General features: G+C 49.2%; 2 protein-coding genes across 3 annotated transcripts; both read right to left on the bottom strand.

Annotated features, from left to right (window-relative positions):
- Positions 1–49,257: 49,257 nt before the first annotated feature.
- On the bottom strand, positions 49,258–239,027 carry TMEM198 (transmembrane protein 198). Of its 2 annotated transcripts, none has more exons than XM_069227202.1 (5): positions 237,646–239,027; positions 173,670–173,913; positions 105,896–106,471; positions 64,132–64,346; positions 49,258–53,737 (listed from the first exon to the last, which is right to left on the bottom strand). In XM_069227202.1, exons 2-5 carry the CDS (start codon positions 173,830–173,832, stop codon positions 53,591–53,593), a joined length of 1,101 nt encoding a protein of 366 aa, XP_069083303.1. In that variant the 5' UTR covers positions 173,833–173,913; positions 237,646–239,027; the 3' UTR covers positions 49,258–53,590. The 2 variants fall into 2 exon arrangements, with proteins under 2 accessions (XP_069083303.1, XP_069083302.1); XM_069227201.1 differs by having other exon boundaries at positions 49,264–53,737; positions 64,114–64,346.
- On the bottom strand, positions 229,677–232,109 carry LOC138286365 (uncharacterized PE-PGRS family protein PE_PGRS34-like). Its single transcript, XM_069226525.1, has one exon. The coding sequence runs from the start codon at positions 232,107–232,109 to the stop codon at positions 229,677–229,679; it is 2,433 nt and encodes an 810-aa protein (XP_069082626.1).
- Positions 239,028–288,358: the final 49,331 nt, after the last annotated feature.

The following is a 288,358-nucleotide window of genomic DNA, read 5'->3' as shown; positions in this document are numbered from 1 at the left end:
CTATGTTTTCAGTATGGTTGTTATGTGTCACTGGGATCCTGCTAGTCAGGACCCCAGTGCTCATAGGTTTGTGGCCTATATGTATGTGTCACTGGGACCCTGTCACACAGGGCCCCAGTGCTCATAGGTGTGCATGTATATGTTCCCTGTGTGGTGCCTAACTGTCTCACTGAGGCTCTGCTAACCAGAACCTCAGTGGTTATGCTCTCTCATTACTTTCAAATTGTCACTAACAGGCTAGTGACCAATTTTACCAATTTACATTGGCTTACTGGAACACCCTTATAATTCCCTAGTATATGGTACTAAGGTACCCAGGGTATTGGGGTTCCAGGAGATCCCTATGGGCTGCAGCATTTCTTTTGCCACCCATAGGGAGCTCTGACAATTCTTACACAGGCCTGCCACTGCAGCCTGAGTGAAATAACGTCCACGTTATTTCACAGCCATTTTACACTGCACTTAAGTAACTTATAAGTCACCTATATGTCTAACCTTTACCTGGTAAAGGTTAGGTGCAAAGTTACTTAGTGTGTGGGCACCCTGGCACTAGCCAAGGTGCCCCCACATTGTTCAGAGCCACTTCACTGAACTTTGTGAGTGCGGGGACACCATTACACGCGTGCACTACATATAGGTCACTACCTATATGTAGCTTCACAATGGTAACTCCGAATATGGCCATGTAACATGTCTATGATCATGGAATTGCCCCCTCTATGCCATCCTGGCATAGTTGGCACAATCCCATGATCCCAGTGGTCTGTAGCACAGACCCTGGTACTGCCAAACTGCCCTTCCTGGGGTTTCACTGCAGCTGCTGCTGCTGCCAACCCCTCAGACAGGCAGCTGCCCTCCTGGGGTCCAGCCAGGCCTGGCCCAGGATGGCAGAACAAAGAACTTCCTCTGAGAGAGGGTGTGACACCCTCTCCCTTTGGAAAATGGTGTGAAGGCAGGGGAGGAGTAGCCTCCCCCAGCCTCTGGAAATGCTTTGTTGGGCACAGAGGTGCCCAATTCTGCATAAGCCAGTCTACACCGGTTCAGGGACCCCTTAGCCCCTGCTCTGGCGCGAAACTGGACAAAGGAAAGGGGAGTGACCACTCCCCTGACCTGCACCTCCCCTGGGAGGTGTCCAGAGCTCCTCCAGTGTGCTCCAGACCTCTGCCATCTTGGAAACAGAGGTGCTGCTGGCACACTGGACTGCTCTGAGTGGCCAGTGCCACCAGGTGACGTCAGAGACTCCTGCTGATAGGCTCCTTCAGGTGTTAGTAGCCTTTCCTCTCTCCTAGGTAGCCAAACCCTCTTTTCTGGCTATTTAGGGTCTCTGTCTCTGGGGAAACTTTAGATAACGAATGCATGAGCTCAGCCGAGTTCCTCTGCATCTCCCTCTTCACCTTCTGATAAGGAATCGACCGCTGACCGCGCTGGAAGCCTGCAAACCTGCAACATAGTAGCAAAGACGACTACTGCAACTCTGTAACGCTGATCCTGCCGCCTTCTCGACTGTTTTCCTGCTTGTGCATGCTGTGGGAGTAGTCTGCCTCCTCTCTGCACCAGAAGCTCCGAAGAAATCTCCCGTGGGTCGACGGAATCTTCCCCCTGCAACCGCAGGTACCAAAAAGCTGCATTTCCGGTCCCTTGGGTCTCCTCTCAGCACGACGAGCGAGGTCCCTCGAATCCAGCGACACCGTCCAAGTGACCGCCACAGTCCAGTGACTCTTCAGCCCAAGTTTGGTGGAGGTAAGTCCTTGCCTCACCTCGCTGGGCTGCATTGCTGGGAACCGCGACTTTGCAAGCTACTCCGGCCCCTGTGCACTTCCGGCGGAAATCCTTCGTGCACAGCCAAGCCTGGGTCCACGGCACTCTAACCTGCATTGCACGACTTTCTAAGTTGGTCTCCGGCGACGTGGGACTCCTTTGTGCAACTTCGGCGAGCACCGTTTCACGCATCCTCGTAGTGCCTGTTTCTGGCACTTTTCCGGGTGCTACCTGCTTCAGTGAGGGCTCTTTGTCTTGCTCGATGTCCCCTCTCTCTGCAGGTCCAATTTGCGACCTCCTGGTCCCTCCTGGGCCCCAGCAGCGTCCAAAAACGCCAAACGCACGATTTGCGTGTAGCAAGGCTTGTTGGCGTCCATTCGGCGGGAAAACACTTCTGCACGACTCTCCAAGGCGTGGGGGATCCATCCTCCAAAGGGGAAGTCTCTAGCCCTTGTCATTCCTGCAGTATTCACAGTTCTTCAGCCTAGTAAGAGCTTCTTTGCACCAACCGCTGGCATTTCTTGGGCATCTGCCCATCTCCGAGCTGCTTGTGACTTTTGGACTTGGTCCCCTTGTTCCACAGGTAACCTCAGTCAGTAATCCATCGTTGTTGCATTGCTGATTTGTGTTTTCCTTGCATTTTCCCTCTAACACGACTATTTTGTCCTTAGGGGAACTTTGGTGCACTTTGCACTCACTTTTCAGGGTCTTGGGGAGGGTTATTTTTCTAAATCTCACTATTTTCTAATAGTCCCAGCGACCCTCTACAAGGTCACATAGGTTTGGGGTCCATTCGTGGTTCACATTCCACTTTTGGAGTATATGGTTTGTGTTGCCCCTATCCCTATGTTTCCCCATTGCATCCTATTGTAACTATACATTGTTTGCACTGTTTTCTAAGACTATACTGCATATTTTTGCTATTGTGTATATATATCTTGTGTATATTTCCTATCCTCTCACTGAGGGTACACTCTAAGATACTTTGGCATATTGTCATAAAAATAAAGTACCTTTATTTTTAGTATAACTGTGTATTGTGTTTTCTTATGATATTGTGCATATGACACTAAGTGGTACTGTAGTAGCTTCACACGTCTCCTAGTTCAGCCTAAGCTGCTCTGCTAAGCTACCATTATCTATCAGCCTAAGCTGCTAGACACCCTATACACTAATAAGGGATAACTGGGCCTGGTGCAAGGTGCAAGTACCCCTTGGTACTCACTACAAGCCAGTCCAGCCTCCTACACCCTCCGCCTCCACCCCATTCCACATCAGAGAGGGAACCCTCCGACTCCACCCCATTCCACATCAGAGAGGGAACTCTCCGCCTCTACCCCATTCCACGTCAGATAGGGAACTCTCCGACTGTACCCCATTCCACATCAGAGAGGGAACCCTCCGACTCTACCCCATTCCACATCAGAGGGGGAACCCTCCGACTCTACCCCATTCCACATCAGAGAGGGAACCCTCCGCCTCTACCCCATTCCACATCAGAGAGGGAACTCTCCATTCCACATCAGAGAGGGAACCCTCCGCCTCCACCCCATTCCACATCAGAGAGGGAACCCTCCGACTCTACCCCATTCCACATCAGAGAGGGAACTCTCCGCCTCTACCCCATTCCACATCAGAGAGGGAACTCTCCGACTCTACCCCATTCCACATCAGAGAGGGAACCCTCCGACTCTACCCCATTCCACATCAGAGAGGGAACTCTCCGACTCTACCCCATTCCACATCAGAGAGGGAACCCTCCGCCTCTACCCCATTCCACATCAGAGAGGGAACTCTCCATTCCACATCAGAGAGGGAACTCTCCGACTCTACCCCATTCCACATCAGAGGGGGAACTCTCCATTCCACATCAGAGAAGGAACCCTCCGACTCCACCCCATTCCACATCAGAGAGGGAACTCTCCGCCTCCAGCCCATTCCACATCAGAGAGGGAACCCTCCGACTCTACCCCATTCCACATCAGAGAGGGAACCCTCCGACTCCACCCCATTCCACATCAGAGAGGGAACTCTCCGCCTCTACCCCATTCCACATCAGAGAGGGAACTCTCCGCCTCCACCCCATTCCACATCAGAGAGGGAACCCTCCGCCTCCACCCCATTCCACATCAGAGAGGGAACCCTCCGACTCTACCCCATTCCACATCAGAGAGGGAACTCTCCGCCTCTACCCCATTCCACATCAGAGAGGGAACTCTCACACTCTACCCCATTCAACATCAGAGAGGGAACCCTCCGACTCTACCCCATTCCACATCAGAGAGGGAACTCTCCGACTCTACCCCATTCCACATCAGAGAGGGAACCCTCCGCCTCTACCCCATTCCACATCAGAGAGGGAACTCTCCATTCCACATCAGAGAGGGAACTCTCCGACTCTACCCCATTCCACATCAGAGGGGGAACTCTCCATTCCACATCAGAGAAGGAACCCTCCGACTCCACCCCATTCCACATCAGAGAGGGAACTCTCCGCCTCTACCCCATTCCACATCAGAGAGGGAACTCTCCGCCTCTACCCCATTCCACATCAGAGAGGGAACTCTCCGCCTCTACCCCATTCCACATCAGAGAGGGAACCCTCCGTCTCTACCCCATTCCACATCAGAGGGGGAACCCTCCGACTCTACCCCATTCCACATCAGAGAGGGAACCCTCCGACTCTACCCCATTCCACATCAGAGAGGGAACCCTCCGCCTCTACCCCATTCCACATCAGAGAGGGAACTCTCCATTCCACATCAGAGAGGGAACCCTCCGCCTCTACCCCATTCCACATCAGAGAGGGAACTCTCCATTCCACATCAGAGAGGGAACTCTCCGCCTCTACCCCATTCCACATCAGAGAGGGAACCCTCCGACTCTACCCCATTCCACATCAGAGAGGGAACCCTCCGACTCTACCCCATTCCACATCAGAGAGGGAACCCTCCGCCTCTACCCCATTCCACATCAGAGAGGGAACTCTCCATTCCACATCAGAGAGGGAACTCTCCGACTCTACCCCATTCCACATCAGAGAGGGAACCCTCCGACTCTACCCCATTCCACATCAGAGAGGGAACCCTCCGACTCTACCCCATTCCACATCAGAGGGGGAACCCTCCGACTCTACCCCATTCCACATCAGAGAGGGAACTCTCCATTCCACATCAGAGAGGGAACCCTCCGACTCTACCCCATTCCACATCAGAGAGGGAACCCTCCGCCTCCACCCCATTCCACATCAGAGAGGGAACCCTCCGCCTCCACCCCATTCCACATCAGAGAGGGAACTCTCCGCCTCTACCCCATTCCACATCAGAGAGGGAACTCTCCGACTCCACCCCATTCCACATCAGAGGGGGAACCCTCCGACTCTACCCCATTCCACATCAGAGGGGGAACCCTCCGACTCTACCCCATTCCACATCAGAGAGGGAACCCTCCGCCTCCACCCCATTCCACATCAGAGAGGGAACTCTCCGAGAACTCTCCGACTCCACCCCATTCCACATCAGAGAGGGAACCCTCCGACTCTACCCCATTCCACATCAGAGAGGGAACTCTCCGCCTCTACCCCATTCCACATCAGAGAGGGAACTCTCTGACTCCACCCCATTCCACATCAGAGAGGGAACTCTCCGACTCCACCCCATTCCACATCAGAGAGGGAACTCTCCGACTCTACCCCATTCCACATCAGAGGGGGAACCCTCCGACACTACCCCATTCCACATCAGAGGGGGAACCCTCCGACTCTACCCCATTCCACATCAGAGAGGGAACCCTCCGCCTCCACCCCATTCCACATCAGAGAGGGAACTCTCCATTCCACATCAGAGAGGGAACTCTCCGACTCCACCCCATTCCACATCAGAGAGGGAACCCTCCGACTCTACCCCATTCCACATCAGAGAGGGAACTCTCCGACTCTACCCCATTCCACATCAGAGAGGGAACCCTCCGACTCTACCCCATTCCACATCAGAGAGGGAACCCTCCGCCTCCACCCCATTCCACATCAGAGAGGGAACTCTCCATTCCACATCAGAGAGGGAACTCTCCGACTCCACCCCATTCCACATCAGAGAGGGAACTCTCCGACTCTACCCCATTCCACATCAGAGAGGGAACTCTCCGACTCTACCCCATTCCACATCAGAGAGGGAACCCTCCGACTCTACCCCATTCCACATCAGAGAGGGAACCCTCCGACTCTACCCCATTCCACATCAGAGAGGGAACTCTCCGACTCCACCCCATTCCACATCAGAGAGGGAACTCTCCGACTCTACCCCATTCCACATCAGAGGGGGAACCCTCCGACTCTACCCCATTCCACATCAGAGAGGGAACCCTCCGCCTCCACCCCATTCCACATCAGAGAGGGAACTCTCCATTCCACATCAGAGAGGGAACTCTCCGACTCTACCCCATTCCACATCAGAGAGGGAACTCTCCGACTCTACCCCATTCCACATCAGAGAGGGAACCCTCCGACTCTACCCCATTCCACATCAGAGAGGGAACCCTCCGACTCTACCCCATTCCACATCAGAGAGGGAACCCTCCGACTCCACCCCATTCCACATCAGAGAGGGAACTCTCCGACTCTACCCCATTCCACATCAGAGAGGGAACTCTCCGACTCCACCCCATTCCACATCAGAGAGGGAACTCTCCGCCTCTACCCCATTCCACATCAGAGAGGGAACTCTCCGCCTCTACCCCACTCCACATCAGAGAGGGAACTCTCCGCCTCTACCCCATTCCACATCAGAGAGAGAACCCTCCGACTCCACCCCATTCCACATCAGAGAGGGAACTCTCCGCCTCTACCCCATTCCACATCAGAGAGGGAACTCTCCGCCTCTACCCCACTCCACATCAGAGAGGGAACTCTCCGCCTCTACCCCACTCCACATCAGAGAGGGAACTCTCCGACTCTACCCCATTCCACATCAGAGAGGGAACCCTCCGACTCTACCCCATTCCACATCAGAGGGGGAACCCTCCGACTCTACCCCATTCCACATCAGAGAGGGAACTCTCCGACTCCACCCCATTCCACATCAGAGAGGGAACTCTCCGACTCCACCCCATTCCACATCAGAGAGGGAACCCTCCGACTCTACCCCATTCCACATCAGAGAGGGAACTCTCCGACTCTACCCCATTCCACATCAGAGAGGGAACTCTCCATTCCACATCAGAGAGGGAACTCTCCGCCTCTACCCCATTCCACATCAGAGAGGGAACCCTCCGACTCTACCCCATTCCACATCAGAGAGGGAACCCTCCGACTCTACCCCATTCCACATCAGAGAGGGAACCCTCCGCCTGTACCCCATTCCACATCAGAGAGGGAACCCTCCGCCTCTACCCCATTCCACATCAGAGAGGGAACCCTCCGACTCTACCCCATTCCACATCAGAGAGGGAACTCTCCGCCTCTACCCCATTCCACATCAGAAAGGGAACCCTCCGCCTCTACCCCATTCCACATCAGAGAGGGAACGCTCCGACTCTACCCCATTCCACATCAGAGAGGGAACCCTCCGACTCTACCCCATTCCACATCAGAGAGGGAACCCTCCGACTCTACCCCATTCCACATCAGAGAGGGAACTCTCCATTCCACATCAGAGAGGGAACTCTCCGACTCCACCCCATTCCACATCAGAGAGGGAACCCTCCGCCTCCACCCCATTCCACATCAGAGAGGGAACTCTCCTTTCCACATCAGAGAGGGAACTCTCCGACTCCACCCCATTCCACATCAGAGAGGGAACCCTCCGACTCTACCCCATTCCACATCAGAGAGGGAACTCTCCGACTCTACCCCATTCCACATCAGAGAGGGAACCCTCCGCCTCCACCCCATTCCACATCAGAGAGGGAACTCTCCGACTCCACCCCATTCCACATCAGAGGGGGAACCCTCCGACTCTACCCCATTCCACATCAGAGGGGGAACCCTCCGACTCTACCCCATCCCACATCAGAGAGGGAACCCTCCGCCTCCACCCCATTCCACATCAGAGAGGGAACTCTCCGAGAACTCTCCGACTCCAACCCATTCCACATCAGAGAGGGAACCCTCCGACTCTACCCCATTCCACATCAGAGAGGGAACTCTCCGCCTCTACCCCATTCCACATCAGAGAGGGAACTCTCCGACTCCACCCCATTCCACATCAGAGAGGGAACTCTCCGACTCCACCCCATTCCACATCAGAGAGGGAACTCTCCGACTCTACCCGATTCCACATCAGAGGGGGAACCCTCCGACTCTACCCCATTCCACATCAGAGGGGGAACCCTCCGACTCTACCCCATTCCACATCAGAGAGGGAACCCTCCGCCTCCACCCCATTCCACATCAGAGAGGGAACTCTCCATTCCACATCAGAGAGGGAACTCTCCGACTCCACCCCATTCCACATCAGAGAGGGAACCCTCCGACTCTACCCCATTCCACATCAGAGAGGGAACTCTCCGACTCTACCCCATTCCACATCAGAGAGGGAACCCTCCGACTCTACCCCATTCCACATCAGAGAGGGAACCCTCCGCCTCCACCCCATTCCACATCAGAGAGGGAACTCTCCATTCCACATCAGAGAGGGAACTCTCCGACTCCACCCCATTCCACATCAGAGAGGGAACCCTCCGACTCTACCCCATTCCACATCAGAGAGGGAACTCTCCGCCTCTACCCCATTCCACATCAGAGAGGGAACTCTCCATTCCACATCAGAGAGGGAACTCTCCGACTCTACCCCATTCCACATCAGAGAGGGAACTCTCCGACTCTACCCCATTCCACATCAGAGAGGGAACTCTCCGACTCTACCCCATTCCACATCAGAGAGGGAACCCTCCGACTCTACCCCATTCCACATCAGAGAGGGAACCCTCCGACTCTACCCCATTCCACATCAGAGAGGGAACCCTCCGCCTCCACCCCATTCCACATCAGAGAGGGAACCCTCCGCCTCCACCCCATTCCACATCAGAGAGGGAACTCTCCGCCTCTACCCCATTCCACATTAACTACGCAGACTACATCACCTCCCCCCTTTCAACAAACAATTTAGCAGGCAATTTTGAGATCCTTTTTGTGACAACAGAACCCTGTGGAAGGAAATGAGTGGTGTTATTAGCATTCAAATCATTGCTACAAGAAACGTTCTCTGGTACAGATGATCTAGGATCTGTCGCAACAAGACACTCATTTGGTATAGGGACAGTCTCGGAAATAATTGAATCATCTTTAGGTGTAACACACGTTCTGTCATAAATTTCCTTCTGTTCATCAGAAATGTGCACAAGGCTTCCCTTATTCCACCGCCCCTTACCAGTCAGTAACACAGCACTGTTAGTGATTCTCTCAATCCTAAAGGGGGAAGAGAACTGAGACATCCCTTTACTGACCTTGTAAGGTTTCTTTATAAGAACCCATTGTCCTACAACAAAATGTTTCTCACGTGCATGTTTATGGGAGTCAAAATAATGTTTCTGCTGAGCCTGTTTCATCCGCACTCTTTCCTGAACAGATGGTTGGACGATTGGGGACACAGCACTCGGTACACACACTCTCCTCTGTGCCTCTCGCTCTCTTTCTACGACACACACACACCCCACTTCCCTCACACACACTGGCAGAAAGTCCTGCATTCCTGGACTTACGCATCACCCGCCAGTCTGTGGCTCACGAGTCACCTGAAGTGTGTGGCATCAAAGCCTAGCGCTCTGCGGGGGTTATTCCACAGAAGTACACACCCCCTCTAGCCGCTATCACCGGGGCGTGCAACCGAGCGCCTAGTCCCCAGGCCTGTGGACTCAGTTACTGCCCTCCTGGGCCTCATTCAGTGCTTTGTAGGGACAGGCCAGGGGTGAACTCTCGTGCACCCCTCTCCCTCTACGCACAGTCTCCTCCCAGGGGTCCTGCCACCTTCTGAGGCCACTCTCAGGTGAACCCCAAACCTTCTTCCTCGTTACAGTAATGAGCCATCCATGACTGGGCACCTGGCTCCTGCCGAGAAGGGTTGCTTAGCAACTGAGCCAGGTCCGCTGTACCATAACCGCATCCGGTAACCATGGCGACGGAGTGCCAGTCAGGCTCACTAGTAAGACCCCGCCCCGGCCTGGGTTACTGGACCGCCCTTTGTTATGGGTGTGTAAGGAGCTTTGCAGGTGGCACCCGGGGGGCGGGGACAGGCATGACACACCCCTGTGAGTGTAAAGCTCTGTGTGAAGTCACATCCAGGCGAAGGGAGGGCAGATCACAGGGCCTGTATTTTTAGCGAGCATCCCTTAACATGCATGCATGCCGGTGTGGTGCCTCGAGTCAGTACATGTATGTGCGACACGTGTGCTGTGCATGGACGCGGATTGGCTGCAGTACAATAGGTGAGGGTTGTGCAGGGTGGAAGTTGGGAGCACTTTGAGATAAAAATGAAGGGGCAGATTTAAGGAAAGTGTTGCTGCACCCATTGCAGCGCCACGCCCCTTGGGCCCCCCCTACCGCCACCATGTGTGCGCTGTATTTAAAATACTGCGCACCATGGCGCAGGGGAGGGGGCAATAGCGTCAGAAGTTCTGACACTGTTGATGTCCTGTTCAGGAGTAGCACCAAAATGTGGGCGCCAACCCTGAACAGTCCATAGAGGGCCATTGTGACCAACGGGGTGCCCACTTTTAACGCCTGCCCTGAGCAGGCGTTAAAAATGCTGAAAAAAGGGACAGATTTAAGAGCCCTGGCGCCTCCTTGTGCCACATGAGCATCATTTTTTTTTTTACGCTAATGTGGCCCAACAAGGCCAAAATCGCCACACAAAATGTACAAAGTGGCTCAATGCATGCATTGTGGTACTTTGTAAACCTGTGTGCTACATTATGCCTGCGCCAGGCATAATGTATGCAAAGGGGGGCATTCTCCTGTTACGGGGTCGATCCCCTGTTAGGGGAGTCATTTTTTTCAGCACTTTTAACGCCTGCTCAGAGCGTCAATATTTTTTACTTTAATCCCTCAAAGCTCGGAACTAGCATCAAAGACTATGATGCTAGTTCCCTAACCACTGCCATGGTGGCCCGTATCTTAGATACGGCGCACACATAGTGGGGCAAAGGGGCACAAGAAAAGTGGTGCTGCCACTGTTCTTAAATCAGGCCCAAAATCTTTTAGATTTCTTTGCATCACTTTTTCGGACCCCTAACAGGGGAACACCCCCCTTGCATACATTATGTCTGGCACAGGCATAATGTGGCGCAAGGGGTTACAAAGTGGTGCAATGCAAGCATTGCACCACTTTGTAAATCTGGCGTGGTACTTTTGGTCTCGTTGGGCCACGTTAGCATTAAAAAATGGCGCTAATGTGGCAGAAGGAGGCGCTAGGCCTCTCTAATCTGGACCACTGCTCTCAAAGCCCTCTGAATGTGGATAAAAAACATAATTTGGCTGCCCTCGTAAAGCCTAAACCCTGAACAGGAAAGGCTCTGTCATGTCTTCTGCGTGTTTCACTCATGTTGCTGCAGACGCGCGTGCACTGTGCAGCTGTGTGTGTTTAGGCTGCTTCTCAGAGTTCTGGGGCGGTACCTTTGGGAGAACTCTTGGGATTTGAGTTGTCTGGAAAGGAGAGGAAGTTGTGCCTGCTAGTGCTTGTAGCCTGCTGTTGTTTTGGGGAATAAAACGTACTCTTCAAACTCCCCCCGGGTGGGGTTCCTAACATCCCTTCCAGAGGCTCTCTGACATTGTGCGTCTGGTTCAGGGGGCTCTGCAGGGATCCTTCAAGGGCTCTCAGTTAGGACATAGGGTGGGCCTGAAGCTGAAAACATGCTCTCACCTGAGCCGGCGGTGCATAATAAAAGGTGCGCACTTTTTATTTCCAGAAGTGTATAAATAGATTTGTTTTCTTCCTTTTGTTTCAGATTCGTTTAGAAGGCGCATGCTAAGAGAAACACACTGTCTAGAGGAAATGCTGATGGCTGCAAGAGCAGAAGAATGAGCAGATCGCCAACCTGCTGACATGGAAGCAGAAACACCACACCATGAATTGGCACTGACCGAGAAAAACAAGCACAAGCATAAAAGATAGAGGTAGGTCGACGTCTTCAAAGAAAACAAAGCTATGTTTTCCAATGTGAGTTTTTGTTTCTTCATGAAGGCAAATGTCCAGCAATTGGACAAATTTGAAAAGGTTGTGGGAAAGAGAACCACTTCATGACTGTGTGCCGAACTAAAGAAAACTCAAGTGCATCACAACAGCAAGAGAAATTGGCTGTGAGAAGTATCCAGAAGCATTTGCGTCACACCCCTAAAACCATAAAGCAAAATCAGTTCCAACAAGTAGAAACCAGGCAATATCATTCATCATCAAGCTCATCGTACAAAGGTTCTTAAACGTAACTATCGAAGATGGATGTGCCCTGAGGATGTCTACTAAAAGAATGGTGTACACATGCGGGGTTGGCTACCTATAAAGAAGATCACAGTTCAAAGAAAGCCTCTGTGCTCAATTTGAGATCACAAATTGTTTCCCATCATTGTTCCATGGCCTGGAAAAACTCAAGAAAATGAAAGTACAGCTTCATATCAATGAAGACTTTTACCCTTTTGCTCAGCGACACTGCACAGTTGCTTTTCATCTACAAGAGGCTGTACAGAGAGAGTTGAAAGCCCTCTTAAAACATGACATCACCGCACACTGCACAGGCCCCAGGCCAAGGGTTTTACCAATAGTAGTAGGACCAGAAAGGGACAGTAGTGGAGTGTTGGGCATTTGTGTTGATATGCACCAAGCAAACAAAGCCATTGAGAGGGAGAGACCCTGGTCGCCACATAGCGGATATGATCATGCAACTGAATGGAGCCAAAGTGTTTCCTTTCCTTGACCCGAAAAAAGGATACCATCAACTTGAGCTGGAAGAAAACTGCAAGTACATTACTACCTTTTCAACTCATGTTGGTTTGTTTAGATATAAGAGACTGAGGGTCAAATTCGAATGCTCAGAGAATGCATGGCCTATGCCAGTTGAAGCCTGTCTGATACAGAATGTGCTTACGCTCAGACGGAGGAAGAAAGTATGGCTGAAGCATATCTCAACTTTATTGTGAAATCCAGCACACCAGTGGCTCTGCTGGAGGAACAAATCATTGCTGAAACCAATGCAGATAAAGACATGATCATAATCAAAGAAATTATTACCGCACAATCATGGAGACGTACCCACCCCCTTGCCGAAGATTTCAAATTCCAAAAGTTAAAAAATGTACAGGATTAGTCAACAGTCACCCAAGAACATGTAATCCTACAAGGCTTGATAATTGCCATACCTGGAAGCCTTGGAAAGCGAGTCATCAAGCTGGCCCATGAAGGACATTCTGGTGTTGTAGCCAGCAAACAGCATCAAGAGATCGAGTTTGTTTCCCTCTGCTTGATGAACAAGTCACAAAGGAGCAGAAGGCATGCCACATTTACAATTGTTTGTTCCCCAAGGTGACACACCACCCAGAGGCAATGTCTGATCTTCCTGCCCATGCCTGGGAAAGAATTGCAGTTGACTTCTTTGGGCCTTTATGGAATGGACACCAACTCATGGTAGTCGTAGACAAACATTCACGTTTTCCTTTGGTGGAAGACTTATCTTCGACAAACCAAGATAAAGTCATAGAACGGCTTGATGACGTCTTTGCAACGTGAGGAATCCCCAAAATCCTCAAATCTGATAATGGCCCGCACTTTAACAGTAAAGAGTTTGAAGAATTTCTCGTCCGACTCGTCATCAAACAGCAAAAGAGTACACCCCTCTGGCCCCAAGCCAATGGTGTAGTTGAACGATTCATGGCCACCATGAAGAGGGTCATTCAGTGAGCATCCATGCAGTGACTCGATCAGAACCAAGTCATGTGTCAGGACCTTCAAGCCTATCGACCTAATCCTCACTCCACAACTGGTGAGAGTCCACCCACCCTGCTATTTGGGAGAGCCATCATAACAAAACTAGCTCAATGGCCCCCGGTTTGATCGGTGAACGTTGACAAGATTTGAGACACTGCCACCGCCACAAATGAAAACATGAGCAGATTAGCGTCACCATGTGTAGGAAACAGTTTTTGACAAAGGAGACTAGGTATTGGTTAAGCAGAAGCAAAGACAGAAAACGGACACTGCTTTTGCTGTTGATCGTTTACAGGTTGTGGTGTACAAAGGACATATGGTGACAGCACATCATCCTGGACAATCCATCACTCAGGACACCTCACATTTCAAACACGTACCACAACACTTGTCAAGTCCTGAAACCGTACAGGAAGCGACCTCACCAGTAGATCCAGCTCAAGCACCTGAGCCTATGCCGCTGTTGCCTCATCAAGGTGGACCTCAATCATCTCGGATCACCGAAGCCAACAGACAAGTGAAGGCACTTTGCCAACTATTCAAGGAAATGCATTTTTGGTGGTCTGCCACCTTTTAACCCCATAAGTGCGGACATCGGCCACTGGCCGACGCCCGCACTACCTCCCTGGTGCGGGTCACGACCAGTGGCCGACACCAGGGAGGGGGTTAAAAATCCTCCGGTGCAATGGAGGATTCTTTATTTTTTTCCCCCGTTGGAGACCCGGAACAACTTCCGCGTCTCCCTCCCGCCGGCACGCTGACGTCAAATCTTTTCCCCACCGGAGCAGAAGCAGATCAGGTACGTGTCCTCTTCTACTCCGGTGGGTAAAAAAAGGCCAAAACGGCCTCCCCAGATGCCAGGGAGGCATTGAGACTCTCCCCTTTCCATCAATGCCTCCCTGGCACCGTTTGCTGGCCATGGATCGCAGCACAGCTGCAATCCATGGCCAGGAAACGCCCCTAGACACCAGGGATCTTCTTTGGGGGGGTCGGCCCCCTTATAAAAGGGCCGCCTCCCCCCGTGGGGGCATTATTGTTTAAATATAACTGTATTGGAGGGCGGTCGCGCCCCACAGATTAAAAAAAAAAAGAAAAAAGAAATAAATAAATAAAAACAAAATGGCGGTGTTGGCCCTCCAAACACGGGCTGACCCCTGGGGGTGAAAAAAAGAATCTAGTTTTCCCTGGGGGGGCCCGATCGCCCGACCAGGGAAAGCTAGATTCTATTTTAAAAAAAAAAAAATGAAATTGTTGGTGGTCAGCCATTAGGGTGACCCTCTATGGGGCCATTTTTCTTTTTATACATGAGTGCATTGCCAAGGGAAAGCACACATGTATGAAAAAAAAAAGTTATGTAGAGTTAGAGCCTTGCTTTCTCTTTCTCTCTCTCTCTCTCTCTCTCTCTATATATATATATATATATATATTTTCTTTTGTGTGTTGTTTTCCGGGAGCCACAATTGCCCCCCCCCCCAGGGAAACCACACATATACATAAAAGTCATATAAATTGGTTAAAAGATTGTTGCACAGCGCATTCCACTGCCGGTGCTCGGTGATGGAGGAGAGCAACCTCAGAAATATTTTTTTAACAAGAATCTCACCACACTCCACGAGGTTCAAATTTACATGTTTTAGTGCAAGTATAAACAATGAAAGAAAAGAGGGACTCATTTACCGTGATCAAGACTCCTTGAGAGTCGAAACGCGTAGGTGGCTGTTGCTTGCAATAAAACATGTCAATTTGAACCTCGTGGAGTGCGGTGAGATTCTTGTTCACAAAATATATATATATATATATATATACATGCATGTATGTCTTTTCTGTAGTGGCAGTTGCTATAAAGTAGCGCAGATGGTTTATTGGCCTGCTGCAAAGGATATGCATTTATATGTATTTAGCTGAGTGGATTAGTAAAGGCAAGCGTTACCTGCGCTTTAAAACAAATGTTATGCCAGGGGGACTATGGAGATATGAGCGGCACTTTTGCTGGGTGGTACTGAGGGAATTAGAAGAGGAGGTAATGGGAGGCAGAGCACCAAAAATGACTGTCGCACTGGGTGCCACCAGCGCTGAAGGCTGTGATGATGGGTATGTGGTAAGGTGAAGTAATACATTCTTTTTTGTTTTTTTCAGTGTTTTCAGAGAATCTGCAGAATTGGAGAAGAAGTGAAGGTAAGGTGATGACATTTCCTATTGTACACAACAAACATACCCACAAGCAAGTTTGTGACTATCTGCCTTCTACGTAGGCTAGTAATTTAGAGGGACAGTTTAGCCAGTAGCAGAGATGGCGTCTCGTTGGATGACTGCTGATCAAGCCCTAGCTCGGGTTATGGAGGACAGTTCTGATGTAGGCTCAGAGACTGAGACAGCAGACACTGAGACAGCATCTGAGGGAGAGGACAATGGGGCAGATTCTGGGAGTGATTTTTCAGTCAGCGGAGTCCCATCCGACGACACCTCTTCCAGTGAGTCTGAAGGAGACAATGACGACATCCGTGCTGTCCCTTTGCAAGCACATTCTGGGCAGCGGTACCACATTGGGTTAGCCGAACCCAGAGAGCACGTGCTTGCTGCCGCAAGCACAGAGAGAGTGCTCTCTTGGCAGCCCCCCTGTTTAGTTCAGCCCCAAATTCCACCTTTTACTGGTGACGCTGGATGTAAAGTCGATACAGCTAACTTTTTGACAGTCAACTACATACATCTATTTTTGGATGTTGACTTCCTTCAGAAAATTGTGCAGAAAACAAATTTGTGTGCAGACCAATTTCTTAGGGAGCGCGGAGGCACTCTAGGGCCCCGTTCTAGGGCACGCCAGTGGACTCCCACTTCCGTGGCGGAGTTGAAGATATTTTTGGGCCTTACGCTCAAAATGGGGTTAGTGCAGAAACCCACCTTGCAGTCCTACTGGACGACTCGCACGGTTTGGGTAACTCCCATTGTCGCACCATACATGAGCAGAGATAGTTTTTTGCTACTGCAGCGCATGCTGCATTTCAATGAGAATTCTGATGCATTGCCCCGGGACATTCCAGACCATGACAGGTTGTTCAAAATTCGGCCTCTCGTGGAACATTTGTCTGCCAGGTTTCCAGAGATCTATACTCCTGGAAATAATATAGCAGTCGATGAGTCCTTAATCCTGTACAAAGGACTGCTGCTTTTCAGACAGTACATTGCGAGCAAAAGAGCTCGCTATGGCATAAAGCTGTACATGCTGTGTGAGAGCTCTTCTGGCTATGTGTACAGCCTGAGAGTGTATACAGGGAAGGATTCTACCCTAAACCCTGTAGGTTGCCCTCCCACGTTAGGGGTCACAGGTAAGATTGTATGGAAACTTGTCCAGCCACTTCTTTACAAAGGTTATAACCTTTATGTGGACAATTTCTACACAGGAGTAGAGCTGTTCAGTGAGCTCTACAAAGCTGGCACTGTGGCCTGCAGTACAGTTCGTTTGTAACCGCAAAGGATTCCCACAGGAGCTTGTTTGCAAGAAGCTCCAGAAATCAGAGAGTACTTGTTGGACCTGGCTTTTTGACAGGGTCATCCCAAAATTTGTTGCCTCCTTCCTCCTATTTTTTTCTGACCTGTTGTTGTTTGCTTTTGAACTCTGGGCACTTTTACCACTGCTAACCAGTGCTAAAGTGCATATGCTCTCTGTGTAAATTGTACTATTTATTGGTTTATCCCTGATTGGCTAGTTAATTTACTTGTAAGTCCCTAGTAGAGTGCACTATATGTGTCTAGGGCCTGTATATTGAATGCTACTAGTGGGCATGCAGCACTGGTTGTGCCACCCACTTCAGTAGCCCCTTAACCTTGTCTCAGGCCTACCATTGCAAGGCCTGTGTGTGGAGTTTCACTGCCACTTCAACTTGGCATCTAAAAATACTTGCCAAGCCTAGAACTCCCCTTTTTCTACATATAAGTCATCCCTAATGTGTGCCCTAGGTAACCCATAGAGCAGGGTGCTGTGTGGGTAAAAGGCAGGACATGTACCTGTGTAGTTACATGTCCTGGTAGTGTAAAACTCCTAAATTCGTTTTTACACTACTGTGAGGCCTGCTCCCTTCATAGGCTGACATTGGGGCTGCCCTCATACATTGTTGAAGTGGCAGCTGCTGATCTGAAAGGAGCAGGAAGGTCATATTTAGTATGGCCAGAATGGTAATACAAAATCCTGCTGACTGGTGAAGTCGGATTTAATATTACTATTCTAGAAATGCCACTTTTAGAAAGTGAGCATTTCTTTGCACTTAAATCTTTCTGTGCCTTTCAATCCACGTCTGGCTAGGTTTAGTTGACAGCTCCTTGTGCATTCACTCAGACACACCCCAAACACAGGGTACTCAGCCTCACTTACATACATCTGAATTTTGAATGGGTCTTCTTGGGCTGGGAGGGTGGAGGGCCTGCCTTCACACAAAGGACTGCCACACCCCCTACTGGGACCCTGGCAGACAGGATTGAACTGAAATGGGGACCTGGTGCATTTCTTAGCCACTCTTTGAAGGCACAATTTAGTATAAAACAGGGCCTCTGCCCTACCTCATCAGACACTTGCTGGAGAAGGAACCTGAACCAGAAACTACATCCTGCCAAGAAGAACTGCCTAGCTGCTTAAAGGACTCACCTGTCTGCTTTCTACAACGGACTGCTGCCTTGCTGTTGGCCTGCTGCCTTGCTGAACTCTTTTCTGGCTGTAAAAGTGCTCTCCAAGGGCTTGGATAGAGCTTGCCTCCTGTTCCCTGTAGTCTCAGGACCAAAAAGACTTCTTTTTTTCATTTGGACTCTTCGTGCGCCGAAAATTTCGACGCACAGCTTGCTCCGCTGCGAGACAATCGCCGCACACCGATGTTGATCGATCCAACGCCTTCGGGGCGACCGGAACTTCGACGCACGGCCTCGCAAGGACACCGCCCAATTTCCAGAGGGGAAATCGCGCGACGCCTGCCGTGAGAACGAAACTTCGACGCACAGCCTCGCGGAACGACGCGCAGCCGGAAAACAAGCCGAAGAATCCACGCACAGACCCCGGGACATCTGGTAAACCCTCAGAAAGAGACTGTTTGCGCGCCGGAAAACGATGCACGACTTCCCCGCGTGAAAAATAACGACGCAAGTCCGTGTGTGCAGAGGAGAAATCGACGCACACACCATTTTTCCACGTATCTCTTCTTCTGCGGCCCTTTGCAGAGATTTTCCACTCCAAACCAGGTACTTTGTGATTGAAAGAGACTTTGTTTGCTTTTTAAAGACTTAAGACACTTCATATCACTTTTTAGTGATATCTTTACAAATTCATATTGCATCTTTGATCATTTTGACCTTCAAATACCCAGATAAATATAATATATTTTTCCAAACACTGTGTGGTGTATTTTTGTGGTGCTATATTATGTTATTGTATGATTTATTGCACAAATGCTTTACACATTTCCTTCTAAGTTAAGCCTGACTGCTCATGCCAAGCTACCAGAGGGTGGGCACAGGATAATTTTGGATTGTGTGTGACTTACCCTGACTAGAGTGAGGGTTCTTGCTTGGATAGAGGGTAACCTGACTGCCAACCAAAAACCCAATTTCTAACATTGGTGATCAGCGGTGAGGATAGGACTTGTGTTTGTGCAGTGACATACAGTAGCTAAGTATTTCACTACCTACCCACAGTTGAAGGTCAACTTGATTTTTCATCTTTTTGCTTTTGGTTCTCTGATGTCCTCCTGGATATATTATTGATATTTTGGACTTTGGATTTTGGTTTTTGCCTGTGATACCTTATCAGATTGAGAATGGGTACCTACCGTGTGTCATACGTTGTGCCTACTGAATCCCTCACTAAGGCTGACCTAAGGAGGCTTTGCAGAAAATGGGGACTTCCTATATCAAGAAGATCCACTAAGATGGAACTGCTAGATATCTACATAACCTGGGGGGAAGAAAGATGGGCAGAGGAAGAGGCAGCAAAAAACCAAATGACTAAGTACTCCTCAGATGAGAGGAGGACTGCTCAGATGAGGAGGAAGACTACTCAGATGAGGAAAGAGAACCAGTGAGAGATGAATATCTCCTAGCTCGAGAGCGGTCGCTGGTGGAGCTAGATGACTTTCTTGAAAGAGCTGAGGCAGCAAGCGCCTTAGCCCTGGAAAAAGAAAGGATTGCAGCTCAAGAGCTTAGCTGTGAAGAGCTGAAACTGGAGGCCGGAAGGGCTGAGTCCAGTTTAGATGGTGGCAGCAAAAATCTTGCATCCAGTACTGCTGAAGAAGGGCACAAGCCCAGAGATGTGGTGCCCAACTTGAAGAAGGGAGTTGACACACCCCAGGCGGTTCAAGGGTATGAGGTAGTTCCCGTTATGCACAGGGTCCCTGAGAAGGATTGGGGAACTGGCACAGGGAGTCATATTCCTACTGGGGGGAGGGACACTTTACTGGCTCTAGAAGAGAGTGACAGGGAAAAGGGTTCCCCCCTGGTGGACGTCCTGGATATAGAGTGTGGAGACATCACAGAAGAGTATGGGTTGAGTGTCAGGGACAGTCAGATACTGTCTCGCCAGTTTCAGGAGGGTAATGTAGAGTGCTTTTTCAAGGCTGAGTCACTGGATGGTTGGGTGAAGGGTACCTTGGTTAATACATGTGAAGGGCAGAGTGATGTAATTGCTGGAGAGCATATGTCTGGTCCTTATTTTCCAGAGCTACGCCAAAACCAGGTGGAGTGTGAGTTCTCTGACCCCAGGGAGCTTACAATGGAGGCAGACTTCTGGGTGAATACCAGAGAGTCTGAAGAGGCATTTGGGGGTGCTCCTGAAGGGAGTGGTCTAGGTGTTTCCCAACCAAGTGAGGTGGGAGAGGATTGTGGTGTCCCAGGTAGGTCCCACGTCCTAGAGGGTTCCATGAGGGAACGCCGGGAGGGAAGCCTAGCCTGTACCGTAGGGCCACTTGTTGAGGGAGGCCCACAGTGTCAGAAGAACTTGGTGGGTGACTGTAGCCAGCATCCCACCAGTTCCGGTGTCTGTCAGTACCACTCCTAGTGAGGGGGTGGAGAAGTCCAGACAGAGGGTTGAGAGGGGGTTGCGTACCCCAGTGGAGGTCCTGGAGAGTCAGGGGTCAGCTCTGAAAGCAGAGCCCCCCAGGAATGACCCAGGTTAAACCGTTTCTGGTTTGGGGGAGATCAAGACTCTGCCGGATGGGCTAGAGGTCGGGAGACCTGCGCCAACCAGACTCTTGGGTGGCCCTTGGGGACAGTGTGTCCCTTGTGGGGGGTGAGTATGCCCCCCAGGAAGTCCTGGCATGCCAGGTAATGGTTCAACCTCAGGGTGGTGACTCTGGGTTGGATGGCCAGGTTCAGAGGTTAAACCCTGACCTGGCAGGGGGTAGGTGTGCCCCCCAGAAAGTCCTGGTGTGCCAGGCAATTGTCCAACCTCAGGGTGGTGACTCTGAGTTGGATGGCCAGGTTCAGAGGTTAAACTCTGACCTGGTGGGGGGTAGGCGTGCCCCCCATAAAGTCCTGGCTTGCCAGGCAGTGATCCAGTCTGAGGGTACAGACCCTGGGCTGGAAGACCAGGTTCAAGGTGTCCCCCCGGACCTGGAGGGAGGGGCTACTGATAACAGTGCCCCTACCATGTTGTCTTCTGAGGAGGCCACTCCTAGTTGGAGGGTGCTGGACCCCAGAAGGGAGGGCAGGGGGAGGGAAGCCTCACCCCGGGCCCTAGTCCAACCTGAAGGTACAGACCCCAGGCTGGAGGACCAGTTGCAGGTTAACAGACCTGCACTGGTGGAGGAATGGTACAGGGCGACTTCTATAAGCACCCTGACCATGTTGGACTCTGGGGGTACCGCTCCAGGAGGGAGGGTACAGAGCCCCAGAGGGGAGGACCAGGTTCAGGATGTCATCCCTGACCTGGTAGAAGGGAGAGTGGTTAAAGGGTGTCCAGCACCTGGGGCTACTGCCCCCCACTCTCCACAGCCACAATGGTGGGAGAGCTTTGAGAGGCCTGGGGCCTGGCTCTCATCCCTGACAGCTGTCAGTAACCACTGTGGCTTGCTCTCCGGGTGGACAGAGTTATCCCTGGGGAGGGGACAAGTGTCATCAGACACTTGCTGGAGAAGGGACCTGAACCAGAAACTACATCCTGCCAAGAAGAACTGCCTGGCTGCTTAAAGGGCTCACTTGTCTGCTTTCTACAAAGGACTGCTGCCTTGCTGTTGGCCTGCTGCCTTGCTGAACTCTTGTCTGGCTGTAAAAGTGCTCTCCAAGGGCTTGGATAGAGCTTGCTCCTGCTCCCTGAAGTCTCAGGATCAAAAAGACTTCTCCTTTTCATTTGGACTCTTCATGCGCCGAAAATTTCGATGCACAGCTTGCTCTACGGTGATAAAATCGTCGCACACCGACGCTGATCGGCGCGACGCCTTTGGGGCGACCGGAACTTCGACGCACGGCCTCACAAGGACATAGCCGCCTGACTTCCAGAGGGGAAATCGACGCGACACCTGCCGTGAGAACGAAACTTCGACGCACAGCCTCGCGGAACGACGCTCAGCCGGAAAACAAGCCGAAGAATCCACGCACAGACCCCGGGACATTTGGTAATCCTGCGACCCACAGAAAGAGACTGTCCACGGGCCGGAAAACGACGCACGACTTCCCCGCGTGAAAAATAACGACACAAGTTATGTTATGTTATGTTATGTTATAATGGTTTATATAGCGCCTAACTGCCCAGCGGCCTCGTAGCGCTTGTACTGCCATGGCGGTGACATACTGTTTATGTTTATACAGGAGATCTAAAAAAAAATAAATAGCCAAGTCTTCAGATCCTTCCTAAACGACATCTCTTGAGGGTTTGCTCTCATTTTGAGAGGGAGATTATTCCAAAGCAAAGCACCTTGGTATGCTAGTGATCTTCCTCCCCATCTGGCTTTCCTCGCTATTGGGACTATGGCCAGATTAGCTGAGGAGGATCTAAGTGGCCTGGCTGGAATATAGACCTGTGCCAATGTTTTCAGCATTTCAGGCCCATTATCAAATATGGATCTATGAATGTGACAAAGGGTCTTGAACTGAATCCTTTCTGCTACAGGGAGCCAGTGTAGAGAAGCGATTCCTGTCCGTATCGAGTGCTGTCTAGGAATGTTTAGCAGCAGACGAGCCGCTGCATTTTGTACCCTTTGTAATCTTTGAATCACATATCTCGGTGAACCTATAAACAAGGCATTGCCATAGTCAATCCGAGAGCCTATCAGTGCCTGAATAACCATTCTTCTGGCTGAAAACGGTAAAATAGTTAAAACCTTCCTCAAGGTCCTTAGCAGAGCATATGCAGTTCCTGCTATTCTATTCGCATGTTGGGCCATTGAGAGGAGAGGGTCCAACCATACCCCTAAGCTTTTAATAAGACATTTAGGGGGCGGGAGGGTAGGCACCCCTCTCAGTAGGCTGGAATTGATTAAGGGCATTTTATTTCCAAAAAACATAACTTCAGTTTTGTCGTGGTTGAGCTTTAATTTGCTTTCAGACATCCAGGATGCAACTGCTTTCAGACAAGGACCTAGTGATGTGCCCATGTCTGGGCGGGCATTGGAAAAGGAGACTATCAGTTGCGTATCGTCTGCATATGATACCAGGTTCAATCCGAATGGTTCAACTATTCCTGCTAGTGGCCGCATATAGACGTTAAAAAGTAATGGACTTAGAGCCGAACCCTGAGGAAGACCACAACTACTGAAGGTGCTCTTGGAGATATACTCTCTCTCGAGTACCTGAAAGGACCTCCCATGTAGAAATGAGTAAATCCATTCTAGTGCGACTCCGGCAATTCCACATCCTCGCAGTCTGTCTATGAGGATGTTTAGGTCAACTGTATCGAATGCCGCACTCAGGTCAAGGAGGATAATAGCGGTTTCAATACCTTTATCCATCCTCTTCCTTGCTTCTTCTGTGATGGCAACCAGTGCGGTTTCTGTGCCATGTTTAGGTCTAAAACCCATCTGGGTAGGATGTATAAGTTTATTTTCTTCCAGAAGCGTAGATAACTGAGAAAGTACGCAAGTTTGGCAATTAGAGGCAGTAATGAGATTGGTCTATAGTTGCTTAGTGTCTTAGGATTTAGATTAGTTTTTTTTAAGAGTGGCTTGACAACGCCCTGTTTCGAGTGATCAGGTACAGTGCCGGCACTTAGTGAGGGGCAGGATCTAGTGGGGAGCCCGATTTCGTTGAGCTCAGTAAATTAATAACTCTGTCCAAACTAATGGGTGTAAAGTTTGTGAGGAGAGTTGCCTCCCCGACCTCTTGGTTCATCATCCCCTGATCTTTACTAGGGAAGTTAGGGAAGGCTAGATAAATGTTCTGGATTTTACTTAGAAAGAAACTAGCCAGATCTTCTACATGTTGTTGAGGAGAGTCCCTAATTTCTGCTTCCTCCCTTGGATGAATAAGATCTTTTAGGGCATTAAATATCTCCTTGGGTGAATTAGCTGCTGCTTCAATTTTTCCTGAGTAATAAGTCGCCTGAGTTTTTTAAATTTCTAAATGATATTCTCGGATCATATTCTTGTAGTCCCTTTTCATGGATTCATCTTGGGTGCATCTCCATCTCCTCTCTTGCTTCCTACACTCTCTTTTCTTCTCGAGTAGGCGTGCATTATACCATGGAGCCGACTTCTTTCGATGGATGTTTTTAGACGAGGAGAGAGGTATAGTCTCCTCTAGGCTACCCTCTATCCATTTATTAACAGAGTGCGAAAATTCTGTTACATTGTTTATATTTATACTTCCTGGTCTATTTTTCTCCAGTGCGGTAATGAACTCTGTAGTTTTTAATTTATGCCATTTCCTTCTGCGAGGGAGTGCCCCCATGTGAGTGATCTTATAGTAAGTGATGTGCAGTTCCAGCTCTAGAAGGAAGTGATCCGACCATGCTAGCGGGCATGAAGATAGAAATTTTATACTTGGAACATTAGAGAATACCAGATCAAGTGTATGTCCCTTAATATGAGTAGGTCCTTGAATGAGTTGTGTTAGGTCACAAGCATTCATGTCTGCTATCAACATCTTAGTGGAAGCATTATCTATATTTTCCGCATGTAGATTAAAGTCTCCCAACACTAATTTGGTGTATATTAGTTGTGAAATGTTTTCTGCCAGTGACATCATAAAATCTCCCATGGGACCTGGTGGACGGTAAATCAAAACACCAGATAGGGTGTAATGAGGGTTCACGTTGATGGAGAAAGACATACTTTCGCAGTCTTTAATTAGAGTGGGTGCGGTGTTGATCTTACACGTGTCTCTATAGATGACTGCAATACCACCCCCTCTACTAGGTCTGTCCACTCTGCTGATCTTATAGCCTGTGGGAAGAGCCATCACAACATCTGGGGCAGAGCTTTCATCCAGCCAGGTTTCTGTCAGAAATAAGGCCAGAGGTTTAATTTGTTCAACTAGAAGGTGAATATCCATTATATGAGCTCCTAATGAGCGACAATTAACCAAGAAAATGGAGAGTTTATCAGAGTTCTCAGCTTGTTGATAATCTGTGTGCATTTTGAAGGACATGCACACGAGGGGCATCTAAATTTGCCAATATATGGGTCTAAGCTTTTAATACACAGCGCATGAGATTTATTGTTAAGGAGGAGTAATTCATCTTTGGAGTAAGTGATAGCTACCTTTTCTGTAGAAACTCGGGCATAATTTCTTGGCTCTTGGCTCGATCAGGCGCGGACGGGCGCAGACAGGCTTGCCTTTGGCGTGCCTTCGGCGCGCCCGCTGCGCGCATCCGCTGCGCGCCGCGATCATGGTGTGAATAAATAGCTCTCTAGCAGTAAAAAGCTAGAGTGCTAACCCCCAAAATGGCGGCGGCTTTCCGCTCTGTATCGAGAGTGGACTGTGCTATTTTCCTGGTTTTCCCAGTAATTTTATGTAAGCTATTACTTGTAGGACTAGGTCGCCTTAAAATACGATCAGTGTGCTAATATATCTCTTTACCAGACGAATTCTGAGCAGATATCTAAAAAACGAATTTCTTTACATTAAAATCGAGCGTCTAACTCCTTCAAGTGCAAAGTGCAGAGCGTAATAAAAGTTCAATTTCAGTACATCAAATTCATTGTTTAACAATTTACATTAAAACTCAACCAAACAGTATCTCGCCGTTTTAGCCAAGTGTAGGTAAGGCACAGGGAGACTCTGCCTACCTTCCACCTACAAGTCCGTGTGTGCAGGGGAGAAATCGACGCACACACCATTTTCCCACGTATCTCTTCTTCTTTGGCCATTTGACCATCCAAACCAGGTACTTTGTGCTTGAAAGAGACTTTGGGGGTGATTCAGACCTTGGCGGACGGCGGAGGCCGTCCGCCAAGGTTCCGCCGCCGAATGACCGCGGCGGCCATTCAGACATTTCCGCTGGGCCGGCGGGCGCTCTCCAAAAGAGCGCCCGCCGGCCCAGCAGAAATGCCCCTGCAACGAGGACGCCGGCTCAGAATTGAGCCGGCGTAGTTGCAGGGGTGCGACGGGTGCAGTTGCACCCGTCGCGTATTTCAGTGTCTGCAAAGCAGACACTGAAATACTTTGCGGGGGCCCCTGCAGTGCCCATGCCATTGGCCTGGGCACTGCAGGGGCCCCCAGGGGCCCCGCGGCACCCCCTACCGCCATCCTGTTCAGGATGGCGATAGGGGGTGTCTGAATCCCCATGGCGGCGGAGCGCGCTCCGCCGCCATGGAGGATTCATTGGGGCAGCGGTAAACCGGCGGGAGACCGCCGGTTTACCCTTTCTGACCGCGGCTGAACCGCCGCGGTCAGAATGCCCTCGGGAGCACCGCCAGCCTGTTGGCGGTGCTCCCGTGGTCGGTGACCCTGGGGGTCACCGGCCGCCAGGGTCAGAATGACCCCCTTTGTTTGCTTTTTAAAGACCTAAGACACTTCATATCACTTTTTAGTGATATCTTTACAAATTTATATTGCATCTTTTATCGTTTTGACCTCCAAATACCCAGATAAATATTATAGATTTTTCCAAACACTGTGTGGTGTATTTTTGTGGTGCTATATTATATGTTATTGTATGATTTATTGCACAAATGCTTTACACATTGCCTTCTAAGTTAAGCCTGACTGCTCGTGCCAAGCTACCAGAGGGTGGGCACAGGATAATTTTGAATTGTGTGTGACTTACCCTGACTAGAGTGAGGGTTCTTGCTTGGACAGAGTGTAACCTGACTGCCAACCAAAAACCCAATTTCTAACAGTACTGCATTGCGTTCTAACGAACTGCTCGCAGTCAAGTTCTTAGATAGGCGTGATGTATACGTGCTCACTACAATTCATGATGAGAGCACTTCCCCTATCACTTCTTGGGGTCAGATGGGCAAAGTTTACAAGCCCACCTGTATACTTGATTACGATAAGTACATGGGCAGAGTGGACAAGAACGACCAGGTTCTTCAACCATACAATGCATGTTGTAAAACTCACACTTGGTACAAGAAACTGTTTACCCACCTGATTCAGATGGCAACATATAATGCGTATGTTGTTTACCCTCACACAACCAGAGGAAGACTCATGACTTTCCTTGATTTCCAGTTGTCTGTAGTTGAAACCTCACTGCTGTTACAGAAGCAGCAGCAGCCTCCACCTCATATGTTCTGGAGGGTGTGGCAAGGCTGCAGGAGCGACACTTTGCTGATCGCATTCCTAAAACACCCAAAAAGGATCGCCCATGTCGTCGATGTAAAATGTGCTCAAAGCATGGAAAGCGGCAGGAGAGTCGGTATTACTGTCCCCAGTGTCCATCACAACCAGGACTATGTATCCCTACTTGCTTTACATTGTATCATACTAAAGCAAAGTTCTGGGAAATCGACAGAGGTTGAGCTGCTGTTGGGTAATCCTTTCAGTGGCAGTGCATGGACACCGAACGTCCATGGGCCACTGCTTCGTTAGGCAAGGAGCCACAGAATTTTACTTCATCTACTTCATCATGGACTTCCTTTTGGACTGCTTGAGAGCTAAATCCACCGTCAGAACGTGGTCGGTATTCTGTTCAATTAACATGCATTATATACCCCCTACTGCATATACTAGTGGACAGAAGATATGCCACATTGTCACAGAGTACCCTTTCTTCACCAGCATGTCTACCCTACTTTCAACTGTAGATATGCTCTGTCAGTTTGAGGAATCACTTTGTACAGCATACTTGGAAACCCCCAACTTGCATCCACAAACTAGTATAGGTTCACTTGCCAATTATACAGGATTAGCCAGGACTCTGATGAGAACAGAGACATGAATGGGTAAGGAAAGCTTATGGCAGGTGTGCCTTCACAGGGTTATTGCACAGGTAGAAGGCAGATAGTAAAGGTACTACAGATGTACATCATCTACACCTATGGATTCAAACCCATTGGTGCCATCCCAGCACTGAAGGAGAATGACTTGTATAGGTCATTGTTTGACCTGCTTTTTATGTTCATCCTCCATCAGAACTTAGTAGATGTTCAGTTTGCTGTATAAGTGCATTACAGTCACATCATGGCACATAATGTTGGCTGGGACATATGCTACGTTCTCATGGACTCCCCTGTGCACCAAACACTACCCCTTTTCATAGCCTATGATCTTCTCTTTAGGGAACATCATGAGAAATCCCCAGCATGTCTCCCTTAGCTTCAAAGGTAGATATGCTCACTCAGTTCGAGGAATCGCTTTGTACGGCATACTCGGACACCCCCAACTTGCATCCAAAAACCGGAAGGAGTTGGACTTAGCACAGAGAGTGCGTTAAAGGTGCATGAAAAACATGTCTTCCTGAGCCTCAGGTGGCTGTCACAGGAGTCATTAGTAAAGGTTTGTTACGCATGCATTTGGTTAAGGAAGAAGGATGCAGTTACTTGACAGGTGGTAAAATGTAGTCAAACTTATTCCGTTCTGTGGCGTGTGAATGTGATGGGCCCTTGTCTGACAGCGGTAAGTTAATGTGAGTGCAGTGATTGGTTGGATTGGGTCCGTGGCTGGCAATATGAAAGGTTGTTTGTTGTGCGTGAATGGCGTGTGAATGGACCATAAAGAGGTTGGTGCCTGGACGCGGCTTTATGGCCCACCTTCAGAAGGCTTGGTTTCAATATTCAGATACTTTGATATGGTATTCATGCTTTGAAACCATAATTTCTGGAGGTGATAAAACCAACCAGTGTGAGTGGTGGGTTAACTTTAACAAACTAGTACCAGGGGAGTCCAAGGTTTCAGGACTTGCGTGGCTCTCACCAGTTTTCCTTCACCCAGAGTCCCCTTGAAATCACAAAATGTGCTTAAAAAACACATTTGCCTTGCATTCCAATGAGCAGAAGTCCAGGGATCTGCAGGGAGCCACAAGTTCCACTAAGTCTCCAGCAAAAAACTGCCTCACTTTAGTGAGTGGGCAAGTGACCACAACAGGGAAGTACCCACAACGGATTGTGGAGACATTAAAATCACCTACCACAAAACAGCCTCGTTTTTTAAGATAGTCACATAACTATTTGGTCCTGGGCTCGGCAGCCATATAGGGAAACCTACCAAACGCAGACATTTCTGAAAACTAGACACCCAAGGCAGCACATGTAAATGTGGCATGTTTGGATTTAACAAAGTTTTCTTACCCAGAATACCCTGCAAAAGTGAAACGTTGATTAAAACCACTATTTTTCCTTTCTTTTTTATCACAGAAACTACAGGAATGTGTAGGGATCCTCAAAATTCCTACCACCCAGTGTTTCCCCACTTGTCCTGATAAAAACACAACCCCGCTTGTGTGCCTGCGCCTAGTGCCTGCTTCAGGAATGAATCACTCCAGGGTTAACAGTAGCCCTCATGCAAGGACTACCATTGATCCTTGTGTGATCCATTCCTGACGCGGGCACTAGGCCTACCCACACAAGTGAGGTACCATTTTTATCAAGACACTTGGGGGAACACTGGGTGGAAGGAAATGTGTGGCTCCTCTCAGATTCCGGGACTCTCTGTCACCGAAATGTGAGGAAAAGGTGTTTTTTAGCCAAATTTTGAGGTTTGCAAAGGATTCTGGGTAACAGAACAAAAGCACCTCTGGTTTTTTTGAGAAAATGTGATATGTCCACTTTGTGTTTTGGGGCATTTCCTGTTGTGGGCACTAGACCTACCCACACAAGTGAGGTACCATTTTTATCAGGACACTTGGGGGAACGCTTGGTGGAAGGAAATTTGTGGCTCCTCTCAGATTCCAGAACTCTGTGTAAGGATAAGTCTTCAAACGTAGTTTGTTTCCACCTTTCCTTTATTTCACGTTATATGCGCAGCATCTCCAGCATAGCAAAGTACAGCACCACCATCACAGCACTTCCTCTTCCTCTCCTTCTCCTTTTCTCACTCCCAGCCTCCTCTCTCCCATTCTAGAATCTCATCATGTCTACAACATTCTAGTATTAAACCATCAACATTACATGACCATCTCTACACTTCTCCCCCCTATACAATACACAACGCATAACAAAACAAAGAGAATATAAACAAGCTTAAATACATATATACTAAAGGTATAACCAATACTTAGGAAACATTACACTCTGGTGATCAACGATGAATTTTGCACACACTTCCCATACTCCAGGAAGAACCATCCTCCAAAACTACCACATTTCGTTTGACTTCCTTCACCAGTTGAGGAGCAGAATACTTGCTATCCCCCTTCACCAGCACTCCACTTTTCCTTGTCACCACCCAATCCCCTTTATCTATGTGAGTATATTTCACCCTCATCCTTTTGTTATATTGTTGGATATTTTTCCTTGGCATCACTTCTACATTTTTTTTTATTGCGATCAGCCATAATCCCTTTAAGACTTTGTTCAATATTATTATTATAAATATTAATTAAATATATAATGTCTCAAATTCTTCTTTTTTTTTTTTTTAGTCTTCCCTCAATAAAGTATTCAACCTTTAATAAGTCTTTCCTCCAGTATATTCAATCTCTTATAATATGTTAGTCCTTCTTCACTTTCTATTTTCCCTTTTTTTTTCCTTTTGATGTTTATAATCGGAGATCAACCTTCCGACATCAACTGCACACGTAAGTCCTTTGTCGTGTTTATTATTTATTGTCAATTTATTATCAATGCTCGCGGCATGTTTATATCGTTTTAAAAGCGCCGGCCGCAATAACTTTCCTTTCGCGCTGTGAGCGCATGCTGGTTAGCGCTCGCGGCAAGTTTTCTTTTGAATAGTGCTAGCCGCAAGAACTACAGGATTTCCTTTGCGTGCCGTGAGCGCACGCTTCTTACAATTTATTAACGGGGCAGCTGGTTTCTTTCGCGTGCCGTGTGCGCATGCTGCTTACACTTTGTTAACAGTGGCAGCTCTGCTCGCGGTTGCCGCGCGCCCCAGACGTCCGTTAGAGACGCGCTAACACTCCGTTGGGATCGCGTTAATAGCGATCGTATTTCATTAAAATTACTGTTATAAACTGCAGTATACAGCGTCACTTTAGGCTATAGTCATTTAGTGCAGCTTGTTAATTATATTAGTCCTACAGAAATATTTAAAGTTCAAAACAAGTTTGTAGAGATTTCTTTGCTCACCAGATCCAACAAAGAATGATGATAGCAGGTTTTTTAGTAGTCTTCACATTTCTTTTTTTTGTTTTTCTCCTTTTTTCCCTCCTTTAATTGATCAATAGTTGAATTGTTGATTTGATCCAGGAGTGGAGATGCTCAAACCGTCTCCTGCACGGTATGGGTCCTCGTCGCCAATGTAAGGATAAGTCTTCAAACGTAGTTTGTTTCCACCTTTCCTTTATTTCACGTTTTATGCGCATCACCAGCATAGCAAAGTACAGCACCACCATCACAGCACTTCCTCTTCCTCTCCTTCTCCTTTTCTCACTCCCAGCCTCCTCTCTCCCATTCTAGAATCTCATCATGTCTACAACATTCTAGTATTAACCCATCAACATTACATTACATGACCATCTCTACACTCTGTCACCGAAATGTGAGGAAAAAGTGTTTTTTTAGCCACATTTTGAGGTTTGCAAAGGATTCTGGGAAACAGAACCTGGTGATAGCCACACAAGTCACCCCATCTTGGATTCCCCTAGGTCTCTAGTTTGTGTTTTGGGGCATTTCCTGTCACATCACTAGGCCTACCCACACAAGTGAGGTACCATTTTTATCGGGACACTTGGGGGAATGCTGGGTGGAAGGAAATTTGTGGCTCCTCTCAGATTCCAGAACTCTCTGTCACCGAAATGTGATGAAAAAGTGTTTTTTTAGCCAAATGTTGAGGTTTGCAAAGGATTCTGGGTAACAGAACCTGGTGAGAGCCCCAAGAGTCAACCCATCCTGGATTCCCCTAGGTCTCTAGTTTTAAAAAATGCACAGGTTTGGTAGGTTTCCCTAGGTGCCGGCTGAGCTAGAGGCCAAAATCCACAGGTAGGCACTTTGCAAAAAACACCTCTGTTTTCTTTGGGAAAATGTGATGTGTCCATGTTGTGTTTTGGGGCACTTCCTGTCGCAGGTGCTAGGCCTACCCACACAAGTGAGGTACCATTTTTATCGGGAGACTTGGGGGAACATAAAATAGCAAAACAAGTGTTATGCCCCTTGTCTTTCTCTACATTTTTTCCTTCCAAATATAAGAGAGTGTGTAAAAAAGACATCTATTTGAGAAATGCCCTGTAATTAACATGCTAGTATGGGCACCCCGGAATTCAGAGATGTGCAAATAACCACTGCTCCTCAACACCTTATCTTGAGCCCATTTTGGAAATACAAAGGTTTTCTTGATACCTATTTTTCACTCTTTATATTTCAGCAAATGAATTGCTGTATACCCAGTATAGAATGAAAACCCACTGCAGGGTGCAGCTCATTTATTGGCTCTAGGTACCTAGGGTTCTTGATGAACCTACAAGCCCTATATATCCCCGCTACCAGCAGAGTCCAGCAGACATAACTGTATATTGCTTTCAAAAATCTGACATCGCAGGGAAAAGTTACAGAGTAAAACATAAAGAAAAATGGCTGTTGTTTTCAGCTCAATTTCAATATTTTTTTATTTCAGCTGTTATTTTCTGTAGGAAAACCTTGTAGGATCTACACAAATGAACCTTTGCTGAATTCAGAATGTTGTGTATTTTTCAAAAATAGTTAGCTTTCCGGGATCCAGCATTGGTTTCATACCCATTTCTGTCACTAACTGGAAGGAGGAAGAAAGCACAAAAAATAGTAAAAATGGGGTATGTCTCAAAAAAATGCCAAAATTGTGTTGAAAAATGTGGTTTTCTGATTCAAGTCTGCCTTTTCCTGAAAGCTGGGAAGCTGGTGGTTTTAGCACTGCAAACCCTTTGTTGATGCCATTTTCAGGGCAAAAACTACAAGCCTTCTTCGGCAGCCCTTTTTTCCAATTGTTTTGAAAAAAACAAAATTTTTGCTCTATTTTGGCTAATTTCTTGGTCTCCTCCAGGGGAAACCACAAACTCTGGGTAACTTTAGAATCCCTAGGATGTTGGAAAAAAGGATACAAATTTGGCATGGAAAGCTTACGTGGACAAAAAGTTATGAAGGCCTAAGCGCGAACTACTCCAAATAGGCAAAAAAAGGGCTCAGCACTGGGGTGGGGGGGGGGGGGGTGAATGGCCCAGCAGCTAAGAGGTTAATGTAACAAATGGTGAGATGTAATGTATTGATGCTATGCGCACTAGTCTCCTTGTGGTTTCTGTGCACCCACTTGCCAGGCCTAAACCTTCCCTTTTACTACAAATAAGTCACCCCTAAAGTAGGCCCTGGGGAAACCCCATGGGCAGGGTGCAGTGTATTTAAAAGGTAGGGCATGCACTGGTGTGTCTTACATTTCCTGATAGTAAAATACTGATAAATTCATTTTTTACTATTGTAAGGCCTATCTCTCCCGCAGGGTAACATGGGGATTGCCTTGAAATAGCTTTTAAGTGCAGCTTCCCATTGGGAGCAAATCGACGTATGGAGTTTGGGGTCTCTGAACTCACAATTTAAAAATACATCTTTTAGTAAAGTTGGTTTTTAGATTGTAAATTTGAAAATGCCACTTTTGAAAAGTGGGCATTTTCTTGCTTAACCATTCTGTGTCTCTGCTTGGCTGATGAATCCATGTCTGGGTCAGACTGACAGTTGGGTTGTTTGTGAATTAATTCTAGACAGTAACACAAAGGGAGCTGAGGTGTGTCCTGCATATCCTGATGGGTCTACCTAGGCTACAGTGGGAGAAAAGTGACATCTGCACTTGAAAGGGCTGTGTCCACCCTCACACAATACAAACTCCAACTCCCTGGAGTGTGGCTGGGGCAGAGCAAGGAAGAGGCAGGGTCTTGTGCACTACAAATACTTTCCTATGAAGTTTGCCTACTTCAAAGGCAGAAATCAGTATAAGTATTAGACTGCTGAACCCACAACTTTAGAACACTTCTGGATCAAGAGGAACCTCTGCCAAGCAGAAGAGTTGTGAGGGGGAGAACTGCCCCTTTGCTGTGTTTGCTTTGCTGGGCTGACCTGCAGTTGCTGCTTCTGCTTTAGAGAGGACAAAGACTGGACTTTGCTGTGTATCCTGATTCTGAAGATTGTCCAAGTGCTTGGACTGAGCTTGCCTCCTTTTAAGAAGTCACAGGCACATCAAATACTTCACCTGCCAGCACCTGGGCTCTCTTGTTGAGACCCTGCCTTGCCAAGTGGTGCTACATCCAGTCCCTGGCACCTAAAAGGAGAAGCTGGCAGGACCTGAGTAAAATCCATGCACTGGATCCAAGCAGTAGAAAAATGTACGCAGTGCCTGCAATGCTGCAGAAAAATCTATGCAACACCGGTGAAACTGGTGCATCGCCAGCTCAGCGCAGATTCATAGTTGCCGTGCCTCCATATTTTCCATGCATCATCCTGGGTGTCAAATCTTCAACATCAGCGCTTGGACGCAAGTCTGCTTGTCCGGAAATCAATGTATCCTTTCCCTGTGAGGAAAGAATCAACGTACCGGCCTCACTTGAAAGTAAGGAACAGACGCATCGCTTGCTTTTCCGACACACACTCGCCCCTGCTGCTTTATTTTTGACCCATACCGGGTACTTTGTGCTAAAACAACACATCCATTGATTCTTATGGATTAAAACTCTTTTGTTACTTTAAAATTTGATATCTTTACTTGTGTATGTTGGAATTTTGTCATTTTGGTCTTGTTTGATTTAGATAAATATTGGCTATTTTTCTAAACTGGTGTGGAGTCCTTTTGTGGTGTTTTCACTGTGTTACTGTATGTGTTTGTGCAAATACTTTACAAATTGCCTCTGAGATAAGCCTGACTGCTTGTGCCAAGCTACCAAAGGGGGTGAGCAGGGGTTATCTGAGCTGTGTATCTCCCTTACCCTGACTAGAAGGAGAGTCCCAACTTGGACAGAGTGTAAACTGACTACAAACAAGAGACCCCTTTTCTAACATTAGGGATGAGTGGTGAGTATAGAACTTGTATTTGTACTTGACATACAGTGGTTGGTGTACACTACTGTCTTATTGCAAACCATTACACAACCACATATGGGCTTTCTCTTGGATTTTTGCTTTCTATTTTATCCTTTGTGGGATCTCTCTGCCTTTTAAAACTTTGCCCTTTGTTGAGCCTTATCCACAAACATGTCTCAGTCTAGGGAGCCATCAGCAGTTGCTACAAATGTGGTGTTTGAGCTGGAGAAGTTGGAGGATTACACAGTAGCCTAGCTCAAGCAGTTTTGCAAGGAGTTCAAGTGTCCAATCAAAAGATCCACCAGGGAGGAGGAGCTGCAAAAGGCGCTGAGGGCCTGATTGGCTGCAAAAGAGGCCGTGGAGCACACTGCAGAGGAGAATGGCGCTGAGGGTGAGGAGGTGCAGAGCATACATGAAGTTTTGATGGATAACCAGGACCTGCCTGGAGGGAGGGTGTAGGAAAGTACCATCTTGCCTAGCATGTTACCCCCATTTTTTACTTGTGTGTCAGTTTGTTATTGCCTGTCTCACTGGGATCCTACTAGTCAGGAGCCCAGTACTCATGGTTGTGGCCTGAATGTGTTCCCTGTGTGGTGCCTAACTGTATCACTGAGGCTCTGCCAACCAGAACCTCAGTGCTTATGCTCTCTCTGCTTTTAAAATTGACACTGCAGGCTAGTGACCATTTTTACCAATTCTGATTGGCACACTGGAACACCATTAAAATTCCCTAGTATATGGTACCTAGGTATGCAGGGTATTGGGGTTCCAGGAGATCCCTAGGGGCTGCAGCATTTCTTTTGGCACCCATAGGGAGCTCAGACAATTCTTACACAGGCCTGCCACTGCAGCCTGAGTGAAATAACGTCCACGTTATTTCACAGCCATTTTACACTGCACTTAAGTAACTTATAAGTCACCTATATGTCTAACCCTCAATTGGTGAAGATTAGGTGCAAAGTTACTAAGTGTGAGGGCACCCTGGCACTAGCAAAGGTGCCCCCACATTATTCAGGGCAATTTCCCTGGACTTTGTGAGTGCGGGGACACAATTACACGCGTGCACTACATATAGGTCAATACCTATATGTAGCTTCACAATGGGAACTCCGAATATGGCCATGTAACATGTCTATGATCATTGAATTGTCCCCCCATGCCAAATCTGGTATTGGGGGGACAATTCCATGCATCCCCGGGTCTCTAGCATAGAACCCGGGTACTGCCAAACGAACTCTCTGGGGTTTTCCAGGCATCTGCTGCCAACCCTCAGACAGGTTTCTGAGCCCCTGGGGTCTGGGCAGCCCAGTCCCAGGAAGGCAGAACAAAGGATTTCCTCTGAGAGAGGGTGTTACACCCTCTCCCTTTGGAAATAGCTGTGAAGGGCCTGAGAGGAGTAGCCTCCCCAGCCTCTGTACATGCTTTGAAGGGCACAGATGGTGCCCTCCTTGCATAACCCAGTCTACACCAGTTCAGGGATCCCCCAGCCCCTGCTCTGGAATGAATCTGGACAAAAGAAAGGGGAGCGACCACTCCCCTGTACATCACCACCCCAGGGGTGGTGCCCAGAGCTCCTCTAGTGTTTCCCAGAACTCAACCATCTTGACTGCAGAGGTGTGAGGGCACAATGGAGGCCTCTGAGTGGCCAGTGCCAGCGGTGACGTCAGAGACCCCTCCTGATAGGTGCTTACCTGACTAGGTGGGCAATCCTCCTCTGAGGGCTATTTAGGGTCTCTCCTGTGGGTTTCTCATCAGATAACGTATGCAAGAGCTCACCAGAGTTTCTCTGCATCTCCCTCTTCGACTTCTGCCAAGGATCGACCGCTGACTGCTCCAGCATGCCTGCAAAACTGCAACAAAGTAGCAAGAAGACTACCAGCAACATTGTAGTGCCTAATCATGCCGGCTTTCTCGACTGTTTCTTTGTGATGCATGCTCTGGGGGCTGTCTGCCTTCACCCTGCACTGGAAGCCAAGAAGAAATCTCCTGTGGGTCGAAGGACTCTTCCCCTTGCTACCGCAGGCCCCAAATATCTGCTTCACCGGTCCTCTGGGTCCCCTCTCAGCGTGCCGAGCGTGGTCCCTGGAACACAGGACCTGGATCCAAGTGACCCCGACAGTCCAGTGGTCCATCTGTCCAAACTTGGTGTAGGTAAGTCCTTGCTTCCCCACGCCAGACAGTAATCCTGTGTACTGCGTGAACTGCAGCTGCTAGGGCTTCTGTGCACTTTTGCAAGGAATCCTTCGTGCACAGCCCAGGTCCCCAGCACTCCGTCCTGCATTGCTCAACTCGCTGAGTTGACCGCCGGCTTCATTGGACTCTCCTTTGTAGTGTTGAGACGACCCCCATGCTCAGTTCCCTTGAACCCATGTTCAAGTGCTTCTGCGGGTGCTGCCTGCTTCTGTGTGGGCTCTCTGTGTAGCTGAGCGCCCCCTCTGTCTCCTGGTCCAAGTGGCGACCTCCTGGTCCTTCCTGGGCCCGGGCAGCACCCTTTTTCTTCAACTGCGACCTATGCAGCTAACAAGGCTTGTTTGCGGTCTTTCTGCGTGGAAACAACTCTGCATCCTCCAGCACGCCGTGGGACATCTTCTGAGCAAAGGAGAAGTTCCTGGCACCTTCCGTTGTTGCAGAATCTTCCGCTTCTTCCACCCAGAGGCAGCCATTTTGCACCTTCATCCGGGGTTTAGTGGGCTCCTGCCCCCCCGGACACTTTTGGGACTCTTGGACTTGGTCACCTTCCTTTACAGGTCCTCAGGTCCAGGAATCCGTCTTCAGTGCTTTGTAGTCAGTTGTGGTCTTTGCAGAATCTCCTATCACGGCTTTAGTGTGTTTTTGGGGAAGTAGGGTAACTTTACTCCTACTTTTCAGGGTCTTGGGGTAGGGTATCTTGGACACCCTTAGTGCTTTCTTACACTCCCAGAGACCCTCTACATACTGCACTAGACCTGGGGTCCCTAAGTGGTTCGCATTCCACTTTCTTAGTATATGGTTTGTGTTGCCCCTAGGCCTATTGCATCCTATTGTATTCTACAGTGTTTGCACTATTTTTCTGTTTACTTACCTGATTTTGGTTTGTGTGTATATGTTGTGTATTTTACTTACATCCTAAGGGAGTATATCCTCTGAGATATTTCTGACACATTGTCACTAAAATAAAGTACCTTTATTTCTAGTAACGCTGAGTATTGTGCTTTGCATGTCTCCTAGTTCAGCCTAAGCTGCTCTGCTATATATACCTCTATCAGCCTATGCTGCTAGAACACTATTAACCTACTAATAAGGGATAACTGGACCTGGCACAAGGTGTAAGTACCATCAGGTACCCACTATAAGCCAGGCCAGCCTCCTACAGAGGGCCTCCAGGGCGGGCAGCAGTATTTCTTCTAAAGATCTGACCCTAGCCGCATAAACCGGCTGCTCTCTGACTATGCACTAATCCATTTCCCTCTTCCATTCAGCCACTGAAGGAGGGGATTGTGCCTTCTGGTGGAGCGCAACATCCCTCTTGGCCAGGGTGAGACCCATCCAAAGAATTGACATGCCACACCGAACCAGTTCCATGTCATCTGTGATATGGAAGAAGATAAACTTCAGGCCACACAATATCAGCTGGCCCAGGACGTGCCACATGAAGTTCAGAACCCCCTATCAAAACAGGTGAAGGCTGGTGCACCCTCTTGTGGTGCGCAATAAGTCCCCAATGTCACCTTGACACTGCAAGCACGGGGACGACGCAATCACCCCCATTAAGCAGAGCCTGTGACGTGTAAGATATGTCTCCTGTAAATAATTCAGCTGCATAAGACCCAGCCACAAAGAAGTTGCTGCGCTCCTAGGGGAGCCATGAGCCTCTATCCAGTCAGAGAAGGCCCCTAGGTCCTGTTCCCAGGCAGAGCGCAGCTTCACAAACCAGTCGAGTGTGTTCCAGACCAAGGAGCGATAGACCTGTGAGACTTTGCCATGAAGAACTTGGCCTAGGTTATGTGGGCAATCGCATTAAGCTAGCGCCTCAATTATTGTGGCTGGCTGTATGGGGGAGCATACATACTAAAGGGTATATTTACAAGAAAGTGGCACATTAGCTCTGATGTGCCACTTTTCTTGCACCACCCTGCACTCCCCTAACGTCACCATGGTAGAATTGTATTTACTATGCAGCACATCAGCACGATAGCATGATCATAAATTATGACGCTATTTTGGCGCTTTGCTGGATTAGTGTCATAAATTATGGCGCTAGTCCAGCAAAGCACAGGGAGGCCCATAGGTTATTATAAGAGCGTCATTTTAATGCAAGCCTGAGCAGGCATTAAAAATGATGGAAAAATGGTGCAGAGAAATCTTGTAAATTCCACTGCACCATTTTATCGGGCCTCCCTGCGTGGGAATGCCCCTCTTGCGTACATTATACCTGACACAGGTATAACGTGGCGCAAGGGGTTGCAAAGTGGCGCAATGCATGCATTGCACAAATTAGTAAATATGGTGCATGGTGGGGCCTCCTTAACGTAAAACAAAATGGCGCTGGGGCGGTGCAAGGAGGCGCAAGGGGCTTGTAAATATGCCCCTAAGTTCCACAGGGATGTGATCTCTGGCTGTCTGTCGTGTGGCTTGCCATAAGATTACCTGGCTAAGTTATATTAAGGCCACTGCAGACTGGCTAGGTCGGCCAGAGTTGTTTACCTCCACACACAAGCTGCAGAAGGAAGAGACCAGATGGACCACAAGTGTTTTTTTGATACTAATATCTGCAGGTAGAGAGGCGAGGGAATAAAGCAGGCCCACTGTGAGACAATACATCTTGTACAAGACCTGTTCTGGTGTTGAACGCTATGTTCTGCAGGCTGACAATGTTTGGGTGGGGGACACTTTTAACTTGGTTTACAATGGTTTCTATTAGGAGTACCCTCTGTTTCCCCTTAGGACAGTTTGATATGAGTGGCATTTTTGAAGGCCCATGTGATAATTCTTCTCTACAAACCTTGATGCACTTTATGCTTTTCTGCATTATTATGCACCCTTCAGAGGTAGATACCTGCTACCTCTTCTTAGCTCTCTTGGGGTCTAGCAATCTAGGCCTGCTTTTTATTATTTGTGTATGGTTGCTGAGAGTGATGTGGGGTTTGCTGTTGGGGCTTTTTTTAAAAACATGCTCTACGTTGGCGTGGAAATGTAAAATTTTAAATCTGTGTTGTGCCTGGTTATTGGGGTGAAAGTCCCTGGTTCTCTATTTATGTGACAAGTATAACATTCTGGAACAGCCAGTATGTTTCCTGGTGTGGAAGTCCTGTGTGACAAGCTTCCTGACAAGTGCTCAACAGGATGATAGCGTGTTGCATACCAGTGGAATACTGCACCTTGCAGGGTTGCTGGGGTCCGGTACCCTTGCCACCACGGATGAACACCAGCCCAAGGAGCAGGCCTCTGCACCACTGATGGCTGTCACCGGATGGTGACACTATGATGACACAGCTGCACTACAGACATGTATGGATCAGCCCTAGTGAGGAGCCTCTCACTAGCACTCTCTGGTAAATACATGAAGTCTGTTGTCTTTGCACCAGTAATCCACTTGACTTCATGTCAGGTGTCAGGTACACACATGGGTACTAGGGTAACATGGGAGGTGGAGGACCCAAGATAGAGCCCTGCTTATATGTTTGTAGCTCCTAAAGTTGAAGGGTGCTTCATAGGGTTAGTGGGAGTAAGAGAAGGTGGTATCTGTGTTCTGCTCCTTAGATGTACCTTTCACTATGGCATTCTTTGTGAAGCTAATTGCAGTGGCTTGAATTTATCAGGTGGGAAAAATGCTTTGATTCATTGGGCCAAAAATCAGCCAGTCCAACCTCTGACCTACCAGAGTGAGACCTGAATAATGACTGTGGCCTGGAAGCAAGGTCAAGGGGCGCATCTGTCACAGAAGGAAGCAGACTGCTGGCACATGCCCGCATCCTGTGCACTGTGTGGTGAAACACAAATGGTCCAAGTCGAATGCATAACATGAGAGTGATATTTTCACCTAATGATGGTTGCCAAGGAATCGTGGTATACTGAATACAAAATGTACACTGCTGTGATTTGTTTGTCCCAAACAACTGGGGCTGAAGTCGGATCTGACTGGATCATTTCTTTGGGCCAGCTGCCCCAGGAATGGATTTAAGCTGCGCTCAGCACACCAAGGGTCATACCGACAAGCCCCATGTGCCACAAGAGCGTCACATTTTATGACGCTCCAGCAGCGCAGAGTGCAGACTCATATCTACGTGGCCACGCAAAGCCACTTTGTGTGGCTTTTCATGGCCTCGTAGATATGGTGTAACCCAATGCACCGCAAGTCGCAGCATTGCCTTAATCTGCGTCAGGGAGGTGTTCCATGGGTTTTGCACAGCGAACATGGGAATGCATCAAAACCGTATGTCCCCTCAGGGGAAGCATAACAAGAGAAATATCTCTATTTCTTCTCGTATTTTCTGTTGCCAAGTGTGTTGCATTCTTCAGCAAACATAAAAGGGGAAAACACCTCCATGGATTGGTTTTGTGCAGGGAGGTAAGTGCCCTTCCTGCACAAAAACAATCCTGCACGCAACGAGGCACCCTTGCACCAGGGTGCAAAGGTGCTTGATGTGGCACTTGGCAGCCATAAGGGTGCCAGCACAAGGGGAGAGGACAGAAATGCATCGCATTTTGTAAATACAGTGCATTTCTGCCCTTTTCCTGTGGCGCAGGGCAAAGCAGCAAGGTCACCTGCTTCACTGCCCTGCTCCAGTCCCTAGTAAATATGCCCCCCCCAGTGTTCACCAGCTTCTTCCAGGAGCTCTGCAGACTCGTGCAGAAAAAAGGAGCTTGTGAACCGATGCTTACACTGACCTTCAGTGCAGCCCCTAGCCCTTGTGAGCCTCGTCCTGTGACTGTGGAGTGAGAAACTTTCCACCAATAACGATCATCTGAGTCCTGTGTTCCTGTACCCTGCAACCTGCTTCTCCTCTACTCCCTAAGGACAGCTAGGACTCCTGAATGTTCCCCTGTCTGCTTGTGCCACCATGTACCAGCAGCCAAGACTTGTCCCCCTAGTGCCGACACAGCTATGGGTTCTAGGGACACTAAAACAGACTATTGGTTTCAAACTCTGCACCACTGTAACAAGCAGAAGCAATGTTTGCTGACAATGTGGCACCTACCCCTTTAGTTCTACCCCCTGTTTCAAATGTGTACGTTTTCCCACGCAACACCCATGGAGTTTGACACATTCACAGATTTACAAAATCATGCAAAACTGGGGCAGCACCAAAACCTTACGCATCCTCAGAGCAGGCGTAACAAGAATGTTTTGTATTTCTCCTTGTTTTTTCCTCTTTGGATGTGTGCTACATTCTGCAGCATACAAGGAAAGAGGAAAACACCTCTCTGAATTTTTTTTCCTGCATAAAATAAATCCTGCATGCAACGTAGACACTCTTGCACCATAGTGCAAGGGTGCTTGCATTGGCGCTAGGCAGCCAATTGTGTGCCAGCGCTTTGAGAAAGAACAGGATTGCTCTGTATTTCATAAATATAGTGTACTCCTGCCCTTTCACATTGGTGTAGGGAGGGGCAACGCAGCAAGAAGACTTGCAGTGCTGCCCCATGCCAATTCCCCATAAATAAATCCCCCAAAGACATACATTTCTGCACAGCACCTCACATGACAAGGCAATAAGGCACATTTTTTCTGCATCACCATAAAATAATGTTGACAAAAATTGGGTGAAGAATTGAAATAAATAACCTTTAATGAGCAATAACCTGGAAAAATGTTCATTCTTTTACATCTCTTCAAAGTTTGGCACAATAAAAAAACTCTTCAAAACGCCCACCTGAAGCTCCCGGACTTTTGTCTGCTTCTAGACTCTGCCGTTCCCTTCACAATAATAAATACTACACATGCCCATAAGACTCACACTTCACAAACAGGACATCACATTCAGCTACCTCCTTCCCAGCCACCTACTGCGGCATGTGTGATGTTAGTACAGAAACTGGGCACCCTTCGGTAGTCCTCACTTGTGTCGATCGATGCATTTACAGCATCGTTACAGCTAGAGCTGCCACATCATCCTCCACAACCATCTGGTGCTCTTACACTGCACGCAACTATCAAACATCACACCCAACACATTCACATCACATTCAAAACATACACGTCCACCTTAGCTAGGGTTTGTAGATTATCCTCCCACTCAGTACACCTACAACTTGGCCAACACTCCTACATCATCCACCCCACCTGGAGCTCTTAGCTACAGGCAACTTTTGTACACCATATTCAACAATCTAACAACATAGTCAACACTTACACCATCCAACACAGCAAGGAATTTTAGACTATCCTTACAGCCATCACTCCACCTTGGTCATCACTCCTACACAATCCAACACACTTGGAGCTCTTTTCCCACAGGCAACTCTTGTACACTACACCCAACACTCTTTCACCACACTCAGCACTTACACCATCTACCACAGCCAGGGCTGTTAGACTATGCATACAGCGAGCATTTGTACAGCATTCATCACAGCCTTCACTCCTATTTCGTCGACCACACATGGAGCTCGTACCCCTGGGCAACTCTTGTACACCACACCCAAAACTCTTACACCAATTTCAGCACTTACTCTACCACAACCAGGGCTTTCCATACAGCATCCATCACTGCATTCACTACTACATCATTCAGCACAACTGGGGTTCTTACCCACAGGCACCTCTTGCACACCATACCCAACATTCTTACACTACACTCAAAACTTTCATCATCCACCCCTCCCAGGGATTTAACACTATTGTTACTGCTAGTGCTTCTAAACTGACCAGCAAGGCCGTTACTGCTACATCATCAACCACACCTGAAGCTCTGACTCCACACACAGCTCTTGTACACCTCACACAACATGCTTACACCACACTCACCACTTATACAACCCACCACCATCAGAGACCTTGGACTGTGCCTACAGCCATACAGCCAGCTCTCCTACACCCCCCACCACATCTGGTGCTCTTACACCATGTTCAACACTCTTACACCACACCAAACACCTATGGCATCCACTAATGTAAAAGCTTTTTAGACAATCCTTACAGTCACAGATATCACTTCAGCATCCTCCACCACACTTGGTGGTCTACACCGCGGGCAGTTATTGTATTCCTCACCTGCCACTCTTACAACGCAATGAAAGCTTACACCATCTGGAGGTCATTTGAGACTAGCCTTATAAGCAGAGCTCTACAAAGTCCACCACAGCTTGCACAGCTGTACTATCCACCCTGCTCTTACTCCACACCCAATACCTAAACCATCCATTACCACAAGCACAACCATTTTTATAACTCGTGCTACAACACTACACGCTTTTAACCTTCCACCCTTCATCATACCTGCACAATTTGGTACACCCAGTGCTCTCGTACCATCCTACAGCAGCACTGCTACACCATTCCCTCATGCTGTGCTCCTACACATCCATGCAGCTGCCACTCTTAGACCATGCCCACGGTCAGCACCACAAAACCATCTGTACAGCAGTCAGTGCTCTACACCATGTAGCTAGCTCTTCAACACCTTGCACATGGTCAGCATGTCTACACCAGCACTGTCACAATGTCTTCACAGTCAGCAACTCTAAGTCACACATACAACCTGCTCTGCTATACCATACACATGGTCATATCTTGTACTCTATGTATTCAGCCAGCATCCCTACACTATCCGCGCACTCAGCACTCCATCATCCACTGTGTGCATTCTCCTTCTCCATGCCTGAAGTCAGTGCCTTTACACAATGCTCACATTCAGTGCACTGACACTACCATACGGATTGAGTAAATCAACACAATTCATGTGGCCAACATTTCATTAGCATGCTTACACCCCCTATTTTATCATCAAAACCAGTGCTCCAACTCTACGCTTCTACATAACGATCAACACAAGTGCTCGTACATCGCGCTCCAGCACCTGGCTTCTACACAGTGTTTGCACTCAGTGCTGCTGCACCATCCCCCAGAGTGACTATCCCTATATCAGCATCCGAACTGTAGTCCTCGCACCAGTCCCATAGCCATCACCTTGCACCTCCCACACGGCTTGGACCTCCACACCATCCCCAATGCCAGTACTTCCATACCACCCCACAATCAATGCTTCCACACCACCCCCACAGTCAGTGCTTCCACACCTTACACCACCCACACAGCCTGGACCTCAACACCATTCCCACTGCAGTGCTTCCACACCACCTCACAATCAATGCTTCCACACCACCCCCAGTCAGTACTCCCACACCACCCCCACAGTCACTGCTCCCACACTACCCACACTGTCAGTGCTTCCACACCACCCCCACAGTCAGTGATTCCACAGTACCCCACCTTCAGTGATTCCACCCCACACTCAGTGCTTCCACACCACCCCCAGTCAGTGCTTCCACACCATGCCACAGTCAGTGCTCCCACACTACCCCAGTCAGTGCTCCCATACCACCCCACAGTCAGTGCTCCCACACCATGCCATAGTGAGTGCTCCCACACCACCCCTGCAGTCAGTGCTTCTACACCACCCCCACAGACAGTGCTCCCACGTCATGCCACAGGCAGTCCTCCCACACCACCCCCACAGTCAGTGCTTCCATACCACCCCACAATCAATGCTTCCACACCACACCCACAGTCAGTGCTCCCACACAACCCCCCACAGTCAGTGCTCCCACACCATGCCACAGTCAGTGCTCCCACATCACCCCCAGTCAGTGCTTCCACACTCCCCACAGCCAGGACCTCTACACCAACCTACAGCCAGTGCTCCCACAACATCACACAGATGATACTTCCTCACCACCCCCATAGCCAGAACTACCACACTACCCTACAGACAGTGCTTCCACAACCTCCCTACAGTGCTTACTTCCACACTGCAATGTACAGCACAAGATAAAATAAGGCCCTGTTATACAGAGTAGCCACAAGACTGTGTATGTGTGTTAGGACAGCAAGGTGTTTGTGTAAATTTTGGGGTCAGACACGCATTGGGCTGGGAGGGGGTACAATTCCCGGTTCCTCTTTGCCAGCAGTGTCTTGCTTCTATCTCTGAAGTCAATATTCTGTTTGAGTTCACAGATTCCAGGCTGCCTGGGACATGTCTGTGGCTGGAGGGAGGGAGCAAAGCTTTGAGTCGTACTGGTGGCCCAAACTAGGAAGGGGTAAGTTTATGCACCACTGTGGAAAAGGGGCCAATTTGGGGTGTATGATTATGTATGGTAGTGGGCACCCTGCATTGTAACTCACATTCAGCAATAAATACCATCCATTCAGGTGGCTGTAGATAGTGGACTGTCTATGGCCATGATATGGCATGTTCAGTCGCCAGAAGTGATAAGGAAACTGGGGGTCTGTCTGTGCCAAATACAACCATATACATCACTGTAACCTACACACAGCCGTCATATGGCTTAGAGGAGTGACTGTTGGCCATTTCCATCCACCATCAGCTAGAGATCACCATGTTGGGTTCAAGGCATCCCCCAACTCCATTCCAACAGGAAGGTGGTGAAGGGGCACTTCCTGTTCGACTGTCAACATGAATGTGACACTCTACCAAGGTAAGCATTGTTTGACTGGGGTACATTGGGGTACAGGCCACATCTTCAGCCACCCCCACCCACCTGAAGTCTGTTCCAAGAGACATTGCTGAACTGGTTGTCACAGGGCCACATTAAAAACCAAAGCTAGCCTTGGTAACAATGCTTAGACCAGCCCCACATTGGAAGCCCAACCTTGCACAGGAAAAAGTTGATAGCGGTCCGTTGTCCAGAACAACAGTCAAGACATAGAGGCCAGTAGTGCACTCTACAAGACCCTTTTTCAAATATATTGGCTAAAATCCTTAGGGCTACCTGATAGTTCTGGAGAGGAATTAGTGAAGACGTGCAACATTTTTAGAGTGTTCAACAGCGCAGGGACACATTATTTCTCCACAGCAGAAAATCATGCGTGTGCTGATAAGAATACTGAAACCTTACCAAAATAACGTTATTTGACATTTTTCCTTTCATTGCTCCCTTCCTTCAAACTAGACATTTTAAAATTGCACAGGCCATCGATCCAAATGCCTACAGGACTGCCAAACATATACAGGATTGTGTTGGCCGAAATTCCATAAAACTTGGCCCCAGGACACACTGTCCATACACAACAAGGCACAGAAAACATAGCTTTCCAAATATTGTAGGGCTGGAGTTAGGGCAGGTAAGGATCCTGCCATACAAGGTTTAGCAGTTAAGTGGTGTCTCAAAGAGTAAAAAAGTGAGGTTACACTCCCCACGCCTGAACTTACAGGGTGTCACACTTGTAACATTGCCTTCTCCTGATAGGGTGGCCACATATCTATCAGGGCACTCGCAGCACTGCTCTGCAGGACTGCCACACTTTAATCTGGCCCACACCAGGGCGGGGCTGCCATGCTTTTAATGGAGCAGAAAGAACATTGCTATGCAGGAAGCAGATAGGTATTGGGCTAACAGTTTGTTTTCAGAGTTAGGTAGACATTGTTTTCTTTTCTGTATTTTGAAGCTCCTCTAAATCTGTCTTGATAGCCCTACAGTGTCACCTAAGTAAGAATTTATGAACTGTTTGTTTGTGGTGTTTTGCAGTTATTGTGTTGTTCTAACTCACAGCCATGTCTACAGAACAGAGGAAGAGTAGATCTTTACATCTCTGGACTCTCAAGAGTTGCTTGTTTTGGGGACTTGGTGTCTGCATAACGGCTGTAAGGGTGCAGCCCTCCATTGGGTCGAGGTGTTGTGTCAGTGCAGTCTGTCTTTATAACAGAGAAGTCAATGGCATGGGTGTTTATCTGTGCATTCACAAGTCTTAAAGGGTAATAATGAAGCCGACTCAGGTGTTCGGTAATGTGAGAGTGCTACCATGGCTCTCTCCATAGAAAATGGAAGATCATTCTATCACAGTCACTGAGCGGAACAATGGAAGATCTTCCTGAAATGGTAGGATACGGGAAAGAAAGGGGGACCCTCCACAACAGCCTGCTGGGCAATAAACTGGAAGGCCATTCTAACATGGCTGCTCGTGGTAGACTATGTGTAATTCATCCTAGGCAGCCCTCTTCTAGCTTCCTTCACACATGGCTGCTTGTGGGGGGAGACGGTGGATCCTTCAGACTTGGCTGCTTGTTGTGGGGGAGAAGGCAGGATCCTGCCAACATGGCTGCTTGTAGTGGCGGAGAACCCAGATCCTTCCAACATGGCTGCTTGTGGGAGGAGACAGAGGATCTTTCAAACATGGCTGCTTGTGGGGGAAGACAGAGGATCTTTCCAACATGGCTGCTTGTGGGGGGAGACAGAGGATCCTTCCAACATGGCTGCTTGTGGGGGGCAACAGAGGGCCCTTGTAGCATGGCTGCTTGTTGTGGTGGGGAAGGCAGGATCCTTCCAACATGGCTGCTTGTGGGGGAGATGGAGGATCATTCCAACATGGCTGCTTGTGGGAGGAGATGGAGGATCATTCCAACATGGCTGCTTGTTGGGGGAGGGATGAAGGATCTTTCCAACATGGCTGGCTGCTTGTGCGTGAAACGGAGAAGCCTTCCAACGTGGCTGCTTGTTGGGGGGTGGGGAAAAGACGCAGGATTCTTCTAACATGGCTGCTTGAGGGGGATGGAGGATCCTTCCAACATGATTCTTGTTGGCAGGACAACAGACGAGCGTTGCAACATGGCTACTTGTGGCAAGAGAAGCCGCTTTGTGAAAGAGCAGGGAGAATCCTTCCAACACGGCAACTGAATGGGAACAGCACAGGGTCCTTTCAACATGGGTGCTCACAGGGAAGAATAAAGTGTCCTCCTAACGCAGCTGCTTGTGGGAGGAGAATGGACTATCCTTCAAAGATGGCTGCTCCTGGAGAAGAACAAGGAGTCCTTCTATCATGGCAGAGGATGGGAAGAGAATGAAGGATTCTTCTTCTAATATGGCTGTGCTTGAGGAAGAAAAAGTGCTCCGATTTGAGACAATTGTAACAGAGTATCCTGAATTTTTTTTAATTTGCCTGCAGTTGGTACTTGGTGGACAATTAGTGCGATGTCAGTCAGCAGATGGGCGAGATACCCTGAAAAGATGAAGATTTTATCTGAACAGAAACCATTTTCCCTTTTTTTGACCTGTGTGTATAAGGCTTATCAGATCTGCCTCGTGAGGCAAAAACAGGAAGAAATTTGACTTATGATCATGCTAGTCACATGACTGCACTCTTACAAAGGGTTACATACTTCACCACGTAATTGAAAGAAGTCACAGGAATACATTATTTGTGGTTGTCACGCGAATGCAGAATTGTGGGTCATTACATGCCTGCCTTCATTGGCTGAGGTGTTGCCATGTTTTGTAGTCAGAGAGGCTAGTGTAGTTTGCAACCGCGGGAAGGAAGAGGGGGTTTTCCACCAGCTGGCCCCTCTGGGCATTTTTGGGCACACTTTGCCTATTTTTCTTGTAACATGATCTTGAGTGGGCACATCACTCTATTGTGAACCACTGGCTCTGAGGCAGGGCTTGGTATGAGACAACATTAGACTTTCCTGCCATTTTTGCAAAAGTAGGGGTATGACAAGGGTGTTCCCAAGGTACTCCACATAACTGTATTCTCCACTGAAGGCACACCCTACCTATACATCTAACTTCCTGCCGAGTTCCTGCCCTCCTGGAAGTGCCCAGAGACAGCAGAAATCCATGGGGAGGACATGCTTTGGAGCATATCTGGGACTCCTGAGACAATGGGAGAGCAATGTGATTCAGTCCTGGACAGTCCTTTGCCTAGAGCCTGCTGCTTGGGGTTTCAGTGCATTGTAAGCTAGAGTCTAGACCTGGGACATCCAAGAGATGATATTTAAGAGCCACACTTGTCAATATTAGGATTGCCATGTGCAAATCTTACATGACATCTCTTAGATCCAAAACGGAGAGGTTGGACCTTTTACAAGGGTGGAGCTGTGGCTCAAGACAAACTTCTTGGCTCTTCTCTCAGACATTTCTTAAGTTATATGATCTTCCTGAGAGAAACTGGCCTCTTACCTCCAGTACATCTGGGAGAAGATGTTCCCTTCCTACTGCCTGGGAAGTCCTCTTCCTGAAAGTATAAACCTCCCTGAAACAGGTAATGCAGCTGATACTTCACTGGGCCTTTAAGAGGGGTGGGGTCAGACGTCTGCACTTCCTGTCATGGTTACATGGACTAACAGGACTTGTGTTTCCTGTAGCTAAGGTGCTTTGCTATGATCCTCCTCACTCCCTGAAGGTCTGCTGAGGCAGCGGTGCTCTGAGTCTGTGCCGTCTCTTTTGTATTATTTTATGTGCATGCAAGGTTTCTTGGTCACAGGTTTGTTGGACCTCATGTCTACGGCCTGTTGTGTGAGCCCAAAAGTGTATACTGATGCAGGTTTTATCTTTAAAACACAATGGGCTTTCCAGGCAAGCGTTTTGCCTAGGAGTGTTACAATCAGAATGGGAATGGAAGGTAGCTTGTGTCAACGAGTACTGGGCAACCCTTACCACCGGGACAAGGAATAAGAGGCCAGAGATACTCAGCCGCTGCTCAGCTGAGGAAAATGGAGCCTGAGATATCCCACCCTCAGTCGACATGACCACCTCATTCTGTCACCTGCTCACAGCTCATGCAAGTGCACAAAAAGGCACTTTCCATCTCTCTCTCTCTCTATCTATCTCTCACTCTCTTGCTCTCTCTCCCATTCTTTCAAGTCCTTTGAGGATTTTGGGGGAACAGCAAAATGTTTGAAGACACCTCTTGGCAGCAAGACATGCATTTTCTGGGGATAGGTTACAGCAATCGTAGCTCACTTTCTTGACCACACAGTACAAAAAGACAACATCTTTAAAAAAACACAACCCACCCAGCTCTTCAAAAAGTGCTTCTTACTGGCCCAGGCAGTGTCTAAGCACTAACAAAATACAATTCAGTTAACTGAGGCACAGGGGATAGAGTGACCTGCAGAAGATCGCACGGGATCTGCTGACCCGAAGGCCAGGGCCTTTTACCAATCTCTTCCCTCCCAATGGTTTGGGACATCACCTAGTCCTGGTGTGCAGGCACAATGCTCCTCATACATCAACCCACCCATGGAGCAATGCAACCTGTGGCATGCTAAAGTTTGGTTCCCTGAGCTTCTCAGGAGAATTTCAAGCTATTGGTGGTGTCTCCCTTAACACTCAACCCTGTTCAATGCCTGGATCTCAAAGGGAACAAAGCAGATATTTCAGACTGAGCATCAAGATGAGGGAGAGCACGTAAGTCATAAAAGGCTATCCTGCCCATCTGTGTCCTGTTTCTCCTAGGTACCCACAACGGTGGCTACTGTATCTTCCCTCCCCAAACCAAACCCAACGGAGACCATTCCTGGAGACATCATCATCCATAACCTCACTCTGGCTAGCCATTGAGATATCTCCATTTAAAGTTCAACTTCTGACCATTCCTGGAGATGACCCCTTCTGAGGTCCCACTACTGCCAACGCCTTGAAATATGTCCAACCATTTTCCATCACTTGAGCAGAGCTGTAAAGATCTCCATTCAATGTCCAACTCCTGATAAGGACTGGAGCGTTTCCCATCCAGACCCCAGCTTCTTCTCAACTATTGAGATATTTCAAACAAAAGCCCAAATGTTCATCATCCCTCAAGATATCTCCACCCTCAGGCCCTGTCCATTACGAGGCTTTGAGATATCTACATACAAAGTTCGACTCCTGACCAGCAGTGGATACATCTCCAATCAGTGTCCAACTGGTGACCAGCCCAGGAGAGATCTCCATGGAGAGTGCCTGTGGCAGCCAGTTCCACCACACAAAGATTCACCAACACTGACAATCACTGTACATCCTCCCAGACATGGTCCATCTAATGTTCAGCTCTGGTGATCTCTCAAGACTACATCTCCACCCCTGTAAATAGTCTAAATGAGAACATGTCATTGGTTAGCCCTGTCACTTTCTTCAACCATGATCCTGTCTTTGCTGTCCTCTAGAAATCTGTCCATAAATGATACAACTGTTGGGTTAGTTTTGGTACAATCTTCACATCAGATCCCAAGAGTAATTGGCTTGGTGAACTCTGTAGATTAGACGTAATAATTGATTAGTTTTAGAGTTCTCACTCAACAGGATCACATGTAATATTTGTGCAGATCTGATATCCTCTCCCTTTAGAACCCACTAATCCTGCCCCTTCTAAATATCTCCAAATAAGATACCATCATTGCAGTTATTGTGATCTGTTTCCATCATTGCACATCCCTAGTGATCCCAACACAATGCAGCACAGGAGATCTTTCCACAATGGATCCCATCTCTGCATTGTCTCGGGCATGTTCCCATCGCTGTGCAGCATACACGATCTTTCCACAATGGATCCGATCTCTGCATAGTCTCAGGCAGGTTCCCATCGCTGAGCAAGACGTGAGGTCTTTCCACAATGGATCCGATCTCTGCATAGTCTCAGGCAGGTTCCCATCGCTGAGCAAGACGTGAGGTCTTTCCACAATGGATCCGATCTCTGCATAGTCTCAGACAGGTTCCCATCGCTGTGCAGCATGTGTGGTTTTTCCACAATGCATCCCATCTTTTCACAGCCCTCATGATTTTCTCAGTCAGATTCCCAACATCGTGCAGAGCAGGAGATCTTTCTGCATAGGATGACACGATGGCTCGGCCATGAGAATCCCACCAGTCAGCATTGAACAACATAATTTCCCATTCCTGGTGACATAGTATGCATTTGTTAGTCAGCTTCTGAAATTCCACCAGAGAGGACTCCATCTCTCCTCACTGATGGTAATCTCCCAGAGATAATGGCATAATTGCTCAGCCGAAGTAATCTGTCCAGAAGAATCCCACCGTTGCTGTGCCCTGGTTATGGCTCCAGGTCTAATCTTAACATAGCTTGGCTTTAGTCATGTCATCAGAGAGCATACCAATGCTGATGGACTATAGCTCGGATTCTGGTCAGCCCTCTTCTGCTCTTCAGACATGATCTCGCTGTCAACCCAGCCCTGTGCCTGGCTCCTGACATACTTCCAGCATTGCTCATCCCTGGGTCTGTCTTCAGACAGTATCTCATTGTTGCTCTGTTACAACCCTCTCTCCAGGCATGATTCCATTTTTGCATGGCCCTGTTCTTCTCTTAATACAAGGTATCATTTTTTACTGTTGTGACACTGCCGCATCTCCAGGCACCTTCTCCTGCCGGGCTAGACCATGCTCTGGTTCAGCCAAGCTCCTTGCATTAGCCATCCCTGACATGCTGTTCTTCTGCAAGGATGTCCACGGGGAAAGGCTCTGTCCATACATCCAGGTCCAGTACTTCTCCTTGGGTTATACCCGGACGGCGGGGCCAGAGCCTGCAGTCAGTGGGACAGTGGAACCGCAGTCGTAGTCCAGATCTACCACCGCATGGGTCCCAGCGATCACGCCACTCATCGATGGGCCTGTCTGACGCTCACGGAAGTGCTGGATGTAGCTCTAGGAAAGACAACAAAAAAAGACATGTGAGGCCCACAAATCTGAAAAGGTATTACCCCCACCCCACCACCCACCCACCACCCTGCATCCTTCCTCCATCTAAGTAAACCTCGTCGTCTGAACCTATTGACCCAGCTTACAACCTGCTGTTCCCTCACAGGGTCGATCTCTCTAGTTGGTCCTCTCCACAGTTCATTCCTTGTCTGATGTATTATTTTACATTACAGATCCCTCTGGTGGAGTTTCTTTCTGTCCATTCCATCTCTGATTTAATGGCCTGCCAGGCTCATTTCTTGTCTAGGTCTAAAATTCAGTAGTTGACTTCCTCTGATTCATGATATCACTAGAGTCTGATTTTTACCCTCCCTGGATCACTGCCTCCTTCGTTTATTACATCACTTGGTGATTGCATCACAGTTCATTTGCTCTAGTTAAGTTCCTCTCTGGTGCATTACTTGTCTAACCTGCTCTCTTCCTCTTCCATTCTGTTTTTGACTTGATATGTACCTAGGCAGCCCATTCCTGGATTCTTTCCCACTGATTCATTTTCTCCCTTGTTCTTTTCCTCTCTAGGCGAGACCATGTCTAGTTTATTTTATCTACATCACTCTTTCACTGCTGCATTCCCTTTCTCATTCATTCCATTTCAGGTTCTTTATTTCTCTGCTTCATGCCCTCTGTTCTTAATGTATTCCCTCGTTGTGTGGTTCCATTGTTGCTACATTCTCGGTCTGATTCATCCCAACTGTGGTACTTGTGGTGCCTCTGGTTTGAAGTTTCTTTAGATCCTCCACTTCATAGTTCAATTCTACTCTGCGTAATTCTCCTTCTCATTCATTCACTCTAGTTTTATGCCCTTCTATTTATTTGCTGCCTATTTAGTTACTTTTCTAGATCATTTCCATGGGAAGGATTCATATTTGGAACCAAACTTCTACTTCCCTTGGCTTTATTCTGTGGAGTTTACTTGGTCAGTGGCTCACAGTCCCTGGCCACAAGATAGGCCTGGTGGCTAAGGCTAGGCATGCCCCTCTTGAAGATGATGGGAAGATGCACATCTTCAGGTTTGGCCTCTGGGCCATCTATGTTGATTCTCTGCACCTGCAAACGACACGAGCAATGTATCAAGGGAGGGTCCTTAGCATCCCATAGAAGCAAGGATCGGATGTCTGGTCTTCAAAACTCCATTAGATGCAAGTGTAACCTGACAGACCTGGTCCCATGAGGAAATAGCATCATTGGGTCCTCAAGATGTCAGGATGTCTTTACCAGACCTGCCATCTTGAGGAAATCTAATCACTGGGTCCTCAAGAATTAAGGATGTCTTTTACAGGCCTGGCATCTTGAGGAAATCTTATCACTGGGTCCTCAAGAAGTTAGGATGTCCTTTATTGAGATGGGAACAACAGCAGGTCTGGTAAGATTACTCCGACATTGTAACAAAAGACTCTCTTCCAGATCAGACTATCCAAAACCTTACTACACCATTTGCAGGATCTGCAAAACCGGTGGGAATATCTATCTGCAATTCCACTTTGGCTTTGTGCTCCATTATGAAAAGTAGGCCTTATAATAAGATAGAGGAAAGTCAATAATTTGTGGTACCCACCCTTCATTGTCATCAACCACTTGATTGGCTTGTGATCTGTCTGGAAGAGGAACTTTGTACCCAAAAGGTAAGGTTGGAGCATCTTCAGGGCCCACCTATCACAAAGTATTCTTTTTCAATGGTCATCCAGTTCTGCTCCTTAGGAAGTAGCCTTTGGCTGATACAGGCCACTGGATGCTCTCTACCCCTCTTTTTAAGTTGAGCCAGTACTGCTCCAACTCCCCTATCTGAGGTACCTGTGCATTGCAGGGCTGACCATATACAGGATCCTTCAACAGAGGTGCATTACATACCACTGTCTTCAGGTTTTTGAAAGCAGTCTGACACTCTGCAATCCAAATCCCTTTCCAAGGGTGGTTCTTGGATGGTAAGATTGTCTGGGACACCACAATGGTCTATAGTTGACCACAAAGTTTACCTGCTATCCAGTGAGTCTTAAGAAGGCTCTCACTTGAGTCTGGGTGATGGAAACCTCCCACTCCATCAAAGACTAGACCTTGGCGTCCAACATTCGGATCTTCCCATTGCATTCCCGATGCCCTGGGTAAACTACAGAAGACTGGACCTTGTGGCACTTGGTTACCTAATGGTCAGTTTCACTCCCTGTATCATGACCAACACCTGCTCTAGGTGCCTCTGGTGTCTTCCCACACAATGCTAAAGATGAATGTCAACGAGTAGGTCATGCAGAACTGTTCCTGCCCTGACAGCAAAAATTAATGTAGTCTTTTCCTTGAGAATAGGTGCTTAAGCAATCTGCCATTAACTATTGGTCAGATCAAAGGAACTCAAGTAGTGAGCAGTACCCAGCCAGTTAACTAAGTCATTAGTCCTAGGAATCCATATTGGTCACTTAAATGAGGACCTGGTAGTCACAAAAATGCAAGTCTATGGATCCTTGCCTGGACATCGATAATACTGTCCAGTGATACCCAATGACTACAGGAATGCTTAATCATCAAGTCTACCATCTTGGCATCCTCTGCTTTGCAAACCTCCTGGAATGAGTCAGATATCCTGTAAACCATGCTCTTCACTGGCAAGCTCTCCCCCAGGGCTCCATCATGCACACTGGCATGTGTCAACCCTAGAGTCAGCAAAAAGATAGGGGAAAATCGTCCTAGCATCTCTCGAGACTCTCTTTGCTACTCAGTAGGTAGGGGGCAAGTTGTACCCCTACGAAGAACCATCCTTCTCATTACTGTTCAATTGGTCAAGACTCACTGTCTTCCTTGACCTCTTCTGTAACTGCCGAAATGCTTACTGTGAAACTTCTTCGGAAGAATGGCCTAAGCCAGTTCAGATGGAATAACATTTATGCTCCCTTATGGTAGCTGTGTCCAGCATGTAGCATTCCTCTGCAACCTTGTATGGCATGCACCACTTATCCTCCAAAGCTACAAATAAATTTCAGTGCCAACACCCTCTTACCCTCATGGGTCGTAGGTCTTATGTTCTGACTTACCACTCGACTGGAAAGTAGGACAGGTTCAACAGAACCTCACTGTGTCGCTGCACAACCCTGGCCTGCAGAATAAAGAGACCGACCTATCCAGGATCTGCTTTATACCCAAGTGTCCTACTAAGGGCACCCTGTGGTCCTTGGACTACAGGACATTCCTCCATATGAATTAAAAGCTTGTTATTGGTTCCTGGCAGAGGATGCACAGGCATACAATATAACAGTCCATCTTCCCAGCGCTTCTTCCAAGCATCCCTTGCTAACCTCCTGGGCCTCTTTTGCAAGTCCCACAAGGGTGGAGCATGCAACTTGTGCCTGCTGGGATTCCTTCCTGGTAGGTCCTCCCGTAACGCACAAACCCAATAGCCCTGGCAGTGACCCAGATGCCAATACCTGGTTTGCTTTGGGTAACTCATCCGCTCCTTCTTCTGGAGCTGGGACAATAGCTGCACATTCAGTGCCTTCTCAAAGAGTCTGTCCTGATCACTGGTCCTTGCAAATATGGAATTGGCCCAATCTCTTCCTGAGAGTTACATGCAGCCTGGGACCTGTTTAACACAGCTGTCGTCATCTAAGCAATGTAGGTTTCTGGTCCTTGTTAAAATAGGGACAATCAAAGTCTTCCCCAAGCGACATCCAGCACCATGCTTCAGTCACACCCTTCATTTGTAACTAATTTTGGGCAATCAGGTACTCTATGCCTATCAAGCCTGTGCCATTGACATGTCCTCTCAACGATAGTCCTGTAAGCACCTGTATCCCTGGAAGGAGCATTCTTCTCATTATTGCTAGCTAATAAAACAAAGTGGTATTTTCATAGATGTACTTAGAAGCATCTGGGTCCTCTTCCCAAGTGTCCATCGCTACCAGATTGAGTGTCACAGGTCCTCTTTGGTCCGTTCACCATGAGCCACTTGCAGGTTTAGTGTCACAGGTCCTCTTGGGTGCATTCACCATGAGCCAACAAACATGTATCATAATCATGGATGCATCGGTACAGGGTCTTTCACCTCCAAGTCTCTCAGGGCATGCCCCTCCTTGTGACATCTACAACAAGTAATTACTTGGGTTTGGAAGAATCTTCCTGTCCTCCCTTATCTTTCTGTACTTGACAGGTAAACAAATCCCCTTTTGGTATGCTCCCCTGGATGCGTTGGCATTGACCTGACCCTTCCCCTACAGTGTGGAACCAGTTTTTTTTACGAGTGGTTGCCTCCCATTAGCTTAGATCCATACAGCTCCAGGCATTTAGTTATGCTGTTAGCCAGCCAGCCAACACTGCAAGGTTCTTGGATTCCTTTTCTTTTGTCTGACATGTATTCCTTGAGTTACTCTCATCCTTGAGTTGCTCTGTTATTCTTAATTGGTTGAAAACATTAGATCTCATCCCTCTCACCTGCTCATCACACCACAGTGTCTTCTGCCTTGCTTTCTTTGAATGTCTGACGATACTGAGCTGACTACAGCCTTAGCTGTCTGGTCAGAGCTCCCTTCCTTCGCTCCACTCTAAGTTCAACTAATGACTTATAGGTATCCAAAAAATGACTGATGTCCTTCTATGGGCAAGCAACTCATTAAAGTGCCCCCAGTAAACACTTCATTCCAAGACTGTGCTCCGCAAGTGATCTTAAAATCACAAACCATTCCAGAATATCCTGGTCTTCCACATACAGGTGCATAAGCATGCCTGGAACCGTGGCACACCTACAGAGTTGAAGGTCGAGACGCTGTTTCAGATAAAGCTGTCTTCGCTGTCACCTGGAGATTTTCCTTCTCTAAGAGTACTCTCTCTCTTTCTAATTCTCTCCCTTTCTCGTTTCACTTTCCCTTCTTTTCTCCTCTCAGGTCCAACCCATCTGTCTCTTCCACATCCTTTCCTCTTGTCCTGTCAAGCTAATCTCAACATCTCCATCTCAAAGTCTCTGACCTAGGCTCCTGTAGTCTTGGCTTTCTGGAGAGCCAAGAGCAGGTTGGGGATTTCAGACGACCCTCTCAAGAACTAACTCCTGGAGTTGGTGACAGCTATAACCTTGAAATCAGGCGGAATGTGATGCAAATGTGTGAGCATGTTTGGGTGTGCCTCGGAGAAACCTCTGCTAAGCAGCTAAGACAGCACTTTGCTTCCCTGAGTTCCCATTACAGTTTCTTCTCTCCTGACTTATCCAGTTTCTCTAAATGGCCTCTAACTCATAAGGACCCCTCTGTTCTTGTCCCTGGGACTCCTACACCCTTTCAACATAGATCCCTCAACTAATCTAAAGACAGAGGGTGCGATTCACAAAGAGTGTTCCGCACACGTGACGATCTCTGCACTACGGTTTCTCATTGTGGGGATCCCGCCACGAGTGCAGAGGCTCTTGGTGAATTTGGCCCAGAGTGTCGAGGCCTACCTCAGCCACCCTTGTGTCTCTCATGTTACTGTGCAGGTTGTAAGGTGTGCAACTTGGAACTGGCTGTTGCAGATAATCTCACTACTTTCTGCCAATTATCAGGCCCCATTCAGAGGGCCATGGGGGAAGCAGGGGCTACTGCGCCTTAGCTGTGGGGCTCGGTCCATCCTACTATAGCTCTGCACACAGCATGTGGCTTCCAGTGCTAGTGATGGGGGGCAGTCACAGGTTTCTCAGAGAGTAACATGGGGGTGCTAAAGCACAGAACTCAACAATCACACAGCAGCCCAATAACTGATCGTCCAGTGCTTTAATTTTACCACCACATATGCAGGTTCTGATGGTCTATCAGTATTTTAATTTGATAACTTGTTTTATTCTCTTTTCTGCTTTCTTTGTATCTTAATCTGCTCTTTTCCTATTCATGTTTGTTTTCTGTTTCTATCCTCTTTCTTTTAATGTGTATGGTCACTTTTTGTATGTCTCTGGATTCTCTTGTGCTCTCTTTTTTATTCCATTTTGTTCTCTCTTCATAGTTTCCTTGCTTTTCTCTTTTATTCTTATTTGTACTATTTTGTCATTGCTATGTAGACATATGTTTGCTCCCTCTTTGTATTCTCTAGTGCTCTGTTGGCTTTAGGATTGAGTGCTTATGAGTAATACATTATTTCCTTACATTCCTTCTTTTTGTTTACCACCTCTTGTTTCTTTCCTTCATTTGCCTCTTTGCATTCAGATATATTCTTTGGTATCTTCTGTTGATTCTCCGCCTCCAAGCCTGGCTCCACTCAGTCTTACCTCCTAGCCATGTTTGCCTGGCACCGCAGACCCTTCCCTTACCCAGTTCTTCGTTACTTGCTGTCTTCCACTTCTAGATGAATATACACCAGTGGATCATCCTTGGGCAGAATACTTTATAGCGGAAAAGCACAAATGTTGGGCAGAGTACTCGATGAGACAGAATAGTGGCAGAGTGCTCTGTGGGAACAGTGGACAGTATTTGGACACAAAGTGCCCAAAAGAAGCACAAAAAATGGCAAAATGAATGTAGTGGTGTAGAACATGGGCTGTGCACTCTCCTGCCATCTATGTTTTGGATACTTTCGCTTTTTTTCTTTTAAGAAGTGCTTTATGTTTTGAGGTGATGACTTCTTAAAACCCACAACACACTAGGACACAGATTCCACCGTAGACTGTGGTTTCCCCATAAATGGGTAAGTGAATATGTAAAAATACAAAGCATTGTAAGTCTGTGTACTGTAAGGGCATTACTGCAGATCTCTGCAAATGTGCTTCAGCCACCTCACAACATGATCTCCATTGGATCCCTGTGTATGAAAACATTAATGTGGGTCTTGTCTCAGCTTGGATAGCTTTTGTACTGCGGTAGTGCCAGGGGGTCCCCTTATCGCCTAACTCTGGGATCCACAGACAAACTTGTCTTTTGTTAACAAACTCTTGCCACCTTAGAAATGGGGCATGCAGGTTTTCACTGACAGTAAAAAACATTTGAGGACCTAGGAGCAGCCTTTTGGCTTCCTTTAAGATTTGCATAGATTCTTGTGGAAGCTGCAAATATCCAAACTCTAAGAGCTCAGGTGGCAAATTGCTAGACTGAGGGATTCAAGAGTGAGGTGGGGAAGTTGACACTGATGCTGAGTGACCAAATCCAGACGTAAGGCACGTTCTTGATGAAAGTGTTTGGACATTTCCAAAAGCAGTGTGTACTATGGATGACCTGCCCACTCTGGAGTGATACGAATACGTGTCAATGGGGCATGCCTTATGATCAGTGAGAAAAGGGCAGAGAGTGATCAGTGGGAGGTGAGGCAGGGACTGGTCAACAGGAGCAGAGAGGAGAATGACGGAGCAGAGAGGAGAGTAATCAATGGGAGCAGGGACAGAGAGTTACCGGGGCAGAAATGGTCAGTGCAAGCGGGGGCAGAGAGTGCTCAATGGGAGCAGAAAGTGATCAACTGGAGCAGGGGCAAAGAGTGACCAATGAGAGCAGAGAGTGATCAATGGGAGCAGAGAGTGATCAATGGGAACAGAGAGTGATCAATGGGAGCAGGGACAGAGAGTGGTCAATGGGAGCAGAGAGTGATCAATGGGAGCAGAGTGTGGTCAGTGGGAGCATAGAGTGATCAATGGGAGCAGAGTGATCAATGGGAGCAGAGTGATCAATGGGAGCAGAGAGTGATCAATGGGAACAGAGAGTGATCAATGGGAACAGAGAGTGATCAATGGGAGCAGGGACAGAGAGTGGTCAATGGGAGCAGAGAGTGATCAATGGAAGCAGAGAGTGATCAATGGGAGCAGAGAGTGATCAATGGGAGCAGAGAGTGATCAATGGTAGCAGAGAGTGATCAATGGGGGCAGAGAGTGATCAATGGGGGCAGAGAGTGATCAATGGGAGCACAGAGTGATCAATGGGAGCAGGGACAGAGAGTGGTCAATGGGAGCAGAGAGTGATCAATGGGAGCAGAGAGTGATCAATGGGAGCAGAGAGTGATCAATGGGAGCAGAGAGTGGTCAGTGGGAGCATAGAGTGATCAATGGGAGCAGAGTGATCAATGGGAGCACGGAGTGATCAATGGAAGCAGAGAGTGATCAATGGGAGCAGAGAGTGATCAATGGGAGCAGAGAGTGATCAATGGGAGCAGAGAGTGATCAATGGGAACAGAGAGTGATCAATGGGAGCACAGAGTGATCAATGGGAGCAGGGACAGAGAGTGGTCAATGGTAGCAGAGAGTGATCAATGAGACCAGAGAGTGATCAATGGGAGCAGAGAGTGGTCAATGGGAGCATAGAGTGATCAATGGGAGCAGAGTGATCAATGGGAGCACGGAGTGATCAATGGGAGCACAGAGTGATCAATGGGAGCAGAGAGTGATCAATGGGAACAGACTGATCAATGGGAGCAGAGAGTGATCAATGGGAGCAGGGACAGAGAGAGGTCAATGGGAGCAGAGAGTGATCAATGGGAGCAGAGAGTGATCAATGGGAGCAGAGAGTGATCAATGAGAGCAGAGAGTGGTCAGTGGGAGCATAGAGTGATCAATGGGAGCAGAGTGATCAATGGGAGCAGAGTGATCAATGGGAGCACGGAGTGATCAATGGGAACAGAGAGTGATCAATGGGAGCAGATAGTGATCAATGGGAGCAGAGAGTGATTAATGGGAGCAGGGACAGAGAGTGGTCAATGGGAGCAGGGGCATGGGCTGATCAGTGGGGGCAGGGAGTGACCAACGGGAGTAAGGGCAGACAGTGATAAATGGGAGCTGAGAGTGATCAACTGAAGCAGGGCAGCTACTGTTCTGTAGCAGCAATGAATAGTATAAAGCGCTGTGATGGATAAAGGGCAGAATTTGGTGCAGTTGCTGTACACAAGCAGAGGGTACTGTAAGAAATGCTCATCAGGAGCAGGGGTAGGGCAGTAAGTTCTCTATGGGGACAAGCTGCAGCACAGACCAGTCTTGGGAACAGGTTGCAGAGTGCTGCCATCACATTTAGGGCAGAGACTGCTCTTGGAAGAGCAGGGATAGCTCAGTGGGAACAATGGGCAGAGTTAGGGCAGTGACCAATGGGACTGCTCTAATGGGGCAGAGAGCGGACTGGAGTGCTGGTGTGGACAGATCTTACACTAAGTATGCGCTCTGCCCCTGAAGCCTTGGGGCGGGTTCAGTGTCTGTACTGCCCTATGCTTCAGGAGCTGGAAAACAGTTTGAAGGGCAGTGTCTCTAACCTCAGGCCAAGAAACCAGGTCGAATGTCTCTTTGTTTCACCTAAATGTGAGGGGCAGGGTCTTTTAGACCGTCAGGGACAGATCAAATATCTCTTTCTTTCCTCACAGTGTAAGGGACAGGGCCTCACCCTCAAGGCATAAGAGACAGGTTGAATGTCTCTGCCATCTCAGTGTGAGAGGCAGTGTCTCACTCTGTCTGTGTGAGGGTCTGGTGGAATGTCTCTTTCTTTCAGCTAAGTGTGAGGGGTAGTGCCTCACCTTGACGGTGTGCGAGGGATAGGTTGAATGTATATTTCTTTCATCTCAGTGTGAGGGGAAGTGCCTCACCCTAAAGGTGTGAGGAACAAGCCAAATGTATCTTTCTTTCATCCCTGTGTAAGGGCAGTGCCTTGCCTTCACTGTGTGAGGGACAGTTTGAATGTTTCTTTCTTTCTGCTTTGGTGAGGAGGGGCGTCTCACTTTGATGGAAAGAGGGTCAGGTTGAATATCTCATTTTTTCATCTCTGTGTGAGGGCAGTGTCGCAAACATAGACTGTGAGAGACAGTAAGAATGTCTCCTTCACAGACCACTGGTGAGAGTTGGAAGGCTGCGGCTTCATCCTCGCTTTACTGTAATTATCCAGGAAAGACTCAGACACTCAGGGGCAGATTTGTTAACATTGTTAGCCAAAGTTGCTGCAGTGCGTTGCTTGAAAGGGAGAGCAGAACAGTGACATTTCTACAAACATTGGGCATTTATTTCCTTTCTCTGCACTGGCACATTCATGCTGCCTTGAGCCAATGCACACACCCTTGGCCATAGTGCAAACTTGTGTCAACGCACACTCCCTTGCACCATTATGCAATAATGCGTGTTGACTGAAGTCAAGTGTCCCTTTGATGGAGTCAGAGGATGGTGTTTGAGTGCAGGGACTTCACCGTTGCCGTTAAAGGAAAGGATGAAGACGTGTCCTTCTCATGGGGTCAGAGGTTGGGACATAGATCTGCTCTCTGGTCTGAAGTACAACCTGTAAAATTACCCAGTCTATGATCTAGCTGGACACAGTGATAGTTGGACATCTAAAGACAAGTTCTACATAGTGTGAGGCAGCAAAGACAGTTCAGATGTTCTATCTACAGAGCAGAGGAAACATAAGACCAGCACAGTGGTGCCGTGGAAGGATCTGTACCCTGCAAACAGGACTCACAGGGGAGAGCACGTCCCCGTCGAAACGCCGAACAGGTGTGGGCTTCCTGCGGTAGGCCGGCTCTGGATGGTACGGTGCCTTGTGTGGATGGGGATGCGGGTGAGGGTGTGGGTGGGGATGTGGCTTCTTCTTCTTCTTCTTCTTCTTCTCCTTCCGCTCCTCGCGCTGCTTTATACGCATCAGCTGCACTCGCCGCTGTTGGCGGCTTATAATCACTGCAAAGGAACAGAGAGTCACTATCAATAAATGCACCAACAGATAACTACAATCAGCAGAGAAGGCAAACCAGCAGGCCATTTAATTCTATACTTCCAGCATCTGGAACACCATCCCAGTCGCCATCAGGATCGCCCCAACGTTGCTCCAGTTTAGTAAAGAGTTGAAGATGCACCTCTTAAAAGAACACTACATTTTGAACACTACTTTGACCATGTACAGTTCTCTGGCGCCTTTTGGCCAGGTTTGCACTATGAAAATACCATATTTTTGCATAGATTACTATGCATTAACTGTCCACAACCCAGCTTCCTCTCCTATCACTCATTAGGTTCATGCTTGTCTTTGACCATGTACCCTGCTCTGCTGCCTTTTTTTGGTTGGTTTCCACTACACATACACTACAAACATATGTACATACATATATAAAGCTTTCACAGCATGCACTCTGGAGGCACCTAGAAACAAAGGGTTCAACGTACAGTCGTAAACACAAACTTCACAGAGATTTCTGGGCTTCTCAGCACTATGAGCACTATGGGGATATCCAGCAAGCTGTTCTCCAAAGCACAAGAAGTAGCCCCTGAAAGCAAAGTAACCAGCACACAGGGCCCAGTAACACAAGTCATACTTTGTATCACAATACATTTGTACATTGTAAAGTTCTGTATCTTTAGGAAAGAGAATGACAATACAGTAAGTTGAAAAGCAGGGGTAGTGTCATGATTGGGTGTGTGCAGACGCAGAAGGGGGCCACAAGGATACTTCAGGAGTTAGTGTAATCACTGCAGGCTGCACAGTTTGGTAGAATTGCTAATGTAAGCGCTGCAGGGAGAGTAATTTTTTCACCGAAAGCACAGCTGCATGCTCCTCTTCTGCAGATGGGCCACGATACCCAACCTGGAGCTGTATGCAAGAGACTTTTCACTGGAAAAACACAAGGCACATGCATTTGCCTCTATGCACTGCCTGTCGTATTTCAGATGAAACAAACGTATTGTGCTCCAGCCCATAATACATGAACCTTAGCTTCACCATGGTGAAAACAGAGGCATGAATGTTAAACACACTGTATGTATTTAGTAATGTTGATGTTGTGTAAACTGCTGGTTGTCACCTTGCAGTCTTTGGGGCACTGTAGTTTGACAAGTGAAAAAGCCAAAGAGTAGAATAATGGTGCAAGCGGTGGGAGGGAGAACCATCATCCAGGATTCTTTGGCCAGTATCCTGTAGAGTGGCTTCAGAAGGATGATTGTTAAACACCTCTAAGACGTCTAGTACTTGTACCTCATGTGCTGTGTGTAACAGAGGGAGTGACATTCTGGTTCCACCAATAACCTTCTTTCAAGAATGGGGAACTTGCAGTTGGATTTGAAATGAATGTAGCTACTGGCAGGATGCTTTTTCTAGGATGGCACGAGGCTGTGTTTATCGAGAAGGTATCCACTTTAAAAGCAGTAGTTGAAGCTACTGAACTCTTACTCAATGCTAAGGAAAATCCCACAGACTTTGGTTGTTATCAGTCTTCTGCAGAGTAAAGATTAGAATTCGAGCCCCTAGAACCTGGAAGACCCTGGGAGAGTTGGCCACAGCAGCCAGCTAGGGTACTCTGTAAGCCCTTAGGATAGGAAGCAAGATGACGGGAGGGTGGGTGTAGGAGGGCAGAGTGCGTAAGGACACACTGTGCTGTAAAACGGGATTTTAAACTCCAGATGAACCCCAATTTAGATAAAACTATTTTAGCTACTGCAGACCATCATCCTAAACTGAGGAAAATCATACAGGGTTAGAGATTATCTTCATAGATAATCTTGATAGATACTTGAGGAGAGCTGCCTGGGAGGGAGAAAGAATTTAGGGCCAGATTTAAGAACTGTGGTGCTGCACCGAGTGCAGCACCACTTTTCTTGTGCCTGTTAGCACACCCCTAACACCACCACATGTACGCTGTATCTAAGATTAGGGAAGTTAGGGAACTAGTGTCAGAATTTTGGATGCTAGTTCAGAGTTTTGCAGGATTAGCGTCAAAAATGTTGACGCTAATCCTGCAAAGCCCATTGAGGCCCACTGTAAATAATGGTGTGCCTCCTTTTCACGCCTGCTCTGAGGAGGTGTTAAAAGTGCTGAAATAAATGGTACAAAGAAATCTCTTAGATTTCTTTGCACCATTTTTTCAGCCCCCTCACAGGGGAATGATCCCTTTGCATACATTATGCCAGACGCAGGCATAACATAGTGTAAAGGGTTAGAAAGTGGAGCAGTGCATGCATTGCGCCACTTTGTAAATTTGGCGCAGCGATTTTGGCCTCGTTGGGCCACATTAGTGTAAAAATAAAATTACGCTAATGTGGCACAAGAGGAGCTAGGGGCTCTTAAATCCGCCCCTTAATGTCTATTCCCTTAAGCACTGTCATTACTCAAGTACTTGGGGGCACTGTACATAGACCAAATGCAGGCTGGACATCATTTATGACTCATCTGAAGCCCTCATATGCTTCATACCAGCAGAAGACTCCAATCCTGGACTCGCTTGAAAACCTACACTTGTTTCCAAGGACCACAGATCCGAGATGGAACTGCTAAGAATTTGTGTGGATCCGGTAACCACTGTGAAATGCTGTCACTGGTACTAGCCCTGCTATTTCTCAGCACTGGATTCTCTCTTCCAGGACGTGAATGGAGTTACAGACACTTTCGACTAGCCTCATGCAGCCCAGTTCTGCGACCATGCTCTGGGCTTGATGCTGCCAGGACTGCTTGTGAGCTGCCATTGCCTGAATCTCCTTGGTCATGCATTGTTTGAATCCTATGTGCCTGAACTCATTACCTGCTTGCTGATCTAGTCGTGGCTTTCTTCTGCCAGAGCCTGGCTCTTGTCCCAGCGCAGCCTGCTGCAGGATTCTCCAGCCAGTATTGCATTTTGCTTTACTCTATTTTCTGCCCTTAGTCTGCAGTCAGTGCAGCCCCTGTGCTTCTCCATCCCTGATGTGCTCCTGGTTTGTTACTTCTGTTCCTGCTCACATTTCTCTTCGCTTCCTGTCTCGCATCCCTCTTTTTGATCCTGTTGTCCCTCTGGTTATTCTTTGTGTTTCTGTCTCCAGTCTCCACGGTTTCGCTGCTCATGACTTGTGCTTCCCCTTTTTCAGTGTCTGATCTCTTTTCAGTCCATGTCTGGTGCCTGTTACTGCTCCTGTTACCCTTGTGTCTGTCTTATTTGTTCTCCTGTTTTTCCTTGATGCCTTGCTCTTCCTCTTATGCTCCTGGTTCTAGACTCTGTTCTTGTGCTCCATTGAGTCTCTAGTGTCTCCCTTCTCTCTTGTTATTCCTCTGCTTGTTTTTTGTTTTTTATTTACAGATGCCCCCCCCGATGCTCACATTGTTCTACTCTAGGGCTCTTACTGCTTGGTAAGTGTGCTGTTCTCCTTTTTTGCAGGGTTTGGCTCTTGGTCTCTAGGAGGCAATCTTTGCTCTTTCCTTTGTCTTGTGTTACATGTAGTCTTAAGCGCCTTAATTATGATAGGGTAATATTAATATTTTCTTATGCAGTGGTTCCCAACCTTTTGACTCTGTAGACCCCCCACTTTATCATTACTGGAACTCGGGGACCCTCACTGAATCATTATTGGAATCGGGGGAACCCCCACTGACTCATTGATGGAAGCCGGGTACCCCCACTGAATCATTATTGGAATCTGGGGAGCCCCCACTGATTCATTGCTGGAAGCCGGGTACCCCCACGAATCATTATTGGAATCCAGGGAACCCCCCCTGATTCATTGCTGGAAGCCAAGTACCCTCACCGAATCATTATTGGAATCTGGGGAACCCCCACTGACTCATTGCTGGAAGCCGGGTACCCCCTACTGAATCATTATTGGAATCCGGAGAACCCCCACTGATTCATTGCTGGAAGCCGGTACCCAGGCCTAAACATTGTTGATGATTTGAAACGCTAAACATTACACAAAAAATACAGAAGCAAGCATTCATCAAACACATACACAAATCATAACACATTTTATTTAATTTGCAAACAAATATAAATAAAAAAACAAAACTTTTAATTTCTAATAATAAGGTTGGAGCTTTTCTAAATGTAATTGAAGCCACACATCTATATTATATTTGATGCACCTGCATTGCTCTCATGCATAAATCTGAGGATACCAATTAAATTTTAGCTTCCAATTGCAAATTCCTTGACATTTACAGTACGTTTACAATTTTTCGACTGTACATTTAGCCACTTTATTTATAAAGACTTCATTAATCTGTTAATATTATTTAATTTTCTAAGCCGTCGAGAACCCCCTGAGAAGGCTTCATGGACCCACAGGAGTCCACAGACCACAGGTTGCAAACCACTTTTCTAATGAATTTCCAGTGTGTTTCTAGATGGACATATAGGGGCTTGTCTCAGGTATGAAAGTACAATCTTTGTTTCTTCCTTCTGGTCCAGATATAGATACACGTCTGCGGCCTTCTTTCTCTGGGGTTTGCATTGCAGGGTGACTGTCTGTAAGAATAATCTGCTCTGATAAGTTCTAAGTCTCCCGTGTGCAACAACCCTAGAAGTACCGAGTGAGTCTGTCCAGTCGTTGCTTTCTTTCCCTCTTTTACACAATAGAGATGCCTTGCCTTCCATGTCCTGTTTCTTCCCTTACCTTGTGCATCTCACTGCTGCTCATCTGTGCCTGTTCACCAGCTCTCTGCTCTGTATCTGACCCTTCATGACCTTACGGGCGCTCCTCCCTTAGCCTCCTAACACACTGGCCACCTTTTGATGGTGCAAGCACTGACATCATTGGCTGTCTCCTCAGAAGGACATGATTGGATGATGTCCGACCACTCCTTAATCTCATTAGGGTTACAATTAGATCCTTGCATCGTCATCCCTCCATGAACAGATGTAGATAAAGTTGTTTCTTGAGATTTTGTTTTGGGAGACTTTATTAATAAGAACTAGTTACTTTTTTCGAGGAGGTCTTAGATCTACCCGGATACTTATAAAGCCTGTTTAAGAGGCTCCTATATGTCTGCAGGTATAACTGAAAAGCTCTTTAAAAACTTACATTCTGGCTCTTAAGAATGAGCCTAAGATCTTCAAGGCTAATCTGTAGCAGCCGACGGACAGGAGACTAGTCTCTAGCAGCCAACGGACAGGAGGCTAGTCTCTAGCAGCCGGCAGGCAAGAAGCTGGCCTCTATCAGCCGACAGGCAGGAGGCTAGTCTCTATCAGCCAATGAACAGCAGCTACCACACAGGAGGGTAGTTTCTAGTAGCTGATGGGCAGGAGGCTAGTCTCTAGCAGCCGACGGGCTTGAGGATTGTCTGCAGCAGCCGACAGGCAGGAAGATAGTCTCTATCAGCCGATGAAAAGTAGCTGCCACACAGGAAGGTAGTCTCTAGCAGCTGATGGATAGGAGGCTAGTCTCTAGCAGCCGACGGACAGGAGGCTAGTCTCTAGCAGCCGACGGACAGGAGGCTAGTCTCTAGCAGCCGGCAGGCAAGAAGCTAGTCTCTATCACCTGACAGGCCAGAGGCTAGTCTCTATCAGCTGATGAACAGCAGCTACCACACAGGAGGGTAGTCTCTAGCAGCTGACGGGCAGGAGGATTGTCTCTAGCAGCCAACAGGCAGGAAGCTTGTCTCTATCAGCCGATGAACAGCAGCTGCCACACAGGAGGGTAGTCTCTAGCAGCTGATGGACAGGAGGCTAGTCTCTAGCAGCCGACAGGCAGGAGGATTGTCTCTAGCAGCTGACAGGCAGGAAGCTAGTCTCTAGTACCCGACAGACAGGAGGCTAGTCTCTAGCAGCTGCTGGACAGGAGGCTAGTCTCTATCAGTCGCCACACAGGAGGGTAGTCTCTAGCAGCCGATGGACAGGAGGCTAGTCTCTAGCAGCTGACAGGCAGGAGGCTAGTCTCTACCAGCCGACAGGCAGGAGGATAGTCTCTATCAGCCGACCGACAGGAGGTTAGTCTCAAGGAGCTGATGGACAAGAGGATAGTCTCTAGCGACTGATGGACAGGAGGCTAGTTTCTAGCAGCTGACAGGCAGGAGGCTAGTCTCAATCAGCTCACAGACAGGAGGCAAGTCCCTAGCAGCCGATGGACAATAGGCTACTGTCTAGCAGCCGATGGACAGGAGGATAGTCTCTAGCAGCTAGCACACAGAAGGCTAGTCTCCAGCAGCTGATGGACAGGAGGTTAGTCCCTATCAGCCAATGGACAGGCCGCTAGTCTTTAGCAGCCGACAGGCAGGAGGCTAGCCTCTATCAGCCGATGGAAAGTAGGCTAGTTTCTATCGGCTTGACAGACATGAGGCTAATCTCGAGCGGCCGACAGACAAAGGCTAGTCTCTAGCAGCTGACGGACAGGAGACTAGTCTCTAGCAACTGATTGATAGGAGGCTAGTCTCTAGCAGCTGACAGACAGGAGGCTAGTCTCTAGCAGCTGATGGACGGGAGCATAGTATGTAGCGGCTGGCACACAGGAGGCTAGTCTTTATCAGCCAAGCAGCCGACAGGCAGGAGGCTAGTCTCTATCAGCCGACCGACAGGAGGCTAGTCTCTAGGAGCTGATGAACAGGAGGATAGTCTCTAGCGACTGATGGACAGGAGGCTAGTTTCTAGCAGCTGACAGGCAGGAGGCTAGTCTCAGTCAGCCCACAGATAGGAGGCAAGTCCCTAGCAGCTGATGGACAATAGGCTACTGTCTAGCAGCCGATGGACAGGAGGATAGCCTCTAGCAGCTAGCACACAGGAGGCTAGTCTCTAGCAGCTGATGGACAGGAGGCTAGTCTCTAGCAGCCGACAAACAGGCTGCTAGTCTCTAGCAGCCGACAGGCAGGAGGCTAGTCTCTAGCAGCCGATGGACAGGAGACTAGCAACCGATGGACAGGAGTATAGTCTCTAGCAGCTGATGGACAGGAGGATAGTCTGTAGCAGCCGATGGACAGGAGGCTAGTCTCTAGCAGCTGACAGGCAGGACGCTAGTCTCTAGCAGCTGATGGACAGGAGACTAGTTTCTAGCAGCCGATTGACAGGAGACTAGTCTCTAGCAGCCGATGGACAGGAGGCTAGTCTCTAGCAGCAGATGGACAGGAGATTAGTCTCTAGCAGCCCATGGACAGGAGGCTAGTCTCTAGCAGCTGATGGACAGGAGGATAGTCTGTAGCAGCTGGCGGACAGGAGGCTAGTCTCTATCAGCCGATGGACAGGCTGCTAGTCTCTAGCAGCCGACAGGCAGGAGGATAGTCTCTAGTAGCCGATGGACAGGAGGCTAGTTTTTATCAGCCGGCAGACCCAATGCTAGTCTCTATCAGCTGACAGACAGGAGGCTAGTCTCTAGCAGCCAATGGACAGGAGGCTTGTCTCTAACAGCCGATGGACAGGAGGCTAGTCTCTAGCAGCTGACAGGCAGGAGGCTAGTCTCTAGCAGACCAGAGACAGGAGACTAGTCTACAGCAGCCAGCAGACAGGAGGCTAGTCTCTAGCAGAGGATAGACAGGAGGATAGTCTTTAGAAGCCGAAAGACAGGAGGATAGTCTCTATCAGTCGATGGACAGGCCGCTAGTCTCTAGCAGCCGACAGGTAGGAGGCTAGTCTTTAGCAGCCGATGGACAGGAGGCTAGTTTCTGTCAGCTGACAGACATGATGCTAGTCTCTATCAGCAAACAGACAGGAGGCTAGTCTCTTGCAGCCGATGGACAGGAGGCTAGAATGTTGCAGTCAATAGACAGAAGGCTAGTCTCTAGCAGCCGATGGACAGGAGGCTAGTCTGTTGCAGTCAATAGACAGGAGGATAGTCTCTAGCAGCCAGCAGACAGGAGGCTAGTCTCTAGCAGGGGATAGACAGGAAGCTAGTCTCTAGAAGCCGATAGACAGGACAATAGTCTCTAGCAGCCAATACACAAGCTCTAGCCTCTAGCAGCCGTTAGAGAGAAGGAAGCTAAGCAGATTGCTAAGAACCAAGCTCACCTAGTGAAACTATTTGATCATTCTCTTGGTAATTTTTTTTAGATAAACAACTTTTTATTGTTTTAACAGAGCAAATGCAGGACATTTCACACAAAATATACAACGAGTTCCACTTCCATAGTTTCTTGACCATCGACAGGGAGACATCTTGATAACTAGACAGCTTTGCAGACCTTTACCCAGGGGCGAGAAACATCTCCACAGCCTACCCCAATGTTCCCAACCACCACCCCCATACCCTTCCATGTTTCCGAGGACAGCCCCTCACTTCATACACCAGCTTTTCTTGCCCCTCACACCAGTCCACACCCTTTCTCCATTGTTGGAACGACGGGCCCACAGAGGAATTCCAGGCTGCTGCAATATCTCTCCTTGCTACCAGCAGGACTGTACCGGCGAGCACACGCCTCACTCGCGCACCTCCCATTTCTTCCATGACACCCAGCAAGATAAACTTTGCGGACATCTGCACCTACATCTCAAGCACTCGGCTTAATTCCCCAACTACCCTGCCCCAATACACCTGAAGCACTGGACAGGTCCAGACCATATGTAAGAAGTCCGCCGGCTCATCAGCACATCTTGGACATTGAGCCGTGGAGCGCAAACCCGCCCGGCGCAGCCTGAGTGGTGTCAAATAGGCTCTGTGTAGGTAGTAGAATTGCACTGTACGAAGTCTTGCTGATATCGCCAGCTCCCTAGGTGCCATCAGGGCCTCCATCCATTCCACTTCATCCAGAACCCCCACCTCCGATTCCCATCTGCTTCTCAGTGAGCTCAGGTTGCCTGGAGTATTGTTAACTAACATTTTGAAAACCTGGGAAACACCTTTCCCTCCCAAGTTCCCCATAAGCAGCTTGGCTTCAAGCGGGCTGAATTTTGGCAGAGAGCCTGTAATCGGCAAATGCTCTTGCAAGGCATGTCGCAGCTGTAGGTATTTAAAGAACTGCGCTTGGGTCAACTGGAAGTCCGTCTGCAGCTCCTGAAATGATTTCAGTGCATTACCCTTCCAAACGTCCCCCACCAGCGATATACCCAGCAGATCCCACCCCACGAACACCTCCAGAGCTGCTGACTCTCGCAGCCACGTCCCCTTCCATAATGGGGTTTGATGGGTGATTACCGAATTCCATCGGGTGTGCCGCAGCGCGCCACGCCACGCCAGGAAGACCACCCGGGTTACCGCTGCCATGTACCGGGGGAGGGGTGCACCATATAGCGCATCCAGAATGGTCGGGAATCCCAATATCTCCAATTCCACCCGATATGCCGGGTCTGCCCATCCCCCGTTAAACCAGTCATAGATCACCAGCAGCTGGGTCGCCAGATAATATAGATAAGGACCTGAGGCACCCAAGCCACCATCATATACTCCTCTCCGACAGTGTTGTGCCGCTACTCGATGTCTGGCGCCCTTCCATATAAACAATGTGGTGGCGCTCTCTAATGCTCTAAACCAAGAGCGCGGGATCGTAAAGGGGAAGTTCTGAAATACATGGAGGAGCCTAGGCAAGACCAACATCTTGTACAGGGCCACACAGCCCATCACATTTAACGGCAATGCCTGCCACCTCTGAAGGTCCGTCTTTACATGAACCAAGTGCGGGTCTAAAGTTTTGGCCCAAGTCAACTCTGGCAGGAGGGTCACCCAAACACCCAGATATTTAAAGCTGAGCCTGCGCAAGGGTATCATATCTTGCCAATCAAAGCAGTTGCGCGTGAGAGCCAGAAGGACCAACACCGACTCGGTGGGGTTCATTGTGAGGCCCGACATTTGCCCATAGCGGCGTAACAGGTGGAGACTTCTTTGGCCCGATATGCTAGGCTCCGCCATGTAGAGCAGCACATCGTCAGCATACAAGCTATCCTGTCTTTCCGGGAGGGCCCCCAGCGCCATCCGGGATAAATCGGATCCACCCAGATCATCTGAGCCAGCGGCTCAATCGCCAAGGTGAAGAAAAGGGGGGACAGAGGGCAAGCCTGCCGCGTGCCCCGTCGAACCTCAACCCTGAGGATAAAACCCCATTTACCCGCACTCGTGCGGAGGGGTTAACATACAGCGCTCGCACCAGATGGCAGAACCTCGGTCCGAAACCGGCCCTTCGAAGCACTGAAAACAGAAACCCCCAATCCACTGAATCAAATGCTTTTTCAAAATCTATAAACAGAAGAGCGAGGTCTTGGGGCAGTAGATGGCGCTCGGCCAAAGCCACGTGCAGTTGGCGGATACAGTGACGGGTGCTACGAGCTGCCATAAATCCACATTGGTCGGAGTGTACTAGCTGCGGCAAGACGTTCTTAAGACGAGCCGCAATATTCGTAGCATAAATCTTAACCTCACTATTAATCAGCGATATCGGCCTATAATCTGCACATTGGAATGAAAGGGGATGGGTTTTGGGGAGCACCACAATAGTGGCCACATCCAGTTCCTCCGGGAAGGATCCCCGCTGCTCCACCTCTGTAAAAAGTGCTAGAAGGTGCAGCACCAAGTCTTCTCTAAACGCTTTATAGTACTCTGCGGGGAAACCATCGGGACCCAGTGTTTTCTCCATCCCCAGTGCAGAAATAGCCACTCCAATTTCCTCAGCACCAATTGGCTCATCCAGTATCTGTGCCTCTACTCTCGGCAGCCGCGGAAGGGGAACATCATCTAGCAGTCAGTCAACTTCGTCCGTCCCCATCAGCGCCGACGCCCGATACAATGCCTGATAGTACAGAGCTAAGGCTTCTGCTATGTCCACATGATTCGCTACCCAGCACCCCCGTCCATCATCTATTTTGGGAATGATCCTAGAGGACCGATGGTGAGAAACCAGCCAGTACAGCAGTTTCCCAGTTTTATCCCTCCAACCATAAATCCTTGCAGTAGTAGCCCCAAATAGGTGCTTTGCGGCCTCCAAAGACTGAGCTCGGATTTCCTTGCGCACTAACAGGAGCTGACGAGCCACTCCTTCAGTGGGGCTCGTATCATACTCTTGTTCAAGTCTCAGCAGCTGCAGTTCCAGCCGCTCAATACTACGCGCCCTCGAATGTCCCCTCTCTCGCACCAGACTCCTGGCTGCAACCTGCATCACCGCCTTACCCGCCGCCCACAGAGTTCCAGCCAAGGCCACAGATCTCTCGTTCATTGTGAAGTAGTTGCGCTGTGCCTTCCTCAGCTGCTCAGTATATTCCCTGCCCTGTAGATACCACGCATTCAGCCGCCACATTGGGCGGGTCACCGACCGGTCCTGGCCCACGATAAACCGAAGGGGGGCATGGTCAGAGATCCCACGAGCTAGGATTTCAATATGAGAAAGGGAGGTGCAGTCCGTACTCGCCAAGAGCACCAAGTCAATTCTAGAGTGAGAACAGTGGGCGACTGAGGTGCGAGTATATTGCTGCCGTCTTGGATGCCACACCCGCCACGCGTCACAAAGTCCCGCTGCTGAAAGCCACCCCATGAGCCCCGCCGCCGCTGTGTGCCTGCAGGCGGAGAGCGGACCCGCCACATCCATGGCCGGGTCGGGCCGCATTAAAATCTCCTCCCAGCATTGTGAGTCCCGGGGTAATTCCAGAAGCAGCTCAGTCAGGTCCCTAAGAGTCACCCGCACCACTGCCGGGGGGACGTAGGCACTGACCACATTAATTGTAACACCCTCCACCTTTCCTGTGATGGCCACATAACGCTCCTGCCGATCTTTCAAAACCTGTACGCTTGCCATGGGAAATGAGCGATTCAATAGAATTGCCATGCCTTGAGATCCACGTGTAAACCCCGCATGATATACTCTATCAAATCCCTTGCGGGCCAAAAAGGGTAACCCGCGAGGTGCATCTCCTGCAGCAGGAGCACATCTGGGTGGTAGCGGTGCACAAAGATAATTACCGCTGTGCGCTTAATTTATCTAAAAGACCGTTAACGTTCCACGATATAACCTGTGTGGGTCCCATTAAAATTATTGTTGCCAGATGCTATAGGGCCGGAACGTGCTATTTTGCGGTCTAAAGCTCCCTCCCTGTACCTCTCTCTGCCTGCAGCCTGAACACCCCTGCTCCGTCAAGCGATTCATTGTCACTCTTATCCTGCACATTTGCTAACACATACGAACAAACTGATGTAACAGAATACATCAACACACACCCTGGAACAAAACCCCAGCCTCCCATCCCCCCAACTCCCCATCCACCCCATACTTCCCCCCAGAAGCATCTATCGCCTGTGTGAAACACGTCCCTCTCAAACATAGTGAGGTATGCCATAAACTATTTGAGCAGTGGTGGACCCCTCCATTTCTTCGGATCAAAGAAATATACAATTAAGTAACACTTGATCATAAGCAAGATTATCTCTCAGCAAACAATTAGCACCCTCTCAGGTTCAATTATCTGCTGAAATAGTTACAGCACTGGACTGCGGGACAAGTCCAACCCACTTAGAGACTCCGCCAGGGCCCGCGCCGCTCCGGACGGCTCCGTGCCTCTCCTGAAGCCAACAACAACCAATGTGTTTCCGCTGGTGTGAGTGGGGCCCCCCGGGGGACCCCGAGCGGGAGTTCCGACACTCCCTAAACCGCCTTGAGTGCGTGCGGCGGCCAGACAACTGGTTCTGCTGTTGGCTCAACTGTACTGCGTGCCTCTCTGGTCCTGTACCCTCGCCTCCATGACCAAGGGGGACTTCCTTTGTCAGCCAAGTTCACGCCGCAACCGGCTGTTGAAAGAAGTATGTTTTGTTGCCATATACCACACGGAGTTTCGCTGGGAACAGGAGACGATATGAGATGTCCATTGCCCTCAGTTTCTGCTTTACCTCAGCAAAGGAGCGGCGTACTTGTTGCACATCCCTGGTGTCCCATTACACATGAGTTCCCCTTAGGTGCGCGCCTCCTGAAGCACTGCATCACGGTCCTTATAGTTGAAGAGACGAAGTATCACCGGCCTCGGAGGGGACCCCAGCGGAAGCTTCAACTGTTTATCAGAATAAGTCACTGATTTAGAGTTTGGTGAAAAGGTATTCCATCGCAAAAGCGAAGGCGTACCCTCTCCATGTCACCAAAATGAACTTCTGTCCATCTCTTTTAGAGTCGGGCAAAGCTGAAGTATATCAGCTGTGGAGACAACGTCTCCACAGATGACATACACATCTGACTGCTTGACAGAGCAAGGGCCAATGTAAGTTTGCCCATTTGGTCACCCGCCTGATTTAGAGTGGTTGGTGAAATTGCCAGTTTTCATTGCCCATCACCACCAGGTAAAACGTGGCAGTAATGGGTAGGTAAAACTTGCAAAATGACCCCGGCACCATGGGAGACAACTGCCAAGGTGCGATGGTCATTAGTTTTTTTTTTTTTCCAAAAACAAAATGCTGCTATGGGATTTCGGTTTTGAAAATTAAAAGCAGTGGTAAAAGTTTGACAGACGCTACTATCATGTTGATGGGGCAGCCGTCAAACGCTTAGCGCACTGATAGGGACCCCTGTGATGGTATTTCTAGTCAATGTACGAGATGTCCACTGGCCGGTGAACATCTCTAGATCTGAGGGACTGGTACTCCATCCGGAAGAGTGAGTGTTTATTCTTGTCTGTCGCTCTAAGGATAGAAGGAGTGGTGAGGATGGTCAGAAAGCCACAGACATGGCCACCGACTCATGAGGGACTAGGCAGCTAATAAACCAAAGTAAACTGAATATATGAGGCATGTAGTTTAGGTTTGGAAAACGTTCTGCCTGACTCTGAAATGTTTTCTTTCTGAAGCTGCTGCACTGACCTAATGAACCGTGACTGGTCAGATACATCCTGAAGGTGTTTGAGCAATGCTGGCTTTTTTCAGTGCCTGCGGAGTTGGGGTTCACTGCATGAACCAGTTTATGGTATTGCCTTCTGACATCTGGGGCATTACAGCTCTTACATGTTCACTCATTTAAGAATCACGAGGTTTGAAACTGTTATGGTTAAGGGAATCTGTGCACATTCATCACACTACCTCACTGGACTTCAGACACAACCTGGCCGGTGGCAGCAGATTTTACGCCTGCATACCAACAGATACACACAGGCAGGTCTGCATGATCTCACTCTGTTTCACTTTATTGTTGCTGTATTCCTTCCCAGCGCCTGCTGCACAATCTGACAGGCTGTGATCTTCATCTCACACTTCAAGAAACTTCTCACCCCCTTTTTAACAATCTTCTATCATTTTCTTGGATATTACCTCTGTTATTATTATTAATAAATTCAGGCCCAGTTATTAAAAAAGCATTGCATACAAAAAGGAAGTTTAAAAAGATGCAAAAATTCAAGTAAAAACTGCTCATGGGACCCCATGAGTTATCAAAAGAATTTGTTAAAAGTGAGACCTTACACGCTGAAAAGGTTTTTAGGTTAAAAAGTACCAGCAAAGGTATTAGGGTAATAAGACACTGTGGGGTGATACCGCCGCCCGCCTCGCGGGAACCACCATATGGCCGCTCCGCGGTCGAAAGACTGCGGAGGCCATTCAGGCTTTCCCGCTGGGCTGGCGGGCGACCACCAGGAGGCCGCCCGCCCGCCCAGCGGGAAACCCCAACCCACGAGGAAGCCGGCTCATAATGGAGCCGGCGGAGTGGGTATGTGCAACGGGTGCAGTTTGCACCCGTCGCGTATTTCAGTGTCTGCATTGCAGACACTGAAATACACAGTGGGGCCCTCTTATGGGGGCCCCTGCAGTGCCCATGCCATTGGCATGAGCACTGCAGGGGCCCCCAGGGGCCCCGCGGCACCCCCTACCGCCATCCTGTTCCTGGCGGGAGACCCGCCAGGAACAGGATGGCGGTAGGGGGTGTCAGAATCCCCATGGCGGCGGAGCGCGCTCCGCCGCCATGGAGGATTCCCCCGAGCAGCGGAAAGTCGCCGGGAGACCGCCGACTTTCCGCTTCTGACCGCGGCTGAACCGCTGCGGTCAGAATGCTCGTGGGAGCACCGCCAGCCTGTTGGCGGTGCTCCCGTGGTCGGTGGCGAATGACCCCCTGTGTGAAGCCTATGAGGCCACCTGTACAGAGGTGGTTACCTCTAATAGAATACTTTTTCTGAGTCCTTATTATTTTGACAAATATTCTTATTGTCTCTTAGAGGTGAGAAAATGGTGACACTCCATGATCTGAGGGTTTCTTTTCGATTGACTCTTGTTCTTACAGAATATTTATTTCAGAAAATATTGCTGCTTCACTATGCTGGTATCACACCCAGGAAGGTTGGCGCAGACGATGGAGGACAGACAGAGAATGACACACAAAGGTTCCTCTTGTGTGTGCAGGAAATAAGTGAACCAAGTACCTCTTGGGGAGGTCGTTTGTTGAGATGCTCACTTCTGGGATGTTATTTAGACGATTCTCCAGCAGAGGGCGGTCCTCTTGTGCTTTGCCACTGTCCAGTGTGCCGGCTGGTATGTAGGGTGGCAACCAAGGACCTCCTCATCGGTTTGTCTTGGACAAGGTTCCGTATGGTGCCCTAGCTGTAGTTCAGGATAGTCCACTCTGCTTCTACAGTTTGCCTCCAGGTGTTCCTTGGCCTGCCTCTCTTCCGATTGCCTTCTGGGGTCCAGTTGAGAGCTGCTCTTGTGAGCAAACATTTTGTTATGGTGGAAAGGCCACGCCTGGCACTGAAAAAACAGACAAGACCACATGTAGGAAGTGTTTCAAACTCTTCTGCTGGGCATTAGTAGTTTTAGTATGAATAATTAGACCAATTTTGGCACTGGCGTATTGCTGCCACCTAACGTACCCTAAAACAAGGTTGATGTGGTGTATGGCTCCTGCATAGTGCCTGGAGACACCAGAATAACTTTGGGCCGCTGTTGAGAGCTCGTTTTGGATATATATATATCATTTTGCACATTTTTACCAGCCATCTTTTGAGGAGCAGCTATATTCTTCCAGTCATTGCTGATGCTGGCAGCCATCTTGGTGAGGAACAGCTGTATTCTGCCTGCCATCCTAGTCATTGCTGATGCTGCCTGCCCTCTTGGTGAGGAATACGTGTATTTTTCCTAGTCATTGCTGATGCTGGCTGTTATCTTGGTGAGGCACAGATGTATTATGCTCATCATTGCTGATGCTGGCAGCCATCTTGGTGAGGGACAGCTGTATTTCTCCTAGTCATTGCTGATGCTGGCTGCCATTTTGGTGAGGGACAGCTGTATTCTGCCAGTCATTGCCGGGATATCCGTCACGTTTGTTACAGAGTAACTCATCTGCTAAACTCTAAATCTGGCCCTAGGAGAGGGAATGGCTGCTGGAGACTTCTGTTCATCTCCTGTAGCATTTAGTGCTATATTCTTAGCCCAAAATGCATACTCTGGTATATTTTAGATGCTAGGGTGCATTTTGCACTAAGACAATAGTTCTAAATGCCGGATTACATTTCTCACACAATTACATATAATTCTGAGTAATCTTGCGGCAATTATGAGTAATGATGTTAAAGAGAATTACACCAGTTACGCCCACCCCTAGTTACAATGTGTTTCTCTGAATGCGAAGGGCCTCCATTTTCAGATAAAAATTCTGCTATATGTCAAGTTCCTTCTTGGAGAAAAAACAGACTTTGGGCCTGATTCAGATGTTGGCGGACAAGTTACCCCATCACAACATTGATGGATATCCCGTTTGCTGAAACCTAATCCCATTATATCCTATGGAATTTAGATTTCGGCAGATGGGATATCTGTCACCATTGTGATGGAGGAACTTGGGCAGACTCAGGCCCATTGTGTGTCTTGAGGACACACCCTTAACTCCAAGAGATCAAACCGGGATACAAAATAATCTCTATCCTGAGACAACTGACTACTCAGCACTTTGATATTACAGGAGATAAAGATGCAGAGTTTAGAATAATAGAAGGCATATTGGAAGACTCCAGGGTACTGGTCTACATCACTGTAGACTGTGGTCCGGGACCCCTGGGGGTCCGCAAAGCCTCCTCAGCGGTTCCGAGATTGCTTAGAAAATTGAACAATATTAACAGATTAGGTCCCCAGCTTTCAGTAATGATTCACTGGGGGGTCCCGGATTGCAATAAGGATTCACTGGGGATCCCCAGACTCCAGTAATGATAATGTCGGGGTCCACAGAAGTCAAAAGGTTGGGAAACACTGGTCTACAGACTTACCAGCATACAAAACACCTTTCTATCGGACTCTTACTATGCCTTTCTGATTCTGAGGAGGGCATCTCTAGTCTTACAGAAGATATCAACTTGGCATGAGATGCAACATGGAACAGATCGAGAACGGGAAAGAGGCACATTAACACCTCCTCTAAAAGACTCACAAAATCCCTAGCTTCCTTAAGTCTGAGACATGTATGCCAGGACCTATATGATTAGGATAGGATTGCACATTTTGTTGCATTCTTGCAGGTCTTTCTGAAGGAGTGATCACCTCTTCATAGGCAATGCCTTGCCCGCTCCCACCACCCCCTCTCATCCCCACCAGTTCAGCAAAGGCAGATTGGTTTGATCTCCAACCATGTACTCCTATTGGTGCAGATAGACTTGGGTCAAAACCTGAACAAACTAAAGAAATGGTGTCTACAACACTAATTTCTCAGAGACTGTTTAGCAGGAAGTGCTGTACCATATTAAAGAGGACCTTCAACCTAACAAGGGAAGTGAATTGTTCCAGGAAGTTTGGGATGCATTCAAAGCAGTGATGAGAGGAAAGTTCACTTCAATGATGGCAGGACTCCATAAGACATGCTCTATGGAGGCACACACTTTGGAGTCAGAACTCAAGAGTTCTGAGTAGGGATTCCAACTATCTCTTTCCCTTAGCGCTTATGGAAAATGGCAGGTTTTAAGGCAGAACTCTCCGTCCTTCATTTTAGGAGCGAGCGATAAAGTGGAAACAGGCCTAGCGTGGCAGCTCAGCGAAAAAGGAGACAGAGCATATAAGAAAAATACCACATCAGGGACAAAAGTTTACCAAGAGAAGGAACATTTAGAAGAATTAAGAATGTTTTATGCTAACCCATACTTGGCAGAAGTGTACCTGACATTCCAACGCTCTCCAGTTCCAAGGCAGATTTCCTGGAGACCTCATGATACCTCGGCCTCAATACAACATACACCATGGGGCCCAACGGTTTTATGGGAAACTTTTATAAAACTTTTGCACCTCAGATGATCAATATATTTTATTTAGCCATATAGTAGAAATGGAAATGCTATCGCCGTGTCAGAACGAAGGCGAAGTGGCAGTAAAGCTCAACCCTGGAAAAAATCCCATGTTCTGCTTTTTATGTAGGCCAATAACACTCCTTAAGACTGATGCAACAACAGAGTGAATGATCCAGGCCTCTAGGCTCAAACACTTAGGCGGTCATTCCGACCGCCGCCCGCCATGCGGTTACCGCCGAATGACCGCACCGTGGTCAAAAAACCGTGGCGGTCATTCCAAATTTCCCGCTGGGCCGGTGGGCGACCGCCAAAAGGCCATCCGCCGCAGCCAGAATAGCCCAGGAAGCACCGCCAGCCTGTTGGCGGTGCTTCAGCCGCCCTCCGCCATGGCGGTCATGGACCGCCAGGGTCAGAATGACCCCCTTAGTGCTGGGACTGCTGCATCTAGACCAATCTGGTTTTGTTAAAAATAGGGCAATGATAACATCAAGAAGAGTGGTTCATCAGGTCGGAAAGTTCAGGAGAAAAAGATATAGATAGTTCTTATGCCTTTAAATGCAGAGAAGGCCTTCGAGCGGATGGACTGGTTGATCCTGGAATTAGTGATGAAGGGACGTGGCTCAGGCCTAGGTTCCTTAATATGCTCATTGTAGAAAAGTACCATCTTGCCTGGCATGTTACCCCCATTTTTACTGTAAGTATGTTTGTTTTTGCCTGTGTCACTGGGATCCTGCTAGCCAGGACCCCAGTGCTCATAAAGTATGCCCTGTTTGTGTTCCCTGTGTGGTGCCAAACTGTATCACTGAGGCTCTGCTAATCAGAACCCCAGTGTTTATGCTCTCTCTGCTTTTAAATTTGTCACTGCAGGCTAGTGACTAATTTTACCAATTGTGATTGGCACACTGGAACACCCTTATAATTCCCTAGTATATGGTACCTAGGTACCCAGGGTTCCAGGAGATCCCTGTGGGCTGCAGCATTTCATTTGCCACCAATAGGGAGCTCAGACAATTCTTACACAGGACTGTCACTGCAGCCTGAGTGAAATAACGTCCACGTTATTTCACAGCCATTTTACACTACACTAAAGTAACTTATAAGTCACCTATATGTCTAACCTTCACTTAGTGAAGGTTAGGTGCAAAGTTACTTAGTGTGAGGGCACCCTGGCACTAGCCAAGGTGCCCCCACATTGTTCAGGGCGATTTCCCCAGACTTTGTGAGTGCAGGGACACCATCACACTCGTACACTACATATAGGTCAATACCTATATGTAGCGTTACCATGGTAACTCCGAACATGGCCATGTAACGTGTCTAGGATCATGGAATTGTCACCCCAATACCATTCTGGTATTGGGGAGACAATTCCATGCAACCCCGGGGCTCCAGCATAGAGCCCGGGTACTGCCAAACTAACTTTCCGGGGTTTTCTCTGCAGCTACCGCTGCTGCCAACCCTCAGACAGGTTTCTGCCCCCCTGGAGCCTGGGCAGCCCAGTCCCAGGAAGGCAGAACAAAGGATTTCCTCTGAGAGAGGGTGTTACACCCTCCCTCTTTGGAAAAAGGTGTGAAGGGCCTGAGAGGAGTAGCCTCTCCAGGCTTCTGGAAATGCTTTGAAGGGCACAGATGGTGCCCTTCTGGCATAAGCCAGTCTACACCAGTTCAGAGATCCCCCCAGCCCTGCTCTGGCGCGAAACTGGACAAAGGAAAGGGGAGTGACCACTCCCCTGACCAGCACCTCCCAGGGGAGGTGCCCAGAGCTCCTCCAGTGTGTCCCAGACCTCTGCGATCTTGGATGCAGAGGTGTGAGGGCACAATGGACACCTCTGAGTGGCCAGTGCTAACAGGTGACGTGAGAGACCCCTCCTGATAGGTGCTTACCTTTCTCTGTAGCCAATCCTGCTCTGAGGGCTATTTAGGGTCTCTCCTGTGGGTATCTCATCAGATAACGAATGCAAGAGCTCACAAGAGTTCCTCTGCACTTCCCTCTTCGACTTCTGCCAAGGATCGACCGCTGACTGCTCCAGGATGCCTGTAAAACCGCAACAAAGTAGCAAGGAGACTACCAGCAACATTGTAGCGCCTCATCCTGCCGGCTTTCTCGACTGTTTCCTGGTGGTGCATGCTCTGAGGGCTGTCTGCCTTCACCCTGTACTGGAAGCCAAGAAGAAATCTCCCGTGGGTCAACGGAAACTTCCCCCTGCCAACGCAGGCACCAAACTTCTGCATCACCGGTTGTCTGGGTCCCCTCTCATCTTGAAGAGCGTGGTCCCTGGAACACAGGAGCTGGATCCAAGTGTCCCCGACAGTCCAGTGGCCCTTCTGTCCAAATTTGGTGGAGGTAAGTCTTTGCCTCCCCACGCCAGACAGTAATCCTGTGTGCTGCGTGAACTGCAGCTGCTAGGGCTTCTGTGCACTTTTGCAAGACTTCCTCCATGCACAGCCAAGCCCATATCCCCAGCACTCCGTCCTGCATTACCTAACTCGCTCCGTTGGACTACACTTTGTGGGACTCCCTTTTGTTGTGCTGAGTCGACTGTCATGCTCAGATCTTCTGAATGCCTGTTCAGGTGCTTCTGTGGGTGCTGCCTGCTTCTGCGTGGGCTCTCCATGTTGCTGAGCACCCCGTCTATCTCCTCCTCCAATGGGTGACCTCCTGGTCCTTCCTGGGCCCTGGCAGCACCCAAAACCTTTAACCGCAACTCTTGCAGCTAGCAAGGCTTGTTTGCAGTCTTTCTGCATGGAAACAACTCTGCATCCTCCAGCACACCGTGGGACATCTTCTGACCAAAGAAGAAGTTCCTGGCACCTTCTGTTTTTGCAGAATCTTTGGCTTCTTCCATCCGGAGGCAGCCCTTTTGCACCTTCATCCGGGGTTTAGTGGGCTCCTGCCCCCCCTGGACAGTTGCGTGACTCTTGGACTTGGTCCCCTTCCTTTACAGGTCCTCAGGTTCAGGAATCCGTCTTCAGTGCTTTGCAGTCAGTTGTTGTCTTTGCAGAATCCCCTATCTCGACTTTACTGTCTTTCTGGGGTAGTAGGGTAACTTTACTCCTACTTTTCAGGGTCTTGGGGTGGGGTACCTTGGACACCCTTAGTGTTTTCTCACACTCCCAGCGACTCTCTACGCACTACACTAGGCCTGGGGTCCATTTGTGGTTCGCATTCCACTTCTGGAGTATATGGTTTGTGTTGCCCCTAGGCCTATTGTCTCCTATTGCATTCTATTGTGTTCTACAGTGTTTGCACTACTTTTCTAACTGTTTACTTACCTGATTTTGGTTTGTGTGTATATTTTGTGTAGGTTACTTACCTCCTAAGGGAGTATATCCTCTGAGATACTTTTGGCATATTGTCACTAAAATAAAGTACCTTTATTTTTTGTAACTGAGTATTGTGTTTCTTATGATAGAGTGCTATATGATATAAGTGGTATAGTAGGAGCTTTGCATGTCTCCTAGTTCAGCCTAAGCTGCTTTGCCATAGCTACCTTCTATCAGCCTAAGCTGCTAGAACACTACTAATGTACTAATAAGGGATAACTGGACCTGGCGCAGGGTGGAAGTACCACAAGGTACCCACTATAAGCCAGGCCAGCTTCCTACACTCATGGCTTAGAGTCAAAATCCCACAGCTGGGATGCATCACTCTTGCTCCTCTCTTCTCCTTGCCTTTCCCCTGTTTATTGTGTGCCTTCTCCTTCCTTTTCCCTCACTCTCACTGCTTTCTCCTTGCTTTTCCTCCGTTTGTTTGTGCCTTCTTCTCGCTTTTTCCTCATTTTCCCTGGTTTCTCCTTGCTTTTCTCCCTGTTTTTCATATGCATTTTCCTTCCTTTTCCCCTTGTTTTCACTAGTTTCTCCTTGCTTTTTCCCCCGTTTTTCTGTGTGCGTTCTCCTTGCTTTGCCCTTGTTTTCACTTCTTTCTCTTTGCTTTTCCCCCCATTTTTGTGCAGCCTCCCCATGCAACTCTGGACCATCACTTTACTTCCATTATTCTGAAGGGCCCTCCAGTCCTAGCTGTTAAAACAAGCCTCTGGGACCTGCAAACACCTGGATACCCTGTCGAGTGATTAGCTGCACTTTACTAATCCTGAGTGATTGATTGAGTTTTGAGCCACGAGCATGCCACAGATGTCAGTCCTGTATGTCCACTGCCTACCATTTGATCCTGACACGGTTAATTGATCCTATTGGAGACACTTGTCTCCTCGCCCTGGGGAACACAGTTAGATCTCTTCTAACACTTAGTAAATAACCACAAAGTTTCTGGAATCCTTGCATGTTGTAAAATAAAGATGGGTAAATCTGAAATGGTACTCCTCGCACTCTCTGAAGAGACTTGGATCAGCCTAAAGGGGCAACGCCAAATCCAATTGGCTTCAAACTATAACATATTCCTAGGGGTTAACATAATTTTAGGCCTGATTTAGATTGTGGCGGACGGTTACTGTGTCACAACGGAGTTACCTGTCTGGGGAAATGTAAACCAGGCTCTTTGTAGCAAGTCTGTAGAGAACCAGCTATCCTCCTCATCTTACGGACACCTGCACCGATCTGAGGGCCTGGGCCTGTCTCTGTGTTTCTCAGATCCATAGGGTTGGTGCAGTAAAAATGCATGTGCGTCCCATGGTTTCATATCTCTTCCAGGCCTTGCTGGTGAGGATAGAGCCCTCCTGCCTCACATCCCTCTAACAATCGCTGTTGCATATGGAGGGGTCAGTGCCAACACATTTCAGTGATACTCCTGCAACATAACAATATGCGGGAGGGAGCGGCGGTTAAGAATTTTAAATTAATTTTGCAAATCTGAAAGAGTGAAAATCTGACCACATATGGAAAGAGCTGTGATTGGTGGAACCCCGTGGGACATCATCTGATTACCAAAGGCACTAAGGACCTGATTATGGCGGATGGGGTTACTCCACCACACACGCGACGGATATCCTGTGCGGCATATTACGTTCTCTATACACTATAACGGGATCGTAATATAGCAGACGTTTGTGACGGAGTGACCCATCCGCGAAACTCTAAATCAGGTGCTAAGACCTCCCACAGCTTTTCTTGGCACTCCAGCTCATAGTACCCAAGCAGATGCTTGCTCCTTCCCCATGCCCCCTTACGCCCCGGCGCACTCTACCTCGCGCTCACCCCTCACTCCATCACGGCGCAGCGAGAGTTATGGAGGGCATTTTTATAAAAGGCAACTTAAAGCCTTTACACTGTGGAGCACATTTACAAGCAAGTGGTGCATCTGTCCCGATGCGCCACTTTCCTTGCGTCACCCGTGCCCCACCTAACGACATCATGGTTGCGCCATGTTTAAAATATGGCGCACCATGGAGGTCGCTAGGACAAAAGCATCAAGATTTTTGATGCTACTCTGGTGCTTTGCTGCACTAGGGTCAAAATGTTTGATGCTAGGGAGGCGAAGCACAGGGAGGCCCTTTCATTACAATGGCTGCATCATTTTAACGCCGGCTCTGAGCAGGCATTAAAAATGATTTTAAAAATGTCTCAGTGATATGTTGCAAATTTCACTGCACCATTCTTTCGGGCCTCCCTGTGCCAGAACGCCCCCCTGCATACATTATACCTGGCTTAGGCATAATGTGGGGCAAGCGGTAACAAAGTGCTGCAATGCAAGCATTGCGCCAATTTGTAAACATGGTGCCGGAGAAAGGCTTCCTTAACGCCGCCTTAGCGTAAAAATAGATTATGCTAGGGAGGCACATGGGGCTTGTAGATATGCTCCTGTGTGTATTAGAAGTTGGTCTTCATGACTCTGAGGGCCTTCACTATACCCCGGTGTACCATTTGTTGCCCCACATGAAAGGAAGCAGTAACATGACCAGGAAGGGGTTTTGACATTTTTATTCAACAACTAAGCGTGCCCTATCTAAACTAGGTTATCTGCGACTGCCTGCATTGAGAAATCTCGCTGGGAGGTGGTGATTTTCCTCTCCCGCACTCACCAACTTAACCTTTTGCAGTGGCACATGTGTATCTGGAATATACAGGCTGTACAAAAGATTCCTGTCAATGTAGAGAGTATGTGAAATGCAATGCTGGTGGGAAACCATTGCTGAATAATTCATCACTAGCCACCCATTCTTGGCTTTGATGCCATGCCGGTCGAGCACTAGCCATTATGACTCAATTCGCTTGTGGTTTCCTTCCCTAGTAACACAGAAGTAGTGTAACTGGAAGGGTGGATCATATTCCGATTTGACTCCTGATAGTGGTGGTTAATGGTTTTGTGATTTGTATAAGCTACTTAGCTTGATCTGCAGTAGGGGGCAGAGAGTTCTTTGGGGGGGAGACGGTGGCAAGTTCCCACTGTTCTCCTATTTTGTCGAAGTGACATAACTGTGAAATTGGAAGCACTCATATGCCATTGCCAGTGCTGTCACCAATGATGTCATTTCAGATGTTGCATTCAAGTTATCAATGATGTCATAGAACATGTCAGGAATGATGTTATAAGGGAGGTAATTAGCCGTGCATGGTGAGGGCACGAGTTATGGTTGAGATAACCATAACAGGTGAATTTTAGGCTTCATTATTCGAGTTTAAAATAGTATGTTTTAACTGAGGTTTCCACTGAACTGTAATGTCCCTTAAACCTTTGTATTTTTCAGTGAATTTCTCATGTTTTTTAATATATAGTAAGATATTGTTACAATTCCTAACTATAACATCACTTTACTCTTTGCTTTTTCAGTGAATTTCTCTTTTTTTAACTTAAAGTAAGATGTTCATCGCCGTGTGTCAGCACATAGCCAAAGGCCGTGCAGGAGTGAGACTGGGTGTCCAACCTACACCCAGCGTGGGCATGCATGCCTCAGTATTTGATGTAAAAATATATAAGGGTGCCATGTTAAGTAAGGAAGACCTACTGACTTTGTCAAAGGGGCAGAACACCAAAATATAAAAAGCAGGCCTGTTGACTTTATCAATGCCTCAGCATATTAACATAAATAGCGATGGCTATTGTATTTGTCAAATTGTCACCAATAATTTAAAATCAAATGTAAATTTGATAAATTCACCGATTTCAATGTTTAATAAAAGTGATTGTCATTAAATGTTTCAATAAAGCCTTTGATTTTTTCAAAACTTTTTTCAGACCTCGAAATGGAGCCCTAGAACACACCACAAGGCACTGGCTGCACGCCAGCTGAAGAGCATAGAGCTCCAGCTCTGAGTGCTGTGAACAAATATGTTAGGCTCTCCTGGGGTCACGGATTCAATGACCCAGGAGAACTGATTTGTTTTAGTGTTGCTGGTTAGTGCTGCACTCCCTACAGCCCCTCACAACTTTCAAAAATGGTCAGGATTAAACAATATACTTTTAATAAGCCCTCTGGCATTATGGGGTGCTTGTTTTAGAACAGTTTATAATACCTTTTTAGGTGCCAAGGTGCCTACCCAGGGCACCTACACTTTAAAAAAACGTTTTATAAGTTGTGGGATGAGGGGGGGAGCGTCCATACCGGGTGCCAGCATGAACCAGAATATTTTTATTTTTTTTAGAGTGGGTGCCCTAGTGCCCACTTGGGCACCCATACCTGGGGAAATCTTTAGTGGGTTGTTAGGGAAGCCCCAAGGCCTTTACAAGCTTCCCACCAGCACCCACATTGGGTCCCGGTGAGAGCCGACCTGTTTTTAAAAGTGGGTGCCGGGTGCCCACCTGAAGCTCATACGACTTCCTAAATCACTGGGGGCACGAGGGGAGCCCAAATGCCCCTGCAGTCCCTACCTGCTCCCCAGCCATCACTCTTTGTGGTTCTGGCCAGTGCTTTATTTTCATGTTGCTGTCATCCATTAAAAGGAAGGGGTAGGCCTGCCTGCAGGGGTTATGCTGAGAGGCTGAATTTGAAGTTAAAATCTGCACGGCCAGGTACTGGTGGCAGACCCGCAGCTCTGTGCACCCTGTCACTGTAGTGGACGGCATTTAAACTACAGGCACTGGTACACTTTGTATTATGTACTAATGAATGATAGGCACATTAAATATGCCAAGTAGGAATATCCCATTTTTACCATGTTGAAAGGAGGTGCACACGCACTTTATCACTGGTTAGGTCCCAGAGTTCCACTGCCAACAGAAATATAGGGGTCAGCAAAAGGCAAAGAACCCAAAAAAGGTCAATTTTCTATAATCAGGACTGTTGTTTAGCAAATGTGGCGCCATGCTGCAGCTCCACATGTCTCATGATGTGGTACAGAAAGTAAACTCTGAACCCTCGTGAAGAATCTCTGCTTTCTGCAGCATGAGGTCTTGCAAAATTAGATGGCTTCTATCTGCCAAACTAAATAAAAATACATACACACCGCAATCCATCTCGCTCAATCGAGTATTAAAGAGCTTTCTTCCTAACTGCATTTTTGTGAACCGCAGATCTCTGTAAGTGCTGCTAATGTCTGCATTCCAGTCAATGCTCTTCTCGCTTCCAGCTTAACGGAGACAGCTGTGAGCCGGAGCCTGCAGGGTGAGCAAGAATGCTGACTTCAGTGAGAAGGTCTCAAAACCGCAAGATAATTCAGTGCACTAATGCATCTACTGCAGGAGTCTTTGTGTAGCTCAAAGGGAGCAGGTTAGAATCCCACAGGGTCCACTCAGACTTTCATCTTCATGAGGCCGATTAAGTGAGTCCCACTGGGTATGTGATCATAATAACATCTATTACTATTGGCTGGAAATGCTTTTGGTTGCCCAGTGGCTGTATAAGTCTAGGCTTGTGAAGGTGTACTTACATGTCTGTGCCTCCATGGAACACTCTGGATCTTTGCTACTGAGTTGCAGGGCACTGATAGGGAACTGAATATCACCAGAAGATGTCAGGACTATAGACAGCATGTGAATCTCAGGTATGTTCATGCTGCAAACTTACAAATGTCCATGGCAGGTGTTTGATCTCACATTTGTGCAGGAGATGCACCAGATTAAACAATTTGATGCTAAGCTCCAAAGATACAGCAAGCTGAGGCAATATTGTCTCCAAATGGGTGGAAACGCGTGAGTTGCTCAGCTCGTATCATAACAAGACCCAGGATGGAAGGGCTTTTCCATGAACATCTTACAGGTTCAGTCTAGTTCAGTCTAGGAACAGGGACAGGGGCCCCAGGTTGTGGTAAAGTATTAAAATAGCATGAAGCTAGAAGTCCGGGCAGCTTTGCTTCAGTAAAGCAGGCTGATGCTGGCCACCAAGACCATGCTTCTTGCCCTGCTCTCCAGTGCTCTCTAGTGCACAGTCTCTTGTGCTTTCTAAAGGTCCAGCCTTGTGTGCTCTCCTGTGGCCCAGTATCTTCTGCTCTCCTGTGGCCAGTATCTTGTGCTCTGCTGTGGCCCAGTCTCCGTGTTCTCCAGTGTCCCAGTCTTGTGTTCCCTCCTGTAGCAGTCTCTTCTGCTCTCCTGTGGCCCAGTCTCTTGTACTCTTCTGTGGGCCAGTCACTTGTGTTCTCCTGTGGCCCAGTCTATGTGCCCTCCAGTGGATCCCTGTGCTCTCCTGTGCCCCAGTATCTTCAGCTCTCCAGTGGCCGAGTCTCTTGTGCTATCCTGTGCCTCAGTATCTTCTGCTCTCCTGTGGCCCAGTCTCCTGTGCTCTCCAGTTCCCCAATCTCTGTGCTTCCCAGTGGCCCAGTATCTTGTACTCTACTGTGGCCCAGTCTCTTCTGCTCTTGTGTCCTCCTGTGGCCCAGTCACTTCTATTCTCCTGTGGCCCAGTCTCTGTGCTCTCCAGTGGCCCAGTATCTTGTGCACTCTTGTGGCCCAGTCCCTGTGCTCTCCAGTGGCCCAGTCTCTGGTGCTCTCCAGTGGCCCAGTCTCTGGTGCTCTCCAGTGGCCCAGTCTCTGGTGCTCCCCTGTGGCCCAGCCTCTGTGCTCTCCAGTGGCCCAGTCTCTTGTGCTCTCCAGTAGCCCGGTCTTGTGTTCCCTCCTGTAGCCCAGTCTCTTGTGCTCTCCAGTGCCCCAGTCTCTGTGCTTTCCAGTGGCCCAGTCTCTTGTGCTCTCCAGTGGCCCAGTCTTGTGTTCCCTCCTGTATCCCAGTCTCTGTGCTCTCCTGTGGCCCAGTCTCTGTGCCCTCCTGTAGCCCAGTCTCTTCTGCTCTTGTGTCCTCCTGTGGCCCAGTCACTTCTGTTCTCCTGTGGCCCAGTCTCTGTGCTCTCCAGTTACCCAGTCTCTCTGCTCTCCAGTGGCCCAGTGTCTTGTGCACTCTTGTGGCCCAGTCCCTGTGCTCTCCAGTGGCCCAGTCTCTGGTGCTCTCCAGTGGCCCAGTCTCTGGTGCTCTCCAGTGGCCCAGTCTCTGGTGCTCTCCAGTAGCCCGGTCTTGTGTTCCCTCCTGTAACCCAGTGTCTTGTGCTCTCCAGTGCCCCAGTCTCTTGTGCTCTCCAGTGCCCCAGTCTCTGTGCTTTCCAGTGGCCCAGTCTCTTGTGCTCTCCAGTGGCCCAGTCTTGTGTTCCCTCCTGTGGCCCAGTCTCTGTGCTCTCCTGTGGCCCAGTCTCTGTGCTCTCCTGTGGCCCAGTCTCTGTGCTCTCCTGTGGCCCAGTCTCTGTGCTCTCTTGTGGCCCAGTCTCTGTGCTCTCTTGTGGGCCAGTCTTGTGTTCGCTCCTGTAGCCCAGTCTCTTGTGCTCTCCTGTGGCCCAGTCTCTTCTGCTCTTGTGTCCTCCTGTGGCCCAATCACTTCTGTTCTCCTGTGGCCCAGTCTCTGTGCTCTCCAGTTACCCAGTCTCTGTGCTCTCCAGTGGCCCAGTATCTTGTGCACTCTTGTGGCCCAGTCTCTGGTGCTCTCCAGTGGCCCAGTCTCTGGTGCTCTCCAGTGGCCAAGTCTTTGTGCTCTCCAGTGGCCCAGTCTCTTGTGCTCTCCAGTGGCCCAGTCTCTTGTGCTCTCCAGTAGCCCGGTCTTGTGTTCCCTCCTGTAGCCCAGTCTCTTGTGCTCTCCAGTGCCCCAGTCTCTGTGCTTTCCAGTGGCCCAGTCTCTTGTGCTCTCCAGTGGCCCAGTCTTGTGTTCCCTCCTGTATCCCAGTCTCTGTGCTCGCCTGTGGCCCAGTCTCTTGTGCTCTCCAGTGGCCCAGTCTTGTGTTCCCTCCTGTATCCCAGTCTCTGTGCTCTCCTGTGGCCCAGTCTCTGTGCTCTCCTGTGGCCCAGTCTCTGTGCTCTCCTGTGGCCCAGTCTCTGTGCTTTCCAGTGGCCCAGTATCTTGTACTCTCCTGTTGCCCAGTCTCTTCTGCTCTTGTGTCCTCATGTGGCCCAGTCACTTCTGTTCTCCTGAGGCCCAGTCTCTGTGCTCTCCAGTGGCCTAGTATCTTGTGCACTCTTGTGGCCCAGTCCCTGTGCTCTCCAGTGGCCCAGTCTCTGGTGCTCTCCAGTGGCCCATTCTCTGGTGCTCTCCTGTGGCCCAGTCTCTTGTGTTCTCTTGTGATCTAGTATCTGTGCTCTCCTGTGGTCCAGTCTTGTGTTCCCTCCTGTAGACCAGTCTCTGTGTTCCCTCCTGTAGCCCAGTCTCTTGTGCTCTCCAGTGCCTTAGTCTCTTGTGCTCTCCTGTGACTCAGTCTTGTTTTTTCTCCTGTAGCCCAGTCTCTTGTGCTCTCCAGTGGCCCAGTCTCTGTGTTCTCCTGTGGCCCAGTCACTTGTACTCGCCAGGGGCACAGTATCATATGCTCTCCAGTGGGCCAGTCTCTTGTGCTCTCCTGTGATCCAAGCTCTGTGCTCTCCGGTGGCCCAGTCTTGTGTTCCCTCCTGTAGCCCAGTCTCTTGTGCTCTCCAGTGCACCAGTCTCTGTGCTCTCTGGTGGCCCAGTCTCTGTGGTCTCCAGTGCACCAGTCTCTGTGCTCTCTGGTGGCCCAGTCTCTGTGCTCTCCAGTGCACCAGTCTCTGTGCTCTCCAGTGCACCAGTCTCTGTGCTCTCCGGTGCACCAGTCTCTGTGCTCTCCGGTGCACCAGTCTCTGTGCTCTCCGGTGGCCCAGTCTCTGTGCTCTCCGGTGGCCCAGTCTCTGTGCTCTCCGGTGCACCAGTCTCTGTGCTCTCCGGTGCACCAGTCTCTGTGCTCTCCGGTGCACCAGTCTCTGTGCTCTCCGGTGCACCAGTCTCTGTGCTCTCCGGTGCACCAGTCTCTGTGCTCTCCGGTGCACCAGTCTCTGTGCTCTCCGGTGCACCAGTCTCTGTGCTCTCCGGTGCACCAGTCTCTGTGCTCTCCGGTGCACCAGTCTCTGTGCTCTCCGGTGCACCAGTCTCTGTGCTCTCCAGTGCACCAGTCCCTGTGCTCTCCAGTGCACCAGTCTCTGTGCTCTCCAGTGCACCAGTCTCTGTGCTCTCCAGTGCACCAATCTCTGTGCTCTCTGGTGGCCCAATCTTTTGGGTAGGGGTGAGAGGAACTTGCTGAGTTTTAACCGGCAGAATTGAGCGGAGTCACATAAAAGTTAGCGAGATCCCATAGAGCTCATTGAATGGATGGAGAGTGTGCACATGGCACTGCACGTTAGCGCCAGTGGCGCGAGCAGCCTTGCAGAATCATTGAGAACTGCATCATGCAGCGCGCAGGAGGCTGCGGCTGTTCAAGCTGGTTTTGTTGCCATTTGAGTAGAACATCTACATTGAGCACTGAAAGATGCACTTTGAGATGTTATTTCAGATCACTCCATAAGTTGTTTACATTTCTCCTATAGGTCTTTAAGGGACCAGGGTTAGGGCCAGGTGCAGGTTTGTCTCTGCGGGGCAGGCGATGAAGATGCTGGTGGAGAGCTTCGGCCCTGCATAGGCTTAGCTTTAGGTCACTAGCATTTGTCTAGTCAGTGATTCCATCAAGGCTGTTGGAGAGGAGGCCAACACTCTACTGCATTACCCCGACCATAGGAAACAGGTAAACTAGAGTCTCCAGCTCTCAAGCACCTCTAAAGACCTCTTCAAGAAGACATTACTAGTGCTACTGACAGCAGGAACCCCTGGGGAACCCCGCTGCACCCCTGAGAGACAAAGGCTTTCAGTTCCACTCGCTGATTCACGTAAGAAGACCTGAACCAACCAGGTGTGGCCTGACTGACTCTGGCACAATGCTTAATTTGAGCCAGTGGTTTCCAGTGCAGGGGCATTTATATGCCATCACCGGCTCTAGGGACAGTGCACCACATGGTGGTGCTGTCTGCCTAATTTTGAGACGAGCCCAACTGGGTTTAATAAGTCAATATACATTAAAGAAGAACATAACGTGCCACTTGCACCATTATTATAGGCTTGGATGGCCTAGAATATGCTGACTTGTCACTCCTAGGACTGAGATGGTTAGTCGTGCAATGGTACTGCTGTTCGCAATTCTGTCAGAGGCAGTGGATGGTGCAGGCTGCAGTGGCCTCGTGAGAAGGGTCCTGCCACTTACTTTTTATTTTACAAATTGAGCACTGCTCTGGTATATGCTGACAATGGAAGGAACCAAAGGTAGTCCTCTATGCTGCTGAAGGTCACAGATGGACCATGCTGAGCATCGCTAAGGCTCATTCGCCTGCCTTGGCATCAGCATGCCTGGTGAAAAGAAATGCTTGTCGTGTGATCACAATGCTCTTCTCGTGAGTGACAGAGAGTTTCCAATGACCCTTGAAGGTAAGCGCTTGAAGTAGTATTCATGCAGGCAGAGACAATCTCACTTAGTAGACAACAGTCCATCATCTCCCCAGCACTAGGAAGGTTTTACAGGGTTTGTCATCTGATTGATTTCAAGGATGTGTGCCCACTTCTTTCAATGAAACAGCAGTTCATCTTTCAGGGACTGTGGCCTGGCTTATGAGCCCTTTTGGGGCCTCCTCCACTCATCCCACCTTCAAGCGCAGTGGTTGTTGACTAGCCCTTTTTTTCCTGATGAAGAAATGGTTATTAAAGTCTCACATTCCTTGAATGAAGAAGTTCAGGTGACATGAACGCACACAGGATCAGAAAAATTCATAGATAATCAGGAAATGTTTCCCGGGCTGATGTTGGGCAGATTTTTTTGCTAACCCTAAACAGGCTTTCTTTCCATTGACAAAGGCTTGTTTGTAATCGGAAAGGGGTTCTTTGATAGAAGGAAGTTCTTCATTCAGACTGAGTCTCTTTCATTTCTCTACACACTGTCCTCATCAGCGTTAAGGAAGCAGAACATTTGGACATCACCTTTTAGCACACTTCAGGTCAGTCTCATCACAGAAAGATACTCCAGTCAATTGAAATTCCTGGAAAAGTCCATCACAGCTGTTAGCGGCAGGACAATGTCACAAAGCACAGCTTTCATCAACAGGCTCCGATTTTCTCTGAGATCTTCCCACTTAGTAATTGATGTCACTCAGAAAGTGGCGGGAGATAAAAGATTTTTTCCAGGTGTAATCTCACAAGTTCACGCACATTAAATTACACCCTATGTCCACATGGCCCCTTCACATATAGCCATCAAGGTTGTGGAGTGTACCCACAGTAGTGCTACGAATGCACGAGCAAGAAGATTTTGGACCTGATCCCAAAGCACGTACTCTAGTTCTCTCATGGCCTGGTTGTTAAAGACGGATGGACCAGCTCATCATTTCAGTGTCGATGATAGAATTAGCTTCTAGCTGGACCTGTACATGGCCAAGCCTAGGTAGTGCAGACCTCAGCTTCTTTTCATGCCTTTGAGTGACTGGTGCCATAGAAACTGGCATCAGAAGAGCCACTCCTGCTTAGTGAGCACTGGAATAATAACAACAGTCTCATTCACGAAAGCTCCTACCAGAGATCGCATCTGCTTCCTCCATCAATGTTGAGGCATTGTTGGCAACGCTATCTTTTCTACCAGGGATAGTCGGCATCCTGCATTAATGGTGTATAGTTGGCCCACACAACAGCTTCTACCAGAAATCACATCTGAATCCTACATCAACGGTGAGGCATTGTTGGCGGCACTATCTTCTCTACCAGCGATAGTTGCCATCCTGCATCAATGGTGTATTGTTGGCCCACACTACTGCCTCTACCAGAAATCACGTCTGAATCCTACATCAATGGTGTAGCATTGTTGGCGACACTATCTTCTATACCAGCGATAGTCGGCATCCTGCATTAATGGTGTATAGTTGGCCCACACTACTGCCTCTACCAGAAATCACGTCTGAATCCTACATCAATGGTGAGGCATTGTTGGCGACACTATCTTTTCTATCAGAGATAGTCGGCATCCTGCATTAATGGTGTATTGTTGGCCCACACTACTGCTTCTACAAGAAATCTCGTCTGAATCCTACATCAGCGGTGAGGCATTGTTGGCGACACTATCTTTTCTACCAGCGATAGTCGGCATCCTGCATTAATGGTGTATTGTTGGCCCACACTACTGCTTCTACAAGAAATCTTGTCTGAATCCTACATCAATGGTGAGGTATTGTTGGCGACACTATCTTTTCTACCAGCGATAGTCGGCATCCTGCATCAGCGGTGTATTGTTGGCCCACACTACTGCTTCTACCAGAAATCTTGTCTGAATCGTACATCAACGGTGAGGCATTGTTGGAGACACTATCTTTTCTACCAGCGATAGTCGGCATCCTGCATCAACGGTGTACTGTTGGCCCACACTACAGCTTCTACAAGAAATCTTGCCTGAAACCTACATCAATGGTGAGGTATTGTTGGCGACACTATCTTTTCTACCAGCGATAGTCGGCATCCTGCATCAGCGGTGTATTGTTGGCCCACACTACTGCTTCTACCAGAAATCTTGTCTTAATCGTACATCAATGGTGAGGTATTGTTGGCGACACTATCTTTTCTACCAGGGATAGTCGGCATCCTGCATTAATGGTGTATAGTTGGCCCACACTACAGCTTCTACCAGAAATCACGTCTGAATCCTACATCAAAGGTGAGGCATTGTTGGCAACACTATCTTTTTTACCAGCGATAGTCGGCACCCTGCATCAATGGTGTATTGTTGGCCCACACTACTGCCTCTACCAGAAACCACATCTGAATCCTACATCAATGGTGAGGTATTGTTGGCGACACTATCTTTTCTACCAGGGATAGTCGGCATCCTGCATCAACGGTGTATTGTTGGCCCACACTATTGCTTCTACCAGAAATTGCATCTGAATCCTACGTCAATGGTGTAGCATTGTTGGCAACACTATCTTTTCTACCAGCGATAGTTGGCATCCTGCATCAACGGTGTATCGTTGGCCCACACTACAGCTTCTACCAGAAATCTCGTCTGAATCCTACATCAACCGTGAGACATTGTATGGGCAAAACTATCTTTTCTACTATCGTATTGTTGGCCCACACTACAGCTTCTACCAGAAATCACATCTGAATCCTACATCAACGGTGAGGCATTGTTGGCGACACTACCTTTTCTACCAGCGATAGTCGGAATCCTGCATCAACGGTGTATTGTTGGCCCACTCTACTGCTTCTACCAGAAATCTCATCTGAATCCTACATCAATGGTGTAGCATTGTTGCCGACACTATCTTTCCTACCAGCGATAGTCGGCATCCTGAATCAGTGGTGTATTGTTGGCCCACACTACAGCTTCTACCGGAAATTGCGTCTGAATCCTACATCAATGGTGAGGTATTGTTGGCCCACACTATTTGTACCAGGACATAGTCGGCCACTAGACATTGGGAGGCAGAGTCCCCGAAGGACAATGTTCTTATTATATATGGAGCCTGTCCCGTGTTGTCCCAAACACTGATTGCATCAGTCCGTCAAAGAAAGTTAATCATCTTGCTCATCTGTTATCTGGAACCTGGTTAACTATAACACCATTACCCACATTCCCAGGCCTTGCACCCTGTGGTTAATCCCTGCAACGTCTTCTAAAGTACAACTGACAGAGGTGTCATGAGCATGGAGTCTGCTGTGGAAGGCAGGGATGATCCTGTTGAACCACTGTCATTCCTTAATTCCTCACTGATAAGTGGTCGTTTAACTCTTAAACTGGTTGTGGGCCTGAAGGGCTGTGGTCATTCTCATTTCATTGAAGTTGGCAGCAGTCTGGACTCTGAAGCCATCTGTGTCAAGGGACCATGACTCAATATCTCTCCGGGTTTACTTTTTAGCCTCATGGTGTGAAAAGTCTAAATTATTGTTGAATTTACTGCCTGCTGTATTGATAAAGCAGCAGGCATCGTGGGGACGTTTGGTACCAATTATACAGATTTACAGATGGATAGTTGTCAATAAAAGGTTTGTTTTACCAACAGGTAGACTATTACACATATTTACAGAGTTGATGGGCTAACTGTTCACAAGTGTGACCATATACATGTGGTACACTACTAAACCCACTGAAGAGCCACAGTCGAGCCCACATACAAGAAAAATCGGTCAGGGAGAGGAGGAACCCGATAATGAAGCAATCCGCCTACTTGGGGTGAGGGGTACTGCCAATTTTTAATTAAATCTTTGAGAGGGGACATCAAGAAAGGGCATTTTAAATACTGAATATTGGCTATCCCTGCCCCAGGATACCTAAACCCACGTAATGCTGTCCAAACTATGCCCTAGGTATCTTGTGTGAGGTAAATATCAGAAGGGAAGATATCCTGGGCAAATGAATTATCAGCCTCTCAGTACCCCATGGGGAGAATTCAGTCATCCTATGTGGGTGCTGCGAACGTACCCCAAAAGTAGGAGACATCACCAGGACCACCCCACAAACACATAAATGTCAATTTTGTGAAAGACTCCCATCTGTTGACGCCATTGACACTAGTCACCCTAGGGTGGGCAGCCAGCTAATCACCATGAAGGCAGACAGCCAGCCAATCACCATGAGGGCAGACAGCCAGCCAATAACAGTCAAGGCAACCAGCCAATCACCATGAGGATGGCCAGCCAGCCAATCACTATAAGGGCGGCCAGCCAGCCAGTCACCACCAGGGCAGCCAGCAAATCACCATGAGAGAGGCTGGCCACCCAATTACCATGAGGGCGGCCAGCCAATCACGATGAGGGAAAAGGTGGCAAACCCAGAGATCACACCATCAACAGGTCACCCGCCTTCCACTCCTTCCTTATGATGGGACAGGGGGACGCCACAGAGAAGCTTCTGCTCTTTTATGAGTCTTCTCGGATGTGCAGGTGCTGCCCTTTCTCTAAATCAGTAATTTGGGGCCTGGTGAGCCATGGTGTGGTCATAACGCACTCAATGTTTTTTGCAGACTGCTTGGAGACTCCCACATTTATTTAATATTGCGCTGTGACGGATATACAATATAGTTGTGTAAAATGCCCATTTAGTGGGATTAGCAGAATCCTACCTCATTAACATTAATGAGGCAGAATGTCCTTTTCCAAATCCCATAGAATGCCTGGATGGACGTCTGGGAGGAACAGCATCCTCACCTCCATGTCTGCATTAACAGTCGCAAACGTCTTTGCTTCTGGGACTGGGTTGGCATGCAAGAAAAAGAAACGGCATGCTGCAGGGAGGGCAGGTGGGGAGGTGGCTGGGGGATGGAGGGGGGCTCTCTGCTCCCTCCGGTGCTCACCACTGTCATCCGAAAGCTGTCTTTCACCTACACCTGTCATTTGGAAAACCCTTGCCGCCTGATATGAGCAGTCGGAATCTCATGCATGCTTTGAGACCACTAGGGGGTGCCAACCAATCGCAAGGAGAGCGGGACGGTACGATCACAAAGACTGAGGGCCTGATTTAGATTTCGGAAGGCAGGTTACTCAGTCACAACAGTGACAGATAATCTGTCCCCCGAAATGTAAATCCAATAGGAAATAATGGGATTTATATTTTGGCAGACGGAGTAACCCGTCCACCCACAATCTTAATGAGGCCCTTAGATTTTGTGACTCGCAGGCTTTTCAACTTAACACATTTATTCCTTAGTTCTTAGTGCAGAAATTCATCAAATATATATTTTTTTTAACTTCAGAAAGTTACTGTATCATACCACCAGGAGGCAGTATTACGCAAACTCGGAATCTACAACAGACTATGGGCCTGATTTAGAGTTTGGAGGACGCGTTCCTCCACCACAAATGTGACGGCTATCCCGTCCGCCGTATTACGATTTCTATAGGATATAGTGGGATCATAATGATAATAATAATAGATGGGATTTCTGTCACGTTTGTGACCGAGTAACCTCATCCGCCAAACTGTAAATCATGCCCTATGGCAGTGTTTCCCAATCTGTGGGCCGCCAGCCCATTTTTGATGGGTCGTGAAAGTCTGAGCAATAAATAAAGATGCTTTTAAATTCTGTGTTTATGTTTTACATTGGTGCTTCAAACACAAAGGTTAAACAGGCTACATGACTCTGACAAACTGATGCTTATGGGATTGGTGTTTACATTCCTTTCTCCTACTGCAAAGGGAGAGCAGTTTTAAAGGTGACGTGAAAATCTTGCTGGAGGATGGGAAAGTGCGGTTGTGTTTTTGCAACACACAACAAAATGTAGGTACCTTTAAATGAATTGTATTTATTTGGCAATTAGGAAAAGCAAACATGAAGCACATTTTCTTGTGTAATCCTGAAGTTTGCTGAAAACAGATTTTAATAGGACCAGAACAAATCAACACACTTTAATGGTGATGCACAAATGATAAGTATTCATAGGAACCTGGGGCCAGATGTATCAAAGCTCTTTGCATTCGCAAACGGTGTGAATGCCCGTTTGCGAATGCAAAATGCCATTTTAGAATGTTTGAAATACATTCTGAACGCAATTTTAAGGAATCGCTAAAAAATAGCGATTCCTTAAAATTGTGACCCTGTTTAGAGAGTCGCAAATTGCAACTCTCCAAATAAGAAATCATAAATAAGGATTCCTTATTTGCGATTTTTAAGCAAATGTAAGAAGCAATTCCTAAATGCGATTTGGGCATTTAGGAATCGCTATTACCACCAGGTTGAACCTGGTGGTAAAAATGTGCAAATTTTAAAAATGCATTTTAAATGCATTTTTAAAATTTACATGTAAAGCACACATGCCCTTTTGGCATGTGTGCACCTTACATGTTCCCAAAAATTATTTTGGGGTGCAGCAGAGGGGGCCTTAGGCCCCAGCACCCTGGGGTTTTCAATTTCCAAAACTGCGATTTCTGGTTAAGAAATCGCAATTTTGGAAATGCAAAAAATTCAGATATATGGGCCTACAGGCCCATAGGTGCGAATGGGGACAGTATCGCGATTTGCGATTCGGTAATAGCATTTGCGATTTTTACGAAATCGTTATTACCGATTCGCAAATCTGATACATAGCATTTTGCGAATCAGAAATAGCGATTTCTTTCAAATCGCTATTTCCGACTCGCAAAAGACCTCCTTGATACATTTGGCCCCTGATTTCCTCCGATTATCACTTATGTGCTATATAGTTTCTATCTGTAAAAATGTATGTCTGCAAAGTTAGTGGCCTTTTCAATGGAAAATGTGCTGTTTGTAAATGATGGTGCACTACCACATGATGCTTTAGTTACATTCACAAATCGCCCGCCTCGTGTTCATTAAAGGTAGCTCGGTCACAAAAGTCTGTTGTTCTAAAAAGTGGGTCATAGTTGTAAAAGGTTTGGAAACCACTGGACTAAGGGCCTGATTTGGAGTTTTGTGGATGGGTTGCTCTCTGACAAACGTTACGGAACGTATTACGAGTCCATTATATATATACTGTCACTCTTGTAATAAGGTGGACGGGATATTCGTCTCGTTGTGATGGAATAACCCGTCTGCCAGACTCTAAATCAGCCCCAACTCCCCTATCCTTGCACCATGACGAAGGGGCCTTAAGTTCTGGTCCCAGCATAGATCACCGCTAGCACAGGGATAGGAATTCTGGAGGAGGGTCATTACTGCATCTCCCTGGTAAATGTTGGGAAAAGAAACCTTCCGTCATTTAGAATGGAAAACTCAGATATATTCATCACTAGATGACTTAGGCGCCCGTTTTCACGTCTAATTCCATATCTTAGGAGTGTCACATTTACTGCTACTAGTAAAACGCAGCAAATTGGGGTATGTGAATTTGTCAGGACTGGTAAATACCTCACTCCATATTCCAGCCTACTCACCACTAGAGCTTCTGCATGATTTCCAGGCAGTGCCTAATTTGTAAGACTGAGGGCCTGATTTATAGCTTGGCGGATGGGTCAGTCCGCGGTGACAGATATCCCATCTGCCAAAATATAAATCCCATAGGATATATAATGGAATTTATATTTTGGCGTACAGAATATCCGTCATTGTTGCGGCAGAGTAACCCGTCCGCCAATGTCTAAATCAGGGACTGAGTGTGGGTATCCAAAGCTCTACTCAGAAGCTGTGACTGGTGCTATTACATGTCAGACGCGGAACGCCAAGGTTGTGTAACCTAGAACCCACCTAGGGCCTCTTTAATCCACCACCACTCCCTGCCCCCTTATCTCACTTCTGCAGGTTCCTACCTCTTCCCTTTCTAACAGTTTTTCTGTCTTTTTCGTTCTCCTTTGTGGTTTCTCTCTCGGGCAATGCCCGATGAGCTAAATTAAGTGCCGCTCCCCAAAAATAAGTGCCGGTGGGTCCTACCGGCAAGCAGCGGCTCAAACTAAGCACTGTTTCTAGGTCTGCAATGTGCACTGCCCGCCTTCTGCCCTCTTAAGTGGAAGTACCACCATTTTACCACTTTCATCAAGTGAGTATATCACCCTTACATTCTAATTTGGGGTGTGTGAAATGGCTTAAATTGTTCTCACAAACATATACTTTTATAGCAAAATGTAGTTTGCTGGTATCTCACGTGAATTTTTTTAAGTGAGTGCCAGTCTCGATTTAACTACCGGTAAATGCACAACACAGACTTCTAAAAGGGCTGTAACAAGAAATTTAGGATAAAGACAGGTGTTTTCTAATAGATGGCTTTGCCAGTATAGTAATTAGAACTGAAAATAATTCTGGCGCGTGCAGGGAACCAGTGGAGTGAGCTCATCACCGACACCTTATGACCATGTTTGGAACAGCCCAAGACACAGTGGGCTGCTGCATTTTGCACTAACTGGAGGTACTGGGCCAATTTGGCGGAGGAGGCGAGATAAACTGAGGTTGCATAATGCAATCTTGAGGATCTGAAGCTGGAAAACAGATGCTTCATGGCTTGATAATCCAAGGAAAAGGTATATGAAGGAAAATATCTAAACTTCTTACCACATTTACAGGGGTAGGGCTTGGGCCATGGTTGCCAACAGATATCATTCCCCTCTTCAGTTCCCCTTGGTAATGAAAGGGTCTTTGTTCCAGAGGAGCTGAGGGTCAGACCATAGGCGGGCATGCACCACCGCATGATTGCCAGACAGCTGCCCAACCTCTCTTGGTTGTGGCATAGAGATGAGGACTTTTGGGTACAAGGGAAGGTGAAAATAATGTGCATATCATCAATGTCCATACAAAAACAAGTGCCCTGCTGATGGAGTAAGTCTGCCAGGGAGCACAGGGACAGATTGAACAGTAGGAGAGACTGCGTAGAACTCTGTGGTCTAGAACCTTGTGGCCTAGGAACCTGTGGTCTAGAACCCTGTGGTCTAGAAACTGTGGTGCAGAACTGTGTGGTTCTATAAACCTCTGGTGTAGAACCTGTGATGCAAAAGCTAGTGGTCTAGAATTTTGTGATGCAGAACCCTGTGGTGCAGAACCATGTGGTGCAGCTTAATGACCTTGCTTTTGACATGAAAGAGGAAAGTGGTGCAGTGTGTGCTCAGTTGGTTTATTATGGTTGTGCTTCTTCACATTGGGATTTACCTTCAGTTGGGAGTATTTTCTACCTATACCACCTCGGTGTAGCCCTATGTTTCAGTGTGGAAGTGTCACCCAAGATGCTGCTCTGACTGTAGCATGCTAACCTCCAGTCAGTGTGTGAGCATCCACCATTAGATATCTCAGTCCATTGGTCCTACCTTCATTGTGTGAGTATCCCCCATTAGAAGTCTCAATCCACCGCTCCTACCTTCAGTGTGTAAGTATCCACCATTAGAAGTCTCAGTCTATCGCTCCTACCTTCAGTGTGTGAGTATCCACCATTAGAAGTCTCAGTCTATCATTCCTATCTTCAGTGTTCTATTATCCCTCATTAGAAGTCTGAATCCATCACTCCTCCCTTCAGTGTGACAGTATCCACCATTAGAAGTCTCAGTCCATCACTTCACCCTTAAGTGTGTGAGTATCCACCATTAGATAACTCAGTCCATCGCTCCTACCTTCAGTGTGTAAGTATCTGTCATTAGAAGTCTCAGTCCATCTGTCCTACCTTCAGTGTGTAAGTATCCCCCATTAGAAGTCTTCGTCTATAGCCCTTATCTTCGGTGTATTAGTATACCTCATTAGAAGTTTCAGTCCATTGCTCCTACCTTCAGTGTGTGAGTATCCACCATTAGAAGTCTCAGTTTATAGCCCTTATCTTCGGTGTATTAGTATCCCCCGTTAGAAGTCTATTGCTCTTACCTTCAGTGTGGGAGTATCCCTCTGCAGTGACCTTCCATTGCACCAGCACGCCCAGGATGCTCAGGACCGGCCAGATGCCGAGGATGACCCAACTGTACCAGCATATAGTCTGCGGCGGTGCCACCTTCATACGGTCGTAGACATACTGGACGAGGAGGAAGAGCTCGATGAAGTAGTCCACTGTGACGGTCATGATGGCGCTTCCAAAAACCGCTGTGGACAGCGTGGTAAAGAACCGCTGCCACTGCAGTGTCAAGACCGCAAAGAGCATCCCTACCCCTAGCAGCAGCCCGATGGGAATCCAGACGGTGGGGGGGTGGTAGAACTGCTCCATGATGATCAAGGTTGCCACGGCAATCAGTAGCCCCAACAAGAGTCCCACCATGAAGAGCCCCACACTGCGCACCAGCATAGTGACCAGGCCACACAGAATCCCAATGCCCAAGCCAATGCCTACGCTGGCCTCGACGCTCAGCTGCGTGTCCAAGACGCGCTCTTTGTAGCAAAGCATGAAGATGATGATGGAGCCGAACATGAGCCCCGTGAGGAACATCACAGCCTTGAAGCAGCGGTAACCTAGAGGAGAGGACGAGAAGGGAGACATGAGTGGGGTGAGCATGAACAACTCAATCCTCAGCTGTTTCTGTGTTATTATTGGGGATCTGTTCTTTATGTGGTGCCTCAACTCTCCTTTTCCCTGACTCTCAACCTCCCCCCCTTCTGGAATGAAGCAGTAATGTGTGGAGTGTCCTTTAACCAAAGGACTAAGGGCCTTATTTAGAACTTGGCAGACGAATTACTTGTCCCAATGGTGACGGATATTCTGTCCCCCGAAATATGAATCCCATAGGATATAATTGAGTATTACCAGCACAACTGATCCAGTAAACCTTTATGCCATGTAGTGCATGGGGGCATCAGACTACAACCGAAGTATAAAAAAGGAGTACAAAAGTGAAAGTTAAACATATTAGGGTAGCAACTGATCAATATCTCACGTAACAATGATAAGCTATTGGCAGCGGCCAAAGTTTCCCACCCAGCATCCGCCTCCATTAGACTCGCCCAGATCATCACATTCAGTGACAGTCCAGCGGTGCCACGCACACTGCGTTCCAAGCCTCGTTTTCGAGGCTACACACTAAAGTAAGGACAAGTGCACGTCGGAACGTCATCACTAAACAACAAACATTTTTACCTAATTTGTTGGAACTTTCACATCAGTTGTTTGTTGTAAACACACAAACCAAAAGACTCACATCATTGTCACTTTCTGCTTTCACTACTCATTGGTGTTTTTTTCATTTTGTGCACTGGTAACACACTTCGTGCACAGACGTGGATGATAATTGGACAATGCTACTTGGTGAATAATCAGAATAAATGTGTTATCCACATATATATCAAAAGGGTGGTCGCATGTTGCAACATGAATGTTGTCATTGAATGCATAGAGTGATTTCTTCACTGGGATGTGTCTGTGAATTATATCAATGAGAACCATTTAGGTTCTCGATAAGGGGGTTGTTTGGCACAGGATGGGAACCCAGGGCTAGAATCAGGTCCTGAGATTACCTGTACTGGGACACGTGCCTCTGGATGTGGACCCTGGTGTAGATCACCATCCTGAGCTTCCCTGTAAAGGGGCGTGTGACGCATGATGGGGACCCTGGGGTACATTCAAGGTCCTGAGTTTCCCTGTAACGGGGCGCGTGCCTCTGGATGTGGACCCTGGGGTAGATTCACGTCCTAAGGATCCCTGTAAAGGGCCCTGTGACACATGATGGGGACCCAGGGGTACATTCAAGGTCCTGAGGTTCAGGTATTGAGGTTCCCTAAAAGGGGGCGTGTACATCAGAATGGGGTCCCTGGGGTACATTCAAGGTCCTGAGGTTCGCTATATGGGCTGCGTGCCTAAGGATGGGAACCTTGGAGTAGATTCAGGTCCTGAAGTACAGTGTACTGGGGTGCATGCCACATGATGGGGAACTTGGGGCAAATGGGTCCTGTGGTTCCCTATAACGGGGCACGTGCCTCAGGATAGGGACCCTGGTGTAAATTCAGGATCTGAGGTTACCTGTAATGGGGCATGTGCCTCCATATGGGCACTCTGGGGAAGATTCAGGTCCTGAGGTACAGTTTAATGGGGCACGTGGCTCAGGATGGGGACCCTGGGGTACATTCAGGTCCTGAGGTTCCATGTAATGGGATGTGTGCCTCAGGATGGGGACCCTGGCGTACATTCAGGTCCTGACATTCCCTGTGATAGGGCATGTGCCTCTGGATGGGGACCCTGGGGTACCTTCCAGTCCTGTGGTTCCCCGTAAAGGGGCGCGTGGCTCTGGGGGGGACCCTGGGGTACATTCTAGTCCTGTGGTTCCCTGTGATGGAGCGCGTGCCTCTGCATGGGGACCCTGGGATACATTCAGGTCCTGAGGTCCCCTGTGATGGGGTGAGTGCCTCACCGGGGTGCGTGACTCAGGATGGGGACCTTGGGGCAGACGCATCCTGAGGGACTGTGTAACAGGGCACATGCCTCAGGATGGGGACCCTGGGGTACATTCAGGGCCTGAGGTTCCCTGTAACGGGGCGCGTGCCTCTGGACGGGGACGCTGGGGTACATTCAGGTCCTGGTTTTGGCTGTCCTCTCCCCATGTCTCTCTGACACTGAGGCTAGTGGTCAGCCCAGTGCCGGTGGCCTGCACGCAGCCTGCCCATTGTTCCAGCGGGGACAGGGCAGTCTATGGTGGTCTGGAAATAAAGCAGCTTCCTGTCCTGCTTGTTTCTCTTTCTCCGCCACAGGGGCTTGGCAGTCTTTGGTGACTCCAAGTACTGGAGGCCACTGAGAACGAACCTGGCTCTTGAGGCGAAGAGGTGAGGCATGCAAGGAGGTCAGGGAGTGGACCTCTTCTGTCACCTCATAAACTTTTGCTATACATGCTACAGCAGAGCCCACAGCATGGTTCCTCACAGTCCCTAGGCCCAGAGCCTCACAGCAGGGGGCATCCTCACAGAAAATACACCCCCGCCCTCCTACAAAGTGGACAAGCTGTTCGACCAATCGGAAGTGCCCACTTTCTACCTTACCACACCTCACCCCTGCAGGACCAATCAGGCACAGTGAGGTGGGATACTGACCAATCCAGCCTCTTGCTCTTCCCTATATAGGCACAACCACTGGAGGAGACAGCAGAACAGGTCTGGAGCGTCACAGTGACGTGACGTCTGGCTTCTCTTCACTAACAGGAAGTGACCAAGGAGTTAAAAGGGGAGGCTGGGAAAAGGCACAACAAGGGAAAGGGGAGAGGCGATAGTGGAGAGGAGTCAGGGATGTCAGGTACATCTTAAGGATTTAAGGGGCCCTGGGCCAAACGGATTTTGGGGTCCCCTGTTTAGAACAGCTTTATTTATGATCCATTTTCATCTCTTTCACGCCCTCTTTGGCCAGGTCACTGACACTGCACAGGCACCCTCGTCCAAATCCTAAATGTGTTTACATCTATTATTCAGGGGTAGTAACTTGTGTTTTCAGTATTGTGCAGCAGAACACTGATATTACTGCAAACAATCTCTGTGACACCCTCATAAGTCAGGTCCTGTTATGATCTAAAATAAACTTTTTTATGGATGTTGCATGAAACATAAACACAACATTTCTCTGCAAAATGTCTGTAATGGACTCTTCACACATCACCCACCTTAAGAATAAATCACAGGAGAATGGTATTAAAACAATGTGTTTAAGAATTACTGAAAGCCCCCAGGGGAAGTCTCTCTGCAGAACAGAGATGGCTCTATCAGGGGCCCCCTAAAAGGCTAGGGGCCGGGCCACAGCCCACATTGCCCTTGCCTTAAAAGGTCTCTGAAAACAGTGACAACGGAGGAAGGCAGGGTTGAAAAGGAACCTCTAGGAGTGAGATAAAGAGGCAGGCAGTGTCTGATGGTGGATGAAAGAGACATGAGATGGAATAAAAACTACACAGCCTTGGTACTCAGCACCCCAACCTTTGATAGCGCCAGCCGAGGGCTTCTGAGCAAAGCCTTGGACCCCGGCACTTCTTCCTGACCATGGGCACCTGCAGAAGGCTCTTCAAGTCTTGTGACATTCAGCACCACTCCTGGTCCAGCCCCGGGCTCCTGTGCACACGCAGGGAGGAGGTGACTCATGCTAGGGCTGCACGAGTCATCACTAAAGGAACAGCTTTCAAATGTGTGACAACACCACGAAGATGCTAATGTTGGCAGGGATGTCTCGGAGTGTGAAGAGGGCCCCCGCTGAAAACAATCTTATGTCGTCTTAAAGGGGGAGTCCATCAAGGCGCATTTGTTACGCATGAAAATGGCACTCACAGCACCCGGGACTCACACTGACACGAGGCAGACAGACCTAAGTGCCCAGTGAGGGGTGGTGGGGGGGGAGGGGTGCTCTAAGACCAGCAGGGCCCCACCATCCAAGTCCAAAGCTGGGGTGTGCACACAAGCCTTACTTTAGAGACATGAAGGCAGCGATGGCCTGTTTTTTTAACAGGAAGGAGTGAGGTCGGGACACAAACGCACACTCACGCTCATGCATTCACACATGCACACGCATCCATTCCCAACACTCACTCATGAATATTTATGCATGCATGCACTCACCAAACATTAAAAATAAAATCATACTTCTCTGTGCAGCTCTGCCCCAGAGATACCAGAAGGGTTGAGACTGCTGCCTTCCCTCACTGACGTTGAGGAAAGGCAGCAGACCCAAGCCTCAAAGGTCCCTTGAGGGTTGGGACTGCTGCCTTCCCTCACTGGTTTAGTCAGTCAATGAGGGAAGGCAGCGGTCTGTAATTCGTCACTGAGTGGGATGGGGTCAGTGAGACTGCTGACACCTCCTCACTCTGTGACAATGTGTCAGTAATTGACACTTGGCCTGGGCACTTCGGGAATAAGACTGAAGTGCTCAGGTCTGAGACAATCAGTGACACTATCCCTCATCACGAAGGTGAAGGCCTCAAGGCACTTTGACAGGCTGCAGAGGTCACACACATGGAGCTGTGACATCTTCAGCCTGCTAAGTTCACCTCAGGCAGCCAAGCCCCTATGCATTTAGCACCTGCTTGCTCAGCCTGACAGACACTCTTCATGGTGGCCAAAATGTGAGGGGGCGTCAGGACGGGACGCGGCTGCAGTATAAAGGGGCTCCCCAGGATGGCAGCTTACCTGTACCTCAGGAGCTGCAGGGACTTGCATTACCCCCAGGACACTGATTACAGCAGCAGATCTCTGATCTGTGCTTACAGGCCCAGAATGCTATGCCCCAGAGATCTGAACCATGTCATGTTCAGGCCTGAAAGGCTGGAGCTGCACCTGAGCCCCCCCAGACACGCAGCTAGTATTTTGTTTCTCTTTTCACTCCGAGGGTGTGAGCTGCCCTCGGGAGGTGGCACTACAACTTTAGACCCCCAGAGGGCAGGGGTGGAAAGAGGTGGCAAGGTCTTCAAATGCCTGAAGGGTTAATGACACCTCCTTCCTGCTGCCCTTTTGATTTTCTTGACCTCCCTCTATCCTCTCTCTCTTCCTCGCTATATCTCTTATTTCATTCACCATTGTGTCTCTTCCGCTCCTGTAATTTTCTCTTCCCTCGTCTGCCTCATATCTCTGTTCGTCTTTCAACATTTCCTTTTCTATTTCACCTGTTTTCCTCTCTCTCTATGTTGTCTCTTTCTCATGTGTCTCTTTAACACTTATCTCTCTCTCTTTTGAAGCTCACCACTCTCTTGTCTGTATTTCTGTAATTTTCTCGTATTCTTTTCCGCTGGTGATGTTTTCCTTCATGGCTGTCTTTCACTCCCGTTTAATGCAGTGTTTCTCGCTCATCCTCTGTTTCTCACACACACTTAGCGGTTCCTTTGTAACTTTTCTTTGTCTCACTCACACACACACGTTGTTCAGTCTCTGGTGTCCTGCCCATTTGAGGTCGCAGCCTACTGGACAGCACAGCTGTCTGGTATGCGAAATAAATCTTGGGTAGTTTCGGAAAGTTGACCTGGGAATGCATTCTGCCTGTTGTTTGCCATTGGCTTTATGGTTTGTAACTCGTGCTTTCTTGCTTTCCATTTAGCGGCTTAGGTTCTCCAGGTTCACTTCCTTCCTCCACATGCCAAAGCCTTATTTACCAGTATCCTTCTAAGAGCTCCCTTTCTGCAAACAGGCCTGTAAATGTTGTTCTTATCTCATCACGTTTGCTGTGCCTTCAAAGATGGGAGTCAAATGTCAAGCTGTGTCTTTGAGGGAGCGTGGCGTTTGCTTTCAGCTGACTTCAAATGAGAGTGTTTATCAGGAATAAGAATGCAGAAATGGACAGGCAAATTTAAAAAAAATGTTTTAACTTGTAAATACTACTTTTAATGACCAAACCCACCTGGATAATGGTATTTAAAACTAGGGAAGTGGCAATGATTTTATTTCATTGAAGAAAAGCGCTTTCACATTTATATATTTATGATTTTGTAGTCCTCTGCTCACTTCCTCCATGCCTGGGTCCATCACTACCAGAGTAACTGAGACAGGACCACAGGCTGATCCGTCCCAGGACATACAGGGGCATATTTAGAAGCCCCTTGTGCCGTCGGTGTGTCGTTTTTTGTGGTGCACTGGTGGCACACAGTGCAGACACATATTTACGAGGTCATGCAAAGCCACTTTGCATGGATTTAAATGGTCTCATAGATATGGTGTAAGGCAATGTAGTGCAAGTCACAGCGCTGCCCTACAATGCGTCAGGGAGGAGCTCCAAGGGCGTTGCTGTGGGCGTTCCTAGGCAACACCCGTGGATTTTGAAGCATTGCCAGGTTTACAGAGATCTGTAAACCTGTGGATGCTTGCAAACTGTACACCTCCCCGGGGGGGGGGGGGGGCAATGAGGAGAAATATATTTATTCCTCGTTGTTTCCTCTTTCTAGCTGTGCTGCGTTCTGCAGCGCATAAAGAGGCTACAGCCCCTCAGGATTGTTTTTGTGCAGGAAGGTGCCCGCTGGGGCTAGGCAGCAATGTGTGCACCAGCTTAGGGGGAAAGGACAGAAATGCAGAAATGTAAATAGAGTGCATTTCTGCCCTTTCGCACTGGCGTCGGGCAGAGCAGCTAAAATACGTGCGGCGCTGCCCTATGCCAACTTCTTGAAAATCTGCCCCACAGACTAAGAATTAATGCATCAAATGGTTGTAAGAAGGGAGCAGTCCTGGGTACCAAGAAGTGGTCTCGAGCCCCTCGAGATACCACTCGACACACCTCATACTGCAGTGTAACTGAGCTGCATGCACAGTGCTTCATTCATGGGGGGGGTGCTGCCTCGTGCGGGGGCTACCGAAGACCCCTGGCGGCTGGAAAGCTTTGAGGGTGGTGGTGAGTAATACTCAATATCAAATTCCAGAAAGAGAGCCCAACCTCGCCTCAGACGGTTCGGGGAGTTCCATCCCCTCCCCAAAACCTTGAAATAAATGCGGTCCAATCGTGCATATTAAAGAAAACAAATTCACATAAAATAGACTCTGAAAGGGCACTCATTAGAGACTCAGGTACTTTCAAGGAGTGCTGTGCCATTGAGCCTGACGCTCCCTGGGAGCTGACCTCATGACTTATCAAAATGTGCAGTGCGTGCCCCGCATACGTCAATCATTGCCCCACTGTGCCAGGGCCTGCATCTTGTCACGGGTGCCCCCATGTGAATGGGTGATCACTAATATAAAAAGTTATATACAAGATGCTAGTGCCAGAATTTTGCAGCTGATGCCAACCACATGCCATAGGTGACCCATATGTCAACAGTCACCTTAAGAATGTCTCGACCAGGTCATGGTTGCCTGCCCATCACCCCTTGCCCTCCCTAATGCAAAGATTAGGTCTGGAATGCCAACAAGCATTTTGGCATGGTTGTCCAATACGCCAGAATTACCTCGGGTGTGCCACCATCAGTATTTTGCAATAGGTGGCTTTTATTCCAACAATTTCTTCTAGTATGCCAATGTTAATAGTTTGTAATGTGTACCCCATATGCCAAGAATTCCATCCCATATGCCAGCACCAGAATATTGCCATAGGTGGCTCTTATGCCAAAAATTACCTCAACCATGCAAGTGTTGACATTTCGCCCAGATGCCCTTTATGCCAAGAATTACCTCCACAATGCCAGCATAGTACCAAGACTTAGCTCCAATGTGACAGCATTCTGCCATGGGTGTCTCTTATGTAAACAATACCGCCTGGTGAACCAGTGCCAGCCTTTTTCCACAGGTGCCTCATATGCCAGGGTGTAATTTGCCAACTCTGGCATTCAGATTAGCAAGAGTAACACCCACAGCCACATATTCACTCATGTTCATTTACTTTCACTAACTCACATTCATACTAACTCATGTTCACTCGCTCCCTCATGATCATTCAGTTTCACTTACTCACTCTCACTATCACTGCACTCACACTCACTGCAACTCGCTTTTACTCTCACTCACTGTCTTACAGACTCACTCTGTCTAATTTATTTTCACTCTGACTCACTTGTTCTAACTCAGTTTAACTCACTATCATTCTCACTCCCTTCCTAACCACTCACTCACATTCACTTTCACTCTTGCATGCTCTCACTATTGCTCACTTACATTCAGTAACTCACACTCTCATACTCTCTCCCTCACAGTCATTCATTCTCATTCGCTCATGGACTCACTGTCACTCTCACTCACTAGTGTTCACTCTTACATTCTCAGTCTCACTCTCACTTTTTCTCACTAACACTGACTCATTGATTCTCATTCACACGTTAACGCTTTCACCATCATTCTTACTCATTTTCTAGTTATCCACCTCACTCACTTTCACTCACATACACAGGCACACACACACTAACACACACATACTCACACAGCCACACACACACACACAGCCACACACACACTCACACAGCCACACACACACTCACACAGCGCCACACACACTCACTCACTCACACAGCCACGCCCTCTCTCACGCATGAAGCATACATCATTTCCCAGCTTGTTTCTGACTTAGCTTCCAGTGCCTGCCCCACCCGCCTTATCTCCTTAGTTAATTGTGCCTGGACCCTGCAGCAGGCGCGAGCTTCTTCCCGCCCTTGCACTGAAGCGGGAAACTAAAACATTAGGCACTTTTCACTGCACAGGACTCAGCTTTCCCTTCTCCCCTTTTCAGCTCCCCCTCTCCCATGAGTCAGTACAGCTCCTGATCCCGCCCCTTCCTGTGACAGAGTGAAGTGACAGGATGATTGATTGATAGCCACAGGCACTACAACGCTTGGGTTTAAAGCGCCCTTGACAATCTGTGGCGCTTCTATGCGCGTGCGCAGCTGTCCGTCAGATGGAGAGCCTGCTTTAGACTGCTGCTTCACCCTGGCACTCAGGGCCAGGGCTGCTGTGACACTAGTAGTGAATATTAGGGTAATGCCCACTGTTGGTGGAATGAAGCACGGACAGGAGGAGAGGGTCTTGAAGCACAGGATGGCCTCCTACGTCTGCTGAATGCCAGTGCTGCCCACTCTGGATGCCACCCGAACCCCGGCCTCACTCTCGGAGGCTCTGTTCATCCCCGCGCCCTCCCTTTGCTGCTGTGTGCCCATCTGTCCCTTCCTCCTCGGGGCCCCTTTTCTTCCCTTCTCTCGTGCTCTGATGATGGGTCCAGATCCTCGGACACGAGCGCTGATCCCACCGCGGGCACAGGTGGAGCGCCGGGCATACAAGCATGAGACAGCAGGATGCGCTCTAGTGGGGCGTCACACGCGCCGCCCCTCTCTCGTGCGCCCATCGCTCCCCCCCGCACTTTATAGATCTTCCCCGTCCACTGACTTCTGAACTATGTCTCTCCAAATGAACCCGCACTCGCACTTGGGTTGCAAGCCCTGGCCTGCGCAGGAGCACACGTCTCTAGATTTCAATTAAATTTTACTTATCCTTGAATGCATAAAAGCGGCCATATCATCACAATATTTCATAGTACAGACGGTTCAGTATTGGCAGATCCCAAATATCAACGTCATGCTCTAGTTACCGTTCCCGAGCTCATTAGCCGTTGTATTGGAGCCCAGATCTTCACCCCCTTTATCGAGCAGGCTTGCACTGACAGCCACGGAAACTAATCCCCAGAGTAATCGAGCCAACCTTTGATGATCAGTTGGGGGATCAGGTTTTAACCAATCAGGTATAACACAGCTGAGCATCACAGGCACAGCAAAAAATACACAGCTTTGGTATTGACCCGGATTCTCTGCGTCATCAATCGCTAATAATACAGGTTGGGTGTTAAACATCTCTTCTGAGCCAAAGGGCTTCCAGAAAGTTGGACATTTCGGTTCTAAGTACTTCAAGTTTATCCCAACTGAGAGCACATGACACAAGTCTGCACTCCTGCTGCTACAGCGCCCCCACTTGGCTATCTTAGCAGGGGTGTGATATGGATTAAATAACACCGTATAGTGCTGCGCAGGTGACCCATGATTTAGGCTGCTACGAACAAGGTTCATTAGAGCCTGCCTGTTGGCTCCGGGCCTCTGCATGAATCCACAAGGAGCTGACAAGACGGCAGATGCTGCAGTCCATCCAGCCCCAAAGCAGCTCCATCCCTGGAGCCCTCTCCCCACAGGGGCTCTCCCTACGAGCTTTCACCCAAGAATCTCTAAACTGAAGATATTTAAAAAGAATCCCCTTTGTCAAGAAAAAATCATCTTCCAATTCTCCAAAGGATCTAATTTGTCTATCAGTAAAAAAAAATCACCTATTTCCTGAGCTCCACCTTGTGCCCATTTTCTACAATAATTATCTCGAAAATTATTTGGGAGTATTGCAGCATTCCACAGCGGTGTATAATGATTATAATGTCCAATTCCTAATTTGCGCTGACTTGCAACCATAACTTGAACGCAGCATTTATTATTTTTAATTTAACTGTTTTTAAATAACTTTGTTCTACTGTTCTCAAGAAAGAAGCGTGACCTGCATTGCCCCAGGTCAAACTATAAGTTGTCGGGCGGACTTCCCCTGGCACTTTACCAGCGGCATCGGGTATTGTAATGTTTGCACGAATTGTGGGGTCGCAGCTCAAGAATAATATCTGGCACAATTAGGCACAGTCCGTCCACCCCTTTCCCTTGGTAACACGAAATACTTAAAAGTCCTCTGAGCCTTAGCAAATGACCATATAAAACTACTGGATATCTCCTCCTTATGTTCACTTTGTTCAAATTCCATTGGAATAGTCCTAAAAAAACAATACCCTGGGAGGAGGAGCCTCTTGATAACAGTGCATCGGAGGAGGAGCCTCTTGATAACATTGCATCGGAGGAGGAGCCTCTTGATAACAGTGCATCGGAGGAGGAGCCTCTTGATAACAGTGCATCGGAGGAGGAGCCTCTTGATAACAGTGCATCGGAGGAGGAGCCTCTTAATAACAGTGCATCGGAGGAGGAGCCTCTTGATAACAGTGCATCGGAGGAGGAGCCTCTTGATAACAGTGCATCGGAGGAGGAGCCTCTTGATAACAGTGCATCGGAGGAGGAGCCTCTTGATAACAGTGCATCGGAGGAGGAGCCTCTTGATAACAGTGCATCGGAGGAGGAGCCTCTTAATAACAGTGCATCGGAGGAGGAGCCTCTTGATAACAGTGCATCGGAGGAGGAGCCTCTTAATAGTGCATCGGAGGAGGAGCCTCTTGATAACAGTGCATCGGAGGAGGAGGCTCTTGATAACAGTGCATCGGAGGAGGAGGCTCTTGATAACAGTGCATCGGAGGAGGAGCCTCTTGATAACAGTGCATCGGAGGAGGAGGCTCTTGATAACAGTGCATCGGAGGAGGAGCCTCTTGATAACAGTGCATCGTAGGAGGAGCCTCTTGATAACAGTGCATCGTAGGAGGAGCCTCTTGATAACAGTGCATCGGAGGAGGAGCCTCTTGATAACAGTGCATCGGAGGAGGAGGCTCTTGATAACAGTGCATCGGAGGAGGAGCCTCTTGATAACATTGCATCGGAGGAGGAGCCTCTTGATAACAGTGCATCGGAGGAGGAGGCTCTTGATAACAGTGCATCGGAGGAGGAGCCTCTTGATAACATTGCATCGGAGGAGGAGCCTCTTGATAACAGTGCATCATAGGAGGAGCCTCTTGATAACATTGCATCGGAGGAGGAGCCTCTTGATAACAGTGCATCGTCCTACAATTGAAGGTGTAGATTGTTCATACTCTGCAGTTCCCTCTTAGTACTGGCTAACACCGGAGCCAAGTTCCTTTCAACTATGCGGTCCATTCCCAGGTATCCTAACCCCCAGGTACTGCATTTGATCAGTCCTCTGCTCACCCTCCAGGCATACCATTTATTTAGCCGGGTTCTGACACTAATTCCTATTTAGGAGATATCCTAACAGCTTTCCGAATCTTTTAGTTTCCTTCTCAACTTCCATTAGGGCAGTCTCAAGATTTGATGTTCCTAACGCAATATCGTCCGCACAGGCTAGTATCTTAGTGCTAAGTCAACACATTTCTATTGGCACGATGAATTTTTTGATTAATAACATTCATATTAGTGGATCAATATATTGAGCAAAGAGCAGGGGTGAATAGATTCTGATTCTATCCCCACAGTTTGAAGTCTTGCAGTAGGATTCTTATATAAAGTCTGGATAACACCAATAAAACTAGGGCCTATATTGTGCCACCTAAGCGCCGCCCATAAACATTCCCAATTCACCCGATCAAAAGCTTTTCAGCTTTTTCAAGTAAGATCCGGACATGGGAGCCCTGGCGACTTCCATCCTATCAAATAGCATTATTGCCCGTCTGACATGATCAGGAGATCCCCTTAACCTGTGCTGCCGGGAAACCAATTTACTTATCACCATGATCAATCAAGAGGCAAGAACCATCACATAGAGGTTAGCATCCCCATCAATTAGGGAAATAGGCCTACAAGACCCTGGTTTAGTTCAGTCCTTCTCTTTTTTTCATGAAGGCAATAATATTCGCTGTCACCCAAGATGCCGGGGCCTGGGATCCACCCTGAACACCCTTAAACAGATCAAAAAGCTCCCCCCTTAATTCCTGATAAAACAACTTATAAAGTTCCAAAGGAATTCCGTACCTACAGCCTTCCCAGTAGCCAACGAACCCAGAGCTGCCACAATGTCGCCCAAGGCACTGGAGCGTTGAGCTGCTCCCTTTCACCATCATCCAGCTGTCCTCCTGGGACACAGCCCATGCATCGGTTTATACCATTATCCACGGGGTTAGCCGCCTGCTGATAGGAATGAGTATAAAAGTCTCTAAACACCCTAAGTATAGCTGGCTTTCCCTTTCCTAGCTGTCCATGTGTATCCTGGACTTCTTCAATATTACCATGAGCTATCTCCTGCCTTGTTCTAAGAGTAATCATTTGCCAACCTTTTTGTTAAATTTGTAGCACTCCTGACGGTGTGCCTGGAACTTGCCCGCTACCTTCTCCAAGTAAGATTGGGTGATTCTAGCCATCCCTGCCGAGATTTTATCAAGTGTCTCGCGTAAGAGTATATGTTCTCTGGCTGTCTTCGCTAAGATTCCAGTAGTACCAACTCTTCCCTGGCAGCTCTCATGTGCTGGGATTGCACTCTTTCCTTATTTAAAAAAAACGTAAAGCCTCTTCGCTTATTCCTGCCTTAAGGGATTCCCAGATGATGTTACTGGGGCACTCCCTCTGCTGATTTCCAGAAAAGCTGGTATCCATTCCTTCATGTGTTGAACAAACCCTGGTCCGACAATAACCCGCTATCAAATGACCATGTCATGGCCTGTGGTTCTTTGCTCAAGGCTCTAGTTTCTACCACTAAAGGGTTATGATCTGACATGATTCTCAGGTGTTTTTCAATCTTTGATCCCTCGCACAATTCATGACACAAACAAATAATGTAACCTAATATGCTTCTTAAGGGGCCGACAAAAAAGTGTACCCCAGATCATGAACCAATTTAATAGGAGAGTCTGCACCCCCCGAAAAACTTTGAGCTTTCTTTCATCATACCAACCAAGGTGCTGAATGGATACATTACAATTAATGTGAATATTCAGGTCACCACATACAAAAATTGGCATTGCCTCAATATTAATAAAATCAATGATTACTGGATCATCAAAATTGGACCCATAAATTGAGCATAATGTGACCTTACACTCACCTACTAAACACTCTAGCAGAATCCAATGACCGAATTCATCAGTGGACTTCCGGGTCAGTTCTACCATTTTATTACGGCCACTACAGCTGCCCCTCTAGTAGCAGTCCCAAGCGTAGTATATGCCAATAGTTGATAACCAGAAAACGCCCAGAAATGTTTCTTGGAGCTTATAACGTGTGTTTCCTGCATGCATTTAACACCTGTGATTTTAAGCCTTCTGCCACAAATCGACTTTTATTACTGTTGTTTAATCCACAATTGTTTAATGTAGCAACACACAAACTGCTTATTCGTGCCATATATCTTTTATAAACACCACCAACCCAAAAGTAAGATCTGTTCTGCATTGCCGTTCAATTCAAATTCACCATATTTTGACCTTTTCTTGTGCGCCCCCGGTCTTTCCCCACCCCACACCCTCTGTCCCGCTCAAACCCCAACCCCATTTCTTTCTCTGAGGCCTAAGAAAACCCTCAACCCCCCAAACCCACACAGCCCTCAGCCACTCCCCCCCCAGCAAACACTGGTCCCACTTGTGGGCATTTAGTCATTAGCTAGAGGGCAACTTCTTACCCCACCTCAGAACGTCACCCGCTCCTATTAAGGTGTCTTCATCCTTACATTGCCTCCTTAAGGCAGCTTTTCCAAGGACTCTTTAGCCTTAATTTCAGAAGTAAAAGGACGCACAATGCCTATAATCTAATAATCTTGCCTCTGTGCTGACTAAATGACAGGGCAGATAGGTCTGATGGAATGGTTGTGTGTCCAATGAAAACACATTTATTTTGAAAACTTTATTTTTTTTACACTCATTTTCTCTAAAAAGTGTTCCTTTCTTTCATGGGATTTGGCACTCACCTGTTCTTTGAGTTTCAGCATATGGTATTTAGAGTTCATCCCGATTTAAGGGAAGCCTCTTGTCTCTTTCCAAATTGTTAATACTAGTTTGGATAACAAAGTCCCTAGTCTCAAGAAATTGTTTTATTGGTCTCATCAGGATGTTTCTTATCCATAGTCAGCTGAACAGTGATCTCAATATTGGTTTCTAATGTCTGTGCTTATTTCAGTAAATTGTAGGATAGTCGTTTGGCTGTATTAGTAATCAGTGTGAGTCAGTCACAGATGTAGGATATTAATCACCCATCTTTCCCAAAGAACTTGTCCTGCAGGAAAGGTCTGGTTTGTGATGAGCCCCTGAGGTGCTACACTGCTCATCAGATACTCAGTCATTACTGCTCCATGGAGTTCTGTCCTGACCCCTGGGCCAAGATTTTCATTGCATCTTAAGGAAGACCCATGTGCGCACGTCTTTATTTTGTGAATAGGGGTGGCTCCGTTGCAATGGCAAGAAGCGTCACCCCCCCCTGGCTAAGCCAGGAGATGAAAGATAAAATGATATTTCATTATCGTTTTATCTTCCATCTGCTGGCTGAGGCAGCAGTGTGTTCAGGGTTGGGCGCAGCTGGGCCGTGGGAGGGGGAGGAGGAGAGAGTGCACTAAGTGCACATGTGTGTTTGGCTGGCTGTCTCAGACTAGCCAAACATACATGCGCACTTGGGTTTCTCCAACCCGGCTGTATGCACAGCTGGGCTGGAGAAACAGCACAGCGCCAGGCTTGTGTCTGAGCAGCACTCCGGGCCCCTCAGACCAATCCTGATGCTGCTTACATGCTAGGTTTAGCATGTAGGCAGGGCCAGGACTGCTGGGAAGCCTGTGCTGGTGTCCCAGCGAATGACCACAAGAAGACCAGAGGAGCAAAGTGGCAGGAGGCGGTGGTGGCGATGACTGAAAAAAGGTACATTTTTTTTTATTAATAGATATTGTTTTATTCATCCCCCCGTCCCCTCCACTACCCTGTCCCTCCCTTTGAGATTTGTGGCAGCTGCCACTGTTTGTGAACAGAAAAGACTGCTGTAAGATAAGTAGTGAATAAATACCCTGTCTTTATACAGGTATAAGGCATCCAAACAGCACTCACTTCTTCAACAAAAAAAGCAATAAACCACCCAAAAATGTTGCTGTGTCAGTGAAGTTAAGACATTAAACAGCAAACTGGCTTTTGTCTAACTAAAGGACAACTTGCTGCCCCATTATCAAAACCTAACAGGGAAAATGGGACGCTTCATCAGGGGTAGTAAGCGCTATATAAATGAAACTACAATTACAGTGTAACCATCCGCGCAGTGCCATGCCAATGACCCAAGGTCCTTCCTGTACTTATTGTACTTTTGTACTTTTTGTAGTTTTAAACTTATTGTACTTTTTGTAGTTTTATACTTAATGTACTTTTTGTATTTTTATACTTATTGGACTTTTGTACTTTTTGTAGTTTTATACTTAATGTACTTTTTGTATTTTTATACTTATTGTACTTATGCACTTTTTGTAGTTTTGTACTTATTGTATTTATACAATTTTTGTAGTTTTATACTTATTGTACTTTTTGTGGTTTTGTACTTTTTGTAGTTTTATACTTAATGTACTTTTTGTATTTTTATACTTATGTACTTTTGTACCCTTTTGTAGTTTTATACTTAATGTACTTTTAGTCTTTTTATACTTATTGTACTTATGCACTTTTTGTATTTTTAAACTTATTGTACGTATGCACTTTTTGTAGTTTTGTACTTATTCTATTAATTCACTTTTTGTAGTTTTATACTTATTGTACTTTTGTACTTTTTGTAGTTTTGTACTTATTCTACTTTTTTGAAGAATTGATCACGAGTTCATTCAGTACAAAATGTGACTGTTATCAGACTTAAAATGTGCCCCTTCTTTTTATGTAGCGTGCCTTTTCCTAATGCTTTTCGCAATGCTAGCTCCTCAGTGCTGCTAGGCAAACAAGCATTGGCAAATACAATTTGTTTAATATATTTGATCGGCATTCTATACAAATTACAAACCTATTGGCCAATTATTGTTTACTTAGGGTATCTGTGGCTGTTAACCTTGCCATTAAATCCCTAGTATTCTCCCCCTGTGCAGTTCAGCACCTCAATCAAAATTAGCAATGGAGGCATTAAATTGCATTTGCTTAGCATTAGAAGAAAATCCTAGAACCCAAAAACGTGAAATAATTTAGAGTTGCTGGTATTTCTTGGATGTGCTGCTTTATTGCCTGTGAGTTCCCTTCTAACAACGCAGAGCGAAGCTCCGCATAAGGCCTGCACTCTTGCCTAATAGCACAAACCCCCAGGGGGGCAAAAAGCCTTTTTGTGCAGCCAGAGGGGGCGGGACAGGAGAGGATTCAGTTGCTGGACGTCCCAGGAGGACACCTGGGCTGGACCACACTTAACAAAGCTTCTTGGAAGGAACAGTGCTATGAGCAAGATAGAGTAGCTGGAAGTCAGCACTCTTCGGGGGGGGGCAGGGGGCTCTCCACACCCAGGGCATATATACAAGCCCCGTGGCGCAGGGCTGAACAGCAAGTGGAACAATACAATGCATTTTTATCCTTTACTCCCCAGCGCTGGGGCACAATGGGCTGCCTAGCACCGACGCAGGCAGCCTTGCACCATGGTGCAAGATGCCTGTGTTGTAGGCAGGATTGTTTTTGTGCAGGAAGAGGCACCTTCCTGTACAAAAAGGGGCACGTTGACTGTAGGAGGCTGGCCTGGTTTGTAGTGGGGACCAAAGGTACTTACACCTTATACCAGGTCCAGTTATCCCTTATCATTGAAATGTAATCAGTGTCTAGAAGCCAGGCACTCTAGAGGTAGCTGTAGCTAAGCAGCCAAGGCTTATCTAGGAGACATGCAAAGCTCATGTAATACCACTGTAGTCACAAAGTACTCACACACATGAAATACAATACTCAGTGTTACGAAAATAAACATACTTTATTTTAGTGACACAATGCCAAAAATACTTTGGAGACTATACTCCATTAGGAGGTAAGTAAATTACCCAATATATACACTAGTAACCAAAAACAGGTAAGTGTATAGTCAGAAAACAGTGCAAACAGTGAAAATCACATTAGGTTGCAATGGGCCTAGGGGGAACACAAACCATACACTAAAAGAGTGAAATGCAAAAGTGTAGTGTGTAGAGGGGTGCTGGGAGTGTAAGAAAACATCAAATTAAGTAATAGACCTCACTCCAGAGCCAAGAAAAGCAGGAGTGAAACACAGCAAGTTTCCTAAAACACACTAGAAGTCGTGATAGAAGATAATTTAAGAATCAGAAGAGATTGCAAGACACCAACAAAGGATTCCTGGACCTGAGAACCTGTGGAAGAGGGGACCAAGTCCAAGACGCACTGAAGAGTCCAGGAAGAACAGGAGCCCCTGCTAACACGGATGAAGGTGCAAAAGAAGAACCACTGGTGAGAAGACAAAGTCAGTATTGCATCAAAGAAGACAGATGCTGGTTTCTAGTTGGTGCAGAACATGTCCCACGCGGGATAATGAATGCAGTCTGGTTTGCATCGCTGGATTCCGCAAACGAGCCCTGGCACACGCAAAGCTTGAGGTTAGCGGAAAATGGCGCTGCCCGGGAGCAGTAGGGATCTGGTGACCTCTACCCAGGAGGGGGAGTCTGAAGGTGCTCTCAGCAACTCAGAGAGCCTTCAGAAGACCAGGCAGCGTGCACAGGAGTCCTACAGCATGGTGACAAAGAAGGTGCAAAGAGAGGCCCACGCAGCACGACACAAAGGATTCCCACTCTACCGGAGAACCACTCAGGAAGCTGTGCATCGCAGGATGGAGTGCTGGGGGCCTAAGCTGTGCTGTGCAAGAAGAACTTCTTGTGAGGTCGCACACAAGCCTTGTCACGCAGTGCACAGGGGTACTGTCCTGCGTGGGGAGGCAAGCTCTTACCTCCACCAAAGTTGTGACAGCTGGATGTTGGGACTGTCGGAGTCACTTTAGTCCACCACCAGTGTTGCTGGATCCACGCCTGTCATCTGGAAAGGGGACCCAAGCCAACGGTCGTCGCTGCAGAGAGGTGCCTGCTGAAGCAGGGAAGTGACTCCATCACTCCACCGGAGATTCCTTCAGGTCTTCTGGTGCAGGCTGAAGACAGGCAGTCCTCGGAGGATGCACGACCTGGAAACTGTTGCAGTTGCTAGCAGGAGCTGAAGATACAATGTTGCAGAAGTCGTCTTAGCTTCTTTGTTGCAGTTTTGTAGAGTTCCTGGAGCGGTCAGCGGCTGTTCCATTGGTAGAAGATGAAGTAAAGGATGCAGAGGATTCCTGCTGGAGTGTTGCAATCTGAATCTGAAGAAACACCCAGAGGAGAGACCCTAAATAGTTCAGAGAGGGAGATTGGTCACCTAACCGAGTAAGCTCCTATCAGGAGGGGTCTCGGACGTCACCTGCTGGCACTGGCCACTCAGATGCTCCCAGAGTGGAGGAGCTCTGGGTACCACCCCTGGGGTGGTGATAGACAGGGGAGTGGTCACTCCCCTTTCCTTTGCCCAGTTTTGCGCCAGAGCAGTGACTGGGGGTCCCTGAACCGGTGTAGACTGGATTTTGCAAGTAGGGCACCATCTGTGCCCTACAAAGCATTTCTAGAGGCTCTGGGAGCGTACCCCTCCTATGCCTGTAACACCTATTTCCAAAGGGAAAGGGTGCAACACCCCTCTCCCAAAGGAAATGCATTGTTCTGCCTTCCTGGGCTTGAGCTGCTCATGCAACAGGAGGGCAGATACCTGTCTGTGAAGTGGCAGCAGCTGGGGCTGCCTGGAAAACCTCAGAAGGCTGGTATGGAAGTACTGGGGGTCCACTGAGGAGCCCCCAGAGAGCATGGGATTGTGCAACCAATACTGGAAGCAGTATTGGGGTACAATTCTCAGTTGTTAGACACCTTACTTGGCCATATTCGGAGTTACCGTTGTGAAGCTGGACATAGGTATTGACCTATGTGCAGTGCACACTTAAAATGGTGTCCCCAAACTCACGAAGGCCGTGAAAATGGTCCTGGACGACATGGGGGCACCTCTGTTAGTGCAAGGGTGCCCTCACACACAGGTACTTTGCACCCTGCCTTCAGTGTTGGAAGACCTGATATATAGGAGACCCGGTGCAGTGAAAATGGCTCAGACATGCTGCAATGGCAGTCCCGTAGAAGCCTTTGCATGAGCTCCGTATGGGTGGCAAAAGAAATGCTGCAGCCCATAGGGATCCCCTGGAACCCAATGCCCTGGTACCATATACTAGGGACTTATAAGGGAGGACCAGTAAGCCAATTTGGAGTGGTATACTGAGTTACTAGTATGGAGTGAAAATTTGGAAACAGAGAGAGCATGAGCACTGGGGTCCTGATTAGCAGGATCCCAGTGACACAGTCAAAACCACAATGACATCAGGCAGAAATTGGGGGTAACGTGCCAAAAAGAGGGTACTTTCCTACATTGACAATCTTTTGACGCAGGGCAGCACTGCAAGGATTCTTGCTGCGCTGCCCTGGGTCAGAAGAAAAGGGCAGGAATGCGTGGTATTAATGATCTACGGCACATTCCTGTCCTTTCCCCCTGTGCTGCCGTGCACCAACGCAGGCACCCTTGCACCATGGAGCAAGGGTGCCTGTGTTGCATGCAGGATTGTTTTTGTGCACCTTTCTGCACAAAAACAATAATGAGAGGTGTTTTCCTCTTTCTATGGGTGCTGCAGAATGCAGCACACATGGAAAAGTAAAAAATAGGAGAAATAAAGGTATTTCTCCATGTTGTGCCTCCCTTTCACCTCCCCTGGTGAGGCATAGGCTTTTGCCGCATTTCCAGGTTTACGAAATCTCATGAATCTGGGAAAGTGTCAAATGCCATGGGTGTTACGTGGGAACACCCACCGTAACGCCCATGGCACAGCTCCCTGCGCTGCGTTGCCTCAGTCCATATCTACAAGGCCATTATAAAAGCCACTTCGATGGGTTTACATGGCCTTGTAGATATGGCCTTGCAGTGTGCGCCACCGGACCATCACTAAATGTCACATTCCAGCAGTGCAGAGGGGCTTGTAAATAAGCCCCAAAGAATCCATGGAGGCTTTTTCCTCTTTCTGTGTGTACTGAATATTTTTACCCATTCCTACGTTTACAGATTCTTATAAATCTGGGAATGCTTCCAAACCCATGGGTGTTGCATGCGAAAACTCACAGCAACGCCTATGGCACGCTCCCTGAAGCAGTGTAAGGCAACAAAGCAACTTGCGCTGCATTGCCTTACACTATATCTACAAGGCCATGAAAAGCTGGCCAAATGGCTTTGCGTAGCTTTCTAGATATTGGGCCTGCAAATGGGCCACTGGTGCATCGCAAAAAGTGACTCACTGACGGAGCAAACAGGCTTGTAAATAATCACCGAGTGTATGCCAGATCTAAAAACCCTCATCATATAATGCCCAAGAGCACACTTTATTAAGAACACTACGCAAAACACCCCATGTGCACTCTTAGCACGTGCTAACAACCAGTGACTGCAGAAAAGAAGCCATGGCAAAGCCAAGAGTTCTTGTTTTTAAAAGGTGATTGCTGAGGTTTTGGATCTGCCAATGTTTGTTTGAACGAGGAGTGGTGAAATATAAAATAAAAATTGAATATGGCCGCTGGCGCCTCACAACACATGCGTGCTCATGCACGGCCATCTTAGAATGGTTTTTATTGTTTACGGGAAGAGACATTCCAAGATCACTGGCGATACTTCTCAACGTATGTGTTGCCACGTGCACGTACGGCGGCTAATGTGGAATGTTTTTTTTCTAATAATAATATTTAAAAAAATAGTACGTAAAGTGCAGGTGGGATGGTGAGGGGTGGAGAGCAACTCGCACAATTATCAAAAATGCTTTATAATTATTATTAAAAAACCGGGAGGAGGCAAGGAGGGCACTGGATGAGCAAAGACAGGGGCATGGTGAGCGGATGGGAGAGAGAGTGGAAAGCGATGTACTCTCACAAAGTGCTGAAAGTCAAATGAAAAAAATAGTCCCTGATGCAAACAGCGGAAAGATCATTTTAATCCAATCAAAGCAAAGTCCATAAAGGAACTATGCTCCAGGAGGAGGTCAAAAGCAAGAATACTGTGTTGAGCCAACAAAACAAGAGCAGTGAACGGAGACAATGGGATTCAGATTTCGGCAGACATGATATCTGTCACCGTTGTGGCGGAGCAACCCCCCTGCCAACATCCAAATCAGGCCCTTAATTGCTGTCCAATGATTAGCAAGAAACTGACCCAAAGCCCACGCTATGTTTGTTTTTTTGATAACAGGTCTTCGACATCACACAACTAAAGCTGAATATAGGCAAAAAAAACAAGCACGTGCAAATGCGTAGGAGTGGGGTGTAGAAATCTGAATGAGGCTGTGGCACGCTCACCACAGCCCCTCCCGCCCGCAGCTTGCTGTAAGCTGCTGATCGGCTTCTCTGCTTTACTTAAGGTCTTCTATTTCAGGAGTTTCCACTGCTTGACAGGATTCTCTCTCCACAATTAAAACATGAAAGAAATCCCTGCGGAGAGTGGCTAAGCTGACATTGTACCCCAACCCCCACATCCCCAGCAAACGTCAGCTGTCAAAGCAGCTCACAGCCAGCGACGCTGATACCCTGAGACAAGCATGAGTGGTCTGGGTGCCACGTTAGCTCAAATAGCAAGCAAGGTGAGGGAACAGTAGGTTCTGTGTCTAGGGTTCTGCCAGACAGCGAAAAAAAATCTGTTATTGAAAAAGAACTGTTGGCATGTTATTGGGTGGTTGAACATTTCAAACGTTTTGTGTGGTGCACAAAATTCACACTCACTACAGATTGAAAACCATTGGTTAATATTACTGAGCGGGCGTGTTCTTGTACACCCAGACTTGCAACGTTAAGTTCGGAAATTGCTACAGTATAACTTTGATATATGTCATACTCCATGTGGAAGGAAGATCAAAGCTGAATATCTGTAAAGGACACCTGTTCCTTTAAGTTTACGTAGTGGACAATAAATAATGTTTATTCTGTGGTTAATTATAAACCATTACAATTTTGATAAAGACACAAGTAGATTAAAAACAGCATAAGGAGTGGTAGAACAGGTGTCTGGCATCATGGCAGAATGGCTAATGTGCCAAAAAAGTAAGTCGGCCAACCTAAATGCAAGAACATCAAACATCAATTTGCCATTGAGTCGAATGCCAGAATAAAAAGCAACAAGAGCAATACTGGTGCTTTGTCAGGGCAGTCAGGGATGGTGTAACCTGTTTCACAAGCGATTAATGTCTGAAAACTGAGAGGACATTTCTTCAGCCCACTGAGTTATCCAATGGACAATCGTCAAATGTAGCTGTTGGCTTTATTGGTTCTTTCATTAGTCTATCACGCTGGGTTACGTATGTCATCGGGCTAGTCAATTTTTTGAACAAATACAGCATCAGTCAGAAGGATTGCACTATATCATCCCCAGGCCCATGGTTTGCTGGAGAAAACGAATTGTACGTTGGTTGAGTGTATCGAGTGAGCTATGAAAAACATGGTTGATGTAAGTGAAGCAGTCAAGAGTATGTTCTGGTCATATCAGCATGTCCCAACAGTATCATTGGTAACCTCAGTTTGCATTTGACGCTATGAGAGGTCGCATCCCTGCATCCAAGATATGCCCAACAAGGTTAAAGAAACTGCAGCCCCATACAGAGCATGAACGGATAACGGATAGGTGCATTTGATCCAAAGTTCAAGATTATCAATTCAAAATGAAACAGAGGTTTCACACTAAGCATAGTGTCAGCAAGTGTAAAGATAAAGTGGTGGTCAGGGACTTGGCACGCAGCAAGAACCTGTGCATGCGTTGAAAGTCAAGATTTAGAATTTAAACAGAGTGCGTAAAGTAAACAGTGGATGTGAAGGGGAAGAAAACGTTTTTTTGTGGCCCTTCTAATGGATAAGGTGGGTCCTGTGATCCTTCTAATGGCCAGGTTGGTTCCCATGATCCTTGTAATGGCCAGAATGGATCTTGTGATCCTTCTAATGGCCAGGGTGGGTCTTGTGATCCTTTTAATGGCCAGGGTGGATTTTGTGGTTCATCTAATGGCCAGGGTGGGCCTCATGATCCCTCTGATCCGTCTAACATCCATCATGGGTCTCATGATCCATAGCTAAATTGTACATTTGAGAGTCAGGATTAAAATGGTGGTGAGAAAGCCGTCAAGGTTCTGTGTTTTGTGTCTTAGTGGTTGGTTCTTGCATTCTTTTTTATTCAAAAGTATATTTTGTTTTGTTCATTTGAAATGTGTATTTCTACAGTAAGTGTTTAACCCACATTAGTCCCATCTTACATAATTGCATTTGTATTTTTAATGGCCAGGTTTGCATTGTTTCATTTTGTATTTACAGTGGGAATGGGAATGTTTTGGTGATGTATTTTCAAGTTCAGCTGTATCCATGACATTCCACATTCTGTATCAATGGGATGTGTGAGGTGCTGGCCACTAGGGTTCAAAGCTGTTGGTTCCCGGTGCTGCCTTGGGCTTGGGGTGATAAAGCATTCTTCTCACATGGGATTTTCAGTGGGTATTGCCTCTACATCATGCATGCACACCTGGGCACAGAAACACGAGCATACACACATAAGCACATGAAACACAAGGAGACACAAGCAGGTACACAGAAAAACATGTGCACAAAAAACCCACAGAAGCATACACACAGTGCACAGCACAAACTGCACACCCGCACAGGCACAAAAGAGAATCCTTGGGCACACCCACTGTTTGGACACATTAGAGCAGTGGTTCCCAACCTGTGGTCCGGGGACCCCTGCGGGTCCGCAAAGCCTTCTCAGGGGGTCCGCGACTGCTTAAAAATTAAAAAATTATTAACAGATTAGGTCCCCAGCTTTCAATAATGGCTCAGTAGGGGGACCCCGGATTCCAAAAATGATTCAGTGGGGGTCCCTGGTTCCAGTAAAGATAAAATGGGGGTCCACAGAAGTCAAAAGTTTGGGAACCACTGTATTAGAGTGATCACCTCACTCCAGGTCATCACAGACACTGTCTCCAGTCTAGAACTATTCACCTACAAATCAGTGATGATAGGTGTGTTAGTCTCACTAGTTACATGGAAGCAAAACACAACTATAACACCCAGAATGCATCGGGCTCCCACACAAAAGCACAAGACTGGAAGAAGTGTCCTTAATGGCAGAGGTGGAGGAGCACACCCCAGGAGACACGCACACTTACTTGTGCCGGCCTGAACATGTGTGAGCATGCTAACGCACAGACATATGCTGTGGGGGGCATGGTTGGCTCTTCCAGAGTGCCAGGAGACTCACCAAAATGGGCGTGGACTATTTGGAATAAAGCAACGCCTCTGACGCTGTGACACAAAGACTCACTATGGGGAGCTGAGCAACCACAGTTAGTGGCCCTCGGGTGTGCAAGCAGTTTGTCTATAAGGCACAGTCTGTGGCCCTGTGGTGGGCTGCATACAGATCATGCAGTAGTGGGGGGGGGTGCCAATCTCAAGTTTGAATATCAACCTCCCCAATATTGCATCCATAGACTTACTGTAGGAAGCTGTGTCCATCCTGTAGAAAGCTTCACAACTTCACCCAGCGGCCTTATGGGTAAGTTAGCAGATGTGTTCATCCTGTAAGAAACTCTGTAACCCCATTCAGTGGCCTTGTGGGTAGAGTGGCAACTGTGTTCACCCTGTGGGAAGCTGTGTTACCCCAGTCATTGGCCTTGAGTATAGAATAACTGGTGTGCCCATCCTCTAGGAAGCTGTGTTACCACAGTCAGTGGCCTTGTGGGTAGAGTTGCAGGTGTGTTCACGCTCTAGGAAGCTGTGTTACCCCAGTCAGTGGCCTTGTGGGTAGAGTTGCAGGTGTGTTCACGCTCTAGGAAGCTGTGTTACCCCAGTCAGTGGCCTTGTGGGTAGAGTTGCAGGTGTGTTCACGCTCTAGGAAGCTGTGTTACCCCAGTCAGTGGCCTTGTGGGTAGAGTTGCAGGTGTGTTCACCCGCCAGGAAGCTGTGTAACCCCAGTCAGTGGCCTTGTGGGTAGGGAAGCAGGTGTGTTCACGCTCTAGGAAGCTATGTAACCCCAGTCAGTGGCCTTGTGGGTAGGGAAGCAGGTGTGTCCATCCTGTAGAAAGCTGTGTAACCAAAGCTAGTGATTCTGTGGGTACATTAGCACCTGTGCTCTTCCAGTAGGAAACTGCAGAACCACAGCCAGTAACTCTGTGGGTGGGGTAACATGCATGGTAATCCTGTAGGGATCTGTGTAGCCACAGCCAGTGCCCCTGTGGGTCAATTAAGATGTGTATCCATCCTGTAGGGATCTGTGTAGCCACAGCCAGTGCCCCTGTGGGTCAATTAAGAGGTGTATCCATCCTGTAGGGATCTGTGTAGGCACAGCCAGTGCCCCTGTGGGTCAATTAGCAGATGTGTGATCCTGTAACCACAGCCAGTAGCCATATGGGCAGGGTAGCACATGTGTTCATCCTGTGGGAAGTACAAAGGTCCCCAAGGTGAAAACAACAAAAGAAAGGGGCACTTAGGAAAGGCTGGTCCCCCCAGAAAACTGACCAACTCTAGACAAGTGTAGCTCCCCCCTTCTAAGAACTTAAAACTCTCTCAGGAGGGTCAAAGCCCAGGAAGAAAACCGCCCAGAGGGGCAGGGGGTTGGGTGGCATGCATGATACCCCTCTGTTATTGCTTTATTTTGTTCCTGGGTTCCCACAGTGTGCCCCGGAGACGGACACAAGGCTTAGAGGGAACTGGACCATCACGCTCTTTTAAAAAACTATCCCCTAAGGTCACAGGTGCCCTGGAGATAGACGCAAGGCATGGAGGGAACTGGACCATTGCGCTCTTTTAAAAGACAGTACCTGGGGCCCAGGTGCCCCAGAGACCAATGCAAGGCATGGAGGGAACTGGACCAATGCGCTCTTTTAACAAACTGTCCCCTATGGCCCCAAGTGCCCTGGAGACAGACGCAAGGCATGGAGGGAACTTGGCCTTTCCTCTCTTTTAAAAGAAAGTACCTGGGGCCCAGGTGCCCCGGAGACAGACGCAAGGCATGGAGGGAACTGGGCCATTGGACTCTTTTAACAAACTGTCCCCTATGGTCCCAAGTGCCCTACAGACCGACGCAAGGAACAGAGGAAACTGGGCCATTGCGCTCTTTTAACAAACTGTCCCCTACCCTAGGGCCCCAGGTGCCCCAGAGACCGACGCAAGGAATGGAGGGACTAGGCCACTGAACTCTTTTAAAAGACAGTACCCTGGAGCCTAAGGATCCCCTGGAGTCCGACACAAGGCATGGAGGGAACTGGACCATTGTGCTCTTTTAAAAGACAGCACATGGGGCCCCAGGTGCCCCAGAGACCAATACAAGGCATGGAGGGAACGGGACTATTGCACTCTTTTAAAACTCAGTACTTGGGGCCCAGGTGCCCCGGAGACAGACGCAAGGCATGGAGGGAACTGAGCCATTAAGCTCTTTTAAAAGATAGTACCTGGTGCTCAGGTGCCCCGGAGACAGACGCAAGGCATGAAAGGAACTGGACCATTATGCTCTTTTAAAGAATGTTCCCTGCAGGCCCTAGGTGCCCCAGGGACCGACTCAAGGCATGGAGGGATCTGGACCCCTGAGATCTTTCAAAAGACACTACACTGGGGCCACAGGTGCCCAAGAGACAGAGGAAAGGCATGGAGGCAACTGGAACATTACGCTCTGTTAAGAGACAGTACCCCGGGCCCCAGGTGCCTCGTAGACGATGCAAGGCATGGAAGGTACTGGACTATTGTGCTCTTTTAAAAGATAGTACCCTGGGGCCCAAGGTGCCCGGGCGACAGAACCAAGCCATGGAGGGAACTGGACCATTGCGCTCTTATGAAAAACAGTACCCTGGGGGACAAGGTGCAGTGATGTCTGCTGCTAGGAAAGGTCAGAGGGGCAGCGCATGAAGGTGGGTGAGGGGGATAGTAAATATAAAGAAAAAAACACTTTCCTACAGCTGCTGAACGCCGCCTCAGTGTCCCTTGCCCCCTCAGTTCTTCTTTTCTTTCTCCCCTCCCCACCCAATGCAGACTCTTCTCTCATGCTGTCCCGCAGCATGAGAGAAGGGCTGGGATTGGCCTGAGTGTGCTGAAATGGTGCTCAGTTAGGAAGTGGGAGCCTGCGCTTGGTCTCCATCAGGCTGTGAAATACAGCTCGGGCGAAGAGTTCTAAATGTGTATGTCAGTTTGGCTGGCCTCAGACCGTTGGCCATACTGACATGCGCACTTAAAGTGCACCTGCTGCACCTCACCTGTTGACGCAGAGGATGCTGGCCCAGCTCCGCCCTACAGTCTGCGGAAAAATAAAATGATAATAAAATACTTTTATCATCTTTTTATTTTTATGTGTGTTGCTGTGTTTCAGCCGTGGGGCGATGCTCCTCAATTAATCAATCAATACTTCTGTAGCGCGGCTTATCACCTGTAGGGTCTCCTCATCCATAGCGGTAAGGCCACCCTTACCCAGGTGCCCTGGGGACTGACGCAAGGCATGGAGGGAACTGGGCCACTGCACTCTTTAAAAAGACAGTACCTGGGGGTCCAGGTGCCCTGGAGACAGACGGAAGGTATGGAGGGAACTGGACCATTGCACTCTTTTAAAGACAGTACCTGGGGCCCAGGTGCCCTAGGGGTCGACGAAGAACAAGCGAGCACCAACTCGCTCACCGGTAGGTCCTGTCCCCATAGCGTCCCAGTGCTCCAAGCTTCCTCTGAGGTCATTGGGGTGCCCAGGAGCATTGCGCTGTATTGCCTCTCTTGCCACTTGCTTGTCTCCGAGGGGAGCAAGGAGGAGGGGGCACAGCCTATACCCCAAGATGGTTACATAAAGAAGAGCTGAGTGCAAAGAGAGGGTGCGTCATCGGGCTCCCTGGCAGTCCCCAAGACAGCACTTCGATGACCACTGGGCGCTGACTATTGAAATAATTAAAGGCATTTTTCTCTGACAGCGGTTACATCAAAGGAGCTGGGGGGGAGCACCTCATAAGATCTTGCAGGACACATAACACGTTTGTCTACGTTCATGTGTGTTGCCCCAGGAAGGGCAGAGGCAACAGTTTAGAACTTGGTTTGGGGGCTTCCAAGAGTGTAGCAGCCCCCTACAGAAGCTCTACAGGAGTTTTTCTTAATAACAAAAAACACCCTATGTCTGCAAGGTCAAAGGATTTTTGTCCTGGAGAAGATTTTGTCAAGAGTTCCCTGAGACTTACAGCTTAGGTTTCTAGGTTACAGGGACCTTTGTTCTTGGGATCCTAAGACTGCTTTGCAGCACACGTGAAAACTGAGAAAAGTCCACACTGCATAGTATTGTGAAATAAATGCTTTATTCATACTAATAGTGAATCATACACATGATTGTACTGTTATTAAATGGTGACAACATCTTGCTTTCTTTTGATAGGCTGTATTCAGTTTTTCATTGTATGTTTCTGTTTTATTTTTCTGTGAACACCCAGACAAAGCCAGTACAACTGAATTTTAATATCTGCACTCCACTAATGTGTGTTTGGCATATTATGGCTTAATAGTTCAATGCTTGCTTGGGATGCAGACTGCTAGAGGCCGTTATTTTGAGTATCTCCACCTGGTGTCATCTGTATATTTGCAAATTAATGTATAGTGTAGAGTAGCATATGCATAATAAAGTATTTTTTTTTATATGCAAAAGGACTGAGTGGACAGTTATTTATTAAGTGTTGTTGGTTGTGTACCTGAGGGCTGGGGGGCCAGCGCACACCACCCCAAAGCCCTGCAGATGTATGCATGTGCAGGTTTTGTGTGGGAGAAGCATCTTCACTACTCCTAATTACCAATGAAAGACATATTTGTGCTGCAGTAAATGTCTGATAAGCATTTGGTCTTAATGTGTCCTTTTGTATTTGTTAATTCGTTATTTAATTAGAAGTGTTTTAAAGTACTACACATCACTTAAGCCATTAAAGCATACTGTAAGAACAAGAAAAACACACACATACAGTTCTTACAACATAAGAGTTAAGCCCAGCCGGGTGCGAAGATCTGACATCATGAGCATTAGAAGTTTTTCAAGATACAAAGAGCTGACAATTTGAGAGTTGAGTCCTCCCAGGTGTGACAATATGACATAGGAGAGTTAAGAGTCCTCCCAGATACGTAGAGCAGACATTATGAGTTGAGGCCAGCCAAATGTGAAGATCTAACATTATGACAGTTGAGTCAAGATAGATGTAGAGATATGACATATGAGAGTTAAGAGTCCTCCCAAATGCCAGGATCTGTCATTATGAGAGTTAAGAGTCCTCCCAAATGCATAGAGCAGACATGAGTTCAGTCTAGCCAAATGTCAAGATCTGACAATATGAGATTTAAGATTCCTTCCAGGTGTGAGGATCTGACATTATGAGAGTCGAGTCCTCCCAAATGTGAAGATCTGACATTATGAGAGTTAAGAGGTTGTCCGGATGTTAAGGTCTGACATTATGAGAGTTGAGTCCAATCAGGAGTGAGGATCTGACATTATGAGAGTTAAGAGATTGTCCAATGTTAAGGTCTGACATTATGAGAGTTAAGAGTCCATCCAGGAGTAAAGATCTGACATTATGCGTTAAGTCCAGCCAGATGTGAAGATCTGACACTGTGAGAGTGAAGAGTCTGTCCAGTTGATAAGGGATGACATTTTGAGAGTCACAAAGCCGTCTAGATGTTAAGGTCTGACTTTATGAGAGTCAAGAGTCCTCCCAGATGCGAAGATCTAACATTATGAGAGTTAACAGACCATTCAGATGTTAAGGTCTAATGTTATGGTAGTTAAGAGTCCTTCCAGATGCGAGGATCTGAAATTAGGAGTGTTAGGAGTTCATCCAGATGTGAATATCTGATATTACGAGTGTTAAGAGTCCATCCAGATGCGAAGATCTGACATTATGAGTTGAGTCCAGCCAGGTGTGAAGATCTGACTGTAGGGGGCTGGCCTGGCTTGTAGTGGGTACCAAGGGGTACTTACACTCTGTACCAGGTCCAGTGATCCCTTATTAGTGTAGAAGAGGTGTTTCTAGCAGCTTAGGCTGATAGAAGGTAGCTATAGCAGAGCAGCTTAGGCTGAACTAGGAGACATGCAAAGAACCTACTATACCACTGGTGTCATATGCACAATATCATAAGAAAACACAATACACAGATATACTAAAAATAAAGGTACTTTATTTTTATGACAATATGCCAAAAGTATCTCAGTGAGTACCCTCAGTATGAGGATGCCAAATATACACAAGATATATGTACACAATACCAAAAATATGCAGTAATAGCAAAAGGAAGTAATGCAAGCAGTGTAAAGTTACAATAGATTGCAATAGGAACACATAGGTATAGGGGCAACACAAACCATATACTCCAAAAGTGGAATGCAAACCACGAATGGACCCCAAACCTATGTGAGCTTGTAGAGGGTCGCTGGGACTGTAAGAAAACAGTGAGGGTTAGAAAAATAGCCCACCCCAAGACCCTGAAAAGTAGGTGTAAAGTGCACCTATAACCCCCAGAGAGCACAGAAATCGTGATAGGGGGTTTCTACAAGGAAGACCAACACCAGCAAAGCAACAACAGTGGATTTCCGGACCTGAGTACCTGTGAAACAAGGGGACCAAGTCCAAGAGTCGCGACAATGTCGAGAGTGGGCAGATGCCCAGGAAATGCCAGCTGAGGGTGCAAAGTAGCTGCCACCGGATGGAAGAAGCTTTGGTTTATGCAAGAACGAAGAGGACTAGGAACTTCCCCTTTGGTTTCTGCAAGAACGAAGAGGACTAGGAACTTCCCCTTTGGAGGATGGATGTCCCACGTCGTGAAGAAGCTTGCAGAGGTGTTCCCACGCAGAAAGACCGCAAACAAGCCTTGCTAGCTGCAAGGGTCGCGGTTAGGGTTTTTGGATGCTGCTGTGGCCCAGGAGGAACCAGGATGTCGCCACTTGGATGAGGAGACAGAGGGGGCGCCCAGCAAGTCAGGGAGCCCTCACAGAAGCAGGCAGCACCCGCAGAAGTACCGGAACAGGCACTTAGAAGAGGTGTGAACCGGAGTCCATCCGAAGTCAGAAAAGGGAGTCCCACGACGCCGGAGGACAACTCAGAAGGTTGTGCACTGCAGGTTAGAGTGTCAGGGACCCAGGCTTGGCTGTGCACGAAGGAAATCCTGGAAGAGTGCACAGGAGCCGGAGCAGCTGCAAATCACGCGGTACCCAGCAATGCAGTCTAGCGTGGGGAGGTAAGGACTTACCTCCACCAAACTTGGACTGAAGAGTCACTGGACTGTGGGAGTCACTTGGACAGAGTTGCTGAGTTACAGGGACCACGCTCGTCGTGCTGTGAGGGGACCCAGAGGACTGATGATGCAGTCTTTTGTTGCCTGCGGTTGCAGGGGGAAGATTCCGTCGACCCACGGGCGATTTCTTCAGAGCTCCTGGTGCAAGAAGGAGGCAGGCTACCCCCAGAGCATGCACCACCAGGAAACAGGCGAGAAAGCCAGAAGGATGAAGCGATACAAGGTTGTAGTAGTCGTCTTTGCTACTTTGTTGCGGTTTTGCAGGCGTCCTGAGCAGTCAGCGGTCGATCCTTTGGCAGAAGGTGAAGAGGGAAATGCAGAGGAACTCTGGTGAGCTCTTGCATTCGGTATCTGAAGAATTCCCCAAAGCAGAGACGCTAAATAGCCAGAAAAGGAGGTTTGGGTACCTAGGAAGGAGGATAGGCTAGTAAGAAAGGTAAGAGCCTATCAGAAGGAGTCTCTGACGTCACCTGCTGGCCCTGGCCACTCAGAGCAGTCCAGTGTGCCAGCACACCTCTGAATCCAAGATGGCAGAGGTCTGGGGCACGCTGGAAGAGCTCTGGGCACCTCCCCTGGGAGGTGCAGGTCAGGGGAATGGTCACTCCCCTTTCCTTTGTCCAGTTTCGCGCCGGAGCAGGGCTGGGGGATCTCTGAACCGGTGTAGACTGGCTTATGCAGAGATGGGCACCATCTGTGCCCATCAAAGCATTTCCAGAGGCTGGGGGAGGCTACTCCTCCCCAGCCCTGACACCTATTTCCAAAGGGAGAGGGTGTAACACCCTCTCTCTGAGGAAGTCCTTTGTTCTGCCTTCCTGGGCCAGGCCTGGCTGGACCCCAGGAGGGCAGAAACCTGTCTGAGGGGTTGGCAGCAGCAGCAGCTGCAGTGAAACCCGGGAAAGGCAGTTTGGTAGTACCCGGGTTCTGTGCTAGAGACCCGGGGGATCATGGAATTGTCCCCCCAATGCCAGAATGGCATTGGGGTGACAATTCCATGATCCTAGACATATTACATGGCCATGTTCGGAGTTACCATTGTGACGCTGTACATAGGTAGTGACCTATGTACAGTGCACGCGTGTAATGGTGTCCCCGCACTCACAAAGTCTGGGAAATTTGCCCTGAACGATGTGGGGGCACCTTGGCTAGTGCCAGGGTGCCCACACACTAAGTAACTTTGCACCCAACCTTCACCAGGTGAAGGTTAGACACATAGGTGACTTATAAGTTACTTAAGTGCAGTGGTAAATGGCTGTGAAATAACGTGGACGTTGCAATGGCAGGCCTGTGTAAGAATTGTCAGATCTCCCTATGGGTGGCAAAAGAAATGCTGCGCCCATAGGGATCTCCTGGAACCCCACTACCCTGGTTACCTCAGTACCATATACTAGGGAATTATAAGGGTGTTCCAGTATGCCAATGTGAATTGGTGAAATTGGTCACTAGCCTGTTAGTGACAATTTAGAAAGCAGAGAGATCATAACCACTGAGGTTCTGGTTAGCAGAGCCTCAGTGAGACAGTTAGTCATCACACAGGGAACACATACAGGGCACACTTATGAGCACTGGGGCCCTGCCTGGCAGGGTCCCAGTGACACATAGACTAAAACAACATATATACAGTGAAATATGGGGGTAACATGCCAGGCAAGATGGTACTTTCCTACACAACCCCCCGCCCCAAACGAAGGACAATAAGACTAGCCATGACCTGATGAGTCTTCATTGTCTAAGTGGAAATATCTGGAGAGTCCATCTGCATTGGAGTGGGTACTCCCAGGTCTATGTTCCACTGTATAGTATATCCCCTGTAGAGATATGGACCACCTCAATAATTTAGGGTTTTCACCTTTCATTTGTTTTAGCCAAAGTAGAGGTTTGTGGTCTGTCTGAACAATGAAGTGAGTGCCAAACAGGTATGGCCTCAACTTCTTCAGTGCCCAGACCACAGCAAAGGCCTCCCTCTCAATGGCAGACCAACGCTTTTCTCTAGGGGTCAACCTTCTGCTGATAAAAGCTACTGGTTGATCCTGGCCCTCAGAGTTAAGTTGTGATAAGACTGCCCCTACCCCTAATTCAGATGCATCAGTTTGGACAATGAATTTCTTGGAGTAACATGGGCTTTTTAGGACAGGTGCAGTGCACATGGCCTGTTTCAGCTCCTCAAAAGCTTTCTGACAGCTAGCTGTCCACAATACCTTTTTAGGCATTTTCTTGGAAGTGAGATCATTAAGTGGGGCTGCAATGGAGCCATAATTCTTACTTAATCTCCTGTAATACCCAGTGAGGCCTAGGAAGGCTCTCACCTGGGTCTGTGTTGTAGGGGGAACCCAATCTATGATAGTTTAGATTTTCCCCTGAAGTGGTGCAATCTGTTCTCCACCTACCAGGTGTCGCAGATAAACCACTTTCACCTGCCCTATCTGGCACTTTGAAGCCTTGATAGTGAGGCCTGCCTTTTGCAGGGCCTCCAAAACTTTCCACAGGTGGACCCGGTGATCATCCCAGGTGGAGCTAAAGACAGCTATATCGTCCAGATATGCTGCACTAAAAGCCTCCAACCCTTGCAGGACTGTATTCACCAACCTCTGAAAAGTGGCAGGTGCATTTTTCAAACCAAAGGGCATTACTGTGAATTGGTAGTGCCCTCCAATAGTCGAAAATGCAGTTTTTGTTTTAGCATCCTCTGATAACTTGATCTGCCAATACCCTGCAGTCAAATCAAAGGTGCTTAGATACTTGGCAGATGCCAGTGTATCTATGAGCTCATCTGCCCTGGGTATAGGGTGAGCATCAGTTTTTGTTACCTGGTTGAGACCTCTGTAATCTACACAAAACCTAATTTCCCTTTTTCCATCTTTGGAGTGAGGTTTTGGTACAAGCACCACAGGAGAGGCCCATGGGCTTTCAGAGTGTTCAACCACTCCTAGTTCAAGCATTTTATGAACTTCTTGCTTTATGCAGTCCGTGACATGGTCAGGCTGCCTATAGATTTTACTTTTGACAGGCAAGCTGTCGCCAGTATCAATTGTGTGTTCACACCAAGATGCGGTGCCTGGCACAGTTGAAAAGAGTTCAGAAAACTGACCTAGGAGATTTATGCAGTTGTCTTTTTGCTCAGCAGTAAGACAGTCTGCCAAAACTACACCTTCCACTAGAGCATCCTCTTCTGTGAAAGAGAAGAGATCAGGGAGAGGGTCACTCTCTTCTTCCTGTCCCTCATCTGTTGCCATGAGCAGGGTGAGATCAGCCCTGTCATAGTAGGGTTTTAGGCGATTGACATGGAGCACCCTAAGGGGACTCCTGGCAGTGCCCAGGTCAACTAAGTAGGTGACCTAGCCCTTCTTTTCAACAATGAGATGGGGTCCACTCCATTTGTCTTGAAGTGCTCTTGGGGCCACAGGCTCCAACACCCACACCTTCTGTCCTGGTTGGTACTGAATCAGAACAGCCTTCTGGTCATGCCATTGCTTTTGGAGCTCTTGGCTGGCCTGAAGGTTTTTACTGACCTTTTGCATGTACTCAGCCATTCTGGATCTTAGGCCGAGTACATAGTCCACTATATCTTGCTTAGGAGCTTTTAAAGGTTGTTCCCAACCCTCCTTTACAAGTGTTAGGGGACCTCTTACAGGGTGCCCAAAGAGGAGTTCAAAGGGGCTGAAGCCCACTCCTTTCTGGGGTACCTCCCTGTAAGCAAAAAGGAGGCAAGGTAACAGGACATCCCATCTCCTCCTGAGTTTTTCAGGGAGTCCCATTATCATTCCTTTGAGAGTTTTATTAAACCTCTCTACCAGTCCATTTGTTTGTGGATGATAAGGTGTGGTTAATTTGTATGTTACACCTTATTCCTTCCACATGGCCTTCAAGTATGCAGACATAAAGTTGCTACCCCTGTCTGATACAACCTCTTTTGGGAAACCCACCCTGGAAAAGATTCCCAGGAGGGCTTTTGCCACTGCAGGTGCTGTAGTGGTCCTTAGAGGAATTGCTTCAGGATATCTTGTGGCATGGTCCACTACCACCAAGATAAACCTATTGCCTGAAGCAGTAGGAGGGCCAAGGGGGCCAACTATGTCAACCCCTACCCTTTCAAAGGGAACCCCAACCACAGGCAGTGGAATAAAGGGAGCCTTTGGAGTGCCACCAGTCTTGCCACTGGCTTGGCAGGTCACGCAGGACTTACAAAAGTCTTTTGTGTCCTCTGACATCCTGGGCCAGTGAAACAGGGGGACAAGCCTTTCCCATGTTTTAATCTGACCCAAATGTCAAGCCAAGGGAATATTGTGTGCCAGAGTTAGGAGGAACTCTCTGTACTGCACGGGAATGACCAATCTCCTGGCTGCTCCAGGTTTTGGGTCCCTTGCCTCTGTGTACAAGAGGTTGTCCTCCCAGTAAACTCTATCTGAGTCACTGACATCCCCATTTTGCTGTTTGACAGCTTGCTGTCTGAGACCCTCTAATGTGGGACAGGATTGCTGTGCCACACTCAGCTCCTCCCTGGCAGGCCCCCCTCCATCCAAAAGCTCAGCAGTGTCTGCTGCCAGCTCCTCTGTTGAAGGTTCTGCACAGGGGGGAAATTCTTCTTCCTCAGAAGTTGAATCATATGTAGAGGGAGGGATAGTGGGTAGGGATTTACCCTTACTAACCCTAGCTTTAGGGAGCACTTGGTCCATTGTTCCAGGATCAAAGTCACCCTGTCCTTTTTGCTTTTTGGCCTGAGCCCTGGTTAAAGCAAAAATATGCCCAGGAATGCCCAGCATTGCTGCATGAGCCTCCAACTCCACTTCTGCCCAAGCTGATGTCTCTAAATCATTCCCTAGTAGACAGTCTACAGGTAAATCTGAGGCAACCACAACTTTCTTTGGACCAGTAACCCCCCCCCCAGTTGAGATTCACAACAGCCATGGGGTGGCTAAGAGTGTTGTTATGAGCGTCTGTCACTTGGTACTGGTGACCAAGTAGGTGTTGTTCAGGGTGTACCAGTTTCTCTATTACCATGGTAACACTGGCACCTGTGTCCCTGTAGGCCTGAACCTCAACACCATTGATTAGGGGAAGTTGCTTGTACTTATCCATATTAAGGGGACAAGCAACCAAGGTGGCCAAATCAATGGCACCTTCAGAGACTAGCACAGCCTCTGTGGTCTCCCTAACAAGACCAACCCCAACTAAATTACTAAAAGTGAGTCCAGCTACTCCCTTGGATTGGCTATAAGTAGGTTTGCTCCCACCACCACTGCTATTACTAGGGGCACTAGAGGTTGCAGTAGGGGTTGTGGTAGTGGGAGGTTTGGTGCTTTTCTTTGGACAACTGGCATCAGTTGTCCAATGGCCTTTCCCTTTACATAAATAGCACCATGTTTTGTTTTACTTGATTAGAAGAGGATTTGGACCCACCACCCCCACCAGAGTGTTTTTGTGGGCCTGATGAAGACTCATTTTTAGATTTGTCCCCACCTTTGTCTGAAGACTTACCATCCTTCTTCTTGCCATCCTTGTCACCCCCTGTATGAACTTTTCTGTTCACTCTTGTTCTGACCCATTTGTCTACCTTCTTTCCCAATTTTTGGGGAGAGGTCAGATCTGAGTCCACTAGATATTGGTGTAACAAATCAGACACACAGTTATTCAGAATATGCTCTCTCAGGATTAGATTGTACATGCGTTCATAGTCAGAAACTTTACTGCCATGTAACCACCCCTCCAATGCCTTCACTGAATAGTCAACAAAGTCTACCCAGTCTTCTGAGGACTCTTTTCTGGTTTCTCTGAACTTAATCCTGTATTGTTCAGTGGTTAAGCCAAATCCATCCAAGAGTGCATCCTTCAAAACTGCAAAATTATTGGCATCACTTTCTCTAACAGTAAGGAGCCTATCCCTACCCTTTCCATTGAAAGATAGCCATAGGATAGCAGCCCACTGCCTTTGAGAGACCCCCGTACCATACAGGCCCTCTCAAGTGCAGCAAACCACTTGTTAATGTCATCCCCCTCCTTGTAAGGGGGAACTATCTTGTGCAGATTCCTGGAATCATGCTCTCTCACAGGATTGCTATCAGGAATACTGCTGCTGCCACCATGGGGTCCAAACCCCAACCTCTGTCTCTCCTTCTCTAAGTCTAGGGATTCCCTGTCTAGAGCCAGCTGTTGCAGTTTAAGCTTCAGCCTGGTCTCTTCCACTCTCAACTTATTGAGTTCCCTTTCTAACATTTTGTCTTCAGGGTGGGTGGGTTGGGAATGTTTTGACACAGAAGAAATATTGGAATGAACAGAGGGAGACCTTTCCCTAACAACTGGCACTCTAACAACCTGGCCTTCAGGAATAAAACCCTCCCTACTATGATGGGAGCTTCTAATACTACCAGCATTGCTATGAGGTCTGCTAGGGGGAAGGTTTGGAAGAGCACCCTGTCCCACTACCACTAGGGGCTCCCCTGAGTCAGAGTGTGAGCTATCTCCTAACTTCTCAATTGAACTGCCAGCTAAGGCCTTATCATTCTCAATGAGCATGTTAGACAGTAATTCTCTAGAAGGGTTCTTTCCTACCACTAAACCTCTATCAATGCAGAGACTCCTTAGGCTCTTAAAGTTAAGATGGTCATATGTTGTATTGACTAAAATGAGAGGGGTTCCTACACCAGACATGATAGAAGAAGGTTTAGAGACAGAGAAAAGAGAGAAAAAGTTTCAGGACTTTTTAAAGAACAGAAAAAAAAACGTTTTCAACTTTTTGGGAAGTTTCTGAAAGTTTAGGAGTACTTTTCAGCACTTAGCAAATAGTGTAAGAGAAGAAAAGCAAACCTTTTTGGTTAGGTGTACATACACTGAACTTGTTTTGTATATTTTTCTCTTATGAAAAGTACAATATGGCAAAGTGGTAAGTAGTTACAAGTACTTATCCCACCGCTGCACAACCAATTTAGGAGGCTGGCCTCGCTTGTAGTGGGTACCAAGGGGTACTTACACTCTGTACCAGGTCCAGTTATCCCTTATTAGTGTAGAAGAGGTGTTTCTAGCAGCTTAGGCTGATAGAAGGTAGCTATAGTAGAGCAGCTTAGGCTGAACTAGGAGACATGCAAAGCTCCTACTATACCACTGGTGTCATATGCACAATATCATAAGAAAACACAATACACAGATATACTAAAAATAAAGGTACTTTATTTTTATGACAATATGCCAAAAGTATCTCAGTGAGTACCCTCAGTATGAGGATGCCAAATATACACAAGATATATGTACACAATACCAAAAATATGCAGTAATAGCAAAAGGAAGTAATGCAAGCAGTGTAAAGTTACAATAGATTGCAAAAGGAACACATAGGTATAGGGGCAACACAAACCATATACTCCAAAAGTGGAATGCGAACCATGAATGGACCCCAAACCTATGTGAGCTTGTAGAGGGTCGCTGGGACTGTAAGAAAACAGTGAGGGGCAGAAAAATAGCCCACCCCAAGACCCTGAAAAGTAGGTGTAAAGTGCACCTATAACCCCCAGAGAGCACAGAAGTCGTGATAGGGGGTTTCTGCAAGGAAGACCAATACCAGCAAAGCAAGAACAGTGGATTTCCGGACCTGAGTACCTGTGAAACAAGGGGACCAAGTCCAAGAGTCGCGACAATATTGAGAGTGGGCAGATGCCCAGGAAATGCCAGCTGAGGGTGAAAAGTAGCTGCCACCGGATGGAAGAAGCTTTGGTTTCTGCAAGAACGAAGAGGACTAGGAACTTCCCCTTTGGAGGATGGATGTCCCACGTCGTGAAGAAGCTTGCAGAGGTGTTCCCACGCAGAAAGACTGCAAACAAGCCTTGCTAGCTGCAAGGGTCGCGGTTAGGGTTTTTGGATGCTGCTGTGGCCCAGGAAGGACCAGGATGTCGCCACTTGGATGAGGAGACAGAGGGGGCGCCCAGCAAGTCAGGGAGCCTTCACAGAAGCAGGCAGCACCCGCAGAAGTACCGGAACAGGCACTTAGAAGAGGAGTGAACCGGAGTCCACCCGAAGTCAGAAAAGGGAGTCCCACGACGCCGGAGGACAACTCAGAAGGTTGTGCACTGCAGGTTAGAGTGTCGGGGACCCAGGCTCGGCTGTGCACGAAGGAAATCCTGGAAGAGTGCACAGGAGCTGGAGCAGCTGCAAATCACGCGGTACCCAGCAATGCAGTCTAGCGTGGGGAGGCAAGGACTTACCTCCACCAAACTTGGACTGAAGAGTCACTGGACTGTGGGAGTCACTTGGACAGAGTTGCTGAGTTCCAGGGACCAAGCTTGTCGTGCTGAGAGGGGACCCAGAGGAACGGTGATGCAGTCTTTTGTTGTCTGCGGTTGCAGGGGGAAGATTCCGTCGACCCACTGGAGACTTCTTCAGAGCTCCTGGTGCAAGAAGGAGGCAGGCTACCCCCAGAGCATGCACCACCAGGAAACAGGCGAGAAAGCCAGCAGGATGAAGCGATACAAGGTTGCAGTAGTCGTCTTTGCTACTTTGTTGCGGTTTTGCAGGCGTCCTGAGCAGTCAGCGGTCGATCCTTTGGCAGAAAGTGAAGAGGGAAATGCAGAGGAACTCTGGTGAGCTCTTGCATTCAGTATCTGAAGAATTCCCCAAAGCAGAGACCCTAAATAGCCAGAAAAGGAGGTTTGGCTACCTAGGAAGGAGGATAGGCTAGTAACAAAGGTAAGAGCCTATCAGAAGGAGTCTCTGACGTCACCTGCTGGCCCTGGCTACTCAGAGCAGTCCAGTGTGCCAGCACACCTCTGAATCCAAGATGGCAGAGGTCTGGGGCACGCTGGAGGAGCTCTGGGCATCTCCCCTGGGAGGTGCAGGTCAGGGGAGTGGTCACTCCCCTTTCCTTTGTCCAGTTTCGCGCCAGAGCAGGGATGGGGGATCCCTGAACATGTGTAGACTGGCTTATGCAGAGATGGGCACCATCTGTGCCCAAAGCATTTCCAGAGGCTGGGGGAGGCTACTCCTCCCCAGCCCTGACACCTATTTCCAAAGGGAGAGGGTGTAACACCCTCTCTCTGAGGAAGTCCTTTGTTCTGCCTTCCTGGGCCAGGCCTGGCTGGACCCCAGGAGGGCAGAAACCTGTCTGAGGGGGTGGCAGCAGCAGCAGCTGCAGTGAAACCCCGGGAAAGGCAGTTTGGCAGGACCCGGGTCTGCGCTAGAGACCCGGGGGATCATGGAATTGTCCCCCCAATGCCAGAATGGCATTGGGTGACAATTCCATGATCCTAGACATATTACATGGCCATGTTCGGAGTTACCGTAGTGACCTATGTACAGTGCACGCGTGTAATGGTGTCCCCGCACTCACAAAGGCCGGGGAATTTGCCCTGAATGATGTGGGGGCACCTTGGCTAGTGCCAGGGTGCCCACACACTAAGTAACTTTGCACCCAACCTTCACCAGGTGAAGGTTAGACATATAGGTGACTTATAAGTTACTTAAGTGCAGTGGTAAATGGCTGTGAATTAACGTGGACGTTATTTCACTCAGGCTGCACTGGCAGGCCTGTGTAAGAATTGTCAGATCTCCCTATGGGTGGCAAAAGAAATGCTGCAGCCCATAGGGATCTCCTGGAACACCAATACCCTGGGTACCTCAGTACCATATACTAGGGAATTATAAGGATGTTCCAGTATGCCAATGTGAATTGGTGAAATTGGTCACTAGCCTGTTAGTGACAATTTAGAAAGCAGAGAGAGCATAACCACTGAGGTTCTGGTTAGCAGAGCCTCAGTGAGACAGTTAGTCATCACACAGGGAAAACATACAGGGCACACTTATGAGCACTGGGGCCCTGGCTGGCAGGGTCCCAGTAACACATAGACTAAAACAACATATATACAGTGAAATATGGGGGTAACATGCCAGGCAAGATGATACTTTCCTACACTGACATTATGAGAGTTGAGTCCAGCCTGATGTGCAGATCTGACATTGTGAGAGTTAAGAGTTCGCCCTGATACAAAGAGCTGACATTAGGAGATTTAAGAGTCCATCCGGATGTGAAGATCTGACATTATGGTTTGAATCCAGCCAGATGTGAAGATCTGACATTGTGAGGGTTAAGAGTCCATCCAGTTTTTAAGTGGTGACATTTTGAGGGTTAAGGGCCTGTCCAAATGTTAAGGTCTGATATTATGAGAGTCAAGAGTCCATCCTGATGTTAAGGTCTGATATTATGCGAGTTGAGAGCCTGTCCAGAAATGAAGGTCTGATATTATGAGTCGAGTCCAACCAGATGTGAAGATCTGACATTATGAGAGTCCAGTCCACCCAGATGGGAAGTTCTGACATTGTGAGACCTAAGAGTCCATCCAGTTGTTAAGGTCTGACATTATAAGAACTAGGACCATCCAGATGTTAAGGTCTAACATTATGAGAATTGAAAGTCCGTCCAGGTACGAAGATCTGACATTATGAAGATTGAGAACCCTACTAGATGTTAAGGTCTGACTTTTTAAGGATTAAGAGCCTGTCTAGATGCTAAGGTCTGACATTATGAGATTTAGGAGTCTGACCATGTGTAGATGTGACATTTTGAGAGTTAAGAGACCGTCCAGATGTTAAGGTCTGGACTCATGAGAGTAAAGAGACCGTCAAGTTATGAATATCTGACATTAGCAGAGTTAAGAGCCATCCAGATATTAAAATCTGACTTTATGAGAGTTAAGAGTCAGTCCAGGTGTTAAGGTCTGACATTATTAGAGTTAAGAGCCCATCTAGATGCTAATATCTGACATGAAAATCAAGAGTCCATCCAGATGCAAACATCTGATGTTATGAGAGTTAAGAGCTCCTCCAGATATTAGGTTTTGACTTTATGAGAGCTAAGAGTCTGTCCAGATGTTAAGGTCTGCTATTATGAGAGTTAAGAGTCCCTCCAGATGTTAAGGTCTGCTATTATGAGAGTTAAGAGTCCGTCCAGATGCTAAGGTCTGCTATTATGAGAGTTAAGAGTCCCCCCCTGATACTTAAGCCTGTCATTCTTAAATCAAACCTGAGCAGGAAGCTCCTGCCACCTCCTTCCAACCTGACCACTGCCACTGGCAGCCCATCACCTTCCACACATTGGACTTGTTTAATTTTCCTTTTCCACACATGTACCTCTGTTCTGTACATATTTATTCATAGCAAAATATAGAATATAATCCAATCAAATCCGGATTGAACGTTTTCTATGAAAAAAAATTTCCTTGCCACACCTCTAATGTGCAGCGTTTTCTAACCTATTTGGGATTTCCCAGCGCTTTATCAAGAACTGCAACATTAAATAATTAAAAAGATTATACAGGGAGAGAACGGCTTGCGGGGAACAGAGGTCACTGCAAGGTCACTTGTCCAGCCCATGTCAGCTGCAAGGTCTCCCTGCCCATATTTTTGATTATTTATTTATTGTTGGTCTGCGCCACCCGTCAGCTGCTTCTAGGTGCTATAAGTGACAGGACTAACCAGTACTCCGTTCCCGTCCTAGACACAGGTAGACTGGCCACAGACCACCCACCTGATGCATCAACAGCGAACACTTGATTAACTGCTGACCATTCAGTCTGCTGCCTCTTTGCTAAGGCTCCACAGAGGCCCCTGAGTTCATGAGCTGTAATAGCAGCTCATTGAAATGGTGCTATTTTTATAAACCATTAAACACTTCTACAGTGGTTAAGTGTTATGAATCAGTTATCAGCCCGCTCAAGGTGCTCATTTCAAAGGCCTGGGGATGATGACAGACTGTGTCGCCCCTGCAAGGATTCGTGACTTTCAAGTTGTACTGGGAGCTCAGCAGCAGTCCCACCACCTCGGTGAGACATCTCAGCAGCCATCCAGGAATGATCATCTTCAGCCCGAAGGAGGAAGCGGAGGCAGCGAGGGGGGCTATTTTCAGCTTCACCAGAAGCTGTTCTTTGCAGCCCCCTTCTCCTGGGGGCGGGTGAGCATGGCTCATTCTGCACCCCCACACCTTGTGCTGCCTGTGTGAGTCATGGGGCCAGGGCTGCATGGTACTCACCCTCTGCAGGCATGGAGTGGGGTGGGAGCATGCGGGGGGCGGGGGCACGGCCACCTCCCGGAGACAGGTATTCACTCCCTGCAGGCATGGAGTGGGGTAGAATCCTGCAGGGGGGTCCGCAGTCATCTCCCAGAGACAGGTACTCACCCTCTGCAGGCATGGAGTGTGATATGAGCCTGCAGGGGGGTCCGCAGTCACCTCCCAGAGACAGGTACTCACCCTCTGCAGGCATGGAGTGGGATAGGACCCTGCAGGGGGGCCCGCGGTCACCTCCTGGAGACAGGTACTCCCCCTCTGCAGGCGTGGAATGGGGTGGGAGCCTGCTGGGGGGCCACAGTCACCCCCCAGAGACAGGTACTTACTCTCTGCAGGCATGGAGTGGGATAGACGTCTGCTAGGGGGGCCCGCAGTCACCTCCCAGAGACAGGTACTCACTCTCTGCAGGCATGGAGTGTGATAGGAGCCTGCAGGGGGGTCCGCAGTCACCTCCTGGAGACAGGTACTCACTCTCTGCAGGCATGGAGTGGGATAGGAGCCTGAAGGGGGGCCCGCGGTCACCTCCCAGAGACAGGTACTCACTCCCTGCAGGCATGGAGTGGGGTAGAATCCTGCAGGGGGGTCCGCAGTCACCTCCCAGAGACAGGTACTCACTCTCTGCAGGCATGGAGTGGGATAAGAGCCTGCAGGGGGGCCCGCAGTCACCTCCCAGAGACAGGTACTCACCCTCCTCAGGCATGGAGTGGGATAGGACCCTGCAGGGGGCCATGGTCACCTCCTGGAGACAGGTACTCACCCTCTGCAGGCATGGAGTGGGATAGGAGCCTGCAGGGGGGCCCGCGGTCACCTCCTGGAGACAGGTACTCACTCTCTGCAGGCATGGAGTGTGATATGAGCCTGCAGGGGGGCCCGCAGTCACCTCCCATAGGCAGGTACTCACCCTCTACAGGCATGGAGTGGGATAGGAGCCTGCAGGGGGGCCCGCGGTCACCTCCTGGAGACAGGTACTCACCCTCTGCAGGCATGGAGTGTGACAGGAGCCTGCAGAGGGGCCCACGGACACCTCCTGGAGACAGATGCTCACCCTTCTCAGGCATGGAGTGGGATAAGAGCCTGCAGGGGGGTCCGCGGTCACCTCCTGGAGACAGGTACTCACCCTCTGCAGGCATGGAGTGAGGTAGAATCCTGCAGGGGGGCCCGCAGTCACCTCCCAGAGACAGGTACTCACTCTCTGCAGGCATGGAGTGTGATAGGAGCCTGCAGGGGGGCCCGCGGTCACCTCCCAGAGACAGGTACTCACCCTCTACAGGCATGGAGTGGGATAGGAGCCTGGAGAGGGCCCGCAGTCACCTCCTGGAGACAGGTACTCACTCTCTGCATGCATGGAGTGGGATAGGAGGCTGCAGGGGGGCCGCAGTCACCTCCCAGAGACAGGTACTCTCCTTCCGAAGCATGGAGTGGGATAGGAGGCTGCAGGGGGCCCACGGTCACCTCCCAGAGACAGGTACTCACCCTCTACAGGCATGGAGTGGGATAGGAGCCTGCAGGGGGGCCCGCGGTCACCTCCTGGAGACAGGTACTCCCTCTCTGCAGGCGTGGAGTGGGGTGGGAGCATGCGGGGGTGGGGGCACGGCCACCTCCCGGAGACAGGTACTCACTCCCTGCAGGCATGGAGTGTGATATGAGCCTGCAGGGGGGTCCGCAGTCACCTCCCAGAGACAGGTACTCACTCTCTGCAGGCATGGAGTGGGATAAGAGCCTGGAGGGGGGCCCGCAGTCACCTCCCATAGGCAGGTACTCACCCTCTACAAGCATGGAGTGGGATAGGAGCCTGTAGGGGGCCCGCGGTCACCTCCTGGAGACAGGTACTCACTCTCTGCAGGCATGGAGTGTGATAGGAGCCTGCAGGGGGGCCCACGGTCACCTCCCAGAGACAGGTACTCACCCTCTACAGTCATGGAGTGTGATAGGAGCCTGCCGGGCGGCCCACAGTCACCTCCCAGAGACAGGTACTCACCCTCTACAGTCATGGAGTGTGATAGGAGCCTGCCGGGCGGCCCGCAGTCACCTCCCAGAGACAGGTACTCACCCTCTACAGTCATGGAGTGTGATAGGAGCCTGCCGGGCGGCCCGCAGTCACCTCCCAGAGACAGGTACTCACCCTCTGCAGGCTTGGAGTGTGATAGAAGCCTGTGGGGGGGCACAGTCACCCCCTGGAGACAGGTACTCACCCTCTGCAGGCATGGAGTGGGATATGACCCTGCAGGGGGGCCCACGGTCACCTCCTGGAGACAGGTACTCACTCTCTGCAGGCATGGAGTGGGATAGGAGCCAGCAGGGGCACCACTGTCACGCTGTTCCTCAGACTACATGAATAAGATGCTGCCACATGCCACCGTTTCAAGTCTGGAGCTCATCTATGGTCCTCATGTGGCACAAAAAAAGTTGCCACCTCAAAACACACTCTTCCAAACATTCACAGCAAATAGAGCGGATCCTCCTGTGAAGAACTGCAAAGCAGTCCTCGTCAAGGGGTAGAAAAGCGCTACAAGAGGGATTCTTTACAATACAGAATAACGCAACACACAATTTACTTAAATAAAGACAGATGTGCACCAAAGTCAGTATAAGATGATGGAAAGTTAATTATCCCTGGTATCCTCAGACAGGAGTATGGGAGGAATTAGGATAACAGCAGACTTCACTGTTTTACCAAGAATAGATGAAATCAGAAATCAAGTATATATATATATATATATATATATATATATATATATATATATATATATATATATATATATATATATATATATATATATATATAGACCGATTATTTCAAGTTGTGGTGCTCTATATGAGAATATGTCATCCTAAATTGCAAGTTGTGGTGCTCTATATGAGAATATGTCATCCTATATTGCAAGTTGCGGCGCTCTATATGAGAATATGTCATCCTATATTGATTACTATCTGGCACCCCTGGTTCCAACTCTGAGCTCTTACATCAAGGACACAGATGAATCTTTAAGAACACTTACGGACATTAATTGGCAGGAGTAAAATTTGTTGGTAACAGTGGATGTGGTGTCCTTGTATACATCTATTAGACACGAAGTAGGTCTTAAGGCTGTCGAATACTTTTTGAGGCAACATAATGTTCAAGAATTACAACATTCTAAGATGTTCCTAACTATGATTGAAATGTGTCTAACTAACAAGATTTTATGTTCAATCATGAGATTTTTCTACAAACACAAGGGGCAGCCATGGGAGTTTCCTTCATTCCAAGCTACGCCAACCTTACAATGGGTTGGTGGGAGAGAGAGGTGGCTTGGAGAAAAGAGAATAACCATCATATGGAAAAAGTACAACTTTGGTTGAGATTCATTGATGATTTATTTATCATCTGGAAGGGAACAGAAAAGGAATTTCAGGAATTCTTTGAGATCTTAAATATCAATGAAGTTGGTTTGAAATTTACAGACAAAACCAATAAGAAGGAAATAGAATTTTTGGACATTAAAGTTTATGTGTATAATCAAACGTTACAGACAACAATATATTGAAAACCTACACCAACAAATAGTCTTCTACATGGTACAAGTTTTCATCCCCAAAGTCTATTGAAAAGTATACCGTATGGTGAGTTTTTGAGAGTCAGACGTAATTGCTCAGAAGAAAGTGTAATGCTCAAACAATGTGAGGAAGTGAAATTCGGTTCACAAAAAGAGGATATAAGCAAAACGACATCAGAACGGGCATGGTAAAAGCACAAAAAACGTGCAGAGAAAATATTTTAATAAAGAAAGTGTCAAAGAATTTGCAGATCAATGATGATCAGGATATAAGAATGATAATGTCATATAATAAAGGACATAATGAAATCTCAAAAATCCTAAAGAGACATAGGTATCTGTTATACAATGACTCAGACGTTGGACCGCTGGTGGGGACAGGACCAAAGATCACTTATAGGAAGGCACCGGCCATTCGAGATCAACTTGTGAAAAGTCATTTCATTGAACAAGAACCACAAACTTGGCTGACTAAACAAGATATAGGATTATTCAAATGTTTGAATTGCAAAGCCTGTCAAATTGGTGAAAATACAAAAACAGTAACAGACACCATGGGACATACCTTTAAGATCAATCAAAAAATAACTTGTGAGACAACCCATGTGGTATATGTTTTGAAATGTGGGTGTGGCTTAAAGTATGTAGGCAGCACAGTTTGTAAATTGAAAAAACGAATACTAGAACACATTAGAGCTGTTAATAATAATGACTTAAGTTATGCAATGGCTAAACATCATAGGCAATGCCATGAAAAACATTGGAAAAATATGCGGTACTTTGGGGTAGCGCATGTCCCCGAAAATGAAAGAGGGGGTAATAGAACATTGAAATTATGTCGTCTGGAATCTTGATATATTGTCAAATTAAAAACAAAGACTTCTTTTGGGTTAAACACCGACGAGAAACTTTTTGTACATTTATGAAGAGTTATAACATATACAAATTGTAAATATCATGCCTAGAAGAATGAAAATCAGTGGTGTTAATTCACAGTGGTTATATGGGGGAACAATAATGTCGTCCATCCCTATAATTGTATAGTAACATGCCATATGAAGAGTATTAGAGACTATGTAATTAATAATGGCAGGTATATAACAGCACAGGACAATAGCTTTGATATGGTTTTGATGGTAGTAGAAAAAAATCTAAGATGCCTATAGAAGTACAATATGTTAATAAGAAGGGACCATGGTCCATATATCGTCAATTAAGTTTCAATCAAGTTTTGATTTGATTTTATATATCTTTTACGTAGGCGTGTCTTAGCACTATACCATGGAGAAATACTAGTTTTGAACATCAGGACAGCAACTTTGTTCACAAATGATAATTTACATAAATTCAATATTAGATTAGAATGAAGCATGGGGAGAGGTAATAGATGAGGATTAAAAAGAACTCACTCTAACACTACATAAGGAATCCATTGTAAAGTATAACATACGAATGGATAAAAAAGAAAATTATAGAGAATAGGTCATTGTTTAAAAACTATGTGTCCCAGAATGCAACATTATGATCAACTGGTAAGGAAAGCCCACAAAAAATTATATGCAGGGCCTCATAGGGGAGAGCATCTATTTGTAGCAATCCACTCTAGTTTGTTGGTGGAACCGACCTCACTGGGTAACCTACTTTCAACGATGTTCCCCGGAACTCAGCCTTTGTTCTCCCTAATATGGGTGATCCAAGTGTTTAAAGGATTAGGTACGTCTTTAAGGTCCTGACGAATCGCATAAGATCATTTATTGACTATCAATTGGCGAGAAACATGTTGACCTATGATGTAGAGTAACACAGGGGATCCTGTGTTTCCTAGTTTTGTTCCTACCACTCCCCAATGTGAGAGTTAGTAGTTGTAATAAATTCTTCTTTTTATGGGGAGTGTAGACATTATTTTACTATATCCCTGTTTATTGTTTTTAATCTTGCCAGAGGTACCAATATTGAATTAAAATTATGATCATACCTTACCTCTAGGCATTTTTAACCATTATTATACCAATCCTCGAATTCTTCTGACCGGTTGTGCATTTCCCTCTAAAAGATCTCCGGCAAAGAGCCCCCATGTGGGGCCCGTCAGGCATTGCAGCGCCAGCCTGACGAGGAGCACAGCCCTATGATGAAGCATGTCACCGGTAGGTGAGTGAGGGCTCGTGCTTAAAAAGAAAAATTTGTTTTCCTTGGTATACAGAACCTTTTGGTCTAAAAGAAACTCTTTTTGGAATCGTGTGTGCCATTTTTGATTCGTACTGTTCTGGGAGCTTCACACACGGGACCAGGAGCTCTGTCTCCAAATATCCAATTTTTTGGCCCCTCCTCTGGTTGTTTTTTTGAAGTTATAGTTAGGACCTAGTTGCCATAGGAAAAGCATTTTTTTTTTTGCCAATAACTTAGATGCTGTTTGATAAATCTTCATGACATTTTCAATACTATTATGACAGTCAGTTTAGCTGTTGTGTTGAAAGTTTTGGGGTGATCCGTCAAGTGGGTCCTGAGGAAAAGGAGGGTCCCAAAACACATTTTCCTCACGCATGTTCCCCTAGGGTCCTAGACATGACGACGGCCAGAACCGCTGGATGGAATTACACCAAATGCGGCGGGAGCTGAGTCTTGCTGCGCAGATTGTGATTCTTGTTATTTGTTGTAAATCCATTAAGTAGTTTTGGAGATATAGAAAGAAAAAAGAAATATAGATATCTGGGCGGAGCCTAAGCCCAGATCTCATGGTGCGGTCTGATTGGCTGTCAGCACTTCAACCACGAAGCGCTGGCAGCCGTCTTGGGACATGATGAAGCGCCCATTGAAATGCGTTGTAGTGAATGGCAGGTTTTGAGAGTCACAAAAAGGAGAACGTACAAAGGGTGATAACAGATTTTAGTTGCAATATATATCATTTGTTGATGGTACCATACGTGGTGTGTTATAAGTGATTTTACCCCGTGAAAAACCCTTCTGCTGGGATTTTATGAATCACGTTTGAGAGAAAACTGTTTTCTTGTGATTTTCCCATAGAGGGGATGGAAGGTGCTCCAGAAGCTAAAATGAGAGCATATTTTTTTGTAAACACACACTACCGTTTTCAGCCACATGAGAATGAAGTCTGACATTATAAGTCAGGACTGGAGATGAGGATTATGAATTTCTTTCTTCACTTTTAAATATACAGCAGGTTCAAAGGTCAAGGAGAAAATAAACTGTGAACACTGCACATCCCATGATTCAAAGCGAACATTTCCATGACAACCAAAACCCAATGATGTCTGAGTCCGTTAGTCCATATATACACCTGTGTCCCGTCAAGTCCCTTCTCTTTCTTCACTGCTGCTATTCAGTTAAGTCCCTCTCTTCCTTAATGAATGAGTCCTCATTGCCAGGGTTTTTTTATAGCTGTAGTGTGAGAAATGTACTGTGTTGTTGCTTGTTTGCCAGGCTTGTACATTCTTTGCACTGCATGGTAGGCTTCAGCCCGAGAGCGTTCTTCAACGCTCCTGTTTATTAGAATACTGTGGGGAGGCAGATGTCAGGGGCACGGACTCAGATAATTGAAGGCAGGGAGGAGGGTGCAGAGGAAACAAGCTGACCATGTTGGGCAGGTGGAGGGGGAAGTGACAGCACACAGGGCCATGAAGGGCAGGTAAAAGAGGGGCAGGGGCAACAAACCAAACATGCATTTCAGGCAAGAGAGGCTGGAGGGCACAAGGAAGAGGCGTACAACCATACATGCCAACAGACCCAATTCAGGTAGGAGACTCTTGATGTTTTTAAGCCCAAAAGGGCTTTATTTGATCTGCCTCCTGCCTAAAATCTTCTCCTTTTCAATGTAAGTCAATGGGGAAAAACAATTCCCCAGGTTTTTTTTCAAAATCCCTCCCTTGCCAAGAACAATGTTAGCACATATGGTACATTGGCTCACAGAGAGCAGGGGGAATGGGGTAGGGAAATGGACTCAGATAACAGAGGGCAGGAGGGAGCTGGGCAGGGGCACCAAACTGGTCTTACAGGGCAAGTGTCAGGGGTTACAGCACAATAAACCACAAAGGACAATCAAGGTGGCAGTGCAGCACAACCAACCATGGAAAGCAATAGGAAGGGGACAGGCCTATGCAAACGCTCATGCAGGGCAGGAGGGAGGAACAGGGCCATGAAATTGCCCAGGCAGGGCAGGAGGTAGGAGACAGGGCCATGCAAACACCCATGCAGGGCAGAAGGGAGGGGACAAGGCCATGCAAACGCCCCATGGGAGGGAGGGAACAGGGCCATGCAAACACCCATGCAGGGCAGGAGGGAGCAGACAGGGCCATGCAAACGCCCCATGGGAGGGAGGGGACAGGGCCATGCAAACGCCCCATGGGAGGGAGGGGACAGGGCCATGCAAACACCCATGCAAAGCATGAGGGAGGGGACAGGCCCAAGCAAACGCCCATGCAGGGCAGGAGGGATGGGACAGGGTCATGCAAACGCTCATGCAGGGCAGGAGGGAGGAACAGGGCCATGAAAACGCCCAGGCAGGGCAGGAGGGAGGGGACAAGGCGATGCAAACGCCCATGCAGGGCAGGAGGGAGGGGACAGGACCAGGCAAACAGTCATGCAGGGCAGGTGGGAGGGGACAGGGCCATGCAAACAGTCATGCAGGGCAGGAGGGAGGGGACAGGGTCATGCAAATGCTCATGCAGGGCAGAAGGGAGGGGACAGGGCCATGCAAACATCCATGCAGGGCAGGAGGGAGGGGACGGGGCCATGCAAACTCTCATGCAGGGCAGGAGGGAGGGGACAGGGCCATGCAAACGCTCATGCAGGGCAGGAGGGAGGGGGCTGGTGCATGGATGCAAACCACAAAGGGTAGAGAGGAGGTGGATGGGCAGTGAGCTAACTGTTCACAGCAGGCGGGAATGGCAGTGGCAGAACAACAGCCGCACAGGGCTGTAATGAGAGAGAACAATGGATGACAAGGACGAAGGGGAGCAGGAGCAGCAAGTTTAGGTGGGGGCCGCACAATGCCAGGCCAGAACCTGCGCCCAATCCCCGCCCCGCCACCATGCATTGCAATGGGCATCTTACTTAACACTGAAAGCACTCTAGAAATTCACTGAAAAAAACAAAGGTTATAGGGACATTACAGTTAGGAAGTAGAATTAAAAACCTTAGAAATTTAGTAAAAAAACAAAGGGTACAAGGACGTTATAGTTAGGTTCAGAGGGACACCCCTGTAACCTTTGGTTTTTAGTGTATATATATATATATATATATATATATATATATATATATATATATATATTATTTTTGCTCAGATTGATAATAGTCACTAAACCATGCTTCAAGAGAATGAATCTACTTCACCACCTTTAAAATTAACAGAAACAGAGCCAATGCATTTAAATGAAGAACAAGGAGATATTTCTACTGTCATTTTTCGCAAACATCTCTCACCTAGCTACCATTCTAAATTCTGTGCTATTTTCCCTAAAGTACCACAGCACAATATCACAAAGAGCTATAAGGAGTCCTTGGTCCCCAGTTTCAGGGCCCCTGTTACAGAAGCCACAAATCATTAAAGATCCCATTTCACACAATTGGTGACCAGTAACTGGGGAGATCACAAAACAGACTCATCACACTGACAAAAAGTCACTTTTCTTGACCTCTTAAAAGCTAGAGAGAAAGAAACTCACTCGCATTCATTGAGGGGCTGCAGAACCAACCCTTTATCTTGGCAAGTTAGATGTTTGGGGGGCATGGAGGTGGCATCGGGAAGGGAGAAGCAAAACTCTAGCTCACTGCTGGGCTCTGCCAGCCTGTCTTTTTGAAGGCTCCCTTCCCCTAACTGTAAATGAAAGAGCCGGGTGGGATATGTGTGTGTCACTCTGGTGGTCCCAGCAAGACAAGGTCTGACTGACAGTGTAGACTGAGCAATCCATGGGTTTGGGTGGTGTGTGTGTGTGTGTGGGAAGGGGGGTGATTTCCACACGACTTAAACCTTATTTGAGAAGTCCCAGGGACATCTTAAGGATTTTGGGGGCCCTGCGCCAAACCTATTTTGGGGGGCACTGTTCAGCACAGCTTTGAATTTATGATCCAGTTTCAGCTCTTTCATGCCCTCCTTCGCAGAGTGAGCGTGTTTTTTTATATTGTAACACAGCAGCAGCTCACTGATATTACTGCAAATAATCATAGCTGCCAGGGTTTCACATTGTTTTATGTGAAATTTTCATAGTTTCAGTGAAATAATAAGTGACATTTCAACGACTATGAGTGACACTTTCTCACAAGCAAAATCAAGCAATGAAGACGAGGGAAACATATATTGGGGCAAGGCAGGCAGTTCAGAACGAAACAAATGTTAGTAGCCATAACGTTTGAAACTACTATACACCTGGCTGCGAGTCAGGCGCACTTTCTTCTTTTAGAGGCCAGCCAGCGTCACAGCGATTCATGCCGTGGACTAACTGACTCCAATTCTGGCTCTGCCCTGAGCTCTGAGCTGCACACACACTGCCTCGGGTCGGGTCCTCCGGTGGGGAGCCGCCAGTCACGGTGGCGGGTCGGGTACTTCGCGTCGCAGGAATACCCGGGATCATGATGCCACCACCCATGATGCGAGCAGCCATTTGCCCAGCAGCTGCACTGTGCAGCAGCAGCCAAAACTTTTGAGAACTACTGTGGCAGCCTGCCTGGTCGCGCTGCAGCAGGAGGCAGCAGGAGTGGCATAAACCCGCCTATTATTCAATATGTGTCTCACAAATAACTTTCTGTGCTGCCATTGGGTCCTGACACTCCGACCGTCCTGAGGTCAGTGATTGGCACTGCTCATGCGGTGCCGCTGTCGGGTGCACAGTGTTGCATTGTAGCGCTGTGCAGGCTGAGCTCTAGCGCCTGAGCCTCCAGGCCTGCTGGGAGCAGCACGCACCGAGCGCTGCCTCCGCAGCTACAGTATGGTGCATTACAGCAGCCTCCGGCTCTTGACAGCAGAGGCCCTACAATGCGTGACATTGAATTTCAGTGCAGTGATGCGCACCACCACCCTGAAATACGTTAGTATTACGCCTGATGCGTGGTACTTGGCCGGGATGACTAATCTCTCTGACACCCTCCCATTTCTCATATATGAGGCCCTACTTTGATCTCAAAGAAACTATTAAAAATAAATTAAAGGAAAACAGTACTTAAAACAATCTAAGAATTACTCAACGTCATCAGCGCAAGATTGTCAGCAGAGCAGAGCTGCCTCTATCAGAGGCCCCTGAAAGGTTTTCTGCAGAGCAGAGCTGGCTCTATCAGAGGCCCCTGAAAGGTTTTCTGCAGAGCAGAGCTGGCCATATCAGGGGCCCCTGAGAGGATCTCTGCAGACCAGAGCTGCCTCTATCAGGGGCCCCTGAAAGGCTCCCTGCAGAACAGAGCTGGCTCTATCAGAAACGATGGGGACTGTTTTTGAAGGTCACATGGATGAATGTTTTGTTCATATTTTTTATTCTTGGCGCACAGCTTCCAGCCTCCCCCAAATAACTTGTGCTAAAAATAAGTAAAGCAGAAAATGTAGAGAACAGTATCTCACTCACACCTCCCCCTCCCACCCACCACATTTCCCAGTGCAGCTGCACCATGCTCCTCGATGCCTGCCCTGCTAAGTCTCCCTCCGTAAAGCTCCATCCTTGATGCTGTGTGCCGCCCCCCCAGCCTCTCGCCCCCTACTGCAGACTCACCACAGCAGAGCCTCGCATCTGTGCAGTGCTGCCTTGCTTCGCAGATTTAGGGTGGGCGCACCCCGCTTTTTGACTACCGTGCCCCTGAAACTCGAGCCGCACCAAACTTTTCAAGTTTTAATACAGAAGATTTGGGACTAGTGTACAAAGCTTTTTTGAGATCACAAATGGCCCAATTTGCTTCAACGTTTTTTCTTGACTTACATACACCAAACTGCGACTCTACAGAACTACAATTTGAATTACCCGTTCTGTATTTGGAAGGGGCATGTTTAGGGCGTACCTTCTAAATACCCAATCCTACTGGTAAGCATCAATGTTCTGCAACCGAATTACAGTCGCAAAACAATATATTTTTACCGACTACTGAAAAGTAGTAGAAACCGTGCACAACTAGGAAGTAATGTTAAAATGTTTTATTTAAAAGTAATTACGGACATGTTGGTCTGCTGACCCCAGCAGGCCACCATCCGTATGATGGCTATCATTCCTAACGGATCGCAAACAGCGACCTACTGCATACGTATTCATGAGGTAGGTCGATTTATGACCCACTAAGAATCACTATTTTAAAACTTAAAGTTTTGTACATGAAGCAAAGCAATTAACAAATATAAATTTGGTACAAAATCACTCGAAATTGCTACTCTTAATATTGGTACATCTGGCCTTTGTTTGTTCTTGAACTCATTTATTCATTCATTTAGTGCCAAGAAACCATTTGGTGAACATGCGCTTTATAAATAATGATAACATAACAAGGCCAGGAAAGCAGGCCAACAGGAGGAAGTACTCTTTTGCGCACTCTTATGTGCCTTTGTGAATCAGCTCACAAACACCCAGCTCTCCAGTCGTAAAAGCACTGAGAGGACACAGTGTTTTCTATTATAGCCTTAGAGCCTGCCGTAGTGGGCTCTACCGCCCATTAAAGGCCCGCTCTAGCGTTAAAGGCCCGAGCCGAAGGAGAGGGCCTTTAACAAGGGAGCGTGACTTTAATGGCCTGTATAGCCCAGCTACAAAGGGCTATAAGGCTATTAGAACATTCTGCCACTAGAGGGCAGATTGTTCTAATAAAACAAAGTCCTCAGGAGCCGGATTAAAATCCCCTCGGGCTCTGTGAGGTCTGTAAGAACACTGGAAGGTTGAGGCTCCAGGCTTGTACCAGCCAGTAGAAGCCCGGAGCACTCCATTGTCTGCAAAGGAGATCCCAACATTCCAATGTTCTAATAGTAGTTACTTCCTGAAAATCCCTGTTTTATTCCAACGATAGACGCTATCGGACCAATTCACAAAGACGTAAGAATGCGTAAAGAGTACTACAGGAGCACTTCTGTGTATACTCCAAAGTGCCTTTGTGAAGAGGCGCCAGAGGCTCTAAAATAGACTATGTGGGTTTATTCTTGAATCAAGCTGTTGCAAAAAGCAAAGAGTAGGTGAATACGCTGAAATGTGCCTTTAAAAGTGTAATCGGCGTTGTTATTTTTGTTTTAAAATGACCCACATTAGAAAAGGAATAGCCAGGCGGAGCAAGGAACTGATGTTCCTGCCCACTTAATGTGCCCTATTTAAATTTAACAATGCTGAGCCTGTTTCAAATGATGGGGTCCAGAAATGTGTGGACGCTGCTGGTCTGGTAGGGGCCTATTCTTAGACTCCCTTCCGGTGCACATCCATGAACAGGAAATGAGGCCGAGAATAGGACCCACATGAGGGAACTCGAAGATTGTGCCTCACTGGGAATCCTTACTTGCATCCCTAGTATTTGCGAACTCTGATCTTGGATCAATGTTCTTGAACCAACTGACGTAACGCACAAGGTGACCCAGATATTATGATGTAATAACGTACTGGAAGAAATTGGAAACCTGGCTTTTTAATCAAGATTAATACTAAGGTCCCTTAGACAGTCCAGGCCTGTGATGCAGGGTGCCAGGGCACTCCCGGAGTAACAGAGCGCTATATAAATGCCCGTTACATTACAATACATTGTAGATATTACTTCTGTGGTACACAGTCAGTGGAGCGACACACACACTCACACAAAAGAAGCTACATACATGTCTCTCCTGCCGGGCGCCCTGCGGTCCTACCCTACCCCTCTTTATGACAGAATCCTTTATTACCACCATAGTGCAGTACCAAGTTTTGGTTCACACATATCCCTCCCATAAATCCAAAGCATTGATCAGTTCAATAAAAAGTACCAAACTGGATTATGAAAAGAGCGGCACTTCCGCTGTGCCTTCAGTGGGGTACTTCCCCCACACCCTTCTCTCTGCTGGTCACGGTCTTTAGGGTCGCCACAAGAACCCCATACAGTCCCCGTAGGAATCCCCATATTTCCATATATCACACACAGTTTGCCTGGCAGTCAGCAACAACCAGATGGATACAAGTTATTCACTCAAGAGAATTCAAATCCATTCATGGCATATCCCTTAACTACCTCCCTGACATACACCACAGCTACATAGAATACCCAAACCACAATCAAGACCTGACAAACAAAACGTTCCGGTCTACCCCGAGCTGCCCTGTGCTGGGTCAGGTTCTTGACAGATCCCCGTTCACTGGAACTCATTCCTCCCTGACCCAAAAGTCAGTGCCCCACTCCAGGTATTAAAGGCTGGGCTACAGAACCATCACCCATATAGTGTCTTGTGAGTTAGCAATGACGGGACCCTTTTGGGTCCTGATGGACTCTGTAGAACTGTGATGTAAGTGCTCGGTGAATAGATTTCATGTTAGAATGTTGAGTTCGCAGTTACACGCAGAGCAACAAAGACATGTAAGACCGAGCTCCAATCGTGGCGCAGTCATTTACAAGGACCTAGGCTGGAGACCTGCTGCAGCAGAGCGCGAAGGTCACCAGAAATACCACTCGTGTGCACGAAACGTTACATCTCTGTGACCCTCTCATCACACTATGATATGTATACTTGTCCATATGTATTCTTAAGAAATGTAAACAGTGATTTTCAGCCTCCATACAACGACACATGTGGCTCACACTTCAAGCTGTCTTCTACTACGTTTATGTTTGAAATCCTGCGGCAAATAAATGAATAAACGTAGCTCAAACAAGAAACTTTAACTTGGGTTAAATTTTACAAAGGGTAAACATGTCCATCTTTCACTGCTTCTAAGCTCTCTGTTGTGCTGTTCTGCTCTCTCTCTCTCATAGGTGAACCTAAGCCTGGCAGAGGGGCTGTCATTTGTAATGCAGACCATCCTCGCCCAAAACTCTGTAGTGATTCGCTGCATCAGATGAGCTTCGGCTGCTGCCTCCTGCTGTTGTTACCCTGGAAGTCCTGGAATGAAACAGATCCGGGTCTGAGACCTGCTTCCTTCAATGTACCCTGTACCCTCACAAAGACAGCTATAAAGCTGTAAGGCAGGTTAGGCTTTACTAAGTTAGGATGCACATACAGCAAGACCGAAGGGAGCCAAACCCGCCACACGCTTCCAGTAACTGACAGTCTCGAAGTTCTACATCACACCTTCATCACTACATTCTATAGCCATGGGAACACGACTTTGTATTCAAGACCCAACACATCCCTCCCCTTTTAACGTCAAACAACAATGTAATTATTCAACATCTTAACAACTATGAAACTAATACAAAGTTGTTTAAAAGAAAGAATAGTAGGGAATAAAACATATAAAAATATAAGAGAAAACAGATTCTAAAGTTTCCATAAATTGTCACTTAAATTACGCGAATCAAAAAGCTTATAGAATTACATTCCCGTGTTGCATTTAAGACTATGCATTACAGATGCTCCTAAATAATGAATTAGAGACATAGTCACAGAGTTTATTAGGTATTCTTTTCATTCTCTACGTTCTTTTGACTTCTTATCATTTAATTTTTCATTCCATGCTCCCTCATTCAACGTACCATCGTTCACTTCGTCCTCCCTCACAGGGGATCCTTCCAAGTCTGCCTACGGCCAATTGAAATCTTGTCTTTATTCCACTGTTTACCATCTTCCAACTTCACTGCACTTCCCCTCACATCAACCACTCTCTTAGGTGCTGAAAATGTAGAGTCTCCCTTGGGTACAATCCTTAGAATCTTAATCCTCACATAATCACCTTCTGCCACTTTTACTCTTCTCCTGCATTCCTGTACATATTTATTTTGACCTAACAATCTTTCATCCTCTACCTCCTCCACCTTGTTCTCGGAAACCAGAAATTCTCCCATTCATGATCCTAACATCTTAGATGCTGCCACTCTCCCTCTTAGCAACACAAATGGTGATGCTTCAGTATCATCATTTGGAGCAGTGCGTACAGCCCACAACAATTTCTTCAATTCCATTTTACAATCTAATCTATTTACATTAGCAAGAAGTACATTTTCTTTTATGACTCAATTACATCTCTCAATGAGACCAATACTCCTGGGATGATATAAGGAGGTTTTAGTATGCTTAATTCCTAATAACTTAAAAAATTCTGTGAAGTGTCCAGCAGTAAAATGGCACCTATTGTCTGTTACCACCTCATCAGAAATTCCCTTCTTCACAAATATTGATTCTAAAAATGATATTACCTTTAAATTACTGAGCTCCTTCACAAACTTCACTTCGGGCCAGCGGGTATAATAGTCTAAGGTTACAATTCCATACTCTGGAACGCTTCCCGAAAGTGTCACAGAACCAATAATGTTGATTGCTAACTTGCTGCATGTTTTGTTAGGTACCTTCACAGCCTCCACAGGACTGGGAACAGTTAGTTGTGACTTGTCCCTCAAAGCACAACGTATGCAATCCCTCACATGATGTTCTATGTTCTTAGCTAATCCAGGCCACCAAAAATTCTCACGTATTCTCCTTTTCAATGCACGCATTCCAATGTGTCATTCAAGAGCAAGGTCCAACACTTTCTTCCTCATTCCTTCAGGCACCACTAAAAGATGTAGATGCGGTAAATACCCATCCACAATGGACAATTCCTCAAAAACATGTTTGTATCCATCACAAGAATTGTTTCAGATTTCCATTTGGACCATCCTTGGCAAACTCCATTCATTACTTTACCCATTTCCTTGTCAGCATCACGCGCTTCCATCCATTCGCTTTGCGTTATGGCAAACTCCATGTGACTTGCAATAGCGCCCACTAAATCACTTCACCCTCTCCCGACTCAACAGCTACTATGTTCTGTCCGCTAATAGGCATGCGTGACAATCAATCAGCCACAATATTTTTGGCTCCTGGCGCATATTCTACTCAATATTTGTATTCCTGAAGCCTATGTTGCCTCTGACAATTCTCAGAGCAGCTCCCTCCACTACTTTTGTCGTACGCAACTGCACCACCGGTTTATGATCAACTCGAACAGTGAACCACGTTCCCCACAAGTAATGCTTGAAATGAGTGACACCCCATCCACACGCTAAGGCCTCTCTCTCTATTACTGAGTAGGAAGATTCAGCTACTCTCAAGCTTTCCACTGCGAATGCAACTACCTCGTCCCTTCCGCCTCTGCGTTGCCTAAGAACTGCACCCAGCCCTTCCTGACTGGCATCAGTCCTGACTACAGCCTCATCCTGCATGTCGAAATGATTTAGGGTATGACATACACCCCCTCGTTCTTGATTAATTTGAATTCCTGATCACATTCCTCACTCCACTCAAACTTTATGTTTTTTTTTTAAAGTTTCCTCGTATTATATATTTTTTCTGCACATCTGGCGATACTGGTATAAAATCCAGTTAACCCCGTGTCACATCACAATTGATCTTTGTCTTCTGGTGGAATGAAAATCTCAATAGCTTTGACCAAATTCGCCGTAGGTTCGACTTCCCTGGCGGACAACTGACAACCTAAGTAACCAATGGTTGTTGTGTTGAATTTACATTTTTCCCCACTGACAGTAACACCTCTACTTTTTAAAACAGCCAGTACCTGATGTAATCTTTTGTCATGTTGCACTTGGTCCCTTCCAAAGACTACCACATTGTCTTGGAGTGCAATAACACCCTTTGAAATACAGCTGAAGTTTACGCTAACCTAAAGGACATGCAACTGAACTGATACAAATCTTCTGGGGTTATAAATGCACTGTAGTGTCGTGATACAGAATGCAAATTGAGTTGATGGGATGCGGTCCTTTGCACGCGTCGGTTTGTATCCCATCCTCGTCGCCACTATTAAGCTTGCAATGCAGGTAAGACTTTATTAAGTTCAGATGTACATAGAGCAAGACTGGAGGGACCCTAAACACCACAAATTTCAAGTAACTGACAGTCTTTAAGTCCTAGATCATACCTTCATCACTACATTCTATAAGCATGGGAACACAACATTCTGTTCAAGACCCAACACAAGCCCAGGGCCTCACAGAACACAAAGAAGCAAACTTCAATGTACCTTGTACGCTTCTAAAAACAGCCACTGCCATTGTCTGACCGGGAGCCCAGAGACCCAGAGAAGAAGCCCCAGATGCATCCTATACTGATGTAAAGACAGCCACAACCCTTGTCTGACCAGGTGCCCTATCCCCAGAGAAGCAGCCTCCTGTGTATTATGTTCCCTTCTAAAGACACCTGCATCCCTTGTCTGGCCGGGAGCCCCAGAGAAGTGGCTTCCGGTGCACATTTTACCCTCCTAAAGAGAGGCACAGCTTTTGTCCAACAGGCAGCATGGAGCTCCAAAGAAGCAGCCTTCAATGCATCCTCTACCATTCTAAAGACAGTCACATCCCATGTCTCACCATGTACCCGAGCCCCAGAGAAGGAGCTTTCGACATACCCTGCACCTATCTAAAGATAGTCACAGCCCTTGTCCGACCAGGTGTCCAGAGCCCCAGTGAAATGGCCCCCAATGCATTCTGTCCCATGCTAAAGTCACCCGAAGCTCTTCTCCGACCTGTTACCCAGAGCTCTAGAAAAGTAGCCTCTGATGTACACTGTACCTTTACAAAGACAGCCCAGAGCCTTCGATGTACCTTAAATCCTTCTAAAGACAGCTGCAGCCCTTATTCAACAGGGAGCCCGGAGCCCCAGAGAAGCAGCCCTCGAGTCACCCTGTAACCTTCTAAAGACAGCCACAGCCCTTGTTCGACTGGAAGCCCAGAGCCTCAGAGAAGCATCAGAGAAACCAGCTTCCAATGAACCCTGTACCCTTCTAAAGATAGCTGCAGCACTTGTCTGACCAGGAGCCCAGAGCCCCAGTGATGCAGCCTCCCATGGACCCTGCAGCTCTTGTCCGACTGGGAGTGCAGAGCCCCAGAGAAGCAACCCCAGATGTACCCTGTACCCTTCTGAAGTCATGTGCATCCCTTGTACTGCTAGAAGCCTGGAGCCCTAAAGAAGATGCCTCTGATGTACCTTGTACCCTTCTAAAGACAGCCACAGGTGTTGTCCAACTGGGAGTCCGAAGCCCCAGAGAAGTATCCCCCAGTGTACCCTGTACCCTTCTAAAGACAGCCACAGCCCTTGTCTGACTGGGAGCCCGGAGCCCCAGAGAAGTAGCCTCTGATGAACCCTGTACCCTTCTAAAGACAGCCACAGCCCTTGTATGATGAGGAGCCGAGAGCCTCAGAGAAGTATCAGAGAAACAGCTTCCAATGTCCTGTGCCTCTGACCTCCGAACCCTGGATCCCAGGCACATCAACAACAACAAATGCTGCCACATATCTCCATGCCACCTCACCTGCAACACCAAAGCAACCAACAATGGTGGAGACACCGCAAACACAACTGCTTCCACCACCCTGACCGAGACCGCAACTGCGCAACTCCAGGGCATTCTACTTAGCGCACGATCGCTCTTCCTCACAGAGACCTAGCCGAGCCCCGCATCTGCTCCGGACTTCGCCATCACCAACCTCGAAGGCTACAAGTTAACACACCAGGACCAAACCAACAAACAAGGAGGTGGAATTGCCATCATATACAAAGACATAATCTGCTGCATGACCTCCTCAGACGACTCCACCCCTGATAATGGATCATCTCAACTTACAACTGTATACAGATGGAAAAAGTGCCATCAGAGGCACCCTTGCTGCCAGGACCACACCCTAGCTTCTGCAACACCACCCTTGACCTCATCACCATAGACTCTGAGCACTACATTTTACTAGAGGATCTCAATTTCCACCTTCACAACCCCAGCAACACCAACACAACCGACCTCCTGGAAAGCATGAACAACATCGGCCTCAAGAAACTTGTCACCGAGCCTACCCACATCGCAGGACACACATTTGACTCCATTTTCACATTCATCCCGACTAAGCCAGCCAAATCCAAAGGACCTGCCAAAAGAGCATGCTGGTTCACTGCGGAAGTGAAATTTACACCAAGCACAACTGCCCAAAACTAGAAAGGAAGTGGTGCATCAGCAAAGAGACTGGAAACCAAACCACAGACAAGACATCACTCAACCAGTAACACTGCCTTCTGAAAGAAACAAAGAAGAATGCCCTAGCAGAATACATAGACACCAGCGCAAACAACAGCAAATAGCTCTTCACCATCATTAAAAAGTCCTCCAACCACGCAGCCATAGAGAACTACATCATCCCTCCCAAGAACTGTGTAACACCCTGGCAGACTTCTTCCACGACAAGATCTCAGTCATCTATGAATACTTCAAACCCCAACCCGTCCCCACCTACAGCATCAGCCTGCTCACACCGACGAACACAAACCTGAACCCCTGCTCTCCCGTTGGGACCCTCTCATAACTCAAGCTACAGTCTCCTAAGAAACAATCTGCTGATCCAGCAGAACCGAAGAACTACTGGCCCAGCTCCCTGCTCCCCTTTCCAGTAAAGGCTCTCGAGAAAGCAATCAACTAGCAACTCACTGAACACCTGGAACGCAGCAACCTCTTGGCTCCCTCTCAGTACAGATTCTGGGCCAACCACAGCACCGAGACAGCCCTGATAGCAGCCTCCGGTGACATCAGGCCCTCCTGGACTGAGGTGAAATGGAAGCCCTCATCCTCCTGGACCTGTCAGCCGCCTTCAACACCGTCTCCCATCACATCTTGATCAACAGATTCCACCACATCAGAATCCAGAGAGACATGCTCAAAGGGATCACCTCATGCCTCACCAGAAGAACCCAGAGAATCTGTCTCCAACAGTTCACCCTGGAACCCAAGAAGATCATCTGCGGTGTCCCCCAAGGACTCTCTCTCAGCCCCAACCTTCAACACATATATGACCCCCGGCAACCCCGTCAGACTTCACACACTCAAAATCATCTCCTACGGCAATGACACCCAGCCCATTCTCTCGTTGTCAGTAGGGGCCAGATGGATGATCACGGCCCATTGCGATTCGGTAATAACGATTTTTAAGAAATCGCTATTACCGACTCGCAAAGGGCCATGTATCACATTTGCGAATCGGTAATAGCGATTTCTTAAAAATCGCAAATGCTATTACCGAATCGCAAATTGCGATACCGGCCCCATTCAAATTTTTTACATTTCCAAAATTGCGATTTCTGAACCAGAAATCGCAATTTTGGAAATGCAAAAGGCCAGGGTGCTGGGGGCCTAAGGCCCCCTCTCCTGCACCCCAATTTTTTTTTTTTTAACATGTAAGGTACACACATGCCAAAAGGGCATGTGTGCTTTACATGTTAAATTTAAAAATGCAGTTTTACTGCATTTTTAAATTTTGCACCAGGTTACCACCTGGTTGCAGATCATGGTATTTTGCATATGCAAAATACCATTCTGCGAAAAATCGCAATTTGCGATTTTTTGCAGCATTGTCTTGCGACCTGGATTTTGCAAATCGCAAATTGCGATTCGCAAGATCCAGGTCGCAACGCAAAAAATAGAAATTTCTACTTTGTGGTCTGCGAATGCCTTTCATGCATTGCAGACCACTATTTTGCACTCGCAAACGGCCGATTTTACCGTTTGCGAGTACAAAATATTTTCATACAGCTGGCCCTAGATCTCTCCACCACCAGGGCCAACATCCACTGATTTACGATGAACGTTGCTGACTGGATGAAGGACAACTTTCTCAAACTCAACATGGCCAAGACAGAAGTCCTCATCTTAGGGAACAACACTTTGCCATGGAACAACGCATGGTGGCCTGCTGAACTCGGCCCGTCCTCCGCCCCGGCAGACCACAGTCGTAACCTCAGCATCATCCTGAACAGCAAGCTATCTATGAAGAAACAGGTAAACACAGTCTCATCTGCCTGCTTCGACACCCTGAGCATGCTCCACAAGATCCTCAGATGGCTCCCAGTCAACACCAGAAGGACCGTCACACAGGCCCTCGTCACAAGCAAGCTGGACTATGGGGACATGCTCTAGGCAGGAATCACCACGCCCCTCCTGAAAAGACTCAATACAATACAAAACTCAGCTGCAAGACTCATCCTCGACCTCCCCAGAAGGACCTACATCATACCGCACCTCAAAAAGCTACACTGACTCCCAATCAGGAAGAGATGCCAGTTCAAGATGTTGACCCACGCATACAAAGCCATGCACAGCAAAGCACCAGCATACATCAACAAATGCATGACCTTCCACCAACCGACCAGACACCACCGATCTGCCTCCCTCTTCCTTGCAGTCACCCCTGGATCTGCTGAAGCACCAACGGAGGACGCTCCTTCTCACACCTGGCGGCCAAAGCTTGGAATGACCTTCCCCAGAGGACTCAAGACCTGACTGTTAGAATGAACATATCACCATGAAGCAGTTAGCAACTCCAGCGCCTGGAGACCCTCATGGGTAATTTTCAGAGCTTTATAAATCCTTGATTGTTTGAAAGACAGCTGCAGCCCAGAGTCCCAGAGAAGCAATCTCTGATGTACCTTGTACCCTCGTAAAGACACCTGCAGGCCATGTCCAAACAGGAGCCCAGAGGCCCAGAGAAGCAGACTCCGATATGCCCTGTACCATTTTAAAGACAGCCACAGACCTTGTTCGACTGGGAGCCCGGAGTACCAGAGAAGCAGCCTCTGCTGTACCTATATCTAAAGACAGCCTCAGTCCTTGTCCGACTGGAAGCCCAGAGCGCTAGAGAAGCAGCCTCCGATGTACCCAACACCCTTTTAAAGACACCCAAAGCCCTTGTCCGAGCAGAAGCCCCAGCTAAACAGTTTCCAATGTACCATCTACTCTTCTAAAGACAGCCACAGCCCTTTTCCGACTGGGAGCCCCAGCTAAACAGCTTCAGATGCACCCTCTACCCTTCTAAAGACACCCAAAGCCCTTGTCCAACTTGGAGTCCCAGCTAAACAGCTTCCGATGTACCCTCTACCCTTCTAAAGACAGCCACAGCCCATTTCCGAACGGGAACCTGGAACCCCAGATAAGCAGCCTCTAATGAACACCGTACCCTTCTAAAGACAGCTGCAGCCCTTGTCCAACTGGGAGCCCAAAGCCCCAGAGAAGCAGCATCCGATTCATCCTACAGCCTTATAAAGACAGCCTCACCCCTTGTCTCACCGGGAGTCCAGAGCCTTAGATAAGCAGGTCCCTGGCAGCGTGGGATCAAGACAACACTGTGCAAGTCTACATAAGGCTGAACTGAGCTTAAGGGTTACAAGGCCTGTCTCTAAGCAGAATGGGGGAGCCTTCCTCCCGGGACCATAATATCTCTGTCCTCCCACGAGCACTGAAGAAATGCTGTGTGAGCTGATGACATTCCACATTACTCCCTCCAGTCAGGCCTGCCTTCAGCTCTGAACTCTGCAGGACATCCTCCCTTACCCACCCTCTTTGTACACAGATAGCACTGGGAGGCCTTCAGGTAGCCATGAGCTTTACACAACAATAGAATAGAATAGAATTCTCCATGTTCATTTCTCATCCAGCACCCTCTGCTGCCACCTCTCCCTTTTTGTGGGGTAATTGTACATGCAACAATCAGCAAATCAATCAATCACCTTTGAAACTAAAGCAGGCATTTGATTGGCTAATGACCAGACTTTGTTCAAAGATGTGAGTCACATTCACTGGGTGACCCTGGTGCTCCCTCAGCTGGTGCATCCCTCAGTACTCACCAAAGAAGCAGTAGATGATTCCAAAGAGGCAGCACATGGCACACACAACCGACGGTACTATCTCGTACTTGCGCTCGATCTCCTGCTCGCAGCGGTGGCTCCAGTCCAGCCCCATGTCGTGCGGCATCAGCTTGAAGCGTAGTGTCTGGACGGTGGACGTCATGGCGCTGGCGTTTACAGGTAAGTGACTAGAGCCTGTTTCACTCTTTCTAAGAGTCACATCCAGTGAATGCTCAGTGATGCTCTGCAAGGAAACCAGAAAGAGCAAGGTTAAAGATAGCTCTGAGTCCTATGTGTACAGGTGGAGGCAGTGGGCACAGTTAGAGATAGCACTGAGTCCTATGTGTACAGGTGGAGGGGCGCTGGGTACGTTTAGAGATAGCTCTGAGTTCTGTTTGTACAAGTGGAGGCAGTCGGCACAGATAGAGATAGCTCTGAGTCCTATGTGTACAGGTGGAGGCAGTGGGCACAGTTAGAGATAGCTCTGAGTTCTGTGTGTACAGGTGGAGGCAGCGGGTACAGTTAGAGATAGCTCTAAGTCCTATGTGTACAGGTAGAGGTGCAAGAATGCTTAGCAATAGCTCTGAGACCTGGGTGTACAAGTAGAGGAGCAAAGCACGCTTAGAGGTAGCTCTGAGTATTATGTGTACATGTGAAGGGACAGGACACAGTTAGGGATAGCTCTGAGCCCTATGTGTACAGGCGGAGGCAGTGGGCCAGGTTAGAAATTACTGAGTCCTATGTGTACAGGTAGAGGAGCTGGGCACGCTTACAGATAGTTCTGATTATTACATGCACAGGTACAAGGCCAGGCCAAGTTTAGGAATAACTCTGTATCCAATGCGTGCAAGTAGAGGCAGTAGGCATGCTTAGAAATATGTGTACAGGTGGAGGAAGTGGGCAAGCTTAGAGATAGCCCCAAGTCGTACGTGTACAGGTGGAGACAGTGTGCAGGCGGAGAAAGCTCTGAGTCTTAGGTGTACAGGTCGAGGGACAAGGCATGCTTAGTCCAAATTTAGACAATGGGGCAGCTTTATGAAAAGTGGTGCTGCACCTGGTGCAGCACCACTTTTCTTGCACCCCTTAGGGCCCCCTAACGCCACCATGTGTGTGCCGTATTTAATATATGGTGCACCATGGTGGTAGGTAGGGAACTAGCGTCATCATTTTTTACGCTAGTTCGGTGCTTTGCAGGATTAGCATCAAAGATTTTAAGGCTAATCCGGCAAAGCACCCATAGGCCTATTGAAAACAATGGGAGCCTCCGTTAAACGCTTGCTCTGAGCAGGTGTTAAAAATGCTGATAAAAATGACGCAAAGAAATCTTTTCGATTTCTTTGCACCATTTTTTGGGCCCCCCTGACAGGGGAATGCCCCTCTTGCATACATTATGCCTGGCACAGGCATAATGTGGTGCAAGGGGTTACAAAGTGGTGCAATGCTGGCATCGCACCACTTTGTAAATATGGCGCCGCGTTTTTGGCCATTTAACGCCACATTAGCGTTAGAAAAATGACAATAATATTTTGTTAGGATGCCGCTAGGTCCTCTTAAATCTGGACCAAAGAACTGCATGGTTGTCACAAAAGATGCTGTTTGATCTGCTTGTAAACTTGACCAGAGATGGATCGGGACATTGTAACAAAAACTAAAAAAAGTCTCATAGTGTAGACATTAATTCTTTCTTTCTAGGTCACAACATACTTTTTTTTGTGATGCAAGATGTACAGAGTTTTTTTTATTTCACAAGTGTACTTAAAGTTTTGCCCAGGCCTAGTCCTCGTCTGGACTAAACCACTCCATTTATGGAGAATGAAATGAGAACTGAAATTGTGATAGACAGGCTTAGGAAATTCTAGCCAACTAGGCAAAAGTCACAGCATTTTCCAAAATGTTAAGCTTGTCTCTGTAGTTATAAAGGAGGGAAAACTGTATTTAAAATAGCAGTATCCTTTTCCAAGCAGGGCTCTACTGCGTTCTTGGGCAACATACCCTCAGCATGAAAAAACAAGTAAGGTGTTGCTTCATTTTCTAAGCACGAGCAAGGAATCAGTTAGAGAAGCCAGGGCACAAAAATACGTTTTGTGGGGGAGGTGGGGGCACTTTTTTGTGGTAATGGCGTTAGGTGAATTGAATTATTTATTGATTACCTGGGGAATCAGCGAGGAGCATGAGTTGGATAGGGCAGGTGAGGGACCTCTATGAGGCTTAGCTTGTGGTTGCACTGTTGGGGATTGACATTGCTTGGGTTACGTTTTTGGTATGAGTTCACAGGTGAACAGTGCTTAATATGTGCCGGTGTTTTTCTGGTGCTCAGAGCTGGCACTTATTTATAAACACCAGTATCTGTTATGGGATTACACCACACAGTGGCACTGTGTGGCTGCTCTTCAGCCGAATTCATCAGTGCAGTGTTTATTTAAAAATGGTAGCACATAGGTAATGCTTGTTGTGGCATTTGGCAGCAGTTGCAAGGCTGTTGGGTGTGCCAGTTGGAGTGGAGTCCTATGAAGTCCCTTGGGCCCCAGCACTTAATTTTATTTACAAATTAACCACTGCAGGGGGTTCTGGGTGTGGATGGTGAACAATGGTGGAACAGGCTGGTATGAAGGTCTAGTGGGGTAATCTGACAGATTGTGTTATTCTGTGTAGGGGCACGTGATACAGATAGTAGGAAGAAGTAAAGGGGGATGACTTGGTTCAAAAGTGGGTTACAATGTTGGTTTATGAACTCTTAGGTGGTGGTCACTGAGGTGAGGCGGATGGGCTAGTGGGGTTGATGGTGGTAGACTAAGAAGACTAGTGTTGTCACGCAGCTGAAATTGGGATGTCTAGAGCTGTGGGCAAGGTTAGAGACAGCTCTGAGTTCTAAGTGTACAGGTGGAGGCAGTGGGCACAGTTAGAGATAGCTGTAAGTGCTATGTGTACATGTAGAGGTGCAAGGAACGCTTAGCAATAGCTCTGAGACCTGTGTGTACAATTAGAAATTGGGATGTCTAGAGCTGGGGAAACCAGTCTTCTGGTTGTTGAGATGTGGCCAATACAAATCTATTGGCGATGTGGTTGGATTAGAGGAAGCGGAAGAGTGAGGTGTATGGTGTTAGGCCATGCTGAGGTTCCTATCATCATTCTCTCACAGCACATGAGCCTAGAGTGCACGGTTGGGTCAGGAGCTGACTCCGTGGTGCTGTGGCCCAGGAAAGTGCGCGGGCAAGGCGAGCTGTGAGTGGAAGGTGCCTCAGGAGGTGGATGGCTGAAGAAAGGTGTGAAAGGCGCAGCAAGCCATGAACTGCAGACGATGCAACTTTGAGCTTATATATAAGATAAAATGTTTTGTTCTTATATATAAGATAAAATGTTTTGTTACGTATCTGCTGCACCAAACGTCAAGCAATGAGAATATACAGTTTTAGATGGTTTGAAAATTAAGTTGAAGACTTCTAAGAGCTAAATGGCGAACCAAAGTTATAAGCACTGCTCAGAGAAGGGAGTGAGCGTTCAGGAAACAACACAACGCTCAGCAGCAGCATGCACGGCTCCGGGGCGGGTGTGAGGCTGCCCAGACCACAGACCCTGACACAGTATGTGTTGTAGTGCGAGGCGGCCTGCGACCTCGGAGTTTGCAGAGCCCGCCTGGGCGTGGGGCAGCCCTCCGGTGTTTTACTTTGCATTCTGGGAGTTGTAGTCCCACTTTTACAGCGGGCTAAGACTGGCGGTCACTGGCCGCACAGCAGGCCTGGGCAGGGACGGCCGTGGGTGGGCGGCTCAGGCCGAGGGTTATCAAGGCTCCGGGAGGGCGGGTCAGTGTAAACTCCCTGTTGACAGGAGCTCACGCCGCACCCACACTGGCCCCCGCACAGCTCTGCGCCGACCCCTGCGGCACTTCCGGCCGCGCGCCGCCTCGGACCCGGAAGAGTTAAAGTGGGACCTGCTCCCGGGGCAGCCTTTAATCCGCCTGTCAGAGGGCGCGGAGGCGCTTCTAGGTCCGCCCGCCCTGCGGCGGAAGGAGCCCTCTGATTGGGGCACGCGCTGTTGCTAAGGCGAGCAGCCTGACTCTGATTGGTTGATCCGGCCCCGGCTTGACAGAAGTACCGGGCTCGAGGCAGATGTGCTGAGGGAGTGACGGGCGAGGGGCGCGCGCCTGCGTCACTCAGACTCAACCATTAGCGTCGCCGTGATGGGGGGAGGAGCGTGATGGGGCGGAACCATTCATTGAGCCTGCGAAGGGGGGGGGGGCGTGCAGGTGAGGGCCTGAAGTACCGGGAATACAGCATTAGTGAAAGGACAGAGGGGGTAGATGCACGGTGTCCAACCCCGACGGTGCAGAGGGCCAGGCACTGCCAATAACATGCGTCCACCTCCAACATACAATGCACCCTCAATAACAAGCATGTCCACAGGCACCACCAATAACAAGCAAATAACAAGCATGTCCACAGGCACCACCAATAACATGCATCCACCTCCAACATGCATCCACCTCCAATAACATGCAATGCTCCTCAATAGCATGCATGCACCACCAATAACAAGCATGTCCACAGGCACCTCCAATAACATGCATGTTGTTAGGCACCACCAATAGCAACCGTGCACTACCAATAACAAGCATGTCCACAGACACCAACAATAACATGCACGTCCACAGACACCACCAATAACAAACATGCACCACCAATAACAAGCATGTCCACAGACACAACCAATAACAAGCATGTCCAAAGACATCACCAATAACAACCATGCACCACCAATAACAGGCATGTCCACAGACACCACCAACAACAAACAAATAACAAGCATGTCCACCGACACCACTAATAACAAGCATGCACCACCAATAACAAACATGTCCATAGACACCACCAATAAGAAGCATGCACCACCAATAACAAGCATGTCCATAGACACCACCAATAACAAGCATGTCCACAGACACCACCAATAACAACCATGTCCATAGACACCACCAATAATAAGCAAATAACAACCATGTCCACAGGCACCAACAATAACAAGCATGTCCACAGGCACCAACAATAACAAGCATGTCCACCGACACCACCAATAACAAGCATGCACCACCAATAACAAGCATGTCCATAGACACCACCAATAACAAGCATGTCCACCGACACCACCAATAACAAGCATGCACCACCAATAACAAGCATGTCCATAGACACCACCAATAACAAGCATGTCCACAGACACCACTAATAACAAGCATGCTCTACCAAAAACAAGCATGTCCATAGGCACCACCAAAAATAAGCACGTCCACAGACACTACTAATAACAAGCATGCACCACCAATAACAAGCATGTCCACAGACACCACTAATAACCAGCATGCTCTACCAAAAACAAGCATGTCCATAGGCACCACCAAAAACAAGCACGTCCTCAGACACTACTAATAACAAGCATGCACCACCAATAACAAGCATGTCCATAGACACCACCAATAACAAGCATGTCCACAGGCACCAGCAATAACGAGCATGTCCATAGACACCACCAATAACAAGCATGTCCACAGATACCACCAATAACAAACACGCACCACCAATAACAAGCACGTCCACAGACACCACCAATAACAGGCTTGTCCAAAGGCACCACCAATAACATGCACGTCCACAGACACCACCAATAACAAGCATGTCTACAAGCATCACCAATAACAAGCATGTCCACAGACACCACCAATAACATGCTCGTCCACAGACACCACCAATAACAAGCATGCACCACCTATAACAAGCATGTCCACAGACACCACCAATAACAAGCATCCACCAATAACCTGCATGTCCACAGACACTACCAATAACATGCACTTCCACAGACACCACCAATAACAAGCATGCACCACCAATAAGAAGCATGTCAACAGATACCACCAATAACAAGCATGTCCACAGGCACCACCAATAACAGGCATGTCCAAAGGCACCACCAATAACATGCACGTCCACAGACACCACCAATAACAAGCATGTCTACAAGCATCACCAATAACAAGCATGTCCACAGACACCACCAATAACATGCTCGTCCACAGACACCACCAATAACAAGCATGCACCACCTATAACAAGCATGTCCACAGACACCACCAATAACAAGCATCCACCAATAACCTGCATGTCCACAGACACTACCAATAACATGCACTTCCACAGACACCACCAATAACAAGCATGCACCACCAATAAGAAGCATGTCAACAGATACCACCAATAACATGCTTGCACCACAGATAACATGCCAGGGGTGTGGAATTTATTAAAATATCTACTTGTCCAGGGGACAGGTTGCTTCTCAAATCTACTTGTCCTGTAAAAAGATCTACTTGTCCCTTTGGTGCCATGTAGTGTGGCAACAAATTATAGCAGCAATCTCATTATGTAAGAGCTCAGATAATAGCCTCTCTGATTATGCCAGGGCTACTACCATAGTAGGGCTTGAATACTTGCAGTTTCAATCCCTACTGTAGCAATTTCCTTATTTTGCCACCTTTCTGCAGATCTGCATACTGGGGCTGGAGGAAGCAGTAAGCAATAGTTCCAGGACTGGAATGCCTTTGAGTCCGCAAACCTACTAACCTGCATGTTTTAAAGATTTTCACCAGCTTCTCTCTAATATTTTCCCATAATAAGAAAGGTTGGACATTTACTCCTGACAATGGCAGAATTAGAACTTCTTCCAGGGTTGGGAAGAAAGTGGCTGGAGGGAAAATGAACTTGCAAATGCTCAATAGATTTTCACATGAGCAAATCTACACATGCGTATTTACCCATGCTAAAATACAGTTCACAAATATTTTATAGGGGTACGGCAGATACCATAGGTGCACTTTTGTGACTTTCTTTAAGAATTTGGGGCCACATGTAGGTAGGTTCAGATTTGCGACCCGCAAATTGCTAGTCAGATCGACTCGCAATTTGCGAGTCGCAAATCCTAATGTAGGATGGTGTCCCTGACACCATCTGTGATTCGCAAGGGCTTCGTAAATGCCCACCTCAAGAATAATCTTGAGGTGGGTCGCAATTTGCGATCCCCTTGCGAATGGCGGCCCTCACAGGGATGGTGGCCTGCTGGAGACAGCAGACCACCATGTTGGTGACTGCTTTTCAATAAAGCAGTTTTTTTTTGTAATGCAGCCCGTTTTCCTTAAAGGAAAACAAGATGCATTACAAAAACGAAAAATGAAACGTTTTTGTTTCATTTTTTCAGAGCAAGCAGTGGTCCGCAGGACCACTGCCTGCTCTGAAAAAATGTTTACAGTGACATTCACAATGGGGAAGGGGTCCCACGGGGACCCCTTCCCTTTTGCAAAAGTGTTAGCACCCATTTGAAATGGGTGCAAACTGCGCTTGGTTTGCGTCCGCGTTCGCGGTCACAAAACAATCCTACATTGCACTGCGAGTCGCAATTAGGAAAGGAACACCCCTTCCTAATTGCGAGTCGCAAACCCGTTTTGCGATTCGGTAACCAGGTTACTGAATCGCAAAACTGGGTTTGTGCATCGCAATGTGCTTTTTGCACGTCACAAACAGAGAAAGTCGCTGTTTGCGACATGCAAAAAAGCTACCTACATGTGGGTCTTGGTCCCTAATTAGGTCTGGTGTTAACAAAGACATTTTGTTTTTATTAAACTTCTATTTCTCTCTCTTTCGGCTGGCTTTACTGTGAGTGATCGCACTCTGCTCTTCCACAAGGAGCATATTGGCACACAAAGTCGTTTTGTTCAGTGTCGGGAACTACAGTGGCAATCAGTGACGTAACGAAACTGGAGGGGGCCCCTTTGCACAGAACATGGAGGAGCCCCCCTCTCCAGACCCACTCAGGGCAGGTGCTGTGCTGAAGGGGCCCCCTGGAGGGAGGCTGCGGAGCCTTTGTTATGCCACTGGTGGCAACGTGTGCTTTTAGAGTTCAAAAACTTTTTTTTTTTTTTTGCCATTGTTTGTTACAATGTTGAGGGCCTGGTAGCTCCCACAACAATAAAGTGTTACAAAAGCCATGTCAAAACAAGACACGCATTGATGAAACTGAAAGACTTAGAAAAATGTCAGATCAGTTGGCTTTGTCAGTGTTTGTTTATTTTCATGCTTCCCATAATCGTGTTGAAAATGGTTACATTGATTTTCAATTAGAAATATTTTTGGGAAATACTACCATGCATCAACACATTTTACTAAATGACACTTCATTTGCATCTAATCAGACAGCATTCTGGGAGCATTATACTTAGCCTCATAGCCTAAACTTTTCAAACATGTGTATACACGTTTTTTTTTTTTTGTACTGGAACCAACGTCAGTAGTGAAGTGTGACCTTAAAACATTTATTTACAGCACTCACCCTAATAATGAAGACTTTCAAATAATGAACCATAAATACAAGTTCGAACAGCATTATCTTTTGGAAACATTACCTCAACTGCAGAGAGTTCCACTCTCTGTAAACAGGCAGCCAAAGGGTTTGTGCTGCAGAGGGTTGGGCCTACTTGTCCCAAGGACAAAGTAAACATAAAAACTTGTTGCCCTTGACCCCAAACAAGATGTCCCGGGCGATAGGAATTCCACAGGCACCACCAATAACAAGCATGCACCACTATTAACAAGCATGTCCACAGGCACCTCCAAAAACATGCATGTCCACATGCACCTCCAATAACATGCATGTCCACAGACACCATCAATAACATGCATATCCACCACCAATAATATGCATGTCCACAGGCGCCACCAATAACAGCCATGCACCACCAATAACAACCATGTCCACAAGCACCTCCAATAACATGCATGTCCACAGGCACCTCCAATAACATGCATGTACACCACCAATAACAAGCATGTCCATAGACACCACCAATAACAAGCATGTCCACAGACACTACAAATAACAACCATGCACTACCAATAACACACATGTCCACGGACACCACAGATAACAAGCATCCACCACCAATAACATGCATGTCCCGCCACCAATAACAAGCATTTTCACAGACACCACCAATAACAAGCGTGCGGCACCAATAACAAGCATGTCCACAGACACCATCATTAACATGCACTCCACAGACACCACCAATAATAAGCATGTACCACCAACAAAAAGCATGTCCACAGGCACTACCAATAAGAAGCATGCACCACCAATAACAAGCATGTCCATAGACACCACCAATAACGAGCATGCACCACCAATAACAAGCATGTCCATAGACACCACCAATATAAGCATGTCCACAGACCCCACTAATAACAAGCACGTCCACAAGCACCACCAATAACAAGCACATCCATAGACACCACCACTAACATGCATGTCCGCCACCAATAACAAGCATGTCTCCAGACACCACCAATAACAAGCATGTGCACGGACACCACCAATAGCATGCATGTGAACATACAACACCATTAACAAGCATGCATCACCAATAACAAGCATGTCCATAGATACCATCAATAACCAGCACGTCCACAGGCACCACCAATAGCAAGCATGCACCACCAACAAAAAGCATGTCCACAGGCACTACCAATAAGAAGCATGCACCACCAATAACAAGCATGTCCATAGACACCACCAATAACGAGCATGCACCACCAATAACAAGCATGTCCATAGACACCACCAATATAAGCATGTCCACAGACCCCACTAATAACAAGCACGTCCACAAGCACCACCAATAACAAGCACATCCATAGACACCACCACTAACATGCATGTCCGCCACCAATAACAAGCATGTCTCCAGACACCACCAATAACAAGCATGTGCACGGACACCACCAATAGCATGCATGTGAACATACAACACCATTAACAAGCATGCATCACCAATAACAAGCATGTCCATAGATACCATCAATAACCAGCACGTCCACAGGCACCACCAATAGCAAGCATGCACCACCAACAAAAAGCATGTCCACAGGCACTACCAATAAGAAGCATGCACCACCAATAACAAGCATGTCCATAGACACCACCAATAACGAGCATGCACCACCAATAACAAGCATGTCCATAGACACCACCAATATAAGCATGTCCACAGACCCCACTAATAACAAGCACGTCCACAAGCACCACCAATAACAAGCACATCCATAGACACCACCACTAACATGCATGTCCGCCACCAATAACAAGCATGTCTCCAGACACCACCAATAACAAGCATGTGCACGGACACCACCAATAGCATGCATGTGAACATACAACACCATTAACAAGCATGCATCACCAATAACAAGCATGTCCATAGATACCATCAATAACCAGCACGTCCACAGGCACCACCAGTAACAAACATGTCCATAGACACAATCAATAACATGCATGTCCTCCAGCAATAACAAGCATTTCCACAGGCACCACCAATAACTAGCATGTGCGCGGACACCACCAACAGCATGCATGTTCAGATACATCACCAATAACATGCATGGCCACCAACAATAACAAGCATGTGCATATAAAACACCAATAACATGCATGTTCACAGACACCACCAATAACATGCATGCACCACCAATAACAAGCATGTGCAAAGACATGTATGTCCACAGACACCACCAATAACATGCATGGTGTAGGAGGCTGGACTGGCTTGTAGTGAGTACCAAGGGGTACTTGCACCTTGCACCAGGCCCAGTTATCCCTTATTAGTGTATAGGGTGTCTAGCAGCTTAGGCTGATAGATAATGGTAGCTTAGCAGAGCAGCTTAGGCTGAACTAGGAGACGTGTGAAGCTACTACAGTACCACTTAGTGTCATATGCACAATATCATAAGAAAACACAATACACAGTTATACTAAAAATAAAGGTACTTTATTTTTATGACAATATGCCAAAGTATCTTAGAGTGTACCCTCAGTGAGAGGATAGGAAATATACACAAGATATATATACACAATAGCAAAAATATGCAGTATAGTCTTAGAAAACAGTGCAAACAATGTATAGTTACAATAGGATGCAATGGGGAAACATAGGGATAGGGGCAACACAAACCATATACTCCAAAAGTGGAATGCGAACCACGAATGGACCCCAAACCTATGTGACCTTGTAGAGGGTCGCTGGGACTATTAGAAAATAGTGAGAGTTAGAAAAATAACCCTCCCCAAGACCCTGAAAAGTGAGTGCAAAGTGCACTAAAGTTCCCCTAAGGACAAAAGAGTCGTGTTAGAGGAATAATGCAGGAAAGACACAAACCAGCAATGCAACAACTGTGGATATCCAATCTAGGGTACCTGTGGAACAAGGGGACCAAGTCCAAAAGTCACAAGCAAGTCGGAGATGGGCCGATGCCCAGGAAATGCCAGCTGCGGGTGCAAAGAAGCTTCGACTGGACAGAAGAAGCTGAGGTTTCTGCAGGAACGAAAAGGGCTAGAGACTTCCCCTTTGGTGGACGGATCCCTCTCGCCTTGGAGAGTCGTGCAGAAGTGTTTTCCCGACGGAAAGACGCCAACAAGCCTTGCTACACGCAAATCGTGCGTTTGGCGTTTTTGGACGCTGCTGGGGCCCAGGAGGGACCAGGAGGTCGCAAATTGGACCTGCAGAGAGAGGGGACGTCGAGCAAGACAATGAGCCCTCACTGAAGCAGGTAGCACCCGGAGAAGTGCCAGAAACAGGCACTACGAGGATGCGTGAAACGGTGCTCGCCGAAGTTGCACAAAGGAGTCCCACGTCGCCGGAGACCAACTTAGAAAGTCGTGCAATGCAGGTTAGAGTGCCGTGGATCCAGGCTTGGCTGTGCACGAAGGATTTCCGCCGGAAGTGCACAGGGGCCGGAGTAGCTGCAAAGTTGCGGTTCCCAGCAATGCAGCCCAGCGAGGTGAGGCAAGGACTTACCTCCACCAAACTTGGGCTGAAGAGTCACTGGACTGTGGGGGTCACTTGGACAGAGTCGCTGGATACGAGGGACCTCGCTCGTCGTGCTGAGAGGAGACCCAAGGGACCGGTAATGCAGCTTTTTGGTGCCCGCGGTTGCAGGGGGAAGATTCCGTCGACCCACGGGAGATTTCTTCGGAGCTTCTGGTGCAGAGAGGAGGCAGACTACCCCCACAGCATGCACAAGCAGGAAAACAGTCGAGAAGGCGGCAGGATCAGCGTTACAGAGTTGCAGTAGTCGTCTTTGCTACTATGTTGCAGGTTTGCAGGCTTCCAGCGCGGTCAGCGGTCGATTCCTTATCAGAAGATGAAGAGAGAGATGCAGAGGAACTCGGCTGAGCTCATGCATTCGTTATCTAAAGTTTCCCCAGAGACAGAGACCCTAAATAGCCAGAAAAGAGGGTTTGGCTACCTAGGAGAGAGGGAAGGCTACTAACACCTGAAGGAGCCTATCAGCAGGAGTCTCTGACGTCACCTGGTGGCACTGGCCACTCAGAGCAGTCCAGTGTGCCAGCAGCACCTCTGTTTCCAAGATGGCAGAGGTCTGGAGCACACTGGAGGAGCTCTGGACACCTCCCAGGGGAGGTGCAGGTCAGGGGAGTGGTCACTCCCCTTTCCTTTGTCCAGTTTCGCGCCAGAGCAGGGGCTAAGGGGTCCCTGAACCGGTGTAGACTGGCTTATGCAGAATTGGGCACATCTGTGCCCAACAAAGCATTTCCAGAGGCTGGGGGAGGCTACTCCTCCCCTGCCTTCACACCATTTTCCAAAGGGAGAGGGTGTCACACCCTCTCTAAGAGGAAGTTCTTTGTTCTGCCATCCTGGGCCAGGCCTGGCTGGACCCCAGGAGGGCAGCTGCCTGTCTGAGGGGTTGGCAGCAGCAGCAGCTGCAGTGAAACCCCAGGAAGGGCAGTCTGGCAGTACCAGGGTCTGTGCTACAGACCACTGGGATCATGGAATTGTACCAACAATGCCAGGATGGCATAGAGGGGGCAATTCCATGATCATAGACATGTTACATGGCCATATTCGGAGTTACCATGGTGAAGCTACATATAGGTAGTGACCTATATGTAGTGCACGCGTGTAATGGTGTCCCCGCACTCACAAAGTTCAGTGAATTGGCTCTGAACAATGTGGGGGCACCTTGGCTAGTGCCAGGGTGCCCTCACACTAAGTAACTTTGCACCTAACCTTTACCAGGTAAAGGTTAGACATATAGGTGACTTATAAGTTACTTAAGTGCAGTGTAAAATGGCTGTGAAATAACGTGGACGTTATTTCACTCAGGCTGCAGTGGCAGGCCTGTGTAAGAATTGTCAGAGCTCCCTATGGGTGGCAAAAGAAATGCTGCAGCCCATAGGGATCTCTTGGAACCCCAATACCCTGGGTACCTCAGTACCATATACTAGGGAATTATAAGGGTGTTCCAGTAAGCCAATGTAAATTGGTAAAAATGGTCACTAGCCTGTCAGTGACAATTTGGAAAGAAATGAGAGAGCATAACCACTGAGGTTCTGATTAGCAGAGCCTCAGTGAGACAGTTAGTCACTACACAGGTAACACATTCAGGCACACTTATGAGCACTGGGGCCCTGGGTTACCAGGGTCCCAGTGACACATACAACTAAAACAACATATATACAGTGAAAAATGGGGGTAACATGCCAGGCAAGATGGTACTTTCCTACACAACCCCCCCCCCAAACGAAGGACAATAAGACTAGCCATTACCTGATGAGTCTTCATTGTCTAAGTGGAAATATCTGGAGAGTCCATCTGCATTGGAGTGGCTACTCCCAGGTCTATGTTCCACTGTATAGTCCATTCCCTGTAGGGATATGGACCACCTCAACAATTTAGGATTTTCACCTTTCATTTGTTTTAGCCAAAGTAGAGGTTTGTGGTCTGTCTGAACAATGAAGTGAGTGCCAAACAGGTATGGCCTCAACTTCTTCAGAGCCCAGACCACAGCAAAGGCCTCCCTCTCAATGGCAGACCAACGCTTTTCTCTAGGGGTCAACCTCCTACTAATAAAAGCAACAGGTTGATCCTGGCCCTCAGAATTAAGTTGTGATAGGACTGCCCCTACTCCTAATTCAGATGCATCAGTTTGGACATAGAATTTTTTAGAGTAACAAGGGCTTTTCAGGACAGGTGCAGAGCACATGGCCTGCTTCAGCTCCTCAAAAGCTTTCTGACAGTTTGCTGTCCATAATACCTTTTTAGGCATTTTCTTGGATGTGAGGTCATTAAGAGGGGCTGCAATGGAGCCATAGTTCTTAATGAACCTCCTGTAATACCCAGTGAGGCCTAGGAAGGCTCTCACCTGAGTCTGAGTGGTAGGGGGAACCCAATCAATAATAGTTTGGATTTTCCCCTGAAGTGGTGCAATCTGTTCCCCACCAACAAGGTGTCCCAGATAAACCACCTTACCCTGCCCTATCTGGCACTTTGAAGCCTTGATAGTGAGGCCTGCCTTTTGCAGAGCCTCCAAAACTTTCCATAGGTGGACCAGGTGATCATCCCAGCTGGAGCTAAAGACAGCTATATCGTCCAAATATGCTGCACTGAAAGCTTCCAGCCCTTGCAGGACTGTGTTCACCAACCTCTGAAAAGTGGCAGGTGCATTTTTCAAACCAAAAGGCATTACAGTAAACTGGTAATGTCCTCCAATGGTAGAAAATGCAGTCTTAGGTTTAGCATCTTCTGACAATTTGATCTGCCAATACCCTGCAGTCAAATCAAAAGTGCTTAGATACTTGGCAGATGCCAGTGTATCTATACGCTCATCTGCCCTGGGTATAGGGTGAGCATCAGTTTTGGTTACCAGGTTGAGACCTCTATAGTCTACACAAAACCTCATTTCCTTCTTTCCATCTTTAGAATTGGGTTTTGGTACCAGTACCACAGGAGAAGCCCATGGACTGTCAGAGTGCTCAACCACTCCTAGTTCCAACATTTTCTGAACTTCTTGCTTTATGCAGTCCCTGACATGGTCAGGCTGCCTATAGATCTTACTTTTGACAGGTAAACTGTCTCCAGTATCTATAGTGTGCTCACACCAAGAAGTGGTGCCTGGCACAGTAGAGAAGAGTTCTGAAAATTGTCCTAGGAGATTTATGCAATTATCTTTCTGCTCAGCAGTAAGACAATCAGCCAAAACTACACCTTCCACAAGAGCATCTTGTTCTGTGGAAGAGAAGAGATCAGGTAGAGGATCACTGTCTTCTTCCTGTCCCTCATCTGTTGCCATGAGCAGGGTGAGATCAGCCCTGTCATAGTAGGGTTTCAGGCGGTTGACATGGAGCACCCTAAGGGGACTCCTGGCAGTGCCTAAGTCAACCAAGTAGGTGACTTCACCCTTCTTTTCAACAATTGTGTGGGGTCCACTCCATTTATCTTGGAGTGCTCTTGGGGCCACAGGCTCCAAGACCCACACTTTCTGCCCTGGTTGGTACTGAACCAAAACAGCCTTCTGATCATGCCATTGCTTCTGGAGCTCTTGGCTGGCCTGAAGGTTTTTACTGGCCTTTTTCATGTACTCAGCCATCCTTGATCTGAGGCCAAGTACATAATCCACAATATCCTGTTTAGGAGCTTTTAACGGTTGTTCCCAACCCTCCTTTACAAGTGTGAGTGGACCCCTAACAGGGTGTCCAAAAAGAAGTTCAAAGGGGCTGAAGCCCACTCCTTTCTGGGGTACCTCCCTGTAGGCAAAAAGGAGGCATGGTAGAAGGATATCCCATCTCCTGCAGAGTTTTTCAGGGAGTCCCAAAGTCATGCCTTTGAGAGTTTTATTAAATCTCTCCACCAGTCCATTTGTTTGTGGATGATAGGGTGTTGTGAACTTGTAAGTTACACCACACTCCTTCCACATGGCCTTTAAGTATGCAGACATGAAATTGCTTCCTCTGTCTGATACTACTTCCTTTGGGAAGCCCACCCTGGAAAATATTCCCAGGAGGGCCTTTGCCACTGCAGGAGCTGTAGTGGTCCTTAAAGGAATAGCTTCAGGATATCTTGTGGCATGGTCCACTACCACCAAGATAAACCTATTGCCTGAAGCAGTAGGAGGGTCAAGGGGGCCAACTATGTCAACCCCTACCCTTTCAAAGGGAACCCCAACCACAGGCAGTGGGATAAGGGGTGCCTTTGGGGTGCCACCTGTCTTGCCACTGGCTTGACAGGTTTCACAGGACTTGCAAAATTATTTTGTGTCCTCAGACATCCTAGGCCAATGAAACAGGGGAACAAGCCTGTCCCAAGTTTTCATTTGTCCTAGATGCCCAGCTAAGGGAATGTCATGTGCCAGTGTTAGGAGGAACTTTCTGTACTCCTGAGGAATCACTAATCTCCTGGCAGCTCCAGGTTTAGGATCCCTATGCTCAGTGTACAAGAGGTTGTCCTCCCAGTAAACTCTGTGAGAGTCACTGACATCCCCATTAGCCTGTTTGACAGCTTGCTGTCTGAGACCCTCTAATGTGGGACAGGTTTGCTGTGCCACACTCAGCTCCTCCCTGGCAGGCCCCCCTTCACCCAAAAGCTCAGCAGTGTCTGCTTCCAGCTCCTCTGGTGTAGGTTCTGCACAGGGAGGGAATTCTTCTTCCTCAGAATTAGAATCCACTGTAGAGGGAGGGATAGTAGGAAGTGGTTTGCTTCTACTAGCCCTAGCTTTAGGGAGCACTTGGTCCATTGTTCCAGGATCCAAGCTTCCCTGTCCTTTTTGCTTTTTGGCCTGAGCCCTTGTCAAAGCAAAAATATGCCCTGGGATGCCCAGCATTGCTGCATGGGCCTCCAACTCCACATCTGACCAAGCTGATGTCTCCAAATCATTCCCTAATAGACAGTCTACAGGTAAATCTGAAGCTACCACAACTTTCTTTGGACCAGTTACCCCCCCCCAGTTGAGATTTACAACAGCCATGGGGTGGCTTTGTGTTATGTTGTGAGCATCGGTTACTTGGTACTGGTGTCCAAGTATGTGTTGTTCAGGGTGCACCAGTTTCTCAATCACCATTGTGACACTGGCACCTGTGTCCCTGTAGGCCTGGACCTCAACACCATTTATTAGGGTTAGTTGCTTGTACTTCTCCAAGTTATGGGGGCAAGCAACCAAAGTGGCTAAATCAATAGCCCCTTCAGAGACTAAAGTAGCCTCTGTGGTCTCCCTAATCAGACCAACCCCAACTAAATTACCAAAAGTGAGCCCAGCTACTCCCTTGGATTGGCTATTAGTAGGTTTGCTCCCACCACCACTGCTATTAGTAGGGACACTAGGTGTAGCAGTAGGGGTTGTAGTGGTAGGAGCTGTGGTGCCTTTCTTTGGACAACTGGGATCTGTTGTCCAATGGCCTTTTATTTTACATAAATAGCACCATGGTTTCTTTTCCTTGTTCTGATTAAAGGAGGATTTGGACCCACCACCCCCACCAGAGTGTTTTTGTGGGCCTGATGAAGACTCATTTTTAGATTTGTCCCCACCCTTGTCAGAAGACTTACCATCCTTCTTTTTGTTGCCATCTTTGTCACCCCCTGTATGAACTTTTCTGTTCACTCTTGTTCTGACCCATTTGTCTGCCTTCTTTCCCAATTCTTGGGGAGAGGTCAGATCAGAGTCCACCACGTACTGGTGCAACAAATCAGACACACAATTATTAAGAATATGCTCTCTCAGGATCAAGTTATACAGGCTGTCATAATCAGTAACTTTACTGCCATGTAACCACCCCTCCAAGGCCTTCACTGCCTGGTCAATGAAATCAACCCAGTCTTGTGAAGACTCCTTTTTGGTCTCTCTGAACTTTATCCTGTACTGTTCAGTGGTTAAGCCATAACCATCCAGGAGTGCATTCTTAAGAACTTGGAAATTATTGGCATCATTTTCTTTTACAGTAAGGAGCCTATCCCTACCTTTTCCACTAAATGATAGCCATAGGATAGCAGCCCACTGCTTTTGAGGGACATCCTGTACAGCACAGGCCCTCTCAATTGTTAATGTCATCCCCCTCCTTATAAGGGGGAACTATCTTGTGCAGATTCCTGGAATCATGCTCTTTTGCAGGATGACTATGGGGAATACTGCTGCTGCCACCATGGGTATCTAAACCCAACTTCTGTCTTTCCTTCTCTAATTCTAAAGACTGTCTATCCAAATCCAGCTGTTGCTTCTTGAGCTTCAGTCTGGTTTGTTCCACTCTCAATCTATTGAGCTCCCTTTCTAACAATCTGTCATCAGGGTGGGTGGGAGGGACATTTCTAGATACAGAGGTATGATGGGAATGAACAGAAGGAGACCTGTCCCTTACAGAGGGCACCCTAACAGCTTGGCTACCAGTAAAATGTGAGAGCACACCATCAGTATGGTGTGATTCAACCTCTGTACCAACTATGCTAGACTGTATAGTAATGGGCAGGCTGAGAAGTTTCTTTCCTGAACCTTTTCCTGGGGGAGTCCCTGGATCAGATTGAGAACCATTAGCTACTTTTTCACCAGATTTGGCACTCATGGCCTTATCCTGTACTCTAAGCATATTAATTAACAGTTCTAAGGAAGGATTCTTCCCTACACTCAAACCTCTCTCTATGCAGAGACTCCTTGCTCCTTTCCAGCTAAGGTGATCATATGCAAGTTTGGACAGTTCAACATTTTTTCCTGTGCCAGACATTTTTTTAGAGAGAGTTAAAGTGATAGAAAAAAGAAAAAAGTTTTCAGAACTTTTTGGAAAGACAGAAAAAACTTTTTTAAACTTTTAAGAACTTTTTTGAAAGTTTAGAAGTACTTTTCAGCACTTAGAAAAGAGTGAAAAGAGGAAATGCAAAACTTTTTGGCTATGTGTATATACACTGACCTTGTTTTGTATATTTTTCTCTTATGAAAAGTACAATGACAAGAGTGGTAAGTAGTCTCAAGCACTTATCCCACCACTGCACAACCAATGTAGGAGGCTGGACTGGCTTGTAGTGAGTACCAAGGGGTACTTGCACCTTGCACCAGGCCCAGTTATCCCTTATTAGTGTATAGGGTGTCTAGCAGCTTAGGCTGATAGATAATGGTAGCTTAGCAGAGCAGCTTAGGCTGAACTAGGAGACGTGTGAAGCTACTACAGTACCACTTAGTGTCATATGCACAATATCATAAGAAAACACAATACACAGTTATACTAAAAATAAAGGTACTTTATTTTTATGACAATATGCCAAAGTATCTTAGAGTGTACCCTCAGTGAGAGGATAGGAAATATACACAAGATATATATACACAATAGCAAAAATATGCAGTATAGTCTTAGAAAACAGTGCAAACAATGTATAGTTACAATAGGATGCAATGGGGAAACATAGGGATAGGGGCAACACAAACCATATACTCCAAAAGTGGAATGCGAACCACGAATGGACCCCAAACCTATGTGACCTTGTAGAGGGTCGCTGGGACTATTAGAAAATAGTGAGAGTTAGAAAAATAACCCTCCCCAAGACCCTGAAAAGTGAGTGCAAAGTGCACTAAAGTTCCCCTAAGGACAAAGTAGTCGTGTTAGAGGAATAATGCAGGAAAGACACAAACCAGCAATGCAACAACTGTGGATTTCCAATCTAGGGTACCTGTGGAACAAGGAGACCAAGTCCAAAAGTCACAAGCAAGTCGGAGATGGGCCGATGCCCAGGAAATGCCAGCTGCGGGTGCAAAGAAGCTTCGACTGGACAGAAGAAGCTGAGATTTCTGCAGGAACGAAAAGGGCTAGAGACTTCCCCTTTGGTGGACGGATCCCTCTCGCCTTGGAGAGTCGTGCAGAAGTGTTTTCCCGCCGGAAAGACGCCAACAAGCCTTGCTACACGCAAATCGTGCGTTTGGCGTTTTTGGATGCTGCTGGGGCCCAGGAGGGACCAGGAGGTCGCAAATTGGACCTGCAGAGAGAGGGGACGTCAAGCAAGACAAAGAGCCCTCACTGAAGCAGGTAGCACCCAGAGAAGTGCCAGAAACAGGCACTACGAGCATGCGTGAAACGGTGCTCGCCGAAGTTGCACAAAGGAGTCCCACGTCGCCGGAGACCAACTTAGAAAGTCGTGCAATGCAGGTTAGAGTGCCGTGGACCCAGGCTTGGCTGTGCACGAAGGATTTCCGCCGGAAGTGCACAGGGGCCGGAGTAGCTGCAAAGTCGCGGTTCCCAGCAATGCAGCCCAGCGAGGTGAGGCAAGGACTTACCTCCACCAAACTTGGGCTGAAGAGTCACTGGACTGTGGGGGTCACTTGGACAGAGTCGCTGGATTCGAGGGTCCTCGCTCGTCGTGCTGAGAGGAGACCCAAGGGACCGGTAATGCAGCTTTTTGGTGCCCGCGGTTGCAGGGGGAAGATTCCGTCGACCCACGGGAGATTTCTTCGGAGCTTCTGGTGCAGAGAGGAGGCAGACTACCCCCACAGCATGCACAAGCAGGAAAACAGTCGAGAAGGCGGCAGGATCAGCGTTACAGAGTTGCAGTAGTCGTCTTTGCTACTATGTTGCAGGTTTGCAGGCTTCCAGCGCGGTCAGCGGTCGATTCCTTATCAGAAGGTGAAGAGAGAGATGCAGAGGAACTCGGCTGAGCTCATGCATTCGTTATCTAAAGTTTCCCCAGAGACAGAGACCCTAAATAGCCAGAAAAGAGGGTTTGGCTACCTAGGAGAGAGGGAAGGCTACTAACACCTGAAGGAGCCTATCAGCAGGAGTCTCTGACGTCACCTGGTGGCACTGGCCACTCAGAGCAGTCCAGTGTGCCAGCAGCACCTCTGTTTCCAAGATGGCAGAGGTCTGGAGCACACTGGAGGAGCTCTGGACACCTCCCAGGGGAGGTGCAGGTCAGGGGAGTGGTCACTCCCCTTTCCTTTGTCCAGTTTCGCGCCAGAGCAGGGGCTAAGGGGTCCCTGAACCGGTGTAGACTGGCTTATGCAGAATTGGGCACATCTGTGCCCAACAAAGCATTTCCAGAGGCTGGGGGAGGCTACTCCTCCCCTGCCTTCACACCATTTTCCAAAGGGAGAGGGTGTCACACCCTCCCTCAGAGGAAGTTCTTTGTTCTGCCATCCTGGGCCAGGCCTGGCTGGACCCCAGGAGGGCAGCTGCCTGTCTGAGGGGTTGGCAGCAGCAGCAGCTGCAGTGAAACCCCAGGAAGGGCAGTCTGGCAGTACCAGGGTCTGTGCTACAGACCACTGGGATCATGGAATTGTACCAACAATGCCAGGATGGCATAGAGGGGGCAATTCCATGATCATAGACATGTTACATGGCCATATTCGGAGTTACCATGGTGAAGCTACATATAGGTAGTGACCTATATGTAGTGCACGCGTGTAATGGTGTCCCCGCACTCACAAAGTTCAGTGAATTGGCTCTGAACAATGTGGGGGCACCTTGGCTAGTGCCAGGGTGCCCTCACACTAAGTAACTTTGCACCTAACCTTTACCAGGTAAAGGTTAGACATATAGGTGACTTATAAGTTACTTAAGTGCAGTGTAAAATGGCTGTGAAATAACGTGGACGTTATTTCACTCAGGCTGCAGTGGCAGGCCTGTGTAAGAATTGTCAGAGCTCCCTATGGGTGGCAAAAGAAATGCTGCAGCCCATAGGGATCTCTTGGAACCCCAATACCCTGGGTACCTCAGTACCATATACTAGGGAATTATAAGGGTGTTCCAGTAAGCCAATGTAAATTGGTAAAAATGGTCACTAGCCTGTCAGTGACAATTTGGAAAGAAATGAGAGAGCATAACCACTGAGGTTCTGATTAGCAGAGCCTCAGTGAGACAGTTAGTCACTACACAGGTAACACATTCAGGCACACTTATGAGCACTGGGGCCCTGGGTTACCAGGGTCCCAGTGACACATACAACTAAAACAACATATATACAGTGAAAAATGGGGGTAACATGCCAGGCAAGATGGTACTTTCCTACACATGGTCACAGATATCACCATAACAAGCATGTCCACAGACACCACCAATAACATGCATGGCCACAGATACCACCGTTAGCGTGCATGTCCACCGACATGCATGTCCACAAACACCACCAATAACATGCATACACCATTAATAACACGAGAGCACAGGCACAACCAATAACATGCATGTGCCCATACACCACCAATAAGATGCATGTCCACCACCAAAAACATGTATGACCAACGCCAATAAAATCCATGCCCACCACAAATAACAAGCATGTGCACAGCCGCCACCAATAACAAACATATCCACAGACATGAATGTCCTCAGACACCACCAATAACAACCATGGCTACAGATATCACCAATAACAAGCATGTCCACAGACATGAATGTCTACAGATGCCACCAATATCAAGGATGGAAACAGACATCACCAAAAACAAGGATGGAAACAATAGAAACAGATACCACTAATAACAAGCATGTCCACAGACACCTCCGATAACAAACATGTCCACAGACATGAATGTCCACAGAAACCACCAATAGCAAGCATGGCCACAGATATCACCAGTAACAAACATGTCCACAGACATAAATGTCCACTGACGCCACCAATAACAAGCATGGCCACAGATATCACCAACTACAAACATCTCGACAGATATGAGTGTCCACAGACACCATCAATAACGAGGATAGAAACAGATATGCATGTTCACAGACATCACCAAAAAAAGGATGGAAACAGATACCAGTAATAACAAGCATGTCCACAGACACCACCAATAGCATACACGTCCAAACACACCACCAATAACATACACCCCCACAGACACCACCAATAAGAAGCATGTGCATAGACCAGGTTCAGACAGGAGACTAAAGGGTTTTAAAGCAAAAAATGTCCTGATTTAAGCTGCTCCCGCCTGGAGCTGCCTTTGCCTCAGTGTTCATCAAAGGGGGAAATTAAGTCCCCCGATGTTTTCTAAACTCTCCCTCTGTGGACTATCGGGGTGTTGGCCTGTATGTAATGCACCCAATTCAGGCCGGAGATTCGAGAGTTTTAAAGAAAAAATAGCTTAGTTTAGCTGCTTCCGCCTGGAAATGCACTCACTTAGGTGGAAGTCAGTGGGGAAAATAGAGCCCCCCAATTGTTTCACTAGTAACGCCCCTCTTTCCTCTTCTGAGATGTGGGCAGCTCTGTAATAAGGGTGCAGAGAGGGGAGGAGAAAGGGGAGGCCAGTGCAGGACTAGTGACTGCCCAGGAGGAGGCAGACTGCTCCACACCACGCCAGGCTGGATGGTCAGCCTCTTGGCACAGTCACCATAGTGCACATGTTCATAAGGACAGGCAGCGGATGTGGGGGCCTGCAGGAGCTGTTCTAATAACCTGGGGAGATCACTTCCGGTCCCAGGGGCAGCTCCCAATGACTGACCCCAGAACCCTCTTCGTGAAAAGGAAAGAGTCAGTATTACACACCCTCCCTTCCACAAAGCAACACAGTATAAGCGGTGTAATTAAAAGGAAAAAAACTGTTAAAAAGTGGGTCACAGTTTTAGCTCAAACTCATCAAACTACTGAAATTCACCAGTTATGGTTACCAGCGCACAGGATAAACCTCCTGCCGCTGGGCACGGGGCTGCTCTGTCCTCCTGATCTCTGATTTACTCATTCATCTTCGCCAAACTGATGTTCTGAGCTTGGATGGTGCATGAGTTACGGCACGTGTTGTATATGTCGATAACCATAACTATCAAATTTCACTGGTTTGACAAGTTTGAGCCAAAACCATAACTCACTTTTTACTTGTTTTTTCAATTAATTTAATTTTTTAATGATTTACTTAATTTAAATCCCCCCTTGCTCACCCAATGGCTGTAGCCAGGCCATGCTCCTAACCTACTGTGGCTACACTATGGGGGTTGGCTTCATGGCCAGACCTTTGCCCAACCCACCATGGATGCTCACCGCCCAGTGTGCATGGTCTGTCAAGTACCTGTTCTGCGCCCTGCACATTCTTTGACCAAGCCCTGTGCCCACCCACCTTCAGCTGTGTACAGCGATGGTTGGTTACAGTACTTGCCTGACCTTGCACAGGACTTAATTCACGAGCTGTCAAATTTCACTTAGAATAATTCAATAGCACCAACATTATAAGTAGATTAAAGTCTAAACTTTTATTTTTGCCCCCGCCAAATGAATCTGATGAAAACTTGACATAACCATTATTAAGTTAGACCACCTGAATGCCTTCAGAATTTTGGGTAGATGCATTAGTGTCAAATTTACCTGTCACATTTGCCGCAGAATTATCATAGAGTGCTAAACATAAGAGCAATTGAAAATGTTATTGGCCGCACTTTAACTTGCCCACTGGATGTACTGATATAAAACTTGACATACCAACACAAAAGGATGATGGACTGACTGCTGAAACTTTTCAAACACTCACCCTCAGTCACAGATCTGTCCTAAATCCATTGTCTTTTGCTCACCATGCCACCCCAGTTTGGACCCAGGCATATGCAAATCAGTCTTGACCGTGCTCCCCCTGGGAGCAGTCCAGCCAGAACTGCCAGGCCATGTCCTCCCTGGACCGGAAACAAGCATCCTGGGACCGGTTTTGGAGAATTAAAAATACATGGTCAAAGAAACTTAAAACTTAGTCAGTGCCCTCTATGTTAACATTAGTAACTGACCAACATGAAAAAGTGTTAACACAATAATATAGTACGGGTTGATGATGACTGGCCCCATAATGTCAGTGGCACACACTTCCAATGACAGCACAGAAAAGCTGTGTCATACTTTGGGGGCCAGAGTTTCTTCAATTACTTGCCAACTATAAAGCACAAGTCACTCTCTTGCCCCCCTCAGAATGTCTACACCCCTCCACCAATACAGTTATTTAAAGAATTGGTTGGTTATCAAAATTCCAAAATGGACAATAGGTCCCAATTTGATAATGTTTGCCTTCAAAGCCTGAGGTGGTCCCATTCTGTCTGCTCTCATTGGCATTCCATTATTCACAGTCAATTTCTACCTAACTCTCCAAAATGGTCTATCTAGCTTCGTTAGTGGATCCTTGGAAAGGACGCGTATATTCACATACAGCATCACCAGTTATAACGCATCGTCTGTATCACGTGCACACACCCATTCTTCTTGACCAATAGCAGGAGTGCCACCCATGCACTCGGTATCCATTCCTCACATCATCCATGCACTCCTCCAGTTGTGTAGGCATCCTTGAAAGGGAATTAGCATTGGCATTTCCTTCCCTGGTTCATGAGTACATTTGTAAATGAATATCTGCAGTTGTATGGCTCACCGGGCACTTCTCACAGAAGCATCTACCCTCAATAGGTAGAATCTTCACAAGAGGGTTGTGATCAGACCTCACAGTGAAAGGTTTACCCACACAAAGGTCCGTAGCGTTCCTAGGCCCAGCTGTATGCTAGCTTCTCGCCTTCAATGACAGAGTACTATCCTCCGTCTGCTACAACGAGAAGGAATCATAGCCATAATGGCTTTCCTCCACTCTATCTAACTGTGATGGAACTGTGGCTAACCCCTAAAAGCTTGCACCGTCATTATAATGCGGTCTGCACTCGGAAAAATCCCTTTACTGCAGTTACCTTCATCGTGGTATCAAAGCCCACCTGTTGCTCATCAGATCATTCAAGTCTCATTTTGTTTTTTAACCGATGACTAACGCGTAAAACCTTTCTAGTCCTGAGAATGACCCAACATCATGTTTACCTGTAGGGGAAGCGGAATTCGCAATGGCCTCTACCAAGAAGGGATTTGATCTTAACCTCTTCCTCACAAGTAAAATGCCCCTGAGGAAGTCACACTTTTTCTCCAAATTTATATTAGGAATACTTAAGAGGCCTTTCTGTTCTGGAAGAATTAGCACCCTCTAACCTTCGTCATGCCATCTGCTCCTCGTGAATATCAATATGCCGTCTAGAAAGAAACACCCCCTTCTTTCTGGAAGGTTGAAATATTCCATACTAAAAGCGAGAGCAGCTGATGCCAACCCAAAGACATGCGTTTAACTGAAAACCGTCAGAGTGTATGAATGCTTAATATTATCCTCTGCTGTAGTTGAGAGCACTCTAGTGATTAGCTGGGAATAAGTCGGCAGTCAAGAACCTGCTGCCTCTCACCATCACCAGCATCCACTACCTTGAGCAAGGGAAACCTGTCCACAAAGATATTGCTATTTACAAGTCAGAGGTCGACACGCAACCTGATCTCCCCTTTACCACATTGTGCTATTACTAGGGTAGAAATCCAGGCAAATCTCGAACCATGCTTGATCATATCGGAAGACATTCATGCGTTCAGTTTCTTGGGCACCTCCTCCTGCACCTGTCCTCATGCACCTTTGGCAGCACACGTCTTAGAACACATTCTTGTCTTCAAATCCACACCATTTTCCAGTCATCCCTTAAGAAGTCTCTCCTTCATCCTCAACCAACAATTCTCTTTGCTACTTGGATCTTGTATGATTTGAAGATTACCCTGGGACAACCGTCCTAAGACCGAGGGGCCTTTTTAGCATTATTGCGCTTTCCAATAGTTTGCCAATTTTCAAACATAAAAACCACAATGACCAAATGTATCAAAGTACCATTTTGTAGTTCCTAAATAGCGAAATGTTAAGAAATTACTATTTAAAAAATGCAAAATATGTAAGAAAATAGTGATTTTTTAATAGCGATTCCTACAGAGTCGCAATCGCTATTGGGGAATCGCTACTTAGGAAATGTGATTCCATTAGGTACTGTGGGCCCAAAGGCCCAAAGGCGCGAATGGTTTTGTGTTTCCTAATTTGCAATTTCCTTGTAGGAAATTGCCAGTTATTGAATGCAGAACTAAGGGTGCCTAGGAGTCTAAGACCTCCCTTGATGCATCCCCAAAAAAGAGGTGCACATGTAAAGCACACACATTCCATAGGGGCATGTTTGCGCTACATGGCACTTTAAAAAATGCATTTTTGGTGTATTTTTTAAAATTGCACGTGGTTACCATCGTCATGGAGTGGGCGGTAATAGCATCTCCTAAATGCGCAGTTTGCATTTAGGAAAGGCTTGTTACATGTGCTTAGGGCATCACAAATAGGAAATCCCAATCTGCGTTTTCCTATTTAGAGAATCGTAAATTGTGATTCTCTATTTGGAGTCGCAATTTTAGGAAATCGCAAAAAATAGTGATTCCGTAAAGATGGACCGCCTATGCGCTCCATACACCTGCAAAGGCTATTTTGCATTCACACCAGCATGATAATCTGGCCTGAAGCCGCAGTACCCCTACATTCCAATAGTCTCCCCATTGCAGCTTCGCAGACGTATATCCAGAGTAAATAATCTGTCACCAGTTTTGTTTATAATCTTGTCCCTCCAACCTTCCTCCTGGACAATGCTGCAGGGAGCCCAGAATCAGCATAGCTTCCATCTACTCCTCCCGCTGTCATGTGGCTTTCAGGCTAGATCCTTTCCCTACAATCTTCACTCAAATTCAAAACCAGATTGACAAGCAAACTCACAACGTTATCACGTTCATTCATTTCATCCTCACTGGATTTTTCCTTCTCGTCACCCACATACCAAATCCTATCCACTCTTCTCCGGAAAAGCTTCGCAAAGTGCCCTTTTATTTCTTAAGTACTACATTTCTGTTTAGTTGCTGGACAAGATGGCTGAGGGCAAGATGTAGTGGTAACTAAGAGAATCTTTATACTTGTTCTTTCCTGGTCCTGTCAGTTTGAACGCTTGATCCTTGTTTGTCTAAGAAACATTCTTTATTTTACAACAGCGTTGTATTCATTACTCCTGGATTCACACTTTAAAGCATTGACACCTCCAAGATGTCTCAGCTTTCCACACTGTTGCTGAAATGTCCTTCAATCCCTAGTTTCCATTAACCCATTGTCATTCCTGACTAGAGAGATTGCAAGTATGCATCACAACTTGATCCTTTATAAAATGATTTTTCTAAAGTGCCAAATCTACACTTAATTACCAGATTCTTGAGTGCAGTAGCGTAGTTCTCAATGGATTCCTCTTTCACTTGATATCCCTGGAAAAGATTATGGTGGTCATTTTGAACATGGCGGGATGCACCGCCGACAACCGCGCTGACGGTCGAGGGAAGACCGCCAGTGGTGGTGAGAGACACCCCGCCATATAATGGCGTCTGGAGCCTCACTGTCATTGATGGCGGTGAGGGCCGCCATGCCCCATGCTGGCGGTCCGTGGCGGGGGTGGATGCTGCTCCACCCTCACCGCCACGGCAGTCCAGACACCGCTACGCCTATAATGATGCGGTCATAGGCGTGGCGGTGTATGGAGGCGCAGCGATGCTGGCAGAGCAGCATCCAAGGAGCCCATTCCCTTCCGGAGCAGCGCAACGGAACAGCTAAGTGCTGTACGAGAGCGAGAGGGGTGTGTGTGTGAGTGTGCGAGTGCATGGGGGTGTGCATGAGTGTTTGTGAAGGGAGGGATGTGTGTCTGCGTGTATGAATGTGTGTGTGTATGTCTATAAATGCATGCATGTGTATTTGGGGGGTGGTGGGGCCTAAACAGGGGTGGGGGATGGTGAGGGGGGTGAGGAGGGCCTACAGGGAGATCGGGGGAGGAGGTATAGGGTTTAGGATTTCAGGGTTTGGGGGATGGAGGGGTGTCCAGGGGCTTGGTAATTGGGGGTTGTGGCAGTGGGGGGGGGAGGGGTAGCGTGTCACATACTGGTGACAGGAATGAGTATTCCTGTCACCAGTATGCTTTTCACCAGGGATTACCCACCGCCGGTCTAGGATCCACCACCGGGTCAACAGTGGCCACCGGCGGTCGATTCAGGCCTGGCAGTGGGTAGTAGGGAACTGCCTCCTTTGCAGCCAGTTCACTACTGTCATCTTTATATGGCGGTCGTGCACTGCCATGCCGTCGGCAGTAATTATTGCCACCGCCGGCGGAGCGGGCTTTCCCGCCATTGTTCAAAATGACCGCCTATATCTAGTAATGTCTATGCAAACCTAGTGCACAAAGTACTCATCAAAATTCGCCAAAGCACAGTTTAAACCATCAATTTCTCATGTGTCACCCCTCTTTATCATCTGATTGTACACTTTAGGCTCTTGAGGCCCCGGTGAATACAAAAGAATATATTTTTTCCAGCGGGTATAGTGTGTACTTCATCAGTTGTTGAAATATAGTTTAAGAAATGCTCCTTCCATCCAGTCCACCCCATAGAAGGTTCCTCACCAGACAACCAACACATGTGAGGGGGACTGATTGCATGATGTTGATCATTCACATTAATGCCCATGAAACGGACTAGTCCATGATCCTTCTTCTAGAGTTGTGAATACCCAACAAAATACAGATATAGACCCCCTCCCCCCCAGACAAAACAGCATCCAAACTTCTTCTTAGGGGAAGTTTGTGTTTATAATAAAATACATAAGTTGTCCAAATTTGTGACTGAAAGCAAGTGAGTAAAATTAAATTTCTATTTGTAGCTCATCTTCATCAGACTCACAATAATGCGAAAATCAGTGAGGTGAGGTGCTGTCTCTTCCAGGCTACTGCACTGAGGGTACATTAAATACATGTGCTACCGAGCCATTAACGAATAATATATTCCTAAATCGCCCAGGACTTCACACTCTCTGAGCCAGAATGGCCACCAGGTGACGTCACATTCTGTGAGCCTATGTGCTGCTGGCATGATCACCACCAGTAACTGCACCGAGGGGCAGGCAGAGAGCAGCTCCACCAGGCACAGAGCACCAGTAACTGCACTGAGAGGCAGAGAGAGTCTAACTGCACCAGCCACAGAAGACCAGGACTGCACTGAGGGGCAGGCAGAGACCAGCTCCACCAGGCACAGAGCACCAGTAACTGCACTGAGAGGCAGAGAGAGTCTAACTGCACCGGGTACAGAGCACCAGTGACTGCACCGAGGAGCAGATAGAGAGCAGCTGCACCAGGCACAGAGCACCAGTAACTGCACTGAGAGGCAGAGAGAGTCTAACTGCACCAGGCACAGAGCACCTGAACTGCACCAAGAGGCAGAGAGAGTCTAACTGCACCACCCACAGAAGACCAGAACTGCACCGAGGGGCAGACAGAGAGCAGCTCCACCAGGCACAGAGCACCAGTAACTGCACTGAGAGGCAGAGAGAGTCTAACTGCACCACCCACAGAAGACCAGGACTGCACTGAGGGGCAGGCAGAGACCAGCTCCACCAGGCACAGAGCACCAGTAACTGCACTGAGAGGCAGAGAGAGTCTAACTGCACCGGGTACAGAGCACCAGTGACTGCACCGAGGAGCAGATAGAGAGCAGCTGCACCAGGCATGGAGCACCTGAATTGCACCAAGAGGTAGAGTCTAACTGCACCAGGCACAGAGCACCAGTAACTGCACTGAGAGGCAGAGAGAGTCTAACTGCACCAGGCACAGAAAACCAGTACTGCACTGAGGGGGAGAGAGAGTCTAACTGCACCAGGCACAGAGCACCTGAACTGCACCAAGAGGCAGAGAGAGTCTAACTGCACCACCCACAGAAGACCAGAACTGCACCGAGGGGCAGACAGAGACCAGCTCCACCAGGCACAGAGCACCAGTAACTGCACTGAGAGGCAGAGAGAGTCTAACTGCACCGGGTACAGAGCACCAGTGACTGCACCGAGGAGCAGACAGAGAGCAGCTGCACCAGGCATGGAGCACCTGAACTGCACCAAGAGGTAGAGTCTAACTGCACCAGGCACAGAGCACCAGTAACTGCACTGAGAGGCAGAGAGAGTCTAACTGCACCAGGCACAGAAAACCAGTACTGCACTGAGGGGGAGAGAGAGTCTAACTGCACCAGGCACAGAGCACCTGAACTGCACCAAGAGGCACAGAGCACCTGAACTGCACCAAGAGGCAGAGAGAGTCTAACTGCACCAGCCACAGAAGACCAGAACTGCACCGAGGGGCAGACAGAGACCAGCTCCACCAGGCACAGAGCACCAGTAACTGCACTGAGGGGCAGAGAGAGTCTAACTGCACCAGGCACAGACGACCAGTACTGCACCGAGGGGCAGGCAGAGACCAGCTCCACCAGGCACAGAGCACCAGTAACTGCACTGAAGGGTGGAGTCTAACTGCACCAGCCACAGATGACCAGTACCTGCAACAAGGGGCAGAGAGAGTCTAACTGCACCCTGGGACAGAGCATCAGTAGCTGCACCCAGGAGCAGACAGAGGGTGTACTGAGCATGACGGGGCACGTGAGGTACTGGAGGCCTTTTTTGGTTTGGGGTTCGCTGGACCATAAGTGACCTTTTAAGTGTGTTTTTACCAGTACCTCCAACCTACCTACAAAGCATGCCAGAGTAAGGTATGGACTGGTATGAATGAATGAATGACAATTTAAAGCGTGGTTATGTAGGGGCGGCTCCTCCACTAGGGTGGAGGAGCGTCGCCCCCCGCCAGCAGCAGCTGCTGCAAACACTTGAATATAACTGAATGGTGAACACCCCGGTCATTGGAATTGGGTTAAATAAAATGGTTCACTGTTGCCATTTTCCTAATTATTGATGTCTGTACATAGAACTTGAAGATTTTTTCGGATATAACCATTGTGATGCAGAAGAGACGACAAATTGATTTAAAATGCATTGTACAAATATACTTATTGAGTTAATTTGTTTTTTTAAACAAAATTATAATAATTATAATAAACTATGTTTAGTATCATTTTGTATTAAAACGGGCGGGCCACGGACTGTGATAGGATGAGGGGAGTGCACTGAGCACTCCCATCAGAGCGCATGTGTGTTTGGCCGGCCGTCTCGGGCCAGCCAAACACACATGCGCAGTGTGCTCTCCCCAGCCCGGCACTGTGTTGTCGGGCTGGAGAGAGCCTGCACAGGCGTTCCGAGCCAATCCTGACGCTGCTCTGAGCAACGTCAGGATTGGCTGCAGGGCAGCCCGGGAGCCTGTGCCTGCACTCGAGGATGGAGGAGCGGAGCAGCGTGGATTTATGGTAAGTTTTTAAAAAATATTATTTTATTTTATTTCTCCCCCACTCTCACCGCCGCTTTTCCCTCCCTCAAGCCGCCACTGCAGTTATGCCCTTATGCGTCTTGCAGCGGGTAAAAATGAAGAGGACAGTGGGCTGCAGTAAACGAAAACTGAGTGGGCCTAACTAGAATATCACCTAAACAATGTATCGTATCGGTGACCCATTCCCTAATTTTGCGGTGGAGAAGATAAACATATACCTCCCCAGGTTGCTTTTTACATTTTTGATACCACTATATCGAATGAATGGGTAGAACGAGGTGTTTTTGTGGGAACATAGCATTTGAATCTATTTTTTATATATTTAGGGCCACAGTCATGAAGGACCTTGTGCGCAATACTCAGGGCCTTAAAGATGATTCCTTCTGCCTCAGAGACTCCAGGTAAGCCCCAGTAAAGTGCCGGATTCAACATACCTCCAAAAGGGACAGGACAATATTTCTACAAGAGTATATGGTGATTGTTTTGGACCCAGTTGAATTTGTTGGCCTCACCTACAGCAAGCAGGTACTCAGCGATACAATTCAAGGTCACCATTGGTATCACATGTCCTAGCTAGAGGTATAGACACTGTTCACTCTCTTTCTCCACAGTTACTGAAAAGAGGACCACTTACCTTTGCATAAGGTACACGTAATTATTATATTCGCTTTCTGACCAGCTACCTGGGTCATGATGTGATGAAGACTCTGCCGAACAGTCACAAGGATCGAAACGCAATGCCTCGACCAACCCACCCAGGAGGACCCACCCCGTACACCATAGAGAAAACTAAAAGGTCATTTATAAAATACTTTGGGCCTGATTTAGAGTTAGGTGGATGGATTACTATGTCACAAGCGTGGCAGATATCCTATCCACAATATCATCATTTTCATAGGATATAATGGGATCGTAATACGGCGGGCAGGATATCCGTCACATTTGTGACGGGTGACTCCATCTGCCAAAGGCCCTTGGTGTGATCAAACAACAGTGTGCTGACTGAACTGGAGCTAGAATAGCAACCACGATGCAGGTAGCTCTAACTAGGGCACAAGATAAGACTGGGATTAAAAGCTGTTTCTTAGCACCATGTTCAACCTTAAGCACCATGCATGAAGAATATACACAGAAAGTTAGGTTTCTCTTAGACACTTCACTTTGTATGTTTCACATCTACATTTAATTGGCATGATGAGTGCTTAAGGGAGTTATGTGTATTTTTACTGTTAGACCTGACAGCCTTAGGGTAGTCACCCCTAACTTTTTGCCTGCCTCCCTCCACTATGTGGACACTGTTTTTGCTGGTTTTTAGACTCTGCGCACTTTACCACTGCTAACCAGTGCTAAAGTGCATATGCTCTCTCCCTTAAAACATAGTAACCTGGAATCATACCTGATTGGACTATTAATTTACTTATAAGTCCCTAGTAAGGTGCACTTTATGTGCATAGGGCTGGTAAATGAAATGCTACTAGTGGGCCAGCAGCACTGGTTGTGCCACCCACTTAAGTAGCCCCCTTAACCTTGTCTCAGGCTTGCCATTGCAAGGCCTGTGTGTGCAGTTTCACTGCCACCTCGACTTGGCATTTAAAAGTACTTGCCAAGCCTAGAACTCCCCTTTTTCTACATATAAGTCACCCTTAATGTGTGCCCTAGGTAACCCCTAGAGCAGGGTGCTGTGTGGGTAAAAGGCAGGACATGTACCTGTGTAGTTATATGTCCTGGTAGTGTAAAACTCCTAAATTCGTTTTTTACACTACTGTGAGGCCTGCTCCCTTCATAGGCTAACATTGGGGCTGCCCTCATACACTGTTGAAGTGGCAGCTGCTGATCTGAAAGGAGCAGGAAGGTCATATTTAGTATGGCCAGAATGGTAATACAAAATCCTGCTGACTGGTGAAGTCGGATTTAATATTACTATGCTAGAAATGCCACTTTTAGAAAGTGAGCATTTCTTTGCACTTAAATCCTTCTGTGCCTTACAATCCACGTCTGGCTGGGCTTGGTTGACAGCTCCTTGTGCATTCACTCAGACACACCCCAAACACAGGGTACTCAGCCTCACTTGCATACATCTGCATTTTGAATGGGTCTTCCTGGGCTGGGAGGGTGGAGGGCCTGCTCTCACACAAAGGACTGCCACACCCCCTACTGGGACCCTGGCAGACAGGATTGAACTGAAAGGGGACCTGGTGCACTTCTTAGCCACTCTTTGAAGTCTCCCCCACTTCAAAGGCACATTTGGGTATAAAACAGGGCCTCTGCCCTACCTCATCAGACACTTGCTGGAGAAGAAACCTGAACCAGAAACTACATCCTGCCAAGAAGAACTGCCTGGCTGCTCAAAGGACTCACCTGTCTGCTTTCTACAAAGGACTGCTGCCTTGCTGTTGCCCTGCTGCCTTGCTGAACTCTTGTCTGGCTGTGAAAGTGCTCTCCAAGGGCTTGGATAGAGCTTGCCTCCTGTTCCCTGAAGTCTCAGGACCAAAAAGACTTCTCTTTTTCACTTGGACGCTCCGTGCGCCGAAAATTTCGACGCACAGCTTGTTCCGCGGAGAGAAAAACGCCGCACACCGACGCTGATCGACGCGACGCTCTTGGGACGACTGAAAATCCGACGCACGGCTTCGCAAGGACAACGCCGCCCGACCTCTAGAGGAGAAATCGGCGCGACGCCTGCCGTGAGATCGTAATTTCGACGCGCAGACTGACTTCTAGAGGAGAAATCGACGCAACGCCTGCCGTGAGATCGTAATTTCGACGCGCAGCCCCGCAGACCGACGCGCAGCCGGAGAACAAGCAGGAAAATCCACGCACAGATCCGGGACATCTGGTAATCCCCGCGATCCACAGAAAGAGACTGTCCGCGCGCCAGAAAACGACGCACGACTTCCCCGCGTGGAAAATAACGACGCGAGTCCGTGTGTGCTGGGGAGAAATCGACGCACACACCCTTTTTCCACGCACCTCTTCCTTTGTGGCCCTCTGAGGAGATTTTTCCACTCTAAACCAGGTACTTGTGCTTGAAAGAGACTTTGTTTATATTCTAAAGACTTAAGACACTTTATATCACTTTTCAGTGATATCTCTACACTTTCCCATTGCAACTTTATTCTTTTTGACCTACAATTATCCTGATAAATATTGTATATTTTTCTAAACACTGTGTGGTGTATTTTTGTGGTGCTATATGGTGGTATTGTATGATTTATTGCACAAATACTTTACACATTTCCTTCTAAGTTAAGCCTGACTGCTCGTGCCAAGCTACCAGAGGGTGGGCACAGGATAATCTTGGATTGTGTGTGACTTACCCTGACTAGAGTGAGGGCTTTTGCTTGGACAGGGGGTATAACCTGACTGCCAACCAAAAACCAAATTTCTAACATTTACTAATTGTGGTTTTCTCACGTTATTTAGTGTAGTGTAAATATGTGAAATTTGACAGGGATGTTGTAACCACCTGAGAGCAGAATGCCCTTGCCTTCTGTTGGTTGGCAAGGTTGCTAGGATCCCAAGGACACCAATATGGAGACATTTCTTTAAAAAAAACCCAGGGATCGTAAAAGAGGGATGGGCAGGTCCTGGAGGTCCTGTTAGTACAAACTTTGTCTGGATCATTAGCAAAAAGTTTGGGAATGGTGGTGGATGCTAAGGAGTTGAGGGCGACCCGGACGTACTTGCTCGATGGGCCAGAGAGCCATTTGTCTGTTGGGGAATGCCACCGGTGCTGTGTCTGCAGAATGGTGTAAGTCAGTACTCCTGAGGGTCAACCCCAAGTTAGCAGAACTGGACGCAGCAGATGCTGGTCCCATAGCCAGTGATCTTCTGTTTGGGGATCCTTACGTGAAGGACCTCGACAAATTTGTGTATACTTTACCCTCACTTGACATGACCCAAAGTCCCTTGAGAAAAGCTTTTCACAATGGCCTTGTTTACAAGGGCCCGGTGACATAGAGGACAATCGCTGGTCCTTTCACCAGGGCCTTCTAGAGGGTTCTCCAATCGGAAAAGGCATAATTGGAACAACAATGGCAGAAGCACCTCTTCCTTTTCTCTTCACTTTGCAGCCGAAGAGACACAGTAGAGATCTGGTTCAGATCTGGGAACCAGTATGAAGCAGATTCTACCACTGCAGGTGAAGCTCCTTCAGGCTTCAGAAGTTATTCAGGAGCGCCGTATTCAGTACTTTCCTCACAATTGGTGTAGAATAACGCAGGATAGCATGGGTGTTGTAAACCGTTCAGAGTTTCAATATCTAGTTTTATGGGCCCCTAAAATCCTATCAGACAGCTAATTTGTTCCCATCACTAAATGAGTTTTATAGGCACAGAAAATCAGGATATACTGAAGGCAGCAATATGCCGAGCGACAGCTCACCGCAGAGGTTTCTGCAGCGCCATTTGTCTAGTGGGCAAATGAGGATGTATGACAGGTTGGTCCTCGATTTAAAGGAATTGAATGGTTGGGTTGTTTCCAGGCATTACAGGACGGATGGAATCCAGCATCTAACAGAGCTACTTTAGGAGAAATATTGGCTGGTTCGTGTAGATCTCAAAGCAGCCTATGTAATCATTCCAATCTTTGCCCCTCACAAGAGATTTCTACAGATTCAGTGCTGAAACCTCTGGTACAAAACTTTGTTCTTCCATTTGGCCTGTCCTCAACCCCTTGGAGTTTCACTGAGATCACTAAGCCGATCGTGGAAACTCTCAGATCACAAGGAGTTTGGTTATTGTCTATCGAGATAATATGATTATTATAGATCAGGCCAGGGTGCAATTAGTTACCCACTTGACCTAGACAATACATCTTTTGCAGGATTTGGAGTTTGTGGTGAATGAAAACAAGTCTGTGATGAGTCTTCAAGTCAATCCAGTGACAGCTCAACTATCCTTGCCAACCCAGAAAATGAAGAATATAAAAAATAAAATATATCTGGGTTTGACAAGGGAGATGGAATGCGTGCGGGTAAAACCCAGGTATGGGGGCCTCTTGAAGTTTTCCATCCAGACCATTTTCCAAGGCCCTTGCATTACAGGTCTCTTCAGATGTTGCAAGCTTGGCATCTTTGGAAGAGTCTAACACGTGCAGACCATATCCAACTTTCTCTGGAGACCAAGGCAGAGCTGTCTTGGTGGCTGAAACATATGGAGCCATGGAACCAAAGGGCAATATGTGGTTCATAGCCAGAGATGGTTATCAAATCAGATGCCAGCAGGTGGGGTTGAGACCCAGGTAAATCTTTGTCCCCTCAAGAGGCAAGGTGATGCATTCTTCTTCGGGTGGAAAATGTGTTGGCAGTTTGTTATATCAACAAGTTCAGGAGAGACAATGTAAAGGATGCTGGCGGAAATTGGCAACAAGTTTTGGCATTACTGCTCCAACGCAAGATTTCAGTGGTAGAAGAGTATCTGCCAGGTCAGAAAAATGCTGTGATTGGAACTCCAGGTATGTGAGAGGAGTCAGCGATTGGAAGTTACATCCGCATGTGTTTCATTATCTTGGGAATATTTGAGGTGAGTACAAGAGCCTTAGCCTTGCGTCCAGCCTGAAGTCAGCTGGAGAGGTTTTTCATTTGGAGGCTGGACCTGATGGCTTGAGTGATGGAAGGAGTTCTTCAGGACTGGAGTGGAGCTCTTCTGTGTGCCTTCTCTCCATTCATGATCATTCCGACAGTAGCTACACAAGTGAGGAGGCACAACACAGACCTGATATCAATGGCTGTTGAGGAAAATGCAGCCCTGGTTTCTGCATTGTCAAGAGATGTTGAGTGAGCATCCTGTCCGAACTCTTAAGTTCTCGGAAATATTGTCAGATCAGGGAGAGTCCTTGTAACCTCTAGTATTAGCAGGGACTCTACATCTAATGACCTGAATACTCTCAGGAGTTGTTGGCCAATGCCCCGTCCTTTCAAAGCAAGCCACATTCTTTATCCAGTGGCCTTAGTCGGCCGGTACCTATTTTCGCTACACTTCAGCGCGGAGGAGATGGATACATTGGTGTGACCAGGTGGATCCAGTGGAGGAAGAGTTACGGTTTGTGATACATTTTTTATCGTCTTTGGCTTCTGGTGGTTTTCTGTATAGATCGGGGAATCATTGTCAAACTGAAGGTAAGGCAGTTGGGGAACACCCTTGGTAAGTAAGCTTATGAAGGGAGGGTATTTTGGTTGCCTAATACTCCCAAACTACAATTTCTTTGTTAATGGAACATAGATGTGGTGTTAACGTGCACACATAATTGGCCTGATAGTTATTGGAGGGAACAGCTGCGTCTGGTCTGACAATGCTTTTGTGTTTAATTTCGTGCAGGAGCGTGTGGGATGTACGGACACTAGACTTCACAGACATACTTTTTTCTCCTGAAGTAATGTTTCATACTTCCAGATGTACCAAGACCTTTTCTATGTACGTATATGAGCCGTGTTTTTCTAATAATCACACACTTCATGTGGTACAGTGTTTAAAATCTTATGAGCATTGTACTGGGAAGCTTAGAGGGGATTCAACTTTTGACTGCTTTGCAAAAACCTTTTCAGACGGTCACATCACCTACTTTGGTGAGATGGGTCAAATGGTTTATGTCTGAGGTAGGAAATGAGGTAAATAATTTTAGGCTGCATTGGTGAGGGGTGCAATGTCCTTGAAGACCTTTACATTAGGTTTCAGACAGGAGGATATCGTGGAGGACTGGGACTCTCTGCGGACTCTGCATTGAAAATGTTTTATTATGAATGAATTGCTAATGCAGCTTCTATGGTAGTGAAACAGCTTTAAACAAGAATCATCTGAGTCCCTGGCCCTGACATAGAATTAAAAAAATGAAATGAAATGTTATGAAATATTCTGAATGTAAAAAACAAAAAAAGATGAATATGATGCAGTTTATGTCTGCTATTGACTTATAGCCTGCTGCCGAGGGTTATACCGGTTGTTAAAGGCCCTGAACTTGAGTCATAGGTCCAAGCCACAGGGGAGAGCCTATAACGAGTGTGTGGGCCTTTAACACCAGGTAAAGCCCAAAATAAAAGGGCTATAAGGCTAATAGAACATTATCCCCACTGATGGTAGAATGTTCTAAATTAAAAAGGGAGAAACAGAAAGACAAACATTGGAATGTTGGCACTCCGGGCTCCTACCGGCCATTATAAGACAGAAGCTACTCTATTGTCTTCAATGGAGCGCTCAACATTCCAATGTTCTAATCCATTGTCTTCAATGGAGCGCTCAACATTCCAATGTTCTAATCCATTGTCTTCAATGGAGCGCTCAACATTCCAACGTTCTACTCCATTGTCTTCAGTGGAGCGCTCAACATTCCAATGTTCTAATCTATTGTCCTCAATGGAGCACTCAACATTCCAATGTTCTAATCTATTGTCTTCAATGGAGCGCTCAACATTCCAATGTTCTATTCTATTGTCCTCAATGGAGCACTCAACATTCTAATGTTCTAATCCATTGTCTTCAACAGAGCACTCAACATTCCAATGTTCTACTACTGTGTATATCTGATGGCTTTTGTTGCTCCCCAGGTGTTTTGTGTATGATATATTTGCATAGTAGCTACTGCATACTTTTTTCTTTTCAGGAACAACCAGACGCAGGAGTAGTGGTTTCCACTGAAGGGACATGAAGTGCTCAAAGTTCAGCCAGCAGCAAGGAGGTGGTAACTATGGTCCAGGGATGTGGTTTTGCTGAAGATCAACAGAATCGAATAATGATCCTTCTGAGGAGTCTTTCGGAAGCCAAGGGGCTCTGGGTAGTTGGAACCTTGTGGTCCTGTTTGTTGTTTGGAGCTATGGCAGGTTTTGACTACTCATTCACTTCCCTTCATACCTCAGACACAGAAAGAGGAGGGACGACTGTGTCTCTAACAGATAGCGGCATCTAGGACTTGATTGGCTGGATGGTTTCATGGGAAGTGTAGTTTGTTTTGTTGAACTGGTTTCATTGGCTGCTGTAAAGTTGGCAGTAAAGTTTGAGAAGCATAAGCCCCACCTGTGATTCCTTAACAGAAATGAACATTTTTGAAGCAATAGCGAGAACATTGTTTACTCGCGAAGAATAAAGCAGAGCATGATGGGACATTGTATGATGCGGAATAAAGCAGAGCATTCTGGGACAGTAGCATGATGTGGAATAAAGAAGAGCATGATGGGACAGTGTATGATGTGGTATAAAGTAGAGTCCACTTGGACAGTAGCATGATGCAGAATGCATAGGAGCATGATGGGACAGTATCATGATGTGGAATAAAGAAGAAGCTGGAAGGATCAGTGGAAACAATGTTGCAAGAAGAGTCTTCTTCGTAGATGCAGATAGTCAGTTTCTGGAGGGTCCCCTCTCGGTTCCAATGGCTAGAAGATGAAGTGGAGGTTGCAGAGGAGTCCTGCTTGAATCCTGCAAACTGAATCAGATGACCCACCCAAGAGAGAGACCCTAAATAGCCAGGTGACCACCTTTCAGGAGGGGGCTCTGATGTCACCTGCTTGGACTGGCCATTCAGATGCTCACAGAGTTCCCTGCCAACCTTGGATTCAAAGTGGCAGAACCCAGGGACCCTCTTGGGGAGCTGTGGGCACCACCCCTGGGGTGGTGGTGGACAGGGGAGTGGTCACTCTCCTTTCCATTGTCCAGTTTCACGCCAGAGTAGGGTCCCTGAACGGGTGTATACTGGTTTATGCACATCATGTAACACCTATTTTCAAAGGGTTCTCCGAAAGGAAATCCTTTGTTCTGCCTTCCTGGGCTGTAGCTGTTCAAGCAGCAGGAGGGCAGAAACCTGTCTGAGGGCAGAAACCTGTCTGAGGGGTGGCACAGTTTGTGCTGCCCAGAAAACCCTGTAAGACTGGTAGTAGCAAAGCTGGGGGTCCTCTAAGGAGCCCCCAGAGTGCAAGGAATCATACTTCCAATACTGGCAACAGCATTGGAGGTTGATTCTGACATGTTTGATACCAAACATGCCCAGGTTCGGAGTTACCATTATGTAGCTGGACATAGGTAGTGATCTATGTCCAATACATGCATAAAATGGTGTCCCCGCACTCACAAAGTCCAGGAAAAGGGATCTGGAGTTTGTGGGGGCACCTCTGCTAGTGCAGGGGTGCCCTTCACACAGGTACATGCACCCTGCCCTCTGGGCTAGGAGGGCCTATCATAGGGGTGACTTACAGTGACCTGGTGCAGTGACCTGTAGTGAAAAGGGGCATGTACTCTTTCACGCAGGCTGCAATGGCAGGCCTGCAGATAAACTTTGCACGGGATCCCATGGGTAGCATAATACATGCTGCAGCCCGTGGGGAACCTCTGATGCCCCAATGCCCTGGGTACCTATGTACCATATACTAGGGACTTACATGGGGCACCAGTATGCCAACTGTGGGGTGAAAAAGGTACAAGTTAGCAAGTTAGAAGGGAGAGAGCATAATCACTGGGATGCTAGTTAGTAGGATCCCAGTGAACACAATCAAACACAGTGACAACAGGCAGACAATGGGGGTAACCATGCCAAGAAAGAGGGCACTTTCCTACAGGAGTGTGTGCAAATGTGATTCTCTTTTGATATTAAACATTCAAAAGTGTCTGAGGATTGGAGCCTCGTGTTTATGGGAAGCAAATAGTATCTCACGGCAGCGGCAGCTCTCGGGCGCATAATTCATTTATGGTTGGCGCTGAGGGCACTTAGCGCTTTCTAAGAATACACGAGGTACAGAACATTTGGTAACAGGTATAAAAATAGGACAGTTTGGAGGACGGTGACAAAGTACAAAAACAGCAGACGGCTGAAGATGTGCTCCTGTGGAAGAACCTGTAACAGACGGGGCAAGAGCACGGAACCTGTAACTGATGGGGCAAGAGCACGGAACCTGTAACTGATGGGGCAAGAGCACGGAACCTGTAACGGACGGGGCAAGAGCACGGAACCTGTAACGGACGGGGCAAGAGCACGGAACCTGTAACGGACGGGGCAAGAGAACGGAACCTGTAACTGATGGGGCAAGAGCACGGAACCTGTAACTGACGGAGCAAGAGCACGGAACCTGTAACGGACGGGGCAAGAGCACGGAACCTGTAACTGACGGGGCAAGAGCACGGAACCTGTAACGGATGGGGCAAGAGCACGCACGGAACCTGTAACGGACGGGGCAAGAGCACGGAACCTGTAACTGACGGGGCAAGAGCACGGAACCTGTAACGGATGGGGCAAGAGCACGCACGGAACCTGTAACGGACGGGGCAAGAGCACGGAACCTGTAACGGACGGGGCAAGAGCACGGAACCTGTAACGGACGGGGCAAGAGCACGGAACCTGTTAAGGACAGGACAAGAGCACGGAACCTGTAACGGATGGGGCAAGAGCACGGAACCTGTAACGGACGGGGCAAGAGCACGGAACCTGTAACGGACGGGGCAAGAGCACGGAACCTGTAACGGACGGGGCAAGAGCACGGAACCTGTAACGGATGGGGCAAGAGCACGGAACCTGTAACGGACGGGGCAAGAGCACGGAACCTGTAACTGATGGGGCAAGAGCACGGAACCTGTAACTGATGGGGCAAGAGCACGGAACCTGTAACGGACGGGGCAAGAGCACAGAACCTGTAACGGATGGGGCAAGAGCACTGAACCTATAACGGACGGGGCAAGAGCACGGAACCTGTAACGGACGGGGCAGTAGCCTAGAATCTGCAAGGGATGGGGCAATAGCATGGAACCTGTAATGGAAGGGGTAGTAGCCTAGAACCAGTTACAGATGGGGCAATAGCACGGAACCTGTAACGGATGGGGCAAGAGCACGGAACCCGTAACGGACGGGGCAAGAGCACGGAACCTGTAACGGATGGGGTAATAGCACGGAACCTGTAAGGAATGGGGCAATAGCATGGAACCTGTAACGGATGGGGTAATAGCACGGAACCAGTAAGGAATGGGGCAAAAGCATGGAACCTGTAACGGATGGGGTAATGGCATGGAACCTGTAAGGAACAGGGCAATAGCATGGAACCTGTGACAGAGGGGGCAACAGCATGGAACCTGTGACGGAGGGGACAACAGCATGGAACCTGTAATGGACGGAGCAAAGCATGGAACCTGTAACAGATAGGGCAGTAGCCTAGAACTTGTAACAGATGGGGCAAAAGTATGGAACTTGTAACAGGTGGGGCAATAGCATGGCACCTGTAATGGATGGGGCAATAGCATGGAACCTGTAACGGGTGGGTTAATAGCATGGAACCTGTAATGGATGGGGCAATAGCTTAGAACTTGTAACAGATGGGGCAAAAGCATGGAATCTGTAGCAGGTGGGGCAATAGCATGGCACCTGTAATGGATGGGGCAATAGCATGGAACCTGTAATGGATGGGGCAGTAGACTAGAATTTGTAACGGATGGGGCAATAGCATGGAACCTGTAACTCATGGGGCAATAGCCTAGAACCCTTTACATCTGGGGCAATAGCATGGAATCTGTAGCAGGTGGGGCAATAGCCTAGAACTTGTAACAGATGTGGCAATAGCATGGCACCTCTAACGAATGGGGCAAAAGCACAGAGCCTGTAATGAATGGGGCACTGGCCTGGTAACTGTAGAGGACAGGGTAATATCATGGATGAAGAAATAGCGTGGGACCTGTAACGGATGGATGGGGAAATAGCACAGAAGCTGTAAGGGATGGGGCAATAGCCTTGAACATGTACCAGATGGGGCAACAGCATGGAACCTGTAACGGATGGGGCAATAGCACAGAACCTGTAATGGATGGGGCAAAAGCATGGAATCTGTAGCAGGTGGGGCAATAGCCTAGAACCCGTTACAGATGGGGCAATAGCATGGAACCTGTAATGAATGGGGCACTAGCATGTAACCTGCAACAAGTGGGGTAATAACATGGAACCTGTAAGGGATGGGGCACCAGTATGGAACGTGTACCAGATGGGGCAACAGCATGGAACCATACCCAAGAGACGCAATTCTCTTGTGGAAACTAGGAGTGGGCGCTGGCGGCCCTGGTGGACTTTTGGCCACTCCGCATTACATTTGTAACACAGAGCTGAGACCAAATTCCACCAACCGTCGAGTGGTGGAGTTTTTTCTCATGGGCGGCTCGCCGCCAGTAATTTGGCGAGAATTGGCGTCTCCTATTGTGATTTTTGGGTGCTCGGAGTGCACCTGTTGAGATTTTCTCATTGCGAATGGTCACAGGCGGTCGTGATTAGTTGTGGTGAGAAAGCTGCCACTCAAGTAGAATATCTATCATAGCAGCAGCAGAATCAGCTTGGTCAGCCGCGCCTTCTAGCATGCCTCATTGTGCTGTTTGTGCCTATATTTCAGCGCAGAACGAGCTCCTAGAACTAAAAATCAGTGTGAGTACTGCGACGTGCCGATTTCCACCTGATCGCATAAATCTGTATAATTTCATGGAGTTTTCATTTAACTCCAAGGAATTCCGCAGAGTGAAACTCCATGAGTGTTGCCCACCCCTAGTGTAAACATGGACATCACTTGTGAGTGACGAGGGGTAGCAGCTGCTAGCCCTTGCTTGTGCATTGGCACTCCTGGCACTGCCCATCCTATCCCTGGTCTCTGGGCTCATGAAAGCAGCAGCAGGAACAGATGGTGCACAGGCCCCAGAACCCTCTTTAAATTAAACGTATGTATTTATTCCAACTATAAATGTCCAGGCACATACTGCATATCCTCACACACACATTATAAATAGGAACCAAGGTTAAAACAAGAATAAAAATAAGATATTCATTTAAAACACCATTAATGAATTCTTATATTTTATAAATCTTAAAAAGGAGGCAGCTACTGTTGTAACCATAGGGGGCTTTAATATAGAAAGATACTTGAAGGCGTCTTGTACCCTCCATGTCCCTCAATGGACAAGTGTTTGGAACATATGTTCCTTCTACCTTACAAAGAGTGAGCATATCAGGAACATATGGAGGAAACCACGGCTGCTTTTCTGTCAACGTAGGAGAGAAGCCCGAGAGAAGATACCGACAAACCTCCCTCCTCACCAAAGGAAGATCCAATCAAAATACCAAGAGAAGTCCCCGGATCCCTGGGCTCAAAAATATTACATACCAGGAGAAGTCCCCAGATCACTGGGCTCAAAAATATTACATAGCAGGAGAAGTCCCCAGATCACTGGGCTCAAAACACATTACATACCAGGAGAAGTCCCCGGATCCCTGGGCTCATACCGGGAAAAGTCGCTGGATCCCTGGGCTCACAAATATTACATACCAGGAGAAGTACCCAGATCCCTGGGTTCAAAAATATTACATACCAGGAGAAGTCCCCGGATCCCTGGGCTCAAAAATATTACATACCAGGAGTAGTACCCAGATCACTGGGCTAAAAAATATTACATAACAGCAGAAGCCCCCAGATCCCTGGGTTAAAAACATATTACATACCAGGAGAAGTCCCTAGATCACTGGGCTCAAACTTATTACATAACAGCAGAAGTCCCCAGATCCCTGGGCTCACAAATATTACATACCAGGAGAAGTCCCCAGATCACTGGGCTCACAAATATTACATACCAGGAGAAGTCCCCAGATCCCTGGGTTCAAAAATATGACATAACAGCAGAAGTCCCCTGGATCACTGGGCTCAAAACATATTACATACCAGGAGAAGTCCCCGGATCCCTGGGCTCACAAATATTACATACCAGGAGAAGTCCCCAGATCCCTGGGCTCACAAATATTACATACCAGGAGAAGTCCCCAGATCCCTGGGCTCAAAAATATTACATACCAGGAGAAGTCCCCAGATACCCGGGCTCACAAATATTACATACCAGGAAAAGTCCCCGGATCCCTGGGCTCACAAATATTACATACCAGGAGAAGTACCCAGATCCCTGGGTTCAAAATATTACATACCAGGAGAAGTCCCTGAATCCCTGGGCTCAAAAATATTACATACCAGGAGAAGTACCCAGATCACTGGGCTCAAAACATATTACATACCAGGAGAAGTCCCCGGATCAATGGACTCAAAAATATTACATAACAGGAGAAGTCCCTAGATCACTGGGCTAAAACATATTACATATCAGCAGAAGTCCCCAGATCCCTGGGTTCAAAACATATTACATACCAGGAGAAGTCCCTAGATCACTAGGCTCAAACTTATTACATGACAGCAGAAGTCCCCAGATCCCTGTGCTCACAAATATTACATACCAGGAGAAGTCCCCAGATCACTGGGCTCACAAATATTACATACCAGGAGAAGTCCCCAGATCCCTGGGTTCAAAAATATTACATAACAGCAGAAGTCCCCTGGATCCCTGGGTTCAAAACATATTACATACCAGGAAAAGTCCCCAGATCACTGGGCTCAAAACATATTACATACCAGGAGAAGTCCCTAGATCACTGGGCTAAAAAATATTACATAACAGCAGAAGTCCCCAGATCCCTGGGTTCACAAATATTACATACCAGGAGAAGTCTCCAGATCCCTGGGCTCACAAATATTACATACCAGGAGAAGTCCCCAGATCCCTGGGCTCAAAAATATTACATACCAGGAGAAGTCCCTAGATCACTGGGCTAAAAAATATTACATAACAGCAGAAGTCCCCAGATCCCTGGGTTCACAAATATTACATACCAGGAGAAGTCTCCAGATCCCTGGGCTCACAAATATTACATACCAGGAGAAGTCCCCAGATCCCTGGGCTCAAAAATATTACATACCAGGAGAAGTCCCCAGATCCCCGAGCTCACAAATATTACATACCAGGAGAAGTCCCCAGAACACTGGGCTCATAAATATTACATATCAGGAGAAGTCCCCAGATCCCTGGAATCAAAACATATTACATACCAGGAGAAGTCCCCAAATCCCTGGGCTCAAAAATATTACATACCAGGAGAAGTCCCCAGATCCCTGGGTTCACAAATATTACATACCAGGAGAAGTGCCTAGATCCCTGAGTTCAAAAATATTACATACCAGGAGAAGTCCCCAAATCCCTGGGTTCAAAAATATTACATACCAGGAGAAGTCCCCAGATCACTGGGCTCAAAGCATATTACATAACAGGAGAAGTCCCCAGATCACTGGGCTCAAAACATATTATATATCAGAGGTCTCCGAAGCCTTGCTCTCAAGAGAGCCATTAAATACCAGGAGAAGTCTCCAGACCCTTAGACTCATGCCAGACATTAAATACCAGGAGATGTCTCCAGATCCTTAGACTCATACCAGACATTAAGGACCAGATGTATCATCTGATTTTGCACTCACAAACAGCGAAATCGTCCGTTTGCGAGTGCAAAATCGGGGTCTGCAATGCATCTACTGCATTCGCAGACCAAAAACCGAAAATCGCAAAAATTGCAATTTTCGGCGTTGCGACCTGGATTTTGCCAATCGCAATTTGCGATTCGCAAAATCCAGGTCGTAAAGCAATTCTGCAAAAAATCGCAAATTGCGATTTTTCGCAGAATGGTATTTTGCAAGTACAAAATACCATGACCTGCAACCAGGTGGTAACCTGGTGCAAAATTACAAAATGCAGTAAAACTGCATTTTTAAATTTGAAATGTAAAGCACACATGCCCTTTTGGCATGTGTGTACTTTACATGTGTAAAAAAAAAAAATGGGGTGCAGGAGAGGGGGCCTTAGGCCCCCAGCACCCTGGCCCTTTGCTTTTTACAAATTGCGATTTCTGTTTCAGAAATCGCAATTTGCGAAATGCAAAAAATTCACAGCTATGGGCCGACAGGCCCGTAGCTGCGAATGGGGCCAGTATCGCAATTTGCGATTCGGTAATTGCATTTGCGATTTTTAAGAAATCGCAATTACCGACTCGCAAATGTGATACATGGCCCTTTGCGAGTCGGTAATTGCGATTTCTTAACAATCGCAATTACCGAATCGCAATTGGCCCTAAATGCCAGGAGACGTCTCCAGACCCTTAGACTCATGCCAGACATTAAATACCAGGAGACGTCTCCAGATCCTTGGAGTTATAATAGACATTAAATACCAGGCGACGTCTCCAGATCCTTAGACTCATGCCAGACATTAAATACCAGGAGACGTCTCCAGATCCTTGGAGTCATAATAGACAGTAAATACCAGGTGAAGTCTCCAGATTCATGCCAGACATTAAACACCAGGAGACGTCTTCAGACCCTGAGAATCATGCCAGACATTAAATACCTGGAGAAGTCTCCAGACCCTTAGACTCATGCAAGACATTAAATACCTGGAGAAGTCTCCAGACCCTTAGACTCATGCAAGACATTAAATACCAGGAGAAGTCTCCAGACCCTTAGACTCATGCCAGACATTAAATACCAGGAGACGTCTCCAGATCCTTGGAGTTATAATAGACATTAAATACCAGGCGACGTCTCCAGATCCTTAGACTCATGCCAGACATTAAATACCAGGAGACGTCTCCAGATCCTTGGAGTCATAATAGACAGTAAATACCAGGTGAAGTCTCCAGATGCATGCCAGACATTAAACACCAGGAGACGTCTTCAGACCCTGAGAATCATGCCAGACATTAAATACCTGGAGAAGTCTCCAGACCCTTAGACTCATGCAAGACATTAAATACCTGGAGAAGTCTCCAGACCCTTAGACTCATGCAAGACATTAAATACCAGGAGAAGTCTCCAGACCCTTAGACTCATGCCAGACATTAAATACCAGGAGACGTCTCCAGATCCTTGGAGTTATAATAGACATTAAATACCAGGCGACGTCTCCAGATCCTTAGACTCATGCCAGACATTAAATACCAGGAGACGTCTCCAGATCCTTGGAGTCATAATAGACAGTAAATACCAGGTGAAGTCTCCAGATTCATGCCAGACATTAAACACCAGGAGACGTCTTCAGACCCTGAGAATCATGCCAGACATTAAATACCTGGAGAAGTCTCCAGACCCTTAGACTCATGCAAGACATTAAATACCTGGAGAAGTCTCCAGACCCTTAGACTCATGCAAGACATTAAATACCAGGAGAAGTCTCCAGACCCTTAGACTCATGCCAGACATTAAATACCAGGAGACGTCTCCAGATCCTTGGAGTTATAATAGACATTAAATACCAGGCGACGTCTCCAGATCCTTAGACTCATGCCAGACATTAAATACCAGGAGACGTCTCCAGATCCTTGGAGTCATAATAGACAGTAAATACCAGGTGAAGTCTCCAGATTCATGCCAGACATTAAACACCAGGAGACGTCTTCAGACCCTGAGAATCATGCCAGACATTAAATACCTGGAGAAGTCTCCAGACCCTTAGACTCATGCAAGACATTAAATACCTGGAGAAGTCTCCAGACCCTTAGACTCATGCAAGACATTAAATACCAGGAGAAGTCTCCAGACCCTTAGACTCATGCCAGACATTAAATACCAGGAGATGTCTCCAGATCCTTAAACTCATACCAGACATTAAGGGCCAGATGTATCATCTGATTTTGCACTCGCACACAGCAAAATCGGCCGTTTGCGAGTGCAAAATCGGGGTCTGCAATGCATCAACTGCATTCGCAGACCAAAGAATGAAAATCGCAAAAATTGCAATTTTCGTCGTTGCGACCTGGATTTTGCGAATCGCAATTTGCGATTTGCAAAATCCAGGTTGCAAAGCAATTCTGCAAAAAATCGCAACTTGCCACACATTAAATACCAGGATAAGTCTTCAGATCCTTGGGCTCACAACAGACATTAAATACCAGAAGTTTCCAGATCCTTGGGCTCATAACAAATATTAAATACCATGAGAAGTCTTCAGATCCTTGGGCTCAAAAATATTAAATATCACGAGATGTTCCCAGATCCCTGGACTCAAAAATATTATATAGCAGATGTCTCCGAAGCCCTGGGCTCATAACAGACATCACATAGAGAGGTTTTCACATAGAGAGGTCTCCAGATCCTTGGGCTTATGACAGACATTAAATACCAGGATAAGTCTCAAGATGCCTGGACTCAAAAATGTTATATAGCAGAAGTATCCGAAGGCTCTGCCCCACAACAGATATTAAATATCAGCAGAAGTCTCCAGCTCTGTGAACTCATAACAGATTAGAAAAACTAGGAGAAGTCTCCAGATCCTTGGAGTCATAAAATATGGTAAATACTACAAGTCCCCAGATCCTTGGGCTCAAAAAATATTATATAGCAGAAGTATCCGCAGCCTTGGGCTTACAACAGATATTAAATAACAGGAGAAGTCCCCAGATCCCTGGACTCACAAATAGTATATGGCAGAGGTCTCCAAAGCCTTGGGCTCACAACAGACATTAAATAGCAGGAGAAGTCCCCAGATCCTTTGACTCACAACAGACATTAAATACCAGGAGAAGTCTCCAGACCCTTAGACTCATCACAGGCATTAAATACAAGGAGAAGTCTCCAGACCCTTGGACTCATCACAGGCATTAAATACAAGGAGAAGTCTCCAGAACCTTGTACTCATAATAGACATTAAATACCAGAAGTCTCCAGATCTTTAGACTCATAACAGACATTAAGTACCAGAAGTATCGAAATCCTTGGACTGATAGCAGACATTAAATACGAGGAGAAGTCTTCAGACCCTTAGATTCATGACGGACATTAAATACCAGGAGAAGTCTCCAGACCCTTAGATTCATGACGGACATTAAATACCAGAAGTTTCCAGATCCGTGGACTCATAACAGACATTAAATACCAGATGTTTCAGATCCTTGGACTCATAACAGACATTAAATACCAGAAGTCTCCAGATCCTTGGAGATATAACAGCATTAAATACTAGGTGAAGTCTCCAGATCCTTGGACTCATAACAGACATTAAATACTAGGTGAAGTCTCCAGATCCTTGGACTCATACCAGACATTAAATACGAGATGTCTCCAGATCCTTGGGCTCATACCAGACATTAAATACCAGGTGAAGTCTCCAGATCATTGGACTCAAAACAGACATTAAATACTAGGTGAAGTCTCCAGATCCTTGGACTCATACCAGACATTAAATACAAGATGTCTCCAGATCCTTGGGCTCATACCAGACATTAAATACCAGGTGAAGTCTCCAGATCCTTGGACTCATAACAGACATTAAATACCAGGTGAAGTCTCCAGATCCTCGGACTCATAACAGACATTAAATACAAGAAGCCTCCAGATCTTTGCGGTTATAACAGACATTAAATAGCCTAACCATGGAGTCACAGCAATCCTCAGACTGTGGGAAGCCTCCGCAGCCCGGGACTCATAAGGAATGTTGTCCAGCAGGGGAGGGCCCGGCTGCCTCGGGCTCTTAGTAAAGTGTTAATAGCCGCAGAAGCCTCCCTTGGGCTCAGCTCGTGACAACCGATAGACCTCGGGCTACGACTTCCCGAAGGACGACAGAGATGTGTTTGGAGTCAATAAACTCTGAATCTGCCTGAAAGGACAACCCAGGGGCCGTTTCACTTAAAACATTTTCCAAATTGCTATCGGCTCCAAAATCCATCAATTTAACCAAATAAAATCACGGTTTGATGCAAGTCAGTGGCGTAGAGTTAGCCCCGCAGGGGGGTGGGGGGGGCCCTCATCAAAAGCCGTGGGCGGTGGCCCGGGTGACAAGGTGGCCCGGACGTGAGAGGCAGGAGCTTCTGCCATTGACTTCTGGGGGAACAAACTCAAGGATGCTGAGTCTCCGAGAGACCAGACAGAGAGGTGTCAAGGGCAGCGGAGCTGAGGGTCATCCTTCCCTCGGCCCAATCACCGTCGGTGGATTCCTGTGTCTCCCGCCCCTCCAAGCAGGGCATGAGCCCCCTTCTCCCAGGGTCGGGGTGTCAGGGGCCTTCCTGAACCTCCCCGGGCCTGGCCTGGAAGCGCAGCTGTCGATAGACTTTATGGGGCCAACCTAGGAAGAGCTTCTGGGGGTGCAGCAAACACACGCTGCGGCTCTGCCCGCATGATGGGGGCCAAGCGCGCATGGTTTGATTGGGCACAAGTTGTGTGCTGCCACAGAGAAGTGCTTTCCCTCCAAGAACTGTAATCATTTGTTTAGTAAGTTGCCAGAGCTCCTCATCAAATCTGCCTCTGGTGTAACAACTGAGGGGGCAGCAGCCTGGGGTCCTGGGAATGCAGGCACTATATGAGGGGGCGCAGAGCGGGGTAGCCTGGGGATACCGGAAATCGAGGCACTGTATCGGGGGCGCCTAGAGGAGCAGGTTGAGGGAGGCTTAAATCCAGGCACTGCATCAGAGGGTCATGTGGGGCAGCATGGGATACTGTGGATGCAGGCACTGTACCAGGGGGCACCCCGAGGAGCAGGGTAAGGCATGCTTTAAATCCAGGCACTGCATCAGAGGGTCCTGAGGGGCAGCCTGGAATACTGGGAATGCAGGCACTGTAACGGGGGGTGAGGGGGGGCAGAGGAGCGGGATGAGGGAGGCTTTAAATCCAGGCACTGCATCGGGGGGTCCTGAGGGGCAGCATGGGATACTGGGAATCCCGGCACTGTAACGGGGGGGCACCCAGAGGAGCGGGATGCGAGAGGCTTTAAATCTAGGCACTGCATCAGGGGGTCCTGAGGGGCAGCTTGTGCCCTAATATCCAGGCACTGGTTCAGGGAGTGCCCGGGAAAGATAGTAAGAGTCTAGGACTGCATCTCTGGGGCACTGCAAAGGCTGGATGTTGTGGGAGGGGGGGAATGTAGCCACAATATTAGGGGTACTCGGCGCGCCGGTATTATTGGAGGCAGCCACGGACCGAGCATCATCAGAGCCGCCAGCAGACAGACAGGGTGAGGGGTACCCCGAGCCCACGCACCTTGGTGACAGAGAGGAGAGATGTGCAGATTCAGGAGGGAAAGTGACGGGGCGGCCCCAAACTACAGAGATGATGTAAGAAAGAGGCTCACCCCATTGGGTGAGGGTACCCCTATCCAGGCATCCTTTCTGGGGCACTCAAAGGAGGGCGGCACAGGGGCCCAAAGGTAAAGTAATACCTGAAACCTCAGATAAAAGCTAAAGTGCAACTTTAAACCTGAAGTCTAAACTTACACCTGAAGTCTAATTTTAGACCTGTAGTCTAACTTAACATCTGCAGTCTAAACTTAGACTTCACGTCTAACCTTGGGCTTCAGGTTTGAAGTTAGGCTTAAGTCTATGTTTACCTTTGTGAATCGGGCCCGAGATATTGGGGATCCAGGCACATCATCTGAGGTACCCAGAGGTCAAGAACAAAGTGTAATCCGAAGCCAGGTTCTCGGATGTGCATGATTTCAGGGTGCTGTGAGAGGCAGGGTGCTGAAGATCCAGGCGCTGCCTCAGAGGGGGCATTGGTGACTATGGGGTGCACCTCGAGGGTCAGGCTGGTATTGATGCCCAGTATCACCAGCCTGCAAGAGCACCAGGGGAGAGGCTTGGAATTAAGGCACTACCTGGGAAGACGACATTCCAGTTAATGCCCTGTATCGAGAAGCGCCAAGATGATTAGGTTGAGTGATACACAGAGGACAAGTGCTGGACCCGGGAGCACCCTGGGGCAGGATGGAGAGATTTCCAGGGGCATCCAGTGGGGAAGGACCATTGGACATACCCAGATTGGAGGCCTTGTGTCGGCTGGCATGCAGAAGGGCATGGGATGGTCCCCAGAGTGCAAGCACACAATTAGGGGTCACTGGAAGGGATATTATGGAGGTGGAATACAGAGAAGACATATATCCTGGACCGATCCCAGCTACCACTACATGGACAGATGCCACACCCTTGCCCAGCAGAATGTGACCCCTCCATCCATCGTTTGGACTGAAGCCGGCCATGGCACAGCAGCACGTGTAGTGTGGCCTCCTGCTTGGACTCATCTGTCACAGCTGTGCCGAGGGAAGCCACATATGTTACGCACCTACCCACCATCACTCCTTATGCGACACCCCATAAACAGATGCCAAGCATGACTCTTTTAAGCCATGCCGTGGACTGGCACAGGGCCAGCAAGAGCCAATTTAACCTTACTTGCTCACCAAGCCTTGAAAAAGCCCTTGCGCACCAATGAGGGATGAAACACGTGTTGGCTGTTGAACCATCGAGCATCCCTAGACGTCTCTTATCTATAAATACGTGGCCAAAGAAACCTCAACCAATGAATCCTGTGGTTTATGAAACTGTGCTCCTCTTGTGATATAAATACAAACTTAATGACTCGAGGAGCCATGTTTTAATATACCTACCCATAATGTGTCACAGATCTAGACAGATATTCTTTGTTTTGTGACATCTGTGGGGTGTTGTGCAGTGATGTGTGTTTGCTATTACTATGATGAGAGGATACGGACCCAACTCCAGGGAGCTAGGATTGCAGGACCGCGCTGTTTAGTATCTTGAGCATAATAGGCAATGAAGTGGGATATTCAACCCAAAGTTGGTCCTCCAGCATGACCGACTGCACAGAGGAAGGGGGGGAAGAGGCGACTGATAGTCCAGGCACTGTTTCAAGGGGTACTTCCAAGGAGGAGCACCGAGGCAGGACACCCAGAAAAAAGGTAGGATCCTACAAGGGTGGGAATACCAGGAGAGACAGGGTAGGAATACCAAGAGATACCAGAGAGGGATGGCCAAGAGATACCAGGGTAGGAATACCAGGAGACACTAGGGTAGGAATACCAGGAGACACCAGGGTAGGAATACCAGGAGACACCAGGGTAGGAATACCAGGAGACACAGGGTAGGAATACCAAGGGACACTAGGGTAGGACTACCAGGAGACACCAGGGTAGGAATACCAAGAGACACCAGGGTAGGAATACCAGGAGACACCATGGTAGGAATACCAGGAGACACCAGGGTAGGAATACCAAGGGACACCAGGGTAGGAATACCAAGGGACACCAGGGTAGGAATACCAAGGGACACCAGGATATGAATACCAGGAGATATCAGGGTAGGAATGCCAAGGGACACCAGGGTAGGAATACCAAGGGACACCAGGATAGGAATGCAAATAGATACCAGGGTAGGAATACCAAGGGACACCATGGTAGGAATACCAGGAGACACCAGGGTAGGAATACCGAGGGACACCAGGGTAGGAATACCAAGAGAAACCAGGGTAGGAATACCAAGGGACACCAGGGAAGGAATACCAAGGGACACCAGGGAAGGAATACCAAGGGACACCAGGGAAGGAATACCAGGAGACAGCACGGTAGGAATACCAAAAGATACCATGACCTAGGACTGTTTCACTGTAATGCAACCTTGTTTAGAGCGGGTGCTGTCACAAGGTGCCACCCTCCTACTGGCAGAGGGAAGGATTTAAGTGGCACGAGAGCGATGGTGGCAGCACATCCATTTTTTGTGTCATAGGAATAAGTAGTTAACACAGGATGTTTTTCCAGTGTCACTGGAGTGGTGCCTAATGGCTGCTTTTGTAAAGTTCTGCCGCTATGTACCTAACTAGCCCTTGGCCTACTTGATGACTGTCTGTAGTGCCAAGCAGCGCTTGCATGTGTGCTATGTGGAACGTGTGCCACTATGTGGTACATAACATGGAGGCCTGTGAGTTCCATTTTGGATTCCGAGATCCTGGAAAGGCTGGTTGAAGGTAGGGACTGGAAACCCAGCAGGAGCTCTGGATTTCTGACATTCCCAGGTGCTGGGGTGGGAACACCCTCACTGGAGGAAAGGAAGCGGGAAATCCTCTGTGCACATGAGAAGTCTCTGGTTCAAGGAAGGGTTGCTGGTCGGGGGAGCCTGGGCTCGTTATCACCGAGAGAGTGATTCTGATACGGTTGTCTCTGTCGGACCAAGGATGGTGATAGGGGGAAGGCGAGCCCTCTGAGCCTTTGTGAGGCACATATCTCAGTGGAGGCTGAGAGCCAGGAGTGGTCCCAGGTTACTCCCTCAGCCTGTGTTGTGAGTCACTCAGAATGACAGACAGTCCTACTGTGGCAACTACCCCTTCCACAGTGGACAGGACAGAGAAGAGGGCACTTTAAAATAGTCGACACCCACAAGACGAATTTGAAAAGGCCATAACACATCTGTGTCTGGATGTCTGGCAAGGTGTTTATCAGAGTGGAAACAAGATCACCAAGACTTCGATGAGCTGCAACCACGATGGGGGGAGGGGGTCCTGCTAGTCTCCCTGCTGCGTGAGGGGCCATCAGCCAGGAAGTCAAGACGACTTCCCCAGAGCCTGAAACACCAGCCTTCTGCCTGCCTGCCAAGGCCAGTGGTCCCAGTGAGGAGCCGGGAGCCTGTAGGGAGGTCTCCAACACCATCGCAGGCATAGGGGGAGCCTGTAGGGAGGTCTCCAACACCACTGCAGCCATAGGGAGAGCCTGTAGGGAGGTCTTCAACACCACTGCAGCCATAGGGAGAACCTGTAGGGAGGTCTCCAACATCACTGCAGCCATAGGGAGAGCCTGTAGGGAGGTCTCCAACACCACTGCAGCCATAGGGAGAGCCTATAGGGAGATCTCCAACACCATCGCAGCCATCGGGAGAGCCTGTAGGGAGGTCTCCAACACCATCGCAGCCATAGGGAGAGCCTATAGGGAGATCTCCAACACCATCGCAGCCATAGGGAGAGCCTGCAGGGAGGTCTCCAACATCACTGCAGCCATCGGGAGAGCCTGTAGGGAGGTCTCCAACATCACTGCAGCCATCGGGAGAGCCTGTAGGGAGGTCTCCAACACCATCGCAGCCATAGGGAGAGCCTATAGGGAGGTCTTCAACACCACTACAGCCATCGGGAGAGCCTGTAGGGAGGTCTCCAACACCATCGCAGCCATAGGGAGAGCCTATAGGGAGATCTCCAACACCATCGCAGCCATAGGGAGAGCCTATAGGGAGGTCTTCAACACCACTACAGCCATCGGGAGAGCCTGTAGGGAGGTCTCCAACATCACTGCAGCCATAGGGAGAGCCTATAGGGAGATCTCCAACACCATCGCAGCCATAGGGAGAGCCTGCAGGGAGATCTCCAACACCATCGCAGCCATAGGGAGAGCCTATAGGGAGGTCTTCAACACCACTACAGCCATCGGGAGAGCCTGTAGGGAGGTCTCCAACACCATCGCAGCTATCGGGAGAGCCTGTAGGGAGATCTCCAACACCACCGCGGCCATAGGGAGAGCCTATAGGGAGATCTCCAACACCATCGCAGCCATAGGGAGAGCCTATAGGGAGGTCTCCAACACCACTGCAGCTATCGGGAGAGCCTGTAGGGAGGTCTCCAACATCACTGCAGCCATAGGGAGAGCCTATAGGGAGATCTCCAACACCATCGCAGCCATAGGGAGAGCCTGCAGGGAGGTCTCCAACACCACCACAGCCATAGGGAGAACCTGTAGGGAGGTCTCCAACACCACCGCGGCCATCGGGAAAGCCTGTAGGGAGGTCTCCAACACCACTGCAGCTATCGGGAGAGCCTGTAGGGAGGTCTCCAACACCACTGCAGCCATCGGGAGAGCCTGTAGGGAGGTCTCCAACACCACTGCAGCCATAGGGAGAGCCTGTAGGGAGGTCTCCAACACCACTGCGGCCATCGGGAGAGCCTGTAGGGAGGTCTCCAACACCACTGCAGCTATCGGGAGAGCCTGTAGGGAGGTCTCCAACACCACTGCAGCCATCGGGAGAGCCTGTAGGGAGGTCTCCAACACCACTGCAGCTATCGGGAGAGCCTGTAGGGAGGTCTTCAACTCCACTGCGGCCATCGGGAGAGCGTGTAGGGAGGTCTCCAACACCACTGCAGCTATCGGGAGAGCCTGTAGGGAGATCTCCAACACCACCGCGGCCATAGGGAGAGCCTGTAGGGAGGTCTCCAACTCCACTGTGGCCATCGGGAGAGCCTGTAGGGTGGTCTCCAACACCACCGCAGCCATCGGGAGAGCCTTTAGGGAGGTCTCCATCACCACCGTGGCCATCGGGAGAGCCTGTAGGGAGGTCTCCAACACCACTGCAGCCATAGGGAGAGCCTGTAGGGAGGTCTCCAACACCACTGCGGCCATCGGGAGAGCCTGTAGGGAGATCTCCAACACCACTGCAGCCATAGGGAGAGCCTGTAGAGAGATCTCCGGGAGAGCCTGTAGGGAGATCTCCAACACCAGAGCAGCCATCGGGAGAGCCTGTAGGGAGATCTCCAACACCACCACGGCCATCGGGAGACTGTAGGGAGATCTCCAACACCACCGCAGCCATCGGGAGAGCCTGTAGGGAGGTCTCCATCACCACTGCAGCCATCAGGAGAGCCTGTAGGGAGATCTCCAACACCACCACAGCCATAGGGAGAGCCTGCAGGGAGGTCTCCAACACCACCACAGCCATAGGGAGAACCTGTAGGGAGGTCTCCAACACCACCGCGGCCATCGGGAAAGCCTGTAGGGAGGTCTCCAACACCAGAGCAGCCATCGGGAGAACCTGTAAGGAGGTCTCCAACACCAGAGCAGCCATAGGGAGAGCCTGTAGAGAGATCTCCGGGAGAGCCTGTAGGGAGGTCTCCATCACCACCGCGGCCATCGGGAGACTGTAGGGAGATCTCCAATACCACCGCAGCCATCGGGAGAGCCTGTAGGGAGGTCTCCATCACCGCCGCGGCCATCGGGAGACTGTAGGGAGATCTCCAGTACCATCGCAGCCATTGGGAGAGCCTGTAGGGAGGTCTCCATCACCACTGCAGCCATCAGGAGAGCCTGTAGGGAGATCTCCGGGAGAGCCTGTAGGGAGATCTCCGGGAGAGCCTGTAGGGAGGTCTCCAACACCACCGCGGCCATCGGGAGCCCGTAGGAGCCGGACACGCCACCAGAGGCGGCTCCAGGCGCTACAGACCTCCCTCTTCTGGAGCCCGAGAAGATACACCCAGGTCTTCCCCGGACATGTTGGCTGCCCCGGGTGGACTAAGGCCAGTGGTTCCCAACCTGTGGTCCGGGGACCCCTGGGGGTCCGCGAAGCCTTCTCAGGGGGTCCGCGAGAGCCTAGAAAATTAAAAAATATGAACAAATATTGACAAATTTGGTCCCCAGCTTCCAGTAATGACTCAGGCGGGGGTCCCCGGATTCCCATGATGATTCCGTGGGGGTCCCTCGGTTCCATTAATGTTAAAGTGGGGGTCCACAGAAACCAAAAGGTTGGGAACCACTGGACTAAGGCTGCTCTAGGCCACCAGCCCTCCTGGGACTTTGACAAACTTGGCAGGTAGCGCTGCTGAAAGTGACTCTTAAGGCCAGAGCAGGACTCTGCCGCGGGATGCCTAGCGTGGGCCACATCAGACAGTCGCCTCCGTTTGTGGATGGGGAACAACCAGCCCCCCCGAAAGGGACGGGGGCTCAAGACACAGCCAAGGACGGCGCCGGTGCACAGGTCCTAAGAAACGGTCGATACTGTGCGCTGTTGATATACTGTGTGTACTTGTATCAAATACTACTTTTATCACAAAAGCAAATCCTTAACTGGACAATCTGTTTACTGGGATTACTGACCGTACTCTGACTCTTGTGGGGTCTGAACCTCCCCCCAGAGAGCCGTGGGCTACTCCTCCCAGGCTACCGCTGAGGAGCGCGGATTACTGCGCATAACCAGGGAAGTAAAACGTGTAATACAAATCACATTGCACCCCAGCGACAAGCGAATGATTCACTGTGGCACAAAATACTTGTATGTCTATCCCATTAGATGCCACCTCAATGTTTGAGAAGTTTCAGGTCCAGGTAATGGGGGTTACCCAGGCACACCCCTACATGTTTAAACATCACGGTGGAAGGTGGTGTTACCTCTACTCCTGGCACTGTGCCAGGGGGCACTCAGTGGAGCAGCCACCAGAGCATAAAGCGGTGTTACCAGCTCTCGTGGCACTGTGCCAGGGGGCACTCAGTGGAGCAGCCATCAGAGCATAAAGAGGTGTTACCAGCTCTCCTGGCACTGTGCCAGGGGGCACTCAGTGGAGCAGCCATCAGAGCATAAAGAGGTGTTACCAGCTCTCCTGGCACTGTGCCAGGGGGCACTCAGTGGAGCAGCCACCAGAGCATAAAGCGGTGTTACCAGCTCTCCTGGCACTGTGCCAGGGGGCACTCAGTGGAGCAGCCATCAGAGCATAAAGCGGTGTTACCAGCTCTCCTGGCACTGTGCCAGGGGGCACTCAGTGGAGCAGCCATCAGAGCATAAAGAGGTGTTACCAGCTCTTCTGGCACTGTGCCAGGGGGCACTCAGTGGAGCAGCCATCAGAGCATAAAGCGGTGTTACCAGCTCTCCTGGCACTGTGCCAGGGGGCACTCAGTGGAGCAGCCATCAGAGCATAAAGCGGTGTTACCAGCTCTCGTGGCACTGTGCCAGGGGGCACTCAGTGGAGCAGCCATCAGAGTATAAAGAGGTGTTACCAGCTCTCCTGGCACTGTGCTAGGGGGCACTCAGTGGAGGAGACCATCAGTCCAGGTACAGTGCCAGGGTGCGGAAGTACGGCGGATGGTATGGGGAATCCTGGCACAGTGTCAGGGTGCACTCAAGGGAGCAGGGTGGGGGCTGTGCATAATCCAGGCACTATGAAAGAGGGGAACCCTGGGGACATGTATGGGCTAGGGCAGTTAGCCATCTCTGTAGTGCCCTGTGGCACTGTGCCAGGGTGAATAAGGGCTCCGGATCAGTGGTTATGCAGGATCCTGGCACTGCCCCCGGGTACACCTAGAACAGGTTGCAGCGAGATGCCTGTAATTAAAGTCCACACGAGGTGGCACCCCGGGGATCCGGGCGGGGGGTGGACAGGGGTGGGGGTGGCACTCCGGATCAAATGATGGGAGAACCGGGTTGGAATGAAAGAAGGATATGAGGGGTCGCTCGCGGGTGGGGTCAGTGCAGACACTCACTGCTCAGGCACTACGAGAGCCCCGGAAGGCAGGCACTTTCCAGGCGCTGTGCAGAGGGGGCGGGGCCCTCCTCGCCCTCCACCTCCCTCCTTTTCGCAGATGGTTGTGCGAGGCCTGCGGTGGCGACGGGTACTCGGTGCCCCTCCCCCACCCCGCAGGAGGGGCAGGAAGGGTGGGGACCCCGGCAAGAGGGAGACCGTGAGAAATCAGTGATGGACCCTCCAGGTTTGGTTGGTGGGGAGAGCAGAGAATGTGGAGAAACAGTGGGTGGGGGTGGGGGGCAGGTGTGGTTGGTGTAGAGGGGGGGGCAGGTGTTGTTGGTGTGGAGGGGGGGCAGGTGTGGTTGGTGTAGAGGGGAGACAGGGTGGAGAGACAGTGGGGTGGGGGACAGGTGTGGTTGGTGTAGAGGGGGGGCAGGTGTGCTTGGTATGGAGGGGAGGCAGGGTGGAGAGACAGTGGGGTGGGGGCAGGTGTGCTTGGTATGGAGGGGAGACAGGTTGGAGAGACAGTGGGGTGGGGGCAGGTGTGCTTGGTGTGGAGGGGAGACGGGGTGGAGAGACAGTGGGGTAGGGCAGGTGTGCTTGGTATGGAGGGGAGGCAGAGTGGAGATACAGTGGGGTGGGGGCAGGTGTGCTTGGTGCGGAAGGGAGACAGGGTGGAGAGACAGTGGGGTGGGGGCAGGTGTGCTTGGTGCGGAGGGGAGACAGGGTGGAGAGACAGTGGGGTGGGGGCAGGTGTGCTTGGTATGGAGGGGAGGCAGGGTGGAGAGACAGTGGGGTGGAGGGCAGGCGTGTTTGGTGTGGAGGGGAGACAGGGTGGAGAGACAGTGGGGTGGGAGAAGGTGTGCTTGGTGTGAAAGGGAGACAGGGTGGGGGTGGCCGACGTGGCTAGATGGAGGCAGAGTTGTGATGGAGATGGGGGGATGGGACGGGACCAGTAGATGGGGCCCGTGGAGGGACAGATGGTGGGGTGAGGGATTCGGGGCCTGTGGGGTAACAGATGAGAGGTGGATTGACAGCTGCGGCCTGTGGTGGGAAAACTGGGGCCTGTGGAGGGAGAGATGGCGGGGTGAAGGGACAGCACGGGCCTGTGGGGGGACAGACATGGAGTGAGCCAACAGATGGGCCCAGCGAGCTGAGGGGCAGGTGAGGGCTGGTCGGGTGGAGGGAGCGCACGGTCCTGGTGAGAGAGAGGCTGCAGTAGAGACGCCCCCAGGTTGGGCCAGGTGTGGCCTTGGGGTTGACACTTTCTTTCAGTAGGCCTGGGCCCATCGAACTGTCGCTGTCCCCCATGGACCCCTTGGTGACACCCCCTCACCCCTGTAGAGCCCCCAGCACCGCCCCATCCCTTCTGGGGCCCCAACAAACAGTAACCCCTTCAGCTCCAGGGTGAGGACCTGTCCTTTGGCGCGGGGCCGCCCCCTCATCTGCCACCGAGGGGCGCCCTATTGTCTGCCTCTCACAGAGGTGCAGCAGGTGCAGCAGCGCCTGTCAGACAGCACACCCCTCCCCCCAGCAATGGTCTCTTCCCTGGCGCTGTGCTGCGTGGCGGCGGTGGGTGGAGGGAAGGGGGAGACACTGTGGGCGAGGGTGCTGGGGCCTAGGGTCCAACAGTGGCAGTGAGGGTCACTGCGGGAGGGCCTACTCCGGCAGTGCCTAGAGGTGCTGCAATCACTGGCAGTGCGGGAGGGCCTACTACAGCAGTGCCTAGAGGTGCTGCAATCACTGGCAGTGCGGGGGGGCCTACTCTGGCAGTGCCTAGAGGTGCTGCAATCACTGGCAGTGCGGGAGGGCCTACTACAGCAGTGCCTAGAGGTGCTGCAATCACTGGCAGTGCGGGGGGGCCTACTCTGGCAGTGCCTAGAGGTGCTGCAGTCAATGGCAGTGCGGGGGCCTACTCCGGCAGTGCCTAGAGGTGCTGCATTCACTGGCAGTGCGGGAGGGCCTACTTCGGCAGTGCCTAGAGGTGCTGCAATCACTGGCAGTGCGGGAGGGCCTACTCCGGCAGTGCCTAGAGGTGCTGCAATCACTGGCAGTGCGGGAGGGCCTACTCCGGCAGTGGCTAGAGGTGCTGCAATCACTGGCAGTGCGGGAGGGCCTACTACGGCAGTGCCTAGAGGTGCTGCAATCACTGGCAGTGCGGGAGGGCCTACTCCGGCAGTGGCTAGAGGTGCTGCAATCACTGGCAGTGCGGGAGGGCCTACTCCGGCAGTGGCTAGAGGTGCTGCAATCACTGGCAGTGCGGGAGGGCCTACTCCGGCAGTGGCTAGAGGTGCTGCAATCACTGGCAGTGCGGGAGGGCCTACTCTGGCAGTGCCTAGAGGTGCTGCAGTCAATGTCAGTGCCGGAGGACCCACTCCAGCAGTGCCTAGAGGTGCTGCAATCACTAGCTCTGCAAAAGGGCCCACACTGTCACTGCTTAGGGGTGCTGCAATCACTGGCAGTGCCGGAAGGCTTACGCTGTCAGGAGAGCCCATACGCGCAGTGAGTGAATGGTCCTAAACTGGCACTGCTGGGTTCGTACAATGGTATGATGTATTCACTGGCAGTGCTCAAGTTCTACTTGTCCAGTGATTGAAGCTATGTGGCCCCACACTGGCAGTGCTGCAGATCTGTCACTGGCAGTGAATGAAGAGCCCCTCACTGGCAGGACCGAGGCTCTGCTCTGGCAGTGGTTGAAGGGTCCTCGTGTCCTAGGGTCCTACACTGGCGGTGTTTGGCATCTACACTGGCAGTGTCGGGGGGCAGACAGTGACATCCACTGCCAAGATGAAGGGCCGACCCCTCTGCTGTGCTCCTGTCCTTGCAGTGCTTGGGTTCTGCACTGCCAGTGCTGTGCTCTTACACTGCTATTGCTGGTACGTCTGCTCTGGCAATGCTGCGGCGCTGCATGGGCAGTGGCGAGGGCCCTACACTGTCCGTGCTGGAACTCCTTTCTTCCAGATGTGTACGCCGTACACTGGCAGTGCATGTGGCCGACACTGCGAGTGCCGGAGCCCTCCTCTGCCTTTGATGGGTCTCTGCACTGGCAGTGTCAGCAGTAGCAGCGTAGGGTCCTACACTGTGAATGCCGGGCACGACTGCAGTGCACGGGTGGATTTACACTGGCAGTGCTGGCCACATTTGCTGACAGTGCCTTGTCTTTCGCTTGCAGACCTACCCTGGCAGTGCTGAAGAAAGATATTATGATAAGCAGCTTACCTCGGTAGAGCCTTCTGCAGTGCTGGACAGCTCCCTTGGCAGTGCTACGGATTTCCCTGAGGTGGTACTGCAGTGGTGTCCCGGCAGTACTGGGCAGCTCCTTAGTGGGTTCTAGAGAGCTCTCGCGGGTCGCACTGTGCTGAACTCCTGGCAGTGCTGACTAGAGCTCACTGTGCCAGCGCTGGACTGCTCCCCTCGCAGTGCTGGACAGTTCCCTCCAATGTTACAGATCTCAATATGGTAGCGCGGAACAGCTCCTTTTGTGTTCTATAGCTCACTGTGGCGGCACTGGACAGCTTCATTTAGGTCCCACAGATCACAGTAGCAGTGCTGCACAGCTCCTTTTGTGTTCCTCTGTGGCTGTCCTGGATAGCTCTTTCGTTCCACACTGGCAGTTCTGCACAGCTCCTTTTGTGTGCTACAGAATACTGTAGCAGTGGTGGACAGCTACTATTGAGCTTCACACTGGCAGTGCTGGACAGTTCCCTTTGTGTTCTGCTGTGGCAGTGCTGGACAGCTCCCTTTGTGTTCCTCCGCGGCAGTGCTGGACAGCTCCCTTTGTGTTCCGCCGTGGCAGTGCTGGACAGCTCCCTTTGATGCACTGCTCCTGCTGTGCTCCACACTGGTAGTGCTGCACAGCTTCCTTTGTGCTGCAGCTCACTGTGGTATTCCCTCACAGAAACCCTGGCGGTGCCCCCCGCATCCTCCCAGCAGTGGCCTGCGCACCCCGGAAGCAGTGCCGGTCAGAACCTCTTCACAGTGGTCCAGAGGCCCCTCTTCCGGCACTGGCAGTGTCTTGGTAGCGCTGGACAGCTCCCCATGGCAGTGTGGCACAGCTCTCTCCTGCAGTGCTGGTCTCTTCCCCATGGCAGTGCCGGGTGGTAGTCTGTGGCCATGCTAGTGACGTCTCCTTGGTACCGCTGGACGGCAGCAGCTGCAGTGCTGGGGTCCTCCTATTGGCTGCGTTGGAAGGACGACCCTAGAGGTCCCACAGAAGCCTCGGTGGCAGTGCTGGAGAACTCCCCCTTGCAGTGCACTGCAGTGCACAGCTGCCATGCCCCGGTTTTTGCTTCAGTGCTGGTCAGCTACGCTGCCAGTGCTTGAAAACGCCCCCTTGCAGTGCAGTGCAGTGCAGATCTGCCATGCTAGCGGCCTTTCCTCAGTGCTGGCCGGCTCCTCTGCCAGTGCTGGAGAACTCTTCCTTGCAGTGCAGTGCAGATCTGCCATGCTAGAGGCCTTCCCTCAATGCTGGGCGGCGCTCCTGCCAGTGCTGAAGAACTCCCCTGTGCAGTGCAGGGCAGTGCAGATCTGCCATGCTAGAGACCTTCCCTCAGTGTTGGTCGGCTCCCCTGTCAGTGCTGGAGAACTCTTCCGTGCAGTGGAGTGCAGTGCACAGCTGCAATGCTAGAGAGCTCCCCTGGGTGCTGGCCGGCTCCTCTGCCAGTGCTGGAGGCTCCCCCCGTGCAGTGCAGTGCACAGCAGCCATGCTAGGGACCTCCCTTCAGTGCTGGCTCTGACCCCTGGCACTGCTCACCACAGTCTTCTCCAGCCATCCCAGCAGAATGAGGCAGTGCTGGGGGTCTCTGAGAGGCGCTACCGCTGCCGGGAGGGTCCACGGGCAGTGCTGTGAGAAGGCACTGGGGGCCTGTGAGGCGGAACACCAGCCTGGTGAGAAGGCCCGAGCAGTGCAGGTTAGATGGCACTGGCAGTACTGGTGAGATGCAACCAGCAGACCAGTGTTAGACCTCTGGCACTGCTGGCGAGATGGCACTGGGCGCCTTGAGGTGGTACCGCGAGCCTGGTGAGGTATCCTGGTGGTACCGGTGAGGTCCTCCTGGTAGTACTGGCGAGCTGCTCCAGACAGTACTCTATTAGTTGCTCCTGGCAGTGCTGGTGACACCTCCCTGACAGTGCCAAGGTAGAATGACTGTGCACTGAGACCCTTTTGGCAGTACAGGCGAGGTCCTCCTGGCAGTACTGGTGAGACCTTCCTGGCAGTACCGGTGAGATGTCCCTGGTAGTACTGGTGAGACCTCCGTGGCAGTACCGCTGAGATGCCCCTGGTAGTACTGGTCCTCCCGGCAGTACTGGTGAGAAGCCCCTGGCAGTATTGGTGAGACCTCCCTGACAGTACCAGTGAGCCCTCCCTGCAGTATTGGTGTTCCTGGCAGTACCAGTGATGTCTTTCCGACGGCACCAGTGAGACCTTCCTGGCAATACTGGTGAGATGCCCCTGGCAGGATTGGTGAAAGCTCCCAGGCAGTACTGGTCCTCCTGGCGGTACTGGTGAGATGCCCCTGGCGGTACCGGTGAGATGCCCCTGGCAGTACCGATGAGACCCTCCTGGCAGTACTGGCGGTACCAGTGAGATGCCCCTGGTAGTATTGGGGAGACCTTCCTGGCAGTACTGGCCCTCCTGGCAGTACCGGCGGTACCGGTGGGATGCCCCTGGCGGTACTGGTGAGATGCCCCGAGCAGTATTAGTGAGATGCCACTAGCAGTACTGGTCCTCCTGGCGGTACCGGTGAGATACCCCTGGCAGTACCGGCGGTACCGGTGGGATGCCCCTGGCGGTACTGGTGAGATGCCCCTGGCAGCACCGGTGATGTCTTCCTGGCACGGTTCTCTCGGAGCGGTAAATGGCTGCCTCCCTCACAGCACAGACGCTGTTTTCCCTGCGAGAGGAGGAGGAGGAGGAGGAAGGCGAGGGCGATGGAGGGGGGGCGGGGGGGATGCTGAGGGGGAACAATGCCAGCCAATGGCTGCCCTGCCCATCACAGCCGGTCAGGGGTTGTCACAGCGGTGGGCGGAGGCAGAGAGGGGCAGTGCCAGTCCCTGGGGCCCTGCCATGTGCGGTACCACACAACAGAAAACACCACAATACAATTATACACAGCGTGAAGCCATATAAAACCATACAATGCAGCCAGACGGAAACAACACAAAACATTATAACACAAAGCAGTACACAACAACAAAACACAGTATAAAGCGATATAAAACTATACAATGCACCCAGCAGAAAACAACACGAAACATTACAACACAAAGCAATACACGACAACAATAAAACAGTATAAAGCGATATAAAACTATAAAATGCAACCAGCAGAAAACAACACAAAACATTACAACACAAAACAGTACACAACAACAAAACACAGTATAAAGCGATATAAAACTAAACAATGCAACCAGCAGGAAACAAACCAAAACATTACAACACAAAACAGTACACAACAACAAAACACAGTATAAAGCGATATAAAACTAAACAATGCAACCAGCAGGAAACAACACAAAACATTACAACACAAAACAGTACACAACAAAACACAGTATAAAGCGATATAAAACTATACCATGCAGCCAGCTGGAAACAACACAAAACATTACAACACAAAACAGTACACGCCAACAAAACACAGTATCAAGCGATATAGAACTATACAATGCAACCAGCAGAAAACAACACAAAACAGTACACAACAACAAAACACAGGATAAAGCGATATAAAACTAAACAATGCAACCAGCAGGAAACAACACAAAACATTACAACACAAAAACAGTACACGCCAATAAAACACAGTATAAAGCAATATGAAACTGTACAATGCAGCCAGCAGGAAACAAACCAAAACATTACTACACAAAAACAGTACACAACAACAAAACACAGCGTGAAGCGATATAAAACTAAACAATGCAACCAGCAGGAAACAAACCAAAACATTACAACACAAAACAGTACACAACAACAAAAGACAGTATAAAGCGATATAAAACTATACAATGCAGGCGTGGCTTCGGGCGTCAAGATGGCTGTCGCACTCTGAGAGTGCTCTGGTCCCCTCCGTCATCCGCCCCAAGAAGCGACTGTCACAACACCTTAAAAATCACCCTGGGTGCTCCCACGGGCTCCGGAACTCTCGAGACCCCTCCGAGGCCGGCAACAACACGCTCCGAGCCGCGGGCGCCGAACGTGACAGGAGCGGCAGAGACAAAGTCAAAATCAAGATGGCGGATCGGCCCGCGGCGCCCTGCCAAACCCGGGGCTGAGGACTGGCTTGCCGACGCGCCCGCCGCAAGCGGAGCCGCTACGTGTGACTCGGAGGGCACTGGGGCCGGTACTGAGCCCCCCACACGGAGGAGCGGTGCGGACGGGACGACCACCGCGAGTCGAGCAGCCACAAACGACACGAGGACCGCCTGGGCCGGGCTACGACGTCCGAGCCCCCCAGGCTTGAAAACAGCATCATCGGCAAACAGGAACCTCCCGGCACCCCGCGCCCCGTGAATCAGGTACGTGCGGGTCAGGGAGAGAAACACACCGCTCCAGAGGGGATTCCCTCATCTGAGTCGCGGCAGGGGCGAGCAGGCGCTTGAAGTGAAACGGGCGGTGGCCCCCCCGGTGGACCGGCGGGCCCGGGGACCCGACACCAGGGGGGAGTGGCGCTCCCCCCCGGAAGATAAAGAGAGGCCTCAGAGCAAAATAAATCATTGATTGGCCCAAGTGAAACAGTTAGCAGGGCGATGATTCCAGTCCCCCCTCTGTCGAAGAGACCACACATAAAACTTTACTAAGCCTGGCCCCCAAGAATGGGGAGCGACTCCTCTGAACACTTGAACTTATTATTAACATACTAGCCAACCTGGCTACAGTGACAGGCCGATGAGGTACTGAAGCAACCATAGGGGGAGAGAGACAATTCAGAGAAATTCCATGTTCTCCTGGAAATGCGAAACATGACCTGGTGCAAGAATGGCTGGCCGTTTGTTGGCGCGGCCTAACGGAACAGAGAGGGCTAGCGACTGCCAGAAGCCGGGGAGGAAACTGAGATGAAGACCACCCGTATGACCTAAAGGATATCACACCCGCAAACTCCCGCCGACACTCCCCTCTGCGAAAGCGCTAAGGGTGCAGAACCTAGACGAAGTAGCGGTAAAAGCCGGAGAGGCTACCTCCAACCCCCTGAGACAAAATGGGGAAAGACAGAACGAACAAACAACCCCCTCCCTCCCAGCAGCAAAAAATCGACCAACTTACAACACCAGCAGGCCCCAAGGGAGAAGGGGAGACAACCACTGGAGGCCCAGCACTAGACGGAGTGAGTGCTATCCTCCAAGCAATTCAATCATCGCAGTCAGCCGTAGAGACCAAAATTGGGGAAGTGCGTGAGGATATGGGCCTCATCAGGCAAGATCTCAGAAATGCGGTGAATCGAATCACTGAAGTAGAGGGCCGAGTTTCCCAAACTGAAGACAAACTAGCTGATCTTCGAACCGAAGTGGCCCAGTTACAAACATGAACATCCGAGTTACACCGCCGTGCGGAGGATGCAGAAAATCGATCGCGACGTAACAACCTACACCATGTCGGATTTCCTGAGGGAATAGAAGGCGATAAAGCCTCGGACTTCTTGGAGCATTGGATTAAGACCTGGATGCCAGACCAAACTCTTTCGCCCTGGTTTGCAGTGGAAAGCGCTCATAGAGCCCTTGCCCCACGTCCCCCACCGGGCGGCCCCCGGCGCCCGATGATTGCACGCATCCTCAACTTCAGAGATCGGGACAATATCCTCAAAGAAGCAAGATGTTCGGGGGATCTTCAATGGGAAAACCATAGAATTCTAATATTCCCAGACTACACCCGGGAGGTCCAGACCCATCGATGCTCGTACGAACAGGTTAAACAAAAACTTAGAGCCATGCAACTTTCATACATGCTCCTATTCCCTGTGAAACTCAAAGGCATCATGGCGGGTAAGGTGCACTTCTTTGAATCCCCAGAGGAGGCCTGGGACTGGCTAACTGAAGAGGGCTTGGGGGCCCGCAATAGACTTACAACACGAGGGGGGGGTATCCTCCCACGATGATCCCCCGCCTACCGGGATGCCCCGGAGGAGCCGTAAACGCACTAGATCCCGGAAGGGCAGACAAAATGATCTGGATACCCCCATGGAAGAAGGAGCGGCTGGGGGGCCCGGCCCCCCAGGGGAAGGAACGCCCGGCGAGCCCCCGGAGTCATGGGGCCAGACACGAGCTGGAGACGATGACCGCCTGAGCTTATCTCCGGTGCTTGGTTGAGGTGTCGCGCGAGGCCCCGATAGGGGTGCCGGGGAGGACCAGGGGGTCCGGGTCGCCCCGTGGGGCCCCCCTCCGGGGGGCTCCGCCGGTGACCCGATTCCTTTTCTCTCTGAGGTTTGCCAAATCCGGCCTGACTTCTTGTGAACAGTTGTAAGTGATCCGACTAAATGGAGGGGTCCATCACTCCACTCCTATGACAGCCCCATTGGCTGTTTTGTTCAGGTTGGGAACTAGGGCGACAGATGCTTCCTGGGAGGGAGTATGGGGTGGGGGCGGTTGGGGGGTAATAAGTTTGAGTTGGGGATAGATAGCTACAGTTTGTTGACTGTTTCTCACAACTTTAGTAGTGCACTGTTACGGTTAAAATGGTCATTCCTGTGTCCGCTGGCACACACCCGACAATGTAAGACTCCCACACAGTCCACGCAGGGTCCTCATTGACACAAATCATCTCCTGGAATGTGAATGGTCTATTAGATAAGATCAAGAGATCCGCAGTAATCAACACTCTCCGTAGGTACTCCCCCTCAGTGGTCCTACTGTAAGAAACCCACCTTCTGGGAACCAAATGCCCTATGCTCGCACGAGGAACATTTGATAGAGTCTACCACGCAGGCTTCTCTAGAGGCTCTAGAGGAGTGGCCATCCTGCTCCACCGCTTGCTGCCTATGGTGATCACATATACGTTGTCTGACCCGCAGGGCAGATTTGTAGTCGTCTCGGGGTTACTTTGCGGCTCACCCCTAAATCTCGTATGTGTATATGCCCCCCCAGCGGGACTTGATGCCTTTTTACTCTCACTCCGCCGGGTAATAGCGGGACTCCCCCAGGGAACCACGTTGGTAGGAGGAGACTTTAACGCGGTCCTGGACCCCAGACTAGATGTATCCGGGGATATTACTGCAGGCAGGTCCTCCCGAGCCACGAACCTTAACGGCTGGGCTGAAAGCCTTGGCCTGTGTGAAGTGTGGAGAATTTGGCATCCCAGGGAACGTCAATACACACACACATCGGCCGCTCACTGGGCACATTCTAGAATTGATTTAGTATTCATGCCGGCCCTTGACGTCACCGGCGTCACGGGTGCAGAGATACTGCCCCGAGGGCTATCGGACCACGCACCGGTGCGAATTCGGCTGGGCGGAGTGGATCCCACTAGGCGCCCAGTGTGGCGTCTGAATGCATGGTTCTTGCAAGACAATGATTATACCCTTGAAATTAGGGAACACCTCGCACAATATTTTGAACTTAACGTAGGAACGGTGCAGTCCCCGGGCACATTATGGGCCGCCTGTAAGGCTACCCTAAGAGGGCAAGCTAAATGCCTCATACGGGCACGCGAGCGTGCTCGTGATTCGCGAGTGACCGAGTTGGAAGCTGAAGCACTAAAGCTGGAGCACCAACAAACAACCTCATCTGAGGCCTCTACAATGAGACAGCTCACCAGAGTCCGGGACGAAATCAAACACTTAGTACTAGAGTCAGCAAAACACATGTGGAGGGCATCATCCGCACAAATATACGGTTGGGGAGACAAAAATGGGAAGCTCCTCCATTGGCTGGCCACCCGCACCCTAGTCAACAGAACAATTCCCGAAATTAGGGACGACTCAGGTACCCTCTCTAAGACACCTTTTGAGATTGCTCAGAGCTTCGCTTCCTACTATGCACGCCTCTACACAGAACACCCTCGGCCCACTATGGAAAAAGAATCCCCCCTTCTGAATGACATAACTCTCGCCAGGGTTTCCCAGATGACCAAGGCAAGGATGGATGAGGCAATCAGCATTGCAGAAGTAACTAATGCGATTGCCAGCCTTGCCGCAAGCAAGATCCCAGGGCCAGATGGATTCCCAGCGGAGAAATACAAGAAATGTAGTGACATTCTTGCTCCATACCTACTTAAGATGTATGAGGAAGCTAAACAGAGGGGCCACTTCCCTCCCGGGATTGACCTAGCTACAATCGCAGTGATCCCTAAAACCCAACCTTCATCACAAAACTGCTCGGCATACCGGCCCATCTCACTCCTTAATATCGAGATCAAAGTACTAGCTTCAATCTTAGCCTCTAGACTAAAAGACACAATGCCCACCTTGGTGCACCCTGATCAATGCGGCTTCATGCCTGCTCGCAGTACTAGGCAATGCATTAGGTGCTTACACCTGGCTCTGGCACACCGAGGGACCCTGACACACACCCCACTGGCGTTGCTCTTACTTGACTTCGAGAAAGCATTTGACACAGTGGATTGGTCCTACCTTAAACAAGTGTTAATAAAAAACGGATTCGGACCCAAATTCCGGGGCCTGGTGGGACTACTCTACTCTAACCCAACGGCCCATGTCCAGGTAAACGGAGTAGTCTCAGACACATTCCCTATTAGCCGAGGCACTAGACAGGGCTGTCCACTATCCCCCTTGCTCTTTGCGTTAACGATAGAACCCTTGGCAAAACTGCTACGAGAAGACCCTCTGATAGAGGGCTGGCCTTGGCCGGTATGCCCGGAGGACCCAGTGGCGCTATACGCGGATGATGTCCTACATCTCTAACCCGGCCAAGAGTGGCTCACGCATTGTGCAAATTCCAAATCTCTTCTCGGAGGCTTCAGGACTGACCCTGAACCCCAATAAATCCCTGCTGGTTCCCCTCCATCAATCACGCGACTGTGTGGACTGGCAGCAAAACATACCTGTGCGGAGGAATAGCTTCAAATACCTAGGGGTACATGTTTCAACGCTCCCTGAATTAACATGGGAGCTCAATATTACTCCACTAACCAAAAAAATCAAAAACGATCTCCAACGTTGGAGGGACCTCCCCCTCAACCTACTTGGTAGAATCGCTCTCTATAAAATGATGGTTCTTCCCAGGCTCCTCTATCTTCTCCAGAACTTCCCACATCCTATCCCCATGAAATGGTTTAAAGATATGGACTCGCTAGCCCGCCAGTTCCTGTGGAGTGGTACCCGGCCCCGTCTGGCACTTAAAACTTGCCAGAGAGAAGTCTATGAAGGGGGTCTGGGAATGTCCAATATTCACTACTACCACCTTGCAACGCAGTTGTTAGTGATTAATGACTGGATGGGGGGGGATGGACAGATCCGGCATACCAGCTGGAACTCCAGACACTGAGTTATCCTAGGATTTTTGATGCCCTGTACGGTGGCCCGATCTCGCGAGGGGTCCCAGAGGTGACTGGGGTGGTACTACAGGGATGGCGGACGGCCCAGAAGGTGTCGGGATGGTGGGGGCGGCTCACCCAACAGACTCCACTGTGGCATGGGACATACTTAAGAGAGGTGGCGGGCCTGGAGGGATTCCAGAAATGGGATAACATAGGTATCTCCACGCTGGGAGATGTATGGGAGAGCTCACACATGCGCTCCTTTGAGAGCCTCCAGGAAACCTTTTCGCTAAACAAGAAGCAATTCCATAAATATCTCCAGGTCCGTCACACCCTACTGACGCAGATCCAGACAGGGGATAGCATTCCCGAGAGTAGCCCTATGGAAAGAAGGACATTGATGGGGAACCTGGGTAAGGGAGGCGTCTCCCAGATATATCGTACATTGATTACTGCCACCGCCTGTTCCCTGGAGGGGCTGCGTCAGAAATGGAAAGGATGGGTGGGTCCTCTGGAGGAGATGGACTGGAATGAAGCACTGGCAGCTCCTCATACCTTAACGATGACGACTCGTCTCCGACTAATTCAGACTTACTATCTCCATGCAGTTTACCTTACACCCGCCAAACTATACAAGGCGGGCCTCCGACCCACAGATGACTGCCCCCGGTGTATGAGCCCAGATGCCGACTTCTTCCATATGGTGTGGGCGTGCCCAGCGATTAAAACATATTGGGGGGCTATATCGCGAGAGATCTCAACGGCCTTGCGGGTAGACACGGAGTTGACACCATTGACATTCCTGCTAGGTATCATGGAAGACTCTGGGCTGAGAAGACCAGAACGAACCTTCCTAGGGGTGGCATGCCTAGTAGCCAAAAGAGACATCATGGCGGACTGGAAAGCCAATAAAGCACCAGCTCTGACGAAGTGGAGACGGGGGGTGGACTGGTGTGCTCAATGTGAAAAGCTAGTATACGAGGCTAGAGGTTGCCCCGAAAAATATAACAAGGTATGGGGAAAGTGGGAAGCCACAACAGATTACCCTGCCCCTTCAAACTGAATGACATACCAAGAGGGTGAGCCGGAGCATGCATCACCATCCCCCTCCCCTATGTAGGACGAGTTACTCACGAAATACACCACTGTAGAGATGCACAATCTACTTGCTCAGGGTGTCGTCCGGGACATTGGGATTGACCACTGTTTAGTGCCCGTTGGCACCCATTCATCTATATGTATAAATGTCTTATTTGTTTTTTCCTTTTGCAAAATCAATAAAATTTATATATAAAAAAAAAACTATACAATGCAACCAGCAGAAAACAACACAAAACATTACTACACAAAAGCAGTACACGCCAACAAAACACAATATAAAGCGATATAAAACTATACAATGCAGCCAGCCGGAAACAACACAAAACATTACAACACAAAAACAGTACACGCCAACAAAACACAATATAAAGCGATATAAAACTATACAAGGCAGCCAGCCGGAAACAACACAAAACATTACTACACAAAAACAGTACACTCCAACAAAGCACAGCGTGAAGCGATATAAAAATATACAATGCAATTAAACAAGAAAAAATACCAAATATTACAACTCAATACAACAAGATAATACAAGACAGCACAAGACAATAAAATACACCTTGATGCGATGCAAAAAGACAAATCACAACACAATGGAAGGTGGGTGAAAACAATATAATGCAACACAGCACAATACAAAGCTAGGAAACACAACATAACACAATACAAAGCTAGGAAACACGTCATAACACAATACAAAGCTAGGAAACACAACATAACACAATACAAAGCTAGGAAACACAATGTAACACAAAAAGATGGAATGCTACAAAACATAGAACGCTGCTATATAATATGCAAACAAGACAGCACATTACAAAAGATACAAAACTGCAAACCACAACGCGCCCTAAGGGAAGCTGGATCCTCCCACCACCACACACAGTCTCACCCCCTACGGTAGTGCAGGACGAGAGGGGAGGCTGCTTCAGAGGATGTGTGTTAGGATTCAGCAGTGTCAACACAACTCTTGAACCCAGTGATCCTCCCAGGCCACTTTAGTGAAATTAAACAAGTATTTTAGAATTAAAATAAGACTATGGGCCTGATTTAGATGTCGGCGGATGAGTTATTATATTTAGTTGGACGGGCTATCTGTCTCCGTTGTGATGGAGTAACCCGTCTGCTGAAATCGAATTCAGGCCCTAAAATTGGATCAGTGAATAACAAGATATAGAGTTTCATAGTAACAATTCCGTAGTCTGTTCTTCATGGGGCGATCGCAGTACTCAGAAGTGGCCATAGAAGCTCCCCCCGCTGCCGCAGCACAGCATGACTTCCAGCTCCTGGAGGCCGCTGGCATTCTTTCAGGCTGAAAGGGCTGGATGGCATCAGTTGCGTCGTGGAGGGTGCCTCTGGCTTGCATCCTGGTGGCGGAGAGCGTATGTTTTGGTCCTTCCGTATCTGCCTCAGCTAGGGGGCTGTGCCCCTAACTTCTCAGTGCAGGTTCCGTCTTTGGTGCTGACTGATCTCCCGCGTCTCTCGCCATCCCCCCGCTGCCGCCCCACATAGAGGAACCACTCCCGGCCCTCCAGCTGAGCAGCGCGGTTCAGAGCGGCCGCTACTTCAGCCTGCTTCCTGCTCACTTCTGATCCTCCCGTCATCCGTCTCTGAGCACTTTTTTCTGCCCTTTTGCACATTTCTTTGCTGCCTCTTTACCACCTCCTTTTTCTTTTCACCCCACTTCACTTCTTCTTTGTTGTCTCTTTTTGCCCCTTTTGTTTCACTCCGTTTAATTTTGTCCTGTTGCCTCTTTTCGCCTCCTTTTCAGTTCACTCCATTCACTCTTGCAGCCACCGCTGCTACCACCCGCTACGCCTCGGGCTTTTCTGATAGTTTTCCCGCCCTCTGACTCAGTCCCTCCCACCTTCCAGGGCTACATGATGGAGGCTGCTGAGCAGCCACACTGCCGGTGTTCCAAAGGCAAGCCCACCTCCACCCATCCGCACCTGGACCATGCCCAGTCCCAGGATCCCTGGACCTCCCAACCACCGCTGCTACTCCTTCAATGAGATCCTCAGCCTGGAATCGAAGACTCATTCCGGCCACTGCTGCACCGCCTCACCCCCAACTACCGGTGGCCCTTTTTCCTGACATCATTCCTACTTCTCCTGCACATCCACACCCACCGCACACATCTCTCAACATCCCATGGGCCACAGACCTCAACTCCAATGTGCACTACTCAACGTCCGATCCCTTGGAAAACACCATCTGGGATACCATAACTTTACTCGCCCGACATCATGTTCATCACCAAAACGTGTCTCTCCCCCTCCTCCACCCTCAACATCGCCACAGCCACACCCCCTGGATACAGGATGATCCACCACGACCGCTCAAACAGAAAAGGTGGAGGCATCGCCATAATCCATAAAGACTTCATCAACTGCACTGCCTCAGACGTCAACACCTCCCCCATCATGGAACACCTTAATTTCGAGACCAAAGCAGATGCTTAAACCACCTTCAGAGGAACCCTCGCCTACAGGCCCCCAGACCTCTGCCGCAAATTCTGCAGTGCCATCCTGGATGTCATTGCCCGCCTCGCCATCAGCTCCAACCACTACATCCTCCTGGGTGACCTAAGCTTCCACCTAGAAGGTCTGAGTGAACCCAACTCCTCATCACTCCTGGAAAACATGAGCATCATCCGCCTCTCCCAAATCATCAACCGCCTCACCCACCATGCCAGTCATACATTGGATCCCATCTTCTCTACCACCAGTGGAGCATCCTTCTCCCACACCACCGAGCTAACCTGGACAGACCACTACGTTGTCCACTTCACTATCAAAGGGAAACCTGTCACCCAGGAGAACTGCCCCACTCTCTCCCGATGCAGCTCAAGCAAATTCTCAACATCCTCCTGGACCTCTGACCTCAACAAAACTGGGCCAAGCCCTGCAGACACCCTCAAACACTGAACTTCTTCAACTGGATTGCCTCCACCGCCGACTCCATTGCTCCCCTTAAGAATACCGCCTGCAAACACACCAAGACCGCAAACTTGTTCACCCCAGAACTACTGACCCTTAAACTACACTGCAAAAAACTTGAGAGACATTGGCTCATTGACAAGACCCATGCTAATCTCGATGCCTGCAGAGCCGCCCTCAACAAGTACCACCAGGGACCCCGAAATGCCAAAAAAGAAGCACTCAACACCCACATAGAAGCAAGTGCAAACCTCACCAAATAACTCTTCAACATCCTCAGAGAGTTCTCCCGCCCCTCCACCACAGAAAACTCGATCCACCCGTCTCAAGCATTCTGCGATAAGCTAGTAGACTTCATTCACCACAAGATCGTTGACATCTACAACTTCAACCTCCAGTCAATGATCCCAGACCTACTCAAAACCCTAGTGCACACCCCAACCATGATCCCAGACCTCCTCCGAACCCTAGCGCACACCCTCAACCTGCTTTTCCACTGAAACCACTCTCCACCGAGGACACCATCTCCATCATGACCTCCATCCACTCTGGATCCCCCTCAGACCTCTGCCCCCACCACATCTACAGCCTTGGAAGTGATGCCATTGGAAGCGCCCTCACGGAAATCATCAACACCTCCATCTCTACGGCCACCGTCCCAAATGCCTTGAAACACGCAGAGGTCAAACCCCTCCTGAAGATACCCACATGCAACCCCTACGAACTCAAAAATTACTGCCCCATCTCGCTCCTGCCCTTCCCCACAAAGGTGTTGGAAAAAGTAATCAACCGCCAGATTACAGACTTTCTGGAACACAAAAACCTGCTAAACCCTTCACAATCCAGATTTAGACCCAATCACAGCACAGAAACCGTCCTCATCACAGCCATAGACAACATCAGATGCCTCATTGATCAAGGAGAATCTGCTGCCCTCAACCTCCTCTACCTCTCCGTAGCCTTCGACACTGTCTCCCACCCCACCCTAATCACCAGACTACACCACATAGGAATTCAAGGCAACACACTCAACTAGATCGCCTACTTTCTATCCGACTGAACGTAAAGGATCAACCAACTGCCCTTCGTCTCCAAGCCTGAAAAAATAATCTGCAGCATCCCACAGGGCTCCTTCCTCAGCCCCACCCTCTTAGACACCTACATGATGCCCCTCACAGATATCACCCATACCCATGGACTCAACATCATCTGCTATGCCAATGACACCCAGCTAGTCCTATCCCTCACAGACAATGATGCAACCACAAAAAACAATTTCCAAAACACAATTACTGACATCGCCACATGGATGAAGACCAGCTGTCTCGTGCTAAACTCAGACAAGACAAAGGTCCTCATCTTTAGAAACAGCCCCTCCCTCTGGGATGACGCATGGTGGCCCCCTGCCTTTGGACCTCCTCCCAGCCCCATCAACCATGCACGCACAGAACCTCGGAATCATCCTGGACACCCAACTGGCCATGAAGCAACAGATCAATGCCGTCTCCTAAGCCTGCTTCAGCTCCCTGTGCATGCTCAGAAAGATCTAGCTGTCAGACAGAAAAACTATCACTCAAGCCCTCATCACCAGCTGAGTCGACTACGGCAACACACTCTAGGCCGGAGCCACGAAACAACTCATGAACTGCCTCCAGACCATCTAGAACATGGCAGCCAGACTCACCCTCAACCTCCTCAGAAGAACCAGCATCACCCCTCACCTCAGGGCTCTCCACTGACTCCCATCCAGCAAAGATGCCTCTTCAAGCTCCTCACCCACACCTTCAAAGCCCTCCACAACTCAGGTCCTGCGTACCTCAACAATCGCCTCGCCTTCTGCATCCAACGCATCCGCTCCAGGGCAGATCTTTCTCCTATATCGCACCCAAAGCCCGGAACGACCTCCCCCTCCATCTGCGCACCTGGCCCTCCCTACAGGATCTCAGGAAGCATCTCAAGACCTGGCTCTTGGGCCATCGTCCCCACCTGGCTGATGCTCACAGAACCCCCAGAGTTTTCAGAAAGATTCCATTCCAAGCAGGTGTATGTGACTGTTTTCTCTTGTGATGATATTGTGATTTTTGGATGCTTCACTTCAAATCGAATTTTCTTTTGAATATCACTAAAGGTTTCATTTGACAGCATCTTCCTAATGTGTAATCATTTTCCAGAGTATTCCAATGTTGCATAAAAATGTTTGTATTTTGTTGACTGTCTGCTGTGCTGTATAACCAGCTTTTTCCCTTTCCTGGTTGTACAGATTCACATTGTGAGATATTACAGATTGCTCCAATAACTATGGCCCTAATTACGACCTCAGTGGTCTTCTTTGAAGACCGCAGACGAACCGCCGTGCTGAAGACCGCCAGTGCAGGCGGTTTTCCGCGCGGTGTATTATGACTGCTGGCAGCCCTCTGTCCTTTTTCGGCCGGAGAGCCGCCAGCAGCCATACTGGCGGTCAATGGGGAAGTGGAGGTTGCTCCACCTCCACCGCCCCGTCATCAGAACACCGCCCACCGAATCACGTCCCATGATTCGGTGTGGCGGTGTTCTGGTGACGGGGAGCTGGCGGTGGAGCATCCCTCATGGATCCCGTCCCCTCCCGGGAGGATCAAAGGACAAGGTAAGTTGATCGTCCGTTAGGGGAGGGGGTGGGGGCTGTTGTGTGCGTGCATGGGGGTGTGCGTCTGAGTATGTAGAGGGGGTGTGTGAGTGCGTGTATGCATGCGGGGTGTTGTGTCTTTGAAAATGTGTGCGTGTCTGTCTGTATGTCTGTGAGTATGTGTGCGTGTATGTCTGTATGTATGTGTGCGTGTATGACTGTGTGTGTGTCTGTTGGTATTTTTGTGGGTATGTGTGCGGGTATGTGTAATGGTGGTGTCTGTATGCGTGTAGGGTGGGGGTTTGTTTCAATGTTGGGGGTAGGGGTAGGGAGGGGGGTCCTGCCACCTTTGGGGGGTGGCAGGGAGGTGTGGGGTGTGGGGGGAGGACTCGGGGTGGGGATGGGGGTTGGGGGAGACCCCTATCAGTGCCAAGGAAGGAATTCCCTGGCACTGACAGCACCTACACCCATGGATTTCATGGCGGTTCCAAATCACCCGAAATCCATGGCGTTATGCAGGGTCGTGATACCACCAGCGGTCTGGTGACGGCCACCGGGCAGGAGACCGAAGTCTCCAGCCCAGCGGTCGTCACCGCCCTGGCGGTCGGAGTGGAGAAGTGGGGGATGACCATGCCAGTAACCGCCATGGTCATAATTCCATTTTTTTCCGCCGGCCTGTTGGCGGTATTACCGCCACTTCTCCCCCGTCCGCCAGGGTCATAATGAGGGCCTATATTCAGAATAACCTTGATCACAGAGGGCATTTAACATTTTATACACTCCTGTGTTACCAATTCTGACTGAATAATGTGAATCTCTATTTTGCACATCTTTCTAATTCATCTGTGGACTATACAAAACCTCCAAAAACATCATCTTTAAATCATAACCAAACCAGAGGTTTTGGTTTCTTTTCAACTGTTATAATATGGATTATTAAAACACATGCATAACAACCTTAGTAGGTGACAATGCCACATTGCTCTCCAATGCAATGTCAGCTGCATGGGTATAATATATGTTTTAAAACTGTAAATGATTGTGCCATTGACTTGTAACCAAGGAGGTAAATAAACAATTAATAAATAAAAGTTTTATTTGGCTCGCGCTCGGCAGTGAGAACGCGGGCAGCTACCGGGTCATTATGATACCGCCTCACAGTTTGCGTCTATTTCTTGGTTACTGACTGCTTGTAGATATGCCGTTTGCAAAGAATTACCATTATTATGTGGAAAAATGAGTGACACTTATATCATAAGCCCTGAAGATGTCCTTCAATAAGGACGAAACGCGTTGTCTGTTTTGTTTTTATATACAAGGATACTCTAATGAAAAGACAAAACTACGTTTGCTACAATATGGACTGAGTTGATTCAATTATTCTGAACTTTGTGGTGCACATTCCAAGTTTTCTAGATTCGAAACTCTCCTGAGTTAGTACCTTGGCGGCAGGTACTGTGTTCAGTGCACACATTTCATGATTGATAACAGTTGCATATTATAAATATTTTTTACAAGTTGGTGATAGGAATAGGTGCATATTTTTCGTCATTTCGAACCCGCTGCCAGTTTTTGTCTATTTTACCCCTTGAAATATGGTTGAATTGTCATATTCCTAACTGAAATATTAAATTTCCCTGTAAGTCCCTAGTATATGGCATGAAGTGTACCCGGGACCTGGAAGTTAAATGGCACCAGTGGACTGCAGGGCACCTACTGTGCCGTTCACTACAGAAGCAGGGTGAACATGGTTTCAGGCCAATCATTGTAGGCTGACTGTAGCAGTATAAAAACTGTGACTCGACCTGTCAAAATAAACCCTTTTGATGGCTCAAAACTCCTTTTCAAATATTAATGTCATTCCTATGCAGGCCAAAGAGCCAACAAGGCAGGGTACATGGTATTTAAAAGTAGAGCCTGCAGAAATTTCATGTTAACATGTCCTTTCAGTGTGTAGCACCCAAAAGCAATTTTTCACTATGCAAATCTAGCTGTCCTATGTAGACAACCTGATTACAGATTAAAAGCCTGATATAGAATCTCAGGAATGGGAATCACTAGAAAGATAATAGTTACTAAAATATCAACTTCAATGGGGAACTCTGATTTTCAATAAAGATTAGGAAAAGGTAACTTTTAGAAAGTTACCTTTTCCCTGCCTGGAGTTCCAGGAGGCTAATTTGCATGTGTTCTCCAGCTCCCCCCAATCAATGATCAGCACTTGAATAGACGTGAAATGCCTCTCAGGAGCAAACAATAAGCTACCATGATTGGGCAGGCATGACTCATTTGAACCTCACTGAATATGCAGGGTGGGTGCTGTGGGCATCCTTTTTGACATTAGAGGGTCAAATCCTGCTGGAATGTCAAATCCTTTTTGACAGGATTCTACATACAACACTTGGGGAGCACTTGAAAGGTAGAGACTAGGGGTGGGCGGAATTTTTAATTCCAGGGAATTGGAGTAATTCAGTAATTCCGCATTAAACGTGTAACACAGAATTACTAATTAAATCTGCTGTTCCGCCAGCAGAATTAAATCAGCACTGTTATGGTTTTATCCAGGGCTGGAAGGGGGAGCCTTCCCTCTATGTTTAAAAACCAGTGCAGATTAAACTTTAATCTGCAGTGATTTTTAAACATAGAGGGTCTGCTCCCTCCTCCAGCCCTGTTTAAATTACCACCGCAGTGCAGTGAATAACCCTTGGTGCCCTTTCATAAGTATGTACGGGCTCTGAGTGGTATCCACTGGAGTGGATATGCCTTGGAGCTCTTACATAAGCATGCAAGGACACCGAGGGGTGTTCACTCGACTACAGTGCAGCACCTACCCCTCGGTGCCCTTACACACTTACCTTAGGGCGCTGAGCGATGAGCACTGGAGTGGAGCATGTACCCCTCGGGCCCTTACATAAGCATGTACCAGATGAGCCAGGCTGTCCTTTTTGCCCCTCTGTACCCCACTTCCCTCCTGGGTGTTCCCACCAGGTGCTTGACATTCTGTCTCCAGACCAGTGCTTTAAATTTGATGAAAAGGAGGGGGTGGTCTCTGAAAGGGGCGTGGCCCTTGCAGGGGTCCTGGATTCCTTTCCTCGCTTCACACTGCAGGCTCCATGACAGTGTTTGGGGGTCTCGCTGTGAGTCTTCTCTTATCGACTCCAGACATATCACAGAACGGCGAACATCCTTCTGAACCAAGCCACACCTGGTGGTTTTTACAGTGCTTTTGGAGTGGGTGCCCCTCTCTGCCCTTATAAACGTATGTAAGGGCGCTGAGCGGTATGCACTGGAGTGGGTACCCCTCTGTGCCCTTATATACGTATGTTAGAGCGCTGAGGGTGCTGAGCGGTATACACTGGAGTGAGTACCCCTCTGTGCCCTTATATACGTATGTACGGGCGCTGAGCGGTGTGCACTGGAGTGGGTACACCTCTGTGCCCTTATATACGTATGTACGGGCGCTGAGCGGTGTGCACTGGAGTGGGTATCCCTCTGTGCCCTTATATACGTATGTAAGGGCGCTGAGCGGTATGTACTGTAGCGGGAGCCCCTCTGTGCCCTTATATACGTATGTACGGGCGCTGAGCGGTATGCACTGGAGCGGGTGCCCCTCTGTGCCCTTATATACGTATGTACGGGCGCTGAGCGGTATGCACTGGAGCGGGTACCCCTCTGTGCCCTTATATATGTATGTACAGGCGCTGAGCGGTGTGCACTGGAGCGGGTACCCCTCTGTGACCTTATATACGTATGTAAGGGCGCTGAGCGGTATGCACTGGAGCAGGAGCCCCTCTGTGCCCTTATATACGTATGTACGGGCGCTGAGCAGTATGCACTGGAGCGGGTGCCCCTCTGTGCCCTTATATACGTATGTACGGGCGCTGAGTGGTATGCACTGGAGTGGGTATCCCTCTGTGCCCTTATATACGTATGTAAGGGCGCTGAGCGGTGTGCACTGGAGTGGGTATCCCTCTGTGCCCTTATATACGTATGTAAGGGCGCTGAGCGGTATGCACTGGAGCAGGAGCCCCTCTGTGCCCTTATATACGTATGTACGGGCGCTGAGCAGTATGCACTGGAGCGGGTGCCCCTCTGTGCCCTTATATACGTATGTACGGGCGCTGAGTGGTATGCACTGGAGCGGGTACCCCTCTGTGACCTTATATACGTATGTACGGGTGCTGAGCGGTGTGCACTAGAGCGGGTACCCCTCTGTGCCCTTATATACGTATGTACGGGCGGTGTGCACTGGAGCGGGTACCCCTCTGTGCCCTTATATACGTATGTACGGGTGCTGAGCGGTATGCACTGGAGTGGGTACCCCTCTGTGCCCTCATATACGTATGTAAGAGCGCTGAGGGTGCTGAGCGGTATGCACTGGAGTGGGTACCCCTCTGTGCCCTCATATACGTGTGTAAGGGTGCTAGGCGGTATGCACTGGAGTGGGTACCCCTCTGTGCCCTCATATACGTATGTAAGGGTGCTAGGCGGTATGCACTGGAGTGGGTACCCCTCTGTGTCCTCATATACATATGTACGGGCGCTGCGCGGTATGCACTGGAGTGGGTATCCCTCTGTGCCCTCATATACGTATGTACGGGCACTGAGCGGTATGCACTGGAGTGGGTACACCTCTGTGCCCTCATATACGTATGTACGGGCGCTGAGCAGTGTGCACTGGAGTGGGTACCCCTCTGTGCCCTTATATACGTATGTAAGGGCGCTGAGCGGTGTGCACTGGAGCGGGTACCCCTCTGTGCCCTTATATACGTATGTACGGGCGCTGAGCGGTGTGCACTGGAGCGGGTACCCCTCTGTCCCCTTATATACGTATGTAAGGGCGCTGAGCGGTATGCACTGGAGCGGGTACCCCTCTGTGCCCTTATATACGTATGTACTGGCGCTGAGCGGTATGCACTGGAGCGGGTACCCCTCTAGGCCCTTATATACGTATGTACGGGCGCTGAGCGGTATGCACTGGAGAGGGTACCTCTCTGTGCCCTTATATACGTATGTACGGGCGCTGAGCGGTATGCACTGGAGAGAGTACCCCTCTGTGCCCTCATATACGTATGTAAGGGTGCTAGGCGGTATGCACTGGAGTGGGTATCCCTCTGTGCCATCATATACGTATGTAAGAGCGCTGAGGGTGCTGAGTGGTATGCACTGGAGTGGGTATCCCTCTGTGCCCTTATATACGTATGTAAGGGTGCTAAGCGGTATGCACTGGAGTGGGTATCCCTCTGTGCCATCATATACGTATGTAAGAGCGCTGAGGGTGCTGAGTGGTATGCACTGGAGTGGGTATCCCTCTGTGCCCTTATATACGTATGTAAGGGTGCTAAGCGGTATGCACTGGACTGGGTACCCCTCTGTGCCCTCATATACGTATGTACGGGCGCTGAGCAGTGTGCACTGGAGTGGGTACCCCTCTGTGCCCTTATATACGTATGTAAGGGCGCTGAGCGGTGTGCACTGGAGCGGGTACCCCTCTGTGCCCTTATATACGTATGTACGGGCGCTGAGCGATGTGCACTGGAGCGGGTACCCCTCTGTCCCCTTATATACGTATGTAAGGGCGCTGAGCGGTATGCACTGGAGCGGGTACCCCTCTGTGCCCTTATATACGTATGTACTGGCGCTGAGCGGTATGCACTGGAGCGGGTACCCCTCTAGGCCCTTATATACGTATGTACGGGCGCTGAGCGGTATGCACTGGAGAGGGTACCTCTCTGTGCCCTTATATACGTATGTACGGGCGCTGAGCGGTATGCACTGGAGAGAGTACCCCTCTGTGCCCTCATATACGTATGTAAGGGTGCTAGGCGGTATGCACTGGAGTGGGTATCCCTCTGTGCCATCATATACGTATGTAAGAGCGCTGAGGGTGCTGAGTGGTATGCACTGGAGTGGGTATCCCTCTGTGCCCTTATATACGTATGTAAGGGTGCTAAGCGGTATGCACTGGACTGGGTACCCCTCTGTGCCCTCATATACGTATGTAAGAGCACTGAGGGTGCTGAGCGCTATGCACTGGACTGGGTATCCCTCTGTGCCCTTATATACGTATGTACGGGCGCTGAGCGGTATGCACTGGAGTGGGTACCCCTCTGTGCCCTTATATACGTATGTACGGGGCAGAGCGGTATACACTGGAGTGGGTACCCCTCTGTGCCCTTATATACGTATGTAAGGGTGCTGAGCGGTATGCACTGGAGTGGGTACCCCTCTGTGCTCTGTGCCCTTATATATGTATGTTAGAGTGCTGAGGACGCTGAGCGGTATGCACTGAAGCGGGTACCCCTCTGTGCCCTTATAAACGTATGTACGGGCGCTGAGCAGTATGCACTGGACTGGGTACCCCTCTGTGTCCTTATATACGTATGTAAGGGTGCTGAGCGGTATGCACTGGAGTGGGTACACCTCTGTGCCCTTATATGCGTATGTACGGGCGCTGAGCAGTATGCACTGGAGAGGGTACCCCTCTGTGCCATTATATACGTATGTACGGGCGCTGAGCGGTATGCACTGGAGAAGGTACCCCTCTGTGCCCTCATATACGTATGTAAGGGTGCTAAGCGGTATGCACTGGAGTGGGTATCCCTCTGTGCCATCATATACGTATGTAAGAGCGCTGAGGGTGCTGAGTGGTATGCACTGGAGTGGGTATCCTTCTGTGCCCTTAAATACGTATGTTAGAGTGCTGAGGGCGCTGAGCGGTAAGCACTGGAGTGGGTACCCCTCTGTGTCCTTATATACGTATGTAAGGGTGCTAAGCGGTATGCACTGGACTGGGTACCCCTCTGTGCCCTCATATACGTGTGTAAGAGCGCTGAGGGTGCTGAGCGCTATGCACTGGAGTGGGTACCCCTCTGTGCCCTTATATACGTATGTACGGGGGCTGAGCGGTATACACTGGAGTGGGTACCCCTCTGTGCCCTTATATACGTATGTACGGGCGCTGAGCGGTATGCACTGGAGTGGGTACCCCTCTGTGCCCTCATTTACGTATGTACGGGCGCTGAGGGTGCTGAGCGGTATGCACTGGAGTGGGTACACCTCTGTGCCCTTATATACGTATGTACGGGCGCTGAGCGGTATGCACTGGAGTGTGTACCCCTCTGTGCCCTCATATACGTATGTAAGAGCGCTGAGGGTGCTGAGCGGAATGCACTGGAGTGGGTATCCTTCTGTGCCCTTATATACGTATGTACGGGCGCTGAGCAGTATGCACTGGAGTGGGTACCCCTCTCTGCCCTTATATACGTATGTACGGGCGCTGAGCGGTATGCACTGGAGTGGGTACCCCTCTGTGCCCTCATATACGTATGTAAGGGTGCTAGGCGGTATGCACTGGAGTGGGTACCCCTCTGTGCCCTCATTTACGTATGTAAGGGTGCTAAGCCGTATGTACTGGAGTGGGTATCCCTCTGTGCCCTCATATACGTATGTACGGGCGCTGAGCGGTATGCACTGGAGTGGGTCCCCCTCTGTGCCCTCATATACGTATGTACGGGCGCTGAGCGGTATGTACTGGAGTGGGTCCCCTCTGTGCCCTCATATACGTATGTAAGAGCGCTGAACGGTATGCACTGGAGTGGGTACCCCTCTGTGCCCTCATATACGTATGTAAGGGTGCTGAGCGGTATGCACTGGAGTGGGTACACCTCTGTGCCCTTATATACGTATTTACAGGCGCTGAGCGGTATACACTGGAGTGGGTACCCCTCTGTGCCCTCATATACGTATGTACGGGTGCTGAGCGGTATGCACTGGAGTGGGTATCCCTCTGTGCCCTCATATACGTATGTACGGGCGCTGAGCGGTATGCACTGGAGTGGGTACACCTCTGTGCCCTCATATACGTATGTAAGGGTGCTGAGCGGTATGCACTGGAGTGGGTACACCTCTGTGCCCTTATATACGTATGTACAGGCGCTGAGCGGTATACACTGGAGTGGGTACCCCTCTGTGCCCTCATATACGTATGTAAGGGTGCTGAGCGGTGTGCACTGGAGTCGGTACACCTCTGTGCCCTTATATACGTATGTACGGGCGCTGAGCGGTATACACTGGAGTGGGTCCCCCTCTGTGCCCTCATATACGTATGTACGGGCGCTGAGCGGTATGTACTGGAGTGGGTCCCCTCTGTGCCCTCATATATGTATGTAAGAGGGCTGAACGGTATGCACTGGAGTGGGTACCCCTCTGTGCCCTCATATACGTATGTAAGTGTGCTGAGCGGTATGCACTGGAGTGGGTACACCGCTGTGCCCTCATATACGTATGTACGGGCGCTGAGCGGTATACACTGGAGTGGGTATCCCTCTGTGCCCTCATATACGTATGTACGGGCGCTGAGCGGTATGCACTGGAGTGGGTACACCTCTGTGCCCACATATACGTATGTAAGGGTGCTGAGCGGTGTGCACTGGAGTGGGTACACCTCTGTGCCCTTTTATCCGTATGTACGGGCGCTGAGCGGTATGCACTGGAGTGGGTCCCCCTCTGTGCCCTTATATACATATGTAAGGGTGCTGAGCGGTATACACTGGAGTGGGTACCCCTCTATGCCCTCATATACGTATGTAAGAGCGCTGAGGGTGCTGAGCGGGTATGCACTGGAGTGGGTATCCCTCTGTGCCCTTATATACGTATGTACGGGCGCTGAGCGGTATGCACTGGAGTGGGTACCCCTCTGTGCCCTTATATACGTATGTACGGGCGCTGAGCGGTATGCACTGGAGTGGGTACCCCTCTGTGCCCTTATATACGTATGTAAGAGCGCTGAACGGTATACACTGGAGTGGGTACCCCTCTTTGCCCTTATATACATATGTAAGGGTGCTAAGCGGTAAGCACTGGAGTGGGTATCCCTCTGTGCCCTCATATACGTATGTATGGGCGCTGAGCGGTAAGCACTGGAGTGGGTCCCCATCTGTGCCCTTATATACGTATGTACGGGCGCTGAGCGGTATACACTGGAGTGGGTACACCTCTGTGCCCTTATATACGTATGTAAGGGTGCTGAGCGGTATGCACTGGAGTGGGTACACCTCTGTACCCTTATATACGTATTTACAGGCGCTGAGCGGTATACACTGGAGTGGGTACCCCTCTGTGCCCTCATATACGTATGTACGGGTGCTGAGCGGTATGCACTGGAGTGGGTATCCATCTGTGCCCTCATATACATATGTACGGGCGCTGAGCGGTATGCACTGGAGTGGGTACACCTCTGTGCCCACATATACGTATGTAAGGATGCTGAGCGGTGTGCACTGGAGTGGGTACACCTCTGTGCCCTTATATCCGTATGTACGGGCGCTGAGCGGTATGCACTGGAGTGGGTCCCCCTCTGTGCCCTTATATACGTATGTAAGGGTGCTGAGCGGTATACACTGGAGTGGGTACCCCTCTATGCCCTCATATACGTATGTAAGAGCGCTGAGGGTGCTGAGCGGGTATGCACTGGAGTGTGTATCCCTCTGTGCCCTTATATACGTATGTACGGGCGCTGAGCGGTATGCACTGGAGTGGGTACCCCTCTGTGCCCTTATATACATATGTACGGGTGCTGAGCGGTATGCACTGGAGTGGGTACCCCTCTGTGCCCTTATATACGTATGTAAGAGCGCTGAACGGTATACACTGGAGTGGGTACCCCTCTTTGCCCTTATATACATATGTAAGGGTGCTAAGCGGTAAGCACTGGAGTTGGTATCCCTCTGTGCCCTCATATACGTATGTATGGGCGCTGAGCGGTAAGCACTGGAGTGGGTCCCCATCTGTGCCCTTATATACGTATGTACGGGCGCTGAGCGGTGTGCACTGGAGTGGGTACACCTCTGTGCCCTTATATACGTATGTACAGGCGCTGAACGGTATGTACTGGAGTGGGTACCCCTCAGTGCCCTCATATACGTATGTAAGAGCGCTGAACGGTGTGCACTGGAGTGGGTACACCTCTGTGCCCTCATATACGTATGTACGGGCGCTGAGCGGTGTGCACTGGACTGGGTACACCTCTGTGCCCTTATATACGTATGTACGGGCGCTGAGCGGTGTGCACTGGAGTGGGCACAACTCTGTGCCCTTATATACGTGTGTACGGGCGCTGAGCGGTGTGCACTGGAGTGGGTACCCCTCTGTGCCCTTATATACGTGTGTAAGGGCGCTGAGCGGTGTGCACTGGAGTGGGTACCCCTCTGTGCCCTTATATACGTATGTACGGGCGCTGAGCGGTGTGCACTGGAGTGGGTACCCCTCTGTGCCCTTATATACGTATGTACGGGCGCTGGGCGGTGTGCACTGGAGCGGGTACCCCTCTGTGCCCTTATATACGTATGTACGGGCGCTGGGCGGTGTGCACTGGAGCGGGTACCCCTCTGTGCCCTTATATACGTATGTACGGGCGCTGAGCGGTGTGCACTGGAGCGGGTACCCCTCTGTGCCCTTATATACGTATGTACGGGCGCTGAGCGGTGTGCACTGGAGCGGGTACCCCTCTGTGCCCTTATATACGTATGTACGGGCGCTGAGCGGTGTGCACTGGAGCGGGTACCCCTCTGTGCCCTTATATACGTATGTACGGGCGCTGAGCGGTGTGCACTGGAGCGGGTACCCCTCTGTGCCCTTATATACGTATGTACGGGCGCTGAGCGGTATGTACTGGAGTGGGTCCCCTCCGTGCCCTCATATACGTATGTAAGAGCGCTGAACGGTATGCACTGGAGTGGGTGCCCCTCTGTGCCCTCATATACGTATGTACGGGCGCTGAGCGGTATACAGTGGAGTGGTTAACCCTCTGTGCCCTCATATACGTATGTAGGGGCGCTGAGCGGTATGCACTGGAGTGGGTATCCCTCTGTGCCCTCATATACGTATGTAAGGGTGCTGAGCGGTGCCTTCATATACGTATGTAATAGCGCTGAACGGTATGCACTGGAGTGGGCACCCCTCTGTGCCCTCATATACGTATGTAAGGGTGCTGAGCGGTATGCACTGGAGTGGGTACACCTCTGTGCCCTTATATACGTATGTACGGGTGCTGAGCGGTATGCACTGGAGTGGGTACCCCTCTGTGTCCTCATATACGTATGTACAGGCGCTGAGCGGTATGCACTGGAGTGGGTATCCCTCTGTGCCCTCATATACGTATGTACGGGCGCTGAGCGGTATGCACTGGAGTGGGTACACCTCTGTGCCCTCATATACGTATGTAAGGGTGCTGAGCGGTGTGCACTGGAGTGGGTACACCTCTGTGCCCTTATATACGTATGTACGGGCGCTGAGTGGTATGCACTGGAGTGGGTCCCCCTCTGTGCCCTTATATACGTATGTAAGGGTGATGAGCGGTATGCACTGGAGTGGGTACCCCTCTGTGCCCTCATATACGTATGTAAAAGCGCTGAGGGTGCTGAGCGGGTATGCACTGGAGTGGGTACCCCTCTGTGTCCTTATATACGTATGTAGGGCCGCTGAGCGGTGTGCACTGGAGCGGGTACCCCTCTGTGCCCTTATATATGCATGTAAGGGCGCTGAGGGTGCTGAACGGAATGCACTGGAGTGGGTACCCCTCTGTGCCCTTATATACGTATGTAAGGGTGCTGAGCGGTATGCACTGGAGTGGGTACCCCTCTGTGCCCTCATATACGTATGTAAGAGCGCTGAGGGGGCTGAGTGATATGCACTGGAGTGGGTATCCCTCTGTGCCCTCATATACATATGTACGGGCGCTGAGCGGTGTGCACTGGAGTGGGTACACCTCTGTGCCCTTATATACGTATATGTACGGGCGCTGAGCGGTGTGCACTGGAGTGGGTACCCCTCTGTGCCCTCATATACGTATGTAAGAGCGCTGAGGGTGCTGAGTGGTATGCACTGGAGTGGGTATCACTCTGTGCCCTTATATACGTATGTAAGGGTGATGAGCGGTATGCACTGGAGTGGGTACCCCTCTGTGCCCTCATATACGTATGTAAAAGCGCTGAGGGTGCTGAGCGGGTATGCACTGGAGTGGGTACCCCTCTGTGTCCTTATATACGTATGTAGGGCCGCTGAGCGGTGTGCACTGGAGCGGGTACCCCTCTGTGCCCTTATATATGCATGTAAGGGCGCTGAGGGTGCTGAACGGAATGCACTGGAGTGGGTACCCCTCTGTGCCCTTATATACGTATGTAAGGGTGCTGAGCGGTATGCACTGGAGTGGGTACCCCTCTGTGCCCTCATATACGTATGTAAGAGCGCTGAGGGGGCTGAGTGATATGCACTGGAGTGGGTATCCCTCTGTGCCCTCATATACATATGTACGGGCGCTGAGCGGTGTGCACTGGAGTGGGTACACCTCTGTGCCCTTATATACGTATATGTACGGGCGCTGAGCGGTGTGCACTGGAGTGGGTACCCCTCTGTGCCCTCATATACGTATGTAAGAGCGCTGAGGGTGCTGAGTGGTATGCACTGGAGTGGGTATCACTCTGTGCCCTCATATACGTATGTACGGGCGCTGAGCAGTGTACACTGGAGTGGGTACACCTCTGTGCCCTTATATACGTATATGTTCGGGCGCTGAGCAGTATGCAATGGAGTGGGTACCCCTCTGTGCCCTCACCTCTGTGCTCTCAGTGGAGAAGTGTGGCTCAATGGTTAGAGCGGCAGACCCTGATGCAGAATCTGGCCCGGGACCAGGGTTCAATTCCCTCCTCAGCGGGTCTAGAGCTCAATTTCCTCGGACCCGATAATTCTCGCATCGGTGCCTAATCTAATTCATGGGTCCCACTCTGTAACTCTGGGCAATAGCTTGCTTAATCTCCACAACGGCCCCAACAGCGCTGGGATGCCTGGCTTCACCTTGGAGGTTGCCCAGGAGTGGGCACCTCACAGGGAAAAGCCAGGAGGGGTTCCACAGCGGTATGCGTACAGCCCCTTGAGAACCTAACGGGTGAGTAGTGCGCTATACAAGTACGAAGTTTACAGTTTATATACGTATGTAAGGGTGCTAAGCGGTATTCACTGGAGTGGGTATCCCTTTGTGCCCTCATATACGTATGTTAGAGTGCTGAGGGCGCTGAGCGGTATGCACTGGACTGGGTACCCCTCTGTGCCCTCATATACGTATGTAAGAGCGCTGAGGGTGCTGAGCGGTATGCACTGGAGTGGGTATCCCTCTGTGCCCTTATATACGTATGTACAGGCGCTGAGCGGTATGCACTGGAGTGGGTACCCCTCTGTGCCCTTATATACGTATGTATGGGGGCTGAGCGGTATACACTGGAGTGGGTACCCCTCTGTGCCCTTATATACGTATGTAAGGGTGCTGAGCGATATGCACTGGAGTGGGTACCCCTCTGTGCCCTCATATACGTATGTAAAAGAGCTGAGGGTGCTGAGCGGTATGCACTGGAGTGGATACACCTCTGTGCCCTTGTATACGTATGTACGGGTGCTGAGCGGTATGCACTGGAGCGGGTACCCCTCTGTGCCCTTATATACGTATGTACGGGCGCTGAGCGGTATGCACTGGACTGGGTACCCCTCTGTGTCCTTATATAGGTATGTAAGGGTGCTGAGCGGTATGCACTGGAGTGGGTACACCTCTGTGCCCTTATATACGTATGTACGGGCGCTGAGCGGTATGCACTGGAGTGGGTACCCCTCTGTGCCCTCATATACGTATGTACGGGTCCTGAGGGTGCTGAGCGGTATGCACTGGAGTGGGTACACCCCTGTGCCCTTGTATACGTATGTACGGGCGCTGAGCGGTATGCACTGGAGTGGGTACACCTCTGTGGCCTTATATACGTATGTACGGGCGCTGAGCGGTATGCACTGGAGTGGGTGCCCCTCTGTGCCCTTATATATGTATGTAAGGGTGCTGAGCGGTATGCACTGGAGTGGGTACCCCTCTGTGCTGTTATATACGCATGTACGGGCGCTGAGCGGTATGCACTGGAGTGGGTACCCCTCTGTGCCCTCATATACGTATGTAAGAGCGCTGAGGGTGCTGAGCGGTATGCACTGGAGTGGGTATCCCTCTGTGCCCTTATATACGTATGTACGGGCGCTGAGCGGTATGCACTGGAGTGGGTACCCCTCTGTGCCCTTGTATACGTATGTACGGGTGCTGAGTGGTATGCACTGGAGTGGGTACCCCTCTGTGCCCTTATATACGTATGTAAGGGTGCTAGGCGGTATGCACTGGAGTGGGTACCCCTCTGTGCCCTCATATACGTATGTAAGGGTGCTAGGCGTTATTCACTGGAGTGTGTACCCCTCTGTGCCCTCATATACGTATGTAAGGGTGCTAAGCGGTATGTACTGGAGTGGGTATCCCTCTGTGCCCTCATATACGTATGTACGGGCGCTGAGCGGTATGCACTGGAGTGGGTTCCCCTCTGTGCCCTCATATACGTATGTACAGGCGCTGAGCGGTAGGTACTGGAGTGGGTCCCCTCTGTGCCCTCATATACGTTTGTAAGAGCGCTGAACGGTATGCACTGGAGTGGGTACCCCTCTGTGCCCTAATATACGTATGTAAGGGTGCTGAGCGGTATGCACTGGAGTGGGTACACCTCTGTGCCCTTATATACGTATGTACGGGGGCGCTGAGCGGTATACACTGGAGTGGGTACCCCTCTGTGCCCTCATATACGTATGTAAGGGTGCTGAGCGGTATGCACTGGAGTGGGTACCCCTCTGTGCCCTTATATACGTATGTAAGAGCGCTGAGGGTGCTGAGCGGGTATGCACTGGAGTGGGTATCCCTCTGTGCCCTTATATACGTATGTACGGGCGCTGAGCGGTATGCACTGGAGTGGGTACCCCTCTGTGCCCTTATATACGTATGTACGGGCGCTGAGCGGTATGCACTGGAGTGGGTACCCCTCTGTGCCCTTATATACGTATGTAAGAGCGCTGAACAGTATACACTGGAGTGGGTATCCCTCTGTGCCCTTATATACGTATGTAAGGGTGCTAAGCGGTATGCACTGGAGTGGGTATCTCTCTGTGCCCTTATATACGTATGTACGGGCGCTGAGCGGTATGCACTGGAGTGGGTCCCCCTCTGTGCCCTTATATACGTATGTATGGGCGCTGAGCGGTGTGCACTGGAGTGGGTACACCTCTGTGCCCTTATATACATATGTACGGGCGCTGAGCGGTATGTACTGGAGTGGGTACCCCTCTGGGCGCTGAGCGGTATGCACTGGAGTGGGTACCCCTCTGTGCCCTTATATACGTATGTACGGGCGCTGAGCTGTGTGCACTGGAGTGGGTACCTCTCTGGGCGCTGAGCGGTATGCACTGGAGTGGGTACCCCTCTGTGCCCTTATATACGTATGTACGGGTGCTGAGCGGTGTGCACTGGAGTGGGTACCCCTCTGGGCGCTGAGCGGTATACACTGGAGTGGGTACCCCTCTGTGCCCTTATATACGTATGTACGGGCGCTGAGCGGTGTGCACTGGAGCGGGTACCCCTCTGTGCCCTTATATACATATGTACGGGTGCTGAGCGGTGTGCAGTGGAGTGGGTACCCCTCTGTGCCCTTATATATGCATGTAAGGGCGCTGAGGGTGCTGAACGGTATGCACTGGAGTGGGTACCCCTCTGTGCCCTTATATACGTATGTAAGGGCGCTGAACGGTATGCACTGGAGTGGGTACCCCTCTGTGCCCTCATATACGTATGTAAGGGTGCTAGGCGGTATGCACTGGAGTGGGTACCCCTCTGTGCCCTCATATATGTATGTAAGGGTGCTAGGCGGTATTCACTGGAGTGGGTACCCCTCTGTGCCCTCATATACGTATGTAAGGGTGCTAAGCGGTATGTACTGGAGTGGGTATCCCTCTGTGCCCTCATATACGTATGTGCGGGCGCTGAGCGGTATGCACTGGAGTGGGTCCCCCTCTGTGCCCTCATATACGTATGTACGGGCGCTGAGCGGTAGGTACTGGAGTGGGTCCCCTCTGTGCCCTCATATACGTATGTAAGAGCGCTGAACGGTATGCACTGGAGTGGGTACCCCTCTGTGCCCTCATATACGTATGTAAGGGTGCTGAGCGGTATGCACTGGAGTGGGTACACCTCTGTGCCCTTATATACGTATGTACGGGCGCTGAGCGGTATACACTGGAGTGGGTACCCCTCTGTGCCCTCATATACGTATGTAAGGGTGCTGAGCGGTATGCACTGGAGTGGGTACCCCTCTGTGCCCATATGTACGTATGTAAGAGCGCTGAGGGTGCTGAGCAGGTATGCACTGGAGTGGGTATCCCTCTGTGCCCTTATATACGTATGTACGGGCGCTGAGCGGTATGCACTGGAGTGGGTACCCCTCTGTGCCCTTATATACGTATGTAAGAGCGCTGAACGGTATACACTGGAGTGGGTATCCCTCTGTGCCCTTATATACGTATGTAAGGGTGCTAAGCGGTATGCACTGGAGTGGGTATCCCTCTGTGCCCTTATATACGTATGTACGGGCGCTGAGCGGTATGCACTGGAGTGGGTCCCCCTCTGTGCCCTTATATACGTATGTACCGGCGCTGAGCGGTGTGCACTGGAGTGGGTACACTTCTGTGCCCTTATATACATATGTACTTGCGCTGAGCGGTATGTACTGGAGTGGGTATCCCTCTGGGCGCTGAGCGGTATGCACTGGAGTGGGTATCCCTCTGTGCCCTTATATACGTATGTACGGGCGCTGAGCGGTATGCACTGGAGTGGGTACCCCTCTGTGCCCTTATATACGTATGTACGGGCGCTGAGCGGTATGCACTGGACTGGGTACCCCTCTGTGTCCTTATATACGTATGTAAGGGCGCTGAGCGGTATGCACTGGAGTGGGTACCCCTCTGTGTCCTTATATACGTATGTAAGGGTGCTGAGCGGTATGCACTGGAGTGGATACCCCTCTGTGCCCTTATATACGTATGTACGGGCGCTGAGCGGTATGCACTGGAGTGGGTACCTCTCTGTGCCCTCATATACGTATGTACGGGCGCTGAGGGTGCTGAGCGGTATGCACTGGAGTGGATACACCTCTGTGCCCTTGTATACGTATGTACGGGCGCTGAGCGGTATGCACTGGAGCGGGTACCCCTCCGTGCCCTTATATACGTATGTACGGGCGCTGAGCGGTATGCACTGGACTGGGTACCCCTCTGTGTCCTTATATACGTATGTAAGGGTGCTGAGCGGTATGCACTGGAGTGGGTACACCTCTGTGCCCTTATATACGTATGTACGGGCGCTGAGCGGTATGCACTGGAGTGGGTACCCCTCTGTGCCCTCATATACGTATGTACGGGCGCTGAGGGTGCTGAGCGGTATGCACTGGAGTGGGTACACCCCTGTGCCCTTGTATACGTATGTACGGGCGCTGAGCGGTATGCACTGGAGTGGGTACACCTCTGTGGCCTTATATACGTATGTACGGGCGCTGAGCGGTATGCACTGGAGTGGGTGCCCCTCTGTGCCCTTATATATGTATGTAAGGGTGCTGAGCGGTATGCACTGGAGTGGGTACCCCTCTGTGCCGTTATATACGCATGTACGGGCGCTGAGCGGTATGCACTGGAGTGGGTACCCCTCTGTGCCCTCATATACGTATGTAAGAGCGCTGAGGGTGCTGAGCGGTATGCACTGGAGTGGGTATCCCTCTGTGCCCTTATATACGTATGTACGGGCGCTGAGCGGTATGCACTGGAGTGGGTACCCCTCTGTGCCCTTGTATACGTATGTACGGGCGCTGAGTGGTATGCACTGGAGTGGGTACCCCTCTGTGCCCTTATATACGTATGTAAGGGTGCTAGGCGGTATGCACTGGAGTGGGTACCCCTCTGTGCCCTCATATACGTATGTAAGGGTGCTAGGCATTATTCACTGGAGTGTGTACCCCTCTGTGCCCTCATATACGTATGTAAGGGTGCTAAGCGGTATGTACTGGAGTGGGTATCCCTCTGTGCCCTCATATACGTATGTATGGGTGCTGAGCGGTATGCACTGGAGTGGGTACCCCTCTGTGCCCTCATATACGTATGTACGGGCGCTGAGCGGTAGGTACTGGAGTGGGTCCCCTCTGTGCCCTCATATACGTTTGTAAGAGCGCTGAACGGTATGCACTGGAGTGGGTACCCCTCTGTGCCCTAATATACGTATGTAAGGGTGCTGAGCGGTATGCACTGGAGTGGGTACACCTCTGTGCCCTTATATACGTATGTACGGGGGCGCTGAGCGGTATACACTGGAGTGGGTACCCCTCTGTGCCCTCATATACGTATGTAAGGGTGCTGAGCGGTATGCACTGGAGTGGGTACCCCTCTGTGCCCTTATATACGTATGTAAGAGCGCTGAGGGTGCTGAGCGGGTATGCACTGGAGTGGGTATCCCTCTGTGCCCTTATATACGTATGTACGGGCGCTGAGCGGTATGCACTGGAGTGGGTACCCCTCTGTGCCCTCATATACGTATGTAAGGGTGCTGAGCGGTATGCACTGGAGTGGGTACACCTCTGTGCCCTTATATACGTATGTACGGGCGCTGAGCGGTATACACTGGAGTGGGTACCCCTCTGTGCCCTCATATACGTATGTAAGGGTGCTGAGCGGTATGCACTGGAGTGGGTACCCCTCTGTGCCCATATGTACGTATGTAAGAGCGCTGAGGGTGCTGAGCAGGTATGCACTGGAGTGGGTATCCCTCTGTGCCCTTATATACGTATGTACGGGCGCTGAGCGGTATGCACTGGAGTGGGTACCCCTCTGTGCCCTTATATACGTATGTAAGAGCGCTGAACGGTATACACTGGAGTGGGTATCCCTCTGTGCCCTTATATACGTATGTAAGGGTGCTAAGCGGTATGCACTGGAGTGGGTATCCCTCTGTGCCCTTATATACGTATGTACGGGCGCTGAGCGGTATGCACTGGAGTGGGTCCCCCTCTGTGCCCTTATATACGTATGTACCGGCGCTGAGCGGTGTGCACTGGAGTGGGTACACTTCTGTGCCCTTATATACATATGTACTTGCGCTGAGCGGTATGTACTGGAGTGGGTATCCCTCTGGGCGCTGAGCGGTATGCACTGGAGTGGGTATCCCTCTGTGCCCTTATATACGTATGTACGGGCGCTGAGCGGTATGCACTGGAGTGGGTACCCCTCTGTGCCCTTATATACGTATGTACGGGCGCTGAGCGGTATGCACTGGACTGGGTACCCCTCTGTGTCCTTATATACGTATGTAAGGGCGCTGAGCGGTATGCACTGGAGTGGGTACCCCTCTGTGTCCTTATATACGTATGTAAGGGTGCTGAGCGGTATGCACTGGAGTGGATACCCCTCTGTGCCCTTATATACGTATGTACGGGCGCTGAGCGGTATGCACTGGAGTGGGTACCTCTCTGTGCCCTCATATACGTATGTACGGGCGCTGAGGGTGCTGAGCGGTATGCACTGGAGTGGATACACCTCTGTGCCCTTGTATACGTATGTACGGGCGCTGAGCGGTATGCACTGGAGCGGGTACCCCTCCGTGCCCTTATATACGTATGTACGGGCGCTGAGCGGTATGCACTGGACTGGGTACCCCTCTGTGTCCTTATATACGTATGTAAGGGTGCTGAGCGGTATGCACTGGAGTGGGTACACCTCTGTGCCCTTATATACGTATGTACGGGCGCTGAGCGGTATGCACTGGAGTGGGTACCCCTCTGTGCCCTCATATACGTATGTACGGGCGCTGAGGGTGCTGAGCGGTATGCACTGGAGTGGGTACACCCCTGTGCCCTTGTATACGTATGTACGGGCGCTGAGCGGTATGCACTGGAGTGGGTACACCTCTGTGGCCTTATATACGTATGTACGGGCGCTGAGCGGTATGCACTGGAGTGGGTGCCCCTCTGTGCCCTTATATATGTATGTAAGGGTGCTGAGCGGTATGCACTGGAGTGGGTACCCCTCTGTGCCGTTATATACGCATGTACGGGCGCTGAGCGGTATGCACTGGAGTGGGTACCCCTCTGTGCCCTCATATACGTATGTAAGAGCGCTGAGGGTGCTGAGCGGTATGCACTGGAGTGGGTATCCCTCTGTGCCCTTATATACGTATGTACGGGCGCTGAGCGGTATGCACTGGAGTGGGTACCCCTCTGTGCCCTTGTATACGTATGTACGGGCGCTGAGTGGTATGCACTGGAGTGGGTACCCCTCTGTGCCCTTATATACGTATGTAAGGGTGCTAGGCGGTATGCACTGGAGTGGGTACCCCTCTGTGCCCTCATATACGTATGTAAGGGTGCTAGGCATTATTCACTGGAGTGTGTACCCCTCTGTGCCCTCATATACGTATGTAAGGGTGCTAAGCGGTATGTACTGGAGTGGGTATCCCTCTGTGCCCTCATATACGTATGTATGGGTGCTGAGCGGTATGCACTGGAGTGGGTTCCCCTCTGTGCCCTCATATACGTATGTACGGGCGCTGAGCGGTAGGTACTGGAGTGGGTCCCCTCTGTGCCCTCATATACGTTTGTAAGAGCGCTGAACGGTATGCACTGGAGTGGGTACCCCTCTGTGCCCTAATATACGTATGTAAGGGTGCTGAGCGGTATGCACTGGAGTGGGTACACCTCTGTGCCCTTATATACGTATGTACGGGGGCGCTGAGCGGTATACACTGGAGTGGGTACCCCTCTGTGCCCTCATATACGTATGTAAGGGTGCTGAGCGGTATGCACTGGAGTGGGTACCCCTCTGTGCCCTTATATACGTATGTAAGAGCGCTGAGGGTGCTGAGCGGGTATGCACTGGAGTGGGTATCCCTCTGTGCCCTTATATACGTATGTACGGGCGCTGAGCGGTATGCACTGGAGTGGGTACCCCTCTGTGCCCTTATATACGTATGTACGGGCGCTGAGCGGTATGCACTGGAGTGGGTACCCCTCTGTGCCCTTATATACGTATGTAAGAGCGCTGAACAGTATACACTGGAGTGGGTATCCCTCTGTGCCCTTATATACGTATGTAAGGGTGCTAAGCGGTATGCACTGGAGTGGGTATCTCTCTGTGCCCTTATATACATATGTACGGGCGCTGAGCGGTATGCACTGGAGTGGGTCCCCCTCTGTGCCCTTATATACGTATGTATGGGCGCTGAGCGGTGTGCACTGGAGTGGGTACACCTCTGTGCCCTTATATACATATGTACGGGCGCTGAGCGGTATGTACTGGAGTGGGTACCCCTCTGGGCGCTGAGCGGTATGCACTGGAGTGGGTACCCCTCCGTGCCCTTATATACGTATGTACGGGCGCTGAGCTGTGTGCACTGGAGTGGGTACCTCTCTGGGCGCTGAGTGGTATGCACTGGAGTGGGTACCCCTCTGTGCCCTTATATACGTATGTACGGGTGCTGAGCGGTGTGCACTGGAGTGGGTACCCCTCTGGGTGCTGAGCGGTATGCACTGGAGTGGGTACCCCTCTGTGCCCTTATATACGTATGTACGGGCGCTGAGCGGTGTGCACTGGAGCGGGTACCCCTCTGTGCCCTTATATACATATGTACGGGTGCTGAGCGGTGTGCAGTGGAGTGGGTACCCCTCTGTGCCCTTATGTATGCATGTAAGGGCGCTGAGGGTGCTGAACGGTATGCACTGGAGTGGGTACCCCTCTGTGCCCTTATATACGTATGTAAGGGCGCTGAACGGTATGCACTGGAGTGGGTACCCCTCTGTGCCCTTATATACGTATGTAAGGGTGCTAGGCGGTATGCACTGGAGTGGGTACCCCTCTGTGCCCTCATATATGTATGTAAGGGTGCTAGGCGGTATTCACTGGAGTGGGTACCCCTCTGTGCCCTCATATACGTATGTAAGGGTGCTAAGCGGTATGTACTGGAGTGGGTATCCCTCTGTGCCCTCATATACGTATGTGCGGGCGCTGAGCGGTATGCACTGGAGTGGGTCCCCCTCTGTGCCCTCATATACGTATGTACGGGCGCTGAGCGGTAGGTACTGGAGTGGGTCCCCTCTGTGCCCTCATATACGTATGTAAGAGCGCTGAACGGTATGCACTGGAGTGGGTACCCCTCTGTGCCCTCATATACGTATGTAAGGGTGCTGAGCGGTATGCACTGGAGTGGGTACACCTCTGTGCCCTTATATACGTATGTACGGGCGCTGAGCGGTATACACTGGAGTGGGTACCCCTCTGTGCCCTCATATACGTATGTAAGGGTGCTGAGCGGTATGCACTGGAGTGGGTACCCCTCTGTGCCCATATGTACGTATGTAAGAGCGCTGAGGGTGCTGAGCAGGTATGCACTGGAGTGGGTATCCCTCTGTGCCCTTATATACGTATGTACGGGCGCTGAGCGGTATGCACTGGAGTGGGTACCCCTCTGTGCCCTTATATACGTATGTAAGAGCGCTGAACGGTATACACTGGAGTGGGTATCCCTCTGTGCCCTTATATACGTATGTAAGGGTGCTAAGCGGTATGCACTGGAGTGGGTATCCCTCTGTGCCCTTATATACGTATGTACGGGCGCTGAGCGGTATGCACTGGAGTGGGTCCCCCTCTGTGCCCTTATATACGTATGTACCGGCGCTGAGCGGTGTGCACTGGAGTGGGTACACTTCTGTGCCCTTATATACATATGTACTTGCGCTGAGCGGTATGTACTGGAGTGGGTACCCCTCTGGGCGCTGAGCGGTATGCACTGGAGTGGGTACCCCTCTGTGCCCTTATATACCTATGTACGGGCGCTGAGCTGTGTGCACTGGAGTGGGTACCCCTCTGGGCGCTGAGCGGTATGCACTGGAGTGGGTACCCCTCTGTGCCCTTATATACATATGTACGGGCGCTGAGCGGTGTGCACTGGAGTGGGTACCCCTCTGGGCGCTGAGCGGTATGCACTGGAGTGGGTACCCCTCTGTGCCCTTATATACGTATGTATGGGCGCTGAGCGGTGTGCACTGGAGCGGGTACCCCTCTGTGCCCTTATATACATATGTACGGGCGCTGAGCGGTGTGCAGTCTAGTGGGTACCCCTCTGTGCCCTTATATATGCATGTAAGGGCGCTGAGGGTGCTGAACGGTATGCACTGGAGTGGGTACCCCTCTCTGCCCTTATATACGTATGTAAGGGAGCTGAGCGGTATGCACTGGAGTGGGTACCCCTCTGTGCCGTTATATACGTATGTAAGGGTGCTAGGCGGTATGCACTGGAGTGGGTACCCCTCTGTGCCCTCATATACGTATGTAAGGGTGCTAGGTGGTATTCACTGGAGTGGGTACCCCTCTGTGCCCTCATATACGTATGTAAGGCTGCTGAGCGGTATGTACTGGAGTGGGTATCCCTCTGTGCCCTCATATACGTATGTACGGGCGCTGAGCGGTATGCACTGGAGTGGGTCCCCCTCTGTGCCCTCATATACGTATGTACGGGCGCTGAGCGGTAGGTACTGGAGTGGGTCCCCTCTGTGCCCTCATATACGTATGTAAGAGCGCTGAACGGTATGCACTGGAGTGGGTACCCCTCTGTGCCCTCATATACGTATGTAAGGGTGCTGAGCGGTATGCACTGGAGTGGGTACACCTCTGTGCCCTTATATACGTATGTACAGACGCTGAGCGGTATACACTGGAGTGGGTACCCCTCTGTAGCCCTCATATACGTATGTAAGGGTGCTGAGCGGTATGCACTGGAGTGGGTACCCCTCTGTGCCCTTATGTACGTATGTAAGAGCGCTGAGGGTGCTGAGCGGGTATGCACTGGAGTGGGTATCCCTCTGTGCCCTTATATACGTATGTACGGGCGCTGAGCGGTATGCACTGGAGTGGGTACCCCTCTGTGCCCTTATATACGTATGTAAGAGCGCTGAACGGTATACACTGGAGTGGGTATCCCTCTGTGCCCTTATATACGTATGTAAGGGTGCTAAGCGGTATGCACTGGAGTGGGTATCCCTCTGTGCCCTTATATACATATGTACGGGTGCTGAGCGGTATGCACTGGAGTGGGTCCCCCTCTGTGCCCTTATATACGTATGTACGGGTGCTGAGCGGTGTGCACTGGAGTGGGTACACCTCTGTGCCCTTATATACATATGTACGGGCGCTGAGCGGTATATACTGGAGTGGGTACCCCTCTGGGCGCTGAGCGGTATGCACTGGAGTGGGTACCCCTCTGTGCCCTTATATATGTATGTACGGGCGCTGAGCTGTGTGCACTGGAGTGGGTACCCCTCTGGGCGCTGAGCGGTATGCACTGGAGTGGGTACCCCTCTGTGCCCTTATATACGTATGTACGGGCGCTGAGCGGTGTGCACTGGAGCGGGTACCCCTCTGTGCCCTTATATACATATGTACGGGCGCTGAGCGGTGTGCAGTGGAGTGGGTACCCCTCTGTGCCCTTATATATGCATGTAAGGGCGCTGAGGGTGCTGAACGGTATGCACTGGAGTGGGTACCCCTCTGTGCCCTTATATACGTATGTAAGGGCGCTGAGCGATATGCACTGGAGTGGGTACCCCTCTTTGCCCTTATATACATATGTAAGAGCGCTGAGCGGTATGCACTGGAGTGGGTACCCCTCTGTGCCCTTATATACGTATGTAAGGGTGCTGAGCGGTATGCACTGGAGTCGGTACCCCTCTGTGCTCTGTGCCCTTATATACGTATGTTAGAGTGCTGAGGGCGCTGAGCGGTATGCACTGAAGCGGGTACCCCTCTGTGCCCTTATATACGTATGTACGGGCGCTGAGCAGTATGCACTGGACTGGGTACCCCTCTGTGTCCTTATATACGTATGTAAGGGTGCTGAGCGGTATGCACTGGAGTGGGTACCCCTCTGTGCCCTTATATACGTATGTACGGGCGCTGAGCGGTATGCACTGGAGTGGGTACCCCTCTGTGTCCTCATATACGTATGTACGGGTGCTGCGCGGTATGCACTGGAGTGGGTATCCCTCTGTGTCCTCATATACGTATGTACGGGCGCTGAGCGGTATGCACTGGAGTGGGTACACCTCTGTGCCCTCATATACGTATGTACGGGCGCTGAGCGGTGTGCACTGGAGTGGGTACCCGTCTGTGCCCTCATATACGTATGTAAGGGCGCTGAGCGGTGTGCACTGGAGCGGGTACCCCTCTGTGCCCGTATATACGTATGTACGGGCGCTGAGCCGTGTGCACTGGAGCGGGTACCCCTCTGTCCCCTTATATACGTATGTAAGGGAGCTGAGCGGTATGCACTGGAGCCTGTACCCCTCTGTGCCCTTATATATGTATGTACGGGCGCTGAGCTGTATGCACTGGAGCGGGTACCCCTCTAGGCCCTTATATACGTATGTATGGGCGCTGAGCGGTATGCACTGGAGAGGGTACCCCTCTGTGCCCTTATATACGTATGTACGGGCGCTGAGCGGTATGCAGTGGAGAGGGTACCCCTCTGTGCCCTCATATACGTATGTAAGGGTGCTAAGCGGTATGCACTGGAGTGGGTATCCCTCTGTTCCATCATATACGTATGTAAGAGCGCTGAGGGTGCTGAGTGGTATGCACTGGAGTGGGTATCCCTCTGTGCCCTTATATACGTATGTTAGAGTGCTGAGGGCGCTGAGCGGGAAGCACTGGAGTGGGTACCCCTCTGTGTCCTTATATACGTATGTAAGGGTGCTGAGCAGTATGCACTGGACTGGGTACCCCTCTGTGCCCTCATATACGTATGTAAGAGCACTGAGGGTGCTGAGCGCTATGCACTGGAGTGGGTATCCCTCTGTGCCCTTATATAAGTATGTACGGGAGCTGAGCGGTATGCACTGGAGTGGGTACCCCTCTGTGCCCTTATATACGTATGTACGGGGCTGAGCGGTATACACTGGAGTGGGTACCCCTCTGTGCCCTTATATACGTATGTAAGGGTGCTGAGCGGGATGCACTGGAGTGGGTACCCCTCTGTGCTCTGTGCCCCTATATACGTATGTTAGAGTGCTGAGGGCGCTGAGCGGTATGCACTGAAGCGGGTACCCCTCTGTGCCCTTATATACGTATGTACGGGCGCTGAGCAGTATGCACGGGACTGGGTACCCCTCTGTGCCCTCATATACGTATGTAAGAGCACTGAGGGTGCTGAGCGCTATGCACTAGAGTGGGTATCCCTCTGTGCCCTTATATACGTATGTACGGGCGCTGAGCGGTATGCACTGGAGTGGGTACCCCTCTGTGCCCTAATATACGTATGTAGGGGCGCTGAGCGGTATACACTGGAGTGGGTACCCCTCTGTGCCCTCATATACGCATGTAGGGGCGCTGAGCGGTATGCACTGGAGTGGGTATCCCTCTGTGCCCTCATATACGTATGTAAGGGTGCTGAGCGGTGCCTTCATATTCGTATGTAAGAGCGCTGAACGGTATGCACTGGAGTGGGCACCCCTCTGTGCCCTCATATACGTATGTAAGGGTGCTGAGCGGTATGCACTGGAGTGGGTACACCTCTGTGCCCTTATATACGTATGTACGGGCGCTGAGCGGTATGCACTGGAGTGGGTACCCCTCTGTGCCCTCATATACCTATGTACAGGCGCTGAGCGGTATGCACTGGAGTGGGTATCCCTCTGTGCCCTCATATGCGTATGTACGTGCGCTGAGCGGTATGCACTGGAGTGGGTACACCTCTGTGCCCTCATATACGTATGTAAGGGTGCTGAGCGGTGTGCACTGGAGTGGGTACACCTCTGTGCCCTTATATACGTATGTACGGGCGCTGAGTGGTATGCACTGGAGTGGGTCCCCCTCTGTGCCCTTATATACGTATGTAAGGGTGCTGAGCGGTATGCACTGGAGTGGGTACCCCTCTGTGCCCTCATATACGTATGTAAGAGCGCTGAGGGTGCTGAGCGGGTATGCACTGGAGTGGGTACCCCTCTGTGTCCTTATATACGTATGTACGGGCGCTGAGCGGTGTGCACTGGAGCGGGTACCCCTCTGTGCCCTTATATATGCATGTAAGGGCGCTGAGGGTGCTGAACGGAATGCACTGGAGTGGGTACCCCTCTGTGCCCTTATATATGTATGTACGGGCGCTGAGCGGTATGCACTGGAGTGGGTACACCTCTGTGCCCTCATATACGTATGTACGGGCGCTGTGCGGTGTGCACTCGAGTGGGTACCCCTGTGTGCCCTTATATACGTATGTGCGGGCGCTGAGCGGTATGCACTGGAGCGGGTACCCCTCTGTGCCCTTATATACGTATGTACGGGCGCTGATCGGTATGCACTGGAGCGGGTACCCCTCTGTGCCCTTATATACGTATGTACGGGCGCTGAGCGGTATGCACTGGAGCGGGTACCCCTCTGTGCCCTCATATACGTATTTAAGGGAGCTCAGCGGTATGCACTGGAGTGGGTATCCCTCTGTGCCCTCATATACATATGTACGGGCGCTGAGCGGTGTGCACTGGAGTGGGTACACCTCTGTGCCCTTATATACGTATATTTACGGGCGCTGAGCCGTGTGCACTGGAGTGGGTACCCCTCTGTGCCCTCATATACCTATGTAAGAGCGCTGAGGGTGCTGAGTGGTATGCACTGGAGTGGGTATCCCTCTGTGCCCTCATATACGTATGTACGGGCGCTGAGCGGTGTGCACTGGAGTGGGTACACCTCTGTGCCCTTATATACGTATATGTTCGGGCGCTGAGCAGTATGCAATGGAGCGGGTACCCCTCTGTGCCCTCACCTCTGTGCTCTCAGTGGAGAAGTGTGGCTCAATGGTTAGAGCGGCAGACCCTGATGCAGAATCTGGCCCGGGACCAGGGTTCAATTCCCTCCTCAGCGGGTCTTGAGCTCAATTTCCTCGGACCCGATAATTCTCGCATCGGTGCCTAATCTAATTCATGGGTCCCACTCTGTAACTCTGGGCAATAGCTTGCTTATTCTCCACAACGGCCCCAACAGCGCTGGGATGCCTGGCTTCACCTTTGAGGTTGCCCAGGAGTGGGCACCTCACAGGGAAAAGCCAGGAGGGGTTCCACAGCGGTATGCGTACAGCCCCTTGAGAACCTTACGGGTGAGTAGTGCGCTATACAAGTACGAAGTTTACAGTTTATATACGTATGTAAGGGTGCTAAGCGGTATTCACTGGAGTGGGTATCCCTCTGTGCCCTCATATACGTATGTAAGAGCTCTGAGGGTGCTGAGTGGTATGCACTGGAGTGGGTAGCCCTCTGTGCCCTTATATACGTATGTAAGAGCGCTGAACGGTATACACTGGAGTGGGTATCCCTCTGTGCCCTTATATACGTATGTAAGGGTGCTAAGCGGTATGCACTGGAGTGGGTATCCCTCTGTGCCCTTATATACGTATGTACGGGTGCTGAGCGGTATGCACTGGAGTGGGTCCCCCTCTGTGCCCATATGTACGGGCGCTGAGCGGTGTGCACTGGAGTGGGTACACCTCTGTGCCCTTATATACATATGTACGGGCGCTGAGCGGTATGCACTGGAGTGGGTACCCCTCTGTGCCCTTATATACGTATGTACGGGCGCTGAGCTGTGTGCACTGGAGTGGGTACCCCTCTGGGCGCTGAGCGGTATGCACTGGAGTGGGTACCCCTCTGTGCCCTTATATACGTATGTACGGGCGCTGAGCGGTGTGCACTGGAGTGGGTACCCCTCTGGGCGCTGAGCGGTATGCACTGGAGTGGGTACCCCTCTGTGCCCTTATATACGTATGTACGGGCGCTGAGCGGTGTGCACTGGAGCGGGTACCCCTCTGTGCCCTTATATACATATGTACGGACGCTGAGCGGTGTGGAGTGGGTACCCCTCTGTGCCCTTATATATGCATGTAAGGGCGCTGAGGGTGCTGAACGGTATGCACTGGAGTGGGTACCCCTCTGTGCCCTTATATACGTATGTAAGGGCGCTGAGCCGTATGCACTGGAGTGGGTACCCCTCTTTGCCCTTATATACATATGTAAGAGCGCTGAGCGGTATGCACTGGAGTGGGTACCCCTCTGTGCCCTTATATACGTATGTAAGGGTGCTGAGCGGTATGCACTGGAGTCGGTACCCCTCTGTGCTCTGTGCCCTTATATACGTATGTTAGAGTGCTGAGGGCGCTGAGCGGTATGCACTGAAGCGGGTACCCCTCTGTGCCCTTATATACGTATGTACGGGTGCTGAGCAGTATGCACTGGACTGGGTACCCCTCTGTGTCCTTATATAAGTATGTAAGGGTGCTGAGCGGTATGCACTGGAGTGGGTACCCCTCTGTGCCCTTATATACGTATGTACGGGCGCTGAGCGGTATGCACTGGAGTGGGTACCCCTCTGTGTCCTCAAATACGTATGTACGGGCGCTTCGCGGTATGCACTGGAGTGGGTATCCCTCTGTGCCCTCATACACGTATGTACGGGCGCTGAGCGGTATGCACTGGAGTGGGTACACCTCTGTGCCCTCATATACGTATGTACGGGCGCTGAGCGGTGTGCACTGGAGTGGGTACCCCTCTGTGCCATCATATACGTATGTACGGGTGCTGAGCAGTATGCACTGGACTGGGTACCCCTCTGTGTCCTTATATAAGTATGTAAGGGTGCTGAGCGGTATGCACTGGAGTGGGTACCCCTCTGTGCCCTTATATACGTATGTACGGGCGCTGAGCGCTATGCACTGGAGTGGGTATCCCTCTGTGCCCTTATATACGTATGTACGGGCGCTGAGCGGTATGCACTGGAGAGGGTACCCCTCTGTGCCCTTATATACGTATGTACGGGTGCTGAGCGGTATGCACTGGAGAGGGTACCCCACTGTGCCCTCATATACGTATGTAAGGGTGCTAAGCGGTATGCACTGGAGTGGGTATCCCTCTGTGCCATCATATACGTATGTAAGAGCGCTGAGGGTGCTGAGTGGTATGCACTGGAGTGGGTACCCCTCTGTGTCCTTATATACGTATGTAAGGGTGCTAAGCGGTATGCACTGGACTGGGTACCCCTCTTTGCCCTCATATACGTATGTAAGAGCGCTGAGGGTGCTGAGCGCTATGCACTGGAGTGGGTATCCCTCTTTGCCCTTATATACGTATGTACGGGCGCTGAGCGGTATGCACTGGAGTGGGTACCCCTCTGTGCCCTTATATACGTATGTACGGGGGCTGAGCGGTATACACTGGAGTGGGTACCCCTCTGTGCCCTTATATACGTATGTAGGGGGCTGAGCGGTATGCACTGGAGTGGGTACCCCTCTGTGCCCTTATATACGTATGTTAGAGTGCTGAGGGCGCTGAGCGGTATGCACTGAAGCGGGTACCCCTCTGTGCCCTTATATACGTATGTACGGGCGCTGAGCAGTATGCACTGGACTGGGTACCCCTCTGTGTCCTTATATACGTATGTAAGGGTGCTGAGCGTTATGCACTGGAGTTGGTACCCCTCTGTGCCCTTATATACGTATGTACGGGCGCTGAGAGGTATGCACTGGAGTGGGTACCCCTCTGTGCCCTCATATACGTATATACGGGCGCTGAGGGTGCTGAGCGGTATGCACTGGAGCGGGTACACCTCTGTGCCCTTATATACGTATGTACGGGCGCTGAGCGGTATGCACTGGAGTGTGTACCCCTCTGTGCGTTCATATACTTATGTAAGAGCGCTGAGGGTGCTGAGCGGTATGCACTGGAGTGGGTATCCCTCTGTGCCCTTATATACGTATGTACGGGCGCTGAGCGGTATGCACTGGAGTGGGTACCCCTCTGTGCCCTCAAATACGTATGTAAGGGTGCTAGGCGGTATGCACTGGAGTGGGTACCCCTCTGTGCCCTCATATACGTATGTAAGGGTGCTAAGCCGTATGTACTGGAGTGGGTATCCCTCTGTGCCCTCATATACGTATGTACGGGCGCTGAGCGGTATGCACTGGAGTGGGTCCCCCTCTGTGCCCTCATATACGTATGTACGGGCGCTGAGCGGTATGTACTGGAGTGGGTCCCCTCTGTGCCCTCATATACGTATGTAAGAGCGCTGAACGGTATGCACTGGAGTGGGTACCCCTCTGTGCCCTCATATACGTATGTAAGGGTGCTGAGCCGTATGCACTGGAGTGGGTACACCTCTGTGCCCTCATATACGTATGTACGGGTGCTGAGCGGTATGCACTGGAGTGGGTATCCCTCTGTGCCCTCATATACGTATGTACGGGCGCTGAGCGCTATGCACTGGAGTGAGTACACCTCTGTGCCCTCATATACGTATGTAAGGGTGCTGAGCGGTATGCACTGGAGTGGGTACACCTCTGTGCCCTTATATATGTATGTACAGGCGCTGAGCGCTATACACTGGAGTGGGTACCCTCTGTGCCCTCATATACGTATGTGAGGGTGCTGAGCGGTGTGCACTGGAGTCGGTACACCTCTGTGCCCTTATATACGTATGTACGGGCGCTGAGCGGTATGCACTGGAGTGGGTCCCCCTCTGTGCCCTCATATACGTATGTACGGGCGCTGAGCGGTATGTACTGGTGTGGGTCCCCTCTGTGCCCTCATATACGTATGTAAGAGCGCTGAACGGTATGCACTGGAGTGGGTACCCCTCTGTGCCCTCATATACGTATGTAAGTGTGCTGAGCGGTATGCACTGCAGTGGGTACACCTCTGTGCCCTCATATACGTATGTACGGGCGCTGAGCGGTATACACTGGAGTGGGTACCCCTCTGTGCCCTCATATACGTATGTACGGGCGCTGAGCGGTATGCACTGGAGTGGGTATCCCTCTGTGCCCTCATATACGTATGTACGGGCGCTGAGCGGTATGCACTGGAGTGGGTACACCTCTGTGCCCACATATACGTATGTAAGGGTGCTGAGTGGTGTGAACTGGAGTGGGTACACCTCTGTGCCCTTATATACGTATGTACGGGCGCTGAGCGGTATGCACTGGAGTGGGTCCCCGTCTGTGCCCTTATATACGTATGTAAGGGTGCTTAGCGGTATACACTGGAGTGGGTACCCCTCTATGCCCTCATATACGTATGTAAGAGCGCTGAGGGTGCTGAGCGGGTATGCACTGGAGTGTGTATCCCTCTGTGCCCTTATATACGTATGTATGGGCGCTAAGCGGTATGCACTAGAGTGGGTACCCCTCTGTGCCCTTATATACGTACCTACGGGCGCTGAGCGGTATGCACTGGAGTGGGTACCCCTCTGTGCCCTTATATACGTATGTAAGAGCGCTGAACGGTATGCACTGGAGTGGGTACCCCTCTTTGCCCTTATATACGTATGTAAGGGTGCTGAGCGGTATGCACTGGAGTGGGTATCCCTCTGTGCCCTCATATATGTATGTAAGGGTGCTAGGCGGTATTCGCTGGAGTGGGTACCCCTCTGTGCCCTCATATACGTGTGTAAGGGTGCTAAGCGGTATGTACTGGAGTGGGTATCCCTCTGTGCCCTCATATACGTATGTACGGTCGCTGAGCGGTATGCACTGGAGTGGGTCCCCCTCTGTGCCCTCATATACGTATGTACGGGCGCTGAGCGGTAGGTACTGGAGTGGGTCCCCTTTGTGCCCTCATATACGTATGTAAGAGCGCTGAACGGTATGCACTGGAGTGGGTACCCCTCTGTGCCCTCATAAACGTATGTAAGGGTGCTGAGCGGTATGCACTGGAGTGGGTACACCTCTGTGCCCTTATATACGTATGTACGGGCGCTGAGCGGTATACACTGGAGTGGGTACCCCTCTGTGCCCTCATATACGTATGTAAGGGTGCTGAGCGGTATGCACTGGAGTGGGTACCCCTCTGTGCCCATATGTACGTATGTAAGAGCGCTGAGGGTGCTAAGCGGGTATGCACTGGAGTGGGTATCCCTCTGTGCCCTTATATACGTATGTACGGGCGCTGAGCGGTATGCACTGGAGTGGGTACCCCTCTGGGCGCTGAGCGGTATGCAATGGAGTGGGTACCCCTCTGTGCCCTTATATACGTATGTACGGGCGCGGAGCGGTGTGCACTGGAGTGGGTACCCCTCTGGGCGCTGAGCGGTATGCACTGGAGTGGGTACCCCTCTGTGCCCTTATATACGTAAGTACGGGCGCTGAGCGGTGTGCACTGGAGCGGGTACCCCTCTGTGCCCTTATATACATATGTACGGGCGCTGAGCGGTGTGCAGTGGAGTGGGTATCCCTCTGTGCCCTTATATATGCATGTAAGGGCGCTGAGGGTGCTGAACGGTATGCACTGGAGTGGGTACCCCTCTGTGCCCTTATATACGTATGTAAGGGCGCTGAGCGGTATGCACTGGAGTGGGTACCCCTCTTTGCCCTTATATACATATGTAAGAGCGCTGAGCGGTATGCACTGGAGTGGGAACCCCTCTGTGCCCTTATATACGTATGTAAGGGTGCTGAGCGGTATGCACTGGAGTCGGTACCCCTCTGTGCTCTGTGCCCTTATATACGTATGTTAGAGTGCTGAGGGCGCTGAGCGGTATGCACTGAAGCGGGTACCCCTCTGTGCCCTTATATACGTATGTACGGGTGCTGAGCAGTATGCACTGGACTGGGTACCCCTCTGTGTCCTTATATACGTATGTAAGGGTGCTGAGCGGTATGCACTGGTGTGGGTACCCCTCTGTGCCCTTATATACGTATGTAGGGGGCTGAGCGGTATGCACTGGAGTGGGTACACCTCTGTGCCCTTATATATGTATGTACAGGCGCTGAGCGGTATACACTGGAGTGGGTACCCTCTGTGCCCTCATATACGTATGTGAGGGTGCTGAGCGGTGTGCACTGGAGTCGGTACACCTCTGTGCCCTTATATACGTATGTACGGGCGCTGAGCGGTATGCACTGGAGTGGGTCCCCCTCTGTGCCCTCATATACGTATGTACGGGCGCTGAGCGGTATGTACTGGAGTGGGTCCCCTCTGTGCCCTCATATACGTATGTAAGAGCGCTGAACGGTATGCACTGGAGTGGGTACCCCTCTGTGCCCTCATATACGTATGTAAGTGTGCTGAGCGGTATGCACTGCAGTGGGTACACCTCTGTGCCCTCATATACGTATGTACGGGCGCTGAGCGGTATACACTGGAGTGGGTACCCCTCTGTGCCCTCATATACGTATGTACGGGCGCTGAGCGGTATGCACTGGAGTGGGTATCCCTCTGTGCCCTCATATACGTATGTACGGGCGCTGAGCGGTATGCACTGGAGTGGGTACACCTCTGTGCCCACATATACGTATGTAAGGGTGCTGAGCGGTGTGAACTGGAGTGGGGACACCTCTGTGCCCTTATATACGTATGTACGGGCGCTGAGCGGTATGCACTGGAGTGGGTCACCGTCTGTGCCCTTATATACGTATGTAAGGGTGCTTAGCGGTATACACTGGAGTGGGTACCCCTCTATGCCCTCATATACGTATGTAAGAGCGCTGAGGGTGCTGAGCGGGTATGCACTGGAGTGTGTATCCCTCTGTGCCCTTATATACGTATGTACGGGCGCTAAGCGGTATGCACTAGAGTGGGTACCCCTCTGTGCCCTTATATACGTACGTACGGGCGCTGAGCGGTATGCACTGGAGTGGGTACCCCTCTGTGCCCTTATATACGTATGTAAGAGCGCTGAACGGTATGCACTGGAGTGGGTACCCCTCTTTGCCCTTATATACGTATGTAAGGGTGCTGAGCGGTATGCACTGGAGTGGGTATCCCTCTGTGCCCTCATATACGTATGTAAGGGTGCTAGGCGGTATTCGCTGGAGTGGGTATCCCTCTGTGCCCTCATATACGTGTGTAAGGGTGCTAAGCGGTATGTACTGGAGTGGGTATCCCTCTGTGCCCTCAT

Source organism: Pleurodeles waltl, chromosome 3_2 (assembly GCF_031143425.1).
Source record: "Pleurodeles waltl isolate 20211129_DDA chromosome 3_2, aPleWal1.hap1.20221129, whole genome shotgun sequence".
Classification (NCBI taxonomy): domain Eukaryota; kingdom Metazoa; phylum Chordata; class Amphibia; order Caudata; family Salamandridae; genus Pleurodeles; species Pleurodeles waltl.
The sequence above is the reverse complement of the archived record's forward strand: the minus strand, read 5'-3'. Positions and strand labels throughout refer to the sequence as shown.

Excerpts from the sequence above, each read along its gene's own strand:
- TMEM198 (XM_069227201.1), bottom strand. The coding sequence starts at position 173,832 with ATGACGTCCACCGTCCAGACACTACGCTTCAAGCTGATGCCGCACGAC. Across the intron at positions 64,347-105,895 it reads GGGATACTCCCACACTGAAG|TGATTATAAGCCGCCAACAG; the intron begins GTAAGAGCAATA and ends GTTCCTTTGCAG. Across the intron at positions 53,738-64,113 it reads CTGTGAGTCCTGTTTGCAGG|AGCTACATCCAGCACTTCCG; the intron begins GTACAGATCCTT and ends TGTCTTTCCTAG.
- LOC138286365 (XM_069226525.1), bottom strand. The coding sequence starts at position 232,109 with ATGGCCGCGGTGGTGATGGAGACCTCCCTACAGGCTCTCCCGGAGATC.